The following is a 252,912-nucleotide window of genomic DNA, read 5'->3' as shown; positions in this document are numbered from 1 at the left end:
CCATTCATATCAGGAATGTTATTTTGTGATGGCACAACTCTCTTTGAACAAACACAAATGATTCCTTGGCAAAACATGAATTTTAACATGAAAATATTTCTTAATTAAAAAATTACACAGAGCAAGATAAACAGAAATCTCAATTAGCTTATTAGTTTTGTCATGAAAATACTGTTCGGATTCGAAAATTTGGTTTGGGAAATGGTTCCATGTCAATGTCAATTTTCCTTGAGGCAGCAATCAACAATGCAAGGTGGACATGTTTGCACATACCTGAAAAATGTTATATGTTTAGCAAATAAGCAACATACATTGGTAACTGATTTTCAGTAAGAATAAATGACTTTAAACAATAACATCACATATCATAGGACATAACATATTTCTTTGTGCGATGATGAGCAAGAGACAAGAATTTTCATTGGGTTTTCAGAGGTTTTGAATAATTTATTCTTTGTTTGTGTTGTCTGTTCCAATTTTGAAATTCCGCCGATATGAAACTTTTTTTATTATGTAAAACAGTAGTATGACGTGGAGTGTCTTAAAAATCAAAAAGAAGGTCAGAAGAAGGCCTATTTAAATAATTTCTAAAATCACTATTTATCATGAATCTTTTCGCAAAATAAATATAACTTGTAAAATTTTAATAAACAAATTATGTACTAGTGAATGAAAATAAATTAGGAAGAAAAATATTTTTTGTCTTATTTATATAGAAACAATATGCATGAACATTTTACCTCAGGACAATTACATCAACACTGTAGAATGTCCACTTGTTAGTGATGGTATTATATATTATATACATTCTTTGGATGTCACCCTTTGAACAGCTTAGTCCATCCGAGTCATAACAATATTTTCTGCCACAAGTCTCTCTTTTTGCTCCTTAAGTGTTTCACATGTTTGCCACTTTTAGCAAGTTCATCCATTAAACTGAAAAAAAGTATTGAATAATAATAATGTAACTTATATTTTCATGTCCGTTGAATTTCAAACAAGAAACGTTTATATCAGGCCAAATGACATTTCGCTTTATCTTATAAATGTCTAGGAAAACAGGGACAGCCTTATGTTATTATACATGAATGTTATTTGGGATTTGAGGCAACCCAATGGTATTTCTATATACATGTTCTTTAGGTACTATGGGTAACCCAATTTTATTTCTAAATGTAAAATGTAAAAGGGGACCAGGGGGTAACCAAATGTTATTTCTATAAGTAAAATAATATAGGGGACCACGGGTAACCAAATGTTATATCTACTATAGGGGACCACAGGTAACCCAAAGTTATTTCTACAAGTTGAATATATAGGGGACCAGGGGTAACCCAATGGTATATCTACGATAGGGGACCAGGGGTAACCCAATGTTATATCTACTATAAAAGACAACAGGTAACCCAAAGTTATTTCTACAAGTAAAATATATAGGGAACCAGGGGTAACACAATGGTATATCTAATATAGGGGACCACAGGTAACCCAATGTTATATCTACTATAGGGGACCACAGTCAACCCAAAGTTATTTCTACAAGTAGAATCTATAGGGAACCATGGGTAACCCAAAGTTATATCTACCATAGGGGACCACAGGTAACCCAAAGTTATTTCTATGAGTAGAATCTATAGGGGACCAGGGGAAACATAATGTTATATCTACTATAAGGGACCGCAGGTAACCCAAAGTTATTTCTATAATTAATATCTACAGAGGACCAGGGGTAACCCAATGTTATATCTACTTTAGGGGACCACGGATAACCCAAAGATATGCCTGTAAGTAGAATCTATAGAGGATCAGGGGTAACCAAATGCTGTATATACTATAGGGGACCATGGGTACAAAATTTTATTTCTATATTAAGTAGCATCTATAGAGGACCACGGGTAACCCAGTAATATATCTACTATAGGGGACCACGGGTAACCAAAAGTTAGTTCTATACTAAGTAGAATCTATAGAGGACCAGGGATAACCCAGAGATATATCTACCATAGGGGACCAGAGGTAACCCAAATTACTATAAGTAGAATTTATAGGGGGCCAGGGATAACCCAAAGTTTTATCTACAATAGGGCACCACAGCTAACCAAAAGTTATTTCTATAAGTAGAATCTATAGGGTGGCACATTGATAGTAAAAAAAATCAGAAATATACAATGGAAATAGTAAATAATGCCCCCGAGTTCATATGTTATTGGACTAACTATCTATAGTGGATCTTAGTCGTATAACATATGACTTCGCATTCTTATTCAATTTTTAACGTTTCTATACTGATATTTTCATTTTTTAATTTTTAATAACAATCCGAGATATGATAGTTGTCCTTCAGTTAATGCATTCTTTGATTCACGGTATAGTCACATTTTCTGAACCCTACTTTAATTTTCCGAAGTGTTGAACTATTCGCGTAGGTAAACTGAATCAATATGTGAAATAATTGGGGACCACGGGTCCTATTCGAGCGACATAATTATCCTTCGGCGTTTATTACTACGCATTCGCCCAAACTATTTCTGGGGCTCTCTTGTCCTAATCCAGCGACAGAAATAACCTTGTACGGACCCACTCTATCTAATCCAATATGGCGGCCATTTTCAAAATGGCTACCAATCAGTCAACATTTCACCACCATGTATAATTTAAAGCAAATAATATTCAAATCAAATCTTTTAAAAGCATACAAAACGTAAAACATGGCGGTATATAAGACTTTAAAACTTTTTTGTCTAAAAAGGCGGTAATTTTTTTAAATGGCCGCCAAAAAGTTAAAAGGAACTAAACTAAGACAATTTTCTGCTGATATTCATTTCTTTCGTTAATTTTCTATTTGCAGTTAGTACGATGTTCTAGGGATTGTGTTTCCATAAACCATCGATGCAAGACAATTTAATCAAAGATCCCATAAATGGAAACATACGAACGTTTTAAGGACGTCTTTAGGATTTGTTTGACTGTGTACCATCTAAGTCACTAATGATACTTTATATGTTTCACTTCTCCTAGCCACTCTCCTATCATTTTCCTCGACTGTGGATCAACCAGTGAAAGTCTTGTTTATCGATCGTTCGGACATGGATAACCTGATGTCATTTCGAACTTTCACAGTTGTTCAAATTCTAGTTACTTTACATATACCAGCATGTTTTAGATTTGGTAATACCATATATATATGACTCATCAAAACTATTTAGACAATAGCACCTAGTTAGCTGACCCTTCTTGAGCACCTGAGATCATCCCCTGTTTTATGAGGGGTTGGTGTTGCTCAATTTTAGATTTTTGTGTAGAGATGTCTTGACTGATAATAATCTTTTTGATTTTTATTTAATCCATGGTGTTGTCTGGTTTTGTGTTTCTAATGATGTTTGAGTTTCTTGGTGTCTTCTTCGTCTTTTTTATCATATACACAGCAACTTATTTTTACAGTAGTTTTCAAAATAGAAATAATACGGACAGATCATTTATACGAAGACTTTGCACAACCCATCCCCACAATTTAAACAGCACTGTACATAACATCATTGTCCTCTCACATTTTTAACTACCGTTTCAATATTTTTCAACCACATTTTATAAGCTCATTCTAAAGTGATAAATATCCCATAGTGTATATACCATCCGTATGTAATGTACAAAATATCAATTGAAAGCAATTTCTTGTTTCGTCTCTGCCTTTTCTTGTTGCCCACCTGAATTGCCCTAAAATGGGCATTTGGTGATTTCATTTTTTCGAAATGATTCGATAAATAATTGCTATTAATTACACTTTTATTTAAGAAGTAATTTCTTGCCTATTGAATAATTCATATATCATTTTCTGACTTTTTATAACCCCTTGTGATTTTTTCACTCTAATGAAAATCTCAATTATCGGACTTTGAACTAAAATTTAACAAAAATGCACCATTTTTCGACTCCACGACCAGGCAAAAAATCAGGTTTAAAATTTCTCTTGACTAAAAATCCAAATTAAGCCTGCAGTTAGGTTGATTCATTTAAGTTGATAATGATTGGGTTGGCCTGGTCACTCTACTACTACAGGTATTCATGTTATTCACGTAGGAAACAAGACATTTCCATGAGGTTACAGTAGATGTTATTAGCATCCTTATACATAGATCCTCACAAAAAATGGAGTAATAAGGGGAAATTAAGACCACTTAAACACAACTGATTTGTAACATTAAACATTGAATTGGATATTCTGATGTGAGATATTTTAAAAGAATGTTCCTTCTGGGTGTATATTTGTGTAATTATACTGCTTATTCTATTGTTCTTCACATTTTCCAATCCTACAGTTATGACTCCGAGAACCCTTGTTCGAAATTATACAATTTAACTTAACAGTTCAAGTGTTGCAAATTCTGATTTGAAAATGACAGAAATACATTTTTTTTTTTCGATTCTTTTTTATGAAACAGTAAAGTTCAGAAATAAATCTGAACTTTACTGTTTCATAAAAAAGAATCGAAAAAAAAATGTATTTCTGTTTAATTTTATACCAGTTGCCAGCGACAAATATTTCCCTAGGTAACTAAATAAAATCGTTTAAATAAACAACTGTTTTTTTTTATTATGAGCATTGAGATTGTATGGGTAGGAGTTTGACATCAGCAACCTACTACGGACCCCCTCAGAAAAAGTTGCTGCAAGGGTGCTTTAATTTAACATGCAAAGTACACAACATTTTTCGAACACCGGGTTTCTCATTATTGATACATGAGTTTCACCATTTCGCATAGTCAAAGTGGTATTCACACTCCATGAGTTTAATTCTGTAGTATACAATAACTTTCCCAAGATTTCTGACTTTCCATATATTGTTTCGTTTCCATCATCGTCATCTTCAGAAATAACTTAGTGAGTAAGATGATTCCTACATCAATACGATTATATACTTGTACAAGCCAAGTTATACCTGTTGCATACTCAGCTTTTATTTCAAGCTCTTAACCCTTGCATGTAAAATAAGGTCTTGAAGAATCTCCGATGACAAAGGTCCCTCGAAGAAAACCGGTATGTGTTCACAATTCTTCAAACAGTAACAAATATTCAAGGTTCAATTGAATGAGACAACATAATTGATTACGCCAGTTACGGAACGCATTCCATACGTTAGGTCCAATATTTATAATGTATATCTGGTCGTGATGCTACACAGCATACATGATAGTTTGAAGTTTTGTTTGTATATAAATATCATTTGACCTAAAATTCATAGTACATGTACATGTGAACTGCCTCAACCAAACATCTTAACATAAAACTGTTAGTCTGAAACTGATTTTTACAAAAATGTACATGTACCTCATGGTAAACAATATTATATGTACATGTACTTTAACTAAAAGAAAAATGTAAACCCCAATAAGGGAAGATCTGACACAAAGGCCAATCATTAAAATGACCCTCTTACATTGTAACCCAGACAGTACACATTAATATGATAAAAAAAAATGTATAATTTTTATTTACATATAGATATCAGTCTGACTAAAGCTATATAGACTTTTTCCAGACTATTTGGAAATGTATCTTGAAATTGATATTTCCGGAAAGTTTGCCTCAAATCCATGTGTGTTTTAGGTAGACTCAATAAGTATATATTGTTCATGCTTATTTTAAATTACATGTATTCCAAATAGAATTACAGGAAGCTGTGTTGTGCAAATTGTGGGGGAGAAGGTCAGTTGGATCATGGGAACATTTTTTGTACATGTGTGCTTGTTCATAATGGTTTCATTTAATCTTTGCAGAAATTTGTAAACAGTGTTCAACAATACACAAGAAGACTGTGTCGAGCCATTTAGAAGTCAATTTCGAGGATGAATTAAGTAAAACTTCTTTTGTTAGTTAATTAGTTATATCTACCCATTGCAAACTAAAAATACACCCAAAAAATGAAGATTGGTTTTGTAGAATTATATTATAATGGGTTGTACTATTGGAACATGCTAAAAAATTTCAAACTTTCCACCTTCCTGTGTATGCTTAGCATGAGATGACATGTAACCATAAGTTAATAAAATATATTTATAAAAAGTAATTATCGTGACCTTAGGCTGTTTTATGCTCTTTGGTCGGGTTGTTCTCTCTTTGGAACATTCCCAATTTCCATTCTCAATTTTATGATAGGATATACATGTAGTATATATTTAATTGTTAGCTCAACTTAGTTGGCTTTTGCCAACAATACATGTAGGCGTCTATTGTCCAGTTTAAATTTTTCCTTTGAATCAATTGACGTGACTTCCTTTCATTTTTCATGAATTTTAGATTTTAAGTTTCATGGTTTTTGGTTTTTTTTTCATTAAAAAGGGGAATTTTCCAGTTTTCGAACAATAACTCATAAACACTTTCACCAATATGTTTGAAACGTTGGTGAATTGTATATGTCTATTGACATGAGCTTCCTTTCAATTTTTATGAATTTTAGATTTTACCTTTCCAAGTTATGGGATTTGTAAATATCACCAAAATCCATAACTTAGTTTAAACATATTTTATTTGCTAAATATCAGCAAAATGGATGAGACACAAGTAAATCATACTTATGAAGTCTTCTCCATATTACAATACAAGTATATATACAATAATAACATTATGAGCATGCATGTAAAGCTAACAAATTCATTAAATATTATACGAACTATAAATAAAAAGAAAAAAAGAACAAGAAGAATGGAAAAGGAGGAAAAGAAAAAGAAGCAAATTATATTTTCTGTGATGTTGACTTAGGTTTGATGGTGATGATCATCCGTGCCGGTAGCAATAATATTTTATGAAGGTACTAGAAATCTGTTAGACCTTTTAATAAAATCTTGAACATGTTTGAAAATTAGGAGATTTTGTTCATTCGAAAGTTCAAGATCTCCGCAAGTTAATAGGTTAGTATCAATAATAAAGTTTTCAGTAAGCCAATTAAGATTGTTAAGTAAAATTTCTCTACATGTAGTGTATTTTGGGCAAACTAAAAGAAAATGATGAACATCCTCAATATCAGACCCACGCTGACACGAAGGATCCAGTATAATGTTAGCTTTGAAAAGGTCAGAGTTCAAAAATGAAGCGGAACATCGCAATTGAGTTAAAATGATATTCAGTTTCCTCGGACCGTACATATAATACGGCGCAACTCTACTCTGAACACTTTCATTTTTCAATTCTCTCTTAAATTTAGATATAGAGTCGGTGTTTCGAATTTTTAAGTCAAGCTTATTCCATTCTCGTATTGTGTATGGAATAAAAGATTCAGTGGTAAGGGAAAGTCTACAAAATGGAACAATGATATTTTGACCGTTTCGCAACGGATAGTTGGTTGTACTTTGTATACATGGGGGGACAAGATTACACAGGTACTGAGGTGCATGTTTTTTATTTATATTATAAAACATCTGTAATTTTCTTCTTCTTCGTCTTTCATATAAAGATTCCCAGCCAACCTCAGAGTACAGAGTATCAGTTTTAGTGAAGATTGGTAGACCTGTTACAATTCTTGCGGCTTCCAATTGCAAATTTTCTAATTTATTTGAATAACATATCCCACAATTATCCCACACTTCCGTGGCATATTCAAAAATGGGTCTAATAAAAACTAGATAAAGTTTTTCTAAATTATTACGAGACAGTCGATATTTAAGTTTACGCAGAACATTAAGGTGTTTCTTTACACTTGTAATTATACTTTCAATATGATTGTTCCATTTTGCGTCACAACTAAAGGTAACTCCCAGGTGCTTATGCGATGTATTTATAGGGATAGTTTTATCATTTAGGGAAAAGTTGAGATCTGGTATCTCAATATTTGAAAATATCATAATTTCTGTTTTATCAGGATTAAATGACATAAGCCATTTAGTTGACCAAACATCCAGCTCTTTCAGGTCGCGGTCGATCACAGATTTAATCTGTTCACCATCGCTACCGGAATAACTGAATGAAGTGTCGTCTGCAAATAGCCTACACAGCGATGTAAGCTTATCAGCAATATCATTAATATATAAAACAAAGAGAAGAGGGCCCAAAACAGATCCCTGGGGTACACCAGCTGACACATTACAAAAGGAGGAGGACGAATTATTCAGTACTACTCTTTGTTTCCTGTCATGCAGATAATCTTCAAACCACTGTAATAAGGTTCCATCAATACCATAGGCTTTTAGTTTGTGAATAAGACCTCTATGCCAAACTTTGTCAAACGCTTTAGAGAAATCACAGAATACAAAACAGTTTATTTCTTTTTTTTCCAAAGAGTTTAAGATGCAGTTGTATATTTCTAAAAGTTGATGGACGGTTGAATTTTGGGGAAGAAATCCGGATTGATATTCATAAATTAATTTGTTAGCGTGTAGATGATTATACAAGTGCTTAAAAACAACTCTTTCCATTACTTTTCCAACACAACTAATAAGAGAAATTGGTCTGTAATTTGAAGGCAAGGATGAATCCCCCTTTTTGAAAATAGGTATTAAATTAGCTATCTTCCAACTGGTTGGATATTTGCCTTCTCTTAAAGATTTATTGAATATATTGTTTAGCGGAACTGCAACCTTTTCCGGACATAACTTAAGCATTTTATGGCTGATCACATCTGGGCCTGATGCCTTGTTTGGATCTAATATCTGGATAATATCTATGATTTCTTGTGTATTTATTTTGATTTCCGAAAATTTACTATCAGTTTTTGTTTTAAATTCGGGTAAATTTACATGTTCTTCATCAAGTTTTGAAATCATACTAAAATATTTGTTTAATAAGCTGCATTTTTCCTCATCTTCATATACGACATCGTTTAGTCCATTATCATTTATAATATTTTGGAGAGGGGGTATGTTGTCCGAATTTTTATTTGATTTAATCAACATTTTCATAAGTTTCCAATACGTTTTTGAGTTCGGGGAGTTTTCTAGTATAATACTGTCCAAATTTGTTTCAAACTTTTCTTTGGCTATTTTTTTCATATTATTTACTTTATTTCTCTGTTGCTTGTACCTCAAAATGTCATTTTCAGTCTTGGATTTAACTGCCTTTTTTCTTAATCGGTCTCGAATCCGAATTTCTCGTCTTATGTCGTTATTGAACCAGTGTTTGTCGTTATGTCTTACAGTTATTAGTTTAGTAGGGATACACTCTTTGGCTATTTTCAAAAATTCTATTGTAAATATTTCACACAACTCGTTGGTGTTTTTAGTGTCCGGAAGCACTGTGTTCCAGTCTATTTCATCTAACTTCTCCGCAAATTTTGATTTATCAGCCCTATCACTAATATAATACATATCCATAACTATGACCGAAAAATGAATAAAATTCATGTAGACGAATTCATTTTTTTTATATTTTGTAAATAAAGCTATAGAAATAGTAAAAACCCAAAATAAAAAGAAATAAATATCCTCGCTTGTCCCTGGAAGACTTTGAAAACCTGAATTTTTGCAAAATTTTCAAAATTTGAAATTTGACCTTTTGGTGACCTTTCTGCACTTAAAAAGGAAATTTGAGAGGTCAACAATAGGATAATCATCAGTATCATATTGGTTCATATTATTGATAAAACCATACTAGAATGCCTACAAAATATTCATTTAATGGATTTATAAGGCCTATTTTATCAAAAATAGCATGTTTTTAACCTTTTATCTTGATAGAAATTCTATTTTTAGAAACCGCCCTTTATAAGGTAAATCCTTGAAATTTTTGGAATTTTTTTTTTCTTAAATCATTACATGACTAGACCTTCCTTGTAACAGAATATGAAGATGATCTTGAAACATTGGTTCTGGATGACTTTGCATGGATTTATCTGAGACAGGCACTTAATTACAGTTGCATACGAATCATATGAATTCCAGTTTTTGTCTTCTTTTTTTCGGTACCCAATCTCCTTTTTTTGGATTTCTTTTTTAATCAAATAATAAGTAAAATGAATACAAAATTTCCTTTGCACATGTTCGTTTATTCTTTATACTTTTGGCTATTTAATATCAATCAAGAAAATTGTATATCGGGCGTTTGCATTTAATGAGGACAAAGATCCATAAAATAACAGGGTTTTTTTGTGGCTTGTTTTTAGCATAATTTTGTGCTATAACAGGTGCGAGTTTTAGTCTAGTTGTCTCCTTTTAAGATTCTATTGACATACGATTCAAAATATTATAAAAGTCAGATTTCCAATCAATTTGTTTACCACTATCACCATTGGAATGAACAAGAGTTTTTGTATTTTCCAATGAGGTGATATTTCGTATAATATATACTTCCAACGCATCATAGGTTTTTATGTACCCGCTGTAGGAGATTAGGACATGAAGTGCTTCCCTTGACCCTCTTTCCGTCCGTTTTTTGTCCGTCCGTCCCATTTTCGTTTCCGTACACTTACTTAAATATATCCTCGTCCAAATATGATGAAACTCATATACAATTATAAGAACCATAGCACGCAGACAGAGTTTGAATTTGGGCATTGAGTCATTAACCGTTAGAGAGTTGTGTCCTTTTTCACTTGGAAAATTGCAAAGCTTGAGCGGAGTATATAAAATACAAAGTAAATCTTTCGCAAGTTTCTTAATTAATACAAAGTAAATATATACAAAATGAAGTGAGAAATAAATGAATATACGTATTTTACAACGCTACATCATCCAAACTTTGTCACATACAATTCTAGAAATACCAATCATATAATGATAAAACGTAATGGATGTGATAGATGGAGGAAAATTTTCCCAAAATAAATGTGTTGGCTAAAGAATAAAATGCACAAAATTGCAACAAAAATAAATTCTCTCTCACTTTTTATTGTACAAAATTACAAAAGTATCCAAAATAAAGTTCACCATTTCTCACATTGCAAAAGCATATAAACAATTAACAAAGTATTAACTTTACGATCGTATTTATGTTTTACAACCATATTCTTACTACAGAGAAACTGAACGCAAAATGGTAAATCTACAAACAAAAACAAAGCTTAAGCCCTCATCTAAATAAATTGCACGGGATAAAAGAAACTGACAGGTGCATATCTCAGTATATTTCAAACGTTTACTTTATGTATTTACAGTTGCGATAAATAAACAAAGGTGGTATTTTCAGAATGTCTGACGGTTTGCAATAGTCTATTTCACAGTTACCGATAATACAGCGCGCACATAGTTCCGAAAAATTGTTAACATCGTTCCCACCTCATGTGCTACTATTTTGACTTCGGGAGGGATAATGAAGTCAGGACTGTGCACGGCATATTACTTAAGTGCACCATTAAGAGCAATAAATATCAAATATAACCAAATTCAAGAGCAAATCACCACAAAGACAGACTATTGTTTGACTATTTATCGATTGCCTGTAGGCAAAGTTTTGTGAAACACTAGATCTGCGATATCTGTGAAGATACAGATACTAATTTGCATTTGTTCGTGGCTGATCTAAAATGCGTTTTTTTCACACTTTATTACACAAACAACTGACATAAAACGATTGCTTGCGATAAATTACCTAAGCTGTATTTATCTAAACTTTTAGGAATTTTTGGTCCTCAATGCTCTTCAACTTCATACTTTATTTGCGTTTTTTAACTTTTTTGTTTCGAGCGTCATTGATGAGTCTTTTGTAGACGAATCGCGCATCTGGCGCAAATACAACATTTCAATCCTGGTATCTATGATGAGTCTATTGCGAACGAAAATTAGCTTAAGAAGCAAAATATGCTTAAGAACTATGCAAAACTCGTTGTGCTGAGTAGTTACCACCAGATATGATCAAATACATGACATTTAGAAGATTGTGATATACATTATAACTTAAACCTTTAGGTTTGTAAATTTATGACATTCGTTTGATGCATAATTATTTTTGTATCCTCTAGTGTAGTATTTATGAATAATAAGCGCTTATTTCATATCATATGAGTAATATTGAAAATTCTTGTAAGGTACACAATAGATTTCAATTGTAATTAGTCCTGTCGTATTCGATTATTGTTCTTTCAAACCACAATGAAGGGGGATTATCGAGAAACTATATTCTTCAACAACGAAAGGCGGCTATCGAGAAACTATAGTCTTTATGGATGACCGTAAGGTATAAAATAAGTGTCAGTTCCTATTTCTTTAGTTAATCCGGTTATTCCAGTCTCAGAAAAAAAGCGACATCTGGTTACTTTTTTCTCTACCCCATGATGAAAGGTATATGCCACACAGTGTTCATCATCAAAACATAAACTACGACATCCGTCTTGGGTATTTATATGTTTTGTATCTGTATCCGATGATCGCTGAGCGCCCACAACAGTTGTGTTTATCATTATCATCCTACTATTGATTTTTGAAATGAACATTATTGTTTCCCATTCTTTATCTGTTTTATCGGTCTCAGCTCTTATTCTGTATGAAGTTTGAGAGTCATTCTTAAAGACGTTATTAAACATATGACAGACTAGGTCAGCAGTGGCACACAGCGGACATATTGTTATAGCCTCACAGTCACTAAGCTCAAGACACGAGTCAATGCACTGACGATTTGTTGAAACTTTCTTTTCTTTAAAGTGTGCGTAAAGTCTAGTTTTCTTCAAAACTAAACCTGGAGGTGGTATCTCACATGATTCTAGCTGCCCAAGATCTTTAAGATATTCACAGTATTCGGCTTTATTCTTTTCAATGTTTAACGATATTCTTTGATAGTTTACGTTTAAACCTGCCATATACGTTTCAGTGAATAAGTTGTCAATTGAATCTAGTTCATATTTCATAGGGACGGGGCTTTCCTTAACGTTAGATGCCCAGGTTGTTGCGTCACCGTTTGCAGGAGGTGGCGCACCTACGGTTATGGTTTTCGTTTCAATATCTTTTGAGAACTTTTCGACTTTTTCTCTTTCTTCTTTCGCAACATTAAATCCTAAGCCGACATTAATCTTGGCAAAGATCTCACCAAATATCCCAAAATTAAACCCTTCACGCTTTTCAGAAATAAATCTTGTAGTTTTCAGTTTATGTTCGAATGTATATCTTGCGCCAAACGTAGTATAAATTTGAAAATGAGTCCCGTAAGTTTCAAAAAAATTAAAATAGATTTGTTGCTCGTCGGTTGCTGCAAGCTTATGTATCCATCTTAAGAAAGAGTCAGAAAACGGAGGTGCATTATCCGTCATAAGTTTACTGAAATAATAATTACATTCAGCAGTAGAAAGTATGTAAACTGACTTACTGGTCGATAATTCATTTGATGAATCCTGATACCCACCACTTGCTTTAAATTCTCCACTGGATTTGGATTTTTTGCCTCCTGACGATTTTGTCGGTGGACTTACTTTTACGCTTGCGGAGATTGACAAAGACTTTATGAGTTCATATCTTGTTTGTATCGTTTTAGAAGTAAAGTCAGTTATACACGAAACATCGGGAACGATAACTAACCCTCTGGGAATAAAGTACCTACAATCTGAAGTCTGGAGGCCTTCTGTATAATCTGCTTTAAAAATTGGCAAAGTGAATCCTGGGTCATGTCCTATAGAGAGTGGATATCCTTTTAAAATGTTATATCCAAAGAAAGCATAGTCCACATCGGGAAAAGTCCGTTTGAATTGAGTTCCCTGACATTTCTGTAAGTGATCTGCATTCCTCATACCTGAAAGATACAGAGCTATGCTTAATAACAATCAATCTTTTTAATGAAAAAGTGGTCCAATATAACAATGGCATGAAGTTCAATGAAGCTGTTATATATACCTTTCGGAATTTTGTATTCTCAATGATCTTTAACTTCGTGCTTTATTTGGTCCATTTTTTTTATTCGAGCATTGCTGTTGATGGTTTTGTAGACTAAGGGCGCAGCTGGCGTACACACTTTTATATCTGTACATAATGTATCGATGGTGAGTTTATTTATTTCTTATTGTTTTATATTCCTTTTTGTTCTACCCGACTATTTTCATGATTTAATATTTATCCGACGCATTTTCTTGTTTAAAGCTTTCTTTTACATAATGACAATTTACGATATTTGAAGATCCGGTTGGGGTTAACAGAATAGAGTATAATGGTCCGTTACTTCAGAAAAATTTGACTAACAAAATGATCGGTTACTAAAATATAAAGAATACAGACTCTAAAATATAAATAATACAGAATAATGGTGTGCTAAAATATAAATAATTATCACGTTTTGATTGGTTTAAAGCCGTCCCCTGGATCCGTAGGGGGTTAGTAAATTTCATAGGGGGTTCATGACGTCACGTCTACCGTTAATGGTGACGTCATCTATTAATGTTTTTGTGTTTCATTGTTTATTTAAAAAAAACGCAGCAGATAAAGTCCAGCGTGCGATAAATTCGTTATACGGTTAACTACTAACCCTCTATGGAGCCGGAGGGGGTCAGTAGCGAACCATATATCTTATTGTAGTTGTGTGTTGAATTATATATGATACAGAATAGTGGAAAAAAATAAAGAGAAGCGAAGAAAAAGTCAAAAAAAAAATAAAGAATCAAGAAATGACGGACACTCCCCCCCCCCCCCCCCCCCCCCCCCGACCGCTTTTCAAATCATACCCTCATATCAAACATATCAAACATCAATACTAGTAATCAATAAATATTGTTATTATATTTCATGGAAACTTCAATGTAGATGGCAGATTTCAAGCATTTTCTGTTATCTGTCGTTTGTTTGACCTAGCAGTGTAAAAAACGTCTAAATTTCCATTCAGTCAAAACTGTTTTTATTTGATAGAAAGTTGTACACACATACGAGAGGAACCAGTTGTTTGTATCAGATTAAGATTTTTGTAAACTGATATGAATACTGCTTGTTGACAACAGTCATTTCTGTGGACTTTTGGATACTATTCCACATTTTATATTGATTATTTTAGATTCCAAATTGTGAACAATTTATTTTTATGTAGCAACATTCCAGCAGCACCTGCATACGGTTTGTACTAACATGTGCAACACGACGGGTGCCACATGTGGAGCAGGATCTGCTTACTCTTTCGGAGCACCTGAGATCACCCCAGTTTTGGTAGGGTTCGTTTTGCTCAGTCTTAAGTTTTCTATGTTTTCTATCCCTTCGGTATATCTCGCCTCTCTTTTACATAACTCTTTTTAGTACAGTTTAACATCTTTAGATAAAGAAAAACTGAGATTCGGTATTGTTGAGAATGATACAACTGTGCATTAAAAACCTAAAATTATAAAAAAATTTACTATAACGGGTCATTCCACTCAACTATTTCAACACTGATTAAAACCGATAACGGATCTAGTAAGCTTAATATACATGCATAATAAAAGCCCAGAATTGACGACAAGATATGGTGACATTTATAAGAGAAAATCAACGGTCTTTGTTTTAAATTACACAATAAACGAAAAATACTATGGAACACAGCAACTAATTTTCGACTAGTAAATACTATATTAGTATAATTAAAGAATTCGTTCGTATTAAAATAAAAAAGAACATGAACGTAATGGCTATTACTTGCTGTATTCTGATACATGCAAACTTTTATCTGCAGCATCTGATATGTAAATATAAAGGTGTTGAACGACACCACGGTAATGAGTAAAACATAAACAAACTATAAAAGTCCCACACATGATAAAATTGTATACAATTCATACGAAAGACTGCACTCATCTCAGGTTTTGATATGAAGTTCGTGTTGCTCAATATAAAACCACAACTTTGACCTGATACGAGACGGATAAACAGATGCACAGACTAGGAAACACAATGTTCCGTAATATCGTAAGTAGGGAATACGAACTTGAAAAAGGCCAGATTTACTCATCAGATTGATCCTAAGCACATGGCCATTCTGAAAGTATTGGAATGAGTAAAGCGACCCCTAATGGCAGTCACATTGGACGAGATTACACTTAAACGGAACGAGCATCGATTCCTTTGAAAGTTTTATTAACGTCATTATGAGTTGGTTGATCGTTACGGAATATCAATGTCACAGATGAGACCGTACATATACCCATTGTCGTTACCTCAACCTTGTCCTCTTTTACTCGATTATCATAGAATTTGTACGTATCATGAGCAACACGACTGGTGCCACATGTAGAGTAGGATTTGCTTACCCGTCTGTCAGATCAACTTTGGTTTTAGGTGGGGTTGTAGTTGCTCATTCTTTAGATTTCTGTGTAGTGTTTTAAAGACCAAACAGACTATTCAGTTCTACCAGTGATTTTTCCTTAAAATTTTGTGTGAAGGTATTTCATAATTTGAGGAACAAAATATGAAAAAAAAAATTGGGGGTCACCGAATTAGTTTTGTCACTATAGCAACCTCAGTTTCGTGTTTTCCCGAATATTAACATGATATTTGCTTGTTATTTAAACTCTCAAAAAATCCAATTTTATCAAACCTACAAGCATAATTCTTGTTTCATGTTAAACAGTAGATTTGTGTCTATCAAATACAGGTTCAAGAGTTTAAGACTCTTATTGTTTTGATCTTAAAAAACATGATTTATTTCATTCCCGCCAAAAATAAAACGCAAGAATGAAAAACGTTTCAATTATCAAAAAATATCTACCAGTGATTTTTTCATAAAAATTTCAAGAAGGAAAGTGCCATGTGTGCTCTTCAAAATAAAGCAAAAAATATGTATATATTTAAAAAAAATGTCGATCTTTAATTTGCGCCGATTTGATTCTTTTATTAGCACCTATTTTATTTATTTTATCACTAGCTCCGATACTTTATTTGCTATACGAGTAAATACATGTACATGTAGTAAATCTAGAATGTATAGTGCATGGTAATATATGGATATACTTAGTGTTCCCTTATGTTTAAGATAATTTTGGTCATATTGTTCGAGAACTTCGTTTTGACACGAGAAAGAAAAGATGGACTTCGTTATTGGCAAGTACAACAAGTATAGAAAAGATAAAATGACAAGAAAGGAATATATCAGATGTGTGGCATATAAATTCTCGGCAAGATAATAATTCATTGTACTAGTATTACATTTTCATGGATTTTATTGTGGTGCTTTGAAATGCTGTAAATAGAATTTTACTCCGTGATTTTAGTGGATGTAAACAGGGTGCACAAATATCTTTTAAATTGACTTATCCTGCTCGAAATTCTACTCCCACCTCCCCTTTGTGAGCAGGGGACAACAGTTATATAAGTGTTATAATTGACAATTCATAACATATGTACAACTGGCTAACGGAAGAAGTTTATATGATAAATTAAAAAATAACTTTCACCTATAATTTACCTGTACACAATCGGCGCAAATGAAAGACAAAATCGGCGCAAGTGAAAGAAAAAAAGTGAAATGCAGATCGTCGCAAATGTAAAAAGCCGAGTTCAAAATTAATATTTTTATTATTATTTTTATTAGAACGGAGGTTATAGATAGTGTAGTATCTTTTGTGTCCATTTGTGTTTAATTTCCACTAGGTATCAGTGCTACGCTTAATTCCACTTTTCTTGGAAGACGTAGTTTTAAGCGTACACCATGTTGGAATCCGTTATAAAACGCGAAATAGGACGTTATAATTTGACGTTTTTTTTTCATGGCTAGAAACAACGTCATAGAGCTTTTATGTCACTACCAAGTTGCGTTAGTTGATGCGCATCAACAATAGGCTGTTTGGTCTTTATTTAAAGGATATTTTATTTTATTTCTGTGACGCCTTCCTACGCAGTTGGAAAGCAAGTCCTTGGAAACGTCCGTTGTCGTCAAGCTCTATCAGCAACAATAGCAGGGGGAATTAATTAGATGGCGCTACAGTCGTCCGTGACGTCAAAAAGTCCGCCAAATTAATCGGCTTAAAGATTGACGTTTAAAGTATTTATTTCAACTTGTCATGCTTTTATTATAATTGAATTTTAAAATTTGTAGGTTTTGCGACCAATATAGATTAAATAAGTCATTCAAACATTATCAAAAATAGCTTGTTATTGCTATTTCTTTATCCTGTCCGTTCTAAAATATTTCAGCCATCTTTTTTGTTCGCCAAAAACATCGATTTTTCATAACTTGACGTTTGCGTATCCAAATACGGAAGAGAACGGTAATAATCTTAAATGAAACCGGGTAAACTATTTCAAATTTCTACACAATTTTGAAGCCATCATTTTTTACTATTATACATCAATTTTGGTGACCACCAGTCATGTCAATTTGTACCTGGTTCTGGCTGCGTTTCTACTTCAAAACAGTAAAGTTCAACTTCTTTTCATTGTACCTGTTTCCAAAGTACTCTAAAATACTGATATTATTAAAGATATGATTTCTGAGATTAATATCCAATTATTCAGATAAAATATACAATACTTTGTTAATAAATATGTAAAGCAGCAGATACAGCAACCTGAAGAGAAGAAGTCCCATTTTTTTTTCAAAGAGTTTACTTTCATAATCTATAAAATACCCTGAGAAATTGGACAAAGGCTACTGTGCTAGCTAATCTAATAGTTGAATTTTACATAAATAATGATTTTTAAATTCAAAATTATGTCACTTTCACTTATAATTTTAAGCATTTTTTTTACAGAATTTTTGTCATTTTTTTGGTAAACTTTTCCTTTTTCTGTAGGATATTTTATAGGCTGTACTGTACTGTTCAACTAAGAAACATAGGCTTGAGTTAAAAGGCTTTTTTACTTTGAAGAAACTAAATTTTGACTCTTGGTCCCACTATATTAAAATATAAAATATATAAAATGGTCAGTACTATTTTTTTTCAGAAAGATTATTTAAATTGTATACAGTATGTTTTATTGCATTAAACATTGTTAGAAGTAGTTAAAAAAATCCATTAGGAGTGATCCCATATTCCATTATAAAAATAGCAAACTGAAAGTAAATGTCATCAGCCAGAGCTAATTTATATCAGTTCAGCTAGGTTTCTAGATCTTATTTTTACCATTTTTTTGTCTTTTAATTTTTACCTGTAATCCTTCTCTGAAAAGTAGGGAAGTATCTCTTCTTAATATTATAATAACATAGTTGTTAATCGACTTTCTTTTATTTTTTTCTTGATTTTTGTAAAATAAACCCCTTTTTATTCATTTTGGTGTTTTTTTATTTTGACTGGTGGTATCAAGGGGAGATAACCACTTGCACAAATCGGCAAAAAACCACCGCTTCGTGCTGAACATAACTTGACGTTTGCGTATCCAAAACTGTATTGCCTAGATATTCATATCGAGTGTTTGTCTTAATGAGATGCTTAATTAAATTTAAATTCAGCCCATCATTTTTAGTTTCCTCGAAAATATTTAGATTTTTCGATCAGGAGCATGGACAATTTTCACACAAACTTCAAGTTTGAAGATAAAATAAAGAATAAAGGACTTTGAGTTGATGTGTAAGTTTTGACGAGTTAAAACTATGTATATTCAAGATTATTTTGATCAATAAGTTTTTACCATGACAGTGGTATTTTAGTGAGTAAAAGTGAGGTTTGTCTCATCCGTAGTTTTACTGAATTTTCACGGTCACGTGACTCTATTGTTGCTGATAGACTTGGGGTCAAACCGTGACCTGCTTTCCAACTGTGTTGTGTGTCTTGTCGTTTTTCGGTTGTTTTTTTTTTGTCATTGCGTTGTCGGTTTGTCTTCGACTTATGAATTTTAAAAGTCCATTTCGTATCTTCCGATTTTATTTTACAGATAAAAAAGGTATATTTTAGTAATTTTCTATTTTCTAGGGACACAACTTCAACAATAAAATCTAAATTGGCACGAACCCGAAACTTGAGCTATAGCATCTTAAAACGACAACACAACACGTAACTAATCAATTAATTCAGACATAAAAGTAAAAAAAAATGCCACTATTTTCTGGCTAAAAATCATTCTAGAAACTAAACACTAAATATGCACTTACCGACATTTAAGTCCATGTTTTGAAATGAACTGGCTAGCAGCTTTTCTGCATGACTTCCAATGAGTGTTTGTTTTTCCATATTTTTCTTTATTTCACTACAAATGAAGATCATGAAACGTGTCAGGATAAAATAACAGAAGCGTTACATCGACAACATTTATTATACATGTACTTTGGCATATGTGTCCTCAAAATCATTATCCCAAAAATGAACTAAATGCCACCACAAATTTTATAATAAAGACCATGACTCGAATATGCAGTATGAACAACAATGATGTAACTGTAATAATTGGAGAAGAAAAAAATGATTTTCTTAGCCTGTTTCTTTTACTTTGACTGTTAATGAATTACAAAATTTTATAATATGTCATTCGGTCAACTATTCAGTGACACTGATTTGAAGTTATGTTTCGATTCTGATTCACTTTGATATTAAGGTCAGATAAGCAGAGAAACAAAGTAACAACAGGACGTTCAACGTTTATTATCACTTAAGAAGTTTACTCCCATTAAAAGTTTCACTTTCTTAAAAGTCCAGCTATGGGGCGTCTTAATTTGATTGTAACAAATGAGTTTTTTAGTTCCTTCTGAAGACCTTCCAGCAGTTGTTATGATCAAGAACAACTATGAAGACACTGTTATTTTGTTCTATTGATTAGTTTTGTTGTCCTTTAAACACGCATCTTATTATTCTTTATTCCAAAAGCAATACAGCTTATAGGTATCAAGTACAATTAATATTACATTAAATATAGTAAGCAACACATAGTACAATAAGGTAATTCATTAATATACAATTCATACAATTTAAACAAAAATCTAGGAGCATGATATTAATTAGCATAATTTAACAATCTTAATTAAAGAATGATATACACATTCAACGATTACGATTTTTATCGGCAATACATAAATACTTCCCAAAATTATTAAGTTCTTTTATACTACGAACAGATAACAATTGTATAAGTTTAAATACTGATGGATTTTTCCAATAATAAGGTTTACAGCCGATTTCATTGAGTGTGTAGGAAAAGGTAATATCTTTGGTTAGCTTGCTTGCTAGATGAACCGTGAAGTAATTATTAGGTTACGTAAACTACCCTCCTTTATGAGTAGACTAGTCCAACAGACAGACAGATAGATTTGGATATCTGTGGGACTAGTCTACTCATAAAGGAGGGTATTACCTTTTCCTACACACTCATTGAAATCGGCTGTTATATACTTCATATGAATATCTTTGTATCCAATACATTTCAAAATAAAATGATAGTTATCTTCAACATAATTACAGTTGCACACATTACATATTCTATCGTTTCTGTTTATTTTCAAAAACCTTCCAGTTTCAATGTTCAAGTTATGTGCATGTATATGGTACTTGATTATTAATGGTTTATATCTAAAATTAACAGGTCTACTAAGATAAAATTGCAAACCATGACTGTCATTTATGTATTTGTAAAACTGACATTTAGAAGACTCCTCAAAAAATGACATTGCTTCAGATATAAATCTATCAGTAACACGCTGTTTGAAATCAGCTACAAAATCATCTACATTTAAAACATTTTGTGTCAACCATATATGACTTAAGCCATAATTACATAATAAATCTCTTGTTTTACATGACCAATTCAAATTATTTTTACTTTTTACATTGCTAGCCTCCAGTATTTCTGCATAACAATTTTTCGGAATACAATTGTCAGTTTTTAACAATTTACACCAATATTTCATCATTTTACAGTACCTATGTACATAAAATGGGACTCTACCTAGTTCAAAATACACCATGTAATCTGTAGTACTCTTTTTTACTTTCAAAATCCTCTTTAAAAAATATAAGTGAAGAGTTTTAATTAAAGGTGGCACTGATTCTGTGTTGTGATATCCTTGCTCTAAATACTTACTTTGTTTGATAAATGGAATAACTTATATAACATGCTAATCCCAGTAAGACACATCCGAGGAATATCTTTATCAATTTGTAAAGCTTCTGGAATAGATAATAAATTTTGATACTTTTAGGGGGAAATCAGGAAATGACCTTAAATATGTTTTTCAAATCAATCTATAGAGTCGAACTTTTTTCTATGTATAAACCAAGAAGTATCTAACAGATACCTGAAGGAGTAAGATAAAATGGGTAAGAACTGTGTTGTCTTACAATTGTTTCTATCTAAGGTAGAACTGACAGAAGTGAATCTGTTTGAATATGTCACTAGAATAAAAGCAGACATCAGATTTTGAGTTTGAATGCTGCTGATGAGACTTAACAGTCGAGGAGCGTGTCCAGTGTAATATTTAAATACATATGATAGAAGTTTTGTTTGAATGCTGTTAGTTGTCTCATATGCACTTTTGTATTGCAAAACTAAGATAGCAATAACAGACAAAAGGCTAAGACAAATTATTGTTTAGACTAGACAAATCGTACAAAGCATTTCACGCTGAAAATTATGCGCATCATGAGACAAACTTTCGGTTTAATTTGATATCGGTTCATTTGAAAGCGTGGTAATTAGAGGTAAGACGATCTGGTGAGCATTTAGATTTGATTGTGCCAAATTCTATATTCATAACTGATTTTAACTTTTATTAGGATTTAAGGTGTTGGTATATTTGTGAAAATATTGGCCAATTATTTTGATTTTAATACATAAAAAACTCTTTCAATACATGACTGACACTACATACCCATCCGGATTTTTTTTCACCAAGGAAAAGGTACATGTAAGATAAGGTCACTTTTGGTCCTTTAAACTCGAAAATTAATAAAATGCTTCGCTGGGGCGCAGCTTGATACGACCGCAGAGGTCGAACCCTGAACAGTTGGGGCAAGTATGGACACAACATTCAAGCTTGATACAGCTCTGAATTTGGATTGTTATTAAATATTTGACACAGCATAGGTTTCTGACACAGAAAGAATGTGGTCTAAGAACTTGAATTTTTTTAATTTACCTATTATGGTCCAATGTCCAAAATCAAAATACATGGTTAGATTCAGCATATCAAAGAACCCCATATATTCAATTTTTGTTAAAATCAAACAAAGTTTACTTTTGGACCCCAACTTGGACAAACTTGAAAACTGGGCCCATAATCAAAAATCTAAACACATGTTTAGATTCAGCATATCAAAGAACCCCAAATATTCAATTTTTGCTTAAATCAAACTAAGTTTAATTTTGGACCCTTTGGACCTTAATGTAGACCAATTTAAAAAACGGGACTTAAAATTAAAAATCTAAATACACGGTTAGATTTGGAATATCAAAGAACCCCAATAATTCAATTTTTGATGAAATCAAACAAAGTTTAATTTTGGACCCTTTTGACCTCAATATGAACCAATTTAATAGCGGGGCCCACAAATAAAAAATCTAAATTCATGGTTAGATTCAGCATATCAAAGAACCCCATATATTCAATTTTTGTTGAAATCAAAAAAAGTTTAATTTTGGACCCCAACTTGGACCAACTTGAAAACTGGGCCCATAATCAAAAATCTAAACACATGTTTAGATTCAGCATATCAAAGAACCCCAATAATTCAATTTTTGTTAAAATCAAACTAAGTTTAATTTTGGACCCTTTGGACCTCAATGAAGACCAATTTATAAAACGGGACCAAAATTAAAAATCTAAAAACGGTTAGATTTGGCATATCAAAGAACCCCAATAATTCAATTTTTGATGAAATCAAACAAAGTTAAATTGTGGACCCTTTTGACCTCAATATGAACCAATTTGATAGCGGGGCCCACAAATAAAAAATCTAAATACATGGTTAGATTCAGCATATCAAAGAACCCCATATATTCAATTTTTGTTGTATATGTCAAACAAAGTTTAATTTTGGACCCCAATTTGGACCAACTTGAAAACTGGGCCCATAATCAAAAATCTAAATACATGTTTAGATTCAGCATATCAAAGAACCCCATATATTCAATTTTTGTTGAAATCAAACAAAGTTTAATTTTGGACCCCAACTTGGACCAACTTGAAAACTGGGCCCATAATCAAAAATCTAAACACATATGTTTAGATTCAGCATATCAAAGAACCCCAAGAATTAAATTTTTGTTAAAATCAAACTAAGTTTAATTTTGGACCCTTTGGACCTTAATGTAGACCAATTTAAAAAACAGGACCCAAAATTAAAAATCTAAATACACGGTTAGATTTGGAATATCAAAGAACCCCAATAATTCAATTTTTGATGAAATCAAACAAAGTTTAATTTTGGACCCTTTTGACCTCAATAAGAACCAATTTGATAACGGGGTCCACAAATAAAAAATCTAAAAACATGGTTAGATTCAGCATATCAAAGAACCCCATATATTCAATTTTTGTTGAAATCAAACAAAGTTTAATTTGGACCCCAATTTGGACCAACTTGAAAACTGGGCCAAAAATCAAAAATCTAAATACATGTTTAGATTCAGCATATCAAAGAACCTCGTATATTCAATTTTTGCTAAAATCAAACAAAGTTTAATTTTGGACCCTTTGGACCTTAATGTAGACCAATTTGAAAACTGGACCCAAAATTAAAAATCTAAATACACTGTTAGATTCGGCATAACAAATAAATAAATGTGATCAAAGATTTTACAAATCTAATGCGCCATACTGTGCAATTAAAGATTACTTCTTGAAATTTTTCAATATTTGAAATTTGAAAAAAAAAAAATATTTGAAGAATAATTCTTTTTAATTTCTGAAATCTGAAATGAGAAAAAATTGACCCCCCACAATTTCTTTTTACCCCCCCCCCCCCCAACCCACCCCCTTTTTTCCCCCAAAAAATTCTTTCCCTCAAGATATGGTCATAATCTCAATTCAAATTTCCAATGGAGTTGGCAACCATAATTACCCATTTAAATTTATCATAGTGCTAACTTAATCTATTTTATAATAGAATTAAAAATATAGTGTCAAATCTTTCATATGGATTTTTTTGTAAAAAAAAAAAAGATGCAACATTTGCAGATATTTTTACTGGTCTTCCTTTATAAATATGCATTTCTTTAAACATAATTTAAAAGCAGTGTAAGGGAAGTAACCAAAACGTTGTATTTGGATTACCTCCCTTACACTGTTTTAAATTATCTTTATTGTTCATTAACCATTACTTTATACATAATTTAAAAGCAGTGTAAGGGAGATAATTTCAATGATGTATTTGATTTATCTCCCTTACACTGCTTTAAATTATGTTTTGTACTAAAGTATTTGTCCATTAACCAGGACAACCCTGTTTTTCCCCCTTTTTTGCCCCTAATTCCTAAACGGTTTGAACCATAACCCCCCCAAAGCAAATCCTAACCATCCCTTTGTGGTATGGAAACTTGTAGTATAATTTCAGAGAGATCCATACACCGTTCCACAGTTATTGTCTGGAAACTAGAAAATGCTTATTTTTGGCCCCTTTTTGGCCCCTAATTCCTTAACTGTTGGTACCATAACCCCCAAAATCAATCCCAACCCTCCTTTTGTGGTATTTAACCTTATGGTCAAATTTCAAAAAGATCCATTCACTTAAACTAAAGTTAGAGTGCGAAAACCAATGTGTCTTCGGACGACGACGCCGGACGACAACGACGACGACGACGACGACGACGACGACGACGACGCCAACGTCATACCAATATACGACCACAAAATTTGTTTGCGGTCGTATAAAAAGTAGTAAAAATCTACCAAAACATATTGAAATTGTCTAGCATATTTTACCAGTTTTAGACAAAATTTATATGATACCAGTATACCCAAAAAGATAGTTTGCTACAAAACGTATTGTAGTATGGTATGCATGAAACGCTTAGCCTTTAAGCGGGGATTCAGGAGGTGGATTCGTGACATTATCTCATTCTGCTTCATCAATCGGAAGTGACGTTATATATGACGTCATCCATCATTGAAATGAAACTTGATTACTCCCCTATCATCACATATTGTGGAGATATGATAGGGAAAATAGTAGTATTACATTTCCCTGACTTTAGGTTGGTCTTTCGTGTACCTGAGACAGATGAAGAAAGTCAACTTAGCAGCACTGCGATTGGATGTCAGGGTATAATATATCTATTTATTCATTTTTAACAACTGCTGTGTGTATATTAACGATTACATAAATTTTGAAGCACCTTAAAATATTTTCTTGTGAATTATTAGAAAAAGCTTACAAAATTTAATAAATCTGATTTAAACAACGGTGGGCTTCCTAAACGGAAGATTTTATACACACAGAAGAAGAAGTATACTTAACTACAAAATTATTTTCATTTACCTGTGTATAATATGACGCAGGTTTCTTCAAAAGTGATGATTTTCTAAAAATTATTTGACATTTCACAGTGATATCATACTTTAACTTTGTTTAAACCTGTTTATTTACTTTTGACTTTAAAATAATTATTTATCCCTTGTAATTTTTTATTAACTGTGTATTTGCATTCAGGTGTCACAGGTCAAATTTATTCGTTCATTGTGTGTTTATTTACGTTTTTTGATTGAGTTAAGCCTTCCAATTGATATTGTATAGTGTGTTTTTCTATGTTGTGATGTTATACCATTGTTTCAGAAAAGGGAGACGGTTTGGTACCATTAAAACGTTTAATCCCGCTGCAAATGTTTGCACCTGTCCTAAGTCAGGAATCTGATTACAGTAGTTGTCGTCTGTTTATTTAGCTCATACGTGTTTCTCGGTGTGAGCCAATGCTCCGTGTTGAAGGCCGTACCTTGACCTATGATGGTTTACTTTTATAGATTGTAACTTGGATGGAGCGTTGTCTCATTGGCACTCATACCACATCTTCCTATATCTATATATGGATACCACAAACAAGCTCCGTTTGAAGATGGTCATGATACCATTTGACTCCAGTTTCTAAAACAGACTAATAAAGTACTAATGGCACACATAACTATTTTATCCCGGTTTTATTATCAAAAGTGGAAAATTTAGAAAATGTTAGTATTGTCACCTATGGAAGAATAAATACTACCGTTTTTTCTATACCTTACAGTAAATAATTGGCACTCAACTGATATATGAAATCACAATCATTTTCTCTAATATATGATCATATTATATATATATATATATACAACTCGTCTAAACATCAGCCCAACAATGTAAGATCTGTAAATTTTCTTTCGCAAATTTTTTGTTCTTCCCTCGTCGGGATTCGAACTCATGCTACTGAGATATCGTGACAACAAATCGCCTGCACTGTATCCGACGCGCTAGACCACACGACCACCTAGGCTTCACTATAATAAAGCTTTCGGTGGCCGGGTGTTACCTTTCCTCGTCAGTTTTAATCTAGCGTCGTAATGCAGTACATGATATATAAGGCATGAAGATGGAATTGTTACAGATCAGCTGAAATATCTATTGTAAAGGATCCTACAAATTAATGCAAGATACAGTCACAGAAATAATTATATTTATAAGTACGTCTGAACCAGTGACAACTCTACAACAGATTTATCCATCGGATCACCAGCAGTGATGGTGATGCATGGCTGTGTACATTCTGTATATACAACTCGTCTAAACATCAGCCCAACAATGTAAGATTTGTAAATTTGCTTTCGCAAATTTTTTGTTCTTCCCTCGCCGGGATTCGAACTCATGCTACTGAGATATCGTGACACCAAATCGCCTGCACTGTATCCGACGCGCTAGACCACACGACCACCTAGGTTTCACTATAATAAAGTTTTCGGTGGCCGGGTGTTATATAACTGCACCTTTTAAGTACAAAGGTCTTTTGTACATTTTTATTTTATTTACGTTTTCCGTCAAATACCACTTTGTCAGAGAAGTTGTAAAAAATCTAAATAATTGCCAGATATTTTCAGTTAACAAGTCGAATGCACGCATTGAAAGAAATATCTATTTGACGTCGGCTGTTAATAGTAACAATTTAATGGTAACAAATATCAAGATCTTTTGTCGATAGGGTCATTGAAGAAGGAAGGACTCGTTGTTTCTTTCATGCTATCCATCGGTAAAAGTTAAAGACAATTAAGACCCCAACAAAGAAAACAAAATTAAGATGTACAACATGAGAAATGTTAAATCTTCATATTAACCCTGTACTCGTGTTCCATCGAGCATTTGTGTTCTCGAATAGTCGACATGACGTCACTGTTGAAAAGAAATTTTTTATTTCTGATTGGTCCGATCACTATTCTTTTTCGTGATGATGGTACCATGAGAAAATCATGTAAAGCTGATCTTTGTAAGCAACTTCAGAAAGAAACATCGTAGTACCATTCTCTCTCTCTATCTAGCTCCGATTTCGATATATCGCTAACCGTTTTCATTAGGAATGGTATGCCTCTTATCCAGTGTATAAATACTAAAAATTTGAAAACATAATTTAATGACCTCGAAATAGAGTTCGCTCAATCGCTAGCTAGGCTACCTTTGGTGTGTTGTTGGTGTCTTTGACAGATAAGACGTCACTATAACTCAAGGCAGCCGAACGGGAACGTAGATCAAACTTTACACCACAGTTCTTCAAAGTCATTGAAGGTCCCTCCCTTCCAGACTGGAAAAAGTTGTATTTTTCAACGAAAATAAACCAGCATTGATCATGTTTCTTGAGAATTGGATTGTTTGATACCACCTAAACAAATCTAATGCACTAGCTTCAGCTAGAACGTTTTCCCATCATCAAATTTTAAAACGCATTTGTAGAATAGTAGAATACCTCTCAGTGACAGCGTGTAACTTTTTATATCCGCATGAGGAAGCTGATATATGCATGATTTTGAACGTCATGCATGTCGGTTTAACAGTTTGGAAGTCGTAGCTGTAATGGAAGGATAAGAGTAAAACGTAACTGACACGGACGTTTTATTTTTCCATGTCCACTATTTTCCTCAAATGAATAACACAGAAGAATTTGGGTTTGAGAAAAAAAACTGTACCCAGCACCAAGGATGCAAGACGCTTTATACCTATACATGAACTATGCATGCCATTCCATGATGTGGCTCCACACCTGCAATGTTTGACATAGGGAATAAAACGGTTTTTAAAGTCCCAAAACTGGTCTGTAGTGATCTGTCCAATTTAGTAAACATGGCAAGCTGTGATGTTGATGAATCTCTTTCAGTTGTAAGAAAGGTCGTGGCTTTGCTTTACGATCAAAAGGGTTAATTTAAAAGCGTATACAGAGACCTAAATAAATTACATGTAACAATTGCAACTTCTAAAGATCCGTCTCTAACAAAACTTCCTCTTGTGAATCAACGTTTAGACAACATTTTTTCGGGGCATCTTTGCAGACAAGTTTATGAATGACATCACACATTCCTAAGCCACACCTTAGATCTCCGATAAGGTTTGGACGGAATGAAGCCGGTATTTTCCAAGGGTCAAATATCTTCCTTGTCTGTATTTGTGATGGAAAAGCAGTGCGCTCAAAACTATGTGTTTGCTTTGAGCCGAACTTTTCATGTGTCAGACAAGTTAAAAGTGTAGATTTGAAACATTAATGCACGTCTTGTGATAGTTTACGGAAAAAGATGCAGGCGTTTAGCCTTGAGTAACTTTTGAAGTATGTGGTCTGTTGCAAAGAAAAAGGGGGGTTATAGACACTAACCAGAGAAAACTACTCAACAAGAGAAAATGTTATGAAATTAGCAATAATCGGTAAAAAACTTTCATTCCACTAGAGATTTGCGAGACGTTTTAAAGGATTGTAAGATTCAGTTGATTTAAACATTTCATGGATTGAAAACAGTTTTTTTCTAGGTTTAAAACACGTAACATATCATATATATATTTAACATTACATTGGACACGCGTCTCGACTTTTAAACTCTAATCAGTAGCACCTAAACTTAAAATATGATGTCTGCTTCCATTTTAGTGAAAAATTCAATAGATTCACTTTTGTCTATTCTACCTTTAATGGAACAAATTGTAAGACAACACAATTCTTGTCTATTGTATCTTGCTCCTTTAGGTATTTATTGATTTCTTTAAAAATTTATGAATTAATCCACATGTCAAAATATTGTAAGATTGTATTCTGTTTTGAGAATTTTTTTGAGAAAACATATCTATAAGTAGGGTCATTGATAAACACAACTGAAGCCAAAACAGTATCGTTTGTATTTAGACAAGAGGTTAAAAATAGAAAATCAAAATGTACAAATTGAAATAATTCAAAATTTTCAGATATTTGTAACGTGGACCTTTGACCTCCGTTTAGAACCTTACGACAGTCGTGTTCGTATAGTACAAGGTTTGCTCTATCGAATGATATATAATATAGATGTGCGTTCTTTGGGGAGATCAAATTCAATAAAATCTGCCTTTAGTTTAATTCTATTTGTCCCAGTATATTAAGTAGTTATAGTTATATTATATATATATTAAGATTAAGTATCTTTAAACAAGGAACATACAAAAAGATTCAAAGAAACTGTTGTTGTTGTTACACTTTTAAAAGTCTCATCTGATATCTATTTGTTGAGGAAAACTACAGTTATATATATGATGTGACAGACTCTATGATATTGTGTCAGTGTGATCGCCTCTTAAAAATTCGGTATTTCCTGCTTCTCCGCTAAGCGCGTGGCATTCGAGAGTAAAAGCAAAGATTGGTCGGCTCAAAGTAAAATGATGTGTCAAGGTAGGGATGGCCACATTTATCTGGACTGTTACCCAGTTAACTAATACGTTAAAAGTCAAGCTCAGTGTGCGAGTCTAGTACAAAGAAGGGTTTATGTTCATACCATATTAATATGTACTCGTCATAATAGGCATGTGATGTTTGCCACTGCACATGAAACACAAATTAATCATTTTTATCAACATCATCATCTTGGACAAGAAACGAGAGGGAAATATTAAAATTACCTTCGACATTAAAAGCAATAATTCAAAGTATTACCTTTTTAATTCCACCATGCTGTTGCTCGCTATGGAGTGGTAAATTTGATGACGTTGCGTCCATTTCTACACCGTCTATAAATATAAAAAAAAATTTAAAGAAAAGTAAATATGATGTAAACAAAAATTTAAAATGTGTAATTTATGTTTTGCCAATCTCCAGCGAGCAATACCTTTTTTCAATACACAACATCTTAATAAAATGCTCAAAAGCAGTGCGCAGTTTGATACGATCGCATTGATCGAACCCTGAACAGTTGAGGCAAGTATGGACATTACAATCAATAAAATTGAGAAGGGAAATGGGGAATATGTCAAAGAGACAACAACCCGACCAAAGAGCAGATGCTGCTCAAATGTATTCAAGTTTGATACAGCTCTGAATTTGGATTGGGATTGAATATTTGAAACATCATAGGTTTCTGACACAGAATAAATGTGGCCAAAGAACTAGTACTGAATTTGAAATTGGACTTATACTTTTTATAGTCCAATATCCAAAATCTAAATACACGCTTAGATTCAGCATATCATAAAACTTTTATGTCTACTTATCAACATATTTATTTAATGATTATCGGAGGTGTTGAATTAAATCCAGGACCTAACCATTAAGCATATTCGCCAGCCAAGGAATACGATCCAGTCCCCTCGTCTCCACCATTGGCGGATTGCAAGAGTGTAGAGGAGGGGACTGGATCGTAACCTTGCCTAGCGAAGATGTCCATTTAGACGACTGGTAGTACCGTTAATAGTGGAAATTCGTTTGATCTCACTATTGAAATAACATACTAGTAACCTTTATTCATTCAAACGTTCAAAGCATAGTCACTAAGCTAAATAGATTTCAATAAAATATACTGAAAATTATTTGGTGTAATTTACTGAGAGCTGGCTTAATCCATTTGTAAATGATACCGATATTTCAATACCATCTTATAACATGTTTCGTAATGATAAAACTAATCGCGTCGATAGTTGCGCGGTAGCGTATATAAAAGAAAATATTATCTGGGTCCATAGAACCGACTTGCAAATAGGTCGAATGCGTCTGGTTAGAAATAAGATAAAAAAAACAAAACATTTTTATATTCAACATTTTACTTACCCCCAAATAGTTCACAACAAACTTGGGATGATTTTTATCATTCAATTCACCTTGCGATTTCTGCAAATAAAGACATAATTCTAACTGGCGATTTAAATATAAACCAAAATGATAAAAATCCCAATGACAAAATTACAAACTTACTTCCTCAATATAACCTGTATTAGTTAACTGAAGAAAACACATATTTCACTAAAAATAGCTCGTCTATTTTACATTTAATCATTGTAAGCAATCCTAAACGTACTTTTTTTATCCTTTACTCTGATATCGGTCCACCACTATTTGAAAAAAACGCGTGATCATTTAAATCTTTACCTGTATGCCGCAGTGGTGACCATGAATCATATACAGACAACGCGTTTCAGATATAAGTTGGGACTCTTTGTAAGTCACAGGTGATGTGGTAAAAAAATACCATTAATATTTCAAAAGTTATTCTGGAATTCGCAGAGCAAGTAATCCCTAATCAATTTATAAATGAAAAAAAGGCGACCCCAAACAAATAGGTCCCATAAGAAAGCCAAACGAATTAACACTCCCTATCAGTTGGGGGAGTTTAAAAAAAATGTAAGAAAAGTAATTTAGCTGTTGAAAACGACAAAGATGATTGCTATAAACAAAATATCTTTAGGGGCCAGCTGAAGCACGCGTCCGGGTGTGGGATTTTCTCGCTGTGTTGAAGACCCCTTGGTGGACTTCGGCTGTTTTCTGCTCTTTGCTATTAAAGGTTGTTGTCTCTTTGACACATTTCCCATTTCCATTCTCAATTGTATTATCTGATAAAAGTATGAACGAAACCGTTAATAGTAAAAACTAGTCTAAAATGGTTAAATCTGTATTTGGAAAGAAGCACAAAGAAATTAACTTTCTAAAAGTAAAATGACAAAATAATAGACGATCGTGAAAAAGGGGCTAATATTTGTAACGAATACTATAGTGATCAGTCGAATATCGATGATTCTAACGCCCATCTGCCAGATATGTGTTGTTATCAGTGAGGACAAAGAGTATAGTATGTATATCATGTATATGTTGAAAAAATTCTGGCTGTAATTTTACTTACCGTTCAACAGATAATTTCCTTTAATGAAGTTTTATTATACAATTTTCTGCAGCATAATTACTCTTGAGAAATGGAAATTTCTTTACGTTTAGTTGCTCGGAAAACCAATAGCTAAAAATAGCATTATCTTATACCTGGAACACTTGAAGTAAAAATAGATTGACGACAATTTGAAAATGACTAATTTCTATTTTAAAGTCATGTAAAACGAGACAAATAAGTGAATAAATAGAGAAATACTATTTTGTTTGATACTTCCCGTGCGTTTCCATTTGTTTACTTAACTTTTTCTTAACAGTTGTTAAATAATTTGTTGTAACATTACAAATTTGTTCTTTAAAAATCAGTTATTACTATTTACTTTTTGCATTCTTTCATCACGGTTTTAATTCGCACTTGCGCTGTGCGGTCTCCGAAGTTCTAGCGAGAGGTACTGTAAGTAAGGTAACTGCAAACGGGAATATATCGGCGGCTAGTGTACGGGAAGACAATAATTCAATAGCAGCACATTCATGAAGATTTTGATATGATAAAGAATTTTCTTTTTCAAGAAATTTCACGGACGCTTGTTATAAAACCGTTTATTTCTGATATTTTTTGTAATATTAAAGTCATATGAAACTTCGAATTATAAAAAGAAGTTGAATATGTTTTATCTTCTTGAATGGCTAAGTTTTACCATAGAACAAGCGTACGTGAAATTTCAGGACAACAAAGACAGTCTGACTAGACCAAGCATCTACTAACGGCAGTGGATAGTAGGGGCTGGATCTAGTCACGCAATGTGATTTTCACTTTTTAGATCAAGTGCTTTAATCTTGCTTGTCTAAACAATTGTGACATCTTGTGAGGCTAGTTGTATGCTTCAATTGAAGGGATATTTTATTTCTTGGTAAATGTATCTGTCCTAGTCTGTCTTCCTGTCTATTTTCCATAAATCCCTTATAAGGTTATGGTTTTTAAAGTAACTTATTGTGAATCTGTTGTCACTTCAACTTAAAAGTAATTAATAATGTTCCTTATGATGTGTTCTGTCTAATTTACAATTAGGGCTTTGACTCTTTTTCGTGCTTCTAGTATGCGTAAACGATTGAAAAATAAGGAAATAAGGTACAAGACGTCACACCGGGACCCCAAAAAAAACAAGCCTAAGATAACCAAAAGGCCTTCTACACAGCCAGAAATCCAGTAGCTTGAGACTGGCTTGAGCAGGCCCAAACACACTAATGTATACTAGTTCAGGAAAGTGGACGCCACTCTACACTCCGAAACATAGATATGAACCAACATGAAAAAGAAAATACAAGACTAACAACAACAAGAGGTTCCTGGCTAAGGATTGGCGCAGTAAGCTGCGGTCTTAAACATGTTTACATTTGTGAAATCTCAACCTTCAAGTGGGCCTATATTGACTCCTTAAGGAGTTTACAGTCAATTTTTAAAATTTTTCTTAAACTTTTGTAATCTTATTCTTTTACAAAAATCTTCTCTACTTAATATACTGGGACAAATAGAATTAAACATAGTCACAATTTTCAATTAGGTATCTATATTGAAACATATATCCGATTACCATGCTCTCCAACCAACATGGCCGCCATGACTAAAAATAGAACATAGGGGTTTATTATAGAAGTCTATGTGAAAATTAAAACAAAAATAATTTCAAATGGTCAAAACTTGAAAACTAATTTCAATAATGATAAGGGGTCTTCGGTAACTATTATAAAATTACAATGGGGTGACTTGATTTTTTTTCCAGGAGGTGCAATTTTTTCAAAAGGGAATGCTTACTATTTCTGTTTGATATTTCCAAAGATGATGGATATTTTATTTCGAAAATTATCCAGGATAAGAAGCGCATGCAGTGAATACTGCAAAACACCTTTTACATTTAATTAAATAAAGGCAACTGTTCAAAAGTCATAAAGCGATCGAGAGAAATCTAATTCGGGTTACAAACTAAAACCGAGGGAAACACATCAACTATAAAATTGTCTTCATAGTTATGATAAGGAGATACATTTCTAAATATCTTTATCTTTTACACAAGTCGTGAAGGAATAATTATTGTTAGGTCCCTTATAGATATATAGGTCGTAACGTTTTTTATTTATTTATTTATTTATTTATTTGGCTTAAACATCATTTGCTTCTGGATTTGTGACTTTGAGCATTCAGGTAAAGATATAAAGCACTTATAACGCATTGGATATATAAAGAGTTTTTTCGTTTTTAAACACGTATCTATCATAAAGACATAATCATGCTTCTATTGAAAACTTGCCTAATAATACATTCTGATTTAACATAGAAGTTTACCGACAAAGCTGTTCATTGATGCATAAAACTAGTGTAGCACTGATGTTCTTTTGTGTTGAAATAACAAAAAATAACAAAAATAACAAACTCCAAGGAAAATTCAAAACGGAAAGTCCTTTATCAAATGGCAAAATCATAATCTCAAACACATCAAACGAATGGAAAACAACTTGGTACAGGCATTTCCCTACGTAGAAAATGGGGGATTAAATCTGGTTTTATAGCATTTATAGCAAGCTAAACCTCTCACTTGAAGGACAGTCGTATCAAATTTCATTATATTAACAACAATGTATGAACAAAATAAACAATCAAAAAAGGTGAAATGTCAAAAATTGGGGTACGGCAGTTAACGTTATATTATCATCTTAATCACTATCGAAACAAACAAACTATGTCAACAAAGAAAAACAAAATGGCATATACTCAAAGCACATAAGCAAACATGAAAGACGAGAATACAAAAAAATAACCATTACACAATAACATAATAGCGGCATTTATAAATACCGAGCCATGCCAAAAGACTATTATCAAAAATGGCCTACCCGTTAAATTTCCATCAACTGCAAAGGACTGCATATTTATTTTTAGAAGCTGATAAATAGGGTCCATAGAGGGTTGGCAGGAATGAGACCCATTAAAACTGAGAGAAAATAAAAACGAAAAAAGTACAGATAGCATCTTAGAAAAACTTCACTCAAAATATTATTATAAAACAAATATTGTGAAGATGATTGGTATGCTGAGCTAAGGTTCTAAATTTTGATCGAAACATTTATCAAGTGTGTCATTATCCAAACACCTGCACTGTACATTTACCAAAGACGATGGCGTAATCATATACGAAAATATAATATCACGTGACAGCATTAACAATACAATATATTTATAGTTCTCTTTAAATGGACAAAAAAAACATGAATCACCATAAACCTTTTAAATATCAAATCATTAACTTTCATAAGTTTAACACATAAGTACAGTACTGAGAATCGTATCACTGATTACAAGTATTGATAGAGAAATAAAATTGAGAATGGAAATGGGGAATGTGTCAAAGAGACAACAATCCGACCATAGAGCAGACAACAGCCGAAGGCCACCAATGGGTCTTCAATGCAGCGAGAAACTTCCGCACCCGAAGGCGTCCTTCAGCTGGCCCCTAAACAAATATGTATACTAGTTCAGTGATAATGGACGTCATACTAAACTCCAAATTATACACAGGAAACTAAAATTAAAAATGATACAAGACTAACAAAGGCCAGAGGCTCCTGACTTGGGACAGGCGCAAAAATGCGGCGGGGTTAAACATGTTTTTTGAGATCTCAACCCTCCCCCTATACCTCTAGCCAATGTAGAAAAACAAACGTACAACAGTACGTACAGTAAAACTCAGTATAAGAGAAGCCCGAGTCCGATGTCAGAATAGGAAACAAAAGAAAATAAACAAAATGACAATAATGCATAAATAACAACAGACTACTAGCAGTTACTGACATGCCAGCTCCAGACCTCAATTAAACTGATTAAAAGATTATGTCTTCATCATATGAATATCAGGCACAGTCCCTCCTGTTAGGGGTTTAGTATTATACCGTCATAAAATATATGAGAAGAACATAACCCGTGTCATGCCAACAACTTGTTTTAGAATAAATGTGTTTAATTCCGATGCAAAGACCCTATAAGTGAATTAATATTAAAGCCAAAATATGCAATCTTTAATGACCTGACAACAGTATCGTAACTAAATCCCTTCTTAATAAGTCTGTTTAAAGGTTTTGTTAGCTTTTGAGGTGAATACTGACATTTTTGTGCTTTGTAAAGAATATTACCATAAAAGATTGGATGTGAAATACCCGAACGTATAAGATATCTACATGTTGAGTTATATTTACGAATGATGTCCTTATACCGATGATAAAATTTAGTAAATGTTTTGACTAGTTTATGATATCGAAAACCCTGGTGTAATAATTTTTCAGTAATACATAAATTTCTCTCGCTAAAATCTAATACTTGTTACATACACGAGCGAATCGTACAAGTTAAGATATATAAACACCATAAGATGGTGACAAGGGAACGTCACCATCTAAAAATGGATAATTAACGATAGGAAATGAAAAGTCATCTCTTTTATCATAAATTTTTGTATTAAGCTTCTCGTTAATGATATATATATCAAGATCGAGGAAAGGACAGTGGTCATTGTTAGTATTAGCTTTATTTAAAGTAAGTTCAACAGGATAAATTTCTTTAGTATACATACTGAAATCGTCATTATTTAGAGCCAATATATCATCTAAATATCTAAAAGTATTGTTAAATTTTTTATCAGATGTTGTTTCGATGGGTCTTTGCTGATTTTAGTCATAAATTGTAACTCATAACAATACAAAAACAGGTCCGCAATAAGTGATGCACAGTTAGTCCCCATTGGAATTCCGATAACTTGACGATATACGGAATCTCCAAAGCGAACAAAAATGTTATCAAGTAAAAATTCAAGGGCAGATATAGTATCAAAGCATGTCCAATTGACATAGTTCTTTTGTTTGTTGCTACTAAAAATGACCTAAAAGAGTTTGAACATATGTATTTGCATTCAGTTCTTGTTATGTTACATTTGTAAGTGCGTTGATAGGTTATTGCAATTATAATCCATTGTGAAAGGAGATGAGGGCGATCCGTTGTGCAAATTGCAAGATAATTTTATTTGCATTTTCTTCTGCTTTAAAAGCATTTTATGATATTCTATGCTCTTTTAGCTATTACGTTATGAAACTCTTCTTTTTCGTTCTGTTTTTTTTTTTCTTTTTTTTTTTTTTTTCATGATCTATAAATATGATAAAGGCAAAAGTACTATATCGCTGTTCATTAGTCATAAATCGATTAAGCTAAAACAAATCCGGGCTACAAAATAAAACCGAGGGAAACACATCAACAGTAAGAGGAAAGCAACGTAACAATATGGGGTAAAATCTTACTGTTTGATTACTTAACTCGCAAACAAGTTATTTGAAATTTAAAAACAAACCCGAGGCAGAAGATACGTCGCGTAGATAAATGGTTATTAAAACACTTACCATCTCATATACCGATTAAGAAGACACAAAAGCAGGGAACAATAAAAGACTGATAGAATCGCATGAATTCCAAAAAGAACGAGGCAAGATGCGTCGACGCTGTAAGCGTCTCCTGCTATGTAAGTATCACCGGCCATGCAAATCAATACTTGCTCAAAATGTCACAATAGGGCATTGGGTACCATCGGTAAAATTACACGACATTTCTGGTACAATATGAATCCGAAGATATGACACCGCAAAAACATGTCGCTAATGAGATGAGACACCGACACATGCATAGGTCGGTCAATTGATGATGGTGACCGTGAACTTTATGTAGTTTGTCAATTGTAATCAATATTCCTCACAACTCTGTTCGCGCAGTTTTTATGAAAGAAGTACAACCCCTTTCATGAGGTTAAGTGTTAAAATGGACAAGATTAACGTATTAACTGATATCTGCAAACGCCAAAAGATGAAGCAGAGGATACGTTAGTGCTAAGAAATTTGAAGTTTATCATGAAATTAACAGTTTGGTTTGCAATGGTCTTCAACTTCGTTAATGACTTGGTTCTTACGTCGCTAATGATTTTGTTTTCCAACTATTTGATTTGAGCTACTTAGGCGATAAAAAATAGGAATATATCGTCGTTAATGATTTGGTATTTATTGTCGTTACTGATCAGGTTTTTTCGTCGTTAATGATTTGGTATTTATTGTCGTTATTGATATGTCTTCTAACTGATTTTCTTTGAGCGCTACTTAGGCGTTATCTGTGGACGTCTGGAGTATTAAAAATAAACATGGTTTCTTTGATGAGTTCTGATGTAGAAAATATTGAACCACACATCAGCATCAGAAATGCAATATAATGACATAAAATAAACGATGAGACAGAAGGTTTTTTTTTTTAGTGCAACTTAAAAAATACACACTGAAGCATACATTTTGTTACATGTAGAAAATTACAAAATTTATGTTACCGATAATGTGCAAACAAAGATTTCATTGACTATTTAACTCTATATTTGTAATTTCTTTCTTGTGACATTTGTCTGTAATTGATTTAAAGTGTCATTACATTGACGAACATGAAATATGGATGGGTCATATTACTTTGTAAAAATTAATATGAAATATTTCTGTTTAAAACACAGAAAAAATGAACATCAAAATTTAAATCTACGTTATATGATGCGATCAGTCTTTTTCCTCGTGATCATAAGTGAAGTATTATCCAAAAAACAAAACTCAAGGTATGTCACACAAATAAGAATTTTTTTACGTACATTAGTTATCAATGAACTTGAATCCATAATTATTCAAATAAAAGAGACAATCTTTTACTAATTTTTAAGGTCCTTAGCATAAAATGGCCACAAACACAATTATTTTTTAAAATGATAGAAATTATCAATTAAAATGTGTAACTGTTATTGTTCAAGTAAAATTTCATGTACATTTTGCTTTCGCGTACTGTATTTGGGTATTTGAAAAAAGACTGTACTCATGGTCGGCATATTTTCATCATTTTAGTAGGATGTTGGTGCATATCATAGCACATATCCCGTGTGGTTCAAAGTAAATGGTCAATTTGTTCCAACTCGTATTGTTTTCATTATTACTTGGACTAAACAATTTGTTCCTAATTTCTTTTTAATGCATATGTATCCTTATATCAATCTTTTGTTGTAGATAATTGTACAGTGCATGGCAAAAGTAATTTCACTTACAATTTTCTGCTGTATACTTCCTGGGACTATTAGACTAGTATAGTAGTCCCAGATATTTCATAAATTTTTAAAACGCAAAATTGCAAAAGTGTGTGAAGTATACCTTACATGACCTCTGTATCTTAACATCCTTCAAAGGATAACCATAGCAATATGTCTAACTATCATCTACCAGGTGAAGATTCACAGTGATTGTTTTATATACAAAAATGTACACAGGTGCTCTCTAAAACCTTGCACTGTTTATTAAAAAGGAAATGCTTATGTACACCCTGACTTTTATCAAATCCAACTCTGTTATATTTGAAGGATAAAAGGTTCTTATTTCCTTATGAATTGATAAATCACAAATGTCCATATGTCACGTGGTTTGCCACTAATAAATAACGTAACTTAAAAAGGATAGCATTTAAAACGTCATAAACAGTTACAGTCATATGAAATGAGTTTCTTGAAATTTTAATGTTATCGGAATTATTGAACCAATGCATGCATATATACTAAACTGGGTCTTGTATACACGTTTTTATATTTATTACGAACCTATAACGTATTATCGATAAATAATATATCATTCAGTGATAGTTGATCGCAAGCTAATTAACTTTCGAGTCTGTTGCCTAAGTTCACGGGTGTCACTCGGTTTATTGAGAGAAGTGATCGTGAAAGAATACCTAACGGTGGTCAAGTATTGCGATTGGATCGTGAAAGCTCTTGTATAGGATCGTGAATTCAATCTTATCGAGAAGACATATGCAAGGTCAATTACTCATCTTATTTAATTAATTACACGGACAAATTTACAACAAAATAAAACTGTCTGTCAAAATGGTTCAACATTATGATCAGTATGTGAAAAAATCCAGGTTTAAAAGTAAATCGTTTTTACAAAACTATAAGAGGCAAGTTGCTCCTCGACATTTCAATGACATTAAAAATGTAAACAAACATGATTTTTTTCATAATTCGAATGACTAAACTACTTTTCTAAAACAAAGGGCCATTTCATTTGAATGAATCAAATGGTTTTCAAAGTTATTTTGTGTAAACATAATCAGAAACTTTGTAAAAAAAAGAAATATTTACACAAAATTGAAATTTCGGATCGTGAAAGATCACGTACCGTTTTTTGAAGATCGTGAAAAGGATCGTGAAAGATCTGATGCTACGAAGACGTTCAAGTCATTCATCAATTATATTTTTGTTTTTGTTATTGTTATAGAAAAAATAGATTTGCATGACTAACCCGGGTCTCTTATGTTGGTGAATAGCGCTATAATCGTGCAATGCCATTGGATCTAATTATCTTATAATACCACACAGACTAGGTGAACTATAGCAATATCAGTCTATTTGTGATCATTTGTCCGTCCTTCAAAAGTTCTACTTTCTTATTCAAATTTAAGATTGATTTATTTTGTATTAATAATTTTCATTTCTCATTTTTATGCCCATTATATTTATAAAGCAAAGATCCTCAATAAATTTAAGCATTTCAAAGTAACAATATTAGTATGTCTGGCTTTCGGTCAGGGTTCATATACTTTCGACCTTATTTTCCGAATTCATTGGCCAATCATAACTTTTAGATTTTTCAGTTTATAAGGTACTGTAAGCATCAGAACCATTATATTTGGTGTACGGGATGTTTGTACCAGTCTGTATGGCATGGTTCATCTGACCTTGACCTCTCTTATGGATTATTGATAATATTAAGCGTATGTGACACTTCTAGTAAAATTCGTACTATTACAAACGTTCAACATATATACTATCATAAGTAAAGCAGACGAGACATTCCAGCATTTGCGTTCTTGTATTCTTTAGTCTGTAATATATAGTTATCTCATTGGCAATCATTTCACATCTGCTACGTTGTATATGAAGATACATAGAACTTAAGATATTACTGTAACACAAAGGGTTACATGGTTATCGTTCAATCTCAAACTGTTAATGAAAGATGCTGTTTTCGCTATAGCATAAGGTAGATGCTTAACGTTTTGTGTTTAAACGTTGGATACCCATATTATTGGCTAAATAGTGGCGGTAAGTAGATAGGTCTGCCTTATTTGTACTAGACCGATTCTCAGAGCTGAATTTTTTACACGCAAACTGAAAAGGTATGATATCGCTAGACATGCCAGTGCAGATTCAGTAAAAGTTGTAACGATTGAGAATAGAACTTAATCGGTTAAATTACAGTTCAAGCTGGGCATCCCAGTCGAAGTAAGTTAAATGAAGATTTTCCCACTAAGTTGGGAACAATGACGTATAGCTATTGTGAAAAGACTGAACAAACAATTAATTAGAAATAACGTTATCTTTGTACCCTTTTAGTTTGTGTCGGTGCAGCCACGAAATACAATATTGTCATACTATGTATCACGAACGACACTCCACAAAACTGAAAGTAACAACCCTTACAAAAAAAATGCTTCCACATGCATATATTTCCAAGGCGGATGCATTGAAAGATACATATAATTATACCTTAGTTTTTCGACAATTTACACTCGTGGAGGTCCTTCTATTTTGGAAATCAACTTATCTAGACACATTTTTATACAACCGTTTACGGGACGAATTATGGTATACCGTTGTCCGTCCGTCCGTCCGTCCGTCTGTCCGTCGTCAACATATCGGACATTAACTGAAAAACGCTTTAACCAATTTGAATAAAACTTTGGTGGATTGTTTATATCTATTGACGTGAGCTCCCTTTCATTTTTTTTCTAAATTTTAGATTTTACGTTTCCGAGTTCTGGGGTTTTATTCATTAAAAAAGGGGGGATTTTCCAGTTTTCGGAAAATAACTCAAAAATGCTTTCAGCAGTTCTCATGAAACTTTGGTGAATAATTTATATCTATTGACGTAAGCTCCCTTTCTTTTTCTATAAATATTAGATTTAGATTTTACGTTTCCGAGTTCTGTGGTATTATTCATTAAAAAAAGGGGGATTTTCCAGTTTTCGGACAATAACTCAAAAATGCTTTCAGCAGTTCTCATTAAACTTTGGTGAATTGTTTATATCTATTGACGTAAGCTCCCTTTCAATTTTCATGAATTTCTGATTTGACATTGAGAAGTGATTGAACTTTTTTCTTCGAAAACGCTCATGGCGTATCATGCGCTCATGGCGCAGCTGTTTATTAGTTATTTTTTTATCTTTCGAGGGTAAAGTGTTGAATTAAAAAAAAAAAAAAAATAAAGAAATGAAAGCTTTAATGTTCGTTCTTTTGAAAATAGTGACACGCTTCCATCAGTTGCAAATATATCAATTGGTAAAAGAAATATTGTTTTCTCATTATTAAGTCTGGTCACGCCTTGTCTTTCACGATCAAAATAATGCGTTACCTGATCTTTCACGATCAAGTTTGATGAAAAATCAACAAAATTCAAGGTTTTCATAAAGAAATGAACGGTTTCAAGGGAAGAGCATACTTTTATTTTACTGTACTATCGGACACACCAAAAATTAAGTTTCAAATATATCATGATATATTGGAATGTGACCATTATAGTTACAAAAAGCGTATTTTTTTCAATTAATCCCATAGACATGTATTGCGCCTTTTTGTGTTTTCTCATGAAGTACTGCATATTTTCTATATCTTATTGCACAGTATTGTTGAGAATGTTGAATCATTTTGACAGACATATTTGGGTTTTTTTCGGATTTGTTCTGCGTTTTGAAAATTCAGCGATTTTTTCACAGATTTTGAAGTAGAATTTACATTTAATTACAGGGGCCTCGGTGGCCGAGTGGTCTAAGTAGTTACTACTGTAATCACTAGCCAGTCAACACTGAGGTTGTGAGTTCGAACCCCGCTCGTACGGGTGCACTCCAATCTTAATTGACTAGGATTGTCAGTTTTCCTATCGAAGGTCGGTGGTTTTCTCCGGGCACTCCGTCTTCCTCCACCAATAAAAACTGACCGCCACGAAATAGCCCAAAAAGCGGCGCTTAAAAGTGGCGTTAAAACACAAAAAATCAAATAAAAAATCATTTAATTACATTCACGATCCGATACCAGATCTTTCACGATCCAACCGCAATGGTTGACCGCCGTTAAGTATTCTATTGAGACATAGAGGGATGTGGTATGATTGTCAATCAGATCATTTACTTAATATTAATAAGTAAATCATAACATATGTAATCATATAATAGTTTAAATTTGAATTTGTCATACAGACTTAAGTTTTTATTTTATTCTTCAGTTTTCCTGCATCAGACGGGGTGGTGTATTTACTTTATGTCGCAACATCATGGCTTTGCCATTATTACCAGCTAGCCACATTGAGCCATCATTTAGAGAACTGACCAACCATTTAACTGACCCAGTTCTGCAGAAGTTCGTGGGTTGGAACCCATTCCTTTTTTTTACAATCAATGCTTTTGAATGAGGACATATGGTTGAACCACACCCCCCCCCCCCCCCCTTTAAAAATGGCTGGATCCGCCCCTGCAGCATATCTACATCAGTGTGGTTGTGTCAACGGTCCAGTCGTGTCAGCAGAAAGCTGCTGAACTGTTTTAATGACAATCTATTGTATGTCATACTTATGTATTCATGTTTTTTTTTCTAGTGCTGACATTTCATCTAGTACTTCGTTTTGTGTAATTATGCCAGTGCTTGTCATAATTGATTTATTGTGTTTGTTTTTAAATGTTAGTGTTATGCATACTTATGTACATGTGCAAACCTATCATCTGAGAATAAAATTATGTAAACACCCTTGATTCTTGACTTCTCTTGTAAAACAGTGATTATGTTTACCAGAAAACAAACGTCATAAACAGTTACAATAGTCAATAACATCGTACGTCACAGAAATGCTGATACTTACTTCTTTCTGCTTTATTTCAACCAAGAGAGTTAAAAAAAAACACAGATGCATTTCTAAGGTTTTCATAAGTATTCATTTAATTCATAAGTGGGGCGAGTTGGTAGGCCTTAATTCAGTACAGTTTAATTCTTTTATTCATTAGTGGGACGAGTTGTCATACCTTTAATCAATGGGATTAAACTCCTCTTCATACACTTATGCGTGTTTGCAGACCTATATTCTACGGGATTTTACTTTTTTTATATAAGTGGGACGAGTTGGCAGGACTAAATTTATCGGGATTTTTCTATTTTTCATAAGTAGGGCGAGTTGGCAGACCTTTATTCAACGGGACTTTAACCTTTTTCATAAGTTTGGCGAGTTGGCAGACCTATATTCAACGGGATTTTATCCTTTTTCATAAGTGGGGTGAGTTGATAAACAAGAGTGGGCGATTTTTTAGAAAGTGGGACGATTTTGTGTGGGGCGATTTGGCAGTGGGGCGAGTTGTCATGGATTCTATTTTTATACAACAGCAAAAAATTTTGCGGTGGTAGGGTATTGGTATCACGTCGTCGTCGTTGTCGTCGTCGTCGTCCGAAGACATTTGGTTTCCGGACAATAACTTTAGTAAATGTTAATAGAAATCTATGAAATTTAAACACAAGGTTTATAACTACAAACGGAAGGTTGGGATTGATTTTGGGGGTTATAGTTTTTGGGGCCCTTTATAGCTTACTGTTCGGTGTGAGCCAATGCTCCGTGTTGAAGGCCGTACCTTGACCTATAATGGTTTACTTTTATAAATTGTAACTTGGATGGAGAGTTGTCTCATTGGCACTCATACCACATCTTCCTATATCTATCTACTAACAGTTTAGGAATTAAGGGCCAAAAAAGGGGCCCAAATAAGCATTTTTCTAGTTTCCAGACAATAACTTGTGGAACGGTGTATGGATCTCTCTGAAATTATACCACAAGTTTCCATACCTCAAAGGGATGGTTAGGATTGGCTTTGGGGGGTTATGGCTCAAACTGTTAAGAATTAGGGGCAAAAAAGGGGATAACAAGGGTTTCCTGGTAAATGGACAATTAAAAAAAGTACAATGTTAAGTTTGGATTACCTCCCTTACACTGCTTTTAAATTATGTATAAAGAAATGTTGTATTGTCTTGAGGTGATTAGCTGTCAATTTATTTTTAGAAGTTACTATTTAAAAATGCTGATTAAGGAATATTTAATATATTAATTTTAGCCATGATTATGTGTGTCATTTTCTATTTTAAGACTTTTATGAGGTATTGAAATGGGTAATTATGGTTGCAAACTCCATTGGAAATTTGAATTGAGATTATGACCATATCTTGAGGGAAAGAATTTTTTTTTGGAAAAAAAGGGGGGGGGGGGTGAAAAAAAAGAAATTGTGAGAGGGGGGGGGTCAATTCGCAACAGCATAGTGTATTGCACAAAAGCAAAATAATGAATATAAATTCAAATCATACAAGAACCAATTCTAAGTTCTTTGACTACAGTTATTCTGTATCAGAAACCTATAATGTGTCAAATGTTTAATTACAATCCAAATTCAGACCTGTATCAAGCGCGAATATTGTGTCCATTTTTGCCCTAACTGTTCAGGGTTGGACCTCTGCGGTCGTATCCAGCTGCGCTAGCGAAGCAATTTATTAAAGTTATGTCCATAATATTAAGTTGCATTTGTACTTCTGGGGATAGATCTTCCACTTATTCAAGCAGTTCTCGTTTAAAAGCACATGTCTTGTATTATCAATTATTGGTACTGGTATTCTTATATAATCCCAGGATTCACAACCAAGAATTAGATGTTCTAGAGTTTCTGACGTATCATAACAGGCTACACAGACATCTCTAGTTGACTCGCTGTATATTTTGTTTCTTAAAGGTTGTAGGATGTAGATACCAGTGAGCCCAAATACCTGTTCGCCCTGGGTCCATTTGCCCTGATAACCGTTCTGTTTTTTTTTCTAGTATGTTGTTGTTTTGTTGTTTAATGTAAAATATTTGAATAAAGCATGTTTGAAAATTTCGTCGAATATTTATGTTGTAATGCTGCTACCTGGCTAACAGATAATTATTTTTCTTTAATTTGTACTGAAGTGTACAGGGATTCAAGATATCTAATATAATAAAACAATTGAAAATCAAGTTATCTGTATGTATTTTGTTTTATATACAATTTCAAAACAACCATTAACAGTAATAACTAGAACTTAAGCCATTCGCATCACACACCAGTTATGTCTTATCGTTATTATTTTGAAGAGCACTGAATTGAAATAGTCTATATTAAAAAAAATAGTAAAAGAACTAACCAATCACACAACCATTCACTCTAGAGTGAATGGTTGTGTGATTGGTTAGTTCTTTTACTATTTTTTTAATATAGAATCAGCTACATTTCCACACCATGATTTATACTAAATAAAACAAATTTGAGATCAGAGGGGCCAATTAAGCTGAGAAAACTGAATTTCCCTTTCCCTTTCATGTCTTACAATTCGTACATCATTGTTTTCACTCATTCCAAGCTGCATGACTAAAAAAAAATGTTTTTAATTTTCCTTATTAATACACCAGTAACAATTAAAACAAACAGTGAGATCAAAGACATCATAACTTTACCTGCCACTGAACGTTAAGCAACCAACAATCAATCATAACTTTACCTAATCATCATTCTGATTTACAATCAACAGTCAGTAAAAGTAATTCTAAATACAAACATATGATACAATGAGGCCAGTAATGCTCCAAAACAAGCCATTAATTTTTAGATATTTCTATGGTTTTTTTTTAATGATTTTTCAGAAATATGTATTTTCTTTAATATTTACCTTATAAATATCTGAATAAGTTTATAAAACCTTAATAATACCATTTCTATTTACCATTATTTTATAAATGTAGGGCGTACAAACCCAGGGCGAACAGAATCTATGGGCGAACGAACCCAGGGCGAACGGAGCCGATACCCCTTTCTTTCACCATTTTGTTCCAGATATCTTTTTGTCTTATATATGTTTATAAATATAAGGAGAAGAGGTATGATTGCCAATGAGACAACTTTCCGCCAAAGTTCAAATGAAGTGGATGTAAGCAATAATAGGCAACTAAACGGCCTTCAACAATGAGAAAAGACCATACCGTATAGTCAGCTATAAAAGGACCCGACATAAAAAATATGAAACAATTCAATTGAGAAAACTAACGGCCAAATTTATAACGAAACAAATTACGAAAAACAAATATGACCGACATGAACCAACGACAACCACTGAACTGCAGGCTCCTTACTTGGGACAGGCACATAAAGAATGTGGCGGGGTTAAACATGTTCGTGAGCGCTGAGAAAGTGGTGAAACAGCACAACATAAGAACAAACTATAAAAATCGGTTCAAAAAGGCTTGACTCATCAGATCGATACAAAGCAGAACAATCAAACAAAAACACAGATTGGACGTGGCAGGGTATTTATCTATCCCTCATCCCTAATGTTCAACAAAAAGGACACTTAAGTACAGATCTGAGAGTAACTCGCAGTTACTGACAGCTAGTTCAAAGCTAATAAGAACTAATAAAAAAATCATGTAATTACTCTAAGACTAAAATATCAATCAGTACACATCCAACATCCAATGGATTTAGTGTAAAGACGTCATTAACAGTCAGAGAAAAAAATGACCTTGTGCAATGCCAAAATAAAGGTATCGAAAGATTGCAGTACCGTTAAAGTGCATATGTGTATAACAAAACTATTTAGTATGATTTTAGTTCACTGATAGCAAAATAAATATTTGTACCAATAAAAACAATATTCAAAGATCTAATTACAGTGTTGAATTGGTAACCTTTTAGAATAAGTTTATTCAGGGGATTGATAAGTTTACCCGGATCGTATATAAATTTCCTGGCTCGGTAAACAACATCATCGTAAAATTTAGGACGTGCTATTCCGTCTGAAATTAGTTTTTTTACAGATACAGCCAAACTTGCAAACCAAGTCTTTGTATATATGGAGGAATTTAGTAAAGGTTTTAAGTAATTTGTGGTAACGAAATCCCTGACTTAATAATTTATCAGTGATGCATTGATTACGCTCATTGAAATCCAAAACGTCACTACAGACACGGGCACAACTAACGAGTTTGGATATATAAACACCGTAAGATGGTGCCAGAGGAACATCACCGTCCAAAAAAAGAAATTAACAATAGAAAAAGAAAAATCATCCCTTTTATCGTAAATTTTTGTGTAGAGTTTCTGGTGAAAAACTGAAATGTCTAAATCTAGGAAAGGACACTTATTGCTGTTAATATTTGATTTATTTAAGGTAAGTTCCTGTTGTTAAATTTTTGCAGTATATTTAGAAAATTCTTGATTATTTAACGAAAAAATATCAAGATAACGGTAAGTGTTGTTAAATTTATCAATTAAATGGAATTTAGAAGGGTCTTTACTGAGTTTGGCAATAAACTGTGATTCATAACAGTACACGAACAAGTCTGCTATTAAAGGGGCACAATTGGTGCCCATAGGAATACCTACACTCTGTCTATAAACTTTATTGTCAAAAAATTTATGGCTTTGATCATCTCACCACACCTCCAGTAAGTATATCAAGCATATTTACCATTCTCTTAGGCTTTATATGAGTTGCAGCAAATAAATTTGCATGCAATCAGATTTATCGAACGACCATTTAGTTAAATAGGAAAACTTTTGTTTGATAAGATTGTGTGGAAGTGCAGTGTAAAAAGTGGAAGGTCAAAACTGTCAACCGAATCAAGAAGACCATCAAAAGCACGTAATTTATCTAAAACATCCAAAGATTTTTTACACTCCAAAAATTAATTCTACTACTTTCATATGTTTTATAACAAAAATTAATGATCAGTTCTTTGATAGTAGTTAAGGAACTCGTTAAAAGCACTGAAAGTCTAGTAGTAGAACACTTACAAGAAGCCGAGATGAAACGATATTTTACGGGTTTTTTGTGTAGTTTAGGTAACCAATGCATAGTTGGGACCTTCAAATGTTCAGAAAAGGCTTAAAGCTGAGCTGTGGTTGTGACATGATTATTTACTATATGACTCTCTGTGGAGCGTACGGCTTTGAATGTAGTTGAATATATAATTTCATTCTTAATGATGTATTCTTCTGATGTTTCAGTCTCTTTGAAATCTCGTTCGTGAATTATTTCTAAAACATGTGATACAAGTGGAAAATATCAATGAATTTAAAAAATATTATAATCAAACTAAACTCTGCGAAAAAATTGTGTACTTACAATAAGTAGTTTTTGAGTAACAACATTTTCAAATTTTATAACCAATCCGGTCATTGTCATCAGCCAAAATGTTGAGAAAATTGGTGAGGAGTACAAAGAAATGATTTTTTTCCAAAACATGTACATCCCATATCAATTTTTTCTTTTCAAAATTGACAGCATGGTCAATTTGACACGAAAAAGCAACAACATTTTATAAAACTTTTTAATATTAACACCAACCTATAGTTTTTTTGTTAAGTTAACTTTATTCAGATTGGTCCACTTCATTTTTAGTGAAAGTATGAAAAAAAGTTTGATTGTGAAACTGTGATTTTTTTCATGATATTAGCCCAAAAATGGGTAAAAAATGATGAAAAACTCGAAAATCATTAAAAATGTTCAAATGGCCGTAGCAAAAAATGATCGAAGTGCACCACCATATGATTTGTTCTTCATCAATTACTTTCTTACAGTCATATGAACCCAAAAATCAGGTAAAGAAAAAAGTTTAATTCTAGAAATTTTTGGCTCCTCCGTGGTGTACATCCTTAAGGACTTCCGTGTAGTATTTACGTCATAACACCACCACCACATTGTTGGCTGCTTTGTCGGCCGGTACGAACACTAAACGCTTTGCGAGTACTTGAATTTTGTTTTAAATCCTAGAAATGGGCGTATTACTTATTCTTTTATCTATTTCTAAATTATTTTTTAAATGTGATATGCGAATATCAACAATATTCAGACACCCTTACCGAAAAATAAGCCCTGCGGCAACCTTTTGCCGCAAGTTTGCAGCAAACATTGCCGTAAGCTTGCAGCAAACATTTGCTGCAAACTTGCCGCAACCATTTTACCATGCAAATGAAGGTTGCGGCAAGCTTGCTGCAAACATAATTATGCAAATTAGATTTGCCGCAAGCTTGCGGCAATTGTTTGCTGCAAGCTTGCGGCAATTGTTTGTTGCAAACTTGCGGCAAACTTGCAGGAACTACACATACACTAATGGCATGTGTGTAGACACATTCAATTTATCTCTTCAAATTACACAGCAACATTTTTAAAAAGAATTCCTGCCTGTATACAAACAGTCTTTGAAAGAATTCTTGCAAACTTAAAGATTTAAGGAAATACATACTTGCATTTGAGTTTTGAAAAAAGGTCAGGGGTCATTCTCAAATGACATTGTATACCTGTATTAAGAAATGAAAAAGGATAAATCTCAAATGTGTATTGGGTATAAAGCTAGGTAATAATTGCATAACAGAATTGACCTTAATTTTAATAAGCATGGTACAGTACATAATGCAGTTACAAAATTCAAACTTATAATAGCTGATGTTTTTTCAAACACACATATATATTATATATATAGTATCTTACTTAATTATGTATGATGGTGACATTAATTATTTTATTAAACATGCATTCTATGAATTATTTGTACTTACAAAATTACATATTAAATATCCTGTATTAGTGAACCAAAATGCCTCTTTGATCTCTTATATTTGAAATGCATTTTCCAAACACAATCAACATGACCTAGCCACAATTTCAAATTGTTAGCTTCCAGGAAGTGCCAACTAGGCATGCCCAGTCAATATTGTGTAATTCTTGCAATGTTCTGGCAAACATATAGAATGGTCAAAGTTTTCTGCAATCTTGCGGCAAACATTTTTTATTATCTTAACTTTCTGGCAATCTTACGGCAAACATTGATGTTTCTGCAAATTTGCAGTAAGCTTGCAGCAAAAAACTGCAATGTTTTCCGGAAGTTTGCAGCTAGCGGCCAACCTCTACAAACACTATTTTCTGTGTTCCTGCAAACTTTTTGTTTACCGCATGCTTGCAGCAAGTCTGCTGCAAGTTTGCGGCAAACAATTCAGTTCCATAAGGGCATTTATTCAAATAGGAATCAAGTGACTTTTTGTCAGATTTCTCCCGTTTACACCATTTTTTACAATAGGATGAAAGAGCATCTTTAATAAACTGACGACACTCTTCCGAATTTATTTTCGACGGTGGACAATATTTTGGCCTTTTTTTTCAGAAAGTTAATAACCTCTCGGTCTTGAGCGATGTTCAGGTCCGCTGTAATTACATGGTCATAGGGATCATATCTAAACTTTGATGTTTCACAGTCTCATGTCGAATGAGCATTATTTTCTATACTCATATATTGACGTCTGATATGTAACTTCTACTGTTTTTTTTTTATACGAATAAGAAATTATAGGTGGCTCTATATTATCAAAATATGGAGTCATAAAGTTTTGAACAGTAGAGTCATGAAAAATACTAGACAAATTAATGAAATCAATACCGCTTATTAATGTATTTTATTTTAATTTACGAAATACTTTTTTTTATTTAGTCATACATTATCATACGGTTGTCTTTGCTTTTTCCTGATGGGAACCTGTATGATATTTTCCGGAGTTTTTCAATGCTTATTCCAAGATCGTCTCTTTATATTAGTTTTCAATATGGCTGGAGATGGGCAGCTTGAGCAGAGAATTTTTGATTTTCTAGAGTCACAGCATAATAACGAGGCGGAACTGTCACAAATTTTGAGAGCAGTGAAAGTTGATAAGCGAACATTAAATGCCAATCTTTATAGACTAAGGCGATCAGGAAACCTAATAAAAACGAACGAAAAACCACCTTCTTGGCAGACAAATTTGAGGAACAGAAGAATGCCGAGAAAGCATTTTAATTCCAAACCATATCACTACCAGCAGAAGAACATTGCTCGTTATAGTGGATTTAAAGTAAATCTTATCGTATTTTCATTTACACCGAGCTCTAGAGTAAAGTTCTTATGCCCTCATATTTCTACTTTCATTTTTATTTCCATTTTACTTTCACTTTTGAATTTTGAGAAAATTTATTGTTTAGTCTTCTCTCAGTGTACTGTAATGACACTATTAATTACAAATCTGGCAGGCAACAATGACTTTTTCCAACATATTATTAGGAAACTTATACCATATACATGTATGTACAATGTACCAGTTACCTTCTGAACTCGCTGAAAGTAAAACTGCAGATTATGATCACCATTGTATAAAAGGCACTGGCTACGATTGGGGCAGCCCAATTACTCCCACACCCAATTAGTCCGACTCCCCTGGAAACTTTGTTATAAACAATGCTATAATATATGTTCCTTTTGGAACAAATATTATATATAGCCTTTATTCCGTCAGGAACAAATAATACATTTTTTTTTCAATGGAAATTCTATTCGATATTTAGAACATATTTTATAAAGGAACTTCTATTCCATGACAGTCTGTTGCCAGGCCAAATTTCTATGACTATGCAATATACCCCCATTTTCCCACTGCAGTCCAAATTTTCCGCCCTCCATCCTGGTCGATTCTTTATTACAGGACATACCTTTTGTATTAATTATTAATTTGTTTTCGTCCTTAACATGCATGAATTATTTGGCACAGCAATCAATCAACAAAATTATCTTTTTATCGTAGTGATTTTTATAAAAGAGCTAGGTCACACTTTGTATTTGTAAAGCAAAATATTGAAAGGTTGTCGTTTGCCTTATATGAATAGGATAATGGTATTTCTTACATACATGTACAAGTTGGGAATTGCTGTCTTTTCCATTTTTTGTATGAATAGATATAAGAAGATGTGGTATGAGCATGATGAGTGCCAATGAGACAACTCTCCATCCAAGTCACAATTTGTAAAAGTAAACCATTATAGGTCAAAGTACCGCCTTCAACACGGAGTCTTAGCTCACACCGAACAGCAATCTATAAAGACTGAAAATGACAAGTGTCAAACCATTCAAACAGGAAAACCAACAGTCTAATCTATATAAAAAACGAGAAACGAGAAACAGTTATGAACCACATCAACAAACGACAACCACTGAACATCAGGTTCCTGACTTACAAATGTAGGACAGGTGCAAACAAATGCAGCGGGTTTAGATGTTTTAATAGGTGACAACCTTCACCCTACCTGAAACAATAGTGTAACATCACAACATAGAAAGACACACTATAAAATATCAATTGAAATGGCTTATAAACTCAATCAAAAGACATATTAACAAAAACAAGTGAACATACACTGAACGAATAAATTTGATCTATGACACAATGTAAATACAAAATTAATAAAACAAGGGGGTTAGATGTTTACCAATATCAGAAAGACAACCATAACCTTGGACAAAATGCCGCAAATAAAATAACATACACAGGTAGATAAAAATAATTTTGTTGAAAGGTATACATGGAGTACGAAAAAGTAGATTTTCAATTACAGCTTCAGTCAGACTATTTGGGTGTTGGACTAATAGGGTGTCGGTCCAATGGGGTGTCAGAATAGCGGGGCCAACCTCTACGATTATGTTGAAATGTAACAATAACAAAAAAGTTATTGTTACATTGGATACCAATTGCTGGAGTGCTATGTTGGGTTAGGAACGGATTATAAATTATGAACGTAACAATAATAATTGTGTCTTCGTTCACGTTGTGTTATTGTTATGTTAGATTTATTAAACTTTAGTTTTGTTGCTGAATTCTCTGATATGCTTGATAATAATAATTATAATTATTATTATTATTATTATTATCATTATTATTGTTATTATTATTATTATTATCATTATTATTATTGTTATCATTATTATTATCATTGTTATTATTTTTATTTTTATTTTTATTATTCTTATTCTTATTCTTATTTTTATTATACTTTTATTATTGTTGTTGTTTTTGATCAATGGTTCGATTAAAAGAAAAGTGTTTACTTAATTTTGTCTATTTAACTGCACACTTATCTTTATTGCTGTCATACTACTTTAAACTATGAACGAAGTTATTTTCATTACTAAATTTTCTTTGGGTGAAAAATTTAATACTTTGGATGCATTTGAATCAAAACTGAAAAAAAATATCAAGATTCAAGTTTTATACAGTTATATACTGTAAACCAGGAAATTTCGCGCTGTCTTTTTTTCGCGATTTAACACCAAGATCTTAATTCGCACCGTTTTGAATTCACGATATCCCTGTATCACAAACAAGTTTTTCATAAATCATTTGGAAACTGTACAGTTTTACATGTATTTAAATCAAGTGATAAAATAGATCAGAAATCCTTTTTGTCGGTTCAGATTTAAAGTTACAAGTTATGTTTGCTTGTAAAACACAATTAAACTAAACAGATATCTAAAAAAAATTTACAAGTGAATTTAGTGCTAACAGTATTACTGCTAATTAATTAATCTTTTAATCTGATCGATCTGTGTAGTAGATACAATGAGGTAATCATTTTACAACTGATTGACAGGTGTCATTTACATAACAGTAACGATAGTTGTTTGTTTAGCAATATCCGTTATGTCATGCTTGAGATATCTTCCATGTTAATTAGACTGTCATAAGCTAAAGTTTTGATTTCTAACATTGATTTTCATTTAGAATGAATGAATATTTTATTTGAAAAAGCATTTATAACATGCTATGGCAATAAATAGACAAGTATATACAATGTGACAAAACGACATTTAGCAGAGAACAATACATAATGTTATAAAGGTACAATTAATTCACAATACATGATCTAATTTTCCATGCATGTTTCAGATAGTTACACAGTTTAATTGTAATTGATTTAGATTTTGCTTGAAACAAATGCAAAAGTTTAAAAGTATTTGGCCAAGACGACAATAGAAATACAGTTGTGTTTTTTCGTCAGTAAAACGATGTTTTAAATTGATAACCTACATATCCTATTGATATAAGGTCATTAATAGTCTTCATCTTTGTATTTGGTTTTCTTTGAAATATTTGCGTAGTTTTATTTTCACGTTTTAACTCTTATTGCGAAAATAGCGAAAATAAAACTGCTGCGAAAATTTCCCTGTTTACAGTAAACGAAGTTCGTGAAAAATTGATAGTTTCATCCAAAGCAAAGTTTGACAGCTGTGAACTAAAATATTGTGAACTTGTGTTACTTGTGTATGCATTTTATCCCCAGAGGACGTAATTTTGTTTCAAAATCAGATGGAGTATTTGATGAACTGTTCAAAAGAGCATGTACTATCGACAATAAGAATAAAATTAACAATCACCATACATCTGGACGATGAAAATGAAAATCGGTAGATCTCAGTCAGCTAAATCATTTTTGTAAATACTGTTGACACCTAGCTGTCAGCAAATGTAAAAACTAATTGCCTTCACAAATAGTTCTTGACTCATAGTTTTATGTTTTATTTTTTCCCATTTGAGCCATGCGAAGTTGATTCTTAAAAGCCGAGTTAAGCATTAACATAACGATAACACAACTTAACCGTAGACACAAATATATTATTGTTACGTCCATAATTAATCGGTTCCTTACCCAATCTGGCATTCTGGCTAATTACTGTCCAATGTAACAATAACTTTTTTGTTATTGTTACATTTTCAACGTAATCGTAGCCAGTGCCTATAAAAAAAACTATCATGCATTATAATGCGTATAAACTCTTTTATGCCACTGAATTTAACATTTTTGGTACACAACCCACCAAATTTGGAATAGTTCCCCAAATAATTCTTCAAATGAGAGATTATTTTCAAGTGTTGAACACTGATTTTCAAATTTTATTTATTTTCTCAAAAATAATATATATGAGTTAAGGTAAAAATGTAAATTGTAAATTGCAGAAATGATCAATAGGACAAAAGAAAACTAGTATACATATATACATGTGAAATTAAAGGTCCTCTAAAGCAGACTTTCACTTTTTACTCCAGATGAGAGATACAGGCTCAGGTGAGCCTCTCTTTAAGTATTATTGTTAAACGTTACCAAAATCTTAAACATTTAAGAAATATTTAACATTATTTATCAATGTATTATCTGTTTTTTTACTATAGAAACAGAAAACAAAAGTCAATCCAGAGCTTATTCCACAGGTTGTAAAATTTCTCAAATCACTAGACTGTCCTGCACAGACCATTGCCATAACAAAATATCTCCAGTTTAGGACATCATCAGAAATCAATCCAACATTGTATGCTATGCAAAAGAAAGGTTACATCAAGAAAGTCTGTGAAAAACCTGTGAGTTGGACGATTGGACATTCAGCTCCAGCACTAATGGACACAGGAGAATCAGAATGGAGTGATGTGAAAGAAGAAACCTTCCATTGGGATTTAACTAATACGACAGAAGAGCATTTAAAGCTTTTACGATTAGAAAGTTTTCAGTCATCTAGTAGTAGTGAACAACCATCAAGTTTACAAAGTAATTTTTCAGATCAACCATTTTTGAAATTTGAACCTGTTGAAAACGCCAATTTAGTTAGTGATTTTTCTCAACAGCAGATTTCAGATTTTGAAAGAACTGATATGCAGACTACAGATGCTGTAAATAATGAATTAGATATTGTGTGTAGGGGAAATGAGCGCATTAAAACTGAAATGAACTTGTCTGATGAAGATCTTGTATTGGAGGCATTATCAAAATGCCCAACTCAAATGGGGAGAACATTTGTGATTAAAAAATCCCTAGAACTGACAGAGGAACAAGTTCAGTCTTTATTGGAAAAGTGTGCAAGAAAAAACTTAGTTAAATTTGATGGGAATATTTGGGTAATGACTCCTAATGGAGTTAAATATATTAAAGATAAACTTGGTATCAATATTGATGCAAATATGCACACAAATGTACCGAATAATAGGCAGAAGCAAAAAGTGATAACGTCTGGCCCGCCTCCATCACCCAGGCAACTACTACAAAATCCTATGTTGACAACTTGTACAAGTCAGAGTAATTTGGATCATAACACTTCCGGTGCAAACAATTCACAGTCATCTTTACCTCTGGCTCCAAGATTTGGGCAGATACAGCAAATAAGGGGAAGTAACCCAGTTCCACTCATGCAAGTAAATACTAGTAATTCACCAATGATGAGAACACTGAATATGTCAGTTAGACTGCAGAATCCTCCATCATCAAGACTTGTTCAACAGCAAATTTCACCTTCGACAGTCAGACCAAGTTTATTAACACTTATGAAAAGTAGTAATATAAATAATTCATTAAATAAAACACAAACAGAAGTCTTCCAGTCTAAGTTAAACTCCATGCCAAATTCAGTAGAAAGTATGGAGCAAAGGTCTCAGTTTTCTAGTATGAAACCTTCTGGTCGAATACCAGTTGCAGAGAGATTGGCACAGCAAACATTACCAACAACAAGTTTTAAGCCACCACAATTTCCAATGGCATTGGTTCAACAAGAGAGAAATGAGAGTGGTATGGAGGAACCTAATTTAGTAGAAGCTGCTGCAAAGGGAATCCAAGCTTTGATGAACAGGAGTGGACAGAACAACCAAACAAGTACATCTTATAAGGCAAATGGTGAGACCTAAGGGGCTTCATAAATGTTATAATGAAAGGTCATTTTAAATAAGCTGTTCAAATTTAGTTTTATTCATTTGTAAGTATACATGTTCATGAGAGGAAAAAGAGGAATAATAAAGAAAAACTGATTTAATTAATTAAAGAAATAATTGTCCCTTTTTTTCGTTGTGCATGAACTGATTTTGTGTCATGAATGAATACCCCATATCCTTTGTTTTTCTTTTAGTATACATATACATTGCTTTACAATTTAAAAATTTCCCTGGGTCACTATGTCGAATTGAAATCATATACATGATATAGCTAAATTTTACATGTGGAGAAAATATCTTAAGGTCAAGCTAGTAAAGTAATTCACAGATATTTTGTGATCATCTCTATATTTGATGTCAGTGTTCTCTCATGTGCCTTTTAGCATCATTGTGATGTGATGCTTGCTGAAATGATTTGATTATATAATATGTAAAATTCCCCCTTAACCAGGATGCTATTAATCAAATTTATAGAGAGAACACAGGATGCCAGAATGATGTTTTGATAAAAACCCATGATTATGAACATGATAAAGTGTACAACATGTACAAACTCAATGAAATTTAAATTTGTTCAGCTTCAAAGATCTCTTCATCTTCATGATCTTGCAGCAAGTTCATATGGGTATACATTGTATATCACGTCTATGTAAAGTTATATAAAAAAAAATGGACATTGTTATAGATTGTTTCGCCTGCCTATAATAGTATTATTTCTATCAGCAATTTGTCTTGACTTGATGTTTCTATTTTTTCAATATTACATGAAGAAGTTAGTAAAACTAATTTAACACTTTTAAAGTGTTTTGATAGTTCTTCGGTTGTTTAAAAGATGTTGCATGCATTTTGTTGAAAAAATGACAGAGATTTACATGAAAACCTGGAATTGCATTATTAAGTGATGTCACATCATTGCCTATATTTTCAAATTTCAAGTTTAGTATCTAAAAAATATATTAGGCAATACGATCAAAGGATTGCTGATAATACAGTGTACAAATGTACAAGATGTCCTTCTGTGTATATATTCATACAATAGAATAAGGGTCATAGTGGAAATAGTACATAACAATGGACAAATGCTTTGTTATCATGGTCAATGGTAATGGAACAGTTCTTCACATGTGAAAAATAACTAATAATTTTTTTATTTCAGATTCATCTCCAAAAATTATTTTGCCAGCACCAGAGAAAAGGTTAATATCACAGCAGCCTCTTGAGTCAGTTCAAGTCAACATTACAGGAAATACCCAATCTCAGCAACCCATGTCCAATCAGGGACGACCTCTACCATTTCAGTCATTACCTGTAATGGGAAGACCCCAGGTGGCAGCACCTCCTGGTCCACCTAGCCTAGATCTGACCGCAGAAAGTTTTGCCGCTTTGAATAAAAATCCTGTGAGTGCCTTGATGGAATATGCTCAATCTAGGCACAGTGTTGCAAGAATAGAAGTTATGTGTCAAAAGGGTCCTTCTCATAAACCTAGGTTAGTCTTTCATGTCTTTTGTATTATTAATAATAAGGTAGATGCTATAGTCATGATAGATTATTGCTACAATACATGCAGCAAAGTGATTCACCTGTGACTGTTGTTGTCATCCAGTAAAAACTATAAATTACCTTTAATTACCTGAATGTTTATTTACATGTTGGTGATTTTAAGTTTAAACAAAATTTATGTTATGACCAAGTCATTTGCATGTTTTTATATGAAGATCAATTAAAACCTCAACTCTTATTGGGAAATGAAATTCTTAATTAACCTCAATATGTATACAACAATACATGCAATGCAGATTGTTTAATAGCAAGCTACTATCTTTTAGTTTTATGAAAAATGAACAACAAAAGGAATCAGCAGACTCAGAAGATGGGGACAAAAAAGTAAAAGGTTTAGGAAGGCCCCTCAAATTTTGTAAAATCTCAATTGTTACAAATCTATGTGTTCTCCAAATTTTTTCATACATATGTATTGCTCTTGTATCCCAAACTTATTTCATTCAAATGAAATAGTTGATGATCTTCAAAAACTGCCCCAAAGTTGGTCATTAGGTGCAAAAAGCGTCAATTTTGACGATTTTTTGTCCTATTTCTTGACCTGGAAGACAGAGGGAGGCTGATAGATGTATCCCACTGTGGTCTGCATGTAGAGCGGACCCCAGAAAATACACTTACCACAACAAAGCTTAGGTCGGAATGAAACTGATCTGGGTGCAGCAGTCTAAAGAAGGTCATTTGCCCAAAATATCCTGATTTCTCGATTTCTCCTGATTTTTGGCTTCAACTGGACCTGCAACCCGAAGTAGTCTTTCACTAAGTGTATTTCAATAATAAACACGATCCATAGTTATATTCCCACGGGTTTACACTAGTTTTGGAAGTCTTAGGCCTCTGAACTGTGTGTGTCAGACACCGAAGGGAAGCCCACTCCATCAGAAATACCAGTTTTATCCGATTTCAATTTTCCAAGTTCGCATTTGAGCTCAAAATGTACCTTAAACCTGAGAAACATGACAATATATAGCCTTAAGTTGAGGGAACATGCATCAGCTTCGAAATTACTGTCATACAGTTTACCTCTAAAAGTATGGAGAGCCATTGGAGTGAAATAACGGTATTTTGGGTGCAGACTGTAACATTATGGTCCCCACATGGTAAGGGTTAAGAAGAAGATTTTGAAATGTTTGAAGAGTCTATTTATAGATTCTAAAGACTTGACACATATGAGATATCTAAAGAATTGACACAGTTGAGATATATATCTAAAGAGTTGACACATGAGATACCTAAGAGTTGACACATATGAGATAACTAGCAGTTAATTTGTCCAGTTAGTTTATGCTTTTGACATTTCAAGATACATGTATCATTCTTTTTTTGGCAGATTTTTGATGGCTGCTTATGTTGGTGATAAAATGTTAGCTACAGTTGAATGTATGAATAAAAAAGATGGAAGGAAGGAGGTTGCTGATAAAGCTATGAGAATACTGATTGCTTCTGGGGAGTACAATGTTAATACTGCTGTAAGTTTATATCAAATATTTACATAAAATCACAGTGTTGATTAGTGTAATTTGTAATAAAAAATATGAATGTGTATCACAAAGTTGCAAATTGGACTTCAGCAATCTTTTAGAAAACTATAATGGCACCTAATGAGTGCTTTTAAGGACGAAAGAAAAACAAAGGAAAAACCAAATACGACCTCATTCATGAACATGTTATATTTTCATGTCAACATATATAGAATAATCAAGGCTTTTCGCATAATTTTCTCTTCCTAACTATGTTCCTGTAAAATAAACTTACAGGGTAACACTGCTGTAGCCAACATTGCTCTCTTTTGAAAAAAAGAATGTTTTCCTTGTTTTGTTTTAGTGTCCTTACCTTAAGGGTAGGTGTCTTGTTTTGTTTTAGTGTCCTTACCTTAAGGGTAGGTGGTCTTGTTTTGTTTTAGTGTCCTTACCTTAAGGGTAGGTGGTCTTGTTTTGTTTTAGTGTCCTTACCTTAAGGGTAGGTGGTCTTGTTTTGTTTTAGTGTCCTTACCTTAAGGGTAGGTGGTCTTGTTTTGTTTTAGTGTCCTTACCTTAAGGGTAGGTGTCTTGTTTTGTTTTAGTGTCCTTACCTTAAGGGTAGGTGGTCTTGTTTTGTTTTAGTGTCCTTACCTTAAGGGTAGGTGGTCTTGTTTTGTTTTAGTGTCCTCACCTTAAGGGTAGGTGTCTTGTTTGGATTTCCTACTTAGTCAAACCACAAATCAGTATTTGCTGCTACAGTACCAAGACTAGTTCTCTTTGATATTGTTTTAGTGTTCAATCTGAATTTGACACACTTTGTGAAATATGGAAAATGACAATAACATTCTGGATACTGATGATATGTGTTCCATTAAAAACTTTCAATGCTCAATTGGTTTTTGATAAAGAGGCCAGAGTCCCATTTGCCAAAAAAAACCAAACTTTGTAGATCTGTACAATTTTAAAGGAACTAAAAAAATATTATTTTCAGTCATCAACGGTGTCCAAGATTGATCCTGCTAGTATGACTCACTTTGACAAAATTGCTGCCTTGACTCATCAGAAATTTAATGCTTTGGTAGCTTCTATATCAGAAAATTTGGCAGGTAGAAAAGTTGTAGCTGGGCTGGTGATGAAGATGTCTGAAGCTGATATGGGAACTGTGATAGCTATTGGTTCAGGTCAGTATAGTCATGATAGTTCGATTTTAAGGAAAGGGGTTGCAGAAAAATCTTTGGTAAAAGAATTAGGTTTAAAGTACAGTTGTATCAAGAAAGGAGATCAAAATATCATGGGGTATTGGTAACTGGAACTGGCATAGTCAGTAGTTCAATCAAGAGGTTAAGTTTCAACAGGTTTGGCAACAAAAATATCTTAAAGTTATACTGGAACTGCAGTTGAGGTATGTTTTTTTTTATATATGGAAATTAGTATGTAAGAGTGAAAACTGTGACAGGACAGGTGATGGAAATGTCTTTGAGACTGATAGTACGACAATCATACAAAAAAAAGTATTTTTCAAATTTCTACATGACACATTTTTCTGGAGAAATTGTCTTCAGACGCACTTGATATAAAGTTAGTTTTTTTGGTGGGATTAGTTGCTCAGTCTTTAGTTTTTTATGTTGTGGTTTTGTATACTGTTGTTTGCCTGTGGTGTTTTTTGCTATGGCATTGTCAGTTTGTTTTTCAACTTATAACCTTTGGATGTCCCTTTGGTATCTTTGCCTATCTTTTATTACAGAACAATCATAACTGTCCAAGATCAAATTTGCCTGAGAGATACAACCCTTGTTAGCTAGAATTATGTAATTTATAAATTGGAAATTTATACAGATAAAATTGCCAGTACCAAAGTATTGGCTACTAATTAGATGGTGCCACGATAACTGATAGTTGATCAGCAGTTGTACCAACCCAATACCAATTTTATGCATTTATATATTACTTCCTGTGTGTGACTTCTTGTTGTTCATTAGTTTTAGCAAAGTTAAATAGGTGTCTATCATAGTATTGCTATATGTTGTGCATTTTTTGCAGCACAACAATAAATGTGATAGATTTTGTATATAGTTTGGGCTTTGCCTTTTAGTGGTAAAAATACTGGACCATTTTCTATATTAGGAATGTAATATAAAAGAAAAAAAGTATACCAGTAACAAAAATATTGAACTCTAAGGCAAATTCAAAAAGGGAAAGTTCATAAAAACTGACAAAATTAAACATGCTATGAATAAAAGGAACAAGTGAAACAACTGCCATATTCCTGACTTGGTACAGGCATTTTCTGAAGAAAATGGTGGTTTAATAAAATTGAGAACAGATATGGGAAATGTGTCAAAGAGACAACAACCCGACCAAATAGCAGAAAACAGCCCAAGGCCACCAATAAACCTGGTTTTATAGCTAGCTAAACCTCCCACTTATATGACAGTATATTTGTTTTCTATTGATGTTGGATAGTTTGCCTCCCCCCTTGGAATTGCCATTGTTTCTAAGAGTCTAAGAGTAGGATGATTGTCATCTTGACAGCTTAACTGTCCTTACAAAATCAGATTAAAAATAGAAAAATAAAAAAAAAAATATATATATCAAAACAATTCTGATGTCTAAAATGTGAAGAATTTAACATTCAGAACATTTTGAGTTGATGTCATTGATTTGATTTTACAATTTCAGGAAATCGCTGTATCACTGGAAAAGAGCTAAGTTTAGAAGGCAATACTGTAAATGATTCACATGCTGAAATCATCACAAGAAGAGGATTTATCAGGTATTTTAAAATCTTTTTTGTTCCTTGTGAATTGTTTGATATCTGTTGGTGCATTAATTAACAGAGATCAAGTGAAATAAAGTTCAACTGGGTGGTCAGTTTATGTAAAGTTACAGTGATTGAATGGTTTAAGCAGTTCATCTACTGTATCATTAGCCTGTCAACACTGAGGTGAGTTTGAACCCCATATGTAGCAGGTGCGTTTGACTCCAATCTTAATTGAGTAGGACTGTCAGTTTTCCTGCCAAAGGTTGTGGTTCTCATCCATGCATTCCAGCTTCCTCCACCAATAAAAACTGATTGCCATGATTTAGCCAATAGTGCTGAATGTGATGTTTAACACCAACAATCAATCAATCAATCAATCAATTATTTAAAGTTATAAGATTAACTGCATTCATTTCATTGTGAATATATCCCAAAGGTTCAGATGACTAATATACAGTTATTTGACTGTGTTAAAAATTTCATAGCTTTCCTTCATTTCAAATTGGATGTTTTTATCTTTACACCATTATTAGAATATGTACATTTATGAGAATGCACAACACAAATATATTTGACATTAAAAAATAAAATTTCACATCTCAAATAAAACTGTTGGATAATTACCTGCATTTTAATGGAATTTTCTGGGGAGGAATTTTGGCCTCCTTAAATTGATTGAAATGCCAATGATGAGTAGAGGAAATGCACATCTGGTGCATTAGATTATAAGCCTGGTATTTTTTATGAGTTTAAACAATACATAAAATTTATATTTCTGCACTGGGAACAATTCTGCAATAAGAAGGGCACAGATAGTCCCAATCGGAATACCAGTCATGTGATGGTATACTACATCTTAAAAAATCGTATATTTTGGCTGGATGGAATCCATTCATGGCATGTCCAATAAGGGTATAAAGGTATCTCATTTCTTCTAATCTGCTGGAAATCATGTACACTTGCACAGGCAATTATTTATTCTGATCGTTGAAATTTCAAATATTTCCTCCTGAAAATTAAAGTTTAAAGTCCAAACTTTACTGGAATGATGATTTGTAGACCCTGTACAAAACCTTAGATTTTCTGTTGTGTATAGTGGTAGGGTCACATGCCGGTATTTAGTAGTAATGATATCACATAGTTTCCCATGAAAAAAAACTATCTCAGTGTTCTCCCCAGGCCCTTAAAGGACCGCGTGCCTGCGATGTATAATTTTTGAGTGTGGTTCTATCTGTCTTACCGCAGTGCTATAATTTTTGTCAGTGGTGCTAAAATTTTCAGTTAAAAAATTGTAAATCGGTAAAGTTTAATACGACTTGTTAAATCTTTTCCGTGCGGTATAAAATTCCTGGTGAAATTTGACCAGTTCAAACCAGATTGTTTACACCACGTGATCGATTTACCTTTTGAGGTTTACCTTCTTGATTGGATTTAATCAATGTAATTAACACTTGTAATAGATTCTTTTGTGTTTTAATTATGAGATCATAACTTTATGATCACAGATAACTATTTTACGGCAAAATGTTTCAATTTATGAAATTTTTTTTTTTATTAAAATTTAAGATAGAAACTGGTTCAAATAATAAAACAATATTTGTTCTGTTGATTTTATATCTCCTTATGACAGGAATCCTTTTATATACAACATATTTCTATCTATAAACTAGAAAGTTTTTTAAATTGAACATTTTTGTTCTCTTGAATGATATTTTATTTTTATTAATCATGGATATTATAAAAGATTTAATTACTATAATTCTTTAGATGAATATTTAGTAATGAATCATGCTTTATTAGTCCCCTACCGAAGGGGACTTTAGGTTTGCACTCCGTCGTCTGTCTGTCTGTCTGTCTGTCTGTCTGTCTGTCTGTCTGTCCGTCCGTCCGTCCGTCCGTCCGTCCGTCTGTCCGTCCGTCTGTCTGTCCATCTGTCAGTCCGGCAAATCAGCTTTCCACACTTTTTTCTTCGTTCTTAAAGATATTGATTTAATATTTGTTATATGGTTTTATCATGATAAGTTGTAGATCAAGTTTGAATTTTGTTATATTCTGATGATTTAGTCCAGAGTTATGGTCCATAAAAAAAATCCATATCTAATGTTAGAGTACTATGTTAAACCATATTTCTATACAAAGAGAGATAACTCATTTTTTTAAAGAAATTCTTTAGTAAATTGTTTGAAAAATTTGTGCCAGTTTGTTTGTTTGTTATTTTGTATTAACTAATTTTCTGAATGCTATATATATAAAGAAAATATTATTAAGTGAAATCCTTTAATTAGATAATAATCTATTTTTATTAAGGTATATATTTCATTACATTACATTGTGTAGATACAAGTTGTTGACACTTTATAGATAAGTTACAAATCTATATTAGTTTGTGACAAATGAAAGAAAAAATATTTGGAACTATAAATTATATTTGATTATAATTTGAAAATAGATATACATTGTATTACATCATATCTAATTTTAGAGAACTATTAATCATATCCAATGTTAAGAGTGTTTTCCACACTTTTTTTCATCATGCTTGAAGATATTGATTGATAATTGGTATATAGTTTTATGACAAGTTCCAGATCAAGTTCAAATTTTTGTTTTGGTCTGATAATTTTCTGCATGTTATGGTCCTTGGACTTGAAAAATTCACTCATATAATCAGTTATTCACACTGTTTTTAGTCATGCTTAAATATAATGACTTGATATTTACTTTTTGTTTACACCATGACAAGTTATAGAACAAGTTAGCATTTTGTTCCAGTATAATGTAATTTTTACCCGGTAGGGGACTATGTATTGCCATGCAATACTCTCAGAATGCTTGTTTATTTCTAAAAGATATTAAAGTATACAAACTGTTTATTGATTTACTTTTTTTTACCAATAATTTTCTGTCTCAATGTCTACATAACGCAGTACCACATTATTAAAACAAAACAAAAGACATAAAAACTATAGTAACTAGAAATATAGGTAAGCGATGCGACACGACACAACTGATTGTACGAATCATGTCACCAAGCTGTCCACACGCGTTACCCTGGTGCTATCCAAAAATCCTTGGGAGAACACTGTATATTGTAAACTTAATTTAATTAGTGTGGATTGAAATTGGCAGGAATAATATACTGTATAAAAGGTTCTTTTATATGAAAATTCCACTTTTCAATACAGTTAGCTGAAATACAGGACATTCTGATTATAGCCAATTCGTTTATCTAATACTTTAATTGTCAGATTTAAGGCAATTTTTCATATGTAGTGCACTAAATCTAATATGCTCTGATTGATTTTCTTGAGACTGTATACTGTTGTTGAGATTTATAAAAGTAAAGTACTTTTTATGCCCCTGCTGTAGCGGAGTGGGCATTAAGTTTTACTCTTGTCCGTCAGTACATCCGTCCGTCCGTCCGTCCATACATCTGTACATCCCAAAATTGGTTTGAATCTTATACACAATGCTTATTACCACAAAACACAGATCAAGTTTGAATGTTGGTGGTGTCACTTTTACCGTTCTAGAATTATGCCCCTTTACAAATGGAAAAATTGCTGAATTTTTTTGTTTCCATTCTTTAACTTTAAGTTTGCATCAACTAAATGTTATGAATCTTATACATAATGCTTATTACCACAAAACACAGATCATGTTTGAATTTTGGTGGTGTCACTTTTACAGTTCGAGAGTTATGCCCTTTACAAATGGAAAAATTGCTGAATTTTTCGTTTCCGTTCTCTAACTTAAGTTTGGTTCAACCAAATACTGTGAAACTTATACCCAATGCTTATTACCACAAAACTCAGATCAAGTACGAATTTGGGTAGCGTCACTTTTACAGTTCTTGAGTTATGTCCCTTTATAATGTTATATGCAAGCGGGGGCATCATCTATGTCCCATGTACACATTCCCCATTTATTTTGTTTTGAATATTTTCTGATTTGTCATCCAGAGTTATGGGACTTCAACCATAAGATTTTTTTCATTTGTCACCCACTTACTTAATGCACTTGGATCAAATTACTTCAGTATTGTTGGTGGAATTGGTGGAAGTAAGCTAGCTCCCTTTTAATTTGATTTACTAAACCAGAGCTATGGAACTTTAACCGCCAAATTTAAAGCAATTTTTATATGCATTTAACAAACAGGCCATAGTATAGTAAACTGCTGTCTAATATCTGTTTGCATATTTTGCAATTACTCCAGAATCAATGCTTGGATCAAGATTTGTATAGAATTTTTGAATGGATGAAAGAAAAGCTCCCTTTAGGTTAGAGGGAAAACTTAAATTTGTAGAATGTAGCTAATGAAAGCCTTATATGCATATTATGTGCATATCTTGATACATGTCTATGAATGCAGAGCTGCCAGAAGCAATTACCACTGATCAGATTAAAATTGACCGTCCTTCCTATGGTTAAAGTTTTCTATACAATAACTTTTGGAAGACTGTAACTTTATTTCACTGTTTTCTTACTTATGAAATGGAAATCTGATATATTGTTATTGTAATTATCGCTTTACAGGTTCTTGTACAGAAGATTGCTGTCATTTCAGCCTGGTGTTAATGATGAGATATTGGAACCTTCATCATCAGGAAAGTTAAAGATTAAAGATGGGATAACTTTCCACTTGTATATATCTACAGCACCATGTGGAGATGGAGCTTTATTCTCACCGAGGTAAGGTCAAGAGGTCATGGTGCTTTTTAAAACTGTCAGAAGTCAAAGAATATATAAACCATTTCATCAAAAACCATCTCAATATATTTTGTGCAAAGTAGTATCAAATTTACAGTGTGAAACTGGATATAATTTATACTCCCACTCTAAAAGTGGGGAATAAATTGCAATTACCTTATTTGTTCGTATATCTGTCAGTTGATACTAAATATTTTCTTCTCACTTGGTAAAAAACTGAAACAAACAACTTCATATTTGGTCATCGTCTTCACAGTGATGAGTTGTAATATGAGCACTTTTCTGATCTGTCAGAAACTTACTTCCTGTTTGCAGATACTTTGAATTTTTCAATATGGTGAATGAACTTTAAATATTTTGTTGACGTTTTGTTTTTTTAACAGGGATTCTGAATCTAACAATGCTCCTTTACAGTCCCTTAATGATAAAACTCATCAGCCAACATTTGCCAACCAGGTCCAGGGTGTACTTAGGACTAAAATGGAAGGAGGTATGACTTATTATAAAAAAACATTATTTTGTTATGGACATATTTATTTAATTTCTTTTATTTTCCCTTTTTATATGACCGCAAAAAAGTTTTGGGGTCGTATATTGGTATCATGTCGTCGTCAGAAGACATTTGGTTACCGGACAATAACTTAAGTTTAAGTGTATGGATCTCCATGAAATTTTACCAAAGGTTCAATACCATAAAAGGAAGGTTGGGATGGTTTTTGGGGGTGATGGTCCCAACCGTTTAGGAATTAGGGGCCCAATAAAAGCATTTTTCTAGTTTCAGGATAATAACTTGTGTATAAGTATTTCGATTGCTCTGAAATTGTACCACAAGTAGAAGGTTGGGATTCATTTTAGGGGTAATTGCCCAAACCGTTCAGGAATTAGAGGCCAAAAAGGGTCAAAAACAAGCATTTTTCTAGTTTTCAGACAATAATTTGTGTTTAAGTGTACTGATGTCTCTTAAATTGTACCACATTTTACAAAAAGAAAATTTTCTTCAAATGTTTTTTTTTGGAAAAGGGGGGGTAAAAATTTTGCGGGTAAAAAAAAATGTTTGGAGAGGGGGCAATTTTTTTTCCTCAAGATTTAAGAAATTAAAAAGAAAATTTCTTCAAATTAAGGTGGGGGGGGGGGGGGGTCAATTTTTTTTCTTCAGGATTTAAGAAATTGTCAATTTTCCAAAGAAAAATTGAGGGTCACAATTTATTTGGCTAATTCTTTGTTTAAGTCTGAAAACAGATTAACTAATTATAAGTATTACGCAACAGCACAGTGTATTGCAGAAAGCAAGAAGTCTTCAGTTGAATATAAATTCAAATCATATAACCAATTACGAGTTCTTTGACTACATTTATTCTGTGTCAGAGACCTATAACGTGTCAAATATTTAATTACAATCCAAATTCAGACCTGAATATTGTGTCCATTTTTGCCCCAACTGTTCAGGGTTGGACCTCTGCGGTCGTATCCAGCTGCGCTTGGCGAAGCAGTTTATTATAGCTTAAAAATTGAATTAGAAATTTGTCTGAATAGTTTATTTCAAATTTGAAACACGTTTAAAATTATGATAATAGTTTAAAGCAGTGAAATAATGTAATTCAAATTATTTCAATGCAAAAGTAAGATGAAGGAATATTTTAGGGGAAGGCACAATACCAGTTGATGAAGATTTTGTGGCACAGACCTTTGATGGGATTCTGCGTGGAGAGCGATTAAGAACTATGTCATGCTCAGACAAACTGTGTCGCTGGAATGTTTTAGGAATGCAAGGGGCATTACTCAGTCATTTCATAGATCCAATATATCTTAGCTCTTTAACATTAGGTATGTTTTCTAATATATGAAATTGGGCTGGTTTTTCAAGAGGCTCAAAGTTAAAAAAACATGGAAGTTTGTATAAATTACTTCAGCAGTATCTTCAAAAAAAAACCACAAATAGTCTGTCCTGTATGAAGCTTAATTTATAACTTTATTTACTTATTAGACAAATGTGTTTTAGTGCAATATGTTTACAATATATTTCTGAGTAGTGTTAGTGTCAAATTGTAATTGACTATTCAGAAAAATCATAGCTCTGATTACATTTTCAATTATAATTGGTATATAATTTATATTCAAATAATGTAGGAATTTGGTAACATACGTTTACTAATGTAATACTTGTGCATGTCATTTAAAGTATTGAAGTATAATTATATATATATATATTTTATATATTTATAAATTTATAATTGAAAATTATTTATTTATGAAATCAGTACTATACACATGCCTGCAAAATACTGCTTCAATAAATTTTTGCTGCACAATTCAGCAATTGATAGGATTTTTTCTTAATAACTGTAGGATTCCTATATGATCATGGCCACTTATCAAGAGCAATGTGTTGTCGAGTAGACAGAGATGAACCAAAAGTAGAAACCATGTTACCAAGTGGTTATAGGCTGAACCATCCTTGGTTAGGACGAATCACAGCATGTGAGCCATCTAGGGAGACACAGAAAACAAAAGCTCTAAGCGTAAACTGGAATTTCTATGATGACAGACCAGAAGTGACAGATGGCACTGAGGGAAGATGTTATACTGGGTATATTTGTTTTTCGTTCATTGTTTTGTACATAAATCAGGCCGTTAGTTTTCTTGTTTGAATTGTTTTACATTTTCATTTAGGGGCCTTTTATAGCTGACTATGCAATATGGGTTTTGCTCATTGTTGAAGGCTGTATGGTGACCTATAGTTGTTAACTTCTATGTCATTTGGTCTCTTGTGGAGTTGTCTAGTTGGCGATCATATCACATGTTTTTTTTTTATATATACATAGTTTATGACTATTACAAATGTAAGCTACACCAGAAAAATATGAATTATTAAATAAAAACATACAATGAAAAAGGACACTTGCATTTGATGTATAGATTCATTGTTACTAGCAATTGTACAGAGTTCATCTGTCATTGACCTCACTTTCATTGATAGTATCATGAGTTCATTATACCTCTCATACAATCTTCAAATACTTTCAACATAAAAATTCAATCATATTTAGTAAAGCAGGATGTGTGTGCACTCTTGTTTGGACTCTAGTTGATTGTTATCGCATTGGTGATCATCCAACATCTCCTTATCTTAATATTAGTCAAAGAGGAAATTACTCCAGCAAGTTTTCATTGATATTATCGCACCGCAAGTAAATTATCACGTTTTGATTGGTTTAAAGCTGTCACGTGGTGAACCCCTATGGATCCGTAGGGGGTTAGTAAATTTCATAGGGGGTTCATGACATCACGTCTACTGTTAATGGTGACGTCATCTATTAATGTTGTTGTGTTCCATTGTTTATTTTTCAACAAAACGCAGCAGAAAAAGACCAGCGTGCGATAAATTCGTTATACAGTTAACTACTGACCCCCTACGGACCATAGAGGGTGAGTAAAATCTGCAGGGGATTCGGCCTCCCGCCTCACCCCCTATGGATTTTACTAACCCTCTATGGATCCGTAGGGGGTCAGTAGCGAACCATATAACTTATAATGTATTCCATGAACATCAGAGTATGGAAGGGATGTCTAAAAAGTATATTTTACAAAGTCATAATATCTGAATAGTCAATTTCTTTGCATTTCAGAATAGAGAAAGGAAGTATGTTCTCAAGATGTACAAAGAGGAATTTCTATGATGCTTTCAAACATGTTTGTCAGAAGTTTGGGCGTCAGGATCTTTTACAAGCTGATAACTATTACAAAGCCAAACAAATGGCTATAGACTTTCAGCAGGCTAAACAGGTGATGCTGAAGAAATTCAAGGATCAGAAGATGCGAGTGTGGGTCTCTAAGCCAACTGAAGAGGAAATGTTCAATTAGCTTAGTAGGCTCATGAATTTGCTCGTTCTTCAAATACAATGTCTGTTGACACTAAAAATACAATGTCTGTTGACACTAAAAACAAGAGTTTTTTTCAGTGCTGTAGTTTTTATTATTGTCTTTAGAGACTACTATAACCTGGGTATCACTTAGAATAAAAGTTTCTAAGCAGAAGCAGAATATGTCAAAAGGTTTCTGGTAAGCACAGCGCGTTAATGTCTTTATATATCTGCCTTTTGGGAGGAAATATTTTTGAAGGGGATGGTGACAGGTTATTTTTTTGCAAATAGTTTGTATAGAGTCCTCATGGTGATAGGCCTTTTTGGTTATGCTTAATGCTAGTATATAAAATGAACTAATGAAGCAAAAAAGATCCTATTTCCTGCTCCTCAAAATCACATTTTTATTTCTCATTTTTCTGTACACTTAGCATCCTTTACAATACTCATTTAACTGAAGTTGAACTTTCCTTATTTGAAGATCTGGTTGTGAATGGAAATTTTTTTATAATACTTGGGTCTTCTCCCATTAATTTTTACAAAAGGAAAAGTTTGTCTGTTAACCCATTCGCTTCCTTAGAATTATGTCAATTGACTAGCTGAACTAGGTCATGACCTCAGATCAAGACAGACAGGGCATTTTTATTTCATGACTGGTTACCTTCTCTTAACTTACATACTTCACATTGCTGACAGGACATTGGTGCCTGCTGACCAGATATAAGGAAACTAAGTCCTGCAGGTTTAGTTTGTCCATGACCTGCTTCTACTTAGAAACTTATTACTCATGTTATTTTTGACTAAGAAAGATCTGCTTTTACTTCTGATTAAAAAAAAACATTTGTTATAAAACTGAAACTACATGCATTAACAATTTCTATTGATTGTACAAAGTTAGGTATACACCTGATAAGAAACTCTAAATGACGTTGATCATTTACAATTCTTCAGTTATACACTCAAAAAGGTCAGTCACGTTTGTATTTGAAATGAGAATTCACATTATATTGTATTGCAAGAATAAAATTTTTTTTTTTCTAAACAGGGACATTAAATTCATACAGATATACTTGTGTTTGAATAGGCAGAAAATTATTATGTAGTTTCATGTCAGATCTTTCTCTGTTAAACATAACAAGATTAGAGTAAATTAAAAAATTAATGTGATGTTTTTATTTTAGCATAAATCTAAGATTATTTGTCATATAAGATTTATGGTTGCAATCTTATAAATTCAAATTTGCAATTAAATGTTAAACATGACACTTTTTATCACGTTTAAATATTTACAGACTTTGAATTAACATTTAATAGAAGAATACTCACATTTATTTTAAAGTTTACTAAAGGTTTGGTGCACTAAATCCTTAAGAATATTGAACTGATGAGTATATAATGTTGCTGATAATATCATGCAATATCATATACCAGTCAATGTTCCCAGAATTAGTGCCAAATCTTACCTCACCTGGACATAATTTGTACATGTGTTGTGATCATCGCTTTTCATTCATTCAATGTTAGTAGAAAGTGTCTATTTTGTATGGATCATTCTCAAATGCATTTTCTTATGTTTGTTAAAATTGTCTAAGCTGAAATTTATTTTGATTACAGGAGAAACGTGTGTTCAGTCTGAAATAATATTCAATTTTGAGATATCACATATAGGTGTTAGACCACCAATTCAAAACCTCTATATAATCAACCAGATTTTTCAATTTTAACAGCTTTCTAAATATTTGACCTTAAGTTTAACTTCATAGAAGCCAGCTATATTCTGAATTGTACATGTATCACCTTTCTATATGCCAATTTTCAACCAATGTTTAGAGTCTTCCAGTGAAACATCACGGTTCGGAAATCAACTGCTACTAAAAATAACTGCTGGTTTTCTGGAAATCCTAAATAAGTATACTATGGAGAGCATTAATCCTCAGTTTTTAATTCAAAATCAGGGACAAGTAAATTTTGGCTCAAAATGGTGTACATATATTTCTCTTTCACCATAAGTTTCATTTCTGCAAATTTGTTTGTTAGTTTAAGTAAACAATGACATCAAAAGCACTATTTTTTTTCTGGGAAGGGCTACTTTCACATATGTTCTATATTGAAGGAGGTGAATTCGTGGTTTGACACCTATAACGAAGAAAAGGGTTGACAACTTAGAAACTAAAATTGTAGAATTCTGGATGCAAATATTGATAGATTTTCTTCTACTTCATCAATTTACTTCCATTATTTACTCTTTCATCTACTCTAGGTGAGCAGTTTGGGATGTTTTTGTTGGTACATTTAGATCATTATCTATTTTGTATTTTGTAAATACACTTTTGTCTAAGTTTTAATTGTATTCTGCTTGTATTTTACATACAAAAATCTTGCAGATATTTATTTTTTTTGTTAGATATTTCCACACATTCCATGAAGGGATTGCTTTTGGTTGTAATTTTACTCCAATTTGTATATCATTGTATTTTATTCTTGAAGATGAATGAAGTATTTGCTTCTGGATGTTCAGCAAGCAACAATTGGTCAGCTTATGATTAAAATTGGGTCATTTCAGTAGACATATGTTGCAAAATTATAAAAGTTTTACATGGATAAATATGTAGCTGGGGAGTAAATATTTGCACTACCATGATTGTTTTGAAAAAAAGTGGATAACAAGCATATTTTTAGCTCACCTGACCTGAAGGGTCAAGTGAGCTTTTCTCATCACCTGTCGTCCGTTGTCCGTCGTCGTCGTCGTTAGCTTTTTACAAAAATCTTCTCCTCTGAAACCACTGGGCCAAATTTAACCAAACTTTGCCACAATCATCATCAGGGTATCTAGTTTTAAAAATTTGTCCGATGACCCCGCCAACCAACCAAGATGGCCGCCATGGCTAAAAATAGAACATAGGGATAAAATGTAGATTTTGGCTTATATCTCTGAAACCAAAGCATTTAGAATAAATCTGACATGGGTAAAACTGATTATCAGGTCAAGATCTATCTGCCCTGAAATTTTCAGACAAATCTGACAACCTGTTGTTGGGTTGCTGCCCCTGAATTGGTAATTTTAAGGAAATTTTGCAGTTTTTGATTATTATCTTGAATATTATTATAGATAGAGATAAACTGTAAACAGCAATAATGTTCAGTAAAGTAAGATCTACAAATAAGTTGTCATGACCAAAATTGTCAGTCGACCCCTTTAGGAGTTATTGCCCTTAATAGTCAATTTTTAACAATTTTTCGTAAAATTTTGTAATCTTTTACAAAAATCTTCTTCCTTGAAACTACTAATACAAATTTAACCATACTTGGCCATAATCATCATTAGGGTATCTAGTTTAAAAAATTTGTCCGATGACCCCGCCTTCCAACCATCATGGCCAACTTAGTTAAAAATAGAACATAGGGGTAAAATGCAGTTTTTGGTTTATATCTCTGAAACTAAAGCATTTAGAGCAAATCTGACAGGTGGCAAAAATGTTCATCAGATTTAGATTTATCTGCCCTGAAATTTTCAGACAAATCCGATGACCCGTTGTTGGGTTGCTGCCCCTGAGTTAGTAATTTTACAAAAATTTTGCAGTTTTTTGTTATTATCTTAGATATCATTATAATATCTAATATCTAATACTATTAATTATGATTTTAACCTTATTTTACATGATTTCCAAAGCATCAGTAAATACAGGTGAGCGACACAGGCTCTTGAGAGCCTCTAGTTTTACTAGAAAAAACATTTTTATTGTTGTATTATTTTTTATATTCCAAGGTCAAAGAGAACCAAAGAAAAATATGAAAATAACAATGGCAAGTATAAAAACTGTGTTTCATTTTTTCTTACTTTGGTATATATATATATATGACTATCAATTTACTTGTGTAAGAGAACACATATTGCATAAGATTGTAATACCAGGGTATACACATTTTAAAATGATTAATTACCAAAAAAAAAGGCACAGAAAGAAAATTCCTGTTTTTTTTTTTTTTTTCATCTACATTTTTCAGTTTGGATAATTTTACATGTTAGCTTCTGCTGAGAACGTTCTATTGCATCTTTAATAACTGCAAGGTGTAGTTTCTGTATTTTTAATGGTTGAAAAGAAGAACAAGTTGATGAGAAACAAACAATCATGGATGGCAAGAGGAAAAAATTGATCAGATTTACTTTCAGACTGGCAAACTGAAAAACTTTGAAGACTGATATTTTAATTCCAAATCATTTTAACTAATACAATAGAAAATCTGGTAAGAAATGCAAGTGTAAAGAGGGCTTAGAGGACAGTGTTGCTAAGAAATCATTGCAAATCATGGAAATTTATATGAGTTGTTTCTGCTATTTTTCTGCTGGATTTTAAATATCAATATCAATGATTTGCCTGTTGTTTTAGTCTTCTCGTGTCTCTTTTGTTTTTTTTTCTGATTTTCTGAACTCCCTTTTTTCCATCGTTTCAAGGCTATTTAATAATGGATGAATTAAAAAGTGTCATAGAAAACTTTTAAGGAAAAATCATAAACCCATCTGAACCCTGGTATTATATTAACTATTAAATATTCATTGTTGATATTATTTAAGAACAATAACAGAAAATGGTTATTGCTAATATAATATTACAATCTATAGAGCCATTGAGCAAATTCATGTTATGTTACACCTTGCAGATTTCCACAAATGTTGAAGCATCAATAAAGTGGCTGTAACTTCTGTTAAGGTTAGAGTGTTTAAATATAAGCATCACTAGGGTCTCCTCTATATAATGAAATTTCTTAAAATCAAGATTCCAAGAAAGAAATGATAAAAACATTTCTCATTAATCAACACATAAAATAAATAATAGATCACAAAAATCACTTTTATTCTTTAAAGTGTTAACAAGCACAATTCTTTTGTTTTGTCCATTCATTATCATGGTTTTTAAAACTTATTTGAAATCAGATAATAACAAAAAAATAATATTATACTTTGTGTCTCTAGAATTAAGTAGAGTAAATGATATATAATTAAGAGTCAAGCTAAAAATGTTTAACTACAAAATACAGCTGCTTTTTCCAACATTTATCAACCAGGTATCTTAATGGTTTTAAGCCTTGTCAACACATCTTGTATTCTGGCCCCTTGCCCCATTAAATCTGCCTCAGGTATTCCCATCAATAGCTATTGGCAATATGCATTACTGTGAAATTACCAATATTTGTGAATTTCATGATTAGTGACAACAATAAAATTTAATATCCAATGAAATGGTTTTTTTTTTTTAAGTGATTCTTTTATTATAAAGTGTAGAATTTGAAATTTTAAACCCAAGATTCAATGATTATTTTAAAAATCACAAAAAATGGGTTTGAATTGTATATATATATATATCTTTAACTGATTTGTTATGCGCAGAGTCTAATATGTTGATAAACAAATAATATTTCAACAAATCACAAAACTTGAAATTCACAAATGAAAGTAGTCCCACAAAATAAAAAAAGGTTATTAATATTTGTTGAATCATTTTGTGATTGGAATCACCTGTGTGTTTTGTTGTTTATTATGGGGGTATATAATTCATTTTATTATTGAAGTCTGTTATATATTCAGAAAGCATAGTTTTTATGGTTATTAAAGAATGATTAGATACTTGTTATGTTGTATAAGTTTTTATGTTATTATTGTAATAAATAGTCTGCATTTTTGATTAAAAATTTGCAACAAATCAGGTTTTTTATTTCTGTGAATTTGGTCCCTAATTAGAAATATGTTGTAAATTCCATCTCATCATATTTCTATACCATAAAAATCTTGCAGCATTTTTAAAAGCATACAACATATATGGCCTTTTGTTTACATTTTCAGGTCTTTGTTTCTTCCTATGAATAAAAGGAGATGGTGTGTATACTTCAATGAAGACAGTAACCCAACAAATGAAAAAAAAAACAAATTGAATTAAGTTCTTTATAGCTTACTATATGGTATGGGTTTTGCTCATTTTTGACATATTCCAGAGCTTGTGTTTCCTATCAAGAGGATACTGCTTACCAAGTAGCTTAAACATCAAGGGTTCCAAGCTTTATGGACATCGGTCATCATGATGATTTTGTTTACCGTTATGGAATATCTGTCGCAGTTCACCATGGAGATGTTCCACTTATAACCACAATCCTGTCCTCTATTCATCAATTGTTACTTTAATGATTGTGACTTATCACTAAGTTTGTACTTGATTGAGCAACAGCTCAGGTACCACGTCGAGCAGGAACTGCTTACCCTTCTGAAGCATCAAGGTTCATCCCTGATTTTTTATGCATTATGTGTTCTTGATTTTTGGTTTTCTGTGTAGTCTTGGTAATTGTTGTTTTTGTCTTTTTGTCTTCTTTATTTTTGGCAATTATGTTGTTGTTTTTATTGGACTTGATTTTCCAGGACAAAGGGAGGATTCAGGACTCACAAACATGTTTAACCCCATCACATTCTTTAAGGGTAATAGGGAAGTCAGAAGCCTGTAGTTAAGTTGTTATTGTTGATTGCTTCCTGTCGTATTTGGTTTTCTTCTTTTAAAAGTTTCACATTTTTTCATGTTAAGCTCTTATAGCTTTTTACTGTTAATTTAGAAATTTTTGTGTGCATTTATTATTGCTATCATTGAACAAATGACAATAAAATGCTTCGCTGGGCGCGGCTTGATACGACCACAGAGGTTGAACCCTGAACAGTTGGGGCAAGTATGGATACAACATTCAAGCTTGATACAGCTCTGAATTTGGATTGTGATTAAATATTTGACACAGCATAGGTTTCTGACACAGAAAGAATGTGGTCCAAGAACTTGAATTTTTTTAATTTACCTATTATGGTCCAATGTCCAAAATCAAAATACATGGTTAGATTCAGCATATCAAAGAACCCCAAGAATTCAATTTTTGTTAAAATCAAACTAAGTTTAATTTTGGACCCTTTGGACCTTAATGTAGACCAATTTAAAAAACAGGACCCAAAATTAAAAATCTAAATACACGGTTAGATTTGGAATATCAAAGAACCCCAATAATTCAATTTTTGATGAAATCAAAGTTTAATTTTGGACCCTTTTGACCTCAATATGAACCAATTTGATAGCAGGGCCCACAAATAAAAAATCTAAATACATGGTTAGATTCAGCATATCAAAGAACCCCATATATTCAATTTTTGTTGAAATCAAACAAAGTTTAATTTTGGACCCCAACTTGGACAAACTTGAAAACTGGACCCATAATCAAAAATCTAAACACATGTTTAGATTCAGCATATCAAAGAACCCCAAGAATTCAATTTTTGTTAAAATCAAACTAAGTTTAATTTTGGACCCTTTGGACCTTAATGTAGACCAATTTAAAAAACAGGACCCAAAATTAAAAATCTAAATACACGGTTAGATTTGGAATATCAAAGAACCCCAATAATTCAATTTTTGATGAAATCAAACAAAGTTTAATTTTGGACCCTTTTGACCTCAATATGAACCAATTTGATAGCGGGGCCCACAAATAAAAAATCTAAATACATGGTTAGATTCAGCATATCAAAGAACCCCATATATTCAATTTTTGTTGAAATCAAACTAAGTTTAATTTTGGACCCTTTGGACCTTAATGTAGACCAATTTAAAAAACAGGACCCAAAATTAAAAATCTAAATACACGGTTAGATTTGGAATATCAAAGAACCCCAATAATTCAATTTTTGATGAAATCAAACAAAGTTTAATTTTGGACCCTTTTGACCTAAATATGAACCAATTTGATAGCGGGGCCCACAAATAAAAAATCTAAATACATGGTTAGATTCAGCATATCAAAGAACCCCATATATTCAATTTTTGTTGAAATCAAACAAAGTTTAATTTTGGACCCCAATTTGGACCAACTTGAAAACTGGGCCAAAAATCAAAAATCTAAATACATGTTTAGATTCAGCATATCGAAGAACCCCAAGAATTCAATTTTTGTTAAAATCAAACAAAGTTTAATTTTGGACCCTTTGGACCTTAATGTAGACCAATTTGAAAACTGGACCCAAAATTAAAAATCTAAATACACGGTTAGATTCGGCATAACAAATAAATAAATGTGGTCAAAGATTTTACAAATCTAATGTGCCATACTGTGCAATTAAAGATTACTTCTTGAAATTTGAATAAAAAAAAATATTTGAAGAATAATTCTTTTTAATTTCTGAAATCTGAAATGAGAAAAAATTGACCCCCCACAGTTTCTTTTTACTCCCCCCCCCCCTTTTTTCCCCCAAACAATTCTTTCCCTCAAGATATGGTCATAATCTCAATTCAAATTTCCAATGGAGTTTGCAACCATAATTACCCATTTAAATTTACCATAGTGCTAACTTAATCTATTTATAATAGAATTTAAAATATAGTGTCAAATCTTTCATATGGATTTTTTTGTAAAAAAAAAAGATGCAACATTTGCAGATATTTTTACTGGTCTTCCTCTATAAATATGCATTTCTTTTAACATAATTTAAAAGCAGTGTAAGGGAAGTAACCAAAACGTATTTGGATTACCTCCCTTATACTGTTTTAAATTATCTTAATTGTTCATTAACCATTACTTTATACATAATTTAAAAGCAGTGTAAGGGAGGAAATTTCAATGATGTATTTGATTTATCTCCCTTACACTGCTTTAAATTATGTTTTGTACTAAAATATTTGTCCATTAACCAGGACAACCTTGTTTTTCCCCCTTTTTGCCCCTAATTCCTAAACGGTTTGAGCCATAACCCCCCAAAGCAAAACCTAACCATCCCTTTGTGGTATGGAAACTTGTAGTATAATTTCAGAGAGATCCATACACCATAAATTTTTTGCGGTCGTATAAAAATGAGATGTTAATTATTGCTATCATTGAACAAATGGCAAAAATGAGATGTTAATTATTGCTATCATTGAACAAATGACAAAAATGAGATGTTATTTATTGCTATCATTGAACAAATGTCAAAAATGAGATGTTAATTATTACTATCATTGAACAAATGACAAAAATGAGATGTTAATTATTGCTATCATTGAACAAATGACAAAAATGAGATGTTAATTATTGCGATTATTGAACAATGGACAAAAATGAGATGTTAATTATTGCTATCATTGAACAATGGACAAAAATGAGATGTTAATTATTGCGATTATTGAACAATGGACAAAAATGAGATGTTAATTATTGCTATCATTGAACAATGGACAAAAATGAGATGTTAATTATTGGGATTTCAGAAAATGTTGCATACAAATAATGCTATCAAAATTGAAAATGTGAGTTATTTTTTGCAAATCCTTTCCTGTTGCAATTTTCTCATTAAACAACATCTCAAAAGTTTCTGAATTTACAGGATATGAAAAAAGGTGTTTAACTGTTGAGGGTTATACATGTACATTGACCTATAGAGGTTAACATCCTCATCCTGTGGTCTCTGTGTATAGTTGTCTCACTGGTTATCATACCACATCTACTTATTCCTATATCAAGGTCAGCTGGTGAGATTCCAGTCAGAGGGAGATGGTCACCTTAAAATGATTCCATAAACAACTACATAGTTGTGGATATTAATTATAATATCTATGACACTAACCTAACCATGAAAACAATATGGTGATTGAACCATGAAAATGAGTTAAAGTCAGGTGACTGACCCCTGTTAGACAAATAGGATTTTGCAAAATATATAGTTGACATATAACTAGTTAAAGGACAAACTAAGCAAACCATAAAATTGTAACATTGATCACAAAACCATGAAGTAGGGTCAATGTTGTTTGATTCCTGTCAGTTAAACATATATTCATAAAACAAGGAATTATTTCAATCTGGAATAATTTTTAATGCTTAAAAATTGAAAAAAAAATGTATGATGAAAACTAAAAATCTACGGCTAACGTTAAATTTACTTTCACTGATATTTCAGTTATCCAACTTAAAAGCCATGGCTAAGGTTCAGGTCACTTTCACTGATATTTCAATATGTATGGAAGGCCAAAGTGGACAAAGAGAGCTATTTTTTAATATTAAAAAATCATTTTCTAATATTAAGAATTCATTTTTTAATATTAAAAAAATGTGATTTTTTAATATTAGAAAATGAATTTCTTATATTAAAAAATGAATTCATAATATTAAATAAACTGTTATCACAGAGATATGTCTTGCCTTTTTGTAATTTTGATAATGCAAGTGTTGAAATTAAAATAGCAATACTTTAACATGTAAGTTATGCAAATATTAAAAGTCGATGAACCATGACTGAAGGTACATGGCTAAACAATCTCCATGGAATGAGATGTGCCAATGCTAATACAACTGCATACCAAATACCATTGACTTATTATAAGTCGTTCCCTTTAAACAAACCTAAACACAAACACTAACTTGTAAACTATGTAAAAGTTTCAAAGTCAATGAACCATGATCAGGGGTGGGACTATATAATCTCCATGGAAATGATACTTGCAAATGCCAATAAATTTGCATACCAAATATCATTGACTTAACATTAGCAGTTCATCTTAAACTGATCTAATCACAAACTAATACATGTAAACTTAGCAAAAGTTTCAAAGTAAATTAATAGACCATGACTAAGGGGGCAGGGCGAAATATTCTCCATGGAAATTAGATGTGCTAATGCTTAATTGGGCTAGATTTCATCTGTGACATTTCTTATCAATTTTCCAGAATTCAAAATTGTTCCAGATTCAAATAATTCCATGTTATAACAATATTTGTACTTTTCAAATAAAGTCACTGAGGCAATGACCAGAGCAAGAAAAATATCATTAATCATTGAACCTTGACATGTCAATATCAAGTGACATCTGTAAGACCATATATAGATAATAAGGAAGAAACTGACCTATGCATAAAACTTAACCTCAATCACTGAACCATAAAAGAGGGTAAATTTCAGTCAGACAATAGATACACACACCTTATGTGTGGACAGCTGACATTGCCAGAATGGTCTCACCCTTATCTATTGAACTAATTACCTTTATACAATTAGTTTATCTAGTTAACACCATTGCCACTTTAAGATTTTTACATAAATATATATATACTGCCTGGTTTGTCTCATATTTTGAGACTTTTGTCAAAACTGAGCAGAGTTCATATCGCTATACCCCAAATATCACCCATTTATATAGATTAAGCAAATTTCAAGTTTTACTGTTGAGTAACCCCAAAATTCATTCAGATCAAAAGGTAAAATAAGAAGTTCAGAATGCCACGAAAGTTTTATGAAATCTAGTTATTGATTTTAAATTAGGAGTTGAGCAGAAAACATTTGGATTGAGATAAAAAGCAAATGAACACGCAAAGATGGAAATTCATCCACTTCTTCACCAAGCAAGAGTTACAATGATAAATGTTAAGTTTGGTGTGACAAATGAAAACCAGATGAACATGACAGAATTCTTTAAAAAAATCTAAAATCCTACTTCTTTCAAATATACAGCCATGAGATCAAGGTCGAAATCCTTATTTGCCATATATTTTACTAGTAAAAAGTTCACATTTACTAAGTTTCAAAAAGAACTGACCACAACTGCATGGTTATTAATTCAAACCTGATATGGGACAGACCAGCAGATGATAGATGGACAAAAACAGACTGGAAAACAATATGCCTCCCTACTATGGTATAAAAAGAACACAAACAAAATGTACATAAATTTATTGCACCATTATAAATAAAGATTAATAGATAACAGTTAACATAAAGTAAACATAAAATAATGAGCTCTGCCGTACGGCAGCACATGAACAAATACATGTAATGTGAACGTGAGTGTTACCATAGATACCATAAACTAGGAAATACTGACATAAAGGTCTCTTAAAACACAATAGCTCCGATGGAGCTTTTGTTAGTTGGATCAATATTTATTATGTGTATCAGCAAAAATAAATCTAAAACAAATAAGTATAGTTAATGTCTAAAACACAATAATTAACAGCATCCGGTAACAGATAACTAGCAGACACTATATAAATAGAGTGCCACTATCAATTCATCATTCAGCCTCTGAAGAAGGTCCACAAAGGACAGAAACCGTTCAGGCTATGAATCATCACCAGGCACTGTTAATTATGTGTTTGCTGCATAACCTGTACTTTTTATTAGTAAAGGGTTGTTAAATTTTGGAATTATGAATCTGTTCCACACTTTATTTCCACCTTCTAGTAAGTTTGTTAGAAATGTGGCTAAATGGCCAATGAATTCAAAGAGCCAAAGGACCAATTAACTTAAACCTTATAAATAGTCCCATATGAAATTCGTAAACTTCAAACATTTTTTCTATCAAAAGGACATATGTGGTATATTTCAAATAGGCAAGTATTCATAGTATATTTGTAAACATTAACATATTAAACAAGAATTACATATATTGGTATTACATCATTATGCGTTGCAGCTAATTTTATTTTGGTAAAATTGAATTTTCATTTATCTTTAAAAATTTGAACAGTATTAGGATTTGTTTATATTGATGAACATTTTAACAGTGTGAACTAAACACACACTTATTAAGAGAGGGGTGTATTCATTCTTATTTTTAATTAATTATTAAAATATCAAGATTTTTTTCAAAATGAGGAAAGTCATTAACGGTACCAAGAAATGCTCAAGTTAGCTGATTTTCAATTTTTCAAGGAAACTCTATAAGTTCAGAAATTTTTACAAAGATTTATTGATGAAGAGTATCACATTGAATAGAACTTACATATTAAATTTTGACAATAATATTTTTATGTAGCTATTCCTGAAATTGCATTATTGATTTTGAATTTTTATAAAAGTAAGTAGATGTGGTATTGTGAATGAGACAACTATCCCCAGAGACCAAAGGACTAGTTATTTATCTGTTATTACCAATAATATCTCAATTTAGAGTCTCAGACTAGTTATATACACTGTAAAATATCATTATTATTGAAGTTTGACAGATTATGTTTTTCCTTGAATTAGTGATTATTTTTATTTGTACCCATTTTTAAAATAAACCTAGACAACCTAAAGATATACTTTTAAGGAAAACATAGGGGTTCCATACATATTATGCTTTGTATATCATGAAAGCTGTGGAGCCTAATGGTGATCTAATGGATTACAATATTATTCTATTATTCTATCAATTGGAATACCTGTAAGGGAGCAACCATTTAACTTCACAGGAGGGGGGGGGGGGGGGGGGGTATGGTTTTTTGTGAGTCAGAATTTTTTTTTTAATTTAATTAAAGGTATGGGGAAAATCTGGATTCAGAATAATTTTTTTTGTCATCTGCTTGACCACAATATTTTTTTCATCAATTTGGTGATCAGAATATTTTTTAATGAAAAAACCATAATCCCCCCTTGAAGTTAAATGGTCATTACCTAATATATAAGCATTGTGCTTATAACATTAATAATTAGTGGAACTGTAGCACGGGTGTTCTAATGGATTACAATATTTTATAAATTTGAATACCTGTAATATATAAGCATTGTGCTAATAACATTAACAATTGGTGGTACTGTGGCACGGGTGATCTAATGGATTACAATATTATTCTATCAATTTTAATACCTGTAATATATAAGTATTGTGCTTATAACATTAACAACTAGTGGTACTGTAGTGTTATAAATTGTTTTAGTAAAATCAAGCCTACTTTAGTCACAACCTCAAACAAATCACTTTCCCAAAGACCCTTTTTGAACAACTTTATCATTTTTCATGACCTCTCTGTCTGAAATTTTATTATTTCTTATTTAGATGAGTATGTGTTTTTTTAAATATATGCAAAAATAAAACAAAACATTATTTTGAACTTTGGTGTCTGGTCTTTTTTTTTTGTGTATATTTATCAGAACAAACTTTCACTTGAAAAACAACCTCAAATATAAATACAGTGATTAATTAGTGGATTAATACAGTTAATGACAATAGTGTAAAAGTGCTTTGATATTGCAATAAATTCTATTTCATGGTTTAACAACAGTGGTCAATTTTCTTCCAAGTGGTCTATCTTATTTGCTAAAGGGGCTTCTTGAAAATTAAGCAGCTTAAGATTACTTTACTTTAACATGTTTAACAAAGTTATTCTTCTGATTCAACTTTGTCCACGCTAAGGCAGTGTAGAGCTAAACATTATCAATCAATCAATTGACTTTATACTTTATAGTGACTGTCTTTTACATACTGAGCTGTATGTCTCTTGTAAGTGACATTATTAGTTAAAAATAATTTAATCAATTTAAATTTTTACAAAGTTATTATTTTTGTTTTTGTTTTTAAAGTAAGATAAAATTATTTACAAATGACAAGTTTAGTAACTGTAGGTGTTAGTTGAGGCAACAGCTTTGAACAACTCGTCACAATGTTTGGTGGAAATTTCCCTCCTTTTATCTGGATTTTCACAATTTTTAGTTTTTAAAGTTACTGTTGTAACAATCTGAATAAAAATTGCTAGAACATCAGGCAAGTTGTCTTATTGATTAGATAAAGTAACTCATATTTGATTATTTACAAGTTTTTTTCCTAAAACAATTTAGGAAATTTTTAGCCTATTATTTTTTTTCTTTCAGATGGCATCATATTACTTCAAAAGGATCTTTTAAGTAAACTTCTTTTTTTTTATATATATTTCTTTATTTTTTAAAAAAGCTGCACTTATTCACATCAATTTGTTTTCTGAAGATACATTTGGATCAGCAAATTATTTTTTTAATTTTTTTAATGAAACTGCATTTAGAATTCAACATATTTTTATAATGAAATATTCAGAACAGCAAAATTTCTTTTTATCTCATAACAAGAACTAGCAGTCCAACTCAAAAGATTGAAATGAAAGAGAGGTTTAAATAAAAAGAAACTAAGTGGCTCAAAATACTGAATAAAAAAACAAAATTGAAAAAGAATTGTTCGAACTGGCCCTCAATTTAACAGATTATCATATTATTTATAAAAACATCAACAATTTTCATTTAAGTATATTTTCATATTTATACAAAAATGTTTAACATCAGCTATAGTGGTTTTATATTCCACCCAAATACTTTTAATACCAACAATTACAACACATAGAATATAGTACTATAGTACTACATATATATCATATAATTTTTACAATGTGTAACTTTATATTAATGTATCTACACTCACAAACATGCATTCTAATTTAGAATTTAATGGTATGTAATATTTCATATTTAACATTTTTTTAATCATACATATCACAAAATAATTCTTGTCATAAGAATTTGAAGATTCATTTACAAATTGATCTGATTATCTTATAGTAAACTTCAATAGTTTGACAGATTTCATCACACTTCGTATACACTTGTCAAATGATTCTGACATGAAGTAAAATGATGATGATGGATTAAGACAAGGGTTAAGAACTTAGCTGGCTCACACCAATAGGAATTTTTATTTTTATCAAGATAAAGTAATTCCAAATGGCAAGTTATCCCATGTGTAGTTTTCTCTCAAACTTTCACCCTTATGACCTCTCTGAAACCACCACTGAATAATTCAACTATTTTGTTTTGATCCCATTGCAAACATGAAGATATGCACACAACTAATCAATAACAAAGGAAATACAATAGCACTATAATTTGTAGGGCACTAATAACTGTAAATTCATAAGGTTTTGGAACACATTTTGCAGTACCTGTGGAACCCATAAGAATAATAGACCTATGGAAAATTCTATGAAAATACAGTAATCAGTAAAATACGGAAAATGAAAAAAAAGAAAAAAAAAGGTGAATACCGTCTTTTGATCATGAAAAAGCTTTTAGCCAAGTTTCATACAATTCCATTGTGTATGACAAAGTTATTGATGTTTAAAATAACTTAAACCACATATTGAACCTAAATGTAAGAAGTAATATATGATCGCAATGTTTAGATTCCCCTTCAAAATGTTCCAGACTTAAAAAAAAAATGGAACCCTGCATAAATCAACACCTGCCTAAACTGAACACAAGTCTAGGTAATTAACCTATGACCTTTTTGAAAAATTAAGTGATACATGATCATACAGAGGTCCCTATAGCACTTTTCAAAACCTGACCTTTTTTCTTTTTGTTTAAATAGAGATCTGACATATTTATTAAATATCAATACAAATGTCAAGTAAAATTTCTTAGTTCAACCTTTCACAAAATTCTCTTTGAGAACAACTTTCAGCATATATTTTTGTACATATTTTACTATTGCACAATATTGTAAATTATGTGAACACAAGCAGATCTACTTAATAATATACAAAGATATAGAAAATCTAAAGATTTAGCAGAAAAACAATTGATATTATAATTAAATAAAGATATACAGGACAAAAATTCATTCTAACTACTGGTATGAGTCCTAACATACAATATATTTTATCTATATTCAAATAAAAAGAAAAGAATATTTATTACTCTAAACTAAAAATTTTGTATACTTAACATATTCATGATCATTCACACTAGATTTTAATAAAATTAATATCACCAGAGACATTTGTCATGTTCCTTTGGTTAATAGGAAGGGGTGTGATAGCAAACATATCTTGCAAAGAATTTAAAGGCTAATTTTTCAGTGATTTCCTCCCTAATTTAAGATACAGTGAAGTTTTTATAGTTTGTACTTATAAGGGGGATTAATTTTATAGTATCCCCTGTCTGAATCGTCATCTAGTATGAGTAGATATAAAGATTGATAATTTCTTAATTTTTTTTTATTTATGACTGCTCCTGAACAAATAAGTCCTAAAAAAATGAACTATCTAATGAGAAAAGGTAATGTAAACAAGTGAAAAAACCTACTTCATTTGTAAATTCTGAAACAAAAAATAAAGTATAGAATTTTCACTTTCACCTGAAAATTATATGTAAAGAATTTCGCAGCACAAATAATAAATGATTCTATATTTATAATTTCAATGTTGAAATGCAATAATTGTCTTGAAGACAAACAACAAAAGTAAATAATTCCTGAATATTATTAAATATTATAATATCATAACACTGGTTATTGATATAACACAGTCAACCTTAAGAGGACATACACGTACACCAGAACAAATGGTATGCTGGAAAAAAAACCACACTGAATCTACTCCACATACCTGCCAACTTTTCAAAATATCAATAGGGGATGATTTTTAGCACTATTTATCTAGAGGCCCTCATGCAGTTTGTATACATGTCATAAGTGTTTTCAATATACTACACTACGGTTAAATGCGCGTCTGGCATACACAATTTTAAGCCTGGTATCTATGACGAGTTTATATGTCCGTAAATGCCCTTTTAACTCCTTTGAATGCCTGTTCTGAGGTTTTCAGTTTATATTATAAAGAATTTCAGTAGGCAAGAAATGACATTACAAGTCTGTATTATGCAGCATGGAAATACTATGGCATAAACACCTCCTATATGCCATAATGGAAACAAAAATGAAATATCTTGTATGTCAAGATTTTTCACACAAGTTTTTTTTCCAAAAAGTGAAATTATTCTATACCCATAATATTGCACATGTTTATAACATTAATCTTATATTCTCCTCTGCTGCTACTAGAAACAAAAGAGAGGCTACCAGAATTCAGACTGCATTTCCAATCATATTTTCAAACATTAACATTACTTTGAGCATTTATTGTAAAACTTTCATCCTTAAATCCTATTGAACTGAATATCATTGTTTTATACATATAAAAACAAGGAAATAAGGTATGATTGCAGATAAGGAAACTATCAACTAGAGTCAATTGATGTGGTTGTAAATATAAGTATGCTAAAACAATTGATGTGGTTGTAAATATAAGTATGCTAAAAAGACAATTCAAAACAAAAGAAGAATGGACTTTGTGTTTAGCATAGTTGTTTTTCTTATTTCAAAATGACAAAAAATATGTTTAAAGGCTAAATGCCTTAATAAAAGCACCCTTTAAGAGTAGCAAAGCTAATGATTAGGTTTTTGATTCATGATTAAATTTTTACAGAACACATTCCAAGAACTCTTGCCACCGAGTTTCTACAATACAATGACTCTATTAAGAAGACCTTCTTTCAACTGTTCAACTGACCAGATCTATTCTAATTCACACTTTCAGAATTAGTCCGAGATTACTCTGACGTCCAACGGCTGTTTTGCCAGACAAGCTGGGGCTGTGGGACCCACGGCCCCAGCTTGTCTGGCAAAACAGCCGTTGGACGTCGGAGTAATCTCGGACTATTTCAGAATTTAAAAGGACTATGGGTAATTTCATTTGTTTGTACCCCAGAATGAAACCAACCTCCCATCATTGTTTGAATTTCGATTGTTTGGGACGTTGTTAGCCAATCACAGCATGTTGGTGTACACTTTTAAAACTATTACCTATAATGCATAATATTCTGAAACGGGGAATTGTAAAATGAGCTCTATACATTTTAATATCAATATTTTCTACATTGAACTAAATATGTTCATTGTCATCTGTCTGTTAAAAGTTAAAAAAAGTTATTGATTTGTTGTTGTTCCCTTAATGTCCAGTGGCAAATATTTCATGCATGTTCAGGAAGTCAAACACTATATAGAGAGTTACAGACAACTAATAAATAATTTAACATAAGATGGCAGTGAATTTCTTCAGCTCGACCTTGATTTAGGTGACCTTTAAATTTTTTATTTTAGTTCTGCCAGACCAATTTTATTTTTTTAAAGCTCTCGGAATAGATTTGATCAGTTGAAAAAAAATAAGTCTACATTGTGTTCCTTTCCCCTACAATAGAAAACAGAAAAAGTGCATTCTTTTGTATGTTCAAACTAATGTTCAGAATATATGATATACAAAGTTAAAAATTGACTAGTTACAGTATGAACCACTAATTTAAGACAAAGCACCCATATCCCACCATTTTCTGTATATCATTGGTCCCGATACAAGTCAATAGCAAAATCAGTTAATGCATAAAAGCACTCAAGCAAAAAATGTACAATTCATTTGGCAAATATTTGATGCCCTTCATTTAAGGTTATTTACAGCACCTAAATGACAAAAGTTTATACTTATACAGTAATCTGTGAACAAAAAATAACTGTAAAATGATATATTCACTATAAGAGAAATTGTATATTCATTTAGACGATAATCAATAGAAGTAAATTACTACATTTTGCCTACCAAAATTTGAATAATGTCACAATAATAGCCTTCTGGTAGTCACCACATCTGATTATCAAAGGCTTTATTAAGGCATGTTTCTGATTTATGAAAAAGATCAGAAAAGACAAAGATAAGTTAGTACAAAATACAGAATGGTAAAAACCTTTGGTCCCAAATACAAGAAAAACTTACCAAACGTGTTTATACAATAATTATTAAACAAACAGATCCAACAGTGTGGTGCACAGTGCATTAACAGATAATGATATTTGGAGTATAAACAAATAATTCACCTGAACAACCATTGCAAAAATACTTGAAATGTTAAAACAACTGCCAGGATTATCCAATGCGAACCAACATTAAACATGCCATTGTTTTCAGGCTGATTTAGGGACAAGTTTGAGATCTTGGAGTTTAATCTTTTTATATTGTCACTTAATTCTTTCTGAATTTCCACAAGAGGTTGTAGCTGTCTAATTATGGTCTCTTCAGTCAGTCTGTTTCTGTTACTGGAACATGAACGCTGAACTCTACGATCTAAAAAAAAAAACACCATAAAATAGTACTATTAACACAATGATTTTACATTCATATTGACATTTTAGACCTTGCAGCATGGTCACTGTTGAAGACTATATGATGATCGTTCAATTATGACTTTTTAAGTCCAAATTGGTGACCGTTTCATTGGCATTACACCACATTTAATTTCATCCTTTAAGTTTTTTTCATAATCCTACCTTTATTCTTGTTCAATAATGACATTTTGGAAGATATATGTTGCATGCCACAGGAATTCATTGACGGCACAATTCAGTGTGAATAAAATCTTCAGAAAATGCCATAACCAAGTCAGGAATATGACAGTTGTTTTCCATTTGATTCATTGGTTGATATAATTCAGCATTTGATTACGTCAAGTTTTATGGACGTCCCTCTTTTTTTTTTAGCTCACCTGGCCCAAAGGTCCAGTGTGAGCTTTTGCCATCACTTGGCTTCCATCGTCTGTCGTCCTCTGTCTTCTGTTAACTTTTACAAAGATCATCTCCTTTGAAACTACTGGGCCAATTTTAACCAAACTTGGCCACAATCATCAATAGGATTTCTGGCTTAAAAAATGTATACGATGACCCGCCTGCCGACATGGCTAATAATTGTACATGGGGGTCAAATGCAATTTTTCTATTATCTTGAAAACAGCTATAGATAGAGAAAATCTGACAGGAAGCAAACATATTCAGAACGATGAGATCTACCTTTTGTCTATTGACATCAAAACTGTCAGATGACTTCTCATATCAGTTATTGCCATTTAACAATGATTTGCCAAATATTTTGCATTTTTGGCTATTACCTTGAAAACTATAATACCGTAGATAAATAGACTTTAGATAACAAAAATATTCAGCAAAACAAGATCTACAAATAAGTCATCACGGTCGAGATCATCAGTTAACTGGTTATTGGAATTATTGCCTTTTAGTGATAATTTTTACCATTTTTTTAATTTTTTGACTATTATCTTGAAAACAATAATAGGTTTAAAACGGAACCAGAATGTGTCCATAGCACACGAATGCCCCACTCCCACTTTCATTTTCTATGTTCAGTGGACCGTGAAATTGGGGTCAAAACTCTAATTTTGCATTAAAATTAGAAAGATCATATCATAGGGAACATGTGTTCTAAGTTCCAAGTTGATTAGACTTCAACTTCATCAAAAATTCGTAGGTGTTCCGCGGAACCCAGTGTCTCGCCTACTTTTGCTGTTAATCGCAGGCTCAACAAAAATGAGATGAGGAAAAAATTTAATACAAATATTCCTCTCGTTACAATTTTTATTATTGTAAGAAGCTTCTGTCCAAGTTTGGTAAAAAATCCAGGATAGTTTATGAATCTAATAAATGTTTTTTAAAAAATTTAACTCGTACTGTATGTAATGTTAACTGGAAGAAAAACTAAGTCCATTTATAAGTAAAATATGGATAAACAAGTACAAAATTTTAATAAAAATTTCCTTCTAGATACTAGCTTTTGATCATAAACAAACTTCTGTCCATGTTTGGTACAAATCCAGGATAGTTTAAGAAAGTTATTAAAATTTTAAAAACTTTTAACCACATAGTGAATGTAATGTTAACTGGCAGAAAAACTAAGTCCATTTATAAGTAAAATACGGAAAAACAGGATTTTTTTTTTTTTAAATTTACTTCTGGATACTATCTCCTATGATCATAAACAAGCTTCTGCCCAAGTTTGGTAGAAATCCAGGATAGTTTGAGAAAGTTATTAAAATTTTAAAAACTTTAACCACAGAGTGAATGTAATGTTTCCTGGCAGAAAAACTAAGTCCATTTATAAGTAAAATATGGAAAAACAGGAATTTTTTTTTTTTTAAATTTACTTCTGGATACTATCTCCTATGATCATAAACAAGCTTCTGTCCAAGTTTGGTAGAAATCCAGGATAGTTTAAGAAAGTTATTAAAATTTCAAAAACTTTAACCACAGAGTGAATATTTGTGGACGCCGCCGAAGGCTCAACAAAAACTACCTTGACCAAAAACTTTAACCTGAAGCGGGACTGACGAATGAACGAACGAACGGACTCACAGACCGAAAAACATAATGCCCCTCTACTATTGTAGGTGGGGCATAAAAATGATCAACAGGATAAGATCTACAAATACGTCAACATGACTGAAATTGTCAGTTAACTCTTAATAGAGTTATCCCCTTTTAATGATTATTTTTACTAAAAAGTGGCTATTGTTGAAGATTCAGGTGAGCGACACATGTTCTTCAGTTAATACTTTTTTTCCCAAACTAAGGAAATCACTGCCACCAAAGTAATCAATGCCACATATACATGTTTACCTGTTTTTGCCAATGGAAAATTACGTATTTGTATATCAAGACCTACTTCAAGTACATATATATGACAGTCTAAATTAAAGAAAAGTGAAGTTGTATTACTAAGTCTATTATCCTTACTATTAAAATAGTAACACAGTTTTATGTGGGATAAATCAATCATTGAAATATTTAAAGGTATTCCCTTCAATTTGTGTTGCTTTTCAGCTGACAGTTAGGTTTTTTTCATGTCAATCTAATTTTTCCAAATATTTCATCTCTTTTTTTTCATTTAGCACAAATGAGTAAGAGATTAGATAGATATAACCTACTTTTGCCAGGATGTCTTTCAGATGAATCACTATCTTGTAGAAGTTCTGCTTCTGGACATGAACTTTCACTCTCTTCCCCTACCACCTTTAGCATCCTAATAGAGGTGTTCCTAATGGATGAGTTCAGACTATCGGGTTGTTTCTCTAGACTGGTAATACTACAAGTTCTAACCACTGGGGTTCTATGTTTAGTCCAGGTCTGAATTCTATAGTCTACTTCATACTGCAATAAGTCATTGCTCACATCCCATGGTCTCATGCTATGTGAACAATAGAACAATTTAAAATATATTCTCATTTCAGGTTTAAAATTAAATGTCTCTGCTTTGGAAAAGGGTGTGAATAAAGTGTGAAGCATAAAAAATATCATTCTCTTATAGGACTCAAACAGGGAATTTTTTTTTAAGGTACCACCATTACTTGATGTTGATGAACTAACAAATGTACAGCTTTCAATAGAATAAAAAACAGGGAATTACTTGATTTTTAATAAATATATGTTGTGTATACAATATCCAGCAGAAGTAAGTTTCAGATAAGTTTCCACTCCTTTTAATCCTTGTTTAATGCATAAAAGAATCAGAAACATTGCAAAGATGTAGTCAATTTAAAATCACCATTTACTTTACCCTAAAACAATCCAGCATATCTTTAAAATGAGATTTAGAATAATCCATAAGTTTACTTGGAAATAATATAATCCTAATTAATCAAATTCAATTGTTGACAATGTGTGGCACAAAAAGCAGCACAATAAATCATTTAATGCCATAATGATGTTGGTGTAAAAATTTCAGATAGAGTGTTGTTTATAAACGCTTCACAGAATATTTTGTTTAAATCAAAATCAAATCTGCTTAACACTTCTAAAATCAAAGAATTTTATTTTTCCTGGTGCATGGTTTAAATCAAATCATATTTCTATTAATTATCTTTTACTTCTACTAAAATCAAATTATCCTTAAAAATTTGAGTGAGGCATAACAGTAGCACCATGCTTATGCTTAAATTCTGGAATTATTCAAAGAGTTTAATATTGATTATGTAAAGCCAAAAATAAAACTTAAATTGTTTGATGTTGCCTACCTACCAACCTAAATACAAATTTTTTTTCAAAGATTTTTTCCTGCTCTTGCATCGTTTTCTTGTCTAAAATATTTAACTTATGTTGTTGGCCCAAAAAAAAACAAAATCCCTACCTACCTACCCAACCCTACAAGGCATTGGTAGGCAACATCAAACAAGGAATTTGTTAAGGGTTGCCTAATATTTATCATTTCTTACTCTATGAATTTGTAGACCCAATCATTAGTCAGCACATCTCTTTCAAACAATGCAGGGACCCATTCCAACAGTTTAGCCTTACGTTCCTTTGCTTCAGTTCTTTGGCGCTCTTCAAGAATAAACTTTTCTTCTGTTGCAGATTTCATATCACAAGTGATCACAGCCTCACTTACATTCCTCCAAAGTCTGAAATAATGCAGAAAAGGTCATGTAGAAACAATTACTCCATTTTAAAATACTTGATAAAAAAAACATCCAAAAAGGCAGGTATTTATCTAAAATAAGGGGAATTATGATACATTTTTGGCACCTGAAGTTCAATCCCTCCAAAAATATATAAATTTTATTAAAAGGGTGATACAATCCGTTCAATTAATGCAAATTTTCATTTGTAATGTCACTTTGTGGACATACAGATCTTGAAATTGCCAAATTTTACCTAAAACAGTTTTTTACACATATTGTAGGGAAAAATTAAAATTTGAGCAACATGCTTTATTGAGGCTGTTTTGGTAGTTTTTAAACTTTTTCTTTGCATACAAGAATTTGAATGTTTAAGGTAAACTTAAAGACAAAATCAAAAATATAAATACTGATACCTGAACTGTTGTTTAGAGAATATCTGAAGGTTGTTAGTTGATAGATTTAGAGCTAATTTCCTAATGCTTGTAGAGTAAGACTTTGGTTGGCTTGCTTGCTTTATTTGTATGAATGTTTGCTCAAGCATTGTAATTAGGATTGACATCTGCAAGCAATATAAATAGACTGAGTTAAACCTGTATACATTATATTTAGATTCCTAACCTCCAGGATAACATCTAATCAAATTTAAGTATAATGTATACAGGTTTAACTCCACCTTTTTATAATGTTTGCAGATGTTAATGTTAATTACAATGCTTGAGCAAACATTTATACAAACAATGCATGCAAGCCAACCCAAGTCTCATTCTATATGCATTAGGAAATAAGCTCTAAAGAACTTTTGAATTTTTAATATCATGGGACCAAAAACATAGCCTTATAATAATTACTCATTTAATTTAAAATAATTTTCCTATCAATGATCAATGATGACTCCTATTAACTTACTTTTCACAAAAAAGTAACCTTTATTACACTGTTTCAATTAATATCATACCATTGTGTCATCTTTCTGGTTTTTTTTTCTTTTCAAAGACAATATTTGTAAGAAGACGCATCTGAAGAAATATTATACACAACCAACCTTTCTGATTCCATATCACCTTGCAGCTCTAATGGAACAGTAAATCTTTTTAATCTTTGAGATTTTACTTCTTGTGTTGGTTGCCAAAATAAAGATACATCCTAAACAGATAAAAACAAATTGTTCAGATTATTAATTTGCAGATTGAAAACATTAATTTTACAGAAACAGTCAGATTTTAAAGTTTGTACTCTTCCATAATGAAAAGTGGTGTTTTGTTGACATTGACACAGTTATTCTATGATTTTGTCTCCTCTGAACAAATCAACTCGCCCCTTTAATTTAATTTACCTCAGCAACTCTTTTCACAAAAAATGTAAGAGTAAAAACACTCGTAGCAATGAACATTTCAGTAAACTGATAAATGGACTTAGTTTTTTTTATGTTTAACAAGTAGCCCAAGAATCTTGTCTCTAATGAAGTGTGAACTCAGTAAAATATAGTGTTGTATTCTAGCTAAAATTCTGCAGGCCTTGTGTATTGACTGTTAAGTCATTTTTTCATTTTTCATGTTTGCCTATACTTCATATTATAACATTAAATTTGTACTCACCCCTGAACTTTTATCTTTATAATGAATTTCCTGGTCCCAGTGTCCCTCAAGTGTTGCTATTGTGTCTGAACCACATTTGAATTTACCCACAATTCTATTTGATGCTTCACCACTTCCAAGAAATGGCTGAAAATATAAACATAACAATATTTGGCTGAACTTTAACAATACTTGACCATGATAAAAATTTATAATGTACAATTTAAGTTTGTCAAACATATATCATAACAAAGAAGCATTTAAGGTTTGCTTTTAGTGGATCATACACCATACTCCTAATGGATGCTAGCAAAATACATGTAAATAAAGAAAAAGATATTAATACATTTGTGTACTAGACATTTATTTAATGTTCCTGAGTGAGATATGAAGATTTGTTTACCCAAGAAAAATCATATTTCCTGAGGGCATCGCCAAGGGTAATGAATGTTTTATTCCACTGCCTATACTTTTTATAACTTCACAAACATAAAATATTAATTTCCATACAATGTTTCATATCTGCTTTTAACATGTTTATAGCTAAACTCGACATACACATTGATAAGCAATACCAATCAAAAGTTTATCATTTATTCTATGACAAGTTCCATTTTTTCTCTTTTTTGTTTTTACATCTGAAATAGTTTTGAACGCAAAAGTGACTATACTATCACTTTAAAAAAAAAAACGGTCATAAACGTTATGTTACGTAACGTCGCACAAGATAGTCCCGACATTTCAGGGGGGAATATGATACTCAGAGGGGAATATGAAGTTTTGTTCAATGTCAAGTGGAATAGTCTCAACCAATCAAATGTTGATTTCCTATCTGCATAATCAATATTTACATACAGAGGAATACAATGTAATATATAACACCATCAGTTATACAGAGTTGTCAAATGTATAAAAATTGCTATATATATGTTTTTTTTTTCATTAATACATACACCAATGATCCTTCATTTTCTATAGATGAGCTGTTTGAGCAAGTTATAGGAAACTATGGCAACATTTGTTAAGTAAAACGAATATATACAAGATTAAATGTTTTTTAAAGCTAATACACTAGTTTTAAACAAATTTCAATGCAACTGGCCAATCTCTTATTAAATTCTGACAGAAGTTATGTAAAATTTGTTTGCAATTATACTGAATATTTCTCAAGTGTAACAACATATGCTTCTGCAGTCTTTACTATAGATTTATATCAGTTCTTTCTCAGCAATTTTGAATGCAACAGCTATCAAGTTTTTATTTTTTTGTTTTGTAACAATGTCACATAAAAATAATCACTTGCAAGAAAACTGTTTTACAGATTGGTAGATGCTGCAATGTCAAACCAATATTTGTCATAATAAAATTCTATTTAATGAATACTGCTTTTCCAATGTTTGCAAAATTCTACTTTAATTTCTGTAGTAGAGTAGATAATAATTATTTAATGGTTTTTGGACTAATGTAAGCTTTCAATTTTTGTTTGTAAAATTGAAAAACTTAAAATTTAAAAACACCAATGATACTTTACTTAATTTTTATTCATTTACCTTTAATTTAAACTCCATTTCACATTTATATCCTGTTTTAGGACAACCTATTGATACTTTTCCTCCCATTTCCATGGTTAATGTACCGATCAAAATACCTGCAAATAAAACAAATATGACATTTAAAACCAGACTAGAAACACAAATGTTTTGTTCAGATTTAAAGGTCTTCAGTTGACAGTTAAAACCATTTTCATAAAAGTAAAAATTTGTTTTAAAAAATAATCCGAAAGCTGTCACTGGGTATTACGCCTTTATGCTGTTCTTCATCTAAAAGTCACAGTGAGGCCTTTAACATGGAGCAAAACAAATCACCAGACTGTATCTACTTGTTAAATGTAAAAAAAACTAAAACTAAGTTCATTTATCAGTTAAATGCAGAAAAATGAAAATAAATATTTTTCAAAATTTTGCTCTGAATACTGTATTTTGGTCATAACTAAGCTTCTGTCCAAATTTCCTAAAATTCCATGAAGGTTTGACAAAGTAATTGATGTATAAAAAAAACTTAAACCACAGACTGAACCTAAATAATGATGCCACTGATGACAGAATCTAGGATGGCTATGTCTTGCTTTATTGACATAAATGTCACAGACTCTACATATAAAATGATAAGAAAACTGATTTCTTTGAAATTAAAATTTTCAACTAATGAAAATTCTTCACTTCTATTCCAGGTTTTTTAATAATAATCAACAAACCTTTACAATGGGCATATGGCATTGTGATGAAGTAATCTTCTCCCCTTTTTAAAAATGTCAGTTTAGCAGTACCATCCAAAACAGCAGATAAAGAATTACCTGAAAGAAATTTGCATTTTTTATATTTATGTAAATATCTACTGTAATTAAATGAGATGATCTGATTGTAAGTGTTGATTCTCTGACTTTTAAATTAAATTATCTATTGCAAGATAACACAAATATGCTTTTTCTGAAATAAACTTCAAATTGATTAATGGACTGACGGCGGCAAGATTACATGTTACCCTACATGGACACATTATTATATCTCCTAAATGCAATTTGCTTGGCGGAGAAGCAGCAAATACCAATATCAAAGTGTTAAGTTTGAAACTGCAGAGGATTTAACTCATCAACTTCCACACTCAAGACAAGTACTCTATCCAAATACAATTGAGTCAGTTTGACATTATCATATAGTTGGACCAGAAAATGCAATAGTATTGTGATCACTAGGATTTCCCCAAATTGTACAACACTATTCCAAAACAGGAAGAATGTATTATAATTAAACTCTTACCATAAAATTTTGACTTTGCAAGAATACTGCCACTAACACTAAAGCCATCTTGTCTGTTTGTTATATGAAATGCTGAGACTGGAGGATGATGGGATATCTGGGAAAAAAACACTTGGTAATTAAATACTTTACAGTGTTTTTGTCCTGTAAGAATAGCAATGTAAAGGGTGCTTTTCAAAAGTAGGTAAAAAGCCTTGTTTATAGTAAAATACTGTATATGTACAGAAAAATGTTTTTGTTTTTGATATTGACTTTATCAGCAAGAATATTAATGCTGCGTTCACACGAATTTCAAATTTGATTCACATTAACCAATTTGAATTAGTTTAATTCACATTCGAAACGTTTTACGTCCGAATGTAAATTTTAATACGATTTGCAATGCGCGTCAAATTCGCTTTACTGTCTGAACGACGTTAACTTTTAATTCGTATTATCAATTAATTAATTATAATTTAAAACAAACAACCATTTTAGAACCAATAACATCTCCAATCTTGTTCTCTTGGTCTGATATGGCATTTATCAGTATAATTTTTCCTACTCATTTCAATAACAGGGCTAGGGTTTTACTATTTTATCCAAGAACATTTTTTTTCTTGTTATTTTGCACAAACCAATGTTAAACGAAAAAAAAAATGACGTCATTCGATTTAAATGTACATGTGAATGAGGCATAAGCGAACCCGCTAGGATAGGCTGATATTAGATCTGTTGAAGTCAGTATCAAAAAATAAAATGCCATTATTCTTTTTATCAGCAATTTGTCTTACAATATGTTTTTTGGTTGAGAATATGAAATAAAATGAAATAGTAAGTAAAACTATTTTTACACGTACAAAACTATATGATAGTTGTTAAGTTGTATGAATGAAGTCGCATGATTTCCTTGACAAATTGAAGCGGAAAGATATGATTGTGTGATGTTGCTGCACTAATATGTGACATCATTGCCTAATATTTTTCTAGTATCAGGCTCTGTCCATGATATTAGTCACTTAGATCAAACAGAAAATGTACAAATTGCTGATAAAACATAAGAACACATGAAAAGAGGTACTATCAAGTTTGTGTTGATAAATAAAACTATGAAAAAATTGGGTGCATAAAAATTACATTATTGACATATGCATCATGTCAACTTCTCAAAATCTAAATGGGAATTTTGGTATAACTGACTTAATGCATCTCTAATAAATGTCATACATGGTTTTTATTTAATATACTATGGTTTTGAATGAGAAGATACAGATGCCATTTTATCTAATTTGAAAATACGCCTGTTTTGTTGTTATCAGTTTATATAATGAGGACTACAAGGATCAGGTCAACACCTTTCATGAAATCACCTCTTAATCAGAAAAGTTGGCTAGTATGCCGACATATGTTGGTAAATAAACATACAACCTGACATACATAAATAAGTGTTAACAAATACTTATATAGGAGGTATTTTTGGTTCATATGATAGCACTAAAAAATGTAGACTTTATAATAAAGATGATAGAAAGATTATTGATTGATAGTACCATATTTTTTAGTTTTTTGAATTACCTGTTCTGCTATATAGAAAGTTCTACTGTTTGTTTTGGGGTGATGCCAGTAACATCTGAAAGTCTCTCCTATTATGGGATTGTATGGTTTCTTTAGACCCTGTAAAGAAAAACTCACTAAATTATATTTATTACAATGGGTTTAATCTTCTATGCATATTTATTAGTTGCTATCTAAAGTTGTATTGTACTGGAGCAGTTTTTTTTAATTAAAAAAAACAATAAATGCTAGTGTAATTGTACAATCAAAGAGCTTAAGAGCTCTGAGGGAAAAGACGGCCATTGTTTCTAATTTTTTTTTGGTATCTTTTGATAGTCTTCATACAAATAATGAGCAAAAGAACAGCTAGAACATGTAGAAAGGTTGACAATATTGAAATTAATTGTTGTTTAATGTAATTTCATTTCCTTAGTCAAGAATCATCATGGAGTCAATTTGGACCAATGGAAGAGATCGGCACCTTCTAAATCAAAGCATTTGATTACAGTTGAAAGTTAATTATCTAAAATTCAATTGAATTCTATCATTTAATAACTACTACAATATATTTTTTTTTTTTATGTGTACCACTGAACTGCAGGCTAAGGCCATTTTCTATTTTTTGTGACAGTGCTCTCAGATTTTTAATTTTTTATCAAGAAAGTGAGGACTGAAAAGTCAATTCAGTTTTAAATTTCCATTGATAAAGTTCCCAGTTACAACTTTCATCACAGGGATACATGTACTTACAAAAATCAATCAGATTGATATAAGCTGTGTGCAGCTTGTTTCCAGATCCTACATTTTGATATATTTGTAAATTTCGTGAATAAATATGTTTAAACTACAAAAAGCAACATTTGAAAATTTTATAATTTTTTTACCATTACAATGATTATGTTGGTACACAAAATTTTGTTTTAATGGAAGACTACTTATCATATAATAAATGTCACATTTTATGTGTTCAGATACATTAACTTTTATTTAGGTGGATAAATACTCATCAATTGAGGTGCTCCTGTATTGGAGGAAGATTCTCAATACAGTTACAGAAAGAATAAAAACTACCGTTTCTCTCCCCAACCTCATGTATCCCCATTGTTTACCGTGAAAGTTGACCTACAAATTAAAGCATTGATGTTTGAATCATCTACAGCAAACATAATTATGTTTTAATAAACAAATACCGATTTTAAAATCGTACACGATTTCTGTGAATGATTTTAATCATGAGTCAAGGATATCCCTGCTTCTACATAGTGTGGAATTCCAACCATGACGTCACTAGGTTGGATATATTTAGAATATTTCGTTATACTGATTTTTCTGGATTGTAAAACAAACTTAAATAGTGTAAGGGAGAGCTCAAGATACAATAATTTCACGAGAAATAGAAGGGAAATGTATAAAAAAGTGTTTAAAGTCCATCTGTTCATTTGTTTATCTCCCAAATTCATCAATTCAGTATGAAATTTTGAGGTGTTTTCCAATTAAAAACACAAAATGATTGACGTGAGAGGCTTTAAGGTGGCACGGTAGTATTTCCTGGCCCATAAGGGATAATGATAGCCTTTTTAAACTTTTCACTACTTTCTAGCACTGCCCAAAATTCTATGTACACAGTTTACTGAAGTACTTTCATTATAATTTTCAGAAATTAATTTAAATATGTATCATGACCGTTTACTTTTTTTGCTATCTTTAAAAACCTAAGGCCACTAGTGCTTTTAGGTCTTTTATCATGCAGTGAATGCAAAATTTAAAAAAATTCTCAAAAATTCATTTTCACCTGTATGTAAAATTATTTCATATTTTTTTACACCTGATTCATCCCTCAGTTTGGGAAAATATGTTCAGTTGATACTGTATTTTTTGTCCAATCACACTGTTCAAATACATTGACTTAGGTAGGGTACACAAAAGAGCAACCAAAATTCCGGAATGCAAATACTACCGTGCTACCTTAACCAAGACATCACAAACTTGAAACCAGTCATAAAACCTATGAATTCAGGCATGGGGCGAATTACATTGCAATGTAATGCATTACATTACAATTACTTTGACAAAACCATGCATTAAATTACAATTACATGCATTTATCAAAGTAATGCATTATATTACAATTACTTTTGCAAAGTAATGCATTGAATTACACATTACATTTTTAAATTTTATTACCAAGTGAAAAGAAAAATCAAGCATTTTGAAAAACAACATGAAATCACAAAAGATTCTAGCATATCCTTGGCTTTAGTATGAATAAGTTTAGATGAGAGATGTTTTCTGCTTGGAATGTTAAATTTTGGGTCAAGTTTTTACGTTCTTGAAGTTTTGGCTATCAATTGTAGCAAACAGAAGTTAATCACCAGCAGTATACTGAATTAATGCATCTGTAGCCTCCTTTTGCTTAGGATCATCCCAATGATATTTCGGACTACCTGACTGTTTCACAAAACTTAACAAAGTTGGTTGCTCTTCTTTCTTTGATTTTAAAGTTTCAACATATAATACATATATGTGTTTCTCTAAAAAGAAGTGACAGAGATGAAGTTTAATCTTAACTTAATGTTAACTTTTCTTTTTATAAATATATATTTGTTTTTGTTTTTTTTTTAATTTCAATCAAAATATTTATTGAGAAATTCTTTCCTAATTATAAAATAAACACTGAACTTAATTTATGACCAAATGTTGTTGATTGTAAAACAAACTAATTAGTGTTTTATGACAATGTTCAATTATCTGTTATTTAATTATGACAAGGTACTCTCTGATCTTTTGACAACAATAGAACACTTTTACAGTAATGCTTTTCAAATATCAATCTTTTTATGCAGGAAAATATATGAAATAAATTGAAATAAAATAAAATGCTTCGCTGGGGCGCAGCTTGATACGACCGCAGAGGTCGAACCCTGAACAGTTGGGGCAAGTATGGACACAACATTCAAGCTTGATACAGCTCTGAATTTGGATTGTTTTTAAATATTTGACACAGCATAGGTTTCTGACACAGAAAGAATGTGGTCTAAGAACTTGAATTTTTTTAATTTACCTATTATGGTCCAATGTCCAAAATCATAATACATGGTTAGATTCAGCATATCAAAAAACCCCATATATTCAATTTTTGTTAAAATCAAACAAAAGTTTAATTTTGGACCCCAACTTGGACAAACTTGAAAACTGGGCCCATAATCTAAAATCTAAACACATGTTTAGATTCAGCATATCAAAGAACCCCAAGAATTCAATTTTTGCTAAAATCAAACTAAGTTTAATTTTGGACCCTTTGGACCTTAATGTAGACCAATTTAAAAAACGGGACTTAAAATTAAAAATCTAATTACACGGTTAGATTTGGAATATCAAAGAACCACAATAATTCAATTTTTGATGAAATCAAACAAAGTTTAATTTTGGACCCTTTTGACCTCAATATGAACCAATTTGATAGCGGGGCCCACAAATAAAAAATCTAAATTCATGGTTAGATTCAGCATATCAAAGAACCCAATATATTCAATTTTTGTTGAAATCAAAAAAAGTTTAATTTTGGACCCCAACTTGGACCAACTTGAAAACTGGGCCCATAATCAAAAATCTAAACACATGTTTAGATTCAGCATATCAAAGAACCCCAAGAATTCAATTTTTGTTAAAATCAAACTAAGTTTAATTTTGGACCCTTTGGACCTCAATGAAGACCAATTTAAAAAACGGGACCCAAATTAAAAATCTAAAAACACGTTTAGATTTGGCATATCAAAGAACCCCAATAATTCAATTTTCGATGAAATCAAACAAAGTTTAATTTTGGACCCTTTTGACCTCAATATGAACCAATTTGATAGCGGGGCCTACAAATAAAAAATCTAAATACATGGTTAGATTCAGCATATCAAAGAACCTCATATATTCAATTTTTGTTGAAATCAAACAAAGTTTAATTTTGGACCCCAATTTGGACCAACTTGAAAACTGGGCCCATAATCAAAAATCTAAATACATGTTTAGATTCAGCATATCAAAGAACCCCATATATTCAATTTTTGTTGAAATCAAACAAAGTTTAAATACTGGACCCTATCTTGGACCAACTTGAAAACTGGGCCAATAATCAAAAATCTAAACACATGTTTAGATTCAGCAAATCAAAGAACCCCAAGAATTCAATTTTTGTTAAAATCAAACTAAGTTTAATTTTGGACCCTTTGGACCTCAATGTAGACCAATTTAAAAAACAGGACCCAAAATTAAAAACCTAAATACACGGTTAGATTTGGAATATCAAAGAACCCCAATAATTCAATTTTAGATGAAATCAAACAAAGTTTAATTTTGGACCCTTTTGACCTCAATATGAACCAATTAGATAACGGGGTCCACAAATAAAAAATCTAAATACATGGTTAGATTCAGCATATCAAAGAACCCCATATATTCAATTTTTGTTGAAATCAAACAAAGTTTAATTTTGGACCCCAATTTGGACCAACTTGAAAACTGGGCCAAAAATCAAAAATCTAAATACATGTTTAGATTCAGCATATCAAAGAACCTCATATATTCAATTTTTGCTAAAATCAAACAAAGTTTAATTTTGGACCCTTTGGACATTAATGTAGACCAATTTGAAAACTGGACCCAAAATTAAAAATCTAAATACACTGTTAGATTTGGCATAACAAATAAATAAATGTGATCAAAGATTTTACAAATCTAATGCGCCATACTGTGCAATTAAAGATTACTTCTTGAAATTTTTCAATATTTGAAATTTGAAAAAAAAATAATATTTGAAGAATAATTCTTTTTAATTTCTGAAATCTGAAATGAGAAAAAATTGGCCCCCCACAATTTCTTTTTATCCCCCCCCCCTTTTTCCCCCAAAAAAATTCTTTCCCTCAAGATATGGTCATAATCTCAATTCAAATTTCCAATGGAGTAGGCAACCATAATTACCCATTTAAATTTACCATAGTGCTAACTTAATCTATTTTATAATAGAATTAATAAAAATATAGTGTCAAATCTTTCATATGGATTTTTTTGTAAAAAAAAAAGATGAAAACATTTGAAGATATTTTTACTGGTCTTCCTTTATAAATATGCATTTCTTTAAACATAATTTAAAAGCAGTGTAAGGGAAGTAACCAAAACGTTGTATTTGGATTACCTCCCTTACACTGTTTTAGATTATCTTTATTGTTCATTAACCATTACTTTATACATAATTTAAAAGCAGTGTAAGGGAGATAATTTCAATGATGTATTTGATTTATCTCCCTTACACTGCTTTAAATTATGTTTTGTACTAAAGTATTTGTCCATTAACCAGGACAACCTTGTTTTTCCCCCTTTTTTGCCCCTAATTCCTAAACGGTTTGAGCCATAACCCCCCAAAGCAAATCCTAACCATCCCTTTGTGGTATGGAAACTTGTAGTATAATTTCAGAGAGATCCATACACCGTTCCACAGTTATTGTCTGGAAACTAGAAAATGCTCATTTTTGGCCCCTTTTTGGCCCCTTATTCCTTAACTGTTGGTACCATAACCCCCAAAATCAATCCTAACCTTCCTTTTGTGGTATTTAACCTTATGGTCAAATTTCAAAAAGATCCATTCACTTAAACTAAAGTTAGAGTGCGAAAACCAATATGTATTCGGACGACGACGCCGGAGCCGGACGACGACGCCGGACGACGACGACGACGACGACGACGACGCCAACGTCATACCAATATACGACCACAAAATTTTTTTGCGGTCGTATAAAAACTAAGTAAGAAAATGATAATCCCATTCTTTATGATTAAGTACAAGTGGGTAAAGTGTGAAAAATAAATAGAAAATCAATATTCAAATGATAACTTTTTAGTTAATCAAGAAATCTTATATTCTGCTTTTGTTAAACAATCTGTTAAAAGATATATTTATAGTATCAGAAAAAAGTAATGCCATTTAATGCAATGTAATGCATGAAATTACAATTACATGTAATGCTAAAATTGCTGAATTACACATTACATGCAATTACTTGGAAAAATGTAATGCATTACCATGCATTACAATTACAAATTTGCATTACCCCATGCCTGCCTATGATGCATAGACTTCTTACTAGGAAACATATTACAATAAAGAATACTAGTCTGCACTTATTCCTTACCCCAAAAAATTTAAAGATTATACCCCTACCCCAGCTGGCAGATTTTACCTTTTTTTCATCTTGCCATTTTTACTTAAGGAGTGAACAAAACCCAAATATATGATGTTTCAAATCAACACAGAAGTAAAACATGATGATTCAGGAGGAATTATTGGATTGCCAACTCTATTTATAGTTAATCTGACTGAAAGAAACAGTTTAAGCACCAAATCATGAAAAATGATAGTAAAGTCCATTCCACATTTTACAGCATGCCTTACATTCCTTTAAGCATTTCCAGATCATGAAGGCAATTTAACAAGATTCTTTAGATGGCAGTTAACTATTATTCTAAAGTCTTTTTGACAATACATGTACTAGAATATATCTCTAAGATGACTGTTTGTCTATTTCTCATGTATGCATTAAGTTAAATTATGTCCCCTTAAATAATCAATATACCTTTATTGTGTATTTCAGGGTCAGAAAATCAAAACAATTCATCATATTTGCATGGAAAATGAATAAACTATTTAATCTTGCTGATATACAATCTTAATCACATTCTTTGTCCAAATAATTGTCTTGTCAATGTAAAGAAACCCCTAATACTATCTCTATTTCAGCTAAATATGAGGGCTAAATGAATAAGTAAGGACCCCTAAACCACTTACTGGTTCCAAAAAAGCTCACACTGGTGCCATGTTACCACAGAACTACAAATTAAACCTAAAGAAAACTAGTATAGCTGTACTTGTGTGGAAAAAAATAAAAAATTATGCACTTTACTTAATTCGGTGAAAATTATAGGACGTACAGACAACTAAAATATGTCGCGTCTCAAATTCCAGTTGTTGCACATGTGTCAGACACTGCGAAAAGTTAAAGCAAACATTTATTATTAAAAATGTACTGCAAGTTACATAAAAAATAATTAAATTTTTACATTATTACCCACAGATCAGGCAAAATTTGCTGAATCAGCAATTTTCACTCCCAGGGGTGGAATTTAAGGGCTGTTTTTATTCTAGTTGCCCTTAATCAACTTTTTATTGATAAACTTACAAATTGTATAGGTGAAAAAAGGACCTCTATTGATTTATTGTAAACATATATATTCCAGTTAAGGTGGCACGGTAGTATTTCCTGGCCCATAAGGGATAATGATAGCCTTTTTAAACTTTTCACTACTTTCTAGCACTGCCCAAAATTCTATGTACACAGTTTACTGAAGTACTTTCATTATAATTTTCAGAAATTAATTTAAATATGTATCATGACCGTTTACTTTTTTTGCTATCTTTAAAAACCTAAGGCCACTAGTGCTTTTAGGTCTTTTATCATGCAGTGAATACAAAATTTAAAAAAATTCTCAAAAATTCATTTTCACCTGTATGTAAAATTATTTCATATTTTTCTACACCTGATTCATCCCTCAGTTTGGGAAAATATGTTCAGTTGATACTGTATTTTTTGTCCAATCACACTGTTCAAATACATTGACTTAGGTAGGGTACACAAAAGAGCAATCTAAATTCCGGAATGCAAATACTACCGTGCTACCTGGAAGTCTGGCCAACCAAATAGGGAATTGACGGCTTGAAGCCGTCTTTCCCAAAATCAATCTGACCAGCAAATAGTAAGTCTTGTTTTGAGTTTTTTGGCCAAAATTTCAATAGGATATTTTTTCTCTTTTGTTTCCAATTAGTTATTTCTTAGGGCAAAGATAACACTAAAACATGCAAAATTAAGGGCAATATCATACTAGTTATTCAGAGTATACAGTCTAAATTATTTTCCTTTGTTTTTCTGATCTATAAATCAAATTATGTTGGGAATTTATTTCTATAGACGCATACAATTTTTATACAAAGTTTCCTATCTTTTTTGTGCATAGAAATTGACACATACCAATTTATCAGTATCAAAATAACCTATATTTCTTGTTATTGTGGAATAGCAAATCCTAGAATCTCATAAATACCATCATTTATAATACTAAGGATTTTCTACCCAAGAAATAAGATTATCTTAGATGTTTCGGAATATTGAGTCCTCAATGCTCTTCAAATTTGTGGTTTATTTGGCCTTTTAAACTTTTTTATTCTTGCATCACTAATGAGTTTTTATAGACAAAAGCGTCTCTGGTGTAAAAAATTATAAGCCTGGTATCTTTGTTGAGTTTATTACATTTTTTTTTTAAAAGTCCTGAAAGTACAATATAGTTACTCAGTTACCTTAGGTTTTTTGTAGAACCCTGACAGATACCACTTTGTTACCATTTTTATTCTTGTGAATGGGTCCTCTGTTGTCACAGCACTGAAATAGTAGACACTTAGTTAACAAATTTGTGAATAACAGACACCAAATATAAAAAAAAAAACAACCTTCTTTTGTTATGCACAAATATTCACACAGTTGTGTAAAAATGTGTTTCCAAAGTGACACCTTTTAAAGAACAGTAAATATTAAATCTAAATTCTTAAGAATTTCATCTTGAAATATAATTCACATTAAAAACATTGCCTTAATTTTTCGTTCTTACAGAACATTTACAAAAGTTAAAAGTGCATCAATTTTAATTGGGATAATACAATGAAATAATGAGTAGTTATCATCTCTCTTTATTGCTGCAAACCAGAGCTTTTGTGCAGGAATGAATGATTCTTAGTCATTTGTAATAAAATTACTAATTTGAAAAGGAACATTCTTAAAGATTTGCAATTAACTGTTTGTATGATTTGCAATTAATTGTTTGTATGAAGGTCATTAACTTTCACTTTTGAACTTTGATATGAACAATTAACTTACTCTGACAATATATCGGCATGGTAGTGATAATCTGTTAATTTGTCCAGAAATGACCGTGGTTCAAGGATAAATGTTGGTAAAACCACTTTTGATAGGTCCATCCCAGGTCGTACCTGAAAATGGAATGTTTCAAAACATTTATGTGATATCCTTTAATCTGATTAACTTCATAGATAAACTGTTATCACAGAGATATGTCTCGCCTTTTTGTAATTTTGATAATGCAAATGTTGAAATTGAAATAGCAATACTTTAACATGTAAGTTATGCAAATATTCAAAGTCGATGAACCATGACTGAAGGTACATGGCTAAAAAATCTCCATGGAATGAGATGTGCCAATGCTAATACAACTGCATACCAAATACCATTGACTTATTATAAGTCGTTCCCTTTAAACAAACCTAAACACAAACATTAACTTGTAAACTATGTAAAAGTTCAAAGTCAATGAACCATGAACAGGGGTGGGGCTATATAATCTCCATGGAAATGATACTTGCAAATGCCAATACATTTGCATACCAAATATCATTGACTTAACATTAGCAGTTCATCTTAAACTGATCTAATCACAAACTAATACATGTAAACTAAGCAAAAGTTTCAAAGTCAATAGGCCATGACTGAGGGGGCGGGGCCAAATATTCTCCATGGAAATGAGATGTGCCAATGCTTATACAACTGAACACCAATTAACATTGGCCTACCACTACTGGTTCCCCTTGAACTGACCTAATCACAAACTAATACATGTTAACTTAGCAAAATTTTCAAAGTTTATAGACCATGACTAAGGGGACAGAGCCGAAAAATCTCCATGGAAATGAGATATGCCAATGCTTATACAACTGCATACCAAATATCATTGACCTACCACTAGTGGTTCCCCATAAATTGACCTAATTACAAACTAATACATGTAAACTATGAAAAGTTTCAAAGTCAATAGACCTTGACTGAGGGGGCGGGGCCAAATTATCTCCATGGTAATGAGATGTGCCAATGCTAATGCAACTGCATACCAAATATCATTGACCTACCACTAGTGGTTCATCATGAACTAGACCTAATCACAAACTAATACATTGTTGACGCCGCCGCCGGAAACAGCATACCTATGTCTTGCTTTTTGACTCCGTCAAGGCAAGACAAAAATGCACTGTTGTGTTAGGCATACCCCTTCAAAGTATCGGAAAACTAGAAGTAGGTATATGACAGACTCGAAAAGTGCTCACACTTTACAATCATCACTCTCAAGCTGCTGGCCAAATATGAAGTCAATCTCTTCAGTAGTACTTTATTGCAACTAAATTTTTATTTGAATTATTTGTTGGACAAACGAATGAACAAGATGATCGCAATAAAGCCCCAACTCCTGAAGTAGGGCATATCATAATAACTAGTTCATTTTCATGATACTAAATTCATCTACAGCAGAGAGGTTGGGTATTAAGGTCAATTTATTATTGATATGTTAATCTTGAATACCTTCCACAAGCATGAAAGCCATATACACAAATGTTTTTCCTAAGTAAAGAACAACAAAAATGGAATGTAGAGTTAATTTTCTGAGTGAAACATAATATCCAAATATAATATTGGACAAATGTGCTTTACCAAAAACTAAATATGGAACTGTGTGAACTTAACAAAAGGGGGAAAATCAATCAACACTTTATTAAAACTTAATTTAACATAAACTGTAGTCAAAACTAGATTTGTTGATATGCCACAATTCTATAAATGGAAACTGTCAAAGGTCATGATTTCATAAAGCATCATTATTCAATACAATTAAAAATGACACCAATAATTTATAAGCTTCAATAACATGAATATTTGTGAATATCGTCCTGAGATTTTTATATTGCACAAGCCTACCAGTGCAATGTATATTCTACATGATTTTTTACTATGAATTACATAAAATTTTCTTTTTCTTAGTTTAAATTAGTTTTTCTTTTTAACTGTATTCTTATGCCCTACCGTAGGCGACGGGGGAATTAAGTGTTACCCTTGACCGACCGTCTTTCCATCCTTCCATCCCTCCCTCTGTCCCATTTTTATTTGTTTTTAGCTTGAGTGGGGGCATCGTGTCCTCAGACACATTCTTCTTTTACTAGTTCTTACACTGACTGATTGACATAATCAAAAACTTATAAAACTAGTTCAACTCTGCCACAAGTATATGTGTCTGTCCCAAGTAAGGAATTGGAAAACAAAACAAAACATAAGAAAAATCACAGGGCTGAGGGAAAGGGCTTATTTCTATCAAAAGTAAAGTATTTTTTACCAGGCACAGAAGGAGTAAGGGCCACATTTACTCTCCATGGAGTAAAACATCTATCTACCTGTTTAACAAGTGTCCAAATCAAGCTTTTGTTTTCATCATCTACCTCTTCTGTTTGGCAGGCATCTCCTTGCTGCAAATAAATAAGTTTCTTTCATCTAATTTTCATGAGCTGTTCTTTTTTTTACTTTTAACCTAAGAGACTTTGACCTAACATTTATAAATAGTAAATAGTTATATTGATAACTAAAATTGGCACTGCTGAGCTTATTGCATTGGGTGTTTCATTTGCAGAGATTTTTAAAACATTTTTTGTTGTTTTTGTATTCTATAAATTATAATCTCATGGTTAACCTGCCTATCCCAATACTGCTGACAAGTTTTGTTATTATGATTATCTGAACCCTTTTCAGTCTCTTTAATTAAATAATAGGCTTTCTGAAATTCTGGTGAAAAAATTCGCATTCATTTATCTATTTGTTTAAATGGTTCTAATTATTAAAATGAAACATTGTTTGCAAGCCTTTGCAAACTTTACCATATAATATAATTACAGACTTTAACTTTCTGAGCATGTCTCTTATACCAACCTGTCCCAACTCTTCAGTGAAATTTTCTACATAGGGTGTCTCCAATGGTTGCTGTTGATTATTGATTGTCTTGTCCCCCTCCTCCTCTGACTCTGTCTCAGAATCGGTCTTCAAGTCTTCTCTATCTGTCTTCATGTCCTCATCAAGTCCTAATAAAATTAACAGTACATTTTTATCAATAGACTCACTGCCAGATTGCCTTTTGAGATAAGGCGGTGTACTATGCAAAAAAGATCAGATTATTAAGAAAGAGATATGGGGTATACCTCTACAAGACTACCAATATAAAATCTGACAAAAAGCACCTACATGTACCCATATTAGTTTTAATAATAGGCAAGGGTTTATAACATTAAGTCAAGATGATATCTGACTAAAATTTCAATGTCAATGATAAGTCTTATTTCATTGGTAAGTATCATGGCAAAGTTCATACATTTATAAACCAGCAGTTTCATGACATCACAAATATGCATTCCTGCACAGGAAAAATAGTTATTCATGAAATAATTTATTTGGGCATATTCAATAGTGCATAATTTTGTATTTATAAATAATGAAGGTAATTTTTACATGACACCGTTTATTGGTGTGTAAACTCTGTCCTTCACTCACAACATTGAATCCCTTGTATTTTCTTCTGTTTGCGAGTGGGTCAGCTGACTTTTCACATCAATAAATCCTTTCAAAATAACTTTATTTCTATCATCTTTTTTGCTAGATACTCATCATTCAACTAACATCAAGTCTTTCATGCATGAAAAATATGTCCTATTTTCAGACAGAGCTACATTTTAAAAGGCACGTAAGCATCAAAGATTGCAGTATCTTATTGTTCAAAACACATACAAGTATAATGGCAGGACATGAACCTTGACTTAAGTCAGGAACTTAAAGAGGGTACCGGTATTACAATGGTTCCCAATGACAACATTTTGTGGTTAAATGTAAGTGAAAATAAATGATCCAAAATATGATAACAGTACAAACTGTTTGCCCAATGATTTTAAAAAAGAGACTAAATACATTCAAGAGTCGACATATTCTAAATATGACAAAAAATATGAAAATCAATAGGAATAACTGATAATAAAGGCTGTTAGTAAGAATAAATATTATCAAAATAAAGATGAAGTAATTAAATCCCATTTGGTGATCAATTGTTGATCTGACCTCTTCCCTTCAATGTCAGAGCGTTTACAACATCCATGACTTTTAACTTTTTGTATGTATGTTTGTTAGACTGACAACAGCATGCCACAAGTTAGAGTTTTAGGGCATAGCTTTTTCAGCACAATTTACTTCGTCTTATCCTTAAATATAAAGGCAAACAATGATAAACATATAAATACTGTAAATTCAGAATTTAAAGCATTCATTTATTAGTGGTCATCTTCAATAACAAACAAATTGTATTATTTTTAATTTTAGTTTCTTGTGTACAATTTGGAGTTTAGTATGGCGTTCATTATCACTGAACTAGTATATATATTTGTTTAGGGGCCAGCTGAAGGACGCCTCTGGGTGCGGGAATTTCTCGCTGCATTGAAGACCTGTTGGTGACCTTCTGCTGTTGTCTGTTCTATGGTCGGGTTGTTGTCTCTTTGACACATTCCCCATTTCCATTCTCAATTTTAAAGTAATGTGGCATTTAAAATGTGAGTTCTACCAAGAAATCATGTGACATTTTACACATTACAGCTGCTATATTTGATTGTGTACTTCGCACATGAAAGTTAAGTTTGCTTGTTTGGTTGGTAAACCGTGAATAATTTATCAGATAATGTAAAAATAGAAACAAACTGGTTAAAGAAGTAATTCTGAATTTAAGGATGTACTTAGGTCAGGTTTATGAATTTTTGTCAGATGTTCGGACTCCTTGGTTTTTTCCCTAGGATACAAGGTAAAATATTTTGTCCCATAACACCCATTTTTCTTTTCATATAAGACTTCAATAGCTCGTTAAAGGTCATTTACCAAAATTTAAGCAGATTCTAGATTTCTTTTCTTTTGATTTGAGACCCAAATAATACCAATGTAAATATAAGGTAAAAGTCCAAGTCAGCCTTTTCCCGCCATTTTTTAAAGATAATTAAAATATCTCGAAAAGGAGCTCCATAACCTATCAATATTTATAGCTTATTTTGTTCCTTAACTAAAGCTCTTCTAACTTATAGTATCAATTTTAAATTCAAGATTTTTTTAATTTCACCTAAGTACATCCTTGAGGTAAACCATTAGAACAGATTTTGGAATGAAAGAATTATATTTCTAGTGAAATAAACTAAAAATATAATAACTTATCAAACAATAAGCTATTATTTCAATGAAAACAAAAACTCAAATACTCATGCACCACTGCATGCAAGTTAGGGGCCATTTTCAATAGACCTTATCGCTATTTGGAAATCTGCGCTGGTTGACCTGAGAATCTGCACCGTTTGAACTATTGACGTCATACAGCAATCACTTTTCCATTGTGGCGTCAGATATTTTGTATTATGACATTAAAATTTTAAGGGAACCTTTGTGATGTCCAGTAATGGCGGACAAATAGAGATAAGGTGTATATCAACTGGTTGTGTAAAGTTGAAAGAACACATTTTATGGTTTATTTGTACAACTTTTCTATGAAGTCTTAGAAATGAATTTAACCCTGCCATATGTTATTGTGTCTGATCCAGGCCATGAGAAATAAATAGATTTGACAAATATCTGATGCATTTATGACTGTGGTATTACTGTGCTTATTCAGTAGGTTTGGCCTATTACTATACCAATTGCTCAATAGTTTACCAAATTGCTGTTTGAATTCATCTCCACAAACTGATCCACTGGTAATATATTTCAAGTAATTGCTTCAGTGATAGGATGCTAGTGTGAAGTGAGTGCAGTTAAATAAGGTTATACTTACCATCCAACTTCAGTTAATTATTGTCGATGTCACCAATTCCAAATGATATAATGACTTAGTATAATATGAGGCACTGGTTTAAAAAGGCTTTACTTTATTGACATGAAAACTTCTATCCTAAATAAATTTTATAAATAACTAGTTCAAAACATTGTTTTGTTGATCAATAATTTATAGCTTTGTTTTCTAACAGGAAGTTATTGCATAATTGTACTTTGGATACATGTATATATTTTCTTTAAAGCAATTACTAATCTGCTTATTATAAAGGGAAATAATTTACATTATAATCAGCAAAATTTTGTTCTGTGAACTATCAACTTCCTTCATATTGACATTTTATAAGTAATTTGTTCTAAAAAAAAAATTTCCATGATTAGGGAACTACCATTTGATATCTATTGGGGGGGGGGGCTAGGATGAAAGATTTTGTCCTGCATTTTTTTTTAGTTGTAATCTCTGTCCTGCCTTTTTTTTTTTATTAGTTTATCCTGACTTTTTTTACATAAATTGTCATCCTGACTTTTTTTTTACTCAAAACTCCTGTCCTGCCTTTTTTCAAATATCATCCTAGCCCCCCCCCCATAAAAAATCAAATGGTAGCTCCCTTATTAAACCAATATATCTATTTTTAAGATTATTACAATTTTGAAAAAAAAACTGTTGGAAACATACTAATGGACACATCGAAAGTTGTATAAATCATAGACTCCTCTGTAAATTATCACCAGCCCAGTAGTCAGCAATTCTGTGTTGACATGAATTATTATTCTTATGGTCAAAATTATAAATTAACTGTTTTGCAAAAATTTGAATTGTTCAAAATACTAAGTATTTTCTACCCCTGATGATTAGATTTCTTATAAGCAGTATTTGGCAAAATATTTTTGGAATTTTGTTTCCTCAATGCTCTGCAACTTCGTACTTAATTTGGCATTTCAAATATTTTTATTCAAGCCTCACTGATGAGTCTTCTGACTAGGCAAAATTTGCGTCTGGCGTACAATATCATCAGCCTGATATATTTGATTAATTTTTTTTTTACAATGACGGAATAAAAATTATTTCCCTTTAATGCCAGTAGATCAGTAATTGTTATAGAAAAAATTATCCGACTTACAATTACACAATAACTTCCTGTCAGAAAACAAAGTGATAAATTATTGACTAACCAAACAATTGTAAGAACTAATTATTTATAAAATGTCATTCGGATCGAAGTTTTAATGTCAAAGTCAGACCATTTTAAACCAGTGCCTTATATTATAGTAGGTGATTATTTCATTTCTATAACATTACACAGACATTAAATAACTGAGCTTGGATGGTAAGCATTTTTTTCATTTCACTGCACTCACTTCATACTAACAACCTTTCACTGAAGCAATAAGCTAAAATATTTTACCAGTTGATCAGTTTGTGGAGATGAATTCAAACTACAATTTGGTAAACTATTTGAACAATTGTTATTGTGATAGGCAAAGCCTTCAGGATAAGCACTGTAATGGCATCTGTGACATTTGATTAGTTTCAGATACTGATGATTCAGTCAGCAACCTTGTCATAAATTTAATTTGAATTTCTCTACCTTATCATATATCACGAAGCTTGAAATAGTGACATATTCCAGCGGTTCATCTTTACAACACATTACATAGTAAGTGACTTGATCCCCAAGGCCTGGATAATTATTCGCTTTTATCGAAAATTTGTACATTGTTCCTTTGATCCTACTGCCTATCATTTGTTAAGATCATTGACCATGTTGACAGGACATAACATTCAAAAATTTTATGTAATGACATCACATATTAACATTGCAGCAATGTCACTTATTTCATCTCCATCTGTGATAATTCATTGATGAATGCACAGGACACTATTCATACAACTGGTAGTGTAAACAAGTACTGTAAATTCAGAAATTATTATTGCAAATTTTGTAGAATGGCCTATAATGCGAAATTAATTATTGTGATTTCAGGAGAATCTGCATACAGTTCATGTATCAGATATAAGAATGAAGGTTCTTATTATGGCGATACTCATTCAGCCGCATTTTTCGCATTAATAAAAATCTTGCAATAATTTCTGAATTTACAGTATTCAAAAATTTTATGTAATGACATCACATAACAATGCAGCAATGTCACTTTTTTTAATCTCCATCTGTATTTATTTACCAATGGATGCAAAGGACACCATTCATACAACCAAACAGCAATGTTGTAGTACGTGTAAAAAGAGTTAGTCTAACTACTTCATGTTATTTTATATTCTGCCAAAAGAAACATATTGTAAAGACAGATTTGTAATAAAAAAAAATGGCATTTTATTTTTCTATACAAATTGTTATTGTCTGATAAAGTCAGTATCAAATGCTCAAATCTCATTCTTTTATATATGCATTACCTCACTACAGACAACAAGACAAAATGTACAATTACTTATAATGCATACTGTGGATTCGTTTATTATCATTGGTTCAAATTTTCGTGGATTGAGAAAAACTTACATTTTCATGGGTACTTGATTTTGTGGTTTTGCCAAAGTCTGCATACAAGCAGAAAAAAAATTTGAAATTAGTTGAAGATTTAATTTGTGGTTCAAATATGAACAGCAAGAAAATTGGTATCCAACTAAAAATAATGCATTTACAGTAAGTATAGTATGTGCTAGCATAAATCTATCATTCAATAATTGTACTTTACTGTGTAATACTCAACTGAGATAACTGTACACTTAACTTAACTTTTTTGATTTGAGCGTCTGACACTGACGAATCTTTTGTAGATGAAACACATGACTGGCGTTCAAAATTTAAATCCTGGTATCTATGATAATTTTAATTATTACATTGGTTGCAATGAATTACATTGATTTCCCAGTGAAAAAAAACCGATAATTTCACATGTAAAATAAACGTGGTTATTTCACTCCTCTGACGTCATACAACAATAGGTGTTGTCAAAGCGTCGATAATGTCGGATCAAAACAAATTGTGAATGCGTAAAAAAAGATATAGTTCCTTACATTTTCTACTTTAATTTCATAAAAAAGCCATTTGCCAATGTAATAAAAAGAATAACTAATCAAAGAATTCAAATATCGAAAAATATTCAACTCGTGACCGAACATCACTGATAATTAACTCATGCGCTCATCGGTCACTCGTTGAATATTTTTCTCTATTTGAATTCTTCGATTAGTTATTCTATATTTAAACTGTTATAGAAATATGACAAATGCTGTTCAATATTAGAATATCTGACCAATTTGCCATATCAGAACCTAAAGGACTATAGGCAATTTCTTTGTTCATATAAAAAAAAATGAAGATAACATGACATCACTGGTTTAACTTCTATTGTTTAGGCCATTGTTAACCAATTACAATATTTGGTATACGCTTTTGAAAATATAACCTAGAATATATTATATTCTCAAACAGTGAATTATGATTATCTATTGGATTATCTTTTAAAATGTGCTGCAAAAAATTGACAGGAATAGATTGTGTTACAGTGTATATATATCAGTGTTGAACCATGTGACAGGCAAGATGCAAAAAGCTGCAAGGTCAAGGCATCACTAAGTGAATGATAAAGAGATTTTTTACCTAATTCATTTATTATAAACCAGGGAAATATATTTGAACCCGTATTTCATCAAATTTTGAAAACTGATACAGTGATTATTAATTAAATCTTTGAATGATCAAAACTAATTGCAGATTCAAATTTTAATTTTTTACTCAATATTCACTCTTTTAAAAATTATCTCCTTTTTAAAACAAGTCCAAATAATATTGGTCAATGTTTTTTGAAGCTACAAAATGGCATATTCAATTTTCAAAAAATATTTACAAATACATGATATATGACTATTCATTTACATTAGGCATTAAAAAGATTTATAACAAGAAAAATAAAATTTTGTATTATATCTATCATAATTTTTAGTAGTTATAAAAATCATATAAAATATCCCAAACCCTCCAATGCCTATCGTTTTGAGGGGTAAACTTCTTTACCAAGGGCAGATATTCACATAAACTGAAAGAAGGGAATCAATCATGCTAACTAGCCTATTCTGAATAACTCATTCTGAATAACTTAAGTTAGTAAGCAATATTTAGTGTGATCACATGCCGTACCAGGCAGGCAAACTAAAAATCATGCAGAGGCAAAGAATTACTCCTCCGCCATTCAACAACATAATATTGATAAGATCAAAATGAATCAATGTATATGTGAGAAATTCCCGACAGCATGATCAAAAGAAAATTTCTGAAAGCCTGGCAAGATTGATGGCCCATTACAGGGTTTTGAATAAGCCAGAGGAAAAAGGAATTATCATTTTAAATGAACTCACCAAAAACAGATTCTAAAGATGAAAAATTTCAAAAACTTTAACATGTGCAAATATATTTTGTCTATAAATGCTTTCTTATTCTTTAATTCAATAAAACTCTGAATTTATCCCTTAATCCGTTTTGTTACTTTGTTAAAAAAATAGCAATTATTACAGCTCAACTACTACCTCTACCAAATTCTCCCTGCCTTTCTTAAATGATGAATTTACAATGCACAGTCTTAGCTACCGTGTACTTAATTAACAGCATCAACAAACAAAATCAAAACTGCTGTATAAATGTTGACACAAATCCTTACATTAAACTAGCATTGAGGTATTCATGCTAACACTGACCATGTTGTCACAAAGGGACCAGGAAGTAAAAACATAATTTACAACACCACATCAGAAAACATTAATTTCCTCTAGAAACTTTCAGATTCGCCATATAATTTGTATACTGCTATGTAGTGTATACTTTTACATCTGCACCAAACTTATAATACTGTCTTTTTTCCAACATCAATTTGTGTTTTTTTCATTACTTTCAATATCACATTGTCAAAGGTACACCTTAGAGCATAAATGTAATACAGTATTTGAGAAATTAGAAGTAGAAACTGTATAATACTGTGTACATATCTGTGAAAGGGTAAAATTACCTATAAATAATATCATTATTCCTTAGATTTATAAATTCTCTTAATAGACCATCAACAAAACTTATCATCTTTACCTTGGTCCTCAAAATGTTTTTCACAATCACTCTCATTTAGATTTTCGCTGAGCTGTTGGTTACTGTCAAAGTTCAAATCAGCATCAGGCTGACTGTCTTGTGATGTATCTAGGTCAACATCTTTCTTCATTGACCTCATTAACAGATTGGTACATTTTAATGACAGTTCGAGTGCATCCATCCAGCATTTCCCTAAAATTAAACAAGAATACATGTTTTGTCATACACTAACTTATAACTCAAAGTATGGGAAAACAGGAAGTAGATGTCTGACAAATAAAATAAACTGCTTCGCTGAGCGCAGCTAGATACGCCCGCAGAGGTCCAACCCTGAACAGTTGGGGCAAAAATGGACACAATATTCAAGCTTGATTCAGGTATGAATTTGGATTGTAATTAAATATTTGACATATTATAGGTTTCTGAATAAATGTAGTCAAAGAACTTGAAATTGGTTATATGAATTGAATTTATATTCAATTAAATATTTCTTGCTGTTGTGCAATACTTAGTATATTTGTTGTCAGACTATAAACAAATAAAGTTCAATTAATTCTCAATGTCATATCAGAAATTTATGAAAATAAAAAGGGAGCTTACATCAATAGATATAAACAATTCACCAAAGTTTCATGAGAATTGGTGACAGCATTTTTGAGTTATTGTCAGAAAACTGGAAAATCACCCCTTTTTTTAATGAATAAAACCCCATAACTCAGAAATGTAAAATGTAAAATTTATAAAAATCTAAACGGAGCTTACATCAATACATACAAACAATTCACCAGAGTTTCATAAGAATTGCTGAAAGCATTTTTGATTTTTTGTCCGAAAACTGGAAAATCCCCCCTTTTTTTATGAATAAAACCCTGTAACTCGGAAACGTAAAATCTAAAATTTATAAAAATCGAAAGGGAGCTCATGTCAATAGATATAAACAATTCACCACAATTTCTTGCAAGTTGGTGAAAGCATTCTTGACTTATTGTCCGAAAACTGGAAAATCCCCCTTTTTTTAATGAATAAAACCCCATAACTCGGAAACTTAAAATCTAAATTTTATAAAAAACGAAAGGGAGCTCACGTCAATAGATATAAACAATTCACTAAAGTTTTATGCAAATTGGTGAAAGCATTTTTGAGTAAATGTCCGACATGTTGACGACGGACAGACGGACGGACAGACGGACGGACGGATGGACGGACAGAGGTATACCATAATACGTCCCGTAAACGGGCGTATAAAAAAAGCACACACATTACAACTCATCACTATTAAGCTGTTGACCAACTATGAAGTAATTCTGTTCTTAAATATTGGAGAAATAGATGACAAATTTTTAAGTTCATTCAACATATATTAGAGACGGGTATAATTAATCATTTGAATACTGTTGAATTTTTAAATTTGAAACTTGTATAAATGCCAAGGCATGCAAATATTAGTATACTGACTAGTTATCACAGTTTACAGGAATAATCTGTCCCACCTAAAAGTCACTTTTGTCTCTTATCTTACAGGCAGATTAGCTAGTATGTCCAATTTAAACAGCATAATCAATTAAACTAAAGAAGTAAAGATCAGTTTGACATTGCCTTAAAAGAGATTTTAGGAGAAGTATACATTTTCCAAGTAGGGTTGCCAAATGAGCCAAGACATCAAAACTTACAAGATATGATAAAAACCATAATTTGCTACAGACAAGGTGTTATACATTTGTATATCAAGTTGGAATTATAAATCAGTGTACTATAGTACTAATTGTTTCTTCTTTTTAAAATCTTTAAGACAAACACATGCATATCAAGAATGAACATGACATGGTTTTTACCATATCAGCATATGTCTGACATCACCTGTTTATTCTAAATCAAAACAGGTCAGAGGTTATTATACAGCAACAGTTGTCTCCCCTTTAAATCAAAAATTTAATTAAAGCTTATAAAGCAAGTATGAATATGGCAGTGATATACTATGGCACCAATTGTTAATCTTTACCTGCTGCTTCAGACAAAGCCCTACATATCAAGTAGGAATATGGCAGTGGTTGTACTATTGCACCAATTGTCTCCCCTTTTGGTCCCTGAAAATAAACAAATAATGATTATAATCTGAAAATGTATATTTTACATTAAGAATTTGTAAAAACTAAAAGTAATACTACTAAGTTTACACCTATTTATGTTTTTACAAAGTACTGTAACACTATAAAATGATAAAAGGAAATGTGAAGAAAAAATCATGCATATGAATTATGCCACCTGTATACATCATTGTACATATTAACAAATAAAATACAATAAATAATTCCAGAAGGAAATTTGGAGTTGGATGAAGAGATCTTATTTCCTATAAATGAAAATACTAGCCAATACATACAAACAGAGGACCATTTACTTTCACTTTCATTCACACCAATACAACATATAAATACAAGCTAATAATATACATTTAGAGTCCACTTACTCTTCCTTTCAACTCCTATTGTAATAAATTCAAGGGAAATTTCTTTTTTTATCATTCTTGTTTTTATCTCACCAAAGCAGCTATTCAATTGATACTTTTTATCAACCATATCCATCATTAATCAGCACATTTTTAACGATAATGTTAATCCTCAATTATGTAAAAATAACAAATAACACAAAAATTATTGTTAATATGATGCAAGTTTTTTTTTTATATACCACCTACACATTTCTGTATTTAAAATAGAAGTATCATACTCAAGTGTTCTTTTTTCTTATCTTATTCTGTTTGACATTATGTCTCAGTGCTCTTTGTAGTTGTTTCAATTATTCAATTAGTACTTAGATCATCAAAAAATGACTAAACTCATATAAAAAAAGAGCCAAAGACTACAAAACTGTTTGAAACATAGAAAAAATATTTGTTTCATAATACTGCACCTTAGTAGCCCAAATAGATTGATCCAGAGGATGAAATAATTTAAAACAGAATCCATCTTTCTTTGAAGGTCTCTCTATCAGTCTACATGTATTCAGCAGTACAGTTCCAACCCAGTGACTACTCTGAAACAGAACAGGAAAACTAATTGAAAGTCATTCTTTTAATACATTCATATAATAAATATATCTCAATTTACATGTCCAAATTACATTTCTAAGTTCTATATTTTGGTTGAAATTTCAGATTTGTTTTATCTCTCATAGGCAATTGTCTGCATTCAGATGTCTGAAGAGGACAGAAATTTTGAAACCAGAAATTGCTGTCACTGTAAGCAGGTAAGAGACAAGAGAAACCTTACTCTTTATTGCATAGCCTAAATGTCATGGAAAATTATACATTCTGGAGGGAATATGCACTTGAAAGGTATGCTATTTTGCTCATTGTTGAAGGTCGTACAGTGACCTATAGTGGCTAGCTTTTACGTCATTTGGTCTTTGGTGGAATGTTACCTTATTGGTAATCATACCATATCTTCATATTTTTATATCAATTTTAGTCCAATGTATAAATAAAACATTTTGTGATCAATGTCAATTAGTAAATAGGTTTTTGATATATTAAAAAAATAGTTTCTTAATATCTAGTTTACATAATCTTCAAAAGAATATGGTTGATCATTACCTGTCAATTTACATGAATTCTAACCTCCTACACTTTTAAAAATATACATGTATCTATATGTCAGAATAACTTGAGTCATTAACATACAGGCAACTCATGTCAAAGAATGTCTAAATATTTCCAATGCTCTTAAATTTTCCAGGTTTACACTTCTCATACATAAATATGCTTAAAATCAATTGTAAAACCAGAGTCAACTTGGTCATAATAAATAGCTCAAATTGAACTGAGAAGATGAGTTCTCTTCCAAACATAAAGTTATCTTTCATGTCTTTTCTTACCTTTTGTTTTTCACTTTTGTATAAGACAAGTAGACCTGGTTTAATCACACACCATAGTTTGGTCCAACCTTTTAATGTCCCCCTGACTTTAAGCCAGTCAGCCAACACAATCACAGAAGCATCTTTTAATGTACTCAGCAATTCTTTGGTCGCTTGTTTCTTCTGGTTTCTATAGTATTTCTTTTGTACCTTTATATATATCATAGGAGGGTGTATAAAAAGGTAATTTGATTATTACATTTGCTAACTATACAAAAATAATTACTGTAAATTAAGAAATATCTATGAAGATTTTATCATTGCAAAAATTGAGACAGAATAGACTCTTGACAGCAAAAATAAATGCTCATATTTTAAAATTTTGACATTACTTGTATGCACCATTTCCTGAAATCATGATAACTAATCTCACATTTTGTCCATTGATCAACAGTATCAATAATAAATGCCCACAGAAATTTTCTGAATTTACAGTATTTTTCTTCACTGAGCGATAGTTTTGTATTGTATTACTAGTTACTTACAGATCATTTGATGTTAAAATAAGAGGATGTGATTTAAATACCAATGAAACAACATTTAACCATAGAATGAGGATGTAAACAATTATATTGTTCAGGTAAGTTTTTTATTCTCCTTTATATGTGGTTCTTTAAATCTATTCTACATAAATATAAACGGTTGCTGTGCACTATAAATTCTCGTCATATTTTGTATCTTAGTAGAAGTTTAACAAGGGACCACAGTGGCTTAGTGGTCTAAGTAGTGTATACCTATAAAAATAGCCTGTCAACACTGAGGTTGTGAGTTTGAACCCCACACGTGGCATGTGTGTTAGACTGCTATCTTAATTGACTTGGTTTGCCAGTTTTCCTGATGAATGTTGGTGGTTCTCTCCGACTTCCTCCATCAATAAAAACTGGCCGCCACATTATAGCGATGAAATTAGCATTAAACACCAAAGATCCATCAAGAAGGTTATCATCTACTCATAATTTACCTTCAAAGATTCTTTCTTCAACAATTTAGATGAACTGTTACCAGCTTTATCTTGTGACCCCTGAGACAACTTAGACTCTGACTGAAATACAAATGTTAAATAAGGAAAAAAATTCTGAAAATGATCTACTTAATCCATAACATGATAACAATAACCTCATCTTTAAGACTTCTTTACAAGATAAATTTTTGAATCAAAGGTCAAGTTATTACAAAATTAATCATCTAAATGGCTAAATGCTTCTACATATAACATTTGTATGATTTGTAACTTAAATTTGCATCTTGAAACATTTGGCAGTTTAACATATGTTTAAGCATTAATTTTGTACACAATATCCAAAACCAATCGATTATTTAACATGTGGTTCAATTTAACCAACAAAACTCATTATTCATGTAACATGTACTGATGTATTAAAAGCTTCATGCACATCCGTGTGTGTGTTTCATCTGCTCAATGATTCAAGATACATGTTTGATTTATAGAATGGGAACAAAACAAACAAACAGAAAATAAACAAAAGTACTGAACTCCAAAGTAACAGTAGGTAAATCAGGAAAAAAAATTTACTTTCAAACATTCCTGTACTAGACTCCAAGTAAAGAAAATCTGAAAATAAAAATGTGTCTCGCCTGCAATTGCTGCTCTCAGTGTAAAAGTATAATGGTGACTATAAAAGTCCATTCATCAGTAAAATACAAAATCATTTTTTTTAATCAAACTTTTTTCTTCAGATGCTATTTCTGGATCTTGAAAATTAGCTTCTGTCATTCATAACAATTCATGAAGGATAACACATTTACCATGTCAACAAAATTTATTTGAGAATGTCTATAAATGTAAACTGCAAAAAGCTAAGTCCATCTATCAGTAAAATACTGAAAAATGAAGTATATCTTTTAATTATAAATTAAAAAGCTTCTGTCAAAGTTTCATCAATTCTATCAAGGTTTGAAAATTTACTTGATGCCTAACAACTTTAACAACAGACTGTTTCTACATGTTAACTGCAAAAAAAAACTAACTCTTTTATCCCCTAATATATCAAGGTTTTAAAAATTTTGAATTGATGAAAACATTTTCTTTTTCCCTAGCACCTGAGATCACTCTTAGTTTTTGGTGGGGTTCGTGTTGGTCAGTCTTTAGTTTTTCTATGTTGCATTTTGTGTACTGTTGTTTGTATTTTGGTCTCTTTAATTTTTTGCCATGGCGTTGTTTATTTTCGACTTTTTGGTATCTTTCGCCTCTCTTTTGGGATGTATTGCCTTGCCTCTAAAGAGTTCTCTGAAAAGGATAAATTGCCTCTCCTCTAAAGAGTTCTCTGAAAAGGATAAATTGCCTGAAATAATTCAAAAGAAACATCGTAATTCATAAACAATAAACTGTTGACACAGAGATATGCCTTGCCTGTCTGCAGAAAATTCGAAAAAAGACAATCTGTTGGACAGCAACATTGCAACAATTAAAAGTTGTTGGACCATGACCTAGGGGGCAGAGCCTTGAAATAGTCATCAATCTGATTTGTACTGAAAGTAATGCAACATTATAGAAAATATCATTGATCTATCACAAGTAGTTCCTATCAAACTGACTTAAGCAGAAAAGATAACATTGATAAACTGTTAACACAGAGATATGTCTCGCCTATTTATTATTTTGTTAATGCAAATGTTGAAATTAAAAAAGCAATACTTTAACATGTAAGTTATGCAAATATTTAAAGTCAATGAACCATGACTGAAGGTACAGGGCTAAACAATCTCCATGGGAATGATATGTGCCAATGCTAATACAATTGCATACCAAATACCATTGACTTTTCATAAGTCGTTCCCTTTAAACAAACCTAAACACAAACATTAACTTGTAAACTGTAAAAGTTTCAAAGTTAATGAATCATAATGAGGGGGTGGGGTTATATAACCTCCATGGAAATGAAACTTGCAAATCCAAATATCATTGACCTAACATAAGTGGTTCATCTTAAACTGACATAATCAAAAACTAATACATGTAAACTATGTAAAAGTTTCAAAGTCGATGGACCATGACTGAGGGGTAAGGACCAAATATTCTCTATGGACATGAGATGTGCAAATGTTTCTACAACTGCATACCAATTGTCATTGACCTACCACTAAAAGTTCCCCTTAAACTGACCTAATCACAAACTAATACTTGAAAACTAAGCAAAAGTTTGAAAGTCAATAGACCATGACTGAGGGGGCGAGGCCAAATAATCTCCATAAAAATGAGATATGCCAATGCTTATACAACCGCATACCAAATATCATTGACCTACCACTAGTGGTTCCCCATACACTGACCTAATCACAAACTAATTCATGTAAACTAAGCAAAGTTTGAAAGTCAATAGACCATGAATGAGGGGCCAAAAAATCACTATGGTAATGAGATGTGCCAATGATAATACAACTGCATACCAATTATCATTGACCTACCACTAGTGGTTCACCATAAACTAGACCTAATCACAAACTAATACATTGTTGACGCAGCTGCCGCCGACACCAGAAACAGCATACCTATGTCTCACTTTTTGACTCTGTCAAGGCAAGACAAAAATTGCTAATTAATTCAAAGTCACTGGATCATGACCTAGGGGGCACGGCCTCGAAATAGTTGTCACACTGATATGAACTGATAGTAATGCAACTTGATAGAAAATTTCATTGATCTATCACAAGTAGTTCCTATCAAACTGACTTAAGCAGAAAAGTTACCATTGAATTAATTATTAATTGAAAGTTACTGGACCATGACCTAGGGGGCAGGGAATCGAAATAGCCATCAAACTGATAGTAATACATTTTTTTCATTGATCTATCACAAGTAGTTCCCGTCAAACTGACTTTAGCAGAAAACGTAACAATTGTTGATGCATCCTCCTCTGTTGTGGCCGCCAGAAAAGCAATACCTATGATTTTCATCGAGACAAAAAACAGGTACATAAAATCTAGAACAATGGACCATCAGGACTATTCCATTACTACTTTCCTGGTATGCCCACATTTCTGACCTTTTCAATTATTATATTGAGATATAACTGAACATGCTTTAACTTGTATTAAACTAGTACACTGAGTCTGATTGTTTTTAAATTCTAGCTATTGATGTAATAGAGTGCATGGAACTCCAAAAGAAACATTACAATGATTCCAATCAACATGATCAAGCTTTGCTTTTATACTCCTAAGTAGGAGGACTAAAATTCCAAAATAAAAGTCCTTAGTTTCACCCTGTAAAGGATATATCTGACCACCTTGCTCATTCAAGATGAACATGATACTTACTGCTCAACCACTGAGGCAGTTCTTTACTATTAAAGATAAGTAATGTTTTACTTTCTATGTCATAAGCCAATGGTAATAAAGGGAACTAACTCCCCACCAATAACTGACACTAGTGTTTACCCTGGTAAGAGAAAAGATAAAGTGGACTAATTACCAAGGGTCCGGAAACGGTCATATATGCCAGTCATGTCCTAAGATGAAACTATTTGTCCTAAACGAGTAATTGGGATTTAGGACAAATTTTATTTTTTTAAAGAAGTAATTTCAGTCATTTCATTGACTCAATGTTTGAAATCGGATTTTTTAATTGTCATTTGCACTGTCTTGTGTAAGTTGTGATCACTTGTTTTTGTTTATAATCCCTTTCCTGTAATAAAACTGCCACTCCCGTAGTTTGATAATCCTGAGGGCCCTCCTAATATCTATATCAATGACTCCGGTAAACATTGGCTAATGATCGCTAATCACTTTTTACCTGTGGTTTTAATAGACGTATTTACACTTGTATGCAAATTTGTCCGCAATTACGTAAAATCACACAGGTTCCCGTAAACTTTGACATCATAATTCAAAACATTTGACGTCACAATTAAAAAGTGATTGTTGCCTGACGTCAAAAGGTGATTCGGAGTAGATCTAAGGTCATTCGGTGGCAAAATATAGCTAAATACCAAAAGTGTAAATACGTTTATTCACACCTGACAGTGATCACAAGCTCAGAATAATATCTTAACAAAAATTGAAATTCCCTGACAAGTGTATTCATTATTTAATTACTTTTCAGCAAAGACAATCATCAAATCTGATTTAAAAATAAAACCTAAATTTACGGAGAAAAAAGTTTTTTTTTTCATGTGCTTTATTTACTATATAATACGCATGCGTGAAATTGTCTTCAGCAAATTTAATATTTAATTGTAAAATGCAAATTGATTTCATGCTAAATTAAACGAGTGCAACTTTTGTCTGTACATTTAAACACTTTTAATGGTAATAAAACAAAAAAGCCATAAAAAGTCAGTGATTTCCTGTCAATTTGATAAACAAAACAAATCCCGGAAATGAATCTGGAATTATTCGTACTTTAACTTTATCGCAAACTTCCGGTTTTAACTTTTGTCAAATCGAAAGAAACGTAAGCAATGTCTGAGAGATTTACCATTTTGAGTCATTAAAACCATTTCAATTTTAAACTATTGCCTTCCCTCAACTGTTCTTCATGGTAATGGTAAGACATTAGTAAATGCGATGAAACAGCAATACAAGTTCGTTGATGCTATGAATCTAGTCAAGTTGACATCGACAATTTGGAAAGGGGCACCAACTTTTCAATCATCTCAAAATGACCGAAATTGTGTGGAAAAATTTCCGGATCCTTGCTAATTACCATCTATAACTTACACTTACACTAGCTCTTGACCTGGTAGGAGAAAATACAGGAGAGGATATTGACTGTGGTATACCTCCGGACGACTCAAGGGAATTGTTGTCTTCACTGGTGCCTGAAAACAAAATGTTTATTCTATTAAAAAATACATTTCTTTCTGAAATCTTAATAAAAACAGGATTCAATTAAACTAGATTTAAAGTTATCATAATGAGATAATTATACAGCATATGTAAACATATTTCACCAAGATGTCATTAAATGAAAATGGATGGTCTGCATTTATCATGCTTTTCAGCTTTACCACAAAATGATCAGAACTAAATATCTTGGTGTAAATAAGATTCACCCAATTGGGATAATACCTTCATGGGTGTATCTAATACATACATTGTGAAAAAGTAACACATAGCATTTCACATACCACCATTTGTAATATCCATAGCCCTCCCAATTTTTGTTTCTGCATTAAGTGCAATCCCAATAGTACTTCTAAATTCATTAATGAAGAGAGGTTACATGTACTTTTAAAGACGACTTACCATTGACAGGATTTTTGCCACCTGTATCACCTGTGCTACCATGACGAGGCATACTTTTTAGTCTTCATTCACTGAAATATAAATGTAACTTATTTAGTTAATAGATCTGTACATTATGTTTTCACAATTGCCTCTTGTGTCAAATAATTCAGAAATCCCAGTAAGTAGAATAGGCAATACTTTGCAGATAAGGAAAAAATTGAGATTTGTTCAACACTTCTAATATAAAATGGTTATATACATCATATGGATTTATATATACATGTTATGTTGATTTTCTGGGCACTTATATATATATATTCTAAATATGATTAATTAAAAGTTTTTCCTTCCTGGTTCAAATCAATAAAGAGCCAAATATCAACAATTCATTTCCTTTAGCTTATTCACCAATAATTTGCATGTTCATGCCAGTAGAAAACACCATGGCGGCCATCTTGGTTGGTTGGCGGGGTCATCGGACACATTTTTAAAACTAGATACCCTAATGATGATTGTGGCCAAGTTTGGTTAAATTTGGCCCAGTGGTTTCAGAGGAGAAGATTTTTGTAAAAGTTAACAGACGAAGCCGGACGACAACGGACGCAAAGTGATGAGAAAAGCTCACTTGGCCCTTCGGGCCAGGTGAGCTAAAAAGGTTGTTCAGCATTTTACTATCATCCAATCAATTTTTTTTTGTTGGAAATCTTTTGATAAGATATAAAAACAAAGACCACCTATAAAGGGGACTGAGATTTTTTTTAGCTTTTAGCTTACAGGACAGCAAGAATGTCATATGATTACAAAAAATGTACTTTTGTTTTTGAAAATGAACTAAGACATTACCAATTATGTGTCAAGATAGGATTATTTCTTCAATAAAGAAGTAATAATTGGGATGATTATGATAAGGTTATTAGAATTACAATTACTACATGTATATGGAAAAAAGATAATCAAACATTGGGAAACAGTAAATACATTTGGGCATGTGGTTTTCACTTATCATTTTGGACAAGAATAACACGGCAGGTGCCAATAGTGTACCAGTAAGTGGTAAACCTTGATCCCCTGGTGTTTGGTAAGATTTCTGTGGCTCAATCTACAGTTTTCTGTGGCTCAATCTACAGATTTCTGTGGCTCAATCTACAGTTTTCTGTGGCTCAATCTAAGTTTTCTGTGGCTCAATCTACAGTTTTCTGTGGCTCAATCTACAGTTTTCTGTGGCTCAATCTACAGTTTTCTGTGGCTCAATTTACAGTTTTCTGTGGTTCAATCTACAGTTTTTTGTGGCTCAGTCTACAGTTTTCTGTGGCTCAATCTACAGTTTTCTCTGTAGTGTTTTATGGCCTATAGTTTATATATTTGGTCATGGTGATGATGGTGTTATGTGTTTTTCTTTTTAACTTCTGGGTTTCGATTGCCACCTTGAAAGTCCTTGATAGAAAAACAAATTCTTATAAAAAAAAATGCAAATAAAGTAGGGGACAGTTTTAAGTGTAATCTCATGAGGAATGTAGATTTAGGGTGTGTCTACATGGTCTAGCAATCTTTAAACACAAAAATAGAATATAACATGCACTCGATCCTGTTTACAAGTCCATGTACTTGCACATTAAAACCAATATATAAGAAAATTTTATGTGTAAAATGCAGACATGTACTGGTGAGGCCGTAGTTCTCACCAGGAAGCACTTCTCACAACTACTTCTTGTTACTAACATGACACTATGCAGTTTGTTTTCTTCATAATAATTTCATCAAAATAAAAATTTTGATAATAAATTTTGTTCAAAAAGTCATTTTATATACATGATACATGTATAAACAATTCATAGACTAGTTTGAGAATATGAAAGGGTTTTAGTCAATTTTAGACAACTGCATAAATTGTCTCTTTCTTATATTAATAGAATTCTACATGGACACATGGTGGACAGTGATTTATTAGAAAAAATATCAAAGTAAAGATAAAAACAGAAGCTATAAGGGTAAATATCCTTCAAACTTTCAATTTCCTGCATTTAGAAGTCAAGATTTCAATCATGCTATTGAAAACCAGGAAATAATGTATTGTTAAAGGTTAGAATAAAATATTAAAATAAAGATACAAAAGCCATATGTGTACATAGATTCTTCAAACTTCCTATTTCCTCCATTTAGCATGTTAAGAAGCTTTGTATTATGCTGTTGTAAAGTTAGGAAATAATAATATTGTTTAACATGTTTAAGGCAGTCTTCAAAAATCACTTTAATTACTTTTTTCCTGTTATGTCAACATTTATAAGTGGGCTGTTGTTAAAGTATTAGTTATTAAACTTTGACTAATGCTTATCTAGAAAAATGTCTAGTCACCTGTAAAATTCTAACAACTTCAAGACTAAACATGCTAAATATATCCTGATTTAGACATCTTGAAATAAGTAATAAAGAAATTTTATATATATATTAAAGCAATGCAATTAGTAATTTAGTAATTATTCATGACCCATGTTAATAGCTAATAAAACATACCAACACCATTAACTTTTTTATAAACTGAATTATAAATGCAAAAGGAATAAATTTAAAATAATTTAACCCATCTTCCAATGTTTTAGTAGAATTAGTAAAAGAACCATGAAAATTTCATTCACCAGTATTGACCAAATGAGGAGTAAAGACCGGGGCAGCGAATACCAAGGTTGGTATTAACTGCCCAACCTTGTCGATTATTTAAAATTTATCGAAAATTTCAATAATCAATATATTTTCACTTTTTTAAATCGTTAATTGGTATATCAAAACTTCACAGTGTCTTCACTACTTGAAACATGTTCATTTAATTATCACAGTACACCAAATACCATGCACATGAAGACAAAAAAGAATGAAATTACAGATCATAAAGACAAGCAATCTTTGGAAGGAACAACAACAGTGTTGTAACTTGTTGAACAGGGAGAGATGAAAATCAAAACTATAGAAACCTGAAACTTTAATATGGCTATTGCCATTTATGAACATTTTGATGTGTAGCTTATCAGTCCGAGACAGTGAATATTATTAGTGCTACTTGTATTTTCTTAACATATATATTTCTGTGCAAATATTAATTAACTAACCCTTTATATTAAACTTTGTTTCATATGTGTAAACTGTAAAAAAGTTATGGTCACCCAATAGTTGACTTTTACATTCATGCATTTTCCTATATATTTTCAATGTCACAATGCTAATTTCCATTGAGGTGAGAGTTTTTGCTCCTTGCTGAAGGCCTTACTGTGACTTTGAGATGAAGAACAGTAATGAAAGGGCTGTACCTTTGATTTTTGTGTTTTTTGCTGTGCATGTACTGATTTTGTGTCATGGATGGATATCCCATACATCCTTTCTTTTCTATAAGTATAATGTTTAAAACGTGTCAGAGACGATTGCTCAATGGCTAAAGATGCAACAAAAGAGGCCTCAACACTAAATGACCAATACAATATCAGATTTAAGAAGTGCAGTCAGGATGTCAACAAAACTATAATGGCAAAGTAGATAGACCATAAGTGAGACTGGGAGAAAATTGTATGATCTTGTACCTATTGTTGATAAGGTTGTCAAACTCGATTATCCAAACCCCGAAAGAGGGAGAATTTTGTCTGAATTACAAACAGGCTACAGCAGATAAAGTACTGCAATCAAATATGTCAAGCCCTCAGGCCATATCACAAATGTGGTCAAAAAGAAAATACTGAACATTTCCTACTCAACTGTACAAAAAACCAACAAGGAAGAACAGAAATGATACAACAGTCATGATAGTGAGAGAATTGGAACATCCAGGCAGATATGGCAACACTAGTACACTACTGGCACTAACAAGCAAAGAGACCTACGAAAGAATAGCACATATTATTAGAGGATATTTAGAGAGTACAGGGCAATTTCGAGAACTAATATGCTCTGAATCCTGATCCTGCACCTAAAGAGTATACTCAAGTACCATGAGATACAACTTGAGAAAAAGAGTACCAGATGAAACCATGCATTTGCACAACGTGACAGGTCGTGTCAATGTTTTGACCTAAGCATCAGGATTTCATTTAGGCTGATTGGCCTCTGGTCAACCGGCATAACTTATTCATAATAAATACTCTTTGAAAATTGGCCTATTATCAAGTGTTGAAGTGACTTTAACATTATACAAATATTATACCATACCAGTACAATAAAAAAAAAAAAAAATATGTGCAGAACAAACTAGTATGATACTGGAAGACAGAACTGGAATAAAATTATATACCAGAATTGTGATAGCCGAGTACAAAATGTACACAAAAAAAAAATTAACACCGGCAGAAAGTTGTGCCAACGGTATCCGGTCGTTCCGTCCCCAAACCGATCCGGCCCCAAGTCGATCCGGCCCAAAGTCGATCCGTCCCAAGTCGATCCGGCCCACGTCGATCCGGCCCAAAGTCGATCCGGCCCCATAATAAAATATGAATAAACTATATTGACTTTGGAGAATTTTTAACAGTATAAATTGATTTTGCAAAAAGTATCGATGATGGATGACAACAGGTAAGTGAAGTATTGGTGTACCAGTCAAAGAATTATTTTAAATCGATACGAAACTGAGTGTGATTGTGTCTGTTTGTATAGCAGGTTGTAGGCTTTTGTGATGTTTGTCGCCATTTTATCTGCATGGAGTATCTTCCATTCCGTTTAGTTAAAGTCCAATCGGCGGGTTGATTCTCTACGAGTGATAGAACTGCTGTAATCTCCTCTTGTAGTTGGTCGGAAGTTTCCATTCTCAACTCATCAGATTATGATTTAAGTATTCGACATTTTATTCACCTTGGTCTACAGGACATATAGTAAACACGTCCGTCCAGGTGAAAATCTACTCACTCATTACATGTTGATTGCTTTGTGAAGTTCGAAATGTCGCATACCACACAAGGAAAAGCCATTGTGATATTTAAAGCAAACGCATTCTGTCTCCTCTTTTATAGAAAGGATTCGGCAAATCAAACAACATTTCTCAATTTGAGAAGTTTAAAGAACTTAAAACAAAAACAAAGTTTGTATGTATCAGCTTGGGAATCGGCTTGTACCGTTGTGTATGTAACTATTTGTTATTACACAGGATGAAAGACTTGTTAAGATCACAGTCAATTGAAAGAAAATGCTAATTACTGCTGATTAATGTTGATGTCAGTTGATTGTACTAAATTCTGTTATATACGTTTTTATTATAATTATACCCAATAATCTTGAAAACTTGTAATGAAAACATTATCAACCTACTTGTTTTATACTCATAGATCTAAAGAAAATATTTGTTAAAGGCCATTTTTTTACCGTACACCTTTTACATTATAATAAAATTCATAAACATTTATGAATTACAATTAATATATATCTTTATTTTTATTCGTTATAAATATATTTTTTTATTGGGGCCGGATCGACTTTAAATATGGGCCGGATCGACGTTGGGCCGGATCGACGTGGGACGGATCGACTTGGGCCGGATCGACGTGGGGCCGGATCGACATGAAACCGTGCCAACACTCATTAGCTTCATCAGCTCATGGATGTCTACACAGTTATTTCCTACAATGACAGATTACAGTTTCTGTAAAAATTAGAATATGTATGATCATTTGAAGGATTAGGAGTTGTGCGTTATAATAAGAAGTAACCCAAACCAGCATACCAAGTGAAATAAGTTGTAAGTGATTTTTCTGATTTTGACAGCTTGTAAACAGGAAATCGATGACGACACCTAGTGGAAAATTAGAACCAGTATTCGGTGAGATTGGCGCGCTGTAAAATATGCAGTTGCTTTCCTTTTCTTTTCTAAATTAGTATATAAGTCAACCATGTCAACCGAAGTTAATTGATTGTACCTTTAACAAACACATTTTTCAGTTTCAAAAATACTTTGGTTTTGACTTTGTCTGGAATAATAAAGAAACGCTGTCAGAGTGAAAACTCATATCTGCAGTGAAAAATAGATTACAAGAAAGATGAAATATGAAAAATATATCTTTTCTGACACGTTTATCAGGTGAAGACCAAAACAAATTATGTAGTTACATAATTAATACAAGCTAAAAATGAACATAAACCTGAGACTTATACAGAGTTGAATGTCTCGAAACAGAGACATATATACACAGATATTGGCAACTGTAACAGTGGTCAGCGAAATCCAATTAAAAACACGCATCACACGAGACTTTAACGAGAACGCCATTTTGCATCTGATCATGACAAGTTCACCACCGCTTCGATTTTTATTTTACATCAAGCTTTTCAAAACAGCATAATGTAAGTATATATTTCAATTTCGTAAATTATTTACCTTGTTTTATTCAGTTTGTAGTAATTGTTAGTTAAAATATTGTGACGATTAACGTTTTATTGTGGTCAATAATAAGGGGAAAGCTTGGCCGACATGGACGTTATGAAAATTTTTTACACGGACGTATTTTTTATTAAAACCTTTTCATTCGAAAAGGAATAAAACCATTTATGAGATGAATCACTTTTCCCAAGACATACTGGTTTTGTGTAAATATGTTGAATTTTCATTAAATCACCCACTTTGATGCAATTTACAATTAAAAATGACCATTCAAGCTGTCGGCCATTTTCATTCTCTTCAATATAAAGACAGGCCCCTGTCCATGTCTACAGTCAATAAACTTTTCCATCTTTAGAGAATAATTATTCCCAGCACATGAATTACTTTCTTATGACATACTGGATTTGTGTATAACAGTTGTTTTTTACATATTTTCACCCACTTTGATGCAATTTACAATTAAAAATGACCATTCAAGCTGTCGGCCATTTTCATTCTCTTCAATATAAAGACAGGCCCCTGTCCATGTCTACAGTCAATAAACTTTTCCATCTTTAGAGAATAATTATTCCCAGCACATGAATTACTTTCTTATGACATACTGGATTTGTGTATAACAGTTGTTTTTTCCATATTTTCACCAGCTTTGATGCAATTTACAATTAAAAATGACCATTCAAGCTGTCGGCCATTTTCATTCTCTTCAATATAAAGACAGGCCCCTGTCCATGTCTACAGTCAATAAACTTTTCCATCTTTAGAGAATAATTATTCCCAGCACATGAATTACTTTCTTATGACATACTGGATTTGTGTATAACAGTTGTTTTTTCCATATTTTCACCAGCTTTGATGCAATTTATAATTAAAAATGACCATTCAAGCTGTCAGCCATTTTCATTCTCTTCAATATAAAGACAGGCACCTGTCCATGGCTACAGTTTATAAAATTGTCAATCTTTAACGAACAAATGTACCCATCACCATTGATCACAGGAATTACTTTCCCAAGACATACCGGTTTTGTGTATATAAATTGTTTTTTTTCATTATTTCCACCACTTTGATGACATTTACAAGTTTATATACATGTATATTTACATTCAGTATCTGACAGCATTTTTTTTAACAGGATCCTGCATGTTATAAAAGAACAAAGATGTTGATCAAATTTACCTAACAGTGCAGCATACAAGAGATGTAATATCATACATGTGCTGAATGTAGGACTCCCTAGCCTTTCTGATTGAAAAAAAGATTCCCTGGCAGACAGGAACAACTATTAGTGATGACTTTTTTCAAATGTTACTGCACAGTCATGTAGTGGATCGATTACATGTACTACTATCGATGTGATACTAAAAAATGGTTTTGTAAGAGAGAAAATGACATGTGCTTATCCTGACTGTGAAAACACCACATTATTGTAGTTCAAATATCATAGTTCATATGCCAAACTTGATGTACATGTGTATGCGATTTTAGTGCAAGTGATGGTGACATCATTGAACTTAGAATAAATACAAGACTCCGCATTCAATCTATTGAATTTGAAACAGAAGTGGCAGTTGTGCAGAGACTACATGTATACGGATAAAAATGCAAATAAATATCTTGTGTTCAACTTCGTTTGTCTTCTTTACGTTTACAAAGTATACATGTACATAATTTTTACATACATGTATAACAATATGATGATGTAGTATGATTGCCAATGAGACAATGATTTACATGTATGACTATCATTGGAAGGCCACTCTATAATATCTTTGTATATCATGAGAATGGAAATGCTACCTTTGTAGCATAAAGGTAGCATAATGTAAAAAAAGGGAAAATGTTCATTTATTTAACAACACTCCTGTGAATATATAACTTGACAGTACTAAAGGCAAAATATTTCGTTTCACAAATTCCTTCCTCTCCTCGGAAAATAACATATTTAATTGTTTACATGAAATGACAAAATGTTTAGAATAAGAAGCAAGAAATGTTCACTCTACTTGTACACTACTAGTCGCTCATATTTGTCATCATCTATGTTTGTTTCAGTCCTTTAGCAATGGTGCTTGTTTATATTTATCTGTTCAATGTGTTGTGTTGTTTCAGTTTTACATGTCCTCATTCTGTGATCACTGTTTGCCTATTTTGAAAAATGTTAATGCAAATATTTTCTGCAATAAATTGAAAAGGCACAGCTGCTATGACTATTCAGAAATGTGAGGTATATGTCAATGAGACAACAACCCAACGACAAAAATATTCTTTGCACATCTATGAATGTTTAAGAATTCTTGTGGAGGTCAAAAGCACATAACGTGTACTTATATATTGGTGACCTGGTACATGTATGTACCTATTGATGCTTTCGTCCTAAACATAAATTGTGTGAAGAGACCAAGCAGTTTATATGCTTAAAAAAAACTGATATTAAAATGAATTCCTGTATAACAAATTCCGGGAATGAGACACTATTTTATTTAAACCAGATGAGATATTAGTGGTAAAGGTTTAAACAGAAGCAGGAGATGTCAAGGGGCAATACAAAAAGTACAAGGTCATGTAACACAGATAAAAAAAATGACAAATGAAAAGAAAATAACAGCCCACATAGCACTGCACCGAAACATAAACCCACAAAAGATCAGATAAAACTTGTCTTCAATTTTAAATATTTCTAATTTCAAACTCGAGTTTCACTACCCGGTAGGAAAGAGTTAAGATAAGGATGTTGCAGTACTTCTGTGGTCTATGAAACAGAACATTAAAATTCTACAGTTCAGCAGAGCATTTTACTGTACTTATGATACACGTTGTTTTTAATCAGGGTCTGTGATATTAAGTCTCTAAAAAACTACAAATAATGACAGATTCATATTCAATATTTCATGACAGCAAAAATAGTGATTTCGACAACACTGTACATAATGTACGTTCATTTAGGAAATTCATGCAAAGGTTCCACAAATAATGTTATTGTAGGTCAATCAAAAATTAATCATTTAAATCCGTTTTCCAGGAGACAAAATTCTACTGGCTACATATTTTTTTTATATACAAAAGTTGCTTTCTGATTTCTTTTTTTGACATGTTAAATGACTATTTTTGTTCCTGATTGAATACTATAGTAGAATGTAGGACAGTAAGTCACAGGACAAAAAGTCACGGACAAAAAGTCACAGACGAAAAGTCACAATTCAGTTTTGAGATTATTTTTCTCTGAACAAGAAAACACTAATTTTAAAAATAATTTTTTGATTTTTCATTGAACTATAATATATGAAGCAACTTTGTAATTAAAATTTATACAATAAATATCAATGATGATCAAATAATTGTTATGATAACAAAATGTCAAAGTGGTTTGGCACTTAAATGGCTTCATGGTGCCAAGAAATATATTATTTGCATGATTAAAATTTAATAATTTTTCATTTATCAAGGCCTATGAACAATTTCCTGAACTTAAAAATGAATAAATGTAAAAAAAGATATTATTTGAAGATCTTTCTCTTTTATATTCAAACAATTGTCAGTAAATTATTTGTGATTTGTCCTATCCAATTTGTGACTTTATGTCCTGTGACTTTTTGTACTGTGACTTTCTATCCGTTTACCCTATTCATAGTATAGCCCAGTGTTTCTGTTAAAATAAAGTTCTGGTCATGGTTAAAATAATGTCAGAATTTGATTAGTTGTAAAAACAGTTACCAAGTAATAATCCACTTAGAACTTCACCTCCGGCAAAATTCAGGTGATCGGAGGGCAATAAATTGCGTAATCGCACACCTGTGAATCCACAGTCACAACTCTAAGGAAATAATTACCGGAAAATCGGACACACATAATTTCACTGTGTAATTTAGAAGCAAACTTTAGCAAAGAAATGTTTCTTGTAATATCATGATCATTACCAGATTTTACTTTTTAAATTAAAAGAAATGCCGAAAAAAAGAAAAAAATATTTTCTCAATCAAATACATTAAAAAAAATACAACTATTTCAAGTAGTTTTTTAGAAAAAGAATTTATTTGATCTGAAATAAGTTTTCCTATCACTTGATTAGCTATCGAGGTTATTCATCCCTGACTTGTCTACATGGTGGACCTTATATCCTATGGAGGCTTCTCAGATTCCGGAATAAAATCCGTTATGTATTTTATATTTATTTTTCTCGTATGAACTCTTCTATAAAAGAAGATAATGTTGTTCTTACTTCCGATTATGAACTTCTGTAGATAATGTGGATGTATAAATAAACAACTGTAACAATTAAGCACAGACTTGCTATGAGGGGTGGAAGGAATAATGGGAACCTGGGAATCTATCTTCATCTATAGTATTGATCTGCAGTGGAAATCCATAACGCAGATACTGCTGTGCTGGGAATGAGGGGTGGGAAGCGGGAGGTAGGGGAGTCCGGGTATATTTTTGTGCTCTTTTATAATAATGTAATTTTATGCACTTTCTCTAAACTTCATCTTTTGGCTGACCACCCTAGTGAAGGGAAGTGAAAATTAAAGACCCCCCATTCCTATACCACCATGTGTAATGCTTGAAATAGTGTAAGGGAGCTACCATAATTTTGATTTTTATGGGGGGGGGGGCTAGGATGAAAAATTTGTCCTGCCTTTTTATTTTTCACTCTATTCGGTCCTGCCTTTTTTTTTTTAGTTTATCCTGCTTTTTTTTTACTTGAATTGTCATCCTGCCTTTTTTTTTGGCAAAGTGTCTCATCCTTTTTTACTCAAAACTCCTGTCCTGCCTATTTTTATCAAATTTCATCCTAGCCCCCCCCCCCCCCCCCCCCCCCCCCCCCCATAAAAATCAAATGGTAGCTCCCTAATTGCATACTTCAAAAAAAAAAAAGAGGGAATCATGTGAAGTAAAGGTTCAAATATCAATATGTTTTAATGAGGGTGGCGAGAGAGGGGTACATACATGTGACATATGTATGCTGTAATTTTTTTCTATTCACTATAAAATAATCATTTCACTATCCTTTGTTTCTGTTATCAATACTATGTCTTGACCTTATACTAATTTTTTTATAGTTATCTTGTATTCTGTTAAGGATGTTTGCTTCTCTGTTTTAAAATAACAAGCTTTTTAAAAGAATGTTTTAAATTGATAGATAAAGAAAGAAACTAAAAAAGCAGAAAAAAATATCAAATTATTGGAAAAAAAAAGTAGGTGTTAGTGGGCAAAATTTTAAAATGGTACTGCATGGATAAAACCAAAGGATTCCGAATATCTGGCAAAAACTCAAAAACGAGGAACGAACATCCTTAAACCTATTAACACCCTTGTAATGAATGATAATACACAGGGCGGATCCAGGGTATCAGATCATTACGGCCCCAAACTGATCCGGCCCAAGTCGATTGAATTCATATATATCTTTATTCCTTATGAATTTTTTTTTTTAGGGGGCCGGGTTGACTTTAAATATGTTGCAGGATTGACATGAAAGCGGATCCAGCCATATTAAAAAGGGGGTTCCAGCACAGGATAAAAAGGGGGCTCCAACCATAAGTCGCCATACAATAGCATTAGTCTTTGAAAAAAAAATTCGTAAGGGTTCCACAGAACCCAGTGTCTCGTCTACTTTTGCTGTTAGTGGCAGGCTCAACAAAAATGGGGAAAAAATTATTAAAAATTTTCCTCTAGATACTATCTTTTGATTGCAAGAAGTTCTGTTCAAGTTTGGTAAAAATCCAAGAAGGTTTATGAAGCTAATAAATGTTTTAAAAACTTTAACTGCAGACTGTATGTAATGTTAACTGGAATAAAACTAAGTCCATTTATAAGTAATATACGGAAAAACAGGAAATAAATTTTTACAAAATTTCCTTCTAGATACTAGCTTTTGATCATAAACAAGCTTCTGTCCAAGTGTGGTACAAATCCAGGATAGTTAAGAAAGTTATTAAAATTTTGAAAGCTTTAACCACGGAGTGAATGTAATGTTAACTGACAGAAAAACTAAGTCCATTTATAAGTAAAATGCGGATAAACAGGATTTTTTTTTTAACAAAATTTACTTTTGAATACTATCTTATGATCACAAACAAGCTTCTGTCCAAGTGTAGTACAAATCCAGGATAGTATAAGAAGTTATTAAAATTTGAAAATTTTTAACCACAGAGTAATGTTGACTGACAGAAAAACTAAGTCCATTTATGAGTAAAATACGGATAAACAGGATTTTTTTTTTACAAAATTTACTTCTGGATACTATCTTATGATCATAAACAAGCTTCTGTCCAAGTTTGGTTGAAATGCAGGACAGTTTAAGAAAGTTATTTAAATTTCAAAAACTTTAACCACAGAGTGAATATTTGATGACGCCAATGGAATGTAGGATCGCTATGTCTCGCTTTTGCGACAAAAGTCGCAGGCTCGACAAAAACCCAGATCCCCCCTTTTTTGATCTGCTACAGATATACAACAAACCAGAGTATATTTTAAAGAAATTCAGTATTGATTATATTTTAATACTGTACAATATCATAACATGTAAATGTAACAATATGAAAGAAACAATAGAAAATTCCATATATCATGTATATGATCATCATCATTTATAATTTTGAACTTTGTGGTTAATAAAAATGAATGGTCTCATCATCATGATCATGCTCGTTAATCCTTCAACAGAAAAAAAATCCATACCTTCGTGTCCTGTCTCACCTTCTTTCACAGCCTTAAATATCATTATGTATGGATGAAGTTAACTATACCGGATTGTTACTTTTTCTTGATATTCTTGAGAGTACACAATCCTTTATACTTTCTTTGATTTAAATCCATTTGTGTTTTACAACAAAATTAATAGCACATACGTGTACATGCAGATACTGACACACATAAAGAAAGGGACAAATATATGTAGAACTAGATATCATTGAGATGGGAGCCATCTCTGTGTGCCCAGCTGTAAATAATGTGTGGTACCATAGGACATGGGGTTGTCAACTAAAACCAGTTTTTGACCTTGACCTTTGACCTAGGAAGTTGTATATACATTATGACACACCCTCTGGTGTTGGTTTATATACATGTCAAGTATAAACTTTAAATTCATAACGGTTCTCAAGATAAAGAGCGGACACGATCTTTACCATAGGACATGGGGTTGTCAACTAAAACCAAAGTTTTTTACCTTGACCTTTGACCTAGGAAGTTGTACATACATTATGACACACCCTCTGGTGTTGGGTTATATACATGTCAAGTATAAACTTTGAAATCATAACGGTTCTTAAGATATAGAGCGGACACAATCTTTACCATAGGACATGGGGTTGTCAACTAAAACCAAAGTTTTTTACCTTGACCTTTGACCTAGGAAGTTGTACATACATTATGACACACCCTCTGGTGTTGGGTTATATACATGTCAAGTATAAACTTTGAAATCATAACGGTTCTTAAGATATAGAGCGGACACAATTTTTACCATAGGACATGGGGTTGTCAACTTAAACCAAAGTTTTTGACCTTTGACCTAGGAAGTTGTACATACATTATGACACACCCTCTTGTGTTGGTTAATATACATGTCGACTATAAACTTTGCAATCATTACGGTTCTCTAGATATAGAGCGGACACAATTTGTTACGGACATACAGACTGATCACTATATGGCGTCTGCCATTCGGCGGGGCCCTAATAAGGAAAACAGTACATGTACATTTAATTTTTAACTATACCTCCACTATCATGACTGAAGAAAGGTGGGTTACTATTTCGCCTGTGTATATCAGTCCCCCACATTTTTTTTAAAACAAAATTTACATCTTTTTAATAAGCTTCAACCAGGTTGGTTCTGTGTGAAAAATGTAAAAACAAAGACAAAAGACACAATTTTTATATTTACTTTATTTTAAAACAAAGACAAACTCCCTGCGACCTTCCTGATGACAGTAATTTCGATATGACCTATGGATTTAAATTTAAAAGAATAGACAAATAGACAAGACAAAATTGTTGTGCTGATATTAAGAGTAATTATATATGTATATATATATCTAATAAAAAACAGCTGCGCCATGAGCGCATGATACGCCCGTCGTCTTGTGTGTGAATTTTTATGCAATAAGCATAAATAGTTTCTGACATACGGCGTGACATGCGAAAACCCCCTTTTTTTTTTTACAAAAAACTCAATATCTATAAAATAAAATTTTGAATCAAAACCAAAAAGTATACAGATCTTTAGATTAATATAACTAAGAAGTGTGTAAAATTTTAAGCAATAATCATAAATCGTTTTTGAGATACGGCGCGACATGTGAAAACACCCCTTTTAAAAAAAAAAATCAATATCTCAAAAATAAAATTTTGAATCAAAACCAAAAAGTATACAGATCTTTAGATTAATATAACTAAGAAGTGTGTAAAATTTTAAGCAATAATCATAAATCATTTTTGAGATATGGCGCGACATGTGAAAAACCCCTCCCCCTTTTTTTACAAAATACTCAATAACTCAAAAATAAAATTTTGAATCAAAACCAAAAAGTATACAGATCTTAAGGTTAATATAACTAAGAAGTGTGTAAAGTTTTAAGCAATAATCATAAACTGTTTTTGAGATACGGCGCGACATGTGAAAAACCCCTCCCCCTTTTTAACAAAATACTCAATAACTCAAAAATAAAATTTTGAATCATCACCAAAAAGTATACAGATCTTAAGATTAATATAACTAAGAAGTGTGTAAAGTTTTAAGCAATAATCATAAATTGTTTTTATACGCCCGTCAAATTTTTGACGGGACGTATTATGTTATACAAATGTCCGGCGTCCGTCCGTCTGTCTGTCCGGCGTAAACATGTCGCACCGTAACTTGAGAATGACTTATCCAAATTTCATGAAACTTAACATAGTTGTTTCTTATGATGGTCAAACGATCTGTATACTTTTTGGTGAAAATAAGATTAAAACTTTTTGAGTTACGGGACTTAGTAACTAAAACAGGTGTGTGTTTTTTTTCACATGTCGCGCCGTATCTCAAAAACAATTTATGATTATTTGACGGGCGTACAAAAACTGTAAATACGATCTTCTCATTTCATTTTTAGGCCTAGACTGTTAATAAAGAAAAATCTTTAATATACAATTCAAGTTCAATCTAAAATGGTCATCAGGAAAGTTTCGACCCATTCACACATGTATGCATTTGCGTATTCAATTGATGAAATATTCTTCAAATGAATACATGTATGGTAGAACATAAATGCTTCTTAACAAGATTTACAAATTAAGAACCGTGAAAAGATAAGTCTTTGTCAATTTCTTTTGCCTCATCAGTGCCTCTTATTTAGATCTATCCTGTTTATTGACAATGGATGAAAGAGTTGAAATCTGAACCTTACTACACATATGATGATTTTTACTTTCCTGTAGTGAAATTCCTTTTTCAAAGTACTATTATACATGTACATTATACTGGTATATATGTAATCAGCATGCTACAGAATATCTGTTTCGGCAATGAATACAGACATGACAGATATGATTTCTTAACCATTTCACTTTCAGTATTTATGGGTGTTCCTTATGTCAAAGCTTAGGAATCTGTTTTTTTTTTTAATTCCTAAATGTAACTTAATATAATGCAGAACAGTAAAGGCCAACAAATCCTTAACTGTGCCAGTCTCTAATCTGGACATATTGCAATCAATGTACCTAATAAAAAGATGATTCATAATGTTATGCAGCACTAAATGTAGTACAAAGTTCCTGTCTCGGTCAAGGCTTCCAAAACGGTCATATATTCCATAAATGTCCGGTAAAAGTCCGGCTGGGCAAAGCACGAAACGGTCGTCTACTTTTTAGTTTTCAAGGCTTTTTTAGAGGCGGTCACAATAATTTTTAACATAATTCGCGATCTTTTTGACCCAACCTTTTGCCTTTAACAGCCACACATTTCCGGTCATAAAAGTGACATGATCATTAAGTACTATCAAAACAACCCCTACTTAAATACCTTCTCATTTTAATAAAGGCTAATTAGTTGTCGAACAGCTGAAATTGACCTGTTCAGGTGACAGGTAAACTATTTTGAACCGGACATTGATTGGTCTATTCAAAGTTATTTTCTTACATTTCACCGGTTTGCATCTAATTAATTTAGTTAAAAAGATTTAATTTATCAGAAATACATTTACAAATATGATTTGATGAAAAAATTAAAAAGGTGAAAATGAAAAATCGTCATAACCACGTTGTTTGAACCAGAGACATGTCTCTGTTTGAACTAGTACACGTGTGCGCATGTGCGCAGGTGTGAAATTTAATTATGCATCCTAATTTCTTCAAAAAAAGCTTAAATTGTCATTGATACCTTTATCTCACGTTTACTTCGAATATTTTCTTGAAGAAATAACGTAGAATGAGCTACTTATACACTCATTCATGCTTTGCAAACGTACACGGAATTTACGTATCCGTCTCTGGTCCATGTTTTACCATTGTCAAGATAACATCCGGTGGATTTAAAAACGAAAGTAAAGTTTTTGACAACGATATTTTGCACAAATAAAAAGTCTAAGGCAGATATAAGTACGGTGATGTTGCACACTTCGAATGATGCACTGCCAATTTAACAGTTTACATCAGAACTTCGAATTTGAATCAAAGAAAGTTTTAATATCGTTTTTTTTTAATGTCAATCATTGGGATGGCCAACTCGGCAACTGCATGATTACCATAATTGCCTTTTCTTTATTTAGTCTTAAGGGATTAAAATCGGGATAATATATAAAATGTCCGGCTGGCTAAAAATAATTTTGGAAGCCCTGGTCTCGGTCTCCCATTTCCAGATTTTACAATCAAACAATCTGCAAATGGGAACACAATGATTCTTCAGTCAGGGAACAGGAACTTTTTTGGCCAGTTTTTATTGGTAGAGGAAGCCGGAGAAAACCACGACCTTCGATAGGAAAACTGACAATCCTAGTCAATTAAGATTGGAGTCGAGTGCACCCACACAAGTGGGGTTCAAACTCACAACCTCAGTGTTGACTGGTTAGTAATTACAGTAGTAACTACTTAGACCACTCGGCCACCAAAGGCCCCTTAAATATACAGTAAAGAAGAGATAATTACATACACAGTCTTCCAAATATAAAAAATAAAATCATAATTTATAATGTATAAACAATTAAAAAGCATCTGCACCCATAATTCATGTAAATATAATATTGCGCTTGACACCAGGATCAAACATACAAACAATATGAGCAATCCAGCACAAAACGTTATCCGGTATCAAGGGTGCTGGCAGTTGCTTACATGTATTTCTATGTTCAATCAGAACTATACAATATGAAAGTCGAAAAAAGAAAGAATAAATATAAACATAGCTTCATTTACTTAACAACAGACAATTAAAAAGTGCAACCATTTCTTACAATATCTACACACACTTAACAATTATTCACTTTCACCATGCATCTATTTGAATAAAATTAAAGTACTGATATTGCATTATCTATAAACGATATTGTTCTACTGTACTTCCACTTGCCACCATGGGCAACATAATCAAACATAGAATCATTATAAACAATACAACACAAAACGTTATCCCGTACCAGGGGTGCTGTTAGTTGCTTATGTGTATATCTCTTTATTCAATCAAAAAGAGACATGATTAAAGTGGAAATAAAGAAGAAATAACATACTAATTTTCCATGTTTACTGGAATACAGACATATTAATTTAAAAACTATACAATCATTTCATACAACAACTACACACTTGACAAATTATTCACAACTATACAACAGGCATATATCTGCATAATGTACAAATTTTACATTATCTATTAATATATATTGTTCTACTGTACTTCCACTTGCCACCATGGGCAACATGATCAAAATATAATCAATATAAACAATACAGCTCAAACGTTATCCCGTACCAGGGGTGCTGTTAGTTGCTTATGTGTGTTTCTCTATATTCAATCAGAAAGAGACATGATTAAAGTGGAAATAAAGAAGAAATAACATACTCATTTTCCATGTTTACTGGAATACAGACATTAATTTAAAAACTATACAATCATTTCATACAACAACTACACACTTGACAATTATTCACAACTACACAACAGGCATATGCATAATGTACAAATTTTACATTATCTATTAATATATATATATATTGTTCTACAGCACAAAACGTTATCCTGGTGTTGCAATTTCAAGCATTTTCATTATCTGTATAAAAACTGTCACTTTATTTTTTCATCCTCATGTTAAAATTGCAAAGGTTAACCATATGTGAAAATAAATGGGTTTACAATATGTTATTGTATTAAGTTCATTGTTTTTTCCAGAATTTGTAAGTGTTTTATGAACACCATATTTGAATATGTCTGAGAATAAGCTTATCTTATTTTAATACCTTTAATGTAGACAAGGCATAATTATAATCATCTTCATTAAGTGCCCTAGCAATAGGTCTTAGAAGTGGAAAAACATAGGTCTTCTCTGTGTGCAGTCCATTATGTGCTGCAGTAAGCCATCTTTCCCAACTCTGCTCTCGGTGAAAATCACAAAGGTATACAAAAGAACCTAAAATGGAAGTGTTATGTTACAGAAAAGTTACCTCTGATTATTCTTGCATCATTAACATATATAATAGTTTTTATCCAGATTTAGAGTAATTTCTCCCAATTATATTGGCTGATATTGTCTTAATAAATTACAGTGTAATTTTTTTTAGCTGCTTAATAGTCTTAATATTTTTAATTTATTTTCAGTTTTAGATTTAATCTCAAAATCTATTTGGTTGAATTTAAAACTGTCCTAATAATTTCGAGCAGAGTATAATTAATATTTATGGTAAAAACTGTCATTTTTTTATTTGGAGCGGACGTCTTAAAATTTTTGTGAACCTGTGTGTTTTATTGACGTCATAAATAAAACTTTACGTAAACGCATTGTCAACGTCATAAACAAGGCGATATACGGTCAGTGACTGTATATGACATATGATTATACAGTCAATGCAATTTTACTGCGCAAATCATAAGCACAGCTGCAGTATATAATTCTCGTATTAGGACAATTGCACACTGTGTAACTTATTGTGTTGGATTAGACCAATCTAATGGTAACTTTGAAAATACTATATATCAATGTTATCTTTGCAAAACAATCAAAATCACAATAATTAAAGTACCTATAACATGTATTTTTTCTAACACATTCTTTGCATCAATTGTAAGAAGTAAATTTTATAGGCTGATATAAATTCGGCATATATAAAGTAATAGAAAGTTTAACTTGCAAACCTGGAAAAACGTTTTCAAGGGCATTGATTTCTTCAGTGGCATAGTCACACATGAAGAACTTGGGTAACCACTCGGGATTCCATTCTTTTATAACCGGCAAGGCTCCATCAGTGAAGCGCTGTCCTTGGTCTCTGTAACAAAGGTTCCAACAGTAATGTAATTTACGTTCGTAGGCACACATAGGAAATATAATGGGAGAGAATATCTGGTTGACCTATATGTAGCATCCAAAAGGCATATCTCTTTCCCATACAGCTCAAGAAGTCTTCTCTGCCATTGAGTTTGGTGTACATACAGGAACTTACTGTTTGTACCATATAGCTTCCTAGTGTAGGCCTCCCCTATTCTTACATCATCCTCTGCCTCTTGCTCATCACCATGATTCAATTCGAAGTCTGAGTCTGAAATTAAAATTGAAGTATATAGACTACATGTTTGTGTCCTTTTTCAGAAATTTTGTCTTATTTAAACACCCACAATATGGAAGCATCTAATATTCATAATGTTATATAAACTTCACATAATGTCATAGTCCAATATCAATGCTCTTTACAACTACATAATTCTTATATGATTTGCATATTAGGGAATACGTTGATATGATTGGTCGCGAGGACTTCCGGTAGATGTTCTTGATGTTGTTTATTTTTTGAAAGACAACGTTGACCAAACTTCTTTTTGTAACCAATGTAAACAAGATGGCGGCGATAATAACACAATCCGGCTCGACTTTACCATATTTATTTTCATTTCGCGTTAATCGTTAATTTAGATAATAAACACACAACATTTATTTGCATGATAATTTTTGTATTAAATTTATATAAGAGAGCAAATTTCATGGAGTACATATTTTTGCGGTAACCAACAAATATATTCATGAGCCAGGCCAACTCAATGACTCACATATACAATTTACGAGTGTGGAAAAATAAATTCCTTTTCTCCTATTTTAAGAATTATAAGGATTAAACGCCTTTTTAAAGGAATTTATTGGCGTATAAACTCGACCAATTCACTCACAAACATGTTTGTGAGTGAATTGGTTGAGTTTATACACCAATAAATTCCTTTAAAAAGGCGTTTTATCCTATAATGGAGAGAAAAAAGAGACATAGAATTATACTTATTTTGACTAAACAATTTTTATATTATTTCCTGTTTGTATCCAATCTGAACTTAGCATACAGTAACACACAAAAGATTAACATCTTTAAAGACAATATAAATATAATAATTTGTTACACCTACTGTCCTTATCTTGTTCCACATGATCTCGCTACAGACGAAGATGGAAGTTGTCTTCAGGGCGCTCATTTTTCCATTCCTTTAGCAAATCAACAACTACTTCATAAAACAAATTAAGGTAGTTGTTGATAGACAAATGAATATAATATCAGTCTGATAGGCTTGATTATGATAGTTGCTGATATACAACAAGATATAATGTCAATCTGAGAGGCTGGATTATGGTTGTTGTTGATAGACAACACACTATAATGTCAATCTGAGAGGCTGGATTATGGTTGTTGTTGATAGACTAGAAGAAATAATGTCAATCTGAGAGGCTGGATTATGGTTGTTGTTGATAGACAACACAATATAATGTCAATCTGAGAGGCTGGATTATGGTTGTTGTTGATAGACTAGAAGAAATAATGTCAATCTGAGAGGCTGGATTATGGTTGTTGTTGATAGACAACACAATATAATGTCAATCTGAGAGTATGGAAAGCCTCAGCTGTCATATATTAGAGATTTACAAAACGTTATGCTGAAGCTTTAAATGTAAAGTTAAGACAGCGTGATGTTGAATTGAGTCATCAAAATGCTAACTCTAAATTACAATAAGCTAAGTTGAATTTGCGCAATGTTGACTTGCAATGACAAGTGCTTTAGTTGTGATAGTATAATGATAAGTCACCATGTTGTGATGATATGCCAAACACACGTAACGTTGGGTTTGAAGTACATGAAGTGAAGTTGACGTTGCATGATGTTAGCTTGCAGATGGATACTGCTCAGTCATCCACTTCGATAGCTATGATAACATATAAAATGAATAGCTAAAATGTATGGTGCTGACTTGTTATTAATAAATGTTGAGCTGAGATAGTACGATGTTATATCATTGTGATATTACGATAGGTCTATCATGCAATCTGTTGATTTAAAACACCATGATGCACAGTTGAAAGTATATGATGTTAAGTTAAGATAACACGATGCTACACCACTATATTGAAACAAAAGGCTTACCATACAATTTGTTGACTTAAAACAACACGATGCAACGTGTTAAGCTAAGATGCTCACTTGAAACTACACGACGTACAGTTGAAATTTTGTAATGTTAAGCTACGATAGCACGATGTTATATCATTATAATGTCACAATAGGCTTATTATACAATTTGCTCATTTAAAACTACACAACGTACAGTTGAAAGTAGGTGATGTTAAGCTAAGATGGCACGTTGTTATATCATTAGAATGTCACGATAGGCTTACCACACGATATGCTCGTTTAAAACTACACGACGTACAGTTGAAAGTACGTGATGTTGAGCTATGATAGCAATATCTTATATCATAATAATATCACGATAGGCTTGCCATACAATATGCTCATTCAAAACTACACGACGTACAGTTGAAAGTACGTGTTGTTGAGCTAAGATAGCACGATGTTATATCATTATGACGTCACGAGAGGCTTATCATACAATGTGTTGACTTGAAACTACACGATGTAAATTTGAAGTAGTTTGGTCTTGACTTAAACCAGTTAAATGTTAAGTTATAAAAACAGAACGTAAAGTCAAAATAAAACAATGATAGGATGACATATACTTGTGCAGAATTGAAGATTTTTGGTGTTGACTTCGAATATAGTACAAATATTAGATCGTTTTATGTTAAATTGAAAGACAATAACGATGCGTAAAACATTACAGAATTATGTGAATTGAAACTGCAATTCTATGGAAAAGAATGAGGGACAAATCCCCAGGATTTTTTCTTCTTCATTTGCAAGTTGATGAATATTAATGAAATTTAACTCCGGAGGCAAAATGATATACAAAGAAAGTTTTCCATAAATTCATAAAGCAAAACAATTACCCATCGCTATATGTTACACTTGAATACAGTTTTGCCGTATATTTTACATGTTTTGTTTGGATTATTTTTTATGATTAATAACTATTCTTTTTTTATGAACAATATTTAAGAAAATACTTATCTATGTTGTGTGTTAATATATACAACATAATATTGTGCTTATAAGACTTATGACTGTGAGGGTCAAATTTTACTCATATAAAATCACATCTATGTAAGAGTTAGCAGAGAATTTGTATTTACCACTCCCGTTTTCCACGAAATAGAACATAAGAATCTGGAGTCTTAATCTTAGAAAACAAAGATCAACTGATATGACAAATAATACGCTTAGCGTAGGACTGAGAGGGTCAGAGCTATATCAGAATGTGCCCCCCTCCCCCCCTCCCCCCGGTCTTGTTAGAGGTATCTGAAAATTTGAATTTTCTTTTCCACGAAATAAAACAAAAGAACCTTAATCAAAAGCGATGCGAATTACGATTTCCATAGAATGTCAGAGACAGTTTGTCGACTAGTTCGTTGAAAATTCGGCTGGGGAAGTAAAGTATGTCTTGCAACAAAGCAGTGTTTATTCATATTCATATCACACTTACATGTTCTCGTCCTGATATGCATGTGATATTTGCCACTGTCCTAAAACGCACCCTTTTTCCCCGAAATAAAACCAAAAAATCTGGACTTAATCAAAACCGATGCTATTTGGATTTCCATAGATTGTCAGAGACGGTTTGTCAACTAGTTTGTTAAAAATTTGACTAAGCAAGCAAAATATATCTTGAACAGAACCAAGATTTATTCATATTCATATCACACTTACAAATTCTCGTCCTTATATGCATGTAATATTTGCCACTGTACACTAATTACAAATATATTTTTATCAATTCTTTTTTATGAAAAGGAGCCTATTTGAAACACGTTCATCGATTTGACACCCTGTAATTCATGACTTTTGGGAGTTCCTCGAAAGTTATAACACATTCCTTCTTTATTTGCAAAATCGCCAAGTGACGGGTGCCACATATGAAATAGGATCTGCTTACCCTTCTGGAGCACCTGAGATCACCCCTTTTTTGAGGGTTTCGTGTTGCTCAGTTTTTGGTTTTCTATATGTTGCGCTTAATATACTGTTGTTTGGCTTTTGATCTTTTTTCTCTCGTTTTTTTCGGCTGATGAGTTTTTGTCATGACATTGTCAGTTTGGTTAAGAGTTTTACTATCCCTTTTGTATCTTTCGCCTTCTTTTATCCATTTTTGTGTTGTTTTTTTTTCGATTCTCCCCTCCCCCTGAACAGTATAATAGATAGATAAATGAAAACAGAAACCCTTTTCAACAAAAGGAGATCTACAAGTAACTCGACGTGACCGAAATTGTAAATGTCTTCCTCATTAGATATATTGCCCTAAGGGTAGATCGGGTGTCTTCCGCCATCTTAGGGAGCTACCTTTTGATTATTATTGGGGGGCTAGGATGAAATTTGAAAAAAAGGCAGGACAGGAGTTTTGAGTAAAAAAAAAGGCAGGATGAGCAACTTGGCAAAAAAAAAGACAGGATGACAATTTATGTAAAAAAAAGTCAGAATAAACTAATAAAAAAATATACAGGACCGAATAGAGTGAAAAATAAAAAGGCAGGACAGAGATTACAACTAAAAAAAAGGCATGACAAAGTTTTTCATCCTAGCCCCCACCCCCACCCCCACCCTATAAAAATCACATGGTATCTCCCTTAGATTCTCATATAGCTCAACACAATCGGTCTAGATCTAAAAAAATATACACATTTTGAGAGAGGAATGTTATTCATATGTAGTACTTTTCATCTAGATGAAGAAAATTATGAGATTTATCTGATTAAAACGATTATTTGTTTTTGAATACAGAACGTTTTTTGCATATGTTTTTCAACTTTTCCATATAGGGGAGATAACTCGGATAACATTATTTTTTTTTATTTTTTTATTTTTTGCCATGTCATTGTCAGTTTGTTTTCGACTTATGAGTTTGAAATCCCTTTGGCATATTTCGTCTCTAAAGATGGAATGTGTAGGGACTTTATCTATTTTGTTTTGTAGACAGAAAACGAGTCTCGTGATCCCAATTTTTATTTTTATTTTCTAACATTGAGTTTTCCATGTATAGTTTATACAATATCTGACAATATTGCATAACCTGTAGCTTGCAAAATGCTCTGTGGCCCAAACTTTTTATTATGTTTTTTAAAAAAGAATAAACTACATTTTGGCAAATCATTAAAAAAAAAATCTACCGATTTTAATTTAGACCACACTCATGAAAACTATGAGAGAGAGAGAGAGAGAGAGAGAGAGAGAGAGAGAGAGAGAGAGAGAAACTGTTGACATCAAAAAAACATATCTACAAATTAATCAAAGCAATACCAAAATAATTCATGGACTTTAACAATTTTTTCAGATTTTTGATTTTTTTCTTTTTTCTTTGAAAACACATATAGATAGAGAGAAGCTGCAAAGAACCAAGAACATCACTATGGACAAGAAAATAAGTGACGGAAATCATTAATTGGCTTCTTATTATAAGTTATAGGGGTCATTGTCCATTAATGACTTTACCAATTTAAAAAAATAAAATATTCTCCGAGTAGATATATACATAAACCTGGGCACTATATTACTTGGTGCTGGAAAAATGGTTGGCACTGCTGTAAATGATGTATTTTTTTTTTGATAGTTGACGATTTAGACTGGAGGCTCTAGGTCAAATTTCTTTAGGCTTCATAGACTTCATGTATGAGCGAAAAGTATACAACAGAATCTACCATACTTTATGTTTGGGTTGGCCCCATGTCGTAGGATTCTTTCACCTATCAATTCTTTTTGTTTTATTTCGTGGAAAAGAAAATTCAAATTTTCAGATACCTCATATCCAGAAATCAACGCCACTTTGCTTATTTGAATATTATACTAAAGAAATCGGATACGGGTCACGGAAATTATATTGAAATGATAGGGAATTTAGAAAAAAGGTCTGTTTTAACTTTGATTTAAGTGATAGACAGGTTGCCGGGGCAGAAAATAAATATATACAACAATATACACCATTTAAACGAAATATAATGACTGGCGTTGCAAAAATCAAGGTTCCTGAGCTATTTTAAAAATCGAAGCGAGAGGCTTTTAACATTGCAGTATAAAATACAGGCTAAAATGGCTGAAACGTCAAATTTGCAAACTTCGTGTTGAAAATTGGCTAACAAGGTCATTAGAAATACAGGTTGCCGGGGTGAAACTTGAAACTTGAATGTCCAAAGAATAAGCAAGTCCAAACCTTGTATGTGTAGTCGTTGAACTCTAGGTTCCCACGTAAAGTTAAAATGCCTCTATTTCAAGAAGAATAAACTCACGAAAACACGAAAAATTCACTAAATTCGCGTTCATTGTTTTGATTTTGACCGCCTGACAACTTTACGGAAATATCAGAGTGATTATAAACAAGGACTCTGTGACGGGCAACTTGTAATATCCGTGTTTTAAAGATTTTAATGATATCAAGCCAGTCTAGTTCAAACTATTATCACGTGGTACAATTCTCATTTACATATTATGAATATTAATTAGCAAAAGTACTACTAATTTCTGGCTATGTCTAAGGCCGGGGTGGGGGTCACATTCTCATATAGCTCTGACCCTATCAGTCCTTCGCTTTAACGTATTATTTGTCATATCAGTTGATCTTTGTTTTTTAAGATTAAGACTCCAGATTCTTATGTTTTATTTCGGGGAAAACGGGAGTGGTAATTACAAATTCTCCGCTAACTCTTACATAGATGTGATTTTATATGAGTAAAATTTGACCCTCACAGTCATAAGTCTTATAAGCACAATATTATGTTGTATATATAAACACACAACATAGATAAATATTTTCTTAAATATTGTTCATAAAAAAAAAGTCTGGTTTTTAATCATAAAAATAATCCAAACAAAATATGTAAAATATACGGCAAAACTGTATTCAAGTGTAACATATAGCGATGGGTAATTGTTTTGCTTTATGAATTTATGGAAAACTTTCTTTGTATATCATTTTGCCTCCGGAGTTAAATTTCATTAATATTCATCAACTTGCAAATGAAGAAGAAAAAATCCTGGGGATTTGTCCCTCATTCTTTTCCATAGAATTACAGTTTCAATTCACATAATTCTGTAATGTTTTACGCATCGTTATTGTCTTTCAATTTAACATAAAACGATCTAATATTTGTACTATATTCGAAGTCAACACCAAAAATCTTCAATTCTGCACAAGTATATGTCATCCTATCATTGTTTTATTTTGACTTTACGTTCTGTTTTTATAACTTAACATTTAACTGGTTTAAGTCAAGACCAAACTACTTCAAATTTACATTGTGTAGTTTCAAGTCAACACATTGTATGATAAGCCTCTCGTGACGTCATAATGATATAACATCGTGCTATCTTAGCTCAACAACACGTACTTTCAACTGTACGTCGTGTAGTTTTGAATGAGCATATTGTATGGCAAGCCTATCGTGATATTATTATGATATAAGATATTGCTATCATAGCTCAACAACACGTACTTTCAACTGTACGTCGTGTAGTTTTAAACGAGCATATCGTGTGGTAAGCCTATCGTGACATTCTAATGATACAACAACGTGCCATCTTAGCTTAACATCACCTACTTTCAACTGTACGTTGTGTAGTTTTAAATGAGCAAATTGTATAATAAGCCTATTGTGACATTATAATGATATAACATCGTGCTATCGTAGCTTAACATTACAAAATTTCAACTGTACGTCGTGTAGTTTCAAGTGAGCATCTTAGCTTAACACGTTGCATCGTGTTGTTTTAAGTCAACAAATTGTATGGTAAGCCTTTTGTTTCAATATAGTGGTGTAGCATCGTGTTATCTTAACTTAACATCATATACTTTCAACTGTGCATCATGGTGTTTTAAATCAACAGATTGCATGATAGACCTATCGTAATATCACAATGATATAACATCGTACTATCTCAGCTCAACATTTATTAATAACAAGTCAGCACCATACATTTTAGCTATTCATTTTATATGTTATCATAGCTATCGAAGTGGATGACTGAGCAGTATCCATCTGCAAGCTAACATCATGCAACGTCAACTTCACTTCATGTACTTCAAACCCAACGTTACGTGTGTTTGGCATATCATCACAACATGGTGACTTATCATTATACTATCACAACTAAAGCACTTGTCATTGCAAGTCAACATTGCGCAAATTCAACTTAGCTTATTGTAATTTAGAGTTAGCATTTTGATGACTCAATTCAACATCACGCTGTCTTAACTTTACATTTTAAGCTTCATCATAACGTTTTGTAAATCTCTAATATATGACAGCTGAGGCTTTCCATATGAGAGGCTGGATTATGGTTGTTGTTGATAGACTAGAAGAAATAATGTCAATCTGAGAGGCTGGATTATGGTTGTTGTTGATAGACAACACAATATAATGTCAATCTGAGAGGCTGGATTATGGTTGTTGTTGATAGACTAGAAGAAATAATGTCAATCTGAGAGGCTGGATTATGGTTGTTGTTGATAGACAACACAATATAATGTCAATCTGAGAGGCTGGATTATGGTTGTTGTTGATAGACTAGAAGAAATAATGTCAATCTGAGAGGCTGGATTATGGTTGTTGTTGATAGACAACACAATATAATGTCAATCTGAGAGGCTGGATTATGGTTGTTGTTGATAGACTAGAAGAAATAATGTCAATCTGAGAGGCTGGATTATGGTTTTTGTTGATAGACAACACAATATAATGTCAATTTAAGCGGCTGGATTATGGTTGTTGTTGATAGACAAGAAGAAATAATGTCAATCTGAGAGACTGGATTATGGTTGTTGTCGATAGACAACAAGATATAATGTCAATCTGAGAGGCTGGATTATGGTTGTTGTTGATAGACAACACAATATAATGTCAATCTGAGAGGCTGGATTATGGTTGTTGTTGATAGACAACAAGAAATCATGTCAATCTGAGAGGCTGGATTATGGTTGTTGTTGATAGACAATTCAATTTGATGTCAATCTGATAGGCTTGCTTATGGGTGTTGTTGATAGACAACACAATATGATGTCAATCTGAGAGGCTGGATTAAAGTTGTAGTTGATAGACAACAAGAAATAATGTCAATCTGAGAGGCTGGATTATGATTGTTGTCAATAGACAAGAAGAAATAATGTCAATCTGAGAGGCTGGATTATGGTTGTTGTTGATAGGCAACAAGAAATAATGTCAATCTGAGAGGCTGGATTATGGTTGTTGATAGACTAGAAGAAATAATGTCAATCTGAGAGGCTGGATTATGGTTGTTGTTGATAGACGAAGAAATAATGTCAATCTGAGAGGCTGGATTATGGTTTTTGTTGATAGACAACACAATATAATGTCAATCTGAGATGCTGGATTATGGTTGTTGTTGATAGACAAGAAGAAATAATGTCAATCTGAGAGACTGGATTATGGTTGTTGTAGATAGACAACAAGAAATAATGTCAATCTGAGAGGCTGGATTATGGTTGTTGTTGATAGACAAGAAGAAATAATGTCAATCTGAGAGGCTGGATTATGGTTGTTGTTGATAGACAACAAGATATAATGTCAATCTGAAAGGCTGGATTATAGTTGTTGTTTGTAGACAACACAATATAATGTCAATCTGAAAGGCTGGATTATGGTTGTTGTTGGAAGACAACTTAATTTGATGTCAATCTGAGAGGCTGGATTATGGTTGTTGTTGATAGACAACACAATATAATGTCAATCTGAGAGGCTGGGTTATGATAGTTGCTGATATACAACAAGATAGGTGAATTAACACCACTTTTAAGCACCGCTTTTGGGCTATTTCGTGGAGGCCAGTTTTTATTGGTGGAGGAAGCTGGAGTGCCCGGAGAAAACTACCGACCTTTATACAACAAGATATAATGTCAATCTGAGAGGTTGAATTTTGATTGTTGTTGATAGACAACACAATATGATGTGAATCTGAGAGGCTGGTTTATGATAGTTGCTGATATACAACAAGATATAATGTCAATCTGAAAGGCTGGATTATGGTTGTTGTTGGTAGACAACAAGATATAATGTCAATCTGAGAGGCTAGATTATGATAGTTGCTGATATACAACAAGATATAATGTCAATCTGAGAGGTTGGATTTTGATTGTTGTTGATAGACAACACAATAAGATGTGAATCTGAGAGGCTTGATTATGGTTTTTGTTGGTAGACAACACAGTAAAATGTCAATCTGAGAGGCTGTATTATGGTTGTTGTTGATAGACAACAAAATATAATGTCAATCTGAGAGGCTGGATTATGGTTGTTGTCGATAGACAACAAGAAATAATGTCAATTTGAGAGGCTGGATTATGGTTGTTGTTGATAGACAACACAATATAATGTCAATCTCAGAGGCTGGATTCTGATAGTTGCTGATATACAACAAGAAATAATGTCAATCTGAGAGGCTGGATTATGGTTGTTGTTGGTAGACAACACAATATGATGTCAATCTGAAAGGCTGGATTATGGTTGTTGATAGACAACACAATATGATGTCAATCTGAAAGCCTGGATTATGGTTGTTGTTGATAGACAACAAGATGTAATGTCAATCTGAGAGGCTAGATTATGATAGTTGCTGATAGACAACAAGATATAATGTCAATCTGAGAGGCTGGATTATGGTTTTTGTTGGTAGACAACTTATTTTTATGTCAATCTGAGAGGATGGATTATGGTTGTTGTTGATAAACAATTCAATTTGATGTCAATCTGAAAGGCTGGATTGTGGTTGTTGTTGATAGACAACAAGATATAATGTCAATCTGACAGGCTGGATTATGGTTGTTGTTGATAGACAACACAATATAATGTCAATCTGAGATAGTTGCTGATATACAACAAGAAATAATGTCAATCTGAGAGGCTGGATTATGGTTTTTGTTGGTAGACAACTTATTTTTATGTCAATCTGAGAGGATGGATTATGGTTGTTGTTGATAAACAATTCAATCTGATGTCAATCTGAAAGGCTGGATTGTGGTTGTTGTTGATAGACAACAAGATATAATGTCAATCTGACAGGCTGGATTATGGTTGTTGTTGATAGACAACACAATATAATGTCAATCTGAGATAGTTGCTGATATACAACAAGAAATAATGTCAATCTGAGAGGCTGGATTATGGTTGTTGTTGGTAGACAACACAATATGATGTCAATCTGAAAGGCTGGATTATGGTTGTTGATAGACAACACAATATGATGTCAATCTGAAAGGCTGGATTATGGTTGTTGATAGACAACACAATATGATGTCAATCTGAAAGGCTGGATTATGGTTGTTGTTGATAGACAACACAATATGATGTCAATCTGAAAGGCTGGATTATGGTTGTTGTTGATATACAACAAGATGTAATGTCAATCTGAGAGGCTAGATTATGATAGTTGCTGATATACAACAATATATAATGTCAATCTGAGAGGTTGGATTTTGATTGTTGTTGATAGACAACACAATAAGATGTGAATCTGAGAGTCTTGATTATGGTTTTTGTTGGTAGACAACACAGTAAAATGTCAATCTGAGAGGCTGGATTATGGTTGTTGTTGATAGACAACAAGAAATAATGTCAATCTGAGAGGCTGGATTATGGTTGTTGTTAATAGACAACACAATATAATGTCAATCTGAGAGGCTGGATTATGGTTGTTGTTGATAGACAAGAAGAAATAATGTCAATCTGAGAGGCTGGATTATGGTTGTTGTTGGTAGACAACACAATATAATGTCAATCTGAGAGGTTGGATTATGGTTGTTGTTGATAGACAACAAGATATAATGTCAATCTGAAAGTCTGGATTATGGTTGTTGTTATTCGACAAGAAGAAATAATGTCAATCTGAGAGGCTGGATTATGGTTGTTGTTGATAGACAACACAATATAATGTCAATCTGAGAGGCTGGATTATGATAGTTGCTGATATATAACAAGATATAATGTCAATCTGAGAGGCTGGATTATGGTTGTTGTTGATAGACAACAAAATATAATGTCAATCTGAGAGGCTGGATTATGGTTGTTGTAGATAGACAACAAGAAATAATGTCAATTTGAGAGGCTGGATTATGGTTGTTGTTGATAGACAACACAATATAATGTCAATCTGAGAGGCTGGATTCTGATAGTTGCTGATATACAACAAGAAATAATGTCAATCTGAGAGGCTGGATTATGGTTGTTGTTGGTAAACAACACAATATGATGTCAATCTGAAAGGCTGGATTATGGTTGTTGTTGATAGACAACACAATATGATGTCAATCTGAAAGGCTGGATTATGGTTGTTGTTGATAGACAACAAGATGTAATGTCAATCTGAGAGGCTAGATTATGATAGTTGCTGATATACAACAAGATATAATGTCAATCTGAGAGGCTGGATTATGGTTGTTGTTGATAAACAAGAAGATATAATGTCAATCTGAAAGGCTGGATTATGGTTGTTGTTAATAGACAACAAGATATAATGTCAATCTAACAGGCTGGATTATATTTGTTGTTGGTAGACAACTCAATTTGATGTCAATCAGGCTTGATTACTGTTGTTGTTGATATGCAACAACATATATTGTCAATAGTAGAGGCTGTATTATGGTTGGGATCTAGCTTAAATGTTAACCCCGCCACATTCTGTCTGTATGTGCCTGTCCCAAGTCAGGAGCCTGTTATTCAGTTGTTTGTTGCTGTGTTACATATTTGTTTTTCATTCATTTTTTTTTATACATTAATAAGGCCATTAGTTTTCTTATTTGAATTGTTTTACATTTGTGATTGCATGGCCTTTTATAGCTGACTATGCAGCATAGGCTTGCTGAAGGCCATATGGTGACTTTTAGTTGTTAATTTCTGTGTCATTTTATTCTCATGTAAAGAGATGTCTCATTGGCAATCATACCACATGTTCTTTTTTGTAATTTTATTATTCAAATCCAAAGATACCTGATCAATGTCCTTGTTTCTTTGTTTCTTTACTGCAAGGGCAATGTGGTTCTGGATATCTACATTTGATGGCCAAAATCTCTTATTTATGATGGCGGGAATATCCTGTCCTTGGAAAAGTGTTGTCTTCGTGTATACTTCTAGTAGTACTCTCATCTGTGGTACACTGGTGATGTTTTCTTCCCATACCATTTTCCTGATGTATTTCTTCAATCTGTCATCTATTCCAGGTATTAAGCTTGCTGACTACAACAACAGATATATTGTTTCAATTCCAATTGTAAATTTTAAAATAAGAATAAGTTGGTTACTGGAGACACAGTTTTCTCCAATCTTTAGAAAATATCAGTAAGCATAAATTTGTTCAGTTGACCATTATACAGTCAAAGAATAAACAGAAAATATTGTTTTAATATTTGGAAGTAAATCACATTGCTTACCCTTGAATGCAAAAATTACGAACAATAACTATTCTGGTAAATAGTGAAAGACTTCAAAATATTAATTATTTCAAAACTATAAATTTTCTCTTCATGCAGTCTTGTCTAATTTTTTTCTAATATGTTGTCTAATATTCATTTATCTGGTGTATCTTCAAAGTTCTACTTTTACATTTTGAGTAATACAAGTAAAACTAGTACATTTATTAAGTTTACAGTATACAAAAAAAGCATTAATATTTTTTTTTACATAATCATGGTGAAATTGGCATATGGCCTTAATCATACTGATTTGTACCTCTCCTCTTAGATGGTTTTGGTGTTCAGTTGGGCCTGGAAATGCTGTATAGAATTGATCCTGCATATTGATTTGCTTCTTGTCCAAAACCAATTTCTTTATCTCAACCGAAATCAAATCTTTCTCATATGTCGTACTTATTCCAGTGGTCTAAATGTAAAACAATTATTCATTTATGAAAATCAGAGAAATTAACTTTGCTTTGTAGACATAGTATTACTGTTTTAAATGAAAGCAGGTATAGTTTGAAAAATCTATGTTAGATTACATAAATATCTAAATATATTTAAAACCATATAAACTGAACTTTTTTTTTGCCATTAATGTTTTTTTTTGTTTTTAATAGCCTAAAATATGTTTTAAAAAACCCTAATTACAGTGGATTTCATATTTTCCAAGTCCTAATTACAGTGGATTTCATATTTTCCAAGTCCATAGAATTGAGGTACTGACTACTGTTAAAATCAAATCAACATTTATCTTTTAGAGTACAATAATTTCAGTACGTAATTAAACAGTTCACAAATTAAAGAAGCTTGACATTGATATTGTCATGCAGATAAAATGAACTCACCATTACTATAACATGTGTCTGTCAGAACTTCTTCATAGGTAAAAAAATCAAAGAAACATGCAAATAAAAAGTAAACTCAAATAAAAACAAACAAGCAATATATATATGGTGAAAGAAAAAAACAAGTAAATTAAAGAAAAACTAATGGATCAAAATTGTCAACATGAATCATGATTGTTTCTCTGCAGGTTTTCAATTCAAGCAATTTAAACTATCATGATTATAAGACAATCAAATCTGTCAAAATAAATGAGTGTTTCACTTAAAGCTGACCTTTCTTAAATTCAACTGTGAGAAAAACCATGTCAAGTAATTTAAAGAACAAGAAATATCAACTTTTTAAAGAAACAATTCACAAAAAAAAATTTCAGTGAAATTGTATAGAGGCAATTAGTGTATTTAATTTACAGGAAGAAGACTCCTGTTTATACAGTCTTCACACTCAACCACAGGCCCACCAGCCCAGGCTTGTAAAAATGTCTTCGGGCCTGTAAAATCATCTCTACAGGCCAATAGAATCTAACTAAAATTTTCGTATAATTCAGCTTTAGGCCTGTAGCTTCAAAAGTTTATCATGAAGACTGTTTATATACTATAATTTACATTGTATGATTTTCTAATAATACAGCTTATTCCAAGTCTATATATACAAATGTATTGCTGTTAAGAATTGATGAGTATCACAAATCACTGACTTTAATATAACACTTTCACAAAAATAAACTGAAGAAAAAAGAACATCAAACAAGGATATCAACCATATTATACATACCTTGTAGTCAGGAAATCTAACAATATGCCTTATCCTCAATTTAACTCCACAGTTCTTCTTTTTAGTTGGTTGAATTTGTCTCCTCTGTCTACTGAAGTCATGGTCCTCCTGTGATAAATTTGTAACATAGTTATGTATATATAAATATAATTTGTTTTGCATGCACTCGTATAAAAATTGCGGTTTTTATCACACGCAGTCATAGGTTTGAACGTTGTTTTCAATTTAGACTCGTATATATATATATATATTTTGTTTTTATTATACATGATTTAAAAAAAACACAACAAATATGGTCAGGGTACAAACAAGGATTTTTTGAGTCGTTTAAAAAGTGTAATTTAACAGGAACTTTGTATTACTTGCATGCTTTCAAAAATCTTTTTTAGTGAACAAATGAGATAAAATGCTAATAACAAAACAGTACCAGTTTCTTGTTTACTAGTAAATAAACTTCATTCCTAATAGTAAAAAACAATGAACACTTATAATGGCAATTACGAAATGATAATCAGTAAATTGTAGTAAATAAGCTCAGGTGATGTATTTTCAAATTCCCTCAAATTACCATCTCTTATTCATTTGCTAGTTGAGAGATCTCATCTTGATACAGATACTAGCTGTAATCAAATAATCTGTTATCAAATTGAAAAGAAATATGATGGATGTACCGTTTGTACTGACTAGACTGCATTTCCTCATTATGTAGGCCATGTCCATCATTATGCCGAGCAATTATTTCAATAAATTTCAAACATATATGACTTGAAATACAGGTATAATTAAATCATAGACTTTGTTCACTTTTACACGTTACACCTCATCACATTAAAAACCTGTGTCATGATACATTGTACTGTACAAGTAAGTTATTGAAAAGATAAAAAATATAGTTTACATTTCTTTGTTTCATTTTTTCTTTTCATCTTTCGATTCTTGTCTCTATCTAACCCTTGGTGACACTCCAACAACTTCTTTCCAACAACAATAAAGGGTACACCAGTAGATGGTATAATAGGCACTGCATCTGGCTGGGGATCCTTGAACCAGATCTTTTTCATCATGTTCATAACAGCAGAAAAATCTGTCAAAATACAACAAGTCTGCAATATTAATATATCTAAAAGTAATATTGTTTTAAAGTACAATATTAACATAAGAAATGTGGTATGATTGCCAATGAGACATGTACATATTTTTTAGGCTTTTAATACTTTTTATTTGTTCTTGTTTACCTTGTTCATTCAAAATATGTCTATAGTATATACATTGGTGGTCTTGATTTGTCTTGTACATTTAGGTTGGTTTGTTGTCTCCTTCTTCGACACATTCCCTGTTTCCATTCTTTATTATAATGTTCGAGTACGAGTAAAATGTGCCAGTTTTTAAAAGAGGTCTGAAAGCACTCTAGGGGCGGAGACTACGCATGCGACATCTTTGCCACATTCATAATAGTCAGTCCTATATTTTACTCCATTTTTTAACATGGTCATGGTGTAATATTGAGTACACTATACACAGTGAACTGATAATAAACTGTTTAAGGTTTCTAAATTTTAATGCTCCTTGTTTAAGTTCAATTTACAGTTGCGGAGACTGATTTATGGGGGGGGGGGGGGGGGGGTATTATACATGTAATATATATGGAATCACTGAAGCATGACTGAAGATTGAAGGGCCCCCTCTTTAGGTTTTTATGGCTATTCAGTCAATGCTCTGCACACCTTCTGGATCTGCCATTGAGCAGCTTTTACAATATATTAATAAAGATAATAGATTCTGACTGATGTAATTTCAGCTCCGACATGAATTTTTGTTGACAAGTTGTATAATTTTATAAAAACGTACGTGTATATAATATACAAATCCTTCATATATAGGAAAGCACTGTCTGTCCAACATTTCAGTATGTACTTTTATTATGTATTTATGTCTTATAAATCTTTTCATATGTTTGATTAATTTGATTCCTGAAACTTATGAGCCATACAAGTTATGTCTTATGACCCGTATCATTACCTGTTCCCTCTAATCCAAAATATTTGTCTTTTTTCACTACTCTAAACTTTGAGCTTGTATCAATTTCATATTCTCTTATGGCCAGTTGTATTTCAGAGAACGATTTCAATGAAATTTCTGTCATCTTTTTACGTATAAATTAGTTAACTTGTGTATTATGTTCGCTGGTATTCATAATTGCTTCTTTATTTCCCGCTTTGAATAACATTAATTCTAATACGAAAATAAAATTCGGTATCATTTCCGGAATCTGAGAAGCCTCCATAGGATATAAGGTCCGGCCCCATAATAAAATATGAATAAACTATATTGACTTTGGAGAATTTTTAACAGTATAAATTGATTTTGCAAAAAGTATCGATGATGGATGACAACAGGTAAGTGAAGTATTGGTGTACCAGTCAAAGAATTATTTTAAATCGATACGAAACTGAGTGTGATTGTGTCTGTTTGTATAGCAGGTTGTAGGCTTTTGTGATGTTTGTCGCCATTTTATCTGCATGGAGTATCTTCCATTCCGTTTAGTTAAAGTCCAATCGGCGGGTTGATTCTCTACGAGTGATAGAACTGCTGTAATCTCCTCTTGTAGTTGGTCGGAAGTTTCCATTCTCAACTCATCAGATTATGATTTAAGTATTCGACATTTTATTCACCTTGGTCTACAGGACATATAGTAAACACGTCCGTCCAGGTGAAAATCTACTCACTCATTACATGTTGATTGCTTTGTGAAGTTCGAAATGTCGCATACCACACAAGGAAAAGCCATTGTGATATTTAAAGCAAACGCATTCTGTCTCCTCTTTTATAGAAAGGATTCGGCAAATCAAACAACATTTCTCAATTTGAGAAGTTTAAAGAACTTAAAACAAAAACAAAGTTTGTATGTATCAGCTTGGGAATCGGCTTGTACCGTTGTGTATGTAACTATTTGTTATTACACAGGATGAAAGACTTGTTAAGATCACAGTCAATTGAAAGAAAATGCTAATTACTGCTGATTAATGTTGATGTCAGTTGATTGTACTAAATTCTGTTATATACGTTTTTATTATAATTATACCCAATAATCTTGAAAACTTGTAATGAAAACATTATCAACCTACTTGTTTTATACTCATAGATCTAAAGAAAATATTTGTTAAAGGCCATTTTTTTACCGTACACCTTTTACATTATAATAAAATTCATAAACATTTATCATGTTTATGAATTACAATTAATATATATCTTTATTTTTATTCGTTATAAATATATTTTTTTATTGGGGCCGGATCGACTTTAAATATGGGCCGGATCGACGTTGGGCCGGATCGACGTGGGACGGATCGACTTGGGCCGGATCGACGTGGGGCCGGATCGACATGAAACCGTGCCAACACTCATTAGCTTCATCAGCTCATGGATGTCTACACAGTTATTTCCTACAATGACAGATTACAGTTTCTGTAAAAATTAGAATATGTATGATCATTTGAAGGATTAGGAGTTGTGCGTTATAATAAGAAGTAACCCAAACCAGCATACCAAGTGAAATAAGTTGTAAGTGATTTTTCTGATTTTGACAGCTTGTAAACAGGAAATCGATGACGACACCTAGTGGAAAATTAGAACCAGTATTCGGTGAGATTGGCGCGCTGTAAAATATGCAGTTGCTTTCCTTTTCTTTTCTAAATTAGTATATAAGTCAACCATGTCAACCGAAGTTAATTGATTGTACCTTTAACAAACACATTTTTCAGTTTCAAAAATACTTTGGTTTTGACTTTGTCTGGAATAATAAAGAAACGCTGTCAGAGTGAAAACTCATATCTGCAGTGAAAAATAGATTACAAGAAAGATGAAATATGAAAAATATATCTTTTCTGACACGTTTATCAGGTGAAGACCAAAACAAATTATGTAGTTACATAATTAATACAAGCTAAAAATGAACATAAACCTGAGACTTATACAGAGTTGAATGTCTCGAAACAGAGACATATATACACAGATATTGGCAACTGTAACAGTGGTCAGCGAAATCCAATTAAAAACACGCATCACACGAGACTTTAACGAGAACGCCATTTTGCATCTGATCATGACAAGTTCACCACCGCTTCGATTTTTATTTTACATCAAGCTTTTCAAAACAGCATAATGTAAGTATATATTTCAATTTCGTAAATTATTTACCTTGTTTTATTCAGTTTGTAGTAATTGTTAGTTAAAATATTGTGACGATTAACGTTTTATTGTGGTCAATAATAAGGGGAAAGCTTGGCCGACATGGACGTTATGAAAATTTTTTACACGGACGTATTTTTTATTAAAACCTTTTCATTCGAAAAGGAATAAAACCATTTATGAGATGAATCACTTTTCCCAAGACATACTGGTTTTGTGTAAATATGTTGAATTTTCATTAAATCACCCACTTTGATGCAATTTACAATTAAAAATGACCATTCAAGCTGTCGGCCATTTTCATTCTCTTCAATATAAAGACAGGCCCCTGTCCATGTCTACAGTCAATAAACTTTTCCATCTTTAGAGAATAATTATTCCCAGCACATGAATTACTTTCTTATGACATACTGGATTTGTGTATAACAGTTGTTTTTTACATATTTTCACCCACTTTGATGCAATTTACAATTAAAAATGACCATTCAAGCTGTCGGCCATTTTCATTCTCTTCAATATAAAGACAGGCCCCTGTCCATGTCTACAGTCAATAAACTTTTCCATCTTTAGAGAATAATTATTCCCAGCACATGAATTACTTTCTTATGACATACTGGATTTGTGTATAACAGTTGTTTTTTCCATATTTTCACCAGCTTTGATGCAATTTACAATTAAAAATGACCATTCAAGCTGTCGGCCATTTTCATTCTCTTCAATATAAAGACAGGCCCCTGTCCATGTCTACAGTCAATAAACTTTTCCATCTTTAGAGAATAATTATTCCCAGCACATGAATTACTTTCTTATGACATACTGGATTTGTGTATAACAGTTGTTTTTTCCATATTTTCACCAGCTTTGATGCAATTTATAATTAAAAATGACCATTCAAGCTGTCAGCCATTTTCATTCTCTTCAATATAAAGACAGGCACCTGTCCATGGCTACAGTTTATAAAATTGTCAATCTTTAACGAACAAATGTACCCATCACCATTGATCACAGGAATTACTTTCCCAAGACATACCGGTTTTGTGTATATAAATTGTTTTTTTTCATTATTTCCACCACTTTGATGACATTTACAAGTTTATATACATGTATATTTACATTCAGTATCTGACAGCATTTTTTTTAACAGGATCCTGCATGTTATAAAAGAACAAAGATGTTGATCAAATTTACCTAACAGTGCAGCATACAAGAGATGTAATATCATACATGTGCTGAATGTAGGACTCCCTAGCCTTTCTGATTGAAAAAAAGATTCCCTGGCAGACAGGAACAACTATTAGTGATGACTTTTTTCAAATGTTACTGCACAGTCATGTAGTGGATCGATTACATGTACTACTATCGATGTGATACTAAAAAATGGTTTTGTAAGAGAGAAAATGACATGTGCTTATCCTGACTGTGAAAACACCACATTATTGTAGTTCAAATATCATAGTTCATATGCCAAACTTGATGTACATGTGTATGCGATTTTAGTGCAAGTGATGGTGACATCATTGAACTTAGAATAAATACAAGACTCCGCATTCAATCTATTGAATTTGAAACAGAAGTGGCAGTTGTGCAGAGACTACATGTATACGGATAAAAATGCAAATAAATATCTTGTGTTCAACTTCGTTTGTCTTCTTTACGTTTACAAAGTATACATGTACATAATTTTTACATACATGTATAACAATATGATGATGTAGTATGATTGCCAATGAGACAATGATTTACATGTATGACTATCATTGGAAGGCCACTCTATAATATCTTTGTATATCATGAGAATGGAAATGCTACCTTTGTAGCATAAAGGTAGCATAATGTAAAAAAAGGGAAAATGTTCATTTATTTAACAACACTCCTGTGAATATATAACTTGACAGAACTAAAGGCAAAATATTTCGTTTCACAAATTCCTTCCTCTCCTCGGAAAATAACATATTTAATTGTTTACATGAAATGACAAAATGTTTAGAATAAGAAGCAAGAAATGTTCACTCTACTTGTACACTACTAGTCGCTCATATTTGTCATCATCTATGTTTGTTTCAGTCCTTTAGCAATGGTGCTTGTTTATATTTATCTGTTCAATGTGTTGTGTTGTTTCAGTTTTACATGTCCTCATTCTGTGATCACTGTTTGCCTATTTTGAAAAATGTTAATGCAAATATTTTCTGCAATAAATTGAAAAGGCACAGCTGCTATGACTATTCAGAAATGTGAGGTATATGTCAATGAGACAACAACCCAACGACAAAAATATTCTTTGCACATCTATGAATGTTTAAGAATTCTTGTGGAGGTCAAAAGCACATAACGTGTACTTATATATTGGTGACCTGGTACATGTATGTACCTATTGATGCTTTCGTCCTAAACATAAATTGTGTGAAGAGACCAAGCAGTTTATATGCTTAAAAAAAACTGATATTAAAATGAATTCCTGTATAACAAATTCCGGGAATGAGACACTATTTTATTTAAACCAGATGAGATATTAGTGGTAAAGGTTTAAACAGAAGCAGGAGATGTCAAGGGGCAATACAAAAAGTACAAGGTCATGTAACACAGATAAAAAAAATGACAAATGAAAAGAAAATAACAGCCCACATAGCACTGCACCGAAACATAAACCCACAAAAGATCAGATAAAACTTGTCTTCAATTTTAAATATTTCTAATTTCAAACTCGAGTTTCACTACCCGGTAGGAAAGAGTTAAGATAAGGATGTTGCAGTACTTCTGTGGTCTATGAAACAGAACATTAAAATTCTACAGTTCAGCAGAGCATTTTACTGTACTTATGATACACGTTGTTTTTAATCAGGGTCTGTGATATTAAGTCTCTAAAAAACTACAAATAATGACAGATTCATATTCAATATTTCATGACAGCAAAAATAGTGATTTCGACAACACTGTACATAATGTACGTTCATTTAGGAAATTCATGCAAAGGTTCCACAAATAATGTTATTGTAGGTCAATCAAAAATTAATCATTTAAATCCGTTTTCCAGGAGACAAAATTCTACTGGCTACATATTTTTTTTATATACAAAAGTTGCTTTCTGATTTCTTTTTTTGACATGTTAAATGACTATTTTTGTTCCTGATTGAATACTATAGTAGAATGTAGGACAGTAAGTCACAGGACAAAAAGTCACGGACAAAAAGTCACAGACGAAAAGTCACAATTCAGTTTTGAGATTATTTTTCTCTGAACAAGAAAACACTAATTTTAAAAATAATTTTTTGATTTTTCATTGAACTATAATATATGAAGCAACTTTGTAATTAAAATTTATACAATAAATATCAATGATGATCAAATAATTGTTATGATAACAAAATGTCAAAGTGGTTTGGCACTTAAATGGCTTCATGGTGCCAAGAAATATATTATTTGCATGATTAAAATTTAATAATTTTTCATTTATCAAGGCCTATGAACAATTTCCTGAACTTAAAAATGAATAAATGTAAAAAAAGATATTATTTGAAGATCTTTCTCTTTTATATTCAAACAATTGTCAGTAAATTATTTGTGATTTGTCCTATCCAATTTGTGACTTTATGTCCTGTGACTTTTTGTACTGTGACTTTCTATCCGTTTACCCTATTCATAGTATAGCCCAGTGTTTCTGTTAAAATAAAGTTCTGGTCATGGTTAAAATAATGTCAGAATTTGATTAGTTGTAAAAACAGTTACCAAGTAATAATCCACTTAGAACTTCACCTCCGGCAAAATTCAGGTGATCGGAGGGCAATAAATTGCGTAATCGCACACCTGTGAATCCACAGTCACAACTCTAAGGAAATAATTACCGGAAAATCGGACACACATAATTTCACTGTGTAATTTAGAAGCAAACTTTAGCAAAGAAATGTTTCTTGTAATATCATGATCATTACCAGATTTTACTTTTTAAATTAAAAGAAATGCCGAAAAAAAGAAAAAAATATTTTCTCAATCAAATACATTAAAAAAAATACAACTATTTCAAGTAGTTTTTTAGAAAAAGAATTTATTTGATCTGAAATAAGTTTTCCTATCACTTGATTAGCTATCGAGGTTATTCATCCCTGACTTGTCTACATGTTGTAGAATAATTATCGACGAGAATCTCATTCCGGGCCGCGTTTTTTAACGGGATTTCACGGAGTTGCCAATCTCTGTGTATATATGTCTCTGCTCGAAACAATATATTAGACAGTGGTGAATTTCTGATTATTGTAGTCAGAGACATAATTATATATGTCTCGATCTGTTCTGGGACTATTATACTAAGTATTTAATAATAGTCCCAGATCTGTTGTAGTCTTAACCATAATTTACACATCGAAAAAGGCAGATATATTAATAAACCTTTGGGTCAAGACGATGGTACAAATTTTTATGATGACATTGTTAACATTATACCATGTTTTTGTAATTTTCTTTGTTTGGATTTATTAATGAACTGTACTGAGACTGATGTTCTCGGCAAATTTTATATATATATAGATAAATGTACAATAATCAGAAATTTTTTAGTTGGAATTATTGCACTGATAATTGATGCGCGTACGTGTTTTGTCAGTTTTGTTTGTTAAACGTGCCAAAATTGTTGTTTTGTTTGTTTGTTTCTATGTTTATATGTATTTCAGCTATGATCCTTTTGCACTCTTTCTAAATCTGGCATTCCCAACAAAATGCAGGCAAACCCAGAAAATTCAAGCCGTGAATCGTAATAGGCAAAAAAAAAACACATTCTCAAAATACAGTCTTCAACCTAAACGGCATCAGTATTCAGTGTGATGATGAGCTGAAACTTCTAGGTGTAACCATAGACTTTAAACTGATTTCAGCACACACATCTCAAACATTTGTAAAAAAAAACAGCACGACAACTCAACCTGGGACAAATAGTCCAAGACTAAACGTATTAAGATAATTTGGAACTCATCTAACCAGATTATCTAAACTTACCATTTATCACCCCTTCGTCCTTTAAACCTCAGCTATTGTCCACTTACATGGCACTTTTGCAGTGAACAAAACACCAAAATAATTTAAAAAATACAAGAACGAGCACTCAGATTTATTTACGACGACTACTGTTATAACACTCTACTGAAACAGTCTAAATTACCAGCACCACTAAAAAATCATAGGATGATAATCATGGCCGGCATTTCGGACATATAGAATAGTAAATAAATCTAGCCCGGATTTTACATAATTTGATAACCATTAAAGAAAAGGCATACAATTTTAGGAACAAAAGCATAGCTGATATGCCACTACCGAAGACAAAAAGAGGGGTCTAAATACAGCACAAACAACATTTTCCAAAAGACCAAAAGAGTGAAAAAATATATTTTAACAAAACGCATTTGACTAAACGTGAGGTCGAACAACTGATGTTCTTAAACCCTGCTGACTGCCATTGACTATATATATATAAACCAGTCTAAAAGGGTACAACATCACCAAAAAATAACAATAAAATGAACAAATGTAACTATAAATATTTCGGATAATCAGATATCTATTTTTTGGTGATGTTGTACCCTTTTAGACTGGTTATATATTATATTTTGTAGTGTACTGTATCATAATTATATGATCCATCGCCCCGTAAGATTTATCGTTGGCTATTATTCAGGTCATTTAATATATATATATATATATATATATGTTGCTTTACTTTTTATGTTGCATGTGCTCTGTATTTATTTATATGAGCAGCTTGAATTGTTTGTATGTGCTGTCAATGCATATATTGATATTTAAATATTTGATCCTGTTATGCAATTATATATATCAGTCGGTTAAAGAGCTGTTCTATGTTGTGTTTGAAGATATATGAAAACCCGACTTTAAATAAAGATTACTAACTTACTTACTTACTTACTTCTTACTTACTTCTTACTTATTTCTTACTTACTTACTTACTTACTTACTTACTTACTTTCTTGGCACATATTCAGGACGGGAACATGTTAATGCTATATGAATATTAACCCTGCTTTGTACTAGACCTATATCCTATGTCAGATTTTAATATGCTAATTCACAAGTCGGTAATAGTCCACCCGGACATATTATTCTGATTTCGATAAGACCCGTTTTGCTCGGCTTACTCTGAAATCAATGCCACAAAAATTTACAAACTACCAGACAATAAATAAAACGACATACCATAAGTGATTAGTTTCCTTGTGCGTTTTTATGCATTTAGTCACTACACGCGGTCTAGCATATGTCAGTGTAAGTCATCTTTCACACCACGGAGTTTGACTTTTTGACGTTTTGACTGATTTTCAAATTGTAGGTTTTGGTTAATGTGTTTTGTTCAACTGCAATATCCTGAAATTTCTCTGTGTTTGGTTATATCCGAAACAATCTTTTACGGTCTGAACTTTCCTGCTTTACAGTTTTTTTTAACTAAGTCTGGTCTTGAATGTGACAGTGTTCTATCAACAGCATATTTAAAGTGAGCGGTTTCCTTTAAACAATTAAAATACTTTGATAAAAATATCAAATAGTACATATCCCCGAGGTATCTTTGTTGGATACCTTTATGAATAAAATAAGTGTTTCCAAGAACTAAAATCTGTAAACCTACTATTATACATGGTTGGTTTATCTGATTAATAACTATTTATAAGATTGAGGGCATGCATATTCTGACAGATGATACATTTTTAATAGCCATAATAAAATATCAAAGGGGTAGGCACTCGAACACTCCATTAACACAGCAGCTACAAATATATTTTAAAGCTTTTTTCCTGTCCTCTATCTACGTTTTTTTTTTGCAACACTGTACTGATCACAGCCATATCATGGACTAAAGGCAGATGAATGAGAGCATGGCTGAAGATTTCAAAAAAACTTAAGGCTTTCATAAATGACCCTTTTGGGAAAATTTGATACCACCGTCAAAATGTTTACAGTGCTGTATAGTTGCCAGCTAAAAGCTGAATTTGTTTCTTACGCAAGGGCACCACTTGTGCCTCTTAGCGTTTTAAAAGGAAACTTCTTGCTCCGTAGATTACTTAAAAGGTGCATGGTTATTGGTTTAGTACAACTGGACAAGTGACTTTAAAAGTCATATAAAACTTCAAATTCCAAACGAAAAATGTTTTATATGATTGGCTAAGTTTTACTATAAAATATGTGTACGGTAACTTTCTTGTAAAAAAAATTTCTTTATATCATAAAAATCTTCAGAAATGTACTGCTATCGATTTATTGTCTTCCCGTACACTAATTCGCCGATATATTTACCCGTTTTCAGTGACTTTATTTGCGAGACCTCTCGTTAGAACATCGGCCACCGCACAGCGCAAATGCGAGAGGAAAACCGTAAAGAAAAAAATGTAACAAACGTGCACTGGAAGGTTGTTAAATACAACAATTCACTTAACAACTGTTAAGGAAAAGCATCATTACCGAATTGGAGCGCATGGAAAATATAAAAAAAGTATCATGGCTGTATCAATTTACTTATTTGTCACGTGCCCAAATTGCTCTGTTGAACTGTTGCTTCTTGTTTATTAAAGTCACGATCCGATAAACTTTGTCAACATTTGAAAATTAATTAGCTTGCAATTGCGATCAACAACCACTGAATGAAATATTATTTGTCGATAATACGTTATGAGTCGTAATAAACATATATATATTATATAAACGTGCATGTAGGACCAATGACGTATAACTAACATACGTCCTTAAAAGGACTTAGTTTAAAAGTATACATGTATATATTTTTTTGGGGGCCCTTTATAGCTTACTGTTCGGTGTTAGCCAAGGCTCCGTGTTGAAGACCGTACTGTGACCTATAATGGTTTACTTTTATAAATTTTGACTTGGATGGAGAGTTGTCTCATTGGCACTCATACCACATCTTCTTATATTTATTCTATGACTCCAGGGACTTAGGTATATGACAGAAGGGCTGAAATCCATAACTTAACAGTAGCAACTATGACATTGACGATACAACGGATGCAGCAAGTAATGACTTTATTCATTGTTAAGTCTGTATTCTATTTTCTGTGGTTTATTGATAATGATTCATGTACCTTGTTTAGCTAGTTGATTCTTGTTTAGGTGTTCCTCATGATTAAGTAAACTGTGACTTTGTTAGAACTCCTCTTTTTAAAAGGTGATCTTGGTGATTCTTTTATACCCTGTATTTGTAGCTCTCTTGTTTAGGTGTTCTCTGGTATTCTTTTATACCCTGTATTTGTAGCTCTCTTGTTTATGTGTTCTCTGGTATTCTTTTATACCCTGTATTTGTAGCTCTCTTGTTTAGGTGTTCTCTGGTATTCTTTTATACCCTGTATTTGTAACTTATTTCTTAACATACTCCTGCAGTGTTGACAACCTTGACAATAAACGTGACCTTCAGACTTGGACATTCCTATAAGATTGAAACAGACAATCCAGTATAACCAAATAGTATATCAATGAGTTTGCTGCTGACAACAAGATTATTTAATTTCTATTTTTTATTAATAAAATATATAAATAATTTGGCCCTTGGGAGTCAAGTACTCAGCAAAGGGAAATTTAGCTCCAGGCCCTGTCGACGACACTTGGTATAGATGGACCAAGCCCCATGGACATGGACACTCCGTCAACCAACCGGAACCAGATGAGTTCCTATAAGGGGATGAAGCGTTGCTCCATCTCATAGCAGGTGGCTACGATAAAAGGGGGTTAGATTGACGGTGGAGAGAGAAATAAATGTAGATGTATTACATTTAATGACTTGGGGGAAATGATAAATTAGACCAGTGGTCAATTTCGAAAGGGTCCAAAAAGTCAGGTGTGAAACAGCTGAGTGACCCCCAAGGTAATAAATGGGAAAAATTGGGTTTTAAGGAATGAAACCTTCAACTACACACTGTGGAATTCTATTAAACACAATTTAAGCTTTACATAGTTTAATGATATAACACACAACTGACTAATTCATGAAAATAGAATGTGTAAGAGTTAACATGTAATCTTAGTGCTACATAGATTTATATATATATATATACATACATAATATACATAATAACTGTAAAAATTTTAACTGTTACAAATTTGTTGCTGTGCGTTCTTAATAGAAGATTTATCTGTCCTAACATAGCGACAGTAACTATCAGAACTCCATCTACCTAATGTTTTAATTAAGTGATCTTCAATATTAGCTTTACCAGCACTGGTTGCTGCACCTATACGAAAAGAATGTCCATTATATAGGGCGGCTTGGTATCCACAGGCTTCTAATAAAATTTTTAAATTTGTAATAAAATATTTTCTTTCTAAAGCTGAAAGATTTTCATTAATGAACAATGGATCTGAAAGTGCACATTTTCCTTTAACTGATCTTAATTGTAAGTAGTTCTTTAAAGTTGTATAAGGGCATAGGATATTATTTAGCCTATGCAATTGTATGTCAATCCCTTTCCTAAAAGGATCTGTTTTTGACTGCTTTAGGTGAAGAATTGCAAAATCTTCATAAAATGTAACATCAGAAACACATAAATTAGATTCTGAATCAAAGTTAGATGCATTATCTACAGTAAATTCACCACAACGTAAAAAACCATGAAATGCTACAATACAAACAGTTTCAAACATTAAGTCTATAAATTCTGAAAAAAAGCCTCTCTTCAGTTTAACACACATTTGCTTTAGTATGTCAGAAGTAATTGGAAATCTTGGCCTGACTGACTGTTTTTGTGAACGTTTAACCGACTTTAGAAATAAAGAGAGTCGAACCATTGATTTGTGGTCTCTGTCTGATGATTGAAAGGGTGAGGGAATATCGTCCTTGAGACACATGTATCTAATACCACAAATATACAGCTTAATAGTAGAATATTGTAACTTCAGAATTTGAAAACAATGACCAACAAAATAAATTAAAAGTTCTTCAGAAATGGGAGGTAATTTGTTCCCATTCAGGTTGACCCCATTTAAAAGTAAAAATGTTTTGAAATGGTTATATCCTGTTTCATAAACAGCTCTTGTCCTCATAGCTACTGCATTAGACCATAGTGTGTTGACTGTGTTTGTTAAGACCACATTACTTCTGACACACTTGGGCATATATATGAGGGTGCTGCTCTGCCTGTGGAGCCAGTTTTCGGAAGCGAGTCATCTGAAAACGAGACAAAGCATCAGAAATTTGGTTAATATGACCAGGTACATGTTTAGCACTAAAATGAAAATTAAACTTAGCTGCACACCATGTTAGTTGACGCATAAGTTTCATGATTTCTAAACATTTAGAGCGTCCCTTTCTGACAATAGCAACAGTAGCTTCATTATCACACCAAAATAATATCTTTTTACAGGGCCAGAGGTGGCCCCATAACAATGCTGCTACTACAATAGGGTATAACTCAAGGAAAGCCATTGACAAATTGTCAGTTAAAGTAGGTAAATTAACAGGCCAATATGAAGAGAACCATTTGCCTTGAAAATATCCCCCAAAGCCTATTGTAGAAGCAGCATCTGTATATAATTCAAAGTCATAACTGGATGTAAAATAACAATCATGAAACATAGTGATGCCATTCCAGTTTGACAAAAATCTCAACCAAAATTCTAAATCTACCTTACATTCTTTAGTTAAATGTACAAATTCATTTAAATGTTTAACAGTAGTTGACAAATTAATTAGGTACGACAAAAAAGATCTGCCAGGTAAAATAACTCTTGTGGCAAAATTAAAATGTCCTAACAACTGTAATAACTGTCTCTTTGTACAAGATGATTTTGACAACAATTTGGAAATAAACTCACATATTCTCTGTACTTTAATATTTGGAAGTCTTGCTTCCATTTTGTTTGAATCTAAAATAATACCTAAATACTCTAGACAAGTAACTGGTCCTTCAGTCTTGTGTTTGGCTATTGGAATATTTAAACGTTTAAAAATGGTCATCATTATAGCCATGCTTCTTTCACCATCTTCACTTGGGTGATCAATAGTAAGAAAATCATCAAGTAGATGTAAAATGTTCTTAATCTTATAATTTTTCTCTGCAATATGGCAAATTGCCTGTGACACTGTGTCAAAAATTTTAGGACTAGACCGGCAGCCAAAAGTTAATCTTACATAATAATAATAAAAAGACTGCCATTTGAAACAAAATAAAGGCCACTGGGATGGCAAGTAAGGACAAATTTTGAACGCGTCGGATATGTCATATTTACATAGTGTACTGTTCCTTCCTAATTTTAGAATAATTCTTATAGCGTCATCAATTTTAACATAAGACATGGAACATTCTTCTTTATCAATCATATCATTAATACTTAGAAAACTGTCATTGTCATGTGGAGATGAAAGATCTAAAATCAAACGTTTCTTCCCAGAGTATTTTCCTTCAGCAACACCCAGTGGACTAACTCTATAATTTGCAAAAGGTAAGGACTGAAAAGGTCCATGTACAAAGCCTTTTTGGCATTCAGTTTTAATTAACTCTGATACAACTAAAACCTGAGACCTTGCAGAAAAATTATTTTTACACTCTTTAGATTCTGAAATTTCCCCTTGAACTAAACAATCAAAACCTTGTCTCAGACCATTACATAGATATAATACAAAATTTTTATCAGGATGTGATGATAACTCTTCCTCCAATTTATCAACATTTACTGGTGTTGAAGCTTCATAAAAGAACTTTTCCTTGGATAGTCATCCTGAATTTGGTTTCTCCAATTTATTTCCCTTGGAGGACACTGAAGATGTTGAAGAATGAACAGGCACATTGCTATTGGATTTCCTACAGGTTGCGGCACCATGGCCTGTTGCACGACATTTTGTACACTTGTGGAGGAGATAACACACTTTCCTATAACAACCTTTAGGATTATTGAAATTATTGCACATTTCCAGACCTTCATGAAATACTCTTGAACGACCTTGCTTGTCAACGGATTGTAGGTTGCTAGATGAATATGATCTTGAAGAGGAATTTTCAACCTGGACTGATGATTGCAATGGGCAGTATTGTGTAGCATGATCAATTAAATTACAGATTTTACACACGTTTACTGAGGATCCCGCTGTTATCAAAGAAAGGATGTCACGATCACGAAGGCTCCAATCAACCTTAACATGCCTTTCCCTCAGAAGTGCTGCTGCCTTTGCTGTAAAAATTTTATGATAGTCATAAAATTTTGGGCCATAGAAATTATTAATGTTAATAATGTCAGCTTCATAGGCATCTAATTCATCCCGACGGTCTGGGTAGGCACCACACATAATTCTTTTGAATTTTCCAAAAGCTTGAATAAACTCTTGGATTGATAGATGCCTGTTTAATCTTGGGTCTGCTTTATTTGCTAAATTGACATGCACCCCGTCTGCAATTATGGAATGGTTTACAGGAGACTCAAAATTGGGAATAAGGAGAGCGCCTAAGTTTACATCCTTACCCTCAATAATGCTCCTTTGTAATGATGGAGACACAATATCCACATTTGAGAATGCATCAGATCGGACTCCAGCTGTAGGGCACAGAGTTGTGGACAAATATCCAAGAGATGGTGTTGTTGACAGTGGCAGTGTTGGGCGGTTCTGTACGGATCCGTGCACGGCTAGTGGTACGTCCTCCATATTTCTATTCTGGTACCACTGCGCTAGATCAAATTTCTTTGCAGGACCGCTTTCTGTACTTTTTTGGTTGGCGATAAGGCTGACTGTCTGTTGGAGACCTGACGCGCATTGTGCTACAGACTGCGACACTATACTGAAAGATTGGATAATGGCAGCCATGTTGTTGCCACCGACGCTGTCGAACTGCGCACTTCCGGTTGAATCGTTGACATCGCTCCGCGAACTACTTTCATCAGCTGTTGGATTACGCAATCCGTCGGTATCATTCGCGGTACTGTCTGAGGCACTCACGGAGTGTTGTGCTATAGGATTCAGCACTACATGTTCTGGATCACTAACATGTTCCTCGTTCTGGGCGATATTACCGTTACTATTTTGGCGATCTTTATTTTCTAAATAAAATTGTTTAAGAACGGATTTAGCAACATTTTTGGGTACAACAATCCCCAACTGCTGCAGTTTTATCCTGAGTTGCTGTGACGTCCAATTGTCTATATATGCATGCATTGGTTCAATAATTCAGATAACAAACTCGTTTCATATGACTTTAAGTCAAGAATTTTACAGATATACAACCAATTCCAGTTGCCTTATTTTTTATCTGTTTTCAACACATTCCTCGTCTATTTGTCGTTTAAATTACAACTTTCATGTATAGCCTTAAAACTTAGGTGTTTTATATCAATAATGATGCTTTCACGACCAAAAAAAAAAAAAAAAAAAAAAAAAACATTTCGTTTCCGTAAAAAAAAACATTGACTATTTCCATAAGTCCATCACTAGAATAATGGACTTCTGCTATTTCTGATAAACTAGATAGATCGTTATTATATATACAAAGAAAAATATTATTCTAAAAATACCTTTATTCGTTAAAAAAATGTTTGATGATGAACAAGAAATCTTCTTTTTTTTTGTACCACCAATACATCTTTTTTTATGAAAATATTTCTGCATGCATGATTGATTGATCTTTAGTTTATAAACAGTATTTGTTTGAACTATATAACTTTAATAGGTTTTTTTTTCTATCATATATTTGTTGTTCTTGTTGTACATTGTTTTTTTTTTTTGTTGTTGTTTTTTGTTCCATATAAGTCGCTTGTCGTAGCGGATGGTTCATAATTAATGATGCTGGTTTTTGTGTGTTTCTCTTTTTTTATCCAATGACATGCATGTGCTTGTTAATTATGTGTGATAACTATAGTATCATCTGTTTGAAACTCATCATGTGCAGTTTTTATGCCATATTCTCTATCTGTTTTGCTTGTAAAGTTTGCTTGCTCAAGGTCATACAGAAAAAGCTTTTGATTTAACTGTATTTAACTTATATGTATTGAAAAGCTTTTTAATGCGTGGTATATTTGCATTCATTTGAACCGATATCATATTATGGGCATAACTCAGACAGTAGAAAAAGAAGTGTAAAAATTTTGTAATAAGATTAATTTTCCTTGTAAGGGTGGTATTATTGAGTGTTGGGTTAGCACCCTTTGCAATATATTTTGCCCCTTGAACAAATATTTATTGTAGAAATCATATACCTTAAGATGGTACACGTTTTCCAGATTTAAAAAAAAATGAAATTAAAAATTGAAATTCCCAATCGGTTCATATTTTGAACCCGTTTACTCATACTATACATTTGTACACCTGGTGTTCAATCAGTCTGAATAGTTATATCTAAAAAAAAATGAAAGAAGTTGAATATCACCATCCTGATTTTCAAATTTTTCAAAGTTTGATTTATGTTTTATTATCCTAAACAAATTTAAGAATTCTAAAATCAAGTGTACAAAGTATACAGATTATATAAAGGAACTTTTAAGAAAACGATATAATAATAATCTTTTATTCGTAAGCAATACAACTTATAGAATATAAATATTACAAATATTCATTTACATCAGTGAAATATATATAATACATTTTAACAATCAGTCAAATAATCATATAAGTAAGTATAGTACCCATAGAACAGTACAGCAGAGTATGATAAAATATAACACAATGACATATTAAGCATTTATAAATGAATTTAATTACGTGCCTTCTCGTCCAGGAATAAATACTTCCCTAAATTGTAAGTTTCTTTACATTATGAACAGATAGCAGTTGTACGAGTTTAAAATTCGAAGGTTTTCTGCAATAATATGGTATGATAAATTTCCTTCGAAGTTCATTATACTTTTCACATACTAAAATAAACTGATATTCATCTTCAATTACATGTTTATCACACATATTACAATGTTTGTCACTTTTAGTGTGAAACTAAACGTCGCAGTCGCACTTATTATTCATGAAATGGAATAACTTTTATTTATTTTACATCATGCTATGATTGAAAAGAGTTTGTTGAAATTTCCAGTTAGAGCATGCAGTTTCTGCTTTCCATATTTCACATAGGGAGCGGCAGTGTAATATTGGAGTGCCGGCTACAATAGATTGTCGGGCTACTTTTATTATTGTTACCAGGAGCACATAATTGTGTTATTTTAGCGAGTGGTCTGGTTTCCAAGGCAACCAAAATAAAAAAAACCCAAAAGTATTATTTGTTCTGTTAAGAGTTTCTGATTTTATGGTAAAAGCTTAATTTCTGTGAAAACAATTACACCAGGTAGGTCACATTATGGGACTGTGGAAAGACCACGAAGGAAAACATTACACTATAATAGATGTACAATAGATATAAGAAGATGTGGTATGAGTGCCAATGAGACAACTCTCCATCCAAGTCACATTTTGAAAAAGTAAACAGTTATAGGTCAAAGAACGGCCTTCAACACGGATCATTGGCTCACATCGAACAGCAAGCTATAAAGGGTCCCAAAATGACTAGTGTAAAACCATTGAAACAGGTTTGTTTGTTTGTTTGTTTTGTTGTTGTTGTTTGTTTTTTGCTTTGCATGATATCTACACTTAATATGCACAAAATATTGAATTTGATTACAACTACAAACAGAACCTACGATCCAGTAGATGTAAAAAAAGAAAGAAAAAAAAAGAAATGAGAGAGGGGTATCATGGAAAGAGATAAACTTTAGGAAAAACAAGAAAGGCTTACTTGAGGGAATATCTATACACAAAAAAAATAAATAAATAAATATCACTATCAAAACATTAACATATTATCACCTATAAAACACCTGACAAAAATCGTTTGAAACTTGAGTAGTATCAGATGACTGAAGTATAGTAACCTTGTCTCGTCTGTTGTATATATTAAAAGATTTGCAAACTTCAAGCCAATCTTATTCATCATGAAAGGTGTTTTTTCTGCAAAATAGGAAATGAAGAATTAGAATATCCTGGATTAATTTTAAGCTTTGGAAACTTTGAGTTTGAAACCATTTGGTAAGTGAATCTTGTCTGAATTATACGTTTCTTCAGATCATGGCCCCAAGTCTTACAGGCGAGCATGTATATCAAGTGGGCCTTGAACGAAAAAAAAAAGAAAGACATTCCCTCAGTAAGTCTGCACATAGTCTATATTGGGTGTGGACCTGCATTATGTTGTTCATGGTTATTCATTCCAAAGACAATGAAAATTGTCAAAAGTAGACAAAAAGAAAAAAAGCTACACGACAACTAAACTTGGGACAAATAGTCCAAGACTGAACGTATTAAAACAAATTGGAACTCATCTTACCAGATTATCTAAACTTACGATTTATCACTCCTTCATCCTTTCAAACCTCAGCTATTGTCCACTTTCATGGCACTTTTGCAGTGAACAAAACACCAAAATAATTGAAAAAATACAAGAGCACTCAGATATATTCACGACGACTACTCTTATAACACTCTACAGAAACAGTCTAAACTACCAGCACCACTCAGAAGGATGAGAACCATGGCATTTCGGACATATAAAACTGTAAATAAATCTTGCCCGTTTTTTTTTTTACATAATTTGATAACCATTGAATAAAATGCGTATACTTTTAGGTACAAAAGCATAGCTGATATACCACTACCGAAAACAACAAGGCATGGTAAGAAAAACTTTGGTTATGAGGCAGGAAGACTATGGAAATCCTTGCCTAATAAGGCAAGGAGTCTATCAACCTCTGGCCAGTTCAAACATTTTATTCCCACTTGGTGTCTTTTCAGAAACTTGTACCTGTAGCTCATGTAAGTAATGACATCTCTTATTTTTTTTAAATTGATATAACATAGTTTGCTTATTAGCTATTACTAATAAGCTGTCTTATTTTGCCAAAGCTTAAACTATGCTTTAGTTGCTTATATTCATATATTTGTGTTTCTATTATTGCTTTATTTTATTGTTTTTGCATGTGTGATATTTGTTGATATCTAATGTTTTATTACATGCTTGTATGTGTTTTATGTGAATATGCTTATCTGCTCTTCACGTTGCACGTGCTTTCGCTGTATTGATGCGTTTAGTGCCTGTGTGAGTTATATATATATATTTTGCTTTGCTTTATATGTTGCATGTGCTCTGTATTTATTTATATAAGCAGCTTGAATTATTTGTATGTGCTGTAAATGTATTATGTTGATATTTAAATATTTGATTCTGTTATGTAATCATATAAATGTATATATATATATAAGTACGTCTAAACAAGTAACAACTCTACGACAGATCCATGCATTGGATCACCAGTGAAGTTGATACACGGCCTAAAAACACACATTATATTCATAATTACTCTAAATATCAGCACAACAATGTTAAATCTGCAAATTTGCGGAAGCAAATATTTGTTTTTCCCTCGCTGAGATTCGAACTCATGCTATTGGGATATCGTGACAATACAGCCTGCACTGTATCCAGCGCTCTAGACCACTCGGCCACCTAGACTGAACAAAAATTCAGCTTTCAGTGGCCTAGTGTTACCTTTCCTCGTCAGTAGAATCTACAGTTGTAACACAGTACATGATATATTAGCATGAAGATGGAATTGATTGCAGATTAGCTAAATTATCTGTCGTAAAGGATCGTAAGATGCAGTCACAGAAATAATCATATGATAAGTACGTCTAAACAAGTGACAACTCTACAACAGATCCATCCATTGGGTCACAAGTGACGGTGATACACGGCTGAAAACACACATTATATTCATAATTACTCTAAATATATTAGCATAACAATGTCGTAGAGTTGTCACTTGTTTAGACGTACTTATCATATGATTATTTATGTGACTGCATCTTACGATCCTTATATACATGTATATATATTTGTACGTCTGAACCAGTGACAACTATACGACAGATATTATCCATCGGATCACCAGTGATGGCGATACAAGGCCGAAAACACATTCTGTATACATAATTCCTGTAAATAACAGCCAAACAATGCTAGATCTGTAAATTTGCGCACTGGTGATCCGATGGATAATATCTGTTGTAGAGTTGTCACTGGTTCAGACGTACTTATAATATACATGTAATTACTTCTGTGACTGCATCCTACATTAATTTGTAAGATCCTCTACCATAGATAATTAAGGTGATCTGTAATATTCCATCTTCATGCTTTATATATCATGTACTGTTACGACTCTAGATAAAAACTGACGATGAAAGGTAACACCCGGCCACCGAAAGCTTGATTTTTGTCGAGCCTAGGTAGTCGCCGAGTGGTCTAACGCGTCGGGCATAGTGCAAAGCGATTTGGTGCCACGATAATTCGAATCCCGGCCAGGGAAGAACAAAAATTTGCTTGCGCAAATTTACAGATCTAACATTGTTGGGCTTATTGACGCAATCGTTCTTGTAACATCATAACTGTCGTCACCGTTAAAGCTTTAGAATTGTGCTAGTTCATATCGCACATTATTATTTTTATTTAAAGCATATATTTGAACTCTCTGTTGTAATTAGTCATATAACCTATGTCGTGTTTAACACATATTTAGAATTGTGCAAGCGTCTTACCTGATGTTCGGTTTGACTTTTTTATTGTATAAATTTCAAGATTGTTATAGTTTAATCTAAGTAGACTGATATATGATTCATTCAACATCACAATCATATTTACTGATGAAGGATATCTGTTATCCGAAAAATTTATAAATAATTACATTTATAGTCCTTTTTTTGTTATTGGTGTTGTTGTGTACACTTTTTAGGCGTTTATATAATTATTGTGTACATGTATCGTTACTCAAAACGACCCAGCGCCCTCGTGGGAAAAATAATTGACTATTATTCAGACGTTTTATATATATATATATATATATATATATTATATATATAAGTCTAAATTGAAAACAACGTTCAAACCTATGATTGCGTTGGATAAAACCGCAATTTTTATACGTGTGCATGCAAAACAAATTTCTTGGTAGAGGGGTCTAAATACAGCACAAACAGCATTTTCCAAAAGACCAAAAAAGTGAAAAAGTATATTTAAAAAAAAGCATTTGACTAACAGGTCGAACAACGGATGTTCTTAAACCCTGCTGACTGCCATTGACGATTGCCAAATAAACATATCACAAGATGTAACAAAATGGATCTTTATTATTAATTTAATACCAAACAGAAAACAATAAACTAGCAGAAAAGATGGTATACCGCAAACATGAGGTGCAAAAATTTGTACACCATATCCGGATTTCGACAATTAATGTCTCTTCAGTGATGTTAGGGATCGAAACGGTATTTGGAAGGCCATATAATTTACCTCAATTTAGGATAGACTCTTGAATTTTGAAAGAGTCAAAATAGGATGAACGGATCATATAAACCCGAAGGCAAATATAATACAAGCCCAAACGAAAAAAATATAAACAAGTCTAAATTGAAAACAACGTTCAAACCTATGATTGCGTTGGATAAAAACCGCAATTTTTATACGTGTGCATGCAAAACTAATTTCTTGGTAGACTTGTTTATATTTTTTCGTTTGGGCTTGTATTATATTTGCCTTCGGGTTTATATGATCTACTTATATGATGGACTTCTGCTATTTCTGATAAACTAGATAGATCGTTATTATATATACAAAGAAAAATATTACTCTAAAAATACCTTTATTTGTTAAAAAAAGGTTTGATGATGGACCAGAAATCTTCTTTTTTTTTGGCACCATCAATACATCTTTTTCTATGAAAATATTTCTGCATGCATGATTGATTGCTCTTTAGTTTATAAACCTGTATTACTTTAATAAGTTTTTTTTCTCTATTTTATCTTGTTGTTCTTGTTGTACATCGCTTTTGTTTTTCTTTTTTTTCATATAAGTCGCTTGTCATAGCGGATGGTTCATAATTAATGATGCTGGTTTTTGTGTGTTTTGCTTGTAAAGTTTGCTTGCTCAAGGTTATGCAGAAAAAGCTTTTGATTTAACTGCATGTAACTTATATGTATTGAAAAGCTTTTTAATGCGTGCTATATTTGCATTCATTTGAACCGATATCATATTATGGACATAACTCAGACAGTAGAAAAAAGGAGTGTAAAATTTTGTAATAAGATTAATTTTCCTTGTAAGGATGATATTATTGAGTGTTGGGTTAGCACCCTTAGTAATATATTTTGCCCTTTGAACAAATATCTATTGTAGAAATCATATACCTTAAGATGGTGCAGGTTTTCCAGATTAAAAAAAATGCATTTAAAAATTGAAATTCCCAATCGGTTCAAAATTTTGAACCCGTTTACTCATACTAAGTATATCTAAAAACAAAATGAAAGAAGTTGAACATCACCATCCTGATTTTCAAATTTTTACAAGTTTGATTAATGTTTTATTATCCTAAACAAATTTAAGAATTCTAAAATCAAGTGTACAAAGTAAACAGATTATCTAAAGGAACTTTAAAGAAAACGATAAAAAAATAAGAAAAGTGAAAGATGAGTTCAATCTGTATACAAAGAAGAATGTTTGTCAATTTTAGTGTGATACTAAACGTCCGCGCAGTAATTATTATTCATGAAATAGACCATGGAGGAAAACATTACACTATAGATGTACAATAGATATAAGAAGATATGGTATGAGTGCCATTGAGACAATTCTCATTCAAGTCACAATTTGTAAAAGTAAACCATTATAGGTCAAAGTAAGGCCTTCAACACGGAGCATTGGCTCACATCGAACAACAAGCTATAAAGGGCCCAAAAATGACTAGTGTAAAACCATTCAAACAGGTTTGTTTGTTTTTATTTTTTGTTTTTGTTTTTGTTTGTGTTGTTGTTTTTGCTTTGCATGACATCTACACTTCATTGCACAAAATATTGAATTTGATTACTACAAATAGTACCTACGATCCAGTAGATGTAAAAAAGAAAGAAAAGAAATGAGAGAGGGGTTTCATGGAAAGAGATAAACTTCAGGGAAATGATGAAAGGCTTACTTGAGAGAATATCTATACAAAAAAAATAAATAAATAAACATCACTATCGAAACATTAACATGTCACCTATAAAACACCTGACAAAAATCGTCTGAAACTTGAGAAGTATCTGATGACTGAAGTATAGAAACCTTGTCTCGTCTGATGTATATAAAAAAAAGTGTTGCAAATTTCAGGCCAATTTCCATCATTTTAGTTGCCACTAGGCTTTAACCAAGCAATAATCAATCAATCTTATTTGGGTATGCTTCAAAGTTGTTTTATCAAGAGGAAAAAACCATATTTTTCCGATTAACAACATAGGAATTAATGAATAAATCATATCCACTTGTAAAATGTTTTGAGCAACCCAGTCTCTTGTATCATCTTCGCTAGCCAAGGGTTACGATCCGGTCCCCTCAGAGACTAGAACGACAGTGACGAAACATCCACAGAAATCCTACCAGATATATTATGCAAGGTCACGGATTGACTGACCACTTACACACAAGATTTCTTTTTCAAAAATGCTACAAGACTTAAATCCTTTCTTACTAATGATCCACCAAACGCAAAAATATTCAAGCACCTTCGCGGTCCGAATTTCAGGTTTCTAGAGTTTTATTTCTTTCTCTTATTTATTTTATTCTAAACCACGCATTCTCCTTGTCTGATTTAAGATGTCTATATACAACATATGATTTTTTGAAACTCCAGAAGATATCCATCTTACACCAAATGTATTATTTTAAGTAAAACGAATGTCCCGGATGGCCATAACGATGAGTGTTATACCTTTAAAAGAGGCTTACAAAAAAATATATACTAAGTCTGCAATCTCCGAACTATGACCATCCATCCAATACATGTTGAAGTATTTTTTTTAATATTCCATTTCATAAACATTGTGTTATTGTGCTATGGTCAATCTTGAGTTCTTGTCTTTCACTTTTGCTTACTAAATATGTACTTTGTCTATATGCCATTTTGTGTTTCTTTGTTGAAACGGTTATTTGTTTTTGTAGTGATTAAGATTTATATTACAATGTTGACTGCTGTACCCCAATTTTTGACGTTTTTACCTATTATGTCTGTCTGTTTTGCTCACACATTGTTGTCAATATAATGGAATTCTATGCGACTGTCAAACAAGTGAGAGGTTTAGCTAGCTATAAAACCAGGTTTAATCCACCATTTTCTACATAAGAAATGGATGTACCAAGTCAAGAATATGACTGTTGTTTTCCATTCGTTAAATGTGTTTGAGCTTTTGATTTTGCCATTTTATAAAGAACTTTCCGTTTTGAATTTCCCTTGGAGTTCGGTATTTTTGTTATTTTACTTTTTATACTTAAAAGAAGATTGTCATCAGAAAATATCAGTTTTTAAATTGTATGTCACGATTTGTGTACCAGATACGTTACCAACTTTTAATTAGACTAGTATTATGAATAAACATTTATCTTATCAAAAATCTGATATTCATGTCGCTTCAGTCTGATGTTTTGGTCGTCCTGAACATGCATGAAATATTTGCCACTGAACGTTAAGCAAACAACCATCAATCAATCAATCTGTTGAGTGTTCTTCCATATATCATCGGTAACCAAAACAAAACTATTTCATGTGTATTTATAAAGATAAGAAAATTGATAAGCTGCTTAACTAAAAAATAGCTTTTTAACGTTGATCTGAACATACGCCGCGGTTATGGAATTGTTTAAATAAAAGTTGACCACGTCATGGCATGCTATCCATGTATTTTGTAGTAATAAAACATATTTTGACAGGAAATGTTTATACACTTAGGTATTGTTTCAATGGTTAAGGTTTTGATTCTTATAAAAATCGTATTTTAACGTTCGCCCATATAGTCCGTTCGCTCAGGGTTCGTTCGCCCTACTTTAAAAAAAAAGATAATATAGTGGTATTTTAAGATTTAATAAACATATTCAGATATTTATATGATCAATATTAGAAAAATATATATTCTCGAAATTATGAAAAAACACGGAAATATTAAAAAAACTTACTGTTTTTTTTTAGCATTAATGGGCTCCATTTTTACATTAATTTTGTTTTATTTAGAATTATTTTTAATGGCTGTTGATTGTAATTTAGAATGCTGATTAGGTATAATTATGATGTCTTTGAGCTCATATTTTTGAATTAATTGTCTTTGTTGAACTAATAATGAAAGTAATATATTTTTTTTTAGAAATACAAATACAAATATTTTATTGACACAAACTCATTTGAATGATAACGAGGTTGTGGTAAATGGTGGCGGTTTTTTCAGTGAGAAGAATTTGCAGTTATTACCTGATTTATCCTGTGGAACGATCTGTATTGCATCCAAAAACTATCATATATCAAGAGTCTAAGCATTCAACACAATTTCATACAAAAACTAGTGTTTTATTGACAAAATACAGAATTTTCTCCATTGAGTATCCCACAAATTCAAGATGGCGGACACATAAATCGAGCATGGTCTCACCTTTTTATATCTTGAAACTATTTTACCCTACCACTACTAGTTTATATGAAGTCTTGAAGTCTCTACGGGGACTGGCCTGTACCAGGCTGCGACCAAACTAGGTGATTTACAGACTTCAAACTGCCTTTTATATATAAATGTATATTAATTATTAACATTTATGAGATGGGTTCTTAGATGTATATATAGAACGTGTGTTTTACAGACAGCAGTACTCTTTTACGTCCGCATAGACAATAGCGTAGATGCTATAAACAGTGTGTGCTCATTTTAAAACTTGATATTTATGTTTTTAATATTTGGAATATAATCCAAGAGAATAACAGAAGGCAGACATCGTTTATAAAGGAACTTTTTAATTAACGTTTGCTTCTCGCCATAATTATATAGCTTGCTTATTTAACTGTTTTTCGTCACTAACTCTGCTTGTGTATGCGCATAGAATACTTATATATATATAACTTTTTGGCAGTAATATTCATACCATATCGTGTGCTGATTGATACTACCTTTTGTTGTCCGAAATTATCAATGTCTAAGAGAAAATTAAGGAAATATTTGAGAAAACCAATTCCGCCTGTTGTTGGCAAACAAGCCTTAACTCCTTTGATTCTTACCGACAGTAAAGCTAAATATTTAAAGAGATATAGTGCATCACATGTTGAAAAAAAAAAATGGCGATTTAAATCTGGCCAAACTTCAAGTCAAGGATACAAGTGGCTTCAAAATAATATAGACAATCTAATTGGGCATCTGGACAACTTTCATTTCTACATCTGGCTCGGTACATGTGACATCACTGACTACGATAGGAAATACATTAGCCTTTCAACTGATAAAGATAGACCAAAGATACTGACCGATAATCTAAATAACTTCGTTAGTCTTATCAAATCATATCCGGCATGCAAGATCTCAATTTTTGAAATTCCACCATATTCAATCATAGACTTTAATAAAAGCAGAAGACACAGTGACCCTTCCAGCTTTAAGCAACAGGAGGAAAATTTATTATCTGAAATACACAATATAAATAGTCAATAGATTAGATTAATTAATGAGTCGTTAAATACTTTCTCACCAAATTTTGCTGTTGATGTAAGTCATAACCACAACGAAAAAACTTCAAAGTCAAAGAAAATCACACTACGTGACAGATACTTCTTTAATCTATATTTAGACGATATTCATCCAAACACAGAGCTAGGAAGAGTTTGGTTAAAAAAGATCGCAGTACATGTTCAGAAAGACTGTTGGGGCTATGTACACAGTCCAACGGTGGTAGTATCCACGACGCACTCACTGTATTTGACCCCTTCACATTTCTATATTCCAGTCGATCTACTGTTTAACTTATACTTTGAACTTTAGTGACAGAGCTTTCCAACGATGGGTTTATCTACGACGTGTCAGCTCTGTTGCTCGATTTCGAAACTGACAACATGGCTCTTAATAGTACTACATCTACAAGAATCTCTGATGGTAATCAATCTCTGGATAAAAAGGAAGTCACATATACAAAATCATATACTTTGAATATTGAAATATCTCTGACAAAGAAACTGAATTCTGCAAAACGCAATCAATTTATCATACAAATGCACAGGTGGGGGTTTTTACAACCGAACTAGATGCTGTCACGTTTGAGCTTTTTCTCAATGCTTGTGAGATATACTACTCCCAATCAACACAAGCCTTCAGTGATGTTAAAAAAGATGTATATGTCTATAAATTTGGAAACACAGTACAAAGAACTACAAAATACGTGAAAACGAAAATGTATGCTTTACAGTCAATCTTTATTTAACCAAATGCTCAATACTCGTCAATGGAAAAATGCCTGCAATTTCATTAATAGAGACCTTATCAAACTGCATGAAATCATAAGCCAGACCACTGTCAATGAAGAGACTAACAAAATACTAGCTTGTAGGTTAAGTGAAGTTCTTCAAAATTCTAAAGGCACCAAAAACAACCCTACTGTACACAATAACAGTGCAAACTCTATTGAAAAATGCTACAAATGCAAAAGAAGCTGTAGAAACAGAGCAGTTTATTGTACAAATAAACACTGGGCACACCTCAAGTGCGAGAGACTTTCTGAATCCGAAATTGGAAATCTTGAAAAACAAGACGAAAATGCTGTATATGAATGTCTACAATGTTTCAAAAATTTAGATGATGGAAATGATAACGTATCACCAAAATGTAAACGCCCTGCTATTTTAAATGATACTAATACTTTAGATTTGACAACTCAGTCTCTTTCACAGACAGCATACAACCAACTTTGGCCCAACAAATTTTATTAGATGAAACTATGGAGATGTGTCCAGCCTGTTCTGATATTTTGACAATAGATAAATCTACATGTCTAACCTATTGCCAACAACTCCATCTTAAATGCTTCAATGTTGATTTAGATGTTTGTTATGTTTGTTTTGGTAGCAACCAACAAATTGCTCTGAACATTTCTCTCCCTCAAAATTCCGAACCAATGAAAACTAATACAACGGCGAAAGAATATTTGCCTACAATTTCAGATTCTGCAAAAACAGGGGTGACCCTACACACTCCGGTCATCAGTACAATTCAGAGTACTCCGTCCATTCCTCTTGACAATAACCCAGCAAAACAAAAGATTATGCCCGACAGACTGCAAGATCCATATGCTAAATTAAAAAACCTACGATAGCTTGAACAGAGACTGAAAAAGAAGGAAGAACAACTTAAAATCAAAGAGGCAATGATAAATGATGACTTAAAAGATAAAGAAAAGATCCTTGAGAGACTATTCAAAGCAGAAAATAGAAATTTTGAACTGGAGCAGACTATCAAAACTTTAAACAGAAGAATCTCCATTCTGGAAGCACAACCAACTCAACAGGTTAAGGAAACTAATTCTCCACCACAAAACAACTGTACACAAAGTTCAACGGATGAACTAATTATTGGTGTCCGAGATAAAGTGACCCGTTTTGTTCTATCAAAAATTGATAATTAACTTGATAAATTACTGTCAAATAATGATCAAGCTAAAGATAACCCAGCAGTAGTAACTGATTTATCAGAGCCAATAAAAAATAACTCCAATGTAGATCAAACAAGTTCACAAAACCATGAAAACATCATCTTGACACCAACAGCAAAAAGCTCGCACCGTGATAACAACCACTCTAATAGAAAACAACAACATTTTAATACTTCCTACACCAACAATTCTGAGGTAAACCATGTTCAACATAGCACTACTCCACTACAAATTTCACAGAAAACTGAGGTACAGCATACAGGCAGAGATCAATTCAGGACAAACCCAAACTTACAACAGTTTAAACCGTATATCCCACCGCATCAAAACCTTGCTACCTCAAGGCAAAATTGTAAAGTTGGACAACCTATCTTTTATACTACTCAAAATGAATCAGACAACCATTTTTTATCCAGAATAGGCCAAAATTACCGAATCACCTGATTGACGTATTAATTAATCAATAGTACACAAAAGGACAGTCAGATTGTACATAGTGTTAATAATGTTGATATAAGTCATAAAACTGCCAGACTTTTAACTTTTAACTGTAAAAATATTTTAACATGTGGACCGTTTTTTTCTGAAGCTACTAAGCATCTTGATATATGATTGATACAAGAGCACTGGTTATTCAACTGCCAATTATACTTATTAAATGAATTAAATGAAAACCTTATCGGTATAGGAACATCAGTAGATGAGAGAGATCCACTGCCTCCATCACATATGCCGAGAGGATACGGAGGGGTTGCAATACTATGGAAGAAAGAACTAAATCATCTGATCACCCCGTTACCTATTGGAAATGAAAGAATTCAATGCGTCGAAATGAAAGGAAGTACTAAAAAATTACTACTTGGATCTATATATATGCCATGTAGAAGCTCAAACAATAGTACAGCTGAATTTCAGGAATATTTTTGCGCCTGTCCCAAGTCAGGAGCCTCTTGCCTTTGTTAGTCTTGTATGTTTTTTTTAATTTTAGTTCATTTATATGTTTTGGAGTTTAGTGTGACGTCCATTTTCACTGAACTAGTACACAATTGTATTTAGGGACCAGCTGAGGACCACCTACGTGTGCGGGATTTTCTCGCAGCGTTGAAGACCCATTGGTGGCCTTCGGCTGTTGTCTGCTCTTTGGTCGGGTTGTTGTCTCCTTGACATATTCCCCATTTCCATTCTCAATTTTATTGATGCATTATATGAAATTATACAATCATTTGGACTAACACATATAATCATGATTGGAGGAGATTTTAATGAAAACCTGCTAGTCACCTCAAACAACAAAAGAAGCAAATATATTTCTGAATTTATAAATGAAAGTAAGCTGAAAACCCAGAACGTCGGAAAGACATTTATACATTCTAATGGTAGTGACTGTACGGCAATAGATTATATCTTGTATCCTGAGCACTTTAGTGACAAGATCTTACATCTTAGGAGATTAGAAATAACAAATAACATTTTAGATCATTATCCAGTGTGTGCCAATATTAAATTCAGTTTTTCAATGAAAACTAAGCAAGATATAAAAAGCAAAAATGGACAAACTGTTCGTAAAATAGATTGGCATAAAATTGACAAAGATTTATACAAACAGGTATTATCAGATGAACTTGATAAATGTGACTTTACAATTAATGACCCACTAGAGATTGATAAGGCAGTTACCAACATCAACACTGCAGTGACTCGGGCTCTAACAACTATTGTACCACCTCTGAAAGGAAAAAGGCGTAAACTAAAACTGAATTTTATGACCCACAACATATATTTGGCAATTAAGGCAAAGGAAAACGCTTTCTGTGAATGGAAAATCAACGGCAGACCAGACATTGCTACAAATCCTCTACGTTTAAATAAAAAGCAAACAACATATGAACTTAAATAAACTATGCAGAGTCGAAAATGCAAATCTTCGGATAACAGAGAGACAACCACTCATTGACGCAAGAACAATGGACAGTAAACTCTTCTATCAGCTCATAAAAAACAAAGAGGGAAATTAAATCGATTCATTAATGAACTTCAAGTAGGTGAATCTAGTCTGAAAGGTGACAACAATATTCTTGAAGGATGGAAGACCCATTTCGCAAATTTAGCAAAAGAATCAGATCCTATGAACTTTGATCAAGACTATTTTGAGCTAGTCGACGCTGAATATCTCCAAATTATACAGATATGTTTAGTTGCCTACAACCATGAAGAGGTAACTACAGATGAGTTAGAAAAAGCCCTACATCAGCTAAATAGAAACAAGTCAGCTGACATTTTTGGTATTACCGCAGAATGCCTTCTATTCGGCGGGGAAAAACTTGATAGTACATTGCTTAAAGTCATCAATGCATCATTTCAGCACTGTCATATTACAAACAGCTTGAAAACTGGTACTCTTACACCAATCTTTAAGAATAAAGGAGACATCTCAAACTCAAAAAATTATAGAGGCATTACCATTTCTCCTTCATTATCTAAAATAATAGAAACCATACTTAAATTACGGATAAATCCAAACATATTGGAAGATCAAAACCCTCTCCAGCGTGGTTTTACTGACAACACTGTTCCACTTATAGCATCTCTAATCATGGAGGAATTCAAAAGAGAAAGTACGGACTTAAACAAACCAACAATATACGGAATGCTTGACGCAAAATCTGCTTTCGATGTAGTGCGACATACAAACCTAATCAGAAAGCTATATCATTTAGGTATTTCAGAACAACGCATTTTAATAATTGATAACCTGTATAGAAATGCTACTTTGAAAATTAAATGGAAAGGAAATACATCTGATGCATTCAACATTGAGCAAGGCGTAAGGCAAGGAGGAACGTTAAGTGCTGATTTATACAAAGTTTATTTAAACCAGCTGTTGAACAATTTTGTAGAATCTAAACTTGGTGGAAAGATAGGTTCGATAAGTTGCTGTGTCCCCACCTGTGCAGACGACATAACAATAGTAGGAAAATGTCACCCAATAGCAAGAACGTTATCAGTCAATATAAGAGACATATCTAGAATACCAGTCCGATTTAAAATCTTAACTGGAACATACATTCTTCAGGTGAAAAGGGTTGTGTTCAATAAAACTACACCAGATGGTACCTGCTTGATGTGCAAAAAGAATGAAGAAACTATGAATCATTTCCTGTTGATATGTGAAGAACTAGAGTGCATACGAAAACCACTCATTTTAGAAATAATAAACATTAGCAGTATGCTATTTGCTAAACATAAAGTAGACGCTGCATTTGATATTTCAATAATTATAGTCAACCCATATTTTTACTGCACACGGCTGAATTCTGAAGCTCTTATATCAGACATTGATACCGAACTAGAACCATTATGTAGAAGCTTGTGCTACAAATTACATGCTAGAAGATACCAATTACTAGACATCACTAAGAAGCCAAGAACTGTTAAATAATTTTCCTTGATGAGGACTGATCGCATCTTGGTACTGTTCAGTTTCCCTTGAATTATACTTATAGATAAAAAAATTTTAAAAGTATAAATTATCTTATCTATTTTTTAAAAGTATAAATTATCTTAACTATTTCAGTCAAAATTCCCGTGATTCTGAGTTTATTTATAGTAGATAAGAGACATTCTGCTTAGTTGACATTTAGATTTTATAGCAGATACAAACATTTTTATTGTAAATAAACCTTGACAATTTGTCTTATTGGTGGAGGATTGGTGATAGAACTGTAAATAATACTATTGTGTGGACCGTTTTTTTTTTTAATATACTGGTGGATAGCTGCCTTTTACTCCAATTGTGGAGGTGTGCCTAGATTGGCAGAAGATAGAAAATACAGATACAGATTAACAATAAATGGTTAAGACCTATTGCGTATATATAATTATATCAATTGACATGATAGAATGGAAAGTTACATGTTAATATATCATGATAGAATGAAAAGTTGCATATTGATGTATCATATTAGTTCACTTTTCCTTATATTTAGACACTTTGATATGAAAGAGGAAGACAGTCTAAGTAATTATATAATGCTGAGCTATTGTTTACCAATAGAGATATTTTGTCATCAGTGTTAATGTTACGCTGTATTTTAAATATAGCATTTATTTTATTTTCTAATATTTCTCGTTTTGAGGTAAATCTATTATCTTTTAATAAGAAATGTTGTTCATCTTCAATTTCCCCATTATTACAGACAGGACAGTATCTTTCCTCTCTAGGAAAGTTCAGATGTCTTCACCTTTCATTATAATTTTTTAATTTGAAATTAAACAAGCTCTTTTAAATGAACTAGTCAGCTTGGAATGAGTAAAAACAACAATGTACGAATTGTAAGACATAACAGGGGTTCATGTTTCGCACACAGCTTGGGTTCTTTGATCTCAAGTTCGTTTTGAAACATTTCCTATATATGACATATATGCATGTGCTCTTTAAAATAATAGTGTAAAAAATTATTGGTGTGTGATGCGAAGTTCGAATTGGATCCTGTAATAAACATCAACAAATCAAAACATAAATAAATTTATATTCTTTTCGAATGTTTTATTTTGGGGATGTATATATACATATTTGCATGCTGCATGCCTTGTTTTATTTGTTATTGCATATGTTTTTATATTCGTTGAAAAGCTCAATGATTAGAGCTTATGTTGTAGTATGTTTGTCAATATGCCGAATCAAAATAAAGTTTTACTTACTTACTTTTATTCACGTTTATTTTCTATAAGATCGAATGGACCCAGGGCGAACAGGTATAAGGGCGAACGGACCCAGGGCGAACAAGTTTTAGGGCGAACAGGTACTAGGGCGAACGCGAATCAGGGCGAACGGACCCGGATTCTGTTTGACTGGGTGTAAGTTAATCAAAGGTCAGTATATGGACTGGTATGGTTATGTCGTGATCAGGGGCAGCGACATAATTTATAACATATTATAGTCTCTGTCAGGGTCACGATAAAATATCTTTGTTTATTAATAGCTTAATCATGTTAAATCACCAACTGAAACTACTATGGCATATGACATATGATATGTTATAGTAGTTTCCGTCACCATGAAGATAAACGGCATGTTATCTCTTGACATACGTTTAAACAGCGACATATAATTATGTCAATTATGTCGGCAGTCTCGCAATTGTACTGAATGCTACCGAACATTATTGTTTTGAGAAGAAAAGTGAATATTTGAATTGTTGTGATAATCCAAAATTTGTGATTTCATACCTTTTACTATGTTATATTTATTTTTTCTAGTGTGATATTTATTGCGTTCTGAATTTACAGTAAGCCATTGAATGATTGTCTCCCCTGTGCATCTTCTTTATAAAAAGATACTAAAATTTACTAATAATTTGCACCCACGAAAGTCAGCTGTTTTACATTGTTTTTCGTTATTTTGAGTATTATTGGTATCTGAGATTAAAAACTGTGTAGAAATCACCCGACAGTAAGGCAATGGATACATTTTCCTCATTGAAATACAGCACATAATTACTGTTCCGGCGTAGCAACCCACGAAAGTTTTGCACACTGAACGTTTGAAAAGGCCGGGTGCATATCTTAAAATTTATTCAACATGAAAGGTGTATTTGTGCAAAATAGGAAATGAAGAATTGGAACATCCTGGATAAATTGTAAGCTTTGGAAATTTTGAGTTTGAAACCATTTGGTAAGTGAATCTTTCTAAATTATACTGTTTCTCAGATCATGGCCTCAAGCCTCAAGGCGAGAGCATGAATATATCAGGTGGGCCTTGATTGCAAAAAAAATAAAGTCATTCCCCCAGTAAGTCTGCACATAGTCTATATTTGGTGTGGACCTGCATTTTATAGTTCATTGGTTATTCATTTCAAAGACAACGAAAAGTTGTCAAAAGTAGACAAGAAATTATGTTATTTAAATTATGTGTTTTTTTTCCTAAAATGTAAATTGATGTACTTTTGTATAATTTGTATATGCAAATCCTTTTCGCTTTTGATATGTGTTATTACATGTTACTGCAGCTTTGCAGACACGACTCAATCATCAAATTCCCAATCAATAGATACGGTGTTTGAACAATATTTGAATACATGTTGCTAGAAATACAAATGTACAGTTCAGCTGGATTGTAGGGAAAAAATGAACAATACAGGAATTTTTATCATGAATTTTGCATTTATTTATCTACATTCATCATGTTCATCCTACTTCTGTGTTTAGCATGCTACATGTATCAAGTTACAATATACATGTACATAATGTACAGAAATCAACCAGAATGAAGATTGTGAAGAAAGGCACATTATATTTAGTGTACATAAAGGCTTGACAGATGTACCTTTGAACAAATATTTGCACACAGAACCCTGTTAGTCTGGGAAAGGCTGGGTGCATATTTTAACATAGAACTCTTAAATATCTGGGAAAGGCTGGGTGCATAATTTAACACTTTTCAGATATTTTTAAAACTTATTAAGGATGTACATATACATTGATACATGTATATGCATGTAGCTAGTCAGGTAAAATTTAAAAAAATTGGGAATTTAAAATTGATACTATAAAACAGATGAGCATTAGTTAAGGAACAAAATAATCTAAAAATATTGATAAGATGTTATGAAACTCCTTATCGAGATATTTGATTTTAAAAAAATTGACGGGAAAAGGCTGACTTGGACTTTACCTTATATTTAGCATTGGCATTATTTGTGTCTCAAATCGTAAAAAATAAAACCTAGAATCTGCTTTAATTTTGGTAATGACCTTTTATGAGCTATTAGATGCTTCTAAGTTGGTGATATGGGGCAAAATATTTTACCCTCTATCGTAGGAAAAGTTCGAAGGAGTCCGAACATCTGACAAAAATTCCTAAACCGGAAATGACTACAGCCGTAACTGTATAAAAGTAGAATATGTATATGTATGATAATTATTAAGATATGTAATAACATTGACTGTGCAAAATGTACTGCACCAGTCTGACCAGATGTGCATTTTGGCAATAAATGTCTCTCCAGTGATGCCTAGAGGTCAAAATGTTTGTAAATCTAAAACTTATTCAACATTGAAGAGCTAATCTAACATGTCTTATCACAAAGGACAAAAGATTTAGCAAAAAAACGGGGAAGACTTGCAATCAGTCAGGATTTATTTTAAGATTTTGATTTGAATTTGATGCAGTTTAAGACAGACATCATTGGTTCATACATGCATGACATATGTAAGAAGTACATATGTAAAATCTGATGGTAATAATAAGCAGGGGTTAAAAAATTTTGTTACAGGTAACTAGCCCAGGACTTATTTGCAGCTGGATTTTACTAGCCCTGTTTGAAAAAGTCATGAAAGTGCTAGCCCATCAAAACTGACCTGCTAGCCCGAGAATGCCTTACAAATCAGAGTTTGCTGTATAATTACAAAGTGGATGTCCCTTGTTTTGAAGACGGCATTATACATGTTATACATTGTACTTAATAATTTTTGTTGACCTGCTTTTTATTCTTTTGGTAAACAAACAGTGGTGCTTATCCTAACTTAGTTGTTCCTATATACAAAGCAGACTTTTTATTGGCGTGCTCGGGAAAATAACGGCAATATTCTCTGTTTTTTCATCAGCAACACGGCCGACCTTGTCCAGAGGAATCTCTCTTTCCGGGACTCTATAAATTTTCCTTTCCGCTTTTCCCGGTCGTATTTGTCATTTTTGGGGGATGAATTGTCACTCTCATTACCCCATTCATCTACAGTTTTTCGTTTTAAAACTAACGAAGTTCCTGGGATGCCCGTACTAAAATATTTAGAAATATTTGGTTGCATGGATTGGTTTTGTGCTCAACAGCTGTCCAACAAGACAGGTCAATACCGATCAATACATCATACCCCCAGTACCGTTAATTGAAAATCTTGGTAAAACCCCCGCCCCTTTTTTTTACTGAGAAATCAATATTTAAAGTACGAGAATTGCGATCAATACATGATACCGGGCCACCTAGAGTTATTTGTTCTATTTTTAAAATATGTACAACAGGACCTGTACAAGCCAGTTCAAATTCTTGGAATCCCGGACGACGTAAATGAATCTTGATTCCCTAAGACAGAATAGTGATGAAGAGATTTTCCACTTTCTGTATTGGAAATGCCAAGAATTTTTTGTTACTAGTCCGTCGGGCATATTGGGTTAAAAATTTTGATTGCCCCGAGGCGTAAATGCTCTAGTCCCGGGCGTTGGGCTAGTGGATTTTTTAACCCCTGATAAGGAAGGAATCCCATGTGCAGTTGTAAAACATGAGGACTTAAAAATTATAAATTTGTATATCCTTATTTTATTTTAAAAAAATTGTCAAAGCATTGGACATTTCCTGAAATACTTAATACTTTATCAAGCTTGCCTGAAGGCGTTAAGGGACAAGTTAACAAAACCGTTTATTGGGCCTTTGTTTTACTGGAGTGACCTCTACAGATGAAGGAGAGAAATTTGTTTTAGTCCACTGAAACAGTTTGTTCTAAGTTTTAATTGTAAACAGTAACAATGACATGAATGATCAGCAAGCTTAAGACATACAAATTCAGTACAACAGAAATTGTCAATTGACTCGATCCTTGTCATGTTGTTAGGTTTTAAATTTCTTTAAATGAATAATTTTGCCTATTTCTTGTATTTTGGCTATATTACAAATGTACATTGTACCTTAAAACTATAAAAGATTAGATACATGTACATGTAGCAATAAACTATCAATAGCAAAAACAAGCAGCAAGTCAAGGTCTACCATGTCTACAAGAAAATCATCAGATTTGAAAATATCAATTGAATCCTTAAACATGTTCATGATGTTAAAGGGGATATTGCTAAAATGACTTTACCATTTTCTTTTTAAATGTTCTCCAAGTGGGTGTGTATTTAGTCACAATCTTAATTACCGTATTTAGCTATGTATAGGATGCAGTTGTGTATACCACACACCCCGTTTCATCCTTCTAAATTCGTGAAAAAAAATAATAAGAAAAATATAAAAATACCACTTGTACATGTTGTATATAATAGATAAATAATTTTAAAGTCATAAACAATAAAATGGTAGAGCTTTTATCATGTACATTTGTAAATTTTAACATTTATTTATTTTATAAAAGTAAAGTTATTAATTACATGTAAGAGATCCCTTTTGACATCAATCATGTCAATGTTTGTCTAAGGTTGTCCAAGATGATGCACTGTTCAAATATTATAAAAGAAATAATTGGAATGTTATGGAACAAAAGAAATTAGACCGCAAACATTTTTCTAAATTGATTACAGTGTTCCTGCCTGCCCTAAATAGAAGGGCGGCCCGCCTTTGGTGCCCTTACCCCTGCCCTTCTGCCCTCCAAAGTAAAAGAATGCACCCCTCTGCCTTTTCAAAAAAATAAAATTTCCAAATTTCATGCCTACCGGCGTTTCTGGTAAAATTGTTACCTGATTGTGTAACACTAATTAACTGACAATGGGATTAAGTTAAATACCATAACATAAAAAATAAAATCTTTAACAATTTTAAAGGCATACATGTACATAGTTTTGACTTAATTGGTAAAAAATGTTTTGTTTCATAACCATGAGTATGAAATTTAAAGAAGAATCAAAGAAATTTGTACTTTGAACATAACAAGATTCACTTCCTGTTTTATTCTTGTATTTTATAATCCTCCTGACATAGGAGCACTCAACAAATTTATTTTTAACAATGATGGAGAAAAAAGTAACTGTTTATACCTTCTGCAATATATTATTGCATCATCTCCTGTCTCACCTGTTATATTTATAAAACTCCTTACTGAGGAGCACTTTGGTGTGCACTTATAAATACTTTTTTGAAACAATTCAAATGATAATAAATAACTCTCAATAACATATATATACTATATGTTTGAACAAGTAATTTAAATGTAGATAATTTAATTACATTAAACATTAAATTTTGCATGTATAACTCCATCTTTCAAAACTTCTTGTTTATTTTTATAGACTGGTATTAGTTATAAAACATTGAAATTTCTGATGATTATTTTCCTTACCAAATGTACAAGTTTGTTTAGATTAACATCAAAATGATATGCTTTGCTTCGTGGTATGATAATTTGATAAAAGAAAATTCTTACTGGAACCAACATCAAGAACACATTAATATCTGAATATGGTTTAAATACAACTAATGTTCTCCAGCTGAGCCTAGCAATATTCAAGGTAATTTATACACTGTCCAACATTGCCCTTAAAATCTGGGTTATAACGCTAAAGTACCCTTCCAGACAACTAGCACCCTTCTGCCCTGAGATTCAAGCTGGAACACTGGATTAGCAGTAATTAAAATTCAATAATTCTTAAATCCCATATTTTCTTTTCACTAATCATGTTGATTAGAGCACTGTCTGAGGTTATTATATTAAACGGGAGCATTGCATTTGCGCCAATTTTTACAAAATCCAATCTGTCGTTTGCGCCACAAGGTTATATTTCATTTGCACCAAAAAATAAAAACTACATTTGCGCCATTTTACAGGGAAAATGTAGCGGAAAAATTGAAATATTCATTGCTATATCGTGAATAAGTAACAGTATAATCTATTCCCTCTGGGTAGTCAAGTGAGTTCATACTCATTTTTTATACAAAACTGTGAGTCACTTAGGTTAAATTTCATATAGTGTTCACATGTTTGAGGTGTTAAGATGGACGTTGTTTATTCAGGGAAATTAGTCTGTAATTTATGATAACCACACATATAGGTTATCTAATGTTCTGGAAAATGGAGACAAGTTGTTAAGGGGTACCTACAAAACTTGCAAAGCCAGAATAACAACAGATATGGACAACATCAAAAAAATATAAAAACTTTGAATGAACACAACCATGATTTTCAGTGCAACGAATTATGGTATAGTTCTTTAATTATGGTTTTATGATGACTTTCTGATGAATATGTTTGATTCTGCAAACAAAAAATTGTATTTTAAAGTAATTATTAACAGTTTCTTTTGAATAAATCTATTTTTTTTATTTACCTGTAATATTGGTGCCAATGAAATATGGTTTGTGGCGCAAATGAAAGATTTTTTGGTCGTAAATGTAATGCCAATTGGCTCAAAAGCAAAGCACCGATACTGAACACCTGTCAAAAGTTAACCATGTTAACTGATTATTCAATTGCTACACACCCATACTTAATCCTTAATTAAATTTTAAGCTCACTCATGCAGGATGTCACACCAGTACTTTGAATATTCAATAATGAAGGAAAATAATGTTTGGAAAAAATTACAAATAAATAAGTAAAATAAAAAACGTCTTGAATATGTACAATAATGAAGAAAAAAAACGATATTAATATAAAAAAAAACGTCTTGTGTATAATAGGCATCCTCTACCAACTACATTTTTGTGGTAAAAAAGTGTATAATACAAACAAAATACGCATGATAAGGTATGGTGTGAAATATGGCTGCCATTATCAGTATTGCTAATGATTTTAATGGGGCATATTTTGCCAGGTGAGTGGATTCAGAACAATTAAGGGCTTGACTGTTGACAAAGTACAGAAACTGTAGATTGTATGTTGCACTCTAGATGTCTTGTTTTTCTTTGTTGTTGGGTTGCTGTCTCATTAATGATACCCCACACTTCTTTCATTCATATGCTTGCTTTACACATGTTACAGTCATCAGTCAAGGGACTAATTGAAATAAGTGATTTTTAAATCACTTATTAAAGTAGCAAATTCGAAATTTTGTCACATATTGTGATTTTGTAGTTTTACCAAAATTTTAAACACATATGTTAAGATAATATCTTTTCATTAGTAAAATTGAAAAAAATGAACTTTTTGCTTCTTTTAAGCAGCAAGGTTTATGCCTTTGATGCAATCATTTAGCTGCAAATTCTATTTTAGTTGAAAAAATGCTATAGAAATGGCTTTACATAATAAACTGATACTTTCTTAACAGATTTTTCCCAGCAGTGGGAGTATTTTTCCTGTAAAATTCAAGGTTTCATCTTATATGTTATGTAATAAAATTCTACTGTTTGTGATCAAAATTTCACTGTTCAGGGGGTGTTGAAATTAGTGGGGGTTATTAAAATAATGATACTTAAAGAAGTGATTTTTTGGAAGGAAATTGAGGTATGATACTTAGACAAGTGGTTTTTATACGACCGCAAAAAAATTTTGCGGTTATATATTGGTATGATATCTTCTCCTCTGAAACCACTGGGCCAAATTTAACCAATCTTGGCCACACTCATCATTAGGGTATATAGTTTAAAAAATGTGTCCGATGACCCACGCCAACTAACCAAGATGGCCACCATAGATAAAAATAGAACATAGGGGTAAAATGTAGATTTTGGCTTATATCTCTGAAAACAAAGCATTTAGAGTAAATCTGACATTGGGTGAAACTGATAATCAGGTCAAGATCTATCCGCCCTGAAATTTTCAGAGAAATCTGACAACCCGTTGTTGGGTTGCTGCCCCTGAATTGGTAATTTTAAGGAAATTTTGCAGTTTTTGGTTATTATTTTGAATATTATTATAGATAGAGATAAACTGTAAACAGCAATAATGTTCAACAAAGTAAGATCTACAAATAAGTCGTCATGACCAAAATTGTCAGTCAACCCCTTTGAGAGATATTGCCTTTAATAGTCAATTTTTAACAATTTTTCGTAAATTTTTGTAATCTTTTACAAAAATTTTCTTCTCTGAAACTACTGAGACAAATTTAACCATACTTGGCCATAATCATTATTAGGGTATCTTGTTTAAAAAATATGTCCGATGACCCCGCCTTCCAATCATCATGGCCAACTTGGTTAAAAATAGACTATAGGGGAAAATGCAGTTTTTTTATTATATCTCTGAAACTAAATATTTAGAGCAAATCTGACAGGTGGGAAAAATGTTCATCAGATTTAGATTTATCTGCCCTGAAATTTTCAGACGAATCCCACAACCCGTTGTTGGGTTGCTGCCCCTGAGTTAGGAATTTTGCAAAAATTTTGCGGTTTTTTATTTGTTATTATCTTAGATATCATTATAATATCTAATATCTAATACTATCAATTATGATTTTAACCTTATTTTACATGATTTCCAAAGCATCAGTAAATACAGGTGAGTGACACAGGCTCAGCCTCTAGTTTTCTTTAAAATTTTCCATTTTAAATTGGTTATTTCTGATTTATATATAAAAGCAATTGCAAGTAATAATGATATGGTTTGAATAGGTAAATTAAAATTTTTTACGTTCTTAGACCACATTCATTCTGTGTCAGAAACCTATGCTGTGTCAAATATTTAATCACAATCCAAATTCAGTGCTGTATCAAGCTTGAATGTTGTGTCCATACTTGCCCCAACTGTTCAGGGTTTGACCTCTGCAGCATAGCATTTTATTATGTCATTATCCTAGATTTAGTACAAGGTCATCACCTGACATGACCCGGTCATCCTATCAACACAGATATTTAAAGCTACAATATTATTCAATAAAATTAAATCACTTAGTCTAGTGATATATTTGTACTACTTAAATATGTGATTATGAACAGATATATCATGTTATGGAGGGGTATTTGCGAAAAATACCAGTCAAGGGACTGTAAAATTTCCCAAGCCGCTAGGCGAGGGAAATTCGGTCCCAAGACTGGTATTTTTCGCAAATACCCCTCCATAACATGATATATCTGTTTAATTACACCGAATAGATTTGGATTGAAACTAATTCATTAACATGTTTATGCATAATATTGAGGATAAGAGGATATTATCATAGAACTGCGGGAATTATACATGTACTAATACGCGTTAGCTCACTTTTTTATGTAACGTCATATCCGAAAAATTTTGGCAGGAAAATGCTGGAGAGGGTAAAAAAGGAATATCCAAAATGGCAAATACCATGGTATTTGAGGCAAATTCACAGAAAAACAGGCAAATTTTTTTGAAATGAGGAAAAAATATTAGAATATGCGAAAAATACACAGGCTTAGTCAACCATTCAAAATCTGGCTTTTTTTTTATATAAGGTGTAATTATTAAAGAAAGACAACTCTTTACTTCCAACCTTTATGGACATAATGTTACTTGAATCAGTGATTTAGAAAATCACTCATTTAAGTAAGTCCCCTGACTGGTCATGACAGCAGTTGGTTTATAAAATTTGAAAGTTATTAGTTCTATGACATGAAACATATTATTGTCATTTCATGTTAATGGACTATAGCAACATTTTGTTATTCAAAATTATCCTTAGCCATAGGACATATTCTAGGGTACATGTAGATTTATTTTGTTTGATACACATGATACAAGACTATCGAAAGAAATATAATATATGCTGTTAATACAGAAATTTTCGCTATGTTTTCATAATTACGAAAATTGCACCGAGACAAGTGTTGCAAAAATAAAAACTAGCATTTTCAATTTTTTTTTTTTTTATTTTTATAATTTTCAAGAATTACAACAAATACAACACATCAAACATACATACAGTAATATTAGCAATACATTTGAATATATATTTATTTATGACAATAAACATTGTTGAAAATTCAGTTTTATATTTATATGAAAAGAGAACATAAATACGGAAGAAAAGATAATTTGAGTTAAATGTTTATGTACCACTGTGTGGCACATGAGAAGGATAAATAGATATAGGAAGATGTGGTATGAGTGCCAATGAGACAACTCTCCATCCAAGTAACAATTTATAAAAGTAAACCATTATCATGATTATAGGTCAAGGTACAGCCTTCAACACGGAGCATTGGCTCACACCGAACAGCAAGCTATAATGGGCCCCAAAAAATTACTAGTGTAAAACCAAAACTAGTGTAAAGTATTTTATGAAAAAGGGGAAGAGGTTAAAATATCCAGTAAGATTTTCAGTACATTATAAGTTGTGCTATTAGATACAATAATATATTATGTTAGTTTTGACAATAATTGTCTGTAAATAATAAATGACAAATTGAATTATAAAAATAATTCTTTAAATACATTCCACATGGTATCAAAGTACTCTTGTCTCTTATTTTTGACTGCCATTATTTTTTCTAAATTGTACATATATTTTAGCTTTTCTTTAATGGCACTGAGTGAATGATCTTTTGAAAAACATCTACTGTTGTATATATATTGTTTCATGTATAGAAAAATCAAATTATATGGGTCACCTTTTCGAACTTTTGATATATCTCCAAAAATAAAATTTTAACTTATTCAATGGCAGGCTTACCCCACCAGATAAAAACCAATAATCAATATCTTGTAAAAAATTTGGATAATCTCACAATTCCACAGAATATGTTCAACAGTTTCATCTTCTAATTTACAAAAAGTACATAGAGGGTTATCAATAAGTTTGAATTTACATAAAAAATTATTTTTGGCAAGAATATTCTGTGGTTGATTCTGTACTGAAGCCACTGTAGTTTAGTATTGACAGTGACTGTAAAAGGTAGTTTGAATATATGTTTCCAAATGAGATCTTCGCCTAATATTTCACCCCACTTCAGTTGTCCTGTTGGAGTCACATTGCTACTAATGAGTATTTTGTACATATCTTTAGAACCTTTTCTACTTTTAAAAAAGACTTGTAAGCAAGCTGGAATAACTGGACAACATAACTTATATGAATCTTTTTTGTAATTATTTGATAGCAGAAATAACACTCATGTAATTCAAAAAATTTACATTGATATCGTAACATTGCTGTAACAATTCTAATGAAATAAAAAATCCATTTTCATCTATTACATCATTTACATATTATTGCGTGTAAACCATGATTAAACCAATGTTGGTAAAAAACAGGTTTATTACAAATTCTAATCATATTGTTAAACCAAATAGGACTTGATAAAAAATATTCATAGTCCATATTTCTTTCTTTATCAATTATCATTTCCCATGCTCTGAATACATCTTTCCAAAAACTGAAAGCATTTTCAATTTTGATAGGGGGCCTCGGTGGCCGAGTGGTCTAAGTAGTTACTACTGTAATCACTAGCCAGTCAACACTGAGGTTGTGAGTTCGAACCCCACTCGTGCGGGTGCACTCGACTCCAATCTTAATTGACTAGGATTGTCAGTTTTCCTATCGAAGGTCGGTGGTTTTCTCCGGGCACTCCTGCTTCCTCCACCAATAAAAACTGGCCACCACGAAATAGCCCAAAAGTGGTGCTTAAAAGTGGCGTTAAAACACCAAAAATCAAATCAAATCATCAATTTTGATAGCAGAATTTGTATACAGCATTTCCTGCAACTACAATAATTAATATCACATTTATGTCAATTGTCCAACAACCACAATAATCATGATAATATGTGATTTACAGTATTCCCTTGAATCCAGATGAGAAAATCTGAAAGGCTGAAAAAAATATGAAGAATGGAAATTTGATTATTCTTAATAAGATATTATAGTTTATCAGTTTTGACATATATTTGAATGAAAACATTCAACAATTCCAAGAATATTATTTGAATATTAATTATAGCAAAGTCATTGAAAGTGATGCAGGTAAAAATAGATCATATACTGTAAATTCAGAAACTATTGCGATGTTTTTATTATTGCGAAAAATGCGACAGGGTTATAATCGCAATAATTTAAACTCGCATTTTGAAAATTTTTTATATGAATTAAACAGGATGTTTCTCAATATCGCAAAAATTAAAATCACATTTTAGTTTAAAATGACAAAATCGCAATAATAAATGCACGCAATAATTTCTGAATTTACAGTATAGCCTTTGCTATGGGAAATTATTCAGTCTAGCATCAGGGATATAATATTTCTGAATTGAAAACCTATATTTAAATTAATAAAAATATTCATATAGTTTTACAAAATGCTTAAAAATAATTTTTCTATGACATATTCATAAAATTCATTTTTATCATTTCAGCAATCTCATTATTGGGATTTTCCCTTTGCTGAAAATAGACTTTTGTGAAATCAAATCAATATCTCTTTCACCTGCACTTCAAACTTCCTGCTTGTTTTTCATGTATTATTTATTCATACATGCCATGCATAGACTGGTATAGTGATAGCCAAAACATGGACTTACATGTGTATACTAGTGCCATGAGTAACACTGAGAAGTGCCATTTACTGAAATGCTGAGACAGATAGCAAACACATGTCCACAATTGAACTTCCATAATATGATTGATTGATTGATTGTTGGTGTTAAATGCCACTTTTAGAACTATTGGCTATACATGTATGATGGTGGTCAATTTTTTATTGGTGGAGGAAGCCCCAGTGCTGTGAGAGAGCTACTGATCTTTAGCATGTTTAGCAGGAAACTTCCATAATAAAGACTGTCTTTTTTTACAACACATAATTAAGAAAGTTTTCCTCAACCATATTGTCAACTGACCGGTTTAATTTTTTTTTGATTAAACAACATTATTTTGACAGTTAAATGATGGTTACCCTTTTTTCAGGTGAACAATTGAAAAAAAAAGAAAGAACTGAAGCAACAAAAAAAAGAAAAAAGGTAAAACAGCGACAATAAAAAGGAATAACTGAAGCAGCAAGACAAAGAACAAAATGGGAAAATACTCAGGAAAAACATGTCGATTGTTGACTATGTTGGGGATGACCGCATCCTTTTTCCTTGTTGAGATTATTGTGGGCTATGTAACAAATTCTATAGCATTAGTGGCAGATTCATTCCATATGTTGTCAGACGTGGTGGCATTGATTGTAGGCTTTGCCTCTGTTCGGGTAAGTAGCTTGTAACAATGTACATAAATCTATATATATGTAAATAATTACATTACATGTATGTTTCATTATAATACTTTATTTTGATTGGGTAACATCAATCTTGCATTATTCTGAAATTAACCTTCATTTCAAAATGAAATGTAATATTCATGATGGCACGAGCTTCCACAATAAAGTGCAAAGGTAAATAAAAGAAAAACTTGATAAAAATCGTGTTTTCATGATCCTAGCAAAAAAATGTAATTATAAGTATTGAGTGCTTCTTTTAGTAATTTTATAGGGTTGTAAAAGCGTTGACTGTGCGCACATTTTTAGAATGAAGCGCATCTGCGCTTCATACAAAATGTACTTCGGTCAACCCTTCTACACCCCAATAAATTTACAAAAAGAAGCATTGAATTCTTAAATGACTCCTTATATGACTCTTTGAAAACTGAAACTAAAATTTATGTTTATATAGCCTTTGCAGTTAGGATTGTAGATTTAAGTTGAATGTTCAAATTGTGATGACTGTTTATCATGTTTTTTGGACTGTAAGTTCTGACACCATAGTTTGATTATTACTTAGGTCTGCAAATCTGTGTTGTGTCTTCAGTTAATATAAAAAAAAAATTGATATCCACTTATATGCCAGATATTGGGATCAAGCCGTATGAACTGAAGAAAATTTGAACATTCATAAGAATGTACTTTTACTCATAATTGCATTTTTATGTTTTGTACAAGTGTTTTTATGAAATTATTAGCATTGTATTGACATTCTTTACATGTGCAAAAACTATGTGCATAAGCACAAGACCACCAGTTATGCAAAAACATCATGAACATGACAGTTACACTTACATGTATTTCAGTTAACTCTTTTTAATGATTAATTACATTGCACAATGAATTATGCCTTGTTTCCATGTTGTATTGACATTTTATCATATTTCATATCTATTAACATGTAATGACTAGGGTAGGCTGGTTTGAAGTTGTACAGACTATTTGTGATAACTAAAAACATTTAAGTTTCATAAACTACTGAAAATTGGCACATACATGACATATAAAGTCTTCTGAGTTCAAATCTACAAAAGGGCTTCAAATGTCCGAGCAAGTTCAAAATGTCTGAACCTAGCTCACTGACCATTTACATAATGTACATTTTTTGCTCATATGCATATATACATATGGATAATGCAAATGATTCCAAAGGTACTGGAACTTAACTGTACAGGACACATGGTCCAGTAAATACTGTGGATTCATTTATTTTCGTGGGTACCAATTTTTGTGGATTAAGGAAAACTTACATATTTGTGGATATCTAATTTCTTGGTTTTGCCGAAGTCTGCATACAAGCCTATAGAAAACTTGATTTTTAGCTCACCTGGCCCAGAGGGCCAAGTGAGCTTTTCTCATCACTTGGCATCCATCGTCCGTCGTCCCGCGTCCATCGTCCGTAAACTTTTACAAAAATCTTCTCCTCTGAAACTACTGGGCCAAATTTAACCAAACTTGGCCACAATCATCATTAGGGTATCTAGTTTAAAAAATGTGTCCAGTGACCCGGCCAACCAACCATGATGGCCGCCATGGCTTAAAATAGAATATAGGGGTAAAATGTAGATTTGGCTTATATCTCTTAAAACAAAGCATTGAGAGCAAATCTGACAGAGGTGAAAAGTTTATCAGGTCAAGATCTATCTGCCCTGAAATTTTCAGATGAATCGGACAAGCCGTTGTTAGGTTGTTGCCCCTGAATTAGTAATTTTAAGGAAATTTTGCCGTATTTGGTTATTATCTTGAATATTATTATAGATAGAGATAAACTGTAAACAGCAATAATGTTCAGCAAATAAGTCTACAAATAAGTCAACATGACCCTTAAGGAATTATTGCCCTTTTATAGTCAATTTTTAACAATTTTTCGTAAATTTTTGTTATCTTTTACAAAAATCTTCTCTGAAACTACTAAGATGAATTTAACCAAAGTTGTAAACAATCATCATTAGGGTATGTAGTTTAAAAATTGTGTCTGATGACCCTGCCCACGAACCAAGATGGCTGACATGGCTAATAATAGTACATAGGGTAAAATGCAGTTTTTGGCTCATATATCTAAACCCAAAGCATTTCGAGCAAATCTTTCAGAAACAAAATTGTTCATTAGGTCAAGATCTATCTGCCCTTAAATTTTCAGACCATTCAGGCAACCCGTTGTTGGGTTGCTGCCCCTGAATTGGTAATTTTTAGAAATTTTTTCAGCTTTTGGTTATTATCTTGAATATTTTTATAGATAGAGATAAACTGTAAACAGCAATAATGTACAGCAAAGTAAGACCTACAAATAAGTCAAAATGACCAAAATGGTCAATTGACCCCTTAAGGAGTTATTGCTCTTTATGATCAATTTTTAACAATTTTCATAAATTTTGTAAATTTTTACAAAATAATTTCCACTGAAACTACTGGGCCAAGTTCATTATAGATAGAGATAATTGTAAGCATCAAGAATGTTCAGTAAAGTAAGATCTACAAACACATCACCATCACCAAAACACAATTTTGTCATGAATCCATCTGTGTCCTTTGTTTAATATGCACATAGACCAAGGTGAGCGACACAGGCTCTTTAGAGCCTCTAGTTTATGTAGTGTTTTGTTGAAGGTTGTTTGGCTATTTGCTGTTTTTCATTTTTTGTCATGATTTTTTTTTCTTCAATTTTTTTGTTGAAAGATTTTACAGATATTGCCTTTGTTAGAATAGGAATAACAGAAATGTATCAATTTTGGATTTGATGGTCTGCAAGTATATGTTTTACTTTTGGTGGCAACCATGGCAACTCTTCAAATGCAATACTGTTATTCATTCACCATAATCAGCATATAGTTTTTTTAAACATGTTATATTTGCTTAAAACTTAAAGTAAGGGAATGAAAGATTTAAATCAATACATGCACATAACATGCATAACTGGAAATCAAAAACTGAAAAGGTGAGGTGTAAGTTCTTACAACATGTATAAGTTAATGTGTTTTTTAGTTGTTGTTGTTTATTAGTGTTTTGACCCAAAAGTAATATATATTCACATTTTTATATTTTGATCTTTTTAAAAATTACTGGAAAGCAATGAATCTTCAAAATGTTGGATGACAGTATAAATATTTGAAACAAGAATGACTACATTTCAAGGTCAATGTAAGTTCTTAGAGGTTATTGTGACTTTTTTTTAAAAAGTAAGACCCTGAACTATTCCATGTTCAAGTATCATATCATGTATTTTAATTGTTGTGATATAGTTAGGGGAAGTACAATTTCATACTCTTTTAAAGTCTTTTAATTACCATATATTTGAACAGACACAACATTACTTCATGTACTTTTTGAGTGACCTTATAATGACTGCAATTTCATATAGGCCATTATGCACAATTTATTCAAGTACATGTATACTGTAACAGAATAATTTTTCTTTAATTCTTTTATCCTATATATAATAAACTTGTTACATATGATGGCACACATCCATGATATAAAAGGTTGTTTTCAGATTACTAAATGAGATAAATTTTCCACAATAGGTAACCCCAAAAAACCTTTTGTGATACAAGCTGCACCTCTGTAACTATTCATGTACATGATGTAAGTCGGCATAGAAATATGGATGAAAAAATACTGGACAAAAAACTATAACATCAGGAGTATAACACATGAAAACAACACATCAACATCGAAAACTAAATTTTAAAAGTACCAGAAATATTACATCTATGTCTGTCAATGTTTGGTTAGGTGGCATCCTGAAAATTTTCCTGGGGAACTTTCTTATTTTTCTTCTCTGTAACAAGAAAGTGAATGAAAAATTTCCTACAATTGGCTATAACAAAAAAGACTAAAGAACTGATACATTATAACCAATATAAAAATAAGAAGATGTGGTACGATTGCCAATGAGACAACTTTTCACCAGCTACCAAATGACCAATGTTGTTGTGTTCACATATCAAAGTTTTGAGATGATTTTTTTTTTTAAGTTATATTACTGCCCTTTGTCATGTTGGTCAATTTGGAAAATCTTTAGTCTCTCATGAAAGTTCATGAATGCAAAATATATGAAATGGTGAGAAACTTGTGAGAAATGTGGTTTGTCAATGTTTGTAAGTGCACATTTTTATGACATACATTGTACATACATGACATATACAATGATATAAGTGTAGATGTAGATGTGATAACACGTACTTTGTGCTTGTTCACACTTATAGATTATTTACCCCTATATAAGTATAGATGTAGGTGTGATAACACGTACTTCGTGCTTGTTCACACTTATAGATTATTTACCCCTATATAAGTATAGATGTAGGTGTGATAACACGTACCTTGTGCTTGTTCACACTTATAGATTATTTACCCCTATATAAGTATAGATGTAGGTGTGATAACACGTACTTCGTGCTTGTTCACACTTATAGATTATTTACCCCTATAACATTAATTCAGCCTTTAATGAAAACATATTTAAAGTATAAAACAATGAACTGTATGTTAATTTCTCCCCTATAGTGAGAGATTTTAAACTTGAGTCACTGATAGTAGAATAGATAGTGTATGTTTAATAATACTTACTGGAGTACGTAGCTCCTGGCTCTTTGGTATTGGTCACATTGTAGGTTCAAAGAAGGAATGTAATTACATGCTTACAACTGTTATAGTTAACTAATGTGGAACGAATAAGATACAAACTGTCTTTGGCACAAACAATGCTTCTGTTGCAAATATGTTTTTCTGTGACAGCTGAAAATATTTCATTTGCAGACGGGGATTGATATAAGATCTGCCAGGAATTATGCTTTCAATAAATCAGAATTTTAGTCTGATGTCGTCATATGTATATTGTATAGAAAAACAAATCTAATTTAAACACCATACAATCATGACAAATGAAAAAATTATTCATTTCAAATTTGATGTTGGAGTTTTATCTAGTGTTAGAATTAATACAATGTATAACACTTTAAGAGAAATAGGATTTATATTCAAATTAATGTATTTAAAATTTCTGTATGCCTCTGGCTTGATACATGCATTTCATATCTGATGTACTTGTCATCATCAGGAATTGATTGGACTTTTCTATGGTATAAGAGATTTCTAGATTATTGAAAAATTGTATTGTAACTCAAATTTAAGTAGAAGTTTGTAATACGTGTAGTATGTGTTGCCATAATTAAAGTATTGATAACCAAAAAGAATCTGTGAAATACAAAAACAATAATTCAACAGTTTGAAAAAGGTACCCCTGCCCCCGAGAAAAAAACGACAAAACAAATATGTTATGATACTGTTTACAAATCATGCATATAGCATAATCATCTCCCCCCTTTCCTCCCAAGAAAACAAAAAATTAACAGCATGTTATATTACTGCTATTAAGTATACATTGTAAATCACTAATTCATTGTTGATTTGTACATGTATATTTTTCAGATATCAAAGTGGCAAACTCACAAGAACACATTTGGTTGGATACGAGCAGAAATTCTTGGAGCATTTGTTAATGCTGTTTTCCTGATTGCTTTGTGTTTTTCCATCTTAGTAGAATCATTAAAACGTTTGGTTGAGATAGAAGAGATCAAAGACCCTAAACTATTACTAATTGTTGGAAGTTTGGGACTAGCAGTTAATCTTATTGGTCTTTGTTTGTTTCATGAACATGGTATGTACATGTTAACTATAATGTTAATAGATACACAGGGAAACAGAAACCTAAGGGTCCACACAATAATATGGAATAAGAAGTGAGAGGACCAGGTGATAAATTATATACATTCTGAACACAACAAATAAAAAGCAGATCAATTTATCCAAATAATTCAGTTGATATGTTTTGCTGCTCTACGATGACTATATGATCGCCTTTTAAAGTGCTTAGTTAATGAAAACCCATCAATCTAATTTACCTATACAGATAATCTAAAAAAAGCCAATTGATATTGGCCTGCTTTCCTAGAGAGCACCAATCAAAATTCAGAATTTGTGACTTGTTTTAATTTTATAAAGAGTTCAGGCCCTTGCGAGTGGTAGAGATTGATTACAAGAAGAGCCTGAATTATTTTGTTTTGCAGATCAAGAGAAAATCTATTTCTCACCTTATTGCCATCAGTTGGCATCCTGCCTCATCAGTTAACTTTTACAAAACGCTTCTACTCTATACACTGCTATAAGCTTCCTGGCAGTTTGGCAACAATGTTAATTGGGGTATATATTTAAAAAAAAATGTGTTAGAGAATATAAATGATAAAAAAATGGTCAGAAAAATACATGATCTACAAATTAAACAACATGGCTGAAATTGTCAGTCCACTCCTTATAGGAAGTTTTGCCCTGTTATTACAATTTAAACCCATTTTCGTCTGACCTGGGACTAAAGTTATGGAAAGCGAGACATAGGGATTGCTTTTTCGGCGACAACTCCAGGGTCAACAATTGTTAAGTTTTCTGATTAAGTCAGTTTGATAAGATCTACATATGATAGATCAATACTATTTTGTATGATAGATCAATACTATTTTGTATGATAGATCAATACTATTTTGTATGATAGATCAATACTATTTTGTATGATAGATCAATACTATTTTGTATGAAGTTGCATTACTATCAGTATTGTTGTTCCGATGATCGGAATAAGTCGGAAATCAGTTGGTTGGGCCTGGCGATGTTGATAATCGATTGGGATTTTGTTCATTCGATTGTCGTTATAGTTGCCAGACTTTTAGCATTTCAAATTCCGGTCCGTTTACGGTTTGCATTTTACATGCGCAGTCAAACAAATTGTAACGAAAAATTCAGTGGATGACATGAAAAGGAAACAAAAGATCAAATATGAACATATAAAACTCTGCAATTATATGGAATATACGCATTAGACATGTACAATGTGACTTACTGCATGATTTCATTTTAAAAGGGCAAGGTATAATGATGCGATTATAACCGATAGTCGGTTGGTTGCTGTCAACAGATAGTAATAGATAATCGGTTGGTAATTTCAACCGATTATCCAACATTAACTATCAGTACATATCAGTTTGATGATTTTTTTGAGGCCCTGCCCCCTAGGACATGATCAAGTGACTTTGAACTAATTAGACATCAACAATTGTTAAGTTTTCTGTTTAAGTCAGTTTGATAGGATCTACTTGTGATAGATAAATGATATTTTGTATGAAGTTGCATTACTATTAGTACATATCAGTTTGACCACTATTTTGAGGCACTGCCCCCTAGGACATGGTCCAGTGACTTTGAATTAATTAGGAATTTTCAATGTTATTGTATCTGCTTAAAGCTGTCAAATTCATGTTCAATGATTTAACTCTAATTCTCATATTTGACTTATAACATACTGAAAACGTATATCCAAATTAAAAAAAGTATAAAATAAACAATTTACGATACATAAACTCGATAGTATGTATCAGCATTTCGTGTGTATTTTAGTCTAGATGCCATCAAATTAACCATCTAGGTGACCTTCCGAAGACTGCCGATGGTCATATAACCCGATATAAACATAAACATAGATATAAATAGATAGCGAACTCGTGCAATTGGATTTTTCTAGGTCTGTTTGATTTCTTACTAAAGGTTAAATTAATATGTTAATAATCATTTTTACCAGTATAAGAATGAGTTTTTGTAGATCGAATCAGTTAAATAAAGGGTTTACCCTTGTTTCACTTCCAATGTTGACATTCTTTTCCTTTTAATAGCTAAATACGCCTAGTTCATGTGTATCCCATCTCTAGCTGTGGGGTTCAATTGAAGTTCACATGAATACAGATTTAATGAGGTTGAATTATTCACTTGGAAGTGAATAATTCATTAGCGATGTTTCTTTGCTTGTTTTGGCAAAAATGATCCAAACTGGCTGCTTAAAGCAAATTATTATTTCACTATTTCACTTTCATTAATGATTGTTGAACAAAACAAAATCATATTTCATATTTATCTATTTTTCGTAGCTAATGCCCCTTTAAGTTAGTTTGATAGGATCTGTTTGTGATAGATCAATGATATTTTGTATGAAGTTGCATTACTATCAGTTCATATCAGTTTGATGACTATTTTGAGGCCCTTCCCCCTAGGTCATGGTCCATCGACTTTGAATTAATTAGCAATTTTCGATGTTAAGTTTTTCTGCTTAAGTCAGTTTGATAAGAACTACTTGTGGTAGATCAATGATATTTTTTGTAAAGTTGCATTACAATCAGTACATATCAGTTTGATGACTATTTTGAGGCCCTGCCCCCTAGCATGCCTAGGACATGGTCCAGTGACTTTGAATTAATTAGCAATTTTCAATGTTAAGTTTTTATGCTTAAGTTATATTGATAGGAACTACTTACAATCAACAACGATATTTTCTATAAAGTTACATTACTGTCTGTACATCTCAGTTTGTCGACCATTTTCAGGCCCTGCCCACTAGATCATGGTCCAATGACTGGATTAATAAGCAATGCTGTCCATCAGATTGTCTTTTTCTGGATTTTATGCCGATAGGCGAGACATATCTCTGTGTCAACAGTTTATTAGTGTTTTTAGCTATAATATTTCAAACTATAAAATATAGAGAGCATGTTAAACAGCAAAACTGATAAGCTATGCAGGGTCTACAAAAAGGTTTACATGACCAAATCATCAGTTAACTCCTAATCATGCTAATAGGAGTCATTTTTCTTCAATAATGATTTTTACCCATTTTTTGCGTTATTGGTGAAATACAATTAAATGTCTCTGGTGAAAACTGAAGAAGATAATCTAGAGAGAAACTGTAAAGTACAATAAAAAAAAAATCAACTGCAAAAAAAAATCTACAAATAAGAAAAAAATAATTAAATCATCAGTCCATTATATTTGAAATAGTTTCTGGAAGCAGAAGATCACTTTATCATACTGTAGATTCTTTTATTTTAATTGGTACCAATTTTCATAGATGTAAATATTGTATTTTTATGAATTCTTTATTTTGTGGTTTTGAAAAATTCTGCATACCCAACCCTTTAAACATGTTAAATTGGAATATTTGTCATGTTGTATTTAGTTGAACACTTACTTTAATGGTTTACCTTTACTCATGAAATCCATGAAAATTAGAACCCCCACTAATAATAATGAATTGACAGTTGTTTTCTTTGTTTTTAGGACATTCTCATGGTGGTGGAAGTCATAGTCATTCACATGAAAAAGAAGCTTTAGTGGATACAGCAGAAAATGGACATGTCAAACATTCCAGTGTTAAAAATTCTCATGGTCATGGTCATAGTCATACAAGTGTTTTAGAAGACTCAGCAGATATAGATGGGGTTGTCATAGAAATGGAAGATCCAGGAACAGGTAATTTAAAAGTATAAGTTTGGCCTCCATAACCATGATAACCCCTCCATAATTTTTCAGCAAATTATATAAAAAATTTTGGTTTTGTTCTGTGATTTAAAACATTTAAGAAAATATTTGTTATCCAAATTGAAAAATATCTGACACATTAATCCTGTATTATATTCTGGTTCTAGCTTAGCATTTCATGGGGGAAAACATTTAAATTGATTAGTTGTTCACACAAGTGCTGGTCTTGAAAAATTAAGGAAATTGGTGTGGTGTTTACAGTCATCAATGAAAAGAATCACACAAACATTTGGCTAAAACATAAATGGCTGCACTAGATATACTGTGAAAGTACTCTTATTCGTGGTTACCAATTTTTGTGGTTTTTGTGGATGGCTTTATCCAGGAATTTAAGTGCCCAACGAAATATAACAACTGCTGTCCAAATCAAGACATGGAAAGATCCTCATGTAAGTTTGACTACATGGATATGGGCATATAATGGGTCCCATATAATCTAAAGAGTACATCGAATATCAGCAAATGCACTATGAACTATATATACAACTCAGACAGAATTTTATAGGAGTTACACAGCGGGTGCCACATGTGGAGACAGTGGAGCAGAAACTGCTCACCCTCAGGAGCACATGAGATCACTCTCTATTTTTGGTTGTTTTTGCACAGTCTTTAGTTCCTAGGTTGTGTTTTATGTACTGTTATTTGTCTGTTGGTCTTTTTCTTTTTAAGCTATGGCTTTGTCAGTTTATTTTCGACTTATGAGTTTAAATGTCCCTTTTGGTATCTATTACCTGTTTCATCTTCATAAAAACTGAACTGTACATCTTCCAACATTTTAATTCTCTTGAAAAATTAGTTTTGATCGCTGAAAGTCAAACTTTGGGTGATGACATGCGATGATGAAGAGTTCATTTTATCTCCTCACAATTCTCATACATATTGGAAGCTTATTTATTTCATAAGAATTAATTCTACAATTCAAAATACATTTGTAGCTTTTTTCTGTAATCATTTTCTCTAAGTGACATGTTTAACACCTTTGATGATCGTTAATCTGTTGATCATTCAATCTCGGGTTAATTAGTTTCATCACTTCTGATTAGACGTGTGCAACAATTAGAATGTTTACTTTGCAATTTTCTTCAATCAAAACAATTGGTAAGTATAGAGATATTTCCGAAAGCAATTATTTTATTAAAAATGATTTGATAATGTTGTCAGTTATGAAAGACAAATACGTAAGTGAAAATGAACACCTTATTTTGCAGTGGGCCACAAATCACAATGCAAAGCATCATAAAACAACATAATATTATGATCATTTTCAAGAATCTTCGTTTCTGATTGCTTTAAATTATTCACTTGATTTTTTTCAGAAACCTAAAATCCACAAATTTAAGAACCCACGGACATGTAACTTTTGCTCAAAGCACGATAATATATACCCATGAATAAAAGTACTTTCACAGAAGTCCATTGTGATATATTCTGAACATTTGTGAATTTTTGATTATGTTGACATTTCTGCACATTTTGTAGCCTTCTTTTTAAGCAAAAAGGAGATATAATTTGATATTCATTGCTTAGATAGGACACCCTGAGTACAATTTAGTTTTGGAGTGGGCAGTTATGAGTTTTCCAGTATTTTTTTGTTTATTTTGAGACTATTAGTAATCATAATCTGTTAAAGTAGACAGGTTGATTTGAGTCTATATGCTATGGCCCTGAAAAACTTCAACAACATGGAAATCATAAAAATTTCATTCTGGTTTTCAAGATTTAAATATATCTCTTATATTAGTTTGCCTAAACCAAATGTTATGAAACTGATACATAATGCTTATTACCATAAAACACCTGATCAAGTTCGTCACTTTTACAGTTCTCTAGTTATGTCCCTTTACAACTTTATATGCAAGCAGGGGCATCATCTGTGTCCCATGGACACATTGTCCATTTATTTCTACAGTTCCAAACATATTTTACACTAAGTAAATTTTCTATTAAGAAAAACATTACTGACAAAACATTGAATTTTTGCTGAGAAGATCTACATGTCAGAGTAAGTTCTATTGTGTAAATTTTACTCCAAAAGTTTGTAGTTCTTGCATGGTCAGTATATATATATATATATATTTTTTTTTTAGCATCTGGTGCCCAGTTAAACATGAGAGGTGTGTTTCTACATGTATTAGGAGATGCTTTAGGTTCTGTGATTGTCATTATTAGTGCTTTATTGATATGGTTTGTAGAAGCTGACTGGAAGTATTACATGGATCCAGCAATGAGGTAATAATCTTCAGTACTGATATCAGGAAAATATTTTCACAGATTTATGATGAATACAAGTACATGTATTTCATTGGTTGCAATGACATACGGCAATTTCCCAATAGTTGTTGTCAGAACATTGTTGATGACCTTGCATCAAAACGGATTGGGAATGGATTAAAAAAAAAACTAGTTCCTTGTATCTTCTACTTTATTTCCATTAAAAAGCCCAGGGTCAATGTAATAAAAAGAATGAATAAGGATGTTCGCACCTCTGTTTAAAAAAAACAAGCTTTTTAAATGACTGATATAAATTAATATTATATATATAACAAAAATTAAATAGCAGGTAAAAATGATAGGTCCATGACCTTGTTTTTGAGATATGTTAAATTGAAAATTTGCCGGGAAACAATTCTCTCTAGATTTTTCATACATTTAACATTGACACTTTTTTTCTTTCAAAAACTATAAAAAAAAATGTAAAGGATTTTATAAGATTTTCATAAACGGCTTGTTAAACTATATGTATTAAAATTATGAACAGAAAAGTAAGGGTTAGCGGGAAATTTTTTTGTTGGCACTACATGGATAAAACTAGAGGATTCCAAGTATCTTACAAAAAAGTTGAAAACAAGAGTAGCAAACATCCTTAACCAAAATATTCAAAAATAAAAAAAATATTCAACTAAACGCGCATTAATAAATTAATGTGTTGAATATTTTTTATATTTGAATTCTTCAGCTAGTTATTCTATGATTATTTTCATCTAAAGTTATGAATACATTTAAGACTTTTCTCAAAGTTTTTATACAAATACAAATGAAAGTTTCTTACTAAATGCATTGAACATGAAGCTTTTCCATTTAATAAAGACTATTTTATGCCATTTACCTCCTAAAAAAGATATTTTGATGATTAAAATATCCTGGATATATAATATGGGTTTAAAATAGGGATGTCAACGAGTACTCGAGTATTTGAGTATTGCTCGGTAGTACCGAGTATCAAACATCAAAACTATACTCGACTAATCAGTTTTCTGTTAGAATATTGCTCTTCTTTATATAAAATAGATCTTCTTGGAACCTCTTTCGGAAAATTAAATAAGCATCACTGATTAACTAGTAAATAAAATACATTTGGTTTCGAATGCTGTGCTAAATTTTCATTAAACATGCCTCCGAAAATATGTGGGTTTTACCTAGTCTAACACTTTAAACTAAACATGTCTTATCCATTCCGTCACATCGGTTACGTTAAAGCAAATATTTTTGTCTGCAAGACTGTAGTTGCAAAACCGACTGCCCCCAATAACAGTTGACAAGAAAAATTAATTTTTCCAAATAAAATAAATTCATTGCATCCTCTGGCGACTCTCAGTGAATAATTAAACTTCTAATCCTTCCGCCTTTGTAAACATTAACTGTGTTTTCTTAACAATTGCCAAATACTATTGTTTGATATGGGTTTTCCTTGTTATGATTTTTAAATAGGTGTTCATTAAATTATATTAATTAGATTATCATACATGTGATGGACTGTGGAACTAAGGTCAGGAGATAAGGAAATTTTGGTCAGGAGATTAGGACTCAGATCAGGAGGTTTTTAATTGACATAAATTTTGTCGTAAATGTAACCATGTGCTGTAGAAATTGTCTTTTAAAGTGTTTTTTCTTCAACTTTCCATCTGAATGTATTATGTTTATAGTACCCTTGTACTTATAAATTTTCTCTATCTTTATTCAACATGTTCAATCTAACATTCTTTTTTTTAAAGTATGTTCTTTAATTTCTTTTATTTTATATCAGTTTTAGAGAGCTTTCTTGCATGTTAAGGAACATATTCCAACTAGAAACAACAAATGGAAGTTTTTAACGACCTTGACTGGCTATACAGCCCTTGCACGGTCGGTAACCAACTAGAAAACAAGGGTCATAGTTGGTATATAAATTTCAATTTGAGCCTTGAAAGGAAGTATAGAACCCTCAAATAATTTTCAAATTATTATTTTTTTATTTGTCCTAAGACATTTAAAATCATTTAATTACCATCCTTTTATGATTATTTGTTCAATTTATATTTAATTTATATTCTTTTAAAAATTTACATTTGTTAAAGGAAAGTAACTTAAAACAGGATAAATCAAGGGAAGTAACCCAAAATTCATTTCAATTATTTTTAGATACACAAAGTTTTTAATACACAACGGCAGTTAGCCTGAGGTAAAAATCGTTGATTACCATTATGTTTGACACCCAAGCTGACAAGTGAAGCCATATAATTATGCATGTTAATTGATTTATAGGTAAAATAGAACTTCAGGTAATGTCAGTTACACCAGATATGTTGGGCTGAAATTTTTCATTCATGAAATATATCATACACGGGATTTTTTTCTCTTCAACGGGAGGCCAGGAGGAGACCCCTTAAAACGGGATTATTGTACTCCCGTCGGGAGGTTCACATGTATGGATTATTATTTTTTTTACTTAATTAGACTTAGTACTTGCAGGTAATGAGCTGTTAATTATGGTATGTAATTTCTTGTCCCAGATACTTATGTAGATGGTTTTTCTTCTATTGAACAACCCACAGAATGTAAAATACGTATTTTTGTGTTTCCGTGTTATAGATATATTCCCGAGCGAGTACTCGAGTATCGCTCAATAAAACCAACGAGTACTCGATTAGTAATTGGTTATCGAGTTGACATCCCTAGTTTAAAACAATTTTTCCAAAACATACATAATGCATGAAGGTTTGCTACAATGTCTGTTTTGGTGGGTGCAGTAATTGAATGAGCATTCAAATGTGTTTGAAATTTTGTACAGCAGCTGACAAAGAGTTATGATGAATTATAACTTACTAAGATAGAAAAGTGTACACTTTATGCAATTTTTCCACTGACTTTAAGATCTGCTTCAGTATGCAGTACAAACAGCATTGACTGTTGTTTAGTCACTTGAATAATGTTCAGAATTTGTAAAAAGAATTATAGAAATATATTTACAGTTTGCATACTTATTAAATGGAGCATGTGTTTGCTCTGAGTGAGAGAAATAAATTTTGAATTGATAATTTATAACAAGACTTGCTTTTTTTCAGTATATTAATGGTTATTATCATACTGAGTACCACAGCTCCATTATGTAAGTATTATATGTCATTATTGTTTGGAAAAAGAATAAAGGATAGATTTACATTTGGCATAAAGAATTTAGGATATTCGTGAACAAAAGCATATCGTAAGATCACGATTTGTTTTGGAATTAACAGAAATTGTAATTAAAAAATAAGAATATTACATTTCCTTACAGTAAGATAATTATAATTTTAAATTTGTTACAGAAATTAGAATTAACTTTAACAATGAAAAAAATCCAAGTACCTAACAGTAAAGATAATTATCATGATTATAATAAGAATGAATTTGAACAAAAGGATTGTGACAAAAAAAACTTTTTAAATGTGCAAAAAGACCAACTAGATAGGAAGTATTCCACGCTATAAATACAAGGAGATGATGGGTATATGACAATGGGATGACAACCAAACACAAAGAAAAAAACCATCAAGAAATCAAGATATGGACTTAATTAAAAGACAAGTATGCATGTCATATTATCTTTCCTGCCCCAAGTGTAAACAGTTAAAGAACAAATTAACAGATACTGCCAATGATTTGCCTTTACACCACTTTCCTATATGAATACATGTTTCATTGTTTTTTGTATGGAATTTCTGAACATATTTGTGTTTCTTTGTTTGTTTGTTGGTTGGTGTATAATGCCACATTTAGTGACCTTGGACAGTAGTCAGTGTTTTTTTACACAGCCACGTCAGTGTTTAATTTGTGTACATGACTACAATTTTTTCCATCCACAAGTACATAATTTTCTTTCACAGAGAAGTTGATTGAAGTATATTTCTTGTTAACTTTTTCTTGTGTTTATGTAGGAAGTATATACTTTAAATTGAAGTTGACTTCATAACTTTTAAACGTCTCAATGCATAAATCATCTTATTTTATTTCAGTGAGAGATTCAGGTTTAATACTGTTACAGACTGTACCGGGACATATAAGGGTACACAAACTAAAAGAAGATATAGAAAAAGTAAGATTTATGAAAATAAAAGATAGAAATAATTTTAAACCTAAAGTTTGAATTAATACATGTATTGTTATGAAAGTCAATTGCTTACATTCTTAAAAGGTATCAACTTTTTTTTTGTATTAAAAATACATAAGTCTGTTTGCTTGATTTTACAGCCATTTATAGTTTTCCCATGGAATTGCTTTAGAATTTCTTGAGGAACAACAGTCTAATCTTCTCAACTTATTTTTCAAACCATGAAAACAACCATTAATAAGTCTGTGCCATTGCTGGGATTGCAAAGATAATTAATCCTTTGACATGATATCAGTGTTTATTTGAATCTTGGTTTTTTTTAAAAAAATAAATTTTTTCACTAGCTTACTAATTCTACAAAAGTGCAATTTCTGGTTAATGTTTCCAAAATAAAGTTAAAGAAAACCACTGGAAATAAGGAATACAAGGATTGTAGTAATCATTTTTGAAAAGTACTGTGGAGAAATTGAACCAGACTTGGATTATGTAGACTTGCATGATAAAAAAAAAAGGGAATAAATACATGCAAATTCATATTACTGGAAGACAGTATTGTAAAATGTTGGAATGACATTTTAATTTATTCTATACAAATATGTAGAATTTTTCTTTATTAGTTAGGTTATAGAAAACTAAATTTTCATTTTATTTTGGATTCTTTTGCATAATCCTTAAGATAAAGTATTGTTTAGTTTTCACTACTATAAACTAGCTTGTGCAACTAATTTTTGTTTTGTTTTAAATTTGTTACTTAAAAAAGCAATTCACATACAAAGACATGTAAAAACTCCTGAAACCCCCCATGGTAGCCCTTTTGGGTTATATCTGTTGTTTTCATGTGACTGTCTCATTGACTTATACCCCACACTTTTGTTTATTCATATAATTTTTTTTACAGATAGAAGGTGTAGTAGCGCTTCATGAATTCCATGTGTGGCAGTTGGCTGGTAATAAAATCATAGCATCCACTCATATCCATGTTCATAATCTACAAGAATATATGGTAGTTGCAGAACAAATAAAAGATCTATTTCATAAAGCAGGGATACATTCTACAACTATACAGCCAGAGATTATTGATGTAAGTTTATTGACAAAATGAATTTCTATTGTACTTGTAACTTTAGCCTAGACATTTTCTAAAAAAGAATTCTTTTATATTTTAAGGTTGATACAGTAAGTTGAGATGCTAATACATTCATTTCTTAATGTGAATTATCCTACTTTTGTATTTGCCCACTGTTATTGCTAACAAATATGCCCTTTAATATAAATTTACAAAGTTTTGAATATTGATATGTGATATATTATGTGTTTTTCTTATTTTTCAGGAATTTGATGTTGCAGATTTTCCAAAGAATCAAAATTGTTCATTAGAATGTGGACCAAATAAAAATTGTTTGGTAGACACTTGTTGTGCACCCAAAAGTAAACAGGAACTTGCAAGGAGGAGCAGTAAAGAAAACAGTCCAACACGTCGGAGTCCTGATCATAATAAACTTAAAACATCTGCTTCATCCCCATGTTTTGATTAGCATGACTTTCAATTGCATTGTATAAATGTTTGAGGATCATGATAGCATGAGGTCATGGTTTATGAAAAGCATGTTGTCATTTTTGAACTAAATACATACAGGTTTGCTACAGTTTGAAATCCTTCTAAACGCTAGTGACACAATCATGGTTTAAGTTTTCTTATTCCAAACATCACAATCTAAAGTAAAATGTTGAAAATATGTTGCCATTCCAAATCTTTGAACACAGTTTTACCAATGAAATCTTGAGTTCTTCTGCTGTGTTCAACCTTTTTACTCTGATTTATTGCATCAAAGAATGTTTAAATACCTTAAACACCAAACTTAGTGACCAGGTCCAGTACAAAGCATGTTTCTTGACTATATCACATAAACTTGGTGTTGCTCTGAATAAATATGCTTGGGATATTTGTCACTGGGCCTTGTGCATTCTCAGTAATTTTATCTGCAGTGAATACTCTTTACTGTGGAACCTTCAATATCCAGGACATGTTTTGATATTCCCTTTTGTGTTTGAGAAAAACTAAATTTTACTTCATTCTAAAACTATTTTTTGTACATGATGTGTTCTTGTAACAGTCCATGAATTAAACAACTTAAAAAATTATTGTATTGGAAAATCTAATATTGTTGATTTGTGACGTCTTCCAAACTGGTAAGTGCATTATTAACCAGTAGGAAAACACTAAATATACTGTAAATTCAGAGTTTATTGTGAGCATTGATTTTTTCAATTTTGACATGGCCAACCAAATTTTGAGATTAATTATTGCGATTTCAGCAAAAGCTGCATGCACATGTACGTATCAGATATCAGAGAGGGACGAAAGATACCAGAGGGACAGTCAAACTCATAGATCAAAAACAAACTGACAACGCCATGGCCAAAAATAAAAAGACAAACAGACAAATAATAGTACAGATGACACAACATAGAATGCTAGTTTTTATAATTGCAATACTCACCCAGTCGCAATAATTTCTGACTTTACATTAAATAAATGGAGGACCAATTATAAATGTAATGGTTGTGACTAATGATTAAGACTCTACCTCTTCCAACTTTTAAGGATTTAAGGATTCAGAGTTATTGATGGCATGCTTCAGTTTTATGATGCTATATAAGGTGTGGCCCTTATTTACAATTATAGATATAACATGATAAACAGATCAAAATTTTACAGAGTTTTAATTATATTTTATTATTCATACTCAACAAATATTATGTTTGCCTTTATGATATAAAGTCATTATATTATTATTACTATTTTTGAATTTTAAATCATGAACATTTTTGCTGTCAACATTTATGTGTTTGTCATAATGCTTGTAATATATATGTAAAACTCTTAAACGTGTCCATCCCCTCAAACATGTCCGATTCCCCCAAACGTATCTATTTCGGCCAAACGTGTCCTTAAAATCTTAAATCGCCCAAATGTGTCTGATTTTACATCCCCCAAATGTGTCCAATAATTGTTATTCGCCAAACGTGTCCAGTTTGAAATGCCAAAAAAACTCAAAACTTTTAGCGCTAATATATCCTCAATGAGGTGAAATAACGTTTACGGCAATGAAGGGGGAGACAATAGAAGACGTCTATCGGGTTTCAGTTGGATTCTAAACATAATATCGTAGCCGCTATCCAAGGACATCCAGAGGAAAGATGTAGTGATCCGTATAGACAAATGTCCAATATATGGTAAACTATGCACAATAACTTTTGCATTCCAATAAACAGACATCAGATAACAAAAAAAATAGCACAATAAAAAGTTAGTTTTGCTTACAGCGGTTTTATTAATCTTTTTTAAATCAATATGATTATAATGATCGTTTTATGGATGTACTTTTTTATCTTGCAAGTTTACCCAGTGCTTCACTATTGTGGTCATTTATGAGCATTGTATAATTAACTATTGCCTGTTGATTGCTGTCCAGTAGCAAATATTTCATGTATATTTAGAGCAAACGAAAGAAAATGCAATTAACTAGTTTTGTACAGTTTAGTTCATTGCTTACTTAACGAATTCTTTTGTTCTTTTTTGGCTTTATATGATACGTTTGGTTGGATTGAACACAATGTGGCGTTTTAAAAAAATGTACACGATTTGGCGTTCATAAATAGAACACGTGTTGGCGCCCTTTAGCAGCTAGACATGTTTTGCAGTTCAGTGACGTCATATGGACATGTTTGAGGGAATCGGACACGTTTGGGGGGATGGACACGTTTCTGAGTTTTACATATATGTTTAAGTTCACATTGGTAAGTTAATGTTAAAGTCCTTAACTAAAATCTGAACAGGTTGATTTCTTTTAACATAAATGTACTGAAGGAAAATTTATACTCGTTTTACGAGAGTCATTCTTGAAATTCTTTAGATTTTTTTTTAAATTCTATACTGCATATTTAAGAATTTTTTTTTAAAAAAGGGGGCACACATTACAGATGATATAGTCAATAATTATATATAATAACACACATCAAAGGGTTTGTAAAATTAATTTTGACTTGTTTGTTAAATCCTGAATATATTAGTATTTAATGTTATACCAAAACTCTTACAAGGTGAATTTCATATTTTTATTATTTTTAATGTGTATTTGTATTAAAAAAAAAAATCACTATTTTTTAGACCCCACCAAATATGACTGGTTAAGCTCAATAAAAAAATATTAGTTAATGTCTTTAGAATGGAGTCATATGATCCTTCAAATTTAACAAAAAAGGGGAATATGTTTTATATTCTTGAATATCTAAGTATTACTATAAAACATGTGTACATAGACTTACCGTGATTCGTCAAAATATCCTTAACGTGTTTCGTCAGAGGTCTCAAATAAATATAGTTATATGATTTAAAAAAAAAAAAAATAAACGTGATTCGTCAAAATCAGTCTAGTTTTTTTATCGTCTGAAAGAAAGTACATTTTATCGTCATGCACTAAAACTTACCGTTAACCATACCTGCCAACCTCCAAAACCTTCAAAGAGGGAGATCTCCCCCTCAGCTATGACAGTTGAGGGGCAGATTTTGCGCAATCGACATTTTCAAGTTAAATATATGACCTGTTTACTTATTTATCTACAAAACACCAATAAGAGTTAATAAATTTACTTTATTTCTTCAATTCATGGTTATAATCTACACACTGTGGTTTTTGTTTGCCTTTTTCAACACCTCTGAGTCTTACACTGATCATGCTATCAAACGTCGTATAGACCACCAGAAGAAACCGAAAAGCTTATTGAACATGATGTGCAAAATGAAGATTCATTGCCAAGTGTCAGTGAACTTGGTCGTAAAATTGAAAATTTTTCATTCAATCTGCTTGACATTTCGATTTGCAGTTATCTATTTCTTTATTTTTACACTTCCACTTGGTCCAGACTAAGACCTTTATCTTGTTAGAGTTGATATAGCAGAAATGAATTTCGATCACTTATAAATCAAACATAAAAACTACTGTGCAAAGTTTTCAAATGATCGCTGATTGTTTATTTATTTCTATTGACAGTAATGAAAAAAGGCAGAGAATTCAGAACGCGGTTCATTTCAAATAAAAATATCTGAAAGAGGGAGATTCAATACTCCAGCGGGGGAGGGGACTAGCAAGCAGGAGATTTCCGGAATTTCGTCGTTTGTGCGGGAGACTCCCGCTCTTCCTTTAAAAATTCACCTATCACACAGTGCAAGTGAGAAGAGAAACCTGTAATTGGAAAAAAAGTGAACAAACATGGTCACAATTTGGTAAACTTTGGCATCCAAACCTGAAAGTAATTAGCAGCCAAAGCTTTTTTTATCAAAAATCTCCAAATGCAATATTTTTTGCAGATTATAATTGATTGATTTGTAACAAATTTAAAAACAAACATGCACAGATGACTTAGTTTAGTATATATGAATGTTGAATAATTTTCTTAACATTAAATTACCAGAAAATCAGTTCATATTGCTTTCAATTCATAGGTGCTATTTGTATTTTTTAAAGATTTTTTAGGTGTAAGGTCAGTTCAATTTATTGCTTCATCCTTTTTTAAAATGTAAATCCTTTCTTCAGTTCCATTAGATTTCATTTGTATTTATAAACATTTAAATCCTGATCGAAAAAAAAACATGATCAATCGAAATCCATTAAAGTTTTTATTGTAAAGAAGTCTTTTGGACAAGACTTATCAGGACAGAAATATGTTTATCTTGCTTTGTTGAAAGTTTCAAACTGAAGATGTAGTGAACCAGAATATCCCAGTTTTAAGGATATGCGTATCTTCATCTATTCATTTAACTCGATCCTATGCTAAGTTGTTTTCTAAGCACAGTATCCTAAGCAAAAAAATATAACTGAAATACTTCAGACTTTTTCATTTTGCTCAAATATTATGAAATTCTTCTTTCTAATTTCTATTATAATTGTCAACATTAATTTATTCCATACATTCATATGAAAGTTCCAAAGACATCTTTTACATGCCAAAATTCAGATTTCTTTCAAATATTTGTATCTGAAAAGAAAAGCACATGGACCTAAATTTTAATACAATCCATCACAAATTACTACACATTCTTAGTGAATTTTAAGTGTTAATAATTTTTCAGTTGTATACATTTTTAATTTATTACCCTTGGCTAAATCAAAATTAATTTTTTAATATAAATTTTACATAATCTTGTGTTTTTAGAGTTTTCCTATATTTCAATAGCTTAATTGAATCAGAGTACATTACACACATGATGGGGACATTTCATTGAGGACAAAGATTGATATAAACAGGAGAAATTTTACATGTAATGTAACAAAATGCAACTGATAAAAATGGATAATAGAAAAAAACTTCTCTATAACTTTAATACTGGTAATAACTTTTTTTATAACCCGATGTAAAGATTAAGTGTGCAAGGAAACATTGAGATATAGAATTAAAATGGAATTGATATTGCATGCAATGTGTTTGTTGATTATTAAAATATCTTGTTTCTATGACAACCAATAAGATGTTACTAATTTATTGTATTGCTATTTATTGATTTGTTGACAGTGTACATAATAATTTATATATATTATTGTACATGTAATTGTCAAAGTTGCATTTAAATAGTTTTATACAATAAAACATCAGACCATTAGTTTTTGTATGCAATTTTTCCAAGTCTTATATCAACAAATATTTATATACCCCTGCTTTCGGCAGTATATAGTGAGGGGGGAGTCTGTTTGTTCGTCCATCCATTCATTTGCTATTTCTTCTGTCCCATTTTTGTATCTGCACTGCTCCTGAATGGTATGACAGAATGTTTGGGGGTAAAGATTACATTCATGCATTCAAAACCCTTATGTGACGGGCTTGATCATTTTTTTTTTTGCTATTTGATATAAAACAAAACATGGTGCATTGAGCACAATATTTAGTCCCCTACTGACAAAGTCGAAGGGGACTTTAGGTTTGCACTCCGTCCGTCTGTTCATCTGTCCATCCGTCAGTCCGGCAAATCAGCTTTCCACACTTTTTTTCTTCGTTCTTGGAGATATTGATTTGATATTTGGTATATAGTTTTATCATGACAAGTTATAGATCAAGTTCGAATTTTGTTCCGGTCTGATGATTTTGTCCAGAGTTATGGACCATAACTCTGGACCATATCGAATGTTAGAGTACTATGTTAAACCATATTTCTGTACAAAGGGAGATAACTCATTTTTTAATAGACATTCTTTGTTAAATTATTTGAAGAATTTTTTTGGCAGGTTTGTTTGTTATTTAGTATAAACTAATTTTCCGAATGCTATATATATAAAAAAAACTATGAAGAGAAATCCTTTAATTAGATAATAATCTATTTGTATTAATGTATATATTTCAATACATTACATTGTGTAGATAAAAGTTGTTGACATTTTATAGGTAAGTTACAAATCTATATTAGTTTGTGACAAATGAAAGAAAAAATATTTGGAACTATTAATTATATTTGATTATAATTTGAAAATAGATATACACTGCATTACATCATATCTAGTTTTAGAGAACTATTAATCATATCTTATGTTTTTTTCACTCATATAATCAGTTTTCCTCACTGTTTTTAGTCATGCTTGAAGATATTGACATGATATTTACTTTTTGTTTACACCATGACAAGTTATAGAACAAGTTATCATTGTGTTCCAGTAAAATGAATTTTTACCCGGTAGGGGACTATGTATTGCCATGCAATACTCTCAGAATGCTTGTTATACATCATATCCATGAAGATTTCAAGAAATTAATTAATTGGATATATACTCAATTTTAAAATTAGAAAATGGTGTTTACGTTTAGTATCTGTTCCAAAATATCAATGATGTCATTGTCATAGTGATATTTGTCCTGTTGCAGTGACATAGATATACCTGGCATCCTTCTATCCATCCGTCTGTCAGGATTTTTTAGCACACTCACATGTACAATTCCTGCAAGATTTTTATGAAACTTATATCATAGGTTTATATAAGCAATGTCTTGGACGAGTTTGAAAATGAGTGCTGATAAATTATTTTTAAAGAGTTATGATAAAGAAAAAAAAGTGCTTTTTTAAGTTATTACCCTTGTACCTTGAAAAGATAACATATGTGCAACTTTGCGAAACATTGGAACTCTGTTCTTCTAATTAACATTAGAGTTATCTTCCTTTGTCTTTAATTGTAGTTAAACCAGTTAATAATATTGCCTTGCAATCTTAACCATATAATACTATTTTGTACCTTCTATTTTGTTTTGTATCAGAATGATTTTTGGGGTTTCCATTAGCTATAATCTATTTTGTATGGACAACTCCTCAACCTCTTATTTTCCAATTTATTGAGATTTTCTTACAATATTTTAATATACAACAAATGCATTTTTATACGACCACAAAAAAATTTTGCGATCGTATATTGGTATGACGTTGGCATCGTCATCGTCGTCTTCCGGCATCGTCGTCGTCCGAAGACACATTGGTTTTCGCACTCTAACTTTAGTTTAAGTGAATGGATCTCTATGAAATTTTACCATAAGGTTCAATACCACAAAAGGAAGGATGGGATTGATTTTAGGGGTTATGGTACCAACAGTTAAGGAATTAGGGGCCAAAAAGGGGTCAAAAATAAGCATTTTTGTAACTTCCAGACATAACTTGTGTGTTAGTGTATGGATCTCTCTGACATTGTACCACAAGGTTCCATATCACAAAGGGAATGCTGGAATTGATTTTGGGGGTAATTGCCTCAAAATTTTAGGAATTAGGGGCAAAAAAAGGGGCAAAAAACAAGCATTTTTTTATGGACAAATACTAAGTACAAAACATAATTTAAAGCAGTGTAAGGGAGATAAATCAAATACATCATTTGAATTACCTCCCTTACACTGCTTTTAAATTATGTATAAAGTAATGGTTAATGAACAATTAAGACAATTTAAAACAGTGTAAGGGAGGTAATCCACATACAACGTTTTGATTACTTCCCTTACACTGCTTTTAAATTATGTTTAAAGAAATGCATATTTATAAAGGAAGACCAGTAAAAATATCTGCAAATGTTGCATCTTTTTTTTTTTACAAAAAAATCCATATGAAAGATTTGACACCATATTTTAAATTCTATTATAAAATAGATTAAGTTAGCACTATGGTAAATTTAAATGGGTAATTATGGTTGCAAATTCCATTGGAAATTTGAATTGAGATTATGACCATATCTTGAGGGAAAGAATTTTTTTGGGGAAAAAGGGAGGGTGGGGGGGGGGGGGGTAAAAAGAAAATGTGGGGGGTCAATTTTTTCTCATTTCAGATTTCACAAATTAAAAGAATTATTCTTCAAATATTATTTTTTTTTCAAATTTCAAATATTGAAAAATTTCAAGAAGTAATCTTTAATTGCACAGTATGGCACATTAGATTTGTAAAATCTTTGACCACATTTATTTATTTGTTATGCCAAATCTGACCGTGTATTTAGATTTTTAATTTTGGGTCCAGTTTTCAAATTGGTCTACATTAAGGTCCAAAGGGTCCAAAATTAAACTTTGTTTGATTTTAACAAAAATTGAATTCTTGGGGTTCTTCGATATGCTGAATCTAAACATGTATTTAGATTTTTGATTTTTGGCCCAGTTTTCAAGTTGGTCCAAATTGGGGTCCAAAATTAAACTTTGTTTGATTTCAACAAAAATTGAATATATGGGGTTCTTTGATATGCTGAATCTAACCATGTATTTTGATTTTTGGGCCCCGTTATCAAATAGGTCCACATTGAGGTCAAAAGGGTCCAAAATTAAACTTTGTTTGATTTCATCAAAAATTGAATTCTTTGGATTCTTTGATATGCTGAATCTAACCATGTATTTAGATTTTGGATATTGGACCATAATAGGTAAATTAAAAAAATTTAAGTTCTTAGACCACATTCATTCTGTGTCAGAAACCTATGCTGTGTCAAATATTTAATCACAATCCAAATTCAGAGCTGTATCAAACTTGAATATTGTGTCCATACTTGCCCCAACTGTTCAGGGTTCGACCTCTGCGGTCGTATCAAGCTGCGCCCGGCGGAGCATTTTATTCTTTAATTGTAGTTAAAGCAGTTCATAGTATTGCCTTGCAATGTTTCATACAATGCATTTTTTTTTAATTTTAAGTTTCCATTGCAAAATGTATGCAATCTTTACCTTCAGTGCTCACAAGCACTTTGGGTTGAATCTTTTCAAGAATCTTACACACATGATTTACTTTTGTTGCTACTATTTCATTTCTTCATCTGAATCACTTTTTATGTTAACTTGGGTATACACTGATTTTGTCAGATCTGCACATTGTAGTACACATTTGTTTTCGCTTCCTCCCCTAAATTCATTATCATAAGTTGATGAAACTTATTTAGAATCTTTACCATATAATACTTTTGTGCACCTCCTTTGTTTTTTGGTTTAATTTTTTTTTTTTTAATTGTCCATTAGCAAAGTATGGAATTTCCTATTGTTTTATTACGGTGTAGCCCAACTTGTAACTTGTATCTGTAACTCTTTAAACTCCTTACATTGAAACTTTCTAACAATCTTAACCATATTATGCTATTGTGCACCTTCTAATTTGTTTTGTATCAGAATATTTTTTGGGATTTTCATTAGCGATAATCAGTTTTGTATCTACAACTCCTCCTAAACCCCTTCTTTTCGAATTTATTGAAACTCTCTCACAATATTAAATATATAATGCAATTGTGCACCTCTTATTCTGTGTCCTGATTAGAATAATGTTTTGGTTTCCCATAGCAAACACGGACTTTGTTGTAAGGGGAGGAGGCTATCATTTATTGAGCTTTAAACTTGAATGGGTGTATGAATACACATACTACATCGATCTTCATGTATCTTATCATAGGGAGAGATAACTCTTACTTTGTAAAAAATCATTATGATTCAAACAAAAAATCTCTGAAACTGATATTATCAAGATGGTGGATTATTTGATTGACAACATTTTTGGTACGTTTGGAGGACGTGTATATCAATAAGCAATTGGCATTCCCATGGGAACCAATTATGCTCCTCTTCTTTCCGACTTGTTCCTTTATTCGACATATGATGCTGACTTCACACAGGAGCCTTTTATGAAGAACTACACGTTCCACTATATAGATGATGTCCTCTCACTAAATAATTCAAAGTTTGGTGACTATGTTGAACGCATCTACCCCGTCGACTTTGAAATAAGGGATACAACATAAAAAGTTAAGTCTACATCATACCTTTGACTTTCGTCTAGATGTTGACTATGAGTGTCGATTGAGAACAAAACTTTACAAAACAAGAGATGATTTCAGCTTCCATGATGTAAACTTTCCATTTCTATGCAGCAACATACCAGCAGCACCTGCATATGAAGTATATATATAGGAGTTGATACGATATTCAAGTGGGTTCATTTACTATCATGATTTCCTTGATAGAGGATAGCTGCTTCCAAGGAAGCAATTGAACCAAGAGTTCCAAAACGTGATGTTGAAATCATCCCTTCGAAATAGTTGTAACCAAAATCCCATTCTCGTTTCCTCGAATGTGAGCTACCGAATTAGACGTTCACAGGGTTTGTACTTACACGAGCAACACGACGGGTGCAACATGTGGAGCAGGCATTTGCTTACCCTTCCGGAGCACATGAGATCACCCCGGTTTTTGGTGGGGTTTGGTATGCTCAGTCTTTAGTTTTCTGTGTTGTGTTATGAGTACTGTTGTTTGTCCTTTCTTGGTTTTTTGCCATGGCATTGTCAGTTTGTTTTTGACTAATAAGTTTGAATGTCTGGTATCTTTCGCCTCTCACAGTACCTCTAGATTTTACCGTTAAAGTAACAGATCAGTTGGTCCATAATCAAGATATTTCACAACTAAAACTGTATTTACCGTTTCAGATATTCGAGTGATGGATGGTATGATTTCTATGCAAACATTATTATACCCTACTAGTCTATGAATAAGTTGGGATATACAGTTTTCCTCGTTATTCAATCATCGGGATGCTTTTAAAATAATTTACTTTACATATACATTGAATTGTATCCTTACTTTGATATATAGTCACATATAAAGAAAGAAAGATACCTATTGATCTTGAGGTTATGTGGTAGACTCAAGATCAAAGCTTAGTGATAAAAATAAACAGAAAATAGGACAGGCGAGTTTCTGGATTATAACTCTAGAAATTGGAAAGGATTTGAGATGACTGTGTCAAAGGTAATGTGTAATTTATTTAGAATGGACTTAGGTTAGTGCAGAAAAGAGTTTTCAAGATAATAACCTCAAATGCTTATTTGTAACCAAACTTGCATAAACCGACCCTCATTGTTTTATTTTCTTTTTTTTGCATATCTTTGGCTTTTGTCAGTATTATCTGATTCAATTTCGTGAGGCGTTTGGCAGTTGCAGCAATTTCTATAATTTGAACATTAAGTAGGAGGGACAAAAACTTTGACTTACATTAAAAAAGAACTATACAGACCTACTTTTGTCAAAGAATTACGTTTTAGTAAAATCCGCCGAATTAAATAGATACTAGGATTTTAAAATAATTATTGGATAGTGCAACATACCACAACAGCATCCGAACCCTTCTGGAGCAATACATTCCGTATCGTTCATTTTATTGACATTTATATTTTCGAGACCGCATCACTACCCAAGAGAGTACAAAATATAGGGCATTGAAATGAACGTTCTTATCATCCTATCTATGTACATCAATATATAGATATTCAATTTACAAATGATGGTATATGTGTATAACGACACTTGTCAAGAAAATTATATAAGGTGAGCATGATGCACAAAACTATCGTTTCTAAAAATCACACTGATGTCACTGTGAAAGACACTATATGAAATTGGAATTATCGTTTATATCATAATGTCCATAATTGTAGATGGACAAAGGGTGATATCTGCAAGTCAAAATATTACCTTCAAATGCAATTCAATGCAATGCATAAGTTTAAGTTGTCAGTAGTAAATGAATGCACTTTGAATTAATTTGGGTATCCAGTATCATTGTGTATAGGGAAAGGGAAGATCAAGCTCTTCGTCTCTGGTTGAACTTCCAAGAAGCATACAACAGACATGATTGTTCAGAAGTACATATTTTGGCATTCTAAAAAAAAACTCAAATAAGTGAAAATCTTATAAAATATAAAAATGATATTGTTTGAGGCTTTGTATTCGTGGACAACAAGGTGTGGCAGTCAAACAGTCATCTAACAACATTTTTTAAGATAGATGAAGCATTCAGTGAAAATTTTTCCTCTAAGTAACTTTCGTGTATATTGCCGAAATTTACCGAACTTTACCTTAATAAATAAACAACATAGAATAATGGAGCAATTAAAAAATAAGTGAGATGATAGACATGCAATATAGAGCAATGTTTGATTCATTTATATATTCTCCATGCGTTTCTATTTGCTAATTATACTACGTGATAACATTTGTTAAATGCTTTGGTGTTTCAAAATTTTTCTTTCAGAAGTAATTATCACTAATTAACATCCACTTTTGTTTACCTTTATTTTCATCACGGTTTTCCAATCGCACTTGCGCTGTGCAGCTGCCGACGTACTGACGAGATATCTCGTGGTCAAGTTCACCGCATACGGAAAAGCTGTCGGCGAATTAGAGCACGGATAGGCAACAATGCAATAGTAATACATATCTGAAGATTCAGATAAGATATTGGATTTTCTTTAAAAACGAATTATATGAATACATGTATTATTGTAAAGCTTAGCCTTTCAAGTATATAAAATAGATTAAAAAGAAGTAGGTTCACGAAGGGTCCATATTGGCCCTAAAAGTCCGTAAAATTTAACATTAGTAAGAAAAGCAGAAATTTGATGACAAAATGTACAAGTGTATGACAACTACAAATTCAAAAGGCTCTAAAGCATTAAAACAACTGTGATGTCACAATGACGTCATAATTGTGCACTCTAACGAAGAAATTCAAAATTTGATTATTTATTGCCTTTATTTGAATAGTTTTTGCATTAAACAACATTGGCCACATGCAAGGACCACCATAATTTTTTGTAAGTATGTCAGTCTATTTCACCCATATCCATCATTTTATAACAATTTTATTTTGGTCGAAGGGTGTGGCCAGTGTACTTTTAGAAGGAAATACACCTTAGTTGAAAAGCTGAGACTTAGTCATGCTGTTTCCGGCGGCGGCGGCGGCGGGGCGTCAACAATGTATTGGTTTGACACTAGGCCAGTTTAAGGGGAACAATTAGTGGTAAGTAAATGATATTTGGTATGCAGTTGTATTCGCATTGGCTCATCTTATTTTCATGGATTTTGTTTTACCCTTTCCCCTCAGTCATGGTCTATTGACTTTTAAACTTTTGCTTAGTTTACATGTATTAGTTTGTGATTTGGTCAGTTCAAGGGGAACTATTAGTTGTAGATCAAGAACATTTGCCTTGCATATGTAGCAAATCTCAATAGACATTCCATGGAGGTTATTTAGCTCCCCCCTAAGTCATGTTTTATTGACTACTGGTATCTATGATGAGTTTATTCCCATGGAGATTGTATGGTCCCACCCCATCATCATGGTTCGTTGACTTTGAAACATTTGCAGAGTTTACGAGTTCAAGTTTGAGTTAAAATTAGTTTTAAGTCAATGGTATTAAGGTATGCAGTTGTATAAGCATTGCTATTTCTCATTTCCATGGACTCCGAGGTGTTTTAGCCCTGCAGTCACGATTCACTGACTTTGAATGTTATGAATAGTTTACATGTTTAAATATTGCCATATTAATTTTAACATTTGCATTATACTATAAGAATTACAAAAAATCCAGACTTATTTCTGTGTCAACAGTTTATTTGTATCCAGATGATAAAATATAATTGAATGTAATAACTTTTTATTGAATTAATCACAATCATGACCAAAAACACCCTGTCAACGCACCCGTTCTCGCTCCATTTAGAGGTCATGCGATTCCCTAAAATTTTGTTGTTACCTTAATTTGTCTTCTTAATCGAATTATAAGATTTGAACGTCAGTACCCTTTTGTTGTTTTCATTTATACAAATTTGATTCATACTTTAATTAAGTTGCATATCCTATAAAGAGGGGGGCAAAAGGGGGTCCTTTAACATGTTAACAATACCTCGATTTTGGCAAAAACAGGTTAACAACAAATATAAAACGCTGATAACAGTTAACATCAACTTTAATTGTGACTTAGGGAATTTTTTATGAACACCACAGGTTTAAGTAGTGAAGCAAACACTGCTTACTCTTCCGGAGCACCTGAGTCCACTTTGGTTTGGGTCGGTTTCGTCATTATTTAAGTTTTTTGTTGGTCTTTTTCTATATTTTTTGCGGATTAGCACTTTAAGTCCCAGATGGCAGGACGCTTACCCTGGCAATGCGTCCGGTTTTGCTCCTTCTGAAGATCCTGCTATTCCCTTCATTGGTACCTTTTAAATGATTTTTTTTATTCTTTCATTTGAACATAGGGATACTACTGTTTTTTTTTCCATTTTGGCCATGGTGTTGTCTATATTTCATTTAAACTACGGGTTTTGATTGCACCCTCGGTAGGTATCTTCTTAAAAATGTATTTGCATGCGTGATAGTTAAAGGTTTTGATGGGAGTCGTTCATTTCTGTTTTTTTTTTAATTTATTTTTCTCAATTCTTTATATTTTTTGTCAATTATTCGCTATTCTTTTTTTTAATACCCCATTCTTCTCTATTCTTTATCTTTATTACCATTTGTTCGAATCGTTATTTTATTTGCCCCTCATGACGTGATGTCTTACTTAGTTGGATATGAGTAATCTGTGAACACTATCGGGACCATTATGATTGCTACTGGATATGACATTAGTATCGTAGGACGGGTAAATAAGACAACAGATACTGATCCTCTCTATACTCATCTGATCTCACTTTGTTTGGATATTACACGAGTTCGTCTGTTTTCCCCTTACGTTTGTCGGTTAATACCTTAACATTCATATTATCATCAGCTAACTTACAAAGTGGTGAAAAAATATTGTGATTAAGCAAATTTAAAAATGATAACGATATTGATTTTTTTAATGAGCCTTTTAGTATAGTCCCATTGTCCTAATACATCTTTGGCATTCTGATCTATCCAAAGACAGTTAAATATATTCTGTTTATGTTACTCCTTTTAGGGAGCACCGTATATATGTAGAGAAAAAGATTTACAGCAAATTTAATGTGATTAGTGTGAATCTTGAAAATTCTTGTAAATAACAGCTCACAGAGATAAATTATGTCAAAATCAGTGAACACTTTAAGTGTCAAGTAACAGATAACAGGAATCCCATTTTCATATAAAACAGTTAACAACATTGCCAATTTTAACAGAACAGATAACAGACAGTGGGTTGAAAACAGTTTATATATATTGCAAATAACAGTAACAACACCTTGAAATAGCCCAAAGCAGGTTAACAGAAAAAGGTATTGCCCACCCTCATTTAACATCGTGTCGTTCTCTTTATTTAGTACATATAAATCATTATCTTTTATTTTAGCCAAAGGCATATATAGTAATTGACATTATACTCTTTTTGTTAAGTGTAATTAAACTTTGGATTAATAAATAATTACAGTCTGGAAGATATTTTCTGTGTAGAATATTTCATCCATAGAAATGAAGTAATATATACGATGTAACGTGAAGCAAAAGATGACAAAAAACATCTTTAATTATGTGCAATTTATAAAAAATGCAATATTGCAATATAAATAAAACTTTGTATTAAAAATCATCAAACAAAGTTTACGTCATTGTCTAGTTTAGTGCACACTTATGTCGCTGTAGGTGGGACACAGGTGATGCCGAAGTGTTGAACATATTATGATCACCAATAAGTAGTGTTATATTATAATATAATTGATCTTACAAAAAATACTGATAACAAACCATTGACGAGTTGTGTAATATTGCGTTAGAATTCATCTCAATTACAAGAATAATGTTAGGCTATATCTTTTCAGTAATCCAATATTCTATTCAAACAGTTTCAATTCCTATGCCCACATCCATAACCGTGATAAATCTAAACCGCATAACCTCGTACGTACTCCTTAACCATCTCATAAATCGAAAACTAAGCATTACGATAGATGTACCCAACCTACACGAGCTTCTTTATATGAACGTTTGAGAAGGTTATATAGAGACCTGTTGGCTGCATTGTGATAGACATGAAAGCGAGTGTCCGGAATAGTCGAGACTATTTCTCAAATCAGAGGAGTCCATTCTCCTTTCCCGGTCTATTGCAGCTTAAGACAAGGAGATCGAGGAAGATGACAATGTTGATTCAAAATTTAAAAAAGAAGTTTTTACTTTTTATATTTCCAAAGCTGAAATAAAGCTGATGAATAGAAATTATATCTGTTATATCAACATCGCAAAATGTATCAGTTTACTCGCTTGAATAAATTTTTTATAAATTTTCTATAAATTTTGAGAGCATAAACCTAAAAGGACATAAATAGAAAATACAAATCGTGCATGCTCAACTCCGCATTAGTTAAAACACAATTACTTAATTTTATAAACTAAACATTCATAAACAAATAATTTTACTGACAGGGGGTTACATTTACAAATCCCCGATATCTTGGCTATCGATGAGGTCTTTATACGCACATTTTGTTTATTCTAATCAATATATATTTTTAGTAGTTTAAACATATTTTATTGTTCAAAAATGACAAATGGATTAGACACAAGTTAACGTCTTCTTTAGTAAATGTCAGTTTTGTTCAAACAAGTAGGTAACAGAAACAAATAATTTTAAAACTTTACAATTGAAGTGCAATGTGCGGAATGGTAAGAACTACACCTTTAGTACTATAAGAGTAGCTGTGTATTCACAATTAATTTCGAAACATGCCCACATGGTTGTCAAGATCCTTGGTTATAATAGAATGAACAAAATGTTAATTTTCTACTTGTCTCGTGAAGCTTTGCAATGATTCAAATTACAAATACCAGTTGTCGGAAGATGCTCAAGTATTTATTTAACATGAAAAATTTCTGGATTTGAATTGAATAATGAAAAATATTACATTACATTTTAATCCGCAGTTTTGATTGGCTGACCACAATCGCGAGGCACTCCAATATCATATGTTGTTTCCGTATAAAATACAACAGATAAGACTGCACGTGCTATCCGTGCCAATGTTAAGATAATGCATAGAAAAACGAATGAAAAGCTTGTTTTAACTCTTTATTTCATTATTGGAGCATACAACTGTAATTATAGGAATTGAATGCTTCCTTTATAATTTCTGAGGGTTGTAAAATCATTGATCGTGCGCACATTTTTAGTATGAAGAGCTTCCGCTTTCAATTGAGTTAATTCAATCTTGTATTCTTCATTTTAATGTCATACACACATTATTGTCAAAATTGATCAAGTTATGCCGAAGCGAAAAGTTAAAATAAATTAACAGTTTTTTAATTGATGAAATTTTAAATAAATGTGAATTTGTATATTTAATATAAATAATGTGAAGTATGTATTCAACTTTGTGTCTACACATATTTATAAGTTGCCTGTTAATAGACATTTGTTGATTTCTATAATCAAATATTATAATTCCTAACACGAATTTGAAAAACGCAAATGTCCAACAAAATCCAGTTTTATAGATAAAACTCTTTAAAGGTGTTTGAAATGTCACCCTTACATAATAAATTACTTAAACCATGAAGAGTTCGTAAAATGTATTTGAAATAATTAATTTTGAATTTTACTCTTTCTTTAATTTCCCAAACAGTTATATCACTTTGACTTTAAAAGATGCCTTTTGGTGATTAACTGTCAAATTCAATACACTTTTCTATAATTTGATTTCAAAATATCCGGCTGAAATTAAAGGATTTCTGTCATAGATCTACATTTTTGTTTTGATATTTCTGAAAAGCAGATGGTGCTAACCTAGTCGATTTATCCGAACCACCACCGTCGACAAATAGGTATACGTTTAGAGTATCTTAATTGATTTTCATCTGATGAACATATCTAGAGATAGATATCAATATCATTTATTTTCTTTATCAATGCCTAAATGTTTTATCCCCACTGCTCTTCAGCTTCTTTTTTTGCTTGGTCTTTTAACGTTTTTATTCGAACGTCTCTTATAGATATTTTGTAGACGAAACACTCGTATGACGTACACAATTCTATGCCTGGTATATTTGATGATTTTTTTTAAAACCACTTGGAGGATGCTACTACTGATGAAGTTTTCCTCTCCAATGGTATCACCAGCCCAATAGTCACCATTTCTGTGTTGACTTGGTATGGTAATAATTAAAAATAAACTGTTTACAGAATTTTGAAATATTCGAAAAACTAAGATTTCCTACCCCAGGAATACAAAACTGTTAAGTGACAAAAAATACACATTACGATAAAGTATATTTTGGAATCTGAAAACGAAACAATTCTTCCAAATTTGTAAACTCTGCCCAGTGTACAAAAGATCTATTAGTCAAACTCAACAAATAGCCAGATGTCTCTGTTGTCGCTATTCTTGTTATCTTCGTCTGTTGCCGATGTACTCTAGTCGATTGATTTCTTGATCTGGATAGCAGTGTTTTACATGTCAACAATCTCTTTAAATTGTTACGAAGCTCTTTGCTGGTTGTCAGATAAATGAAGAATAGCGATCCCATACCAGTTTCTAAGATAAGTCTTTGGTACCGGCAGGCTTCAGAATACCACTTGGATTCAAAAACGTCAGGAAGGCCAAATACAAACATGAGAAGTGGAGAAATAATAAGGACGAAATCAAAAATCTCAGATATGATAAATACAACGGTGACCACAATTATCGATACTCTGCGAAACCTTTGACGTGCAGCATCGGAAATCTGCACCATGGAAATACTTGAGCGACAACAGGTTAGTTTCCCTACTATAAAACAGGTCGTTATGATCATTGTGATAAACGCTGTCAAATATATAATCGTAAGAACCCACTGTCTAACGACACTGTATTCATAAAAGTATGTCGAGTATCCTTCATTGTTGCAACACCAACCATCGAGATCTGATCGGAAAGAAAAGGTCAACACTGGATGCATTTCCAAGCTTACACTAGTGGCCAAAAATATAAGTGACATAATTACAGGAAACTTCTTCCCAACGTTGATTTTGAACCAGATTGGAAATTGTATTGCCAAAGATTTTATCACCCCTAGCATGGTTGTAAAGAAAATGCACACATCGTGTATCGCAAAGAATTGTCGTCCTTCTGCAACGATTAAGAAAGTGCAGTATTCATACCTAATTTTAGAGTTCAGAGTGTCGATCTGTGAAATGTAGTTCATAATTATTCCATAATGTCGTGGTAGCGATAGGGAAAGTGCTGATAAAGTGTCTGAGAACGCTAGGCCGATGAAAATTATTGTTGTTGGCGTGATATTTTTTGTCTTTATAAACATGTAGACGACGAGAACATTGAAAATCGCAACGATGTATGCCATCGCGGCTCCAACATGAAATGACCAGGATCCAATGGTATCTAATGTATACATGTAATATCCCTCTGGACAAGTGCTGTTTAAGTCATAGTAATCGTAGTTATAGTACTCTTCATTGTCCATAGTTGTTTGTTGTCGGGTCAGATGAATAAGTATAATAGTTGACTGCATACGTCTTTTATATACATATATACCGTAAGTTCTAATTACCTTTCGTCATCTGATAATGTTATTGATAAACTGATTCGAAGTAATATCCGTTGCAATGGTCAAGTTTCAAATATGTTATTGATATAAAAATATGAAGTTCCAATATTGGACGAATCAC

At 32.1% G+C, this 252,912-nt stretch overlaps 3 protein-coding genes and 2 long non-coding RNA genes across 8 annotated transcripts; 4 read left to right on the top strand and 1 right to left on the bottom strand.

The window, feature by feature from the left end:
* Positions 1-52,769: 52,769 nt before the first annotated feature.
* LOC127706851 (double-stranded RNA-specific adenosine deaminase-like) lies at positions 52,770-78,755 on the top strand. Its single transcript, XM_052211569.1, has 11 exons — positions 52,770-53,049; positions 57,190-58,675; positions 59,867-60,197; positions 61,596-61,734; positions 62,717-62,906; positions 64,405-64,498; positions 69,023-69,178; positions 69,580-69,686; positions 70,838-71,020; positions 71,543-71,783; positions 72,823-78,755. The coding sequence occupies exons 1-11, from the start codon at positions 52,975-52,977 to the stop codon at positions 73,055-73,057; spliced, it is 3,237 nt and encodes a 1,078-aa protein (XP_052067529.1). The 5' UTR covers positions 52,770-52,974; the 3' UTR covers positions 73,058-78,755.
* Positions 78,756-91,340: 12,585 nt separating this feature from the next.
* On the bottom strand, positions 91,341-171,332 carry LOC127706852 (oxysterol-binding protein-related protein 8-like). Of its 2 annotated transcripts, none has more exons than XM_052211570.1 (21): positions 171,273-171,332; positions 132,793-132,863; positions 132,271-132,365; positions 127,547-127,627; positions 126,547-126,735; positions 125,584-125,706; positions 124,673-124,757; positions 122,674-122,865; positions 114,668-114,816; positions 114,139-114,210; positions 111,785-111,897; positions 111,211-111,292; positions 102,837-102,935; positions 101,283-101,379; positions 100,721-100,819; positions 100,017-100,114; positions 98,488-98,613; positions 97,935-98,035; positions 96,707-96,892; positions 95,423-95,682; positions 91,341-92,775 (listed from the first exon to the last, which is right to left on the bottom strand). In XM_052211570.1, exons 2-21 carry the CDS (start codon positions 132,842-132,844, stop codon positions 92,525-92,527), a joined length of 2,550 nt encoding a protein of 849 aa, XP_052067530.1. In that variant the 5' UTR covers positions 132,845-132,863; positions 171,273-171,332; the 3' UTR covers positions 91,341-92,524. The 2 variants fall into 2 exon arrangements, with proteins under 2 accessions (XP_052067530.1, XP_052067531.1); XM_052211571.1 differs by lacking the exon at positions 171,273-171,332 and adding an exon at positions 138,464-138,523.
* Positions 139,002-140,745, top strand: LOC127706856 (uncharacterized). The gene is made up of 2 exons (XR_007984589.1): positions 139,002-139,080; positions 140,250-140,745. It is a non-coding gene; the product is annotated as an uncharacterized LOC127706856 (long non-coding RNA).
* A 480-nt stretch (positions 171,333-171,812) lies between the features above and the next one.
* Positions 171,813-173,554, top strand: LOC127706857 (uncharacterized). Its single transcript, XR_007984590.1, has 2 exons — positions 171,813-171,889; positions 173,059-173,554. It is a non-coding gene; the product is annotated as an uncharacterized LOC127706857 (long non-coding RNA).
* Positions 173,555-187,868: 14,314 nt separating this feature from the next.
* LOC127706855 (zinc transporter 1-like) lies at positions 187,869-238,649 on the top strand. 3 transcript variants are annotated; one of them, XM_052211580.1, is made up of 9 exons: positions 187,869-187,905; positions 215,895-216,177; positions 221,659-221,887; positions 225,382-225,573; positions 227,730-227,871; positions 230,964-231,007; positions 231,894-231,973; positions 232,887-233,069; positions 233,320-238,649. In XM_052211580.1, the coding sequence occupies exons 2-9, from the start codon at positions 216,001-216,003 to the stop codon at positions 233,521-233,523; spliced, it is 1,251 nt and encodes a 416-aa protein (XP_052067540.1). In that variant the 5' UTR covers positions 187,869-187,905; positions 215,895-216,000; the 3' UTR covers positions 233,524-238,649. The 3 variants fall into 3 exon arrangements, with proteins under 3 accessions (XP_052067540.1, XP_052067538.1, XP_052067537.1); XM_052211578.1 differs by lacking the exon at positions 187,869-187,905 and adding an exon at positions 203,172-203,275; XM_052211577.1 differs by lacking the exon at positions 187,869-187,905 and adding an exon at positions 203,719-204,077.
* Positions 238,650-252,912: the final 14,263 nt, after the last annotated feature.

This window comes from Mytilus californianus, unplaced genomic scaffold, assembly GCF_021869535.1.
Source record: "Mytilus californianus isolate M0D057914Y unplaced genomic scaffold, xbMytCali1.0.p SCAF_6, whole genome shotgun sequence".
In the NCBI taxonomy this organism is placed as follows: Eukaryota; Metazoa; Mollusca; class Bivalvia; order Mytilida; family Mytilidae; genus Mytilus; species Mytilus californianus.
The sequence above is the reverse complement of the archived record's forward strand: the minus strand, read 5'-3'. Positions and strand labels throughout refer to the sequence as shown.

Excerpts from the sequence above, each read along its gene's own strand:
- LOC127706851 (XM_052211569.1), top strand. The coding sequence starts at position 52,975 with ATGCCGAGAAAGCATTTTAATTCCAAACCATATCACTACCAGCAGAAG. Across the intron at positions 64,499-69,022 it reads ACAAGAAGAGGATTTATCAG|GTTCTTGTACAGAAGATTGC; the intron begins GTATTTTAAAAT and ends ATCGCTTTACAG. Across the intron at positions 71,021-71,542 it reads TCTTAGCTCTTTAACATTAG|GATTCCTATATGATCATGGC; the intron begins GTATGTTTTCTA and ends TAATAACTGTAG.
- LOC127706852 (XM_052211570.1), bottom strand. The coding sequence starts at position 132,844 with ATGCCTCGTCATGGTAGCACAGGTGATACAGGTGGCAAAAATCCTGTC. Across the intron at positions 98,036-98,487 it reads ATAAAGATAAAAGTTCAGGG|GATGTATCTTTATTTTGGCA; the intron begins GTGAGTACAAAT and ends TTATCTGTTTAG. Across the intron at positions 96,893-97,934 it reads GGTGATATGGAATCAGAAAG|ACTTTGGAGGAATGTAAGTG; the intron begins GTTGGTTGTGTA and ends GCATTATTTCAG.
- LOC127706855 (XM_052211580.1), top strand. The coding sequence starts at position 216,001 with ATGGGAAAATACTCAGGAAAAACATGTCGATTGTTGACTATGTTGGGG. Across the intron at positions 221,888-225,381 it reads TTGTTTGTTTCATGAACATG|GACATTCTCATGGTGGTGGA; the intron begins GTATGTACATGT and ends CTTTGTTTTTAG. Across the intron at positions 231,008-231,893 it reads GAGTACCACAGCTCCATTAT|TGAGAGATTCAGGTTTAATA; the intron begins GTAAGTATTATA and ends ATTTTATTTCAG.